The 288358-nt window shown below is 43.9% G+C and overlaps 1 long non-coding RNA gene across 1 annotated transcript; it reads left to right on the top strand.

The window, feature by feature from the left end:
• The first annotated feature begins 108782 nt into the window (after positions 1 to 108782).
• LOC142018392 (uncharacterized) lies at positions 108783 to 275376 on the top strand. The gene is made up of 3 exons (XR_012646813.1): positions 108783 to 108914; positions 159632 to 159717; positions 275298 to 275376. It is a non-coding gene; the product is annotated as an uncharacterized LOC142018392 (long non-coding RNA).
• Positions 275377 to 288358: the final 12982 nt, after the last annotated feature.

The raw sequence follows: 288358 nt of genomic DNA, 5'->3' as shown, positions 1-288358 counted from the left end.
ATTCAGTGTTTGGTGAAGTCATTCCTATATTTAGTTTGTATATCAGATTAAGTTTCTGTAATGTTTTGGGATCCTGTGGTCTGAAAGACTATATAAATGCAGGAGATTATTTTATTAAGGCTAAACGAGAACTCTTCTCTCCCCCAGCCCCACCTGGGAGAGGCATATGACAATGTAATAGGGGCAGGATATAGCCCGCAGGGTATAATTCTCAGGTTTGCCTCAGATAAGCGTAGAGCTTTCTGATGCCAAATCTGATAGAAGCAAAACAACAACAAGAAAACCCAGCCAATCCTGTTTAGGAATGGCACTAAAAAGCAGACAACTTGGAATAGCCGATAGTCTGCACTGATGCATCCAAAACAACTGCTTTTGTTCCAGATTGAGCTGATGCATTCTATCAAATATTCATGGAATGTTGTGCCATTTGTGGTGCAGTACCATAGATATCATTGTAATGAAACAAAATACTCAAATCCATGTTAAAATAACCTTACCATTGAAACAAAAGCAACAAGGCAAATTCCAAGAGATGACTAGAGCTGCCCTGCAAGTCTACTGAAGTTTGAAATGAAATGATCTTCATTTACCACTCGGAGCTGTCACATTGAAAACCTTTCAGTGGCTGTGGCTACTTCTGCACATGCCACCTCCGCTTTGCATGGTAATGAGGCAAATTAGAAACAGGCTAATGAGGTGCTCATGTACATATTCAGCACCTCATTAGCATAATGGTGGCCATGCGAATTTTCAAGTGAAGACTTCAAATTGCAGATTGACAATGTAGATGGGAGCAGCTTCGAAATAAGCACCCCACTTTGACATTCCCTTACCCTCACAAAACTAGAGCAAAGGGAATGTCGAAGTAGGCGCTTATTTCGAAGCTGCCCTCCTCAACACTGTCAATCTGCAATTCAGTCTGAACTTCAAAATTTGTGTGGCTGCCATTATGCTAATAAGACACTAAATATGCAAATTAGCTCCTCATTAGCCTGCTTTAAATTGCCTCATTACCATGCCACCTCCCACAGGAGGTGGCATGTATAGAAGCAGCCTCATCAGAGAGCTTGTTTTTAAAATGCTCAGCATCAAGAGGTCAGAATTAGAGACAATAGTTTGAAGAATTTAGGACCATCTGGTTTGTTTCAATGAAGGTGAGCCATGAAGGAGTCTTTATATCAAGGAATAATATTTCTCCACTTGATATTGTTTACTAAGTCAATCATAGGTGCACATATATGGAATGAAGAGACATTGTGAGTCTGTGAGCAGCTCTTAATACATGTTGTATGTATTAAAGTTGCATTCATATTTTCAATTAACGTGAGATTTCATTCTTTTTATTAGACAGGAAAGCAGCTGTTGAGCATACCCAAAATTATATTGCCTGCAGGGTAAAGGTTCATAAAGTTCAAATTCATTCAGTAGTCTGGGAATTCAAAGAGGCTAAAAGTAACTTTCTAAAAAAATATTTTCAAGCAGCTAACACTTTATAGTTCAGAAGTTTTTAATTCTTGAAACTTTTGGCAGATATATTATACGACTCGGTAATACATTGGTACTTTGAAAACATTGTAAACAATTAGCAGCATATTAGCAGTATGCATCGTTATTGTTTCTGGTTACATCACAATAGTTGAAGCAATTTAAAAAAATCCTTATCTAATTTTATTATCAATGCATTGGGATTTTATAATTTGGGATTTTGGCTCTTTTGAAAGAGATGAGAAGGTTTCTGGCTTGTAAAGCCCAAAGTGCTCAGCAATAATAGAATATTTGGGTGAATTTCCTTAGCTAGTCTCTTCTATTCTTCTGAAGGCTTAAGGTTTTGTAAATGTAATATTTTTGTCCTGTGTTTTGTGTAAATGTTATCTCAGTGCATAAATCTCTAACTGACTTATGGCACTAATATATAAATACCATGTAAATACTTATAAATAGAACTAAACACTAAAGGAATTAGCCTACTTTGCATGGGAGTATCTGTAGTTTGCCTGGCTGGTGATTCTGGTGCTTCTGAAAGAGCTTGACTAAAAATTCTGGATTCTGAAATCTTCTGTTAATCTTGAGAGCAAGGAGAGCACAAACAACAGCGCCATCCATGCCATGCTTCTCTGCTTTGATCTACAGCGACTGCTTCTCTGAGGTAAAAATACACACATCCTCTGTAGAGCCATCGTTTGCATTTGTATAATCCCATCTCCCATCCTCCCCCAACACAAACAAACCAACACCAAGCAAAAACTGAAGTCTTTCTTCCCCCAGCCCTTTTGCCATTCGCCTACTTCTGATTGTCATCTGGGAAGTAGGAATAGCAGCACCTGCCTCTGGAGAACAGGCAGCTGCTGTGGCATCAACAGACTGCAGAAAGTCAGGGATGGTTTGGGAAAGCAGAGGTATCTGCTAAGCAGAGAAAAGGCAGGGAGGGAAGGGATGGCCTACTGTAAAGAGAAGACTGTGCTATCAAAAACCGTGGGACAGGTAATGGGGTACAGAAGCAAGTCGGCTTAGAAAAGTGGGGACAGCAGCCAGTAGGCAGTGAAGCTGCTTTGCCACAAATCTCTCTCGCTGCCCATGCAGAGACAGTAGGACTGTTGGGCCTACCTTTGCTCTTCTCCTGGCAGTGCTATCACAATTCAAAACTGCAGCCATCCTTCCCCACAGCTCCTTTTTGACCTGCTTTTGGGACTAGATGGTCAGGAAGTAGACAGCATTTTTGCGGAAGCCACATTCCCCCCAGTGGAGTGCCCTGAAATACCCACTCCTTCTCCAGCTGTAACCACCAGGTCCACTGGCTCAAGGCCCTTTGAGGCAGCTGAAAAGGGAGAAGGATATGTCCCTAACCATGTACTTTATTTTTCTGAAAAATGAGGTTTAAAAATATTGTAGGAGCATCTTAAACCCCATGACGCTCCTGTGAGAGGTAAGACATAATATCCCCATTTTAGAAATGAGAAAATGCAGGCACAAGAGACTTTCAGAAGATCCCACTTGAAGTCTGTGGTGGAGCTCAGAGTTCACACTTGCTACAGTAGCCGCCTACTACAGTCTTGAGCCTTGACCTTAAGACCACCCACTCCCCACGTTGTTCATACATTTTTATACGTGCGTAACTTCTGCGTTCTCACCCAGGTTTTTGGAAGTTACTCTGAGCACACGTAAGAAGAACAGCTTGGCAGAGCAACAGGGAAGAGAGTCAAAGGGAAGTCAAAGGACTCTCAAAAGCTGGACAGCTGAGGCCAAGTCTACCCTGGCAGAATACAGTGCAGTAAATCCGCTCCCAGCATTGTTCTCACCTCTCTGGTGATCAGTTTGAACTGTACTGCCCTGCCCTTTGCATTCCTTGGGAATTTTGAAAATCCTCTTCCATTTTACTCAGGGCATCTTTCCAGGTGACCATGGCTGCTCCCAGGGCTGTCCTTATGAATTCTGGTGCCCACTGCAGCCCAAACACCTGCACCCTCTAACCCCCACCAGGGAGCAAGGCAGCAATTCTACCTGTGAGGAGAGGCCAGTGCTCAGGGCTGTGGGGACAGCAACAGGGCAGAGAGGCTGGTGGGGGAACAGGTGGAAGGGGCAACACCACCAGAGCTGCAGGCTGGGGGATTTGGGCCACTGGGGCTGGGCGTCAGAGTGGAGGGCCAGGAAGTGGTGTGAGCAGCTGGGGTATTCAGGCTGCCAGGGCTGGGAAGAGGGATGGAGGGGCATGGCATTCAAACTGCCAGGGGTGGGATGGGGGGCCTAGAGGATCCAGCTGCCGGGCTGCTCTGAATTGAGTGATGCCCTGTCTGGTTGCGTATTCTTTGTAAGCCCAAGGATGGCCCTGCCTGCTCCATGCCAAGGAGATGCCCTACTTGGAGCCATGCTGAGATGCTGGACTTCGTAGCATTTGGGAAAAGACTGTCCAGTCCCAGCTATAGGAATTATGATATATATGGGTAGATCTTGCAGTTCATGACCAAAAGGGGCCATGACCAGTATCATGGAATCCAGGATCAAAGTGAGGAAGCTGTACAGTGCCTGCCATAATGCATGGGAGGCAAACCACTGCATCTTTTTTACAAAGAGCTCAATAAAATACTTGGAAGTGACCCCACCTCTGCTCCAAAGATCCTCATGGGTGCTTTGGGGCCTCAAGGGCCACCCAAGAGCGGACTGAACCGGGAGGCGAAGGTCCTGGTTGAGCATGCTCAAGGGGAGGGTAACGCATATCCAGAGGATGGCTTGGTGTCCACAGATGCATGCAGTCGGGAGCTATTTTCTACCTTGGATGGGGTTAGCCAGGCACAGCTGTCAGAGGTTGGGAAAATACAAACAGCAGTGGATGCACCTGGTAAGTAGCTGTGATATTTGGAAGTGCTGAGCAAGTTGTTGAGGCTGGGAAAATTGCAGAAAGCAGTCTTGGGTCCGTGTGGTGCTCTTACTGCCGTAGGTCTAGTAGGTGTTGGACAGGGTTTTGATGGACTCTCTCACTTTGTGTTCATCGGCCTCACAGATCTCAGTGAAAGTGTTCTGGAGGTGCTGGGCAATCTGCCTCCATTGGCTCTGGGGCAGAATTGCTGTGCTTGCTGTCCTATTAAAGGTAACACCCCCAAGCCGCTGTACTGTAGGAGGGGGAACTGTTGCACGCTAGCAGGTTGCGCAAGAGCCAGAAGAGTAGTTGCAGTTTCACAGAAAACCCTCACTTGCTGCCCTGCTCACCCTCCTTGTTCTCTCCCCCGCCCCCCCCAACAGCACCTGGCATGTTGCGTGTCTGTTCTACATTTGTTGTTTTCAGTAAACGAAATCCCTGGGCTTGAAAGTATTCTTTATTGCAATACATGAAAACAAGCAAGCACATGCCAGCAAAGCAACAGGAACTATTGTACTAACTGTATAGTAGCAGAGAGGTAGCCGTGTTAGCCTGTACCTTCACAAAGCAAAAAAGCAGTCGTGTAGCACTTTAAAGACTAATAAAATAATATATATTAGGTGATGAGCTTTTGTGGGTCAGACCCACTTCTTCAGATCTGGAAATAGTGCCCTCCAGATCTGAAGATGTGGGTCTGCCCCATGAAAGCTCATCACCTAATAAATTACTTTGTTAGTCTTTAAAGTGCTACACGACTGCTTTTTCATTTTGCATAGTAGCAGGTAGGGATCAGTCAGAGCCCACCACTAGCATTTCAGCCAGTGGACACCTGTTTGGCAACAAATATTACTGGCTTTCAGCATCAAATTGCTTCCTCAACGTCTCTCTAATCCTTCTGGCCTTGCCCGGTGATCCTCTAATAGCCCTGATCTCAGGCTGTTCAAACTCAGTTTCCAGCTCTGCGTGAAGCTTTCATTGTTCCCGTCACAAATATTATAAAGGGTACAGCATGTGGCTCTAAGCTTAGGGATGTTGCCATTGACCAGTTCAAGTTTCCCATGCAGACATTGCCAGTGGGCTTTTTAAACAGTCAAAAGCTCATTCCACCATCATTCTGTACGTGCTCAGCCTGCTGTTGAACTGCTTCTTACAGCTATCAAGGCGCCCAGTGTACGGCTTCATGAGCCATGGCATTAAGGGATAGATGGGGTCTCTCAGGATCACAATGGGCATTTTGACTCCCCCCCCCCCCCGCCCCACACACATACATACCATGATCAACCCCATGATCTCGTGGTCCAGGAAGAAAGTCCCCACTTGCAGCTGCTTGAACAGGCCAGTGTTCCATAAGATGCTTGCAGCTCCAAACATCCATTCATTTCTGCCTCTTTTATTTAATCTCTACATTCGTGAACACTACAAGGCTTTCTTGTCTCTTTAAGTTGATAGTTTGTGTGGTTATATTAACTATGATAAGGGAAAAGAAACAGCTTATTCGTGGGGCATTTACAGCGAAAAATTACTAAGAAATGACAAAGTGAATAGTAGCATATTTCTCTCTATAGAACATAATTTTGTGTTTTAATGGATGGGCTTTGTCAGAGCTTAAAGTGAGTCATAAGTATATACATTTTAGAGAAGAGTTCTAAGGTTAATGAGCAGCTGAATCTGTTTGGGGGAAACTGTTGCTAAAAATAAATCCCAGCTTAACTGTACCTAAAATAAGATTGCAGAAACCAAGCTATTCAGACTCCTGATTTCTAATGCAGGAGGAGATGAAGCTATTACAGACAGCTCTGATTAATATATAATTTCAATATGTGCCAAATGAGGCCAATTTTGAAATTAATCCACTTGCAGGTTTCTGTCAAATGTGCTTCAACACTCTCTGGAGATTTTTCAGATTCCTCAAAGCCAATCAGAAAAGAGTGAATAGTTATGGAGCTAAAAGGACAAACAGTGCACACAATCTATTTATAGAATACTAAGTAAAGTACAGTGTGATAAAGGGCAAATCTAAGCTTTCAGTGATACTTCTCCCTTGCAATCCTGGTCATGTGGTCTTTACATATAAACCATATAGTTAACCATGAAACTTAATTTGCTTGAGAATGTTACTCTGATTAGAAGAGAACATTACAATGTTTGTTCACTGTTTAAAATGTGCTCACTTGTAGGCCCTCTCTGTTTAAGAGGTCATAATGGTTTGAAGGGCCTAGACATTTGGGGCTATATTGTCCAGGGGCGTCTGCAGGTCCGCAAGCTTGGGGGGAAAATTTACAAAGCGGGCAGGCTTTTTTGTTTGTTTTGCTTAATGCTTAGTAATGGGTGTCAGGGCAGTTGGAGTGACAGCAGGTGGGTGCAACAGGGCACGTGCTAGAGCTCTGCAGAGCTACTTATGCCTCATTCAGTTCACACTGCTGTTGCCATTTTTTAAAAATGCTGGCAGTAGGCTGGAGTGTCAGCCAGCTGGAATAAAGGCCCCAGTCTAGAACAAGAATTGCATGTGGTAAGAGGTCCCGTTACCTATTTTGCAGATGGTCATGCTGAGCCTGACTCAGGAACTCCCCACTGCTTGCATGAAAAGGTGCCAGGACCAAAGTCCAGTAGCATGAGCTGGGCAAGCTCTGGATAGAAAAGGTAACAGGAGTAGTGCGTCCCTAGGATCAGCTGGTATTTTCAGGGCCAAAAAGTCAACATTTAGAGCAGTCTCTTGCTGTTCTATTGGAAACCTATTAATGAGCACACAATTGAATCAGTCCCAAAATACAAGCTAGCACATTAAGCATTAGAGCATCCATCTTCGTGACTTGGATATCATTGATGTACAGTGAATATGGCAAGCCAAGGCCCCAGTTATGATACTTTTTCATTCCTTTTTCACAGACCACTAGTTTAGTTGTAGGCTGTGGCTGGAATTCCAACAAACCATGCAGTCATGGGGGAGGGGACTAGTCTGTGGGAGATTCAGGGTATGTTACCCTCAGCCTGGGTTATTGGGGATGGTACAACTGGCCAGATGTCTCTCTTGCAGAATTATAATACATCTGCTTTGGGCTCTTCTTAAACATACTGCTGGGGGTTTGCATGTTGAAGTCTTGCAAAGCTGGACAGAGACCTGTCTTGTATTCATCTGTTTCCTTGTGGTCATGTTGGATTTGTCTTCTACACACCTGGACAGTACCTGATCATCACCTTTGTGTGATGAGATGTCCAGCCCACATAATCAGCTTAGTGTGGGCCAGAAGGGGCTGAATAACTTTGTATGTTGCACTTGGAAGGGAGCCTGGGATTGATAAAGTCTAACAGGAGATAAGCCATTTGTGTAAGGAGCTGGAATACCTTTACAAGTTAGGAAGAGGCAGCAGGAAGGAGGTCTGCGTTCAGTCCCTAGAGGGAAGGAGAGTTGGTCAGAGACAGAGGTGAGAGAATGGGAACCTGCCTTGGACTAGCAAGAGGCCAAGCACAGGGAAGTAGCCATGGGGAACAGAGGAATCTTGGGTGGTAAACAAGCATAGAGGTAAAGGTAAGGAGATGGAAAGGCCGGAGTGGGAAAGAGTCAGGGAAAGAGCAGCATGGTCTGAGCTCGAGTAGAGATGGATTGGCTCCCTAGACTTAAACCCTAGTGTGAGCAGGCCCAGGGAGCCCTGCCAGCTCCTGGTAAAGTGTCATCGGCCCTAGAGACTGGAACAGAAAAGACGCTCTGAGACGGGAGTGGACAGCTTGTCCAGCGGGGCCTAGTTCCCTCCCAAGGAGAGAACTATATCATGACATGGCTGAAGAGCTGAATTACCAGTGAGCATCTTGAGGCATGGGGTGGGGAACAAGCACAATGTGAGCAACTGATAGATGGGGGTTCCAGGTAGGAGAAGAGCTAATTCCCAGAGTTCTCCCAGAAGACATACACCTACTGTGAATGGAACCTGTTTACAATTGGTCCCTACAAACATGCTGGACACTACTTGGTAGTGATATGTATTATGGTTGAAGTTGAAAAACAAGGTCCTTAAGCATTAGTAGTTCATCAAAATTAATAGTATTCTCTGTGTAAATTGCAACTCCTATACCACTGGTTTGACATAGAATTGATCTTAAAAGCTTCTGCAGTTTGCATCTGCACTAGGTGAGATTAGCCTAGTAATGATGTGAAGAGCATATTTTTCCATATTTCCTAGTCTGAGATGTTTAACCCAGGAAAAAAAAACCTCCATCCTTTCACCTGCCTTCACTGCAAGATTTTTCAGCTAAGAGGGTTTCTCAGCTGCTTTGCAAAAACGCGCTCTCATAATGCTAAATTGCAGATACCTAATTTCAGGTTCCAAAGCAGAATTTTCTTGGCGTCTTTTAGCAGCCGCAAACTATCATTTAAATTGAATATATCAGCTTGTTGCATCTGATTTAATAGCTTGTTATGGAACAGAATGGAGTATAACTGCTCCAACAAAAGTGAACCTGTTTATTCGTCAACATGCTAGGACAATTGTAAATACACATTTAAGAAGCTTTATTCTGTACCGTCTGTGCAGAACGCCCACTCCTGGGTCTTACTTCCTCAACACAATATTGGTGGTTCTCCATTAATTCTTAAGTTCAAATAGAAAGCAGTGCTAACAGGTTAGGGCTGAAGCCCAACTTCATTGCACCCGAGTAGCTGCTGCATTTAAATGCTGACTTCTGCATGTTCCTGTCATTTGTTCTTCATTTTCTCTTCAGATCCTTACAAAGTCTTATCAGGTATCTTTTGAGTAACTTTCCCTGAAGTTCTAGTAGGTCAGGTAGTCACCTGAAAAACTGAAGTCATTGTCTTTAGAATCCTCCTTGTAATTTGAAAACAAAAATTGACCTGATTCTGAATTTTGTAGCTCAGGCCCATTTTGTAATTTGGTCCTCTCAGGACCTTTAGAATTGCTAAGTATTCTACTTTTCTTTCCATTAATTACAGAAATGATTTCTTGTCAATCAGTGATCTCTCCAGTGGGGAGAATGGTGCCATTTTGAGGGGCCCAGCTACAGGATTGGTGCCTCTGACAAACTACGAAGTAAAAGCTCCTTTCTTAGTCTCAGGGGGATTGTTTTTAAATCCTTTGTGTGGAAGTGGTAGGCCACAGGGTGTGTAGTCACCACACATTGTGGATGATGTTCCTGCAAGCTGTAAGTTCAAATGTTTGCACAGATTGGATATTTGACTACAGAAGCCTTTGTTGCTATGCCCTGGTGACACCTATTCATTTCTACTGGAATTGGGAGTTCTCAGCTGCTCCAAAAATCAAGCCAGGCACCCAGAATTAGAAGGTGTCCTTGAATATTTGTCACTTCCTTTGTTGTAATCCTCTTCATTCTCCATTCTCCAAAGTGCCACATACAAGCTCAAAAAATACAACGTTACAAAGACATTCTAGAGATGGAGGTAAGTTAAACAGGTAGAAAATATCAAGATTTTCACATCTGACACTGCTGTGTGTGACCTTGATTTTGCAGTTAGGGTAGCAAAACCCAGCCTATATGATGCATATCTTGGTATTCCCATATGTCAGTCTCTCAATTTCACAGATTAGCTAAAGGGAGCGAGGCTTTTCAATGCAGCTTCTTCAGGGCTCTTATGGAGAGATGTGAATGTGCTCCAGAGCCTTGATGAGTGAGAAAGGAAGCATTCAAAGGCAAATTTTCACTGCTGTTACTCAGACACACGACCTATATAGAAAGTCAGGAGGCACTCTCTGTTTAAAGAAATCAGGTTGGCTTCTACTCAGGTGTTAGAGATCATCGATCACACTTGTGTTGGTTTTCAAACATGTGGTGGCAATGCAACAAAGTTACAGAAATACCCCTGGTTACCCACATTTCATTGGCTCTGGGTAGATTAGAAGGAGGAAAGCCTGAAATGATCAAAGCCAGGGAGCAGTTGTGGATGTATTCCACAGAATCTGGAGTAGAGTTGCTTCTACATTCTCTATGTGTACATGGGGAGCCTGAGAATCCATGCAGCGGTGAACTTCTCTACCTGCTCCTGCCCAGCCCCAAGTTTCCCTGCGTATTGCCACATGAGGATCTTGCACACAGGTCCAGTTCCATGCTTCGTGGCTGTGCACATTCCTTAGTTCTCCTTACTACTGCCAAATCCTACTTCCTGCCCATGTTGGACTTGCTCCCCTGCCATTGCGTTCTCCTTAGCCACCCAGCTAAGGACAGGAGATGCCTATCTGTGCATGTGTCACAGTTTGCCCCTTAGTGTTTGTTGCCAGACTCCTGTGAGTATTCATCTTCCCCTTTTCTCTCTCTCACATACGCACGTGTGCATGCACCAGTGTGCATTACTGGTGCATGGTCGAATGAATCTTGATTCACAGTAGAGCTGGTCAGAAAATGGGGTGTTTCTCCCTCAATTTTATTTCCAAATGAAAATACTTTTTTTTTTAATTTTGCTTTTTAATAGAAAGATTATATGGAAATCGAGGATTTCCCAGGAAGGAAACCCCATAATATTTAGATTCTGAAATTCCTCCTATGTACATTATGGAAATTGTTGTTCTGTGAGTGATTGGTCATGTGCATTCCAAGTTGGATGTGCACTGGCACACACCCAGTCACCAGAAGCTTTTTTGCCCTAGCCAGTAGCCACAGGATCGGTGTGGTGCCTCCTGGAGTGGCACCAATATGGCAACCAGTATATGCACTGCCTGACCCACCCCTCGTTCAGTTCCTTCTCGCCAAGCTGCCGGTTGTTGGAGTTCTTGTCTTTCTGTTCTTAACTCATCAGTTAGGAGCTTGTTTATAATGTAAATAGTTCTTAAATAGGTATAACTAGCTTTAGTGTTAGTTAGCCTTTTCATCTTACCTGATAGCTGAGGCAGAGCTTTCCACCCCCCTCAGCACCAATGAATGCCTGGCTCCCCAGGCTTCAAAATTTGTTCCAAGTGTGGCGAACGTATACCCAAGAGCCACTCCCATTCAGCTTGCCTGACTTGCTTGGGGGAAGGGTGCTTACGTGACGGTTGCTCGATTTGCAAGGCTTGTAAGTCGAGGACATTGAAAGACAGGGCCCAACGTCTCAAAATCCTGCTGATGGAGGCGGCTCTTCAATGCCAGGAGTCCCCAGTGGGAGTGGGGAGTGGAGCCTCCTCTGTGCAAAGTGCACTGGCACCATCTACCACAGTGCTGACTAAGGACTCCTGTCACCGGGAGCAGGTGTAGGCACCGTTGCCTTTTCGGTGCCATTGGAGTCAATCCCTGGTGCCGAAGAAGAAGAGGAGGCACAAAAGACACAGGTCGCCGACGTTGAAGCATGGTGGCCACAAGTCCACAGCTCCGGCACACCCTGCCGTGGGGCAGGAGGCGTGTACGTTGAAGTCGGTGCAGAGTGGGAGTCCGCATGCTTTGGACTTGCCCTCAATGCCGGAGGCATTTCAGGCGGCACGAGGCCTTCTGTCAATGATGGTGCTAGGTACTTTTTTGTCTGTGGAGAACCGGCGCCATAGCACGGAGACAGAACGGCCAGTGCATATGGCCATGACACCAGCACCAATCCCCATGCTCACTTTGATGCCAGCACTGATGCCATACTTGGTGCCGAGCGCTCCTGTGCCATCCCATTGGGGAGTGATGGTGGTCCAGTTTCAGGTGCCCTGTGCTCCAGCACCAGCACCATCGTTGGCACGGTTGTCATTGGCACCGACACTGGTGATGCCGCCGTGGTTGTCTGCTTCAGAGTCTGCATCAGAATTGGACTTGTTCTACTTGAGCTTGGGACGTAGTGGGAGTACAAGAGTGTCACACCATAACCATCGCAGGCACTGTAGACATCACTCAGACAATGTGAGTTGGCCACCGGCTTAGCAGGCTGCACAGCAATGGCCCTTCTGGACCCTGGGGGTGGGGTGGAGGCCTTTCATGAGGTGCGGGCCCAAGGTGCGGGGGGCAACATCCAGGGTGCTGGGGGCTCTGCTGATCCCATGCTCAGCACCGTCAGTGTCACTGGGCGCCCTGCCACCTGAGCAACACCGGGACCTGGTAAAATCACAGAGCCTCCTACTTCCATCTTGTTGGCATCGACTTTGGTGCCACCGTTGGCCGCTTCACACCAGGGCTGTACCCCAACGGTGCTGATTATGTCAGTGCTTATCCCTCCAGTATCGATAGTGCAGGCACCAGCTCAGGCACCTGAGCCACCTCAAGGGCAAGGCCCTGCACCATGCCATCTGAGCTGCCAGTTGTGGGGTTCCTGGCTATCTGACACCCATGATTATACCAAGCACAGTGACTCCCAGCTACCCTGTAAACTCTGTGGGGGGCTAGTTGCAAGGACAGGTCCCTGCTACCCTCCCCCTCCAAATAGAGGCAGAGGGGTTGTCATCATCTTCCTCGCCAGATGAGGCGGTTGCAGGCTTATCAGCCTCAACAGTATTGGAGGATGGTAGGGCATTCCAGCAGCTCCTTAGGAGAGTGGCCCAAAACTTGGGAGTGCAAGCAGGGGAGGTCTGTGGTAAGATGGACCTGTCCCAGACATTGCCCTCTATGGGACCCACTAGGGTGGCTCTGCCCATAATTAAGACAATTGCCACCAGAGCATGAATGGTCTGGCAGACCCCTGCTTCCACCCTTTCTACAGCCCATAGGCATGAAAGACGGTATCTTTTCCCATCACAGGGCGATGAGCATTCGTTCACCCACCCCCCACCTGACTCTCTGGTAGCGGACACTGCAAATCACAGAGAGCACCAAAGGTTCCAGGGTCCCTCCCCCAAAAAACAGAGATGCTAAGTGCTTGGACCTCTATGGGAGGAAAGTTTACTTGATGGGGGTCTTAACAGTTAAGAATTGCTAACCAGCAGGCCCTGGTTGGCAGATAAGCTTATAAAATGGTCAGTGCCCTATCCAGGTTCTCTGAACTGGTGCCACCCAAAGCCAAACGGGACCTCACAGCAGTGATGGTGAACAAACTGGTTTCTAGGGCAGTTCTACAGGCTGCACTGGATGCTGCAGACACTGCTACTCATGTTATGGCATCTGGAGTTGCCATGCAAAGCGGGGTATGGCTACAGGTCTCAGGACTACTGTTTGAAGTCCAACAGACGATTCAGAACCTCCCCTTTGATGGCCTGACCTATATTCAGACAAAACAGGCAAAAGACTGCATAGTATGAAGGACTCCAGGGCCACCCTGTGCTCTTTGGGCCTACATACACCTGTAAACCAGCATAGGCATTTTAACCCCCGTCCACGGCAGAGACAATTTCTGCAGCCACAAAGGGAAGGCAGAATAGGACGGGCAAGTACCATTCCAGCCAACAACCTCAGAGCCACCAAAAAGGCCCACAGGGCCCCAAGCCACAGTTTTGGTGGCACAGTCGGGAACGTCGAACCAGTTTCACCCATTCCAGCATCCCCTCTTTTTTCGTTCCACCTATCATCCTTCTGTGCATCACCACAGACCAGCGGGTCTGGCGTATGGTAGAGAGGGGATACGCCCCTTTCAGTTCTCATCATTACCCCCCTTTCTAACCCTCTTCAGGGACCCCTGTCATGAGATCTTGTTAACGGTAGAAATTGCAAACCCTCCTTGGTTCTGGGACCATAGAAGTTCCTCCCCGGTTCAGGGGTTTTATTCCCATTATTTCCTAATTCTGAAACCAAAGTGGGGTTTGAGACTTATTCTAGACCTAAAAGGGCTCAACGAGTTTGTGAAAAAGGTGAAGTTTTGTATGATATCCCTAGGTCTCATACTCCTGATTCTGGAACAGGGGGGTTGGTTCCCTGCTCTCAACTTACAAGACTTGTATTTCTGTATTTCAATTTGTCCTCCTCACAGGAGGTTCCTCAGGTTCATGTCAGATGGAAACCATCATCAGTTCACAGTTCTGCCATTCAGTCTATTTGCGGCCCCCAGGATCATCACCAAATGCATGGCAGTAGTAGCAGTGCACCTGCGCAGATAAGGGGTGCAGCTGTTCCTGTACATGGATGACTGGTTGGCCAAGGGCCACTCTCCAGAGCAGGTGCATCAAGTAGTAGTATAAGCTTGTGGGGTTCCCCTCCTCCAATCAAGGCTCAGTCCACTAGAGTGCAGGGATACTCTGTGGCGTATTTAGCGCAGGTGCTATCCAGAACATCTGCAGGACATCCACTTGGTCCTCAGTTCATACCTTTACAGCCCATTATGCATTGATACAGTACACAAGGGAGGACACTGCCATTGAAGGGGCTGTCCTACATTCCTTTTGGGGCTTGGACCCCATCTCCTAGGCAGTTACTTGTATTCACCCAACTTGCAATGCAAATGAGCAATCATTTGAGAAGAAAAGAAAACTACCTGTTCTGTAACTTGTGTTCTTTGAGATCTGTTGCTTGTGGTCATTCTGAAACCTTCCCACCTTCCTCACTGTCAGAGCAGCTGGCAAGAAGGAACTGAGCGGGGGTGGGTTGGGTGGTGCATATATTGTTGCCACTCCAGGGGGAGCTGCACTGACCCTATGGCTACTGGCTAGGGCAAAAAGCTTCTGGTGACCAGGCATGCACCAGCGCACGCCCAACTTGGAATGGACACGAGCAACACATCTCAAAGAACACTAGGTACAGGACGGGTAACTGTCTTTTCAGGGTCCTCCTGTTCTCTTCCCCCTCTGTGGGTTGGGCTTCCCAACTGTGTTCCATCTTCCATTGTGTACTGCAGAAGGTGGGAAACTTTTTCCTTATTCCATCTCAGAAGCATGCCACATATTTCAATTCACTGTGTCTTGGATAAGGGAGCTTAAATTTTGAGTGCAGCAACACTGGCTGGTACTGGCACCCACTGTTTGGTGCATGCGGTCAATTGTCTCACCGTTGGGACTGCAGGGCCTTAGTTTTACTTGTGCATTTCAGAACATGTCACAGTGTTTCAACTCCTTGGCTTCTGACAACTGTGGCATCAATTAGTTTTCTTCTTATGGTCATTTGTGCATGAAACCATCTCAACTTTCTCTCCCAGATAGCCTGTGATCTAAACTGTACAAACAACATTAGAAACCTTGTCTCTTTCTCTCCACCCGTGGTAGATTAGCATAAGAGCAAAAGGAGCAGGTGTCCCAGGACCCCCAGGCATGAGGGACCCCAAGGCTCCATAACTCCATTTTATTTTAACAATTCCTTTTAATGGAACAGAAGAAATGTCATGTCATTCTTATTTTAAAATTAATTTAGTGTAATTTTAGTCTGCAATAATAAGTATGAATACATTTTAAAGCATAAAAGATGTTATATTAATATTTTACTATATGGGGGGGGGCTTGTGACTGTATTTTCCCAGGGCCCCACCTGGTCTTAATCCATCCCTGTTGTCTACCCCTCCCCCCCACATCAGAAAAGTCTCCCATCGTCCCAGTTCTCTTATTAACAGCCTAGAGTGAAGGCCAGTGTAAGAGAATCTCTTAAAAGCTGTTCTACTGGAACGTAAAGGGGCACAAATGTGCCTCACCACGGAGTACTTCTCTGCCTGAGACACTCAACTCCAGAGCGTGGAACACACTGATCTGATCCATTCCTGTCGCCTTCAAATATAAACCTGCTGGGACAGAGAGTTCTGCATAGTCATCCCACACTCCCACTAAGTGCTAACAAGAAGCATTGTGCTTGTGAGAGCACACGGTAAGCAGCCGCCTGTTCCATTATTTTGTAAGTGACTGAGGGGACAAATGACACACCAACCCGGGGCAGGACTATGCAGATCGTGGAAACCTTTTAAGAGGGAGAGCCCTACAGCTCTCTCCATGGAACATTGGTGGAAGGTGGGGGTGAGGGTGGGGTCGGGGGCGGGAGATAAACATCATCATAAATATACCTCTCTCTTTGTGGGGATTTCTGTTAAATTTTCCAAGAATCCTGGAGAGGAGTTCGGAGGATTCTTCTTTGAGTGATTGTTCATGTGCACATCAATGTAGGTCTGTGTGCTCAGTTGCCGGAAAATTTTTCCTCTAGGTGATACCATCGGGTTGGAGTGGCACCAATAGAGTGCCCAATTTGGGCATTGCCCACCCCATCTCCTGCTCAGGTCCTTCTTGCCATGGTGTCGGTTGCTGCTTGCGTGAGCCTTGGGGAGTTCCAGTCTTCTCAGTTAACTGGTAGCTGTTAGATCCTTATCTGTGAATAGTTCTGATTAGTTAATAAGTTCAAATAGTTAATAGTTCTATTGTTTCTAGTTAGCGTTGATGTTCTGGCCCCGAGTAGGGAGGTCATTCTCCCACCTCGATGCCTTGGTGCTGGGGCATGCCAAGATTGCCAGGTCCCGGGACCTCAATTTGGTTTTGGCCAAGCTTTTGGGTCCCCCTTTCAATCCCCTTGCTTCCTGCTCCTTGCTGTTTCTAAGTTGAAGAACACCCTTTTTGGTGGCCATCACGTCAGCCAGAAGTGTGTGTGTGTTGAGAACAAGGTTAGATTGAGACCCGTCTGGCCTTCCTGCCGAAGGTGGTCTCCTCTTTCTGTGTTAACCAGGATATCTCACCACCTGTTTTCTACCCCAAACCTTATGCTGCCCTGAGGGAGCAGAGCTTACATACCGTAGAAATCCATAGAGGCTTAGCCCTTATATAGTCAGGACCAAACTGTTCAGGAAGTCACGGCAGTTCTTTGTGGCTGTGGCAGATAGGATGAAGGGCCCTCCCAGTTTCATCCCAGAGGATTTCCTCCTGGATAGTGGCTTGTATTTAGGAATGCTATAAGCTAGCAGGGATTTTCCCTCATCCGATCACTCTACCAGGTCGCAGGCCTCTTCAGCAGCATTCCAAGCCCATGTACCTTTTCAGGAATCTGTAGGGCAACCACCTGGTCTTCCATTCACATATTTTCAGCCTGTTATGTGATTATGCAGCATGCTAGGGCTCTATAAGTGATCTTGGAAATCACAGACCAGTAAGTCTAAGGTTGCTACCGGCCAGACTAGTTGAAACCATAGGAAAGAATAAATTTGTCAGACACACAGAAGACCATAATTTGTTCGACAAAAGTCAACATCGTTCCTGAAGAGAGAAATCATGTCTGACTAATCTATTAGAGTTCTTTGCAGCGGTCAACAAACGTGAACAAGAGGGATCTGGTAGATATAGTGTACTTAGATTTCCAGAAAGCCTTTGACAAGGTCCCTCACCAAAGGGTCTTATGTAAATTAAGTTGTCATGGGATAAGAGGGAAGATCATTTCATGGATTGAGAACTGGTGAAAAGACATTTCAATTTGGCTCTGTCTGTGGACCAGCAGTGAGGGTATTGAGAGCACAGGAGAGTTTGTGTCCCTGCTGTCAGTTCCTATGGTCTGTGCACCTGGTAAGCAGGAGGAGCAATCATAGGCCAAGTCCTGCTCAACTCCTGCAGGCCAAGCTTGCCGCATGCTTCTGTGGAATGAGAGGATGACACAGAGGAGCTCTGAAGAGGTGAAACGTGCTCCATGCTGACGGACTCTCCAAAGAAGTAAGCCACCAAACTGACAAGAAGTGTAAGTTGAGATTTTTTTCCAGAGGAGTTGGCCAAATTTGGGTGAATTTTCACAGTGGTGATGAAAGGGCCTCAGGCAATGCTACTGCCAAATTCAAACCCCGAGCTCCAAAGTACAGAGGCACTACAGGTTCTCAATGAAGTATTTCTTCTTTTCGCAACAGGGACTTAACTGAGTCCCAGTTGCAAACCTCATTCTGTGATATGGTTGAACTGTTTCTGCTGAATTTTTTCAGAAATACTCAACATCTGAGGCATGGGAAATTTCAGCCCAAATGGCTCAAGTTTGGCAAATATATAAACATCTTATAATGGGGAGTGTTGGTTAATTAACTAATCTTTGCTGTCTGCTCCATTTTTAATCATCCATGGAATAAGATTGGTGCAGTACAGAAGTTCTGGGATGGATGTGATAAGTGGTAAAGCCCAAGTGAGTTTTTCAGGTTAATCCACATATATTCTTTATAAAGCACATTACAGAAAAGTATTTTATAAAATGTTAAGCCATTTTTCATCCTCCTCTCCTAGTAAGCTGAGTACCTTAGTTTTTTTTTTTAAACTACAATGGAACAAGAATTTCAGGAAGCCATAATAGTGGTACCAAGTGCCTTTTCATACCTAAAAATGTAATTTATCTTGGCATCTTTCTGGGCTAATCAGGGGTTTACAGTTTTCTTCATTACCCTGCAGAACCATGATATAGCAGATTTCCGAGTAATACTATTACTCTCTGTCCTGGGATTGAATATGGTTTGTCCTGGGCCATGGATATTTGAGATTTTGAGGAAAACTCCACATTTGCGTGACAAAGGGAAAAACGCTCATTGGCAGTTGGATTTTTAAAAATTAGGGCTATTTGGAGTGGCACAATGGGCTGTGTTGTTACAACAAGTCCTAGGAGATGGGAACAGGTTTATTAGACAGAAATCTCTTTTGTTAGGATGTTCTAATGGATTTTATATCTGATATCAGTTTGTCTAATTATAAGTTTTGCAACAAATATTAATTTGTGAAGTTGCTGATGCTTCCAAGCAATGTGGAGAATGCAGTAGCATTCATTTCCTTCTTCCCCCCACACCCCCTTCAGCAATTACCCTCATCAGGAGCCTGTTAAAAGAGGAATCTTGTTTGTTCCAAGGGTTCGTGTGCTTCTGCAGTTTATTCTTCATCCAAAATATATAATGTCCAAATCCAGAGATGTTACCTGAATTTGGACAACCAAATTTCCAGTCTGAAAGGCTCCAAAATAGAGCAGCAATATTTGATTCCATCTGGACTCCATCTCACAGGTATGTGAGTCGATGTAGTATGCCCAGTGCAGCTCTTTTGCTTCATTCATGTATGCACCACCTCCTGGGTGTTCCTTCACTTTTACATGTTTTACAATCAGACAAAAAACAAGCCTCACCATAGTACATTCTGGCTACATCTACACTAAAGAGATCTTTCAAAAGAAGCTCATCTGAACGAACTTCTTTTGAAAGAGTGTGTCCACACAGCCCCCCACTCTTTCGAAATAACAGGCCAGTGATTGATTAAAAAAGGCCCTGTGAGGACTGTTCTTTTGGGGGGGGGGGAAGGGCCTGCAGAGCGTCTATACACATTTTCTTTTGAAAGAAGTTTTCGAAAGGGGGTGCTCTTCCTGAAATGGGAAAGGAAGAGCAATTTTGAAAGGAGCATCGCATTCTTCTGTTACACTTTTGAAAAACACTATGTGTGTGTAGATGCTTTGTGGGATCTTTCGAAACAGCTCCCTTCTTTCAAAAAATGTTTCAGAAGAACTTGGTAGCCACAGCATGCATGGATATACACAGGTTGATAAGAAACAAGTTGTTTGCTATAGATGTAACAAAAATGCATTCGCTGTTTTTTCCCCAGCCCTTTCACAAGTTAGCATCCTTAACATCCAAGTTAGTCTGCAAGGTGCCACAGGACTTCTTGTTGTTCTTGAAGATACAGACTAACATGGCTACCTCTCTGATACTCATCCTTAACAAGTTAGTGCGAGGGGACAGGCAAAATTTTCCATGCTTCTAATCTGCACAAAAATGTTCTCATGTTATTGGTACCTTATCTTCATTTCCCCAACTATTGCTTGTTTGTTTGCATGAACCAGTGGCGTGTTATCCTTATATTAGATTGTTTAGCTTCTTAGGGCAGGAATCTTTTTGCTACATGATTGTAACATGCCTAGGCTGAATAGGCTCTAATCCTGGATTGAGGCTTGCATGTGAGGTCATTGAAATAATAAACAGTCACTTACATGCAATCCCAATGGAACCAATGCAGCTCTGCTTGTCAATAACTGTGTTTGTGTGTGCATCTGTTTGCAAAATGACTTAGGTAAGCGGTGACCAAGGAAAGGCAGTCTGTGCAGTGTATTTCAAACAACCCACCACAAATACTGCAAACCACACCAATAAAAAGGTTTCTTTGCGCTCCAGCCACTGTACTTTTAACACCACTCTGTTTGTTGTACCTTTTGGAGAATGTGTCAATGTAATTGATTCCTTTGGGTTATTCTATTGTGAGTTTATGGAGGAGTCCAGTGTCAGAATGGTCAGCAAATAAGAGAAATGGGTGCCTTCCTCAAATACTGTAACTTATGTTTGAATTTCTTTCTTTCCTGTGGGCTTAGTATACTAATGCTATGATACCATAGCTCTGGTAACTTTTATAACAAGAAATTATACTAATACAACAAAATTATAATATTTTTGCGCGATGATTAGAGAATAACTGTTTTTTGTACAAAATGGCCTCCACTGTTGAACATAACTTTCTATCACAGGCAGCTGCAGTTGTTTATGATAACAATATCACTGCTGTGTATTATTGGACAAATTTCTCATACATGAAACAGAAAAACCAAAAGCTTTCTCTGGAATCTCCTCAGTAAATAACCAAGATTGGAGTTTTTTAGAGGTTCATTTCCCATCTTCCCCAAGCTGTAATACTGTAATTAGTCATTTGCATGCTGCTTATTAGCATCATAGTTTTAAAATGAAAAATGTGTCTAATAAGCAGTTACTTTGGAGCATAAGTGGCAAATGGAACCAATTGGTAGGTAACATAACACTAAAATTTGTCAAAACAAACATTGTTTTGCTTCAACAGCTCTGATTTTTACTCAGGGGAGAACAGAGCTAGCTAAGCAGTTTTGTGGACCGCTTGTTTGACAGACAGGTTACAGCGCACTCCTCTGTTTACGTGACCCTATTATGTAATATGGAGTCTTTAATTTTTACAATTACTTTAATATGGTAACAAAAATAAGCAAAGAGGTGAGCATTTAGTTAAGTCATGTACCATGAGCATTGGGATCTAATAATAATAATTACAAGCATAGTGAGAATTATCTTCTGCATAATCTTGTAACTCCGAGGAAGTGTGATGGAAGTGATCTTTTAAAATATTTTTCACAAAATAGAGATCAATAAATAAAAATTCAGAATGCTAGTACCTCCTGGGGGGGAAGCTTCTAAGAAAATGGAAGGTACTTTGTTTTTTGCCTGACATTTTAAAATTTAAAACCAAGAAACCTTTTGCAGCATGAAATATAAAAACAGTAATTTCTTGGAAGTATATAGTCTCTAGGATTCTATTAACACAATTGTTTTCTAGAAATCATAGTCTTTATCTGTGGGTAAACAGGGATATGGAATACAATAGGGTCATATACAGAGAAACCAGGTATTCCTTTTAATGTCAAGGTGATTGTTGTTTATTTTAGTTTATTTATAACTTTGAAGAAACGGGATCATTTTAAATGCAAATATTGAGCCATTCTTATCTTTGTTTCACTTTGGACTGACATCATTCAAGCAATGTGCGTACAGTAAGGCATAGATTCTGAAGAAGACCTTTGCACAGAGATGATTAATGGTGTTTAAAAGCAGGAAAACAATTACGCAATAAATACAGCGCATGAGATTCCAAGTGAACAAAGCATCACAGGTGTAGACTGTGAACAGGTCCCAAAGGAAAGACTAGTGGTCTCTTAAAGATAGATTCTGTGAGCAAACAGAAGATACATCTGATATCTCCTTTCATAAAGTTGATGTTCTACAAATCAGTACATGGAGAATGTGAGAGCCTAAATGTTTATAAACTCCAGAGAACATCTGTACTCCTGTGAAGTAGTACAAATAGTACAACAGTGTTAATTTACATGAAGTGTAGGCTAATGGGTCAGTTTGTTTTTGACTTTTGCAAACTACGTGATTTCTGCCTCTCTCTGGTTTTGTTTTGTTCCATTTCACTGTTCTCAGCTACATAATTGTTCCTTTATCCTGTAAATATTATGATCAATCTCCAGCGAAGTTTAGATGAGGCCAGTCTAATGTAAACAAGTGTGCTTGTGCCAGATAATTAGAGTGAGCATGGCCATCTCCTGTGGTATTTCTCTTCATCCCCCTTGATGGCGGGAGCACTTCCAGTCCTCTCACACTAGCACACCATTCCCAGCTCAGTTAGACTCTCCACCTGGTGTTTAGTCTTGGTGCTTGAAGCAGGAAACATTCAGTAAAATGCCAAGGGGGAAATTGGAATAAGATTGCATTAGGCAGGGCGCTCTCCTGAAGCAGACTAGGTCCCTGGGCTGCTGCACACAGCCACACAAATGATGAGCCCCACTTGTAAGATGGGTAAGGCTGCAGTACAGCTTTCTCCTGATGTGTCGGGGGTTCAGATTCCCTTTTGTAACCTTCCGCTCTGTCCCCAGTGCCTGAGTCTTATAGCTCATCCTCTTGAGCTGGTAGCTTTTCCTCATGCCCAAGTCCCCTGCTTCTCCCTCCAACTGGGTGGTTCAGTTGCAGTACTAAGTCTCTCTCCTCTGTTCCATTCCCTATACCTTCCCCGCCCCCCGCATGCCCTCCCTGCCTGTTATCAACACCCCTCTGTACATTAGCCATAGGGCACTGGCCATTGTTTGTTCAAGATATTCACCACAATATGGAATCTTTGTATCCTTATTAGTCCCTAAGGAGCTAAGGGTGAGAGGAATTTGACATTTCACGTTACTTAGGGGACAGGAAGGAGTTGGGCTGTCCCCTTCCTTCCCCCAACCCTACCGCCCTGCCCCATCCCCTCAAGAATCGTCTCTGGTTTGGGATGCAGAGTGTTTTCCTAGCCACCAAACCCAAAACAACCTTCAGGAACTGACTCACCAGCTCTGGGGTGTGGGATTTTTTGGTTGTTTTGTTTTTTGACTGTTCTCTGAAGAGGAGAGTGCTGTGGTGACTTGGAAAAGTAACAGCATACTTGGCTACAATCTCTGTTATATGACAGGTGCAAATATTGCCCATGTACGGGCACATCTCCACACCTGGGGGCAATTTAAACAGCTGCCACCAGCACAGCCCCTCCACATGTACATTCAGCATTGCTTTAGGACTGAGCGTAATGGCTAGTGGGGGAGAGAATCCAGAGGCATTATATTAACTCCAGATGATTTGTTGGGTCGGAAGCCAGCCTCTAATTTCAAGCATTCCTGCCTTCTTTTAAGGGTGCATTTCCCCCTTTTGAATTATTCTTTTTGGGGGTTTTTGGATGTGGAAATCCTTTAGTCATGACCTTATTAAATCTGTCTTGTAGCCTGTTTAAATGCTTTCAGATAAACCTTTCCTTCTTGGGAGACAATCTCTCTAAAAGCTGGGCAAGAGATAAGGAAAACCCACTAGACTGGATCTCATCTCTAGGAGCCTTTGGTAGAAAAACGGAGTGGAAATACCTGTCTCTCTAGCCATGTATTCTATGGGACAATTATGACCATTAGGTAAATGGAATTAGCTCCCTTGAGTTCAGTGGAGCTGCTTTCACTTGGAATGCAGATAACCTGTGTCTTTACCTTAATCCACCTCAGTTCCTGCTTCCCAATAGGAGCTTACTGCAGAAGATTCTTAAAGGGACAGCATGCTGTTTTCACACACAACCCTTTGTCAAAAAAAAGTATTGAGGGCCCTGAAAAAAATGCACTTTGCCTTCATATTATATATTCCAAACAATATATGAAATAATACCGAACATATATTAATGCTTCTTATTCACTTCAGTTTACTACGGAATCTATATATTCAAACAGATTTTAACAAAGCTACAAGAATAGCAAAGTGGGAAGAAATTTAGAGCAGCTTGGAGAAATCAACTACTTGGGTGCTGTTTTGAAAATGTAGCACCTACTGTCATGTTTCATGTTTTGAATCCTCTTGTCTTTATGTGGGTCAGTTTCATTACAGCTGAGCTGCGGAGTTTGTCCCAAAGCAGCAAATAATTTTCATGAAGAATTTTGCTGCCGTTTGGTAATTCTCTGCAGGCCAAAATGTGCAGCTGTATTTTAAGCATTGTCATTCATGGTTGGGAAGTGTTGGGACACTGACCTCTTAATTGACCTCCTCCTGGGAGATCATGGTAAACATCACTCTTACAATATTTTTTTTCCTATTGTTTCACAACCAAATGACAAGATGCAGTTGTTTCTTTTTTTAAGAAAAAATCCTTGCAGTGGTCACGAGATGTTCGGTGTACACCTCTGGTATCTTTTCAACAGATGTTCCATCAACTATGGGCTCTTTGATCTGACATCTTTCGGTGAGTCGGGTCTCATGGAAGTTCAGTCTCCAAAGAGCCACTACTCTGCCTTGGTGCCACACAGGAAAGCAGCATGCATGTTCGCATTATGAGATTGAAGTTAAAGTTGTCATTTTTCTTTCCTCTTGCATTATCAGCTTCTTGAGAAGGTGGGGCCATGGCTCTATCTACTTGTATGTCTGGCACTCACAGCAGTGCCAACACTTAATCTTTGCACTGAGGACCAGGATTATGACTGCCCTGGTGTATGAGTTCAAACAGTTGCCCTGTACGCCTCCTTTCCCTAGTTGTGTGCCATTGTCAGGCTTAAAAAATGAATAGATAGCCCTGTATGTTCTTAGCCAGGTAGGATCTTTGACAGGATTGAGCAATAATTTTTGAATCGGGGGAGGCATTCCAAGATTTTGGTAAGCGGTCAAGGGCTGCACTTCTCTGTGGATGTCTGGGATGGAGGTTGGGTGCAGAAGGGAGCTCAGGGTAGGGGACTGGGACACAGGAAAGTTTCAGGGTCTGAGAGAGAGTTTGGTTAAGGAGGGGGTTGTGACCTGCAACAGGGTATTGGGGTACAGGATCTGGGAGGGGGTATGGGTGTAGATAGTGGACTCTGACCTGGGGGAGGTGTGTAGGAACAGGTGTAGGTCTGAGAGAGAGTTGTGACTGGAGGTGGAGGACAAGAGTGCAGGTGGTTTGAGTGGTGACCTGGGGCAGAGGGTTGAGGTCTGGGTCCAGGAGCGGGAGTGGATGCAGGAGAGGGTTCAGGCCTTGTGGGAGGGATGTAGGTTGTAGGTTCTGGGAGGGAGTTGGGGTGTGGTTCCAGAAGCAGGCTGTAACTGGGAGACACTTACCTAAGCAGCTCCGAGCTAGCGGCACTCTCAGGCAACCCTCCCTGCCTGCCAGCAGCCCCAGCCCACTGGCTGTTCCATGTCTGTTCCATGTGTGTCTACTTGATGCGGGGTTGTGCGGGGGGAGGGTGTCCTGCACTGCCTCCATCCTGGGAAAAATCTCACAACTCCTATTGGCCAAAAAATGACCAGTGTGAGCTGAGAAATTGTGCTGTACTGCCCCGCCTCCAGCAAAATGTTGTAGTTTCTAATGGCTGGAAGCTGGCCAATGGGAGCTGAAACATTATGCTGTGTTGCCTCCACCCACAGTATAGTCTCCCAGCTCGCACTGGTTGGAACCTAGCCAATGGGAGCTGAGAAATTGTGCTGCCCAGCTTCGCCCCCCAGCAAAATCTCTCAGCTCCCATTAGCTGGTTTTGCAGGGCATGGGGACATTGCATGAAACTGGCTGATGGGGGTTGGGGGGCAGTGCCCAAAGCTCTCCCACTTCCACGGCAGTCAGGCCCTCCATAGGCTGAATTAAACAGCTCGGTGGTCAGGATGTCAGCTGTGAGCTGTATCTTGCCCACCCCGATCTTTGACTTTGATCAGCAGCAATTGGGCTGCAAAGCAAAATTTGACATAGGAAACTCAGTCTGTGATGCATTTTTATAAAGAAGCATGTCCTCTTCCTTTTATCAGCTACAGGCAGCCTGAAGTACAGAATCCTTGCACAGAAATCTTTCATCCTGACTATTCATGTCTTCTTTGTTTTCCGTTATTTGCCTATTGCTAAATATCATAAAAGGCAGAGCTAGCAATAACTATAAGAGAAAGAAAAAGCATTTCCTCGGGATAACCAGTAGTTTCAGAAACTTCATGTCTTCACCCTGCTTTGTCAGCTATTAAACAGTGTCCATATTTCACTGCTATCTAACAAACAAAATTCTGCCCTAGATCTACTTCCTCTTGGGCAGTTTGCCAGAAATAACAAATTCAGCTTCAGCTCTTTGCTTAAGAAGTTTCACTTTCCTGAGCAGAGGTCAAGTGCAGTCTATTACTCTAAAACCAAGTGATAAAAAGGCCTTTGATGTTAGCTTCTTGAGTGACTTGCACAGGCCACTGCTTCCTGTAGGGAAAATAGGACACCATTTGAAGGAAATGTTTTATTTATCAGGTAACTTCCTTCCAGAGTTCAAAATTATACTGCAAATGCTCGACTGCCTTGTGGAAGAACTGTACATACACATAAATGAAGTGCTTGATCCTGGTCTCATTCAGGTTACATGGAGTTTTGCCATTGATTTCCGTAGGAATCTAATTGGCTGGGGACCAAAGAGAACAAGGTAAAATTAATGTTCTGAATTCACTGATAGTCATTTCTATATGTAATTGAAATATGGAGATTGAAAATCAGTCTCCTCTCCTTCTGGTCAGTGAAATAGCTGCTTGTGTTTGTCCAATATCAGCATTGCTTTCTACATGAGAGCTAAAATGCTATGACATGAGTGTTCTTTATGTGTGATATGTTGGATTGTTGTTTGTTAATTGTTTGTTTATCATGTGCATTTGTAAGATGTCAGTTGCCGAGTTATCTATACTTATTTTTCCTATGTAAGTTTGACACGGCAAGAATTCATTATAACCCCAGCCACCTCCTATTGAATTCAGTGGGAAAACCCTCCTCCCCCCTCCTTCACTGTTATCCGTGGGAGCAGGTTCAGGCCAAATAAAACATTTATTATAGAGTTAAAAGACACGTATCAAAATCTGCATCTTAGTTCTGACTGCTTTTGTTTTTATGCAGCTTCATTATAAGGCAGTTAATATATTGACATGTGGAAAGTCTACTAGAAGCTGTCCCTAGTAAATACACAAATCTGTGCGTAAGTAGCGTTCCTCCTATCTGGGTAGCTTCCGAGCAGTGATCACAGCCTACTTACTTTCGATTCTCCTCCTCTTCCTGTTCAAAACTGACTGAGTCTATTGATAAGGGGATCTGTGATGATGCTGGGTTCTAGGCAGGGCTGATGGCCTTGAAATGGAGTGATTCGGTACATGGGGGTTTGAATACTGCTATGTCATATTATCAATTTAAAAAAAAAAGAGAGAGAGAGAGTCTGCCTGGAAAATTTTTGACAGACCAGCTTTGGGGGTATTTTTGAGTGGGGAAAATAAAGCTTCATCAAAATTGAAATGGTTTGTGAAATCACAGCATTTTTTCTGAAATTTCATTTCAGTGGAAAAAAGGGGGAAGTGTTCGGACAATATCTATTTTGACAATTTTGGAATTAAAGGTTTCTATTTTTCCTTTCTAATAACTTTTCCCTTCAAATCTTTATTTTGTATTTTATTTATATAATATAAAGAAAAAAAAAGTCAAAATTACAATGGAATATTTTATTGACAAAACCATTTTGAAATTTTTCCTATGTGAAGAGTTTTGAAATCTTCAGGTCTCATCCCAATTGGGATGCAAACATTTCAAAATCCTCCACATAATACGATTTCTATTCTCCAACTAATTCTGGAAATGTATGCTCTATCCGGGTGGAGGGGACCGAATCTGTTTAACTTTAATTAATAAGGTCAAGACAAAAGTTAGGGAGATAATGTTCTAACCAGAACTGGAGTTCTCTTGTGTCTGGTTCCGTGGGCAGTGCTTCTACGTTAGATTTCGCCTCTCCAGAGGGTAAGGAATATTGGTTACTTTTCAAGAAACCATGCCTGTCGGGGTATAAAAGTCAAGATCTGAATCAGCCAGCACTGTCTTGCTCTCCACCAAGACTGTTGGTTATGTGTATAATTTTAAAATCTTATAAAGTCTGGAAATAGCACTTGTCTATTGTTTTATGTTTAGCTATTGTTCAGTGGGTACTTTTGTATCAAGTCTCTTTAGATGCCTCTGTGTTGATGGACTAGAGCAAGAATTGAATGACTAATTGCACAATTCTGCCTTCACAGCAGCAGTAGTATCTTATGCTGCAAGTAGTACTCCCACAGGCTTCGGTGAGCTGTCTGATGAAGTAAGCTGCTACTCAACTGGAGTAAGGAGGTTATTAGAATCCAGTGCTAAGTGAATGGATTATAATAAATTAACTCTATCTTTTCCTCCGCAAGGGAGAAACCACACATTTCCCTGTCTATTCAAAGCAATCGATCACAGGTTAGATTGTGCTACTTTTGATTCATGCCAGAATTTTCAAAATTGGCATTGGAGAATGGGAGTTTTGTCATTTGCTGGCTGCCCAGGATTGGCCACTCCTGGCAGTTTAGGTCAGTCAGTGAAAGTCCCTGGAGGCTGGAAGTGTATTCAGGGATAGGGACATCACTAAGAGGCTTAATGTTTATTTGCAACCACCCTCCGAACCCCCAGCTATGTGCTTCTGCCTTATTTATGTCAACGGCATGAATGAAGCCATTGGCTAGGGCTTGGTTGCTGTTGCTGAACATGTTCTTCCAAAGGCCTTCCACAACGCATTCTGGCACCATGCTTGACAACAACTTGACTGCAGCTTTGGCTGAACGTGATGTACACATGATTTCTGGGGTCCCAGAGAATACTGCATAGAACTCTCTGAAGGTGATGTGGCTGTTCTTGTGGTTTCTGCTCTGTGCCCCTGAAATATCAGGAGAATGTCTTCAGTTCCAGGCCATTTCATCGTCAGATTCACTGACATTCCCTGTCTTGTGGGTGACTAAGCGTCCAGAGTCCCGTGTGATGTTCAGTGTATAGAAGAGCCACTGGCAAAGGCTGCTTCCTGAAGAGGTCTTATATTTGTATGGGACATGCTTCAGTTTGGGGTGAAAGGATGGCGCAGTAACCCTCTAAGAGTGTACGTATATATGTATAGTAAAAGTATATTCTCAGCCGATCCTCTAGAGTTTGATTTCACATTCCTGGTAAAGGCATGCAAAATCAGTCAACCCCTGAACTCTTTGATATTGCGAGGAGAAGGGAGATTGACAGGAGAGTTTCTTTCATTGACCTCCCTGTGTGTGGACAGCCAGGTAAGTCAATTGCAGATAAGTTGATTCTAGCTATCTAATTGCTGTAGCTAGATTTGCAGATCTGCAGTCAACTTATCTCCCTTGTATAAATCAAGCCTACAATACTTTAAATTTAAATAGAGGCAGGTTTTCCCACACCCTTCTTAGGGTTTCCTTTTGTATTGTCTTGCTTGTTTCTTTTATCTATGTGAGTTCTTCCTGTCACCCAGTGTGTGCCTCATAGACTCAAAATAGTGTTTTGTTGAGCACTGGGGACCCTTGGGAGCAGTGGGCAGAGCCATGGGTGGGTACTGCAATGCCACGTGACAAGCAGGTTAGACAGACAGACTTGTCAGGAGCAGTTTCGGTAATGTTTCGTCCTGCCAAGCATGGAAAGGACAAAACTAGATGAACTCTCAAGGTCTCTTCCAGTTCTGTGAGCCACTGAAAACTGCCTTTGGAGGATCCCGATGGCTGCACTCAGCATTAGAGAGACTGTCTCAAGACACACACGTATTTAAGGAATGTTGAGTTCCACCCTCCCTGAGCTCCACAAATGCTTTCATCTTGGCTGCTGAAAGAGAAATCGGGGCATTCCTCTTGGATGCCTCGGACTTTCTTTTGAAAATCCCTTAGTGTTAGTCTACACCTGAGCTGCAGAGACTTGTGTTTCTTCTATGAAACTTTTTCACTTTCCCCTGGAAATAAGACTTCAAGGGGAATGTTCATATCTTCCTTGTGCTGGCCCACAACCTAGCAATTCAAGTCTGTATTCTAAAGGAGGGGATAACTTTAGGGTTCTTAGCTACATGGAATCCTATTCCTTCCCCCGTCTTCTCCCGAGGTGTTTTTAATTTTATCAAGCTAGTTGTTTAAGGACACACAAAAAATTTGGAGAAGAGAGATGTGTGCTGCCTAAAACCTTGGGAGCTCTTGGAACCGATTCATTTATCTGACTGCAGGCTCCTGCTTATCTCAGAATGTATTGTGACTGCCTTGTCAGTTTGGTGAATGTTCAGAATAGGAGCAAATGAGGTTTACAGCGGTTGTACAAACACAAACCTGATACAAAATCTCAGTAGCTAGAGCTAAGTTTCCCTTCCTAAATAAAGTAGGCTATGGCAAAGGTAAAGCTTGGCTGCTTATTTTCTCACTAAACTCTGGTCTGTGGGTTGAGATGTTAAAATGAAGTCTGTTCTGCCCATTGTATGAAGGTGACAAAAAATACAGGGCTTCTTTAGAAAGGGTAGTGTAGAAAAATCCTCTTCTGAGGTGATTTATATGTCCCTGTCCATGAGCCGTGGTGTCTGTGTGGTTGCCCTGCATCCTGACCAAACAGCCCTTAAGCTAAGCATTTAAAATTTATAATCTGCTTTACCAGCAGTGGTGACATATTTCCCTCACAAACCACATCAAAAATTAGATAAAGTGTAAAGTATATTTACTGTCAAAATGGTGTTTAGATACACAAAATGGCCACTGGAAAATGACAGTTAGAGAATGACAGTTGCAATTAATATTCGGCGGGCTATGAATATGTATGAAGTTATGGTTTGAAAGGTTTCAAACTGATTGGTCAATTTAGAATCCTTATCCATATGTAATAGTCAAATGGCCCTTTGATACATTGTGGCACTGAGGAGGACCTAGCAGGCAGAAGTTGTCAAACAGGTCCACCCAGGCTGCGTATATTCAGGAGAGCAGCCCTGCTTGGGGCATTCTGGACCAGACCTCGGAGGAGAGCAGAAGAAGAAGAAAGAAGATTACAGAGAAGGACTGAGCTAAGAGCTGGACTGAGCCTGTAGCCGAACATCGCTGGCGGAAGAGCCGAAGCTGACCTGCGTGTCAGTCATCGCTCGCTAGCCGCCGTGGGCCGAAGAAGAACAGAAGAGTTCCAGCCAAAAGACCAGAAGAGCTCCAGTCTACAAAGAGCAAAAAATCACTAGTAAGGCTCCGGTTCTTTTATCCGGAGGGTTTGCCTGGCAGACTGCACCGCCTAAACAACGGTGCCCTGCACGGGGAAACCGCAGCAGCGACCCTGCCCTTCCAGTCACCGACCCTAGCTCAGGCCGGTGTCTGAAATATCACGGTCATTCCTAAAAAACACAGGAGGTTTTTGTTAACCAAGCCGGTTTTTCCTCCTGGCTCTCTTTTTCTTCCTCCTTTACTATCTGACCTGACGCGGCTGCCGTACAAGCGCGCCGTGAGGGTCATAACTTCCTAGCTCGAAGAGAACTACAGGCCCAGCGCCTGGATTACAGAGCAGGAATAAGGAGGTATTTGTGGTCTGGGTTTAAAGTCAATATAAGTAATTAGGTGAGCAGTTAATGTTTTTATATAGTTTTGTAACAGAGAGTGGATTGGGACTTCCCCAAGTCCATAATCTACGCCTTATATTTTGTACCCCTTGTCTCTTTGTAAAGGCACAGGAGGCCAATGCTATTGGTCTAGCCTAAAACTATTACATGCACACAGAAGAATAGTTAGGCAAACTGCTTTATAATTATAATCCAGAGCTATAAGCTCCCCCCTATTCAGGAGGGTAGAGCGGTCAGGGATAACCCTATAAAGGGAAAACCCTGGTGTTCTTAGTAACCCTTTAAGGGTAATGAAGGTCTGCAATAAAGGGCTACCATAACAAGGTGGTCGAAATAGGCAGTACCATTTTTGAGGGGATAACCTTTAACTAGGAAAACCCCACCATTTAACTAAGGGGATAACCTCTCAGAAGGAAACCCCACATATACTGGGCTCTCCCCTGCTTGGCCAGCAGGGCAACCCACTTAACTAGAGAATTGACCTAGCTTAGCGCAGGCAAATTCTTATTCTAAGTAAGATCTGCTCCCCGCGGTAGTCGGCCAAGGGTTGAGCGACCTGGTGAACCTCAGGAAGATCCAGGAATAAATAAATACAATACAGCTCTGAAGTTATCCTATCCATTTTACAGCACGCATCGAAGGCTGCACGGCCCGTCCTGGAAGCGCAGTAAGTAGCTAAGGGGTTAGATAGCAGTGCTGTTATAGCAGTTACCTATTGTTTAAGGCTATAAGCCAATTAGTATTTAAATCCTGTGCTTATTTCAAAAAAAAAAAAAACAAGGGTCCATATATTTTGTGTCACCTAGCTTACCATAATCCACACTTTTACTTTGTTAAATAAACCCTTTCTCCCTGTTTGAACCTAACACCTTGTCCGTATTTCTTCCTTGGGTAAACACACCGCAGCAGCGCAGTTCACACACCCTGAAACCCCGTTGTGACTAGACCCACCGTAGATGGCGAGCAGGGTCGCGGGGTAAAATCCTGGGAGCATTGGTAAGGACTCGGTTTTAGTCCAGTCCATTGCTCTGGTGTGATTGACTTGGCCTAATCAATATTCAAATTTATTCTTATGTCACTCACATCGCTGATAGGTAGATGATAAAACCCTGATGTCCTTGCCAAGATGTTTATTCATACATGCAGTAAAGCATGTTCTAATGTCTGTAAGGTTTTATAAGCACCCAGAAGCTGGGTTTATCACACAGAAGAATCCTGCTCATATGTTCAACTCAGTCGGGATCGGCTGCAGCTCCTGTACACATAGGCAGCCTGCACAGATAGATGCAAGTGTAATCACACAAATAGTAATGTTACATTGTTTAACTTGAATAGCCACTCTCGGGATGCATGTGAGGAACAGGTTGGACCTCTATACATCAGACTTCCCTAGTCTGGTAACATCCCTGAGCCAGCATCCCGCGATGCTCCAGAGCTGGAGTACTCGCAGGGAGGAGCGGGTGTGGGGGTGGGGCACTTTCAGTAACTCCTCCCCTCCCAAAGCTTCCACAGTGCTGCAAAGTTGTGGTGTAAGAGCTCAGGGAGGGAGGGGAAGGAGTGGGGAGGAGGTGGAGTGCGGGCACTCAAGGGAAGAGGCAGAGCAGCTGCATAAAAAGTCTCTGCTTTCATGCTGTCTGCCTCTTCCTTGCACCGCCCTGCTCCCTCCTTGCTCATCTGTTCCTCACCCCCATTCCCCATGGCTTTGCTGCGTAGATGCAGGTAAACTCCAGATCGCAGATGATGATGAATTGAGCCTGATGAATGCTGCCTATATGGAGGGGTCTACATTGGGGTGGTGTAGTAGACCATATGGAAGCATATGCATACAGCCTGGTAATGGCAAGGATTTCATTATCCATAATATTGCCCTGTTCCTTTAAAAATCACGGAGGTACTTACAAGAAGAAGGTTTAAGCTTACAGGCATGTGCACATTGTCATTTCTTCTTACGCCTGGTGCCACTGAATCCACTGCGACAGGCTCATACGTAGAGCAACACTACTCTGGTCATCTCCTTCCTTTTCTAGACTCATTTTCTTTGTGCTCCATGTTGCAGAGCCACTGTACCATTCACTTCCGTTACTGCTGGGTAATATTTTTTTTTTTCTAAAAAAGGACTGTCGAGTTTGAACCCAGAGTTGATCTTTTGAGGGATTTTAGAAAGTATAAGCTTTTTAAAAAAACAAAAACAAAACATGCCTATTCTCTGGTATTTGAACACTCCTTGCTTTGGGGGAAGTGAGGGGCAAATCCCAGGAGAAAGTTTTTTGTTCTCCTTTTTCCAACCCATTTTTTTTTTTAAAGCATCAAGAGAGTTGGGAAAGCATCTGCACTTGTGGGTATCGATACGAATCACTGTACCTGTTGAGGAGGCTCCCCCATGACAGTACTAGGCTAAGAAGTGGCATCAGCTACCCTACTCCTGTGAGTGTGCGTTCACATGCCCATGGTACAGTCTGTGTAAATTCCACTCTGATGTTGCAGGTCGAGTTGGAACTTGGGCTCTCGAGCCTTGGGGAGAAGGTGAGGATAGAGAGGGTAGGGGGTCATGGGAATCTGAGGCCCAGCCCAAGTTGTAATGTCAAAGCCATATCCATGCTGCTAATGCCAGTCTGTCCACTTGGGTCAGGAGGTTTACACCCAGACGCATCACGGAAATATCCCAAGTTTTGATTCCAGATGCAGCATCTAATCCAGTGTTCCTCAAAACTCAGGGATGCTGATATTCATGAAATAGCAGGAATAATGCATCAGTCCAGCCCATGTGCTCCTTGCACTACATTAATAACCCACACTGTATTTTTAAACAGCTGTCCCTCTTACAAGGGTGAGTCAGATCAGTCATGTCAGTTACTGATGCACAAGGAGGAGGGCACATTGCAGGTCTGGAGGTACAGCTCACCCTAAGAAAGTCTTTTGTAGGAGAAAAATGTCTTTTTGGCCTAGAACTTTGTAAAGCGCTTTCATGGACAAATTCTTTTTCTTTTTTTCTTCTTTCTTCCTCTCCTCTCCCCACACCAAAAAAAAAAAAAATCAACACAAAAATGTATTTGTGGGGGGAAGACACTGAGGTGCTTTGTGGTTTTAGTCTTTTCCCCAGGACTCTCACTTGTTCACATTTTTCCTCTGCAAAAATGAGAAAAAGTGTGGAAATCCCCATAAAGCCCTCAAAGGTATTGTGGGGTGGGGAAGATGGAAATGAAAAACTGCAACACAATGAAATCATTTTTCATTTCATGTTTTGAATTGTTTCTATGAAAAATTTCAAACCAAATGAAAACTTCCACTCTTTGGAAGCATTTTAGGAAAATGGAATTCTCTTACTCCGGGAGCCCTACTCAAAGATTTCCTGCCTGCAATCAGACAGGCCTCACCTAAGGACACAGGAGCCAGGGGTTTAGCCAGATGGTGCAGTGCATGCTTTTTCTCTCCTAATTTGTCTTCCCTATGCACCTCAGTCCCTGAGGGGAAGAAAGGGAGCTCATAGGTGATGGAACATGCAGTATTGCACATATGCAAATGGCGCAGTTTTTTAACCCTTACATGCATGGTAGCTGCCAATAAAGATGCTTTGCATAAATCCACCTCAACAGTGGTGATCTGAATGCAAGGAATTATCAGTTATTCACTGTTTGAAATACTCCAAGGCTGCAATGGCTGCTTACCTGAGCTGGAGCACAGTGATTAATACAATTTAAAAATGCAGTGCAGTTATCAAGAGCATTGGTTTTTTGGGTATACAGGACAAATGGCATGGGACATTTGGGTATACAGGACAAATGGGTATAATGAACAAATGGCAAGGTTACTGTTCGCTGTAAACATGTTTAAATATAAATGTCACATGAAAGGCTTCTGGATTAAAGAATTATACTGTATTGCTGAGTGCCTGGAAAAAATCACTTAAGCATTATGTTAGCCCTTGGCAGTATATATTGCAATATATACTGTTTGTTTAAGGAATCTACAGCTTTGTTTCTGAAATAGCTTTCTGAGGACTCTGTGTACAGACTCAAGTACAGGAATCTGTGCATCAGCTTGTAGAAACAGTGTATCTTCAGGGAGAGTGTAAGACCATGTAAGGGCACAAAAGGCCTGTGATTGTACAGTGGTACCCCAATACCCAGCGTGGCTAAAAATTGCTTTTTTATGAATCTTTTTGGCCAGGAATGCAATTAGGATGGGGCAAGAGTGTATGGATTCACTGTCCCAGTGCTCCTCTTCAGCCACTGCTGATTACATTCCCATTCACTCTCAAAAGCCCCAAGGGAACATGAAATTAACTCGCCCAAAATCTGCATGTGTGATGGCACAGCCCCTTAACCAAATGCTCATTGAAAAGTGAATAGTCATCTGGAGAGTCCTGCCTGCCTCAGTCAATACACAATGCTTGTAAGTTGATAGTTGGCAGACTATACTCATGCTTTTGCAAGTTGTTTGGATTGTTTCGTTATGGCCCAGGGTTTAGCTGGAAATCCTGCATTGTGGCGTAACAAATAGGATTGCCTTTAACTCTCTCCTCTGAGCCAGCAATGCCACACTGGTCTTCCATGCTGCATTCTTCTTGATTGTGCTGGTTATGATGAGATCTGTTAAAAACAAAAAACAAAAAAGACAGCTGGAGAACAAAGAGAGAGAAGACTGCGGAGATGTGGGTTTTACCTGAGCAAATGAAGAACTCACTTCAGGTGGGGAAATGTGGAAAGTATAATTCAAAGATTTCATAACTAGATGCTATTCAACAGGGTTTGCGCTTTCAGGTGGAGTCAAGTCAAAAGTGGGAGATCATTACCTATTAGTTCTACGCTTGATGTTGTACATTGCTGCTCTTGTGGGATATCAAATTGAGAGAGGTCCCTTACCTGTGCACAGAAGCAGGTCCATGCAGTGGCTTAGAACCTGGAAACACCTCTTGGTGGGTGGAAGGCATTAATATGAAGCATAAATGTCCTCTTTAAAGAACCATCTAAAGCTCCAGAAGTCCTTTTCTCCCCTCAGTGTCACTCTGATCTGTAGAAATGGTCACTTCCATTGATAAGAGACTACGTCTTTAGAGAAGCAGGACAGAGCTCAGACGTTGCACATGTTTTCAGCACTGGCTTAAGCTGACTTTTACCGGTGCTCGTGCTATGTTGGTGGTTTCTCTGCACTGAATTGTCTAAAAGCAGTGCCATCAAAAAAGCCAGTTTAGTGTGACAGGCTGGTGATAAGAGATGAGTGTTCTTAAGTTACGGCAGATGAACTGAAAAACAGGAAGGATGGGAGACGAAAAAAGGTTAATTTAAAGAGAGAAGGTGTGGGGAGAAGAGTACAATGTGAAAGTGAAGAGAAGAGTTGATCCTTGAATCCTATGTGTTGGTCATTTTAGCTATATGATGTGAGTGTCATGAAGCCAGTTCTGTCTTCCAGGAAACTGCTTACCCTGTTTTAACAAAATTCAGTCCTTGTGGTGATTTATGGACCCATTCCTTTAAAGATCTCTGCTGGACTGTATGCGACAGTATTACAAGTGAGCCACGCATAAATTGTCTGAATAGCATGAACACTGATTGCATTCAGCAAGGTAATTCTGGGCTGCATGCAGTTCAGTGTGTATATGGTCTGAATGTTCATTATCAGCTCTGAGGAGAGGGTAGCAGGGCTTGTGTGAGTTTAACTCAGCTGTATCAGAGGCTCAACTTCTGTTCTAGTGCCTGATCCCACTTTCTTCCTGACAGTATGGGAAAAAGAATGTCGAGCCCAGTCGTTTTACACTCGAACCTGGAGCAGTGCAGATCTCTTCCTTCTTCCCAAGCCCTCTAGGGTAGAGAAGGTAAGACAGAGGGAGGTGTTGTAGCCCCATTGTTTGTCCTTCTCTAAAGAGGGGTACAGTAAAGGTCCTCTCTTCTTGAGGCTCTCTTGTTTCACTGGGGACTGAAGAGCCACTGAAGAGCTCTGTCCTTGGAGTTACTCCATTCCCTTAAGCTTTCGTGGAAGGGAATGAAGAAAAGGTGTGGAGCGTTCACATCATTGCGTATCCTCTGACCTCGCCTTTTAAACATCAAACCTTCAAATATCCAGGTTTCCCATCCTCTCACATTTACTTGGGGAGTATCTTCCAGGGGAAGACTTGGAGGTGTTGAGTTCTTCAATGTTACGTACATCTTTGGGGCAGCAGTTGGCTGGTCCTCTCTCTTAGGCTGCATCTACACTACAAGATAAATTCGATATATAATTTGAATATTTAACCTTGATATTATGAATTCAAATAAAGTGTTCACAAAGCTTTTTGAAATTCGACCCACCTTTTTGCAATGTTGAATCTACATGTCCCCATTGCCCCGTGCAAGTTCGACAGCATGAGCACTGCATTATGGGTACCTATCCCACAGTACCTTTAGCCCTGGTTGCTTCTAGGTGTTTCACATTGGAATTCCAGAATTCCAAGCACTGTCCCAGAATTCACTGCATCACTAACAGTGCAAAAAAGAACTGGAGATGACGCCATTGCCTGCTGCAGCATTTCAGCGCAAGCATGGATCCATGAATGCTCCAACTCATTGCACAGATTGTTTCAGCAACCACAGCGGCTGTCACGCAATTTGTCCTTCAATTCCAAAGCAGTTGGCTATCCTAATGGTGGTGGTGCTGCTGCTGCTGTTGATGATGAGGATGGTGGTCTGGAACATCAATTGTCCCAAATGCGGTCCAAGAACTCAGAGCTGGTGGCTGCCATGACTGCATTGCTGACAGTGAAGTGTCAGTTTTGGACTTGAGAGACCAGCACGCACTTGTGGGGCCACATCGTTTTGGAGTCCTGGGATGACCAGCAGTGGCTGCAGAACTTTTGCATGCGCAAGTCCACCTTTATGGAACTTTGTGATGTTCTGGTGCCCGTCCTGAAGCACAGTAACACCAAAACAAGGCAGGCTTTTGTGGTTCAAAAGTGAGTGGCAGTTGTACTGTGGAAGTGTGTAAGCCCCGACAGTTACCAGTGAGTGGAAAATCAGTTTGGGATGGGCAGATCTACAGTGGGGTCTGTGGTGATGAAGGTGGCCCATGCAATCTGTTGGCATCTTCTCCTGAAGACTGTGACCATGGGAGATGTACAGCTCGTAGTGGATGGCTTTGCTGCCAAGGGCTTTCCTTACTGCCATCAGGCAATAGATGGCATGCACATCCCCACCATGGCCCCAGCCCACCTGGCTTCAGACTTTATAAACCAAAAGGGGTACTTCTACGTGGTGATGCAGGGGTTGGTAGATCACAAAGGTCATTTTACTGACATCAGCGTTGGCCGGTCAGGGAGAGTTCACGATGTATGCATATTCTGAAATTCGGGGCTATACTGAAAGCTCCCAGATGGGACTTTTTTCCCTGATTGGAAAATCAAGATTGGCAGCATGGGGATGACCATTGTTATATTGGGCGACTCTGCTTACTCTCTGCTCCCTTGCCTCATGAAACCCTACACAGGAGCCCTGGACCCCAGCTTGGAAAACTTTAATCACAGTCTGAGCAGGTGCAGAATGGTGGTGGAATGCGCCTTTGGACATTTGAAAGGGAGGTTCAAATGTTCGTTTACCCATTTGGATGCTTCTGAAGCTGATGTCCCCACCGTGATTACAGCGTGCATTATTTTGTACAACATATGTGAATCAAAGCAGGAGATTTTTCCGTCTATCTGGAATTCTGAAGTGGAGGCAATAGCCTGGGTTTACTTGCCACTGTCCACGCTGCCATCTACCAGTAGTCATGCTCAGGCTGCAGCAATAAAGGATGCTTTAACAATGAGCTTTATGACTGATCTGTAGCGCACATACCACCGATGTATGTCTCTGCCATAATGCCAATAAATCATACAGTGCCGTAAAGAATGAATGCTCTTACTTGGTGGGAGGGGGTTAAGTTGCAGTAAATAGAATGCATGTGGCAAGCAGCTGGGCATTCAACGTCTCCCCCCCACCCCATTCCCCAAACTGCTCAGTTCCCTCAGCTGCGCGTCTGCTGTGTACAAGGGAGTATCACTGAAGAGCTGTGTCTTCGGCGGCACTCACCCTTCCCCCGCAGGACAAGAAATCACACTGAGCTCAAAGTAATGATTTTATTTTGCAAGGAGGAGAGGTTTAAGTGTCAGGGAAAAGAAGCCTCCTCAAGGGTGCTTGGAAAGCCTTTTGCAGTGTCCCATGGTGCTGGAGCAGCAGGGTAGCCTTACCCTACCTCCCTGCATGGGGGGACCGCGACAATGGGGAGTGGGATGGGCGCCCTCTTCTCAGGGGACTCCAGCCAGTGGGTATCAGCTGATGCCCTGCTGGGTTCCAAGTCCCTCTGTAGCTGTAGCAGGGAGCGCAAGACCTCCGTCTGCTCAGTAATGGCCTTTACAAGCTTTGCCATGACCTCAGTCTGCTTTGCTGCGGCCTCATTCATTTCTGACAACTGCTGATGGCTGGAGATCAAGCATTCTCTTGTCAAAGTTTACTTGACTCAGCTGTACTGTGATGTCACTGAGCAGTGTCTTTTGTCAGGTTCTGTGCTCTGCCTCAATGTTTTCCATGTGCTGCGGGATCAGATCTTGTTGGCATTTCTTGCGTCTCCTGGTTTTCTCTGGAATGCTGGGCACTGGGTCTGGAAAATAAACGTCAAAATTAAGATACAATTCACATAATGTGCTTTGAAGTGTAATGAATGGGTCTTTCTGCATACTATCACTGAAAATATACTTTTGAAGGACGCATGAGTTATTAAGGGTGGGACAGTAAGTGTGCATTTCACAATACCTCACTCGCCATCTCTTATTCAGCACGTTGTTTTGTGGACATGGTAAGTTATAAACAATCGTCCTCTTTTGGTGGGAATGGAAAGGTCTTCAAAGCAAGGGCAGCCACCACATGTCCTGGGTGGGTGTCCTGCAGCAGTGAAAAATGGACGGCTGCATGTGTGGCTTTGATGCACAATAAAAATAATGTAAAGAAGAAAAAGCCCAAAGAGAGGCTGGATGTAAAGGGACAGCAGCAGGGAAAAGCACAGCAGAGCCCATCAATGGGGAGTCCTGAAAAACTAAAAGAAATGCTGAAAAAGAAATGCTGGGGGAAGGGGATGTGGGATGGGAAAAGCACAGCAGAGCCCGGCATCAGCATGGTGTTGTGGGGGGAGGTATCCTGGAAAATGAAAAGAAATGCTGGTTGGAAAGGGACATGGCAAGCGGGAGCCCCCACAGAGTCTGAAAACCATGTTGTGGGGTGGGGAACAGAGTGCCTGCTGGCAGCTGCAGGTCAATGTAAAAGAGCAGGAAGCACGTTAAAACAAAAAAAAAAAAAAAAACCCAGATGTGAATTCCTGTGCTTCTGCAGGTTGCCAGAGAAGACATCACCATCCTAAAACTAACAGATATGGAGAAAGCACAGCTACTCCTGCTGTGTGACCAAAAGCCTGGAAAATTTGCTAAAATGCTGCATGGTGCCATGACACCAGATGGCTATCTAGTTGCCTGGCATAGCAAGATGTGCTACTGTGGAAGCCACAACAAGTCAGGCCTGCCCAAGAACCTCATGAAAAAAATACAAGAGTGCCTGAATGAGGCTTTCAAGGAGATCTCCAAAAAAGGAAGAGAGCTCCACCCCAAGAAACATTCACATGCTGTTCTGAGGGGCACAGAAGGCCAGGTAGCGAACCTGTACCTATACACAACCCTATAGCTGTACCCACTCCCAACTGGCTTGTAGCATGCAGACTAAATACTCATGTGAGCTGCTTGCTCCAGGGACTCTGGGATCGGTGTGGAGGGGAATGCCATGGAGGGGACCGGTTCTAGGTCGATGGTGAAGAGCTCTGGGCTGTCTGTCCCCTGCTCATTGCTCCTTTCCTCCTCTCCATTTCCCTCTTCTTCCAGGCCACCCTGCTTGTCCGGGCTCACCTCAAACTCCATACCCGGGTCTTCTCAAGTGTTGTAATTCAGTCCGGGCTCCATGGTGGGGTTGCTCCCCATAAACGTGGAGCTGTTGATAATAGAGGCAGGGCTGTGGAGCTGCCCCTGACCACTGGTTGGCTTCATGGACTTTTTGATAGGCCCAACAGAGTCCTTTAATTTTCACCCAGCATTGCCTAGAGTCCTGGGAGTAATGTCGGGCAGCCATCTCACACGCCATCTGATCGTAGATGGCTGCATTTCTCTTGGCTACCTGAAGTCTCTTCACCACCGATTGGTCTCCCAAATGGCAATAAGATCAAGAATCTCCTGATGGGTCCAAGCTGGGGCTCTTGTGAGCCTGAGAAGTGTGAGTCAGATCACTACCCTGAGTGCTCATGATTGCAGTATAAGGCTACCAATAATTGGTACCGATGCAGTGCGACGTGATGGGCAAAGGTATTGTTTCATAATGGACGCCCTTTTTACTTGCAGGGCTGGGCTGCTGAAGTCCAACTCAAATTCAAGTTCAATCAATTTGCAGGCTTACTTTGACCTTCTTCCTGCACACCTGACAGAGTGCGCAACGAAGCAGCCATGCTTGGAGGGTCACTGCGTAGCATTGTGGGACACTTCTGGAGGCGAGCAAATTTGAATTAAGGACGTTGTGGTTCCACACTTGCCTTGATTCAAGATTTTAAATTTGAAATAGAGGCTGTACCCATCCTGTAATATTGATATTTTGTAATCTGTATTACCGCTCAAAAAATCAAGTTAATATTATGTGAGAAGACAGTTATGATTTAATATCAAGCTAAAGCCTTGTAGTGTAGACGCAGCCTTAGATTCCTCAAAGTCAAGGGTAGTCAACTGGCCCTCCCCCATTAGCATATTTTCCCCATAAACCATCTGCATATGGATGAGAATATCATGGGATTTCTGGGTTGGGGGAGGTTCTTTCTGATATGTGGGAGTTGGATGTTGTTTAACTGTGGACGGCCAATTAATATCTGTGCCTCTAGCGCCCTTCCCCAGATCAACCTAGTTGCCCCTTCACTATATAGTATCCACAATCTCTCTTCTCATTCCTGTTGGGTGTTTTCTGCCTGTTCTCTCATTCAGATGCAGCAGGGGTGACAGGAGTTACAAGGGGAAGAATCAATCAGCAGCCCATGATGGAGTAAACTCGTAGACAGAAAAAATAGAATTAAACAAACCAAAGAAACATACCCCCACCCCCAAAAGCAACCCCGAAGTGGCATTTACCTAGCCACTGCAGAATCATTATGATTTTTGAAATGAGTTTCTCCACAGTCAGGAGCCAAGAGAACAGTGGTCTGAAATCTTCAGGGAAAAAATGCAAAGAAAGTGCAACTGGTTATCAGTGAGGTGTCCTGCTTTACCCCACAAATTACAGCTGGGCTGGCTGGGTGTTACCGAGTCAAATACTTGCCCAAAGTCGCACTGAATTAACTGAGAATTGAGCCTTCCCGGTCCCCAGCCTTTCCTGTCTCAACTGAACTCGAACTACCTTCAAATATTTAGAGACGTACCTTGCTTGTCAGAACAGAAACTTCGATCTTGTCCCTGCTGGGTTCTCTCACCTGCCTGAATTAATTAATGCTTGAGTGTTATAGAATCCTTATTCTGGCCATAAGAAAAGCCGCCTAGATTTTTTTTCATTGAACTGAAAAGAACTACGGAATGAGGAAGCTGCTGCTCTTTCTGAGATCTCCCTTTCATTTCAAGTTATCAGGAAGCCCCCAGTAACTGTTTTTACTCTTACATCAATTACATTAACTCAAATCTATCAACATTACTGTCCTACCATTGTTTATGTTTCAGTACATTGCCAGTAGCATTATCTCATTTGCCTACTGTGAAGGGCAGCATAAGAAAACTGATTTAGCCTTTGTGTGTAATTTCATCGACATACAAATAATACAACCATGTGGAATTCTAAATCCAAATGACTCTCCTTATTGACTACTGGTTTCAACTCCTTTGATACAAACTATCTGAACATAGAGAATGTGTAGAAGGAGTCAAAGGAAATTTTGCTTGAAAGAATAACTAAGCTACTGAAATAGGCACTAATCCTGAAAATACACCTGCATGCTGACATGAGTAGTCCTGATTCCCATGGAAGACAAAGTTATATCTGTGCGTGTTTCCTGAATTAGGTCTGTTATATTCTTGTGCATAACTTAAATCCCAAGAGCATCTGCTTTTCATTAATATATTCTTTTTGGGGGAGGGCGGGGGTATTATTTTGCATATATCTTCTTATTTGAAAAATATAATAAACTTTTATCATAAGACCTATATGATGCAACTGCTCTTTAAAATGTCTGAATGTATCAATGTGGAGTGCGTGTGACACCATAAGGCACTGGGGGTCAGTTTCAGATCTGGTGGAAGCAAATGTCATTTTGGTTGAAATCAGGGACAATTTTGGATATGATATAACAGGGGATGACTCTACGAAATTTTTAAGAAGGTAAGAGATGCAAAAGAATTGAACATATGTTTTTATTATGAAGAATATAACATAACAAGATTATGGTATCAGATCTAAGTGATAATTGAAAGCTGAAGGGACATGGAAAATTTTTGTGTTTCAGAATCAACTCTCAGAAATGTCCCATAAATGTTCATTGCTGACATATCCTAAAGCTGAACTTATCCAGATCTGGTTTTTGCTAGTTAAAGCACAAGAGACTTTGTTCTTATCTTAAAAACAAAAAAGATTAGAGAAACAAGTGACGGGTGATGTGCAGAGGGTTGAGATTTGGTTTGTATAATCCCTGAAGAGCCAAATAATTCCTGGAGTTTCCCTTGCCCTTTTCCCCAGCCATTCTTTTTAACCTGAATACAAACCCTGCTGGTTTCCTGCTTTGGATGAGGACCTGGACCAGCTGCCTCTGTGCTTCTGCATTGTTTGTTTGAAGAAACTTGGCACACTTTCCATCTTGGCTACCAATCTAATATCTTGCGTGCTTTTTAATTTATCCTTGTATTAGATAGCTGCAAAATGTATTAAGTGCCTCTGACTCTGGGGGAAGGCCAGGAGTATGCAAGATTTGAGACTGCAGTCAGCCCAACAGAGAGTGTCAGATCTGCTAAATCACAGAAATAGACTTTGCCACATATCGGTTAATGTAAGGACTGTTGGGAACAGATTGGGTGGGGTGAAGATGAACCAAATTGATCTGAGTCATCCAAAATGTTTGGTTCTGTTCAGTCTTTGTGAGAAAACTCAGGGTCAAGATACGTCGGTCGATGTGCCCATTTGTAGTATGCCAGAGTGGGGGTGGGGGCTGATAGAACTAATGGGCAAGGTGGAGGGGGGGTGGCTTCGTACTCCCCGAAGGGGTGGAGCCATGGGCAGAAGGGACAGGGCTGGGAGCAGCCAGCCCTCAACACCACATTGCAGTGCTCCTCCTACCACCACCAGCTCTCAGAGCCATCCTAAGCATGCTGCTCTGGTGGCATTTTAAATTGCTCAGGGCTCTGCTGCTACTGCAGCCAGAATCACTGGGCCCTTTTGAATTACTGGGCCCTGGGACACTTACCTTCTTTGCCCCCTCTCCCCCATTGGTGGGCCTGCTGGTATGATGTGTGACTTTTGGGGGAACTGAATTATAACCTATATCTGGGGCACAGCCCCTTAGCACTTTTAGATCTTTTTGATTCTGTCAGACCAAGATATTAGAACATTGCAATAACAGCAGTGTACATAATACACAAGGCACCAAGCCATAGTAATCAAACATTTGGATTTCTAGCATATCCTGAGGATAGGGCAGTACAACGCCAGTTGAGATGGTACCAGTATGGACTGTTCCAAGGCAGTCCTAGCTGTGCACAGGAACAAAGGAAAGCCTGTAATAATATTGAAGAATGATGTGTTCCACATACACTTTCTTTAACAAATATCATGAATTCCTGTTTCAAACTTGCCTTGATACTTACTTCTTTTTAAACATCTTTTGGGTACTGAGCTGCAGCTGCTAATTTAAGTCCACTGGCATTTTGTGCAACCTATTTGACAGAAAACCATTAATAATGAGAGAACAGGGTATGAATGAAGTGAAGCCGTCTTCAGCTTGAAGGAAAATTTGAAAACTCCACATTCCTTTCTGTATATGATAAACCCATGATAATACTGGGAGAGTGCTGGGTAGGGGTGTGTGTGTAAAATTATCGTCACCACTGGTGTCACTGGGGAAGTGTAATTGGGGTCAGCTCTTGTGTTTTGAAACATTGTGCTCTTTTATTGTTCAGTCATTCGTGCCACCCTGATAGCTGAGCGATGGCAGTAAATGGGAAGGAGCCGATACAAGATGTTCCTGCATCTGGATCAGTTGGAGCAGGTTGAATATACTTTATTCTATAAACAGAAATGAGGCTGTTCTTCCGCGTTAGCCACTACTTTCATAGTGGAGGGAAGGTGAAGTTAGTGCCTCTGTGGCCTCCCTTACTTTTATGGAAAGCCCCACTGCTCATCTAAGCACTAGTCACTGTTTATTCAAGATGACATGGTGAAGGAATAAGGACATAAAAGGAATGGCTGGAAAGGAAGAAGCCACTTGACCTGAAAATCCTGTCCCTCTGTAAGTTTATCTTAGCCCCAGTGCTCTGTTCTGTCATGGTATCCTTTTAATCTCTCTCGCTCCATAAAAGTGCCAAGACAACTCTTCAACCCACTTACACTATAGGGCTTTTTTCCTTGATCTTATTTGCCAGTTAGTTCCATTGGTTCATTACTCTATCCTCGAGTGAAATAGTTTTGAATTTCCTGTATACACTGATTTTTTTTTCATTATTTTTGAATATGACTCCTAACTTTTGAACTGATCATTAAACTGTTAGGAGCAGTTTAAATGCTTACTTTTTTTTTTTCGAATCCCTTTATAAGTTTTAAGTACTATTATGGGTCCTTTCAGAGTTGGCCTTTTCCCTGGGAGCAGTAAATTGTTCAGAATTTCTTCATAACAAATGCTGTCTCAGAAGCATGATAAAACCTGAGATCATCTGTTTTCCCTATACGGTAGAGCTGGATTTCTCCATTCTTGTTCACATTTAAGTAGTACCTCACTTCATAAGTTATAGGAGCATTTGTGGAACAATGTACAACTCAGTACGCATAAGGGGAGGAGAACTATGCTCATAATAAATAATAAGGATTGTCATATATTCTGCTCTTTCCAAGACAATGATATCCAATCATGCAGGCACTGTTCTGATCTCATTTCCAGACGTATAAATCAAGAGCGACTCTACTGTCTTCAGCATATTGCGAGAATGAAAAATCCAGTGTAACTGAGGTCGGAAGAGCATGAGTAGACCTCAAAATATCAGACACTTATTCTGAAGTATTTGTGTTCCTTGTAAAATGTAGCTTGTTTTCCTCTAAGTATTTTTCAATTAATAATTTTATATAACAAATCATAAAAATAAACATTGATATTAAATATCCCATTAATGCACATAGAAATAGCACAACAGATATACCTTCTATTCTCTTTCCAGCATTCTACTCTATAGCAGGTAATAAGATACTAAAGAATATTTCCTCCCCATCCCCATTACTGCATCCGTCATCCATTTACTAGATGGACTTCTTCAAGTACTTCTGTAACATAAACTCTCCATTCAGATCCATTAAATATCTCAAACCATTAGTCAAACAGAATGCAACTATTTTTGTGAAGATTGAGTCAGTGTAAGATTATGATTGAGGTGCAAAAAGGACAAATGGATGGTATCCCAGCTTGAATTGTTTTGAAGTTAGTCCAGAAGCTGAATTAATGCTCATTTCCCCTGCCCCCCACACACAAAAAAAAAATGGCAGGGGCTGGGGAGACAGACAAAGGCTTACACCAGTGAAGTGGTATTTACTATTTTTTATTTTGTTATGTAGCTTGCTATCAGCCATGGGAATTTACAAGCATTCCAAAGAGGTGGCGGAAATCCAGGACACCGCAATGATAACTCTATTTGAAAAGGCCATTATGTGATAGTGACTTGACAGAGAAGATATTGCATGTTTTACCCCATTCATGAAAGAGTAGAAATATCACCAATATTAAACTGGTGATGATCTATCAAGACCACTCCCCTTTCACAATGGACCACTGAAGAAACTCATCCTGCCCAGTAGGTCTTCCTGCAGAAATCTCAGACAGCGAGAAGCCAATGTTTATCTTGTATAATTCAGCAAAACTCATAGTGCCTTGTGATATTTTCTTGTGACCCTGGACTCCATCTTGGCCAGTAACTTTCCACAGCCAAGGCTTTGTTTGGAACAGTAAATTTATATGCATGTGACAGAGGACATGAAAAGATGCTGGAGACATCTCCATGTTTCTTCTTTCCTGCTCTAATTCTCTGGATTGTGGATTTACAGTTAGAGAGCACCTGAAACTACAGGCTGAGGACCTTCCAATTTTTTCAAAGTTGTCAGAGAGATGTTAAAAGCCAGAAGTCTATTCCATCGCTGGTAATAAACTTGACGCGAGAACTTTGAAATAATTTGTATGTATATAATCTATTCACAGTTTATAGCTCTCTTCTTTCATTATTAAATCTTGAATTGGGTTCCTAAGAATTGGCTAACATTGTGATATCTAGGATCTGGGGACAGAAAGAGCCTCATATATTGTGAACAGTGTTTTTTTCAGAGAGGTGTCCCTATGTTAGGTTGAGTTGTCTGGATGGGAATCAAGGGCTGGACTTCCTTGAGGACTGTGTTTGATGTTGAGAAGCTCAGTGTGGTATTGAGAAGCTCTTTTGTTACTGGTTTGGTTAATCTAAGGGTATGTCTACACTTACTGGGGGTTTGACGTGCTGCGATTGATCCTCCAGTGTTTGATTTTTGTTGTGAAGATGTGGCAGAATAGATCTTTGGGCTCAGCCGTCGACCCAGTTACTCCACACTATCACAGGGAGTAAGGAAGTCAATGAGAGCCTGAAGAGCCTCAGTCTACACAAAGTCAGGAAGTTGATTCTGATACGTTGCTTCTAGCTATGTTAATGGTGTGTCTAGAATTGCATATCTAGGATCGACTTTCTGCCCTTGTGTAGACCAGGCCTATGTGTAGAGTCAAGCACCAGCTTTGAAGATTGTCTACTCTGCTTCTTGCAGTCTGCCCTGAGTGTAGCATTATCAGTGTGCTCTATCATGGGCACCCAGTTATACCTGGTGTAAGTGATTTGGTGGAATAAGCACCCAAACAATCTGATATTTTAGTCTTTTTTTTTTAAATCCTTGTCCGATCTGGAAATTTTTTCCTCTGTAGAGGCTAGAAATACAGAGGAAAAAAGTCTTTACTGAAGCTTGTTGGTTACTTTCAGCAAGAACCAGATGTTCAGAGGTGCAAACAAAAGTGAAGTAAAAGGGTTAAGCAAATCTTTGCAGCTTTTCAGCCAACCAGTCAACCAAACCAAACACCCCACCCACAGCAAACCACCTCAAATCTAATATCAGCTTTTGGGTAAAGGCTTCGCTTTTTCTTTGAAGCATTTACTATTTATTGTTCCATTTAAAAAAAAGTTTCTTTTTGTGAGAAGTTAATGTTTCCATTTGTAGGATGAGTTTAGTTAGTAAACTTCAGGGTCATCTCTTATCAACTATTAGTTTCCTCAATATTATATTTTGCAAGATGAATAGGTAGATTGCTTTCCCCACAAATAGCTTGAGTGGGAACATCTGGCTACATTCACGTTTTTAGCTTTGAAAACATCAGTTCTGCCTGCATATAACATCCACAATATTTGTAGACATACCAGTCGCTAATTGAGGAATTTTTCAACCAGTTGGTGAAGTTGTGGTTCTACTCTGAAACATTGTGAAAATAAGAGATGCCCTTTGCCGAGTGGTTCTGCTTTTTGTATGTATCTGCTTCTTGATACTGTTGACAGATTTCCCCTATTTAAATCTTCAGAGCCTGAGTTAGAATCTGTATTCCATTCTGCTTCGTGTATCTTCAACAGACTCGTTTGCTAAGTTTCAGTCATCCACACATGCCTTGGGGTTCCACGGGTCTCACTGAGGGCTTACTTTACAGATGCACAGATATCACTGCTATTGCAGTTTGCCCTTCAAAACCTTTATTGCTGGCTGTGATCCAGGAGAAGGAAAGAGTCCATTTTGATCCTCAGAGTCCAGGTTGCGTTGCTAGGGCTAGCAAAGGAAGCTTTAGACTGGAGCTTGAGCTCCATGTGTGGGGCTGGCAGGGAGTCCAGCTGCAGTCCTGTGGTGCCCCAGGCAGGGCTGGAGCGTCCCACATGGGGCAGACCAGAACCCCAAGAGCCTAGGAGCTCTACTGAGCCACGGTCAGAGACGACCCACTGCAGCCCAGTGCCAGAGTTCCACAAGCACCCCTGCAGTGGCGCAGGGTGGGCAGGGGAGAACTTTGAGACACCCAGGAGAAAGGTAGTAGCAGGGCTGCTTCAATTGGATACTTACCTGAGCATGATGGGATGCCTCCCAGGAAGCCAATTAAGTCATAATTATCTCTGCTTTATACACACTGACTCAATTATGGAATTGAAAGGGGAGACAGTTGGCAAAAGTCATTCGTTTTGGTGCAGTTACTATTTTGAGTTGAATGTCCTGTTATTCCTGAATAGCAGGCTCAGCTGTGCAGACACAAGGTGTTTTCTTTTGGAAGAAAAACCCCAGTGTAGACAAGCTCTAAGAGACAATACATGTGGAACCTCATGTGTAACTAATGGTTTTCAACCCAGTCCAATGCTGTTGCAGAGTGGGTGTAGGTGGCTTTGGGTAGCTGAATGCATAGCCAGTCAGCCTGTGGTGAAAACGACTTTTGCCGTTGATGCTGCGCGTCCTTTTACATGGTTTGCGGAACCTATGGCTAGTAAAAGCTTTGTCTTGGCTGGAATCTCTCCCTTTTAGCCCCTCTCTCACTGATTGGGCTATTTCTTAAGCATGGAGCTGCTGCTGCGAAAACAAACACAGTGTAACATGGTGCCAAAGCCTTCTGCAGAATAATTTCTACAGAATCATTTTTCAGAGCAGAGCTGTACTTCAGACAAGATTTTGGTCCAAGTAAATTGCCTGGGCTGGCTCAAATCAAATTGCATGCTTTTTTTTTTTCTTCCCTACGCTCTGCCTTGCTAAATTCCCTATGCATCCCCAACTGCTTTTGTTTCATACAACACAATCCTTTTTCTCTCCCTTTTCAGAAGTATTGTGTTTGATTTGCGAGATCATAATCTTCAGGAATCTTGTCCCCCCCTTAGGGAATGCTTATAATTAGCAACTGATTTTGATCCTTTCTGCCCAGAGACTCTCCAGCAAATGCCGAGAATTGAACAGCAAGGCTGGCCCTCCGACAGGTGGCAGGAAGATATTAAAGAGCAACCCCTCACCACCTTTTAGGTCCCGGACCTTGCCCCCGTGGCCTGTGTTGGGGTGCACCTCCAAGGGAAACGGACCTGTGCTGGCACCCACCGGGAAGACTAGGAGTGAGAAGAACAATGAGGCAGGCGACAGTGAATTTAGAACACAATTGATTTATTAACACACCAGGAAAAATGGGAAATAATGCTGCCAGTCCTATTCTATTAGCTGTATGCACTTACTTGAAACAGTAGAAAGATGATCATTTTTCAAAAGACAGGCTGAGACGTTGTCTTAGATAGTTTCGAAGGAAAGTAACTTAAGACTTTGTAGACAAATATATATATATCTCTATGTAGTTTAAAATGAAAGGAGGGAGAGGGCGCTACTCCTCTTCCCTTACCGGGAACCGGGTCGCTACTCTGTTCCGAATAATAGTTTTTATAAAAGGCCGATAGGGGCGTTAACCTCTCTATCGCACCAAATAGAGAAAAACAGGGGAAAGGGAGGCCACGCCTTCACCTTAGTCTGTATCTTCTGGTGATACTCATATTTTAACCAGCTTCTGACAATTTTTCCCCTTAACCAGGGTATTAATAAACTAATATTTACTACCTACAATTATCTACTTATAATTAACTACTAACAATTATTAACAATGCTATCTACTAAACTAACAATCCTATTATTGAAACAACTTATCTATTAAAACTAACATAAACAGATTAATTAAAGTGACAACAGTTCCAAACTATGAATGGTCTTGGTAAATGTCCTTTAGGAATAGAATCCAGCCAGAGGCCAGCAAGGCCCGGGCTGAGGTCGGTCCTTGGGGTACTGCACCTGCCCTGCCAGGCAGGCGCACAGCAGGGGCATTGGCCCTGCTCCCCTACTAGGGGTCCCTCAAGCAACTGGCTGAAGTGGTATTGCTTTGTCTGTAAGCCCTGCGCGAAGCACAGGGTTGTCGGTGGGTAGAATACTTGTCTGTTCGAGATGTCGAGTCCGGTAATAGACTGTAAGCTGGTGCTGCTGGTTGAACTGGTGATGGAGACAGGTGCTGCTGAACTGGTGGTGGGCCCTGGGGTTTGCTATGCCAGAAGCGCAGTACCTGCACGAATGCAGGCCAGTTTGACCTCTGGCAAGCCCCTCCACGGGGACACTGCTTTGCTGCTGGTGCTGCCGCCACAGGGCCGTTGAATGGTGACACTCTTGCACCCCTCTGGATCTTCAGTCTTCTCTCTTTGCCCAAAGGGCTAGCCTGGGGACTTGGCGGACATTCCGAAGAACCGCGCCTTCCCGTCAAGGGCTGAGTGGAATGGGCTGCGAGCCCTGCTTATATAGACGGTTCTCATGAATTATTCATGAGTCCATTACCATATAGGTAAAGTCCTCAACCAGGTCCATCCCCTGGTGGAAGGTTCTGGAAATCATCCAGGCTCACCCAATCAGCTTGTCCCTATGCAAATCTGGACACCTTTGATTCATGAATATGGATGAGCGCATGGAACAATTCAAATTCCCGGGGGAGCTACTGGTCAAAAAGAACCGATACAACGTTGCCAATGGGCAAACAATAACAATTTACAGCTTCGTGCATCTGTGGGGATTTTTATCATATAGCGCCTTCCCACCAAAATCATGCTGTCTCTGACTCACGGGGGTGATAATACCTGTGTAGATGGTTTATACAGGACACTTTACATCTTCCTTTCTATTTTTAACTCACAGGAGCAGGTTACCTGGACCAAAACCTTTGCTTGCTTTTCAAAGTCTCCAGTCCTTAAAGAATACTATCCACTGAGATTAACACCATTTAATTTCTTCACTGTGTGGGCAATGAGTGTTTTTTTCCTAATTTTGCTCCAGGGCTGGGAAGCCATCCTGGATCAAATCATTATGCAGCTACAGTTGTAAATAAAACTGAAACGGTAGCAGGAGTAGCAATTCAGGATCTTTCACCACCCTCTTGGAATTCAGGATAGCATCCACTAAGGTCAGGATTCTTCTGGGAAAATTAGACGGATGGTAAATATATTACCAGCTGACTATCAAACTCCACATACCATGAAATATCCCTGATTTAGGGCAATCCTTCCCTTCCTGTAATGACAGAAGGAAAGCAACTGTTTTAAGAAATCTGTCACTTCCCTATCCCCCATCTGCAATTCCTCACTACAAATTTTAGTGTACCAAGTTTCTCCTTTATATTTTGTGTGTTTGTGGGCATGCTTTTAAAGATCTTTATTATTCAGTGAAATATTACCTGCAATTACTTCCTTCCCCGCCCCAGGGAATGAGAGGGTACACTTATTTAATGTTTTTCATCAGCTTTGCTATTTTCATAACATTTCTCTGTTTCATATCAGATTTTTGGCCAGATTTGTTCTTAGCTACACCAACAGAAACTAGGATTAGCATCACTGATGACTTTTTGCTGCTTGCCGTATGCTCCACAAGGGTTTGGAGAATCAAAACTTTTGCACCAAAGGAATGTCGATGGAAAGAGAGATTTCAGGCTGGGGTACATATGAAACTTCGATCAGAGAGAAACCAGTGAAACTTCGATCAGTCAGCAGCATCTCCAAGATGCTTCTTGTGTTGGCAGGTAAGTGCTGACTTGAATTGAATTGGAATTGATGACTTGAACTTGAGCACTGATCTGTATTTAATAATTTTGCATGTCTGATTTTGATGCTGATCTTCAGTGGAACTAGGAACCCACAATACCTATTGATGTTAATGGAAAGTGAAGCTGCTTGGCACCTTTTAGGATTAGTCTCTTTGTTTCTTGTTTTATGTTACTATTTCTATAAATAACAATCTGGTATAATACTTCTAGTCAGGGCCTTTTTTCTTCTTTCATATATGTTCACATTATATGCATACATGTACACCATCAACTGGCATGATTGGTGTAATTTGCTCGTGATTCTACGGTTTGATGCAACTATCTCAATTATGCTGATAAACCCTTAGACATCACCATGCATTTTCTCCCTGTTTACTAGGTGTGTGTCTGATGCCGTGTAATTGAAAGATTTATTGCTATGAATGTCATATGTGTCATAACCATACTACTCAGGAGCAGCAAAGCTCAGTGGGATTTATTTGGGATGAACAGCATAAGTGCTAATAATGTCTCTACACCACATGTTCTATGTGCCTTCTGTTCCACAGAAAGCTGTTTTAGGAATCTTTTAGAGTGTTTATAAAGTTGTTTCTTGGGGCAGATTTTCAAACCCCTTCTCCTGAAAGTCTTAGTTAGCTTTAGCACATTTGAGAACCTTCCAAGGCAGAGGAAAATCATAAACACCATATTTTAGAATCCCTAAAGATACCCTAAAACAGGTTTTCCATGCATATCCTATATTATTTCATCTGTGGGGTTATAGTAAGCAAAGCTGAGCACATAGTGGAAACAATGTTCTATGAATATGCATTCAAATTAAAAAAGGAATTTCATTTGATCTATGTTCATAACCCTTTATGATCACTTTCTTTTAAACATTAAAACTTTACAAGGACAGAAAGTAAAAGAGAAGTGAAGACTTAGAATACAACTAATAAATATACACTTTAAATGTTCATTATATTTAATTATATAAGTCTTTTGGTGTTGTTTTGAATGGGTGTTTCTTGTAACTCATGAAAGCAGTCTGCAAATATTTAAACTAAACTACTCAGAAAAGATTTGTAGACCAAGAATTGTTCATGCACCTTATTTGTGAATAATTTTGATTGCAAAGTTTTCTAATATATTTAATCTGTTTAGGGAGAATTTTTCCAAATAGGAACAAAGATAAAATTTGTCAGACAAAGTATTTGTTCAGACCCACCACATATGCTACTGGTAGAATGTAATAAATGTTTTACTACAAGCCTGATAAATGGTGCAATGCATGTGTCTCACTCTCCCACCTCAGCTGGGACGACTCCTGACATGCAAACCTGAATGTTAGACCTGCAATATTGATACCATGTGTGATGTAGTAGGGGATACGAGTGTGTATGTGTGTGGCTCCTGCTGAGGGTAACCGAGGCGACCAGGTGACACCTCTGGATTGCAGACAAAGGAGGAGGTGGAGCCTGAGGGGTTTGAATTGGAACTGGGAGTTGGAAAGCAGTTAGTCTGGGCTCGGAGAGAGAGACAAAGGAGGGGGCAAGGCCCCAGCTCATGGCGGGGGGGAGGGCTCCTTTCCCCAACGTGGATTGGACTGACTGTCCCTGCTTGCTGTACAGTAAGGTCTCAGTGTGCGAACTCCGAGTATGTGACCCTGCTCTTACGCAACTGACCCTGATTCCTACTGTAAACCCTGTAGCGCGATTTCCAGTTGCGCTTAACTCGCTCCCCCCAGCCCTGGCTCAACCCCACTGGCTCTGCACGGCCTGGGCTCAGCTCCTCGACCCCTACCTCTGGCTCTGGTTCACCACCCCTCAGGTGCGACTCCGACTCAACCTCCCTGGTTCTGGTTCAACACCCCTTGCTGGCTCACTGCCTGCACTTGGCTCTGGCTCACCAGCCACCCCCACCCCTAGCTCTGGCTCACCACCCCTTGCACGTGGCTCTGGTTTACCCTCCAGCCCCCACCCCGGTTTAAACTCCTACGCACGGCTCCAATTCAACCCCACCTCCAGTTCACCCACCTGCTGTCTCACCACCCACGCCTGCCTCTGGCTCCGGTTCAACCTCCCACTGCATCTCAGCTCACTGCCCAAGAAGGGTCCTGACTCACCACCCTGCACACAGCTCCAGCTTAACTCCACCCCTCTCCCCCCGGTAGCCCAAACCCACCCCAGCCTTATCCCTCCCACGCACCTCCCACAGCCCCAACCCCCTGCCAGGCTTAACCCTCCCCAACTGCCCCCCCCACCCCAGGACGTAGCTTTCTGCTGCTTCTCCGGCTGCAGAACATGTGTTCTTCTGGGAAAAAAGCCGGACTGCCACTTACACGAAATCCCGGTTACGCGAGGGTGTGTGGAACAGAACCGCCGTGTACTGTGAGACCTCATTGTACTGACTCTTCTGTAAGGTGCTGTGCCCTGTCAGCTGAGAAACCTGCTGCTCTGCTGAGAATCACTCGTGCCTGCAGACAGGGTGCAGAAGTTGGGGACCTCCAAACCCCATCACACCCTGGAGCAGTGATAATTTTAGAGGCTAACTTTTGAGGGGAGGGATGGCTCAGTGGTTTCAGCATTGGCCTGCTTAACCCAGGGTTGTGAGTTCAATCCTTGAGAAGGCCATTTAGGGATTGGGGCAAATAGATGTTAGGGATGGTGCTTGGCCCTGCCAAGAGGGCAGGGGACTGGACTAGATGACCTCCCAAGGTCCCTTCCAGTTCTAGGAGATGTTATATCTCCAATTTTATAGATAGCCTAATACTTTGGGGAATGTGGTCCCACAGAAAATGTAAGATGATATGCCCTATAGAAAATGTAAGATAAGGGGGAAAAAAAACTTGAGACCTCTAAGGCTTTGTCTCATAAGTGGGATCAGAGTCCACCCAACCTTTCAGACAGATCACATATTCATATTCCTGCAGTTTCACAAGATATCAGGTAATGACACCCTGATGTCAAATAAAACTGTTTTAATATATTTAAACATTATAAAAATTAATACCTCAACCCTACCACGTGGTGCATATGGACAGATCCCTGTGCCTGCAAAGAACGGTGACAAGCTGGCCTTACAGTCACAGGTGTACAATTAACGTTTCTCTAAAAAGTGGCATGAAAGAATAGTATTTGTGGTAAAATAAAGATTTGATAGTCACTTGCACCTATAACTGTATCCTTCATCAATCAAATCAACTGTTTTTATGTCTACCATGCCTTAGTTGCGTGTGGCACATTTCAGTTATGGGTGGCAATGTTCATGCACTGCAGAGTTTACAGTTTAAATTGAAATGTTCTCTTGGCCATGTTGCATATCAATTTTATACTGTATATAGACTTCTATATAATATAGACCTTGGTCCTACAAAAAAGTCCATGCAGGCATATGAATGTGCCTGCACAAATCCCTTTTTGGCTCTGATCCTGCCAAGGGAAAGAGACAGGTGTCAAGGTCCTTACAATATAGATCCATTTGCAGAATTAAGATAATAAACAGTATAGGAAAGGAAAACTGGAATGGAAAATATACCTGTGACATAGTACAGGTTTAGCACTTTGGAAGAAGAAGAAGAAGAAGAAGATCTTGCTCTGATTTAATACTTTTCATTATTAGAGCACAGTGATTTACCAAGGAGGTCAATATCATTATTGCCATTTCACATATGGGAAAACAGAGGCACAGAGTGGTTAAAGCAGAGCTGGAAATAAAAATGAAAATCTTCTGGCCAAAAGCTTGGTCTGCTTGGAGTGGAGGCTGAGTCTGAGTTTATATGGATGGATGGATGAACTTGCACAGACACAGAGAGAAGTACTTGGACCATACCCCACTTCATCTGTTGGAGGTCAGGAGGTAGGGTCACATTTAATGGAGAAGGTCCATGGGATTCGTCTGTGGCTAAGAGATGAGGTAGACTGGCTGTTCCTGTTATCGTAGTGCTTGATTCTCAGTAAACAATTCTGGAAGGTGGTGTTTGTGGGAACCTTTTCACTGTAGCATCTCTGTGGTGGAGATGTCAGAGCACCTCCTCTGTCACGGGACACTCACAAGAAAAATTTTGGTGTCTTCAGGGTGTGGTCACCAACTGCTGATTTTTTTCTGAAAATTAACTTTCAGAAACAAATATCCACATAATATGGTGAAATCATAATTTATGTAGGTTTTCATTGCAGATGCTAAAGTAAAAATAATATGTAGTTGTCTCTGGACCTAAAAAGAACAGAAACAAATAATGTGCTTTGGGCATTCTTGTCCTCATTGCTGTTTCTTTTGCCTTTTATTTAAAATGCTAAGTAGGAAGTGTGCTTTAGTGAGAACTGACATTTGTATGCAGGTTTGCTAACAGCCCCAGGGCAGAACAGGCAATGGGCTCACGTGCATGCAGAAGCTGAGCTTGTGCAGATTCAGTCTGCCAGGCGTTTGGGCTGTGCTGTGCCTGTGCTGCCAGTGCCCAGTGAGCTATTTCGGCACGCCCAGGGCTTCCACATGACTCCCGAGCTGGCAGACTGTCTCCCTGTGTACACCCAAAGGCCTTTGCCCCCTTCCCTGAGGCCATGCCCCTGTCTCCACTCATTCCATCCCTACTCTCCTGCTCAATCACTCGCTTCCACCAAGCTGGGGCAAGGGCCTTTGGTGAAGAATGGGGTCAAGGTGAAGGCTCTGGGAGGGAGTTTGGATGCAGCATGCAGGCTCCAGCCAGGAACAGGGGACTGGGGTGGAGGAGAGGGTCAGAGGGTTGGCACTTACCTTGGGCGATTCCCAAAAGTGACCGGCACTCCCTTCTGGCAGTGGCTCTCCCGCGGGTCTCCCTGCATTGCTGCCCATAGACACTGCCCCCACAGCCCCCTTCCCCATTGGCCACAGCTCCCATTGGTGCTCAGGGTGGGGGGCGGAGCATAAAGATACTTCCTACCCCTACCCTGCAGGGGCCTCAGGGACGGTGCTGGCTGCTTCTAGGAACGGTGTTGAGTGAGGGCTGGCAGGAAGCTTTCCTTAGTCCTGCTTTGTTGCTGAAAGTGATAGGCAGGGGCCTTGCCAGTGACCCTTTCGAACCACTCGGGCCACTGGGCAATTGCCCTCCTTGGCTCTCCCTGCTCTGCCCCCCATCAGCAGCCCTTTCTGTACATTCAATACTGCTTTTCCCCCTCCCCTACTCTCTCCCAAGCACAGGGGAGGCCGTGACTGCCCAGAAATACCTCTGGGGGCCACATGCAGCTACAGGGACCACCTTTGTGAAATACTGTCCTCGGGGGGCCATGGAGTGTGAAATAAGGATGGAAAATAAATGATCCACTTTTTGTTGTTTTTATAAAGCGCAACTATTGTCTTAACTCAGTTGCCGCAGAGTTTTCTGTGAAAAGCAGCAGTTAATCTGAAACACAGGCAAAAATAACTGCAGCACGCAGGGTATGTTTGCCTTGGCCGATGTCTGTTTTGCATTCTAAGCACTATGTAGTACCAAGCAGCTCCTTGGCTTAATGCCAAACTGTAATATTTCCTTTTGCTGTTGTTCAGAAAGGCATTCAGGAAAACAATTGAGCACAATAAGGGCCTTCCTGTTCCGGCAGGCGTGTGAACCACCCAGTAAACTTGGAATGAGTCATCCGCATGAACTGTGAATTTCCCTTTCATTTGTAAATAGACCCTCTCAGCAGCAGCTGCAGCAGTTTGAAAAAATACTGAACCCCCAGATAGTGGAGCTCGGGATGGGGCCACTGGCTCAGCCTTTTCCAAATCGATTTCACTCACCTCCCAATGCACAACAGGATTTCCCCAGTCTCAAAAAGTAAATGTTTGGACAAGGAAATGCCACAAACATATATTTTGGTTTGAATCTTGGAGGCCTGGGGCTCGGAGGCTTGGCAATGCACAAAAGTTGTACCACTTCAACAAGGCTAGTATGCAAAGGCCAGACAACCCTCCCGCAGTGGGCGGGCCCAGTTAAACTGGTCTAAAGGTGCTTTGTGCTGGTGGTGTTTTCCTGAGTCGGAAGAGGAATAAGCTACACTGCTATAAAGCATCTTTATACTGCTTTAGCTATGGCCAACACAGGGTTGTGCTGATAACTGTTTCAGTTTAAAAAAAACAAAACAAAAACAAAAAAAGCCCCCTAAAAAGGAATAGTTCCCCTGTTATAAAATCTCTGTGTGAACCATAGGAAATCAGCTACCCATGAAATCAGCAGTGCAAAGGAAGTCATACAGAACATAAACTGTTATGTGTAGAAAGGTCTGAATTGCATTTGCACGATCGGAGACACAAAAGCAATGAACAGCAGCAAAATGGAAGTTTTGTTGTCACTTTCCCTTGGTGCATTTGCTGTTATAGCCTGATCACCTCCCGATTTCAAGGGGAGTCCGGGGCACCCGGCGCCTTGCCCAGAGTCAGACTTGTGCCCCATTGACTTCACTGAGAGCAGAATCCAGTCCAGATGCAGCAAGAAGTAGTAGGCCATATCTGTGTTTGGTAATAGCCCTGACTCAGTAGCCAGCAGCGCAATAGCCATGTGTAGGGGTGGGCCTGGTGTGCTGGTGTTTCATAATGGGTGTTGGGGTCCACACTAGTACAGCGGCAATGAGTCTAAAATTGTGGCTTTTCCTGGATTTTAACGAGGTCAAAGGGTTCTTGTTTTTACATTTGTGTCTGGGTGAAGTATGCAGAATTGGGAGGCCCTGAAGGTGGTGTTGGCTGCAACACTCGTTCCAGTCTAACCCAGGGCACTCTGGAGCCAGAGGGTAGGGAATTTATTCTCTCTGCCTTTTTCCAGACTGGCCAGCACTGGCCCCAGTGTCCAAATTCAGTGCTGAGCAGCTGAGTCAGTATCTTCAAAAAAAGAAGCAGGGAGTGGTGGGGAAAGAAGGGTGGAATTTGGTCTCCTGCCAGTAGAAGTCACTGTTTTTGTCTGCTGCTCCCCGCACCCCTCACCAGCACTCCAGTAGCTTTGAAGTCTCTGGCTGCGGAGTGGAACAGAGCCAGGGATGGTTTCCAGGAAAGAGTCAGTAGTTGGCTCCTGACCACACAGCACCAGCGTACTGCAGAGAGATGTGACAGAGAGGGCTCGTTGTTCTCTTCCTTGTCTGAACAGCATCTCAAGGCCGAAAGGGGGTGGGGTGGGCTAAAAGAGCGGTGGAGCTGGAGATAGAGATGCCATTACAGAAGGTGAGAGGAGGACAAACTTCACTCAGGGCTTGTCGAGGCTGTTTTTGCTTTGTTTTGTTTTTGAATTTGGGTGCAGTGTGCAGGCTCCAGGCTGGAACAGGAGATTGAGGTGGAGGAGGCGGGGTCAGAGGGTTGGCATTTACCTTGGGTGATTCCCTAAAGTGATTGGCAGTTCCCTCTGGCAGTGGGTCTCCAGGCGGTCTCCCTGCATTGCTGCCCATAGGCACTTCCCCCACAGTTTTTGGTTTTTGTTAGTTTTTTTTTGTTTTTGCAGAGAGCTCCTTTTTTCTGGGGGGCGGGGGGAGGGGGGAGAACCCTGGCATCCACGCTGCAAAATTTGTTATTCTGCCATGACAGGACATTTCACTCAAAATAGAAATTCCACCAAAACGAACAACTTTTGCCGACGCTTCCCCACTTCAATTTTGAAATTGACTCTGTGTACTAAACAGAGGCAATTGTGACTTAATTGACCTTCAGAGAGGTCAGTTGCTGGTTTGTTGAAACTGGGCTTTCTAGTGTGAACGCTCATGTTTGAAATGCTCTTGCAGTTTGAATCCTCCTAACTTATTTCAAGGTTAGACCTTGAACTAAGTGATTTCTGAAAAGCCCTGCAGTGTCAACATAGCCTTGGAGGAGCAAAAGAGAGAAACCCTGAGGCCTAATGAGGAGGAAATAGAAAAACCCTCCTTGCTTTCCGATCTACATGAGGAGAAGAAGGCAAGATCATAGAATCATAGATTTCTAGGGCTGGAAGGGACCTCAGGAGGTCATCCAGTCCAGCCCCGTCTGCCTAAAGCAGGATTAACCCCATCTAAATCATCCCAGCCATGACTATGTCAAGCTGGGCCTTAAAAACCTCTTGGGATGGAGATTCTGCCACCTCTCGTGGTAATGCATTCCAGTGCTTCACCACCCTTCTGGTGAAATAGTTTTGTCCTAACATCCAACCTACACCTCCCCCTCTGTAACTTTAGACCATTCCTCCTTGTTCTGTCATCTGTCACCATTGAGAGCAGTCTCTCTCCATCCTGTTTAGAGCCCCTTTCAGAAAGTTGAAGACTGCTATCAAATCTCCCCTCAGTCTTCTCTCCTGCAAACTAAATAAACCCAGATCTCTCAGCCTCTCCTCATAGGTCATGTGCTCCAGACCCCTAATTATTTTTGTTGCCCTCCGCTGAACCCGCTCCAGTGCGTCCATATCTTGGCTTACGAAATTTTGCAAAGCACCAGTCTAAAGTTTCTAGTGAGGGTTAGCGATAGGATTCTTTCTCATACCTCCAAAACCTTAGCTAACTCGTTTTAAAAATCAAAAAATGTGTGAGAGACTGTGACAGTAGCTAGGGTACAGTCTGGACTGGTGGATGGCTATATCCGTTCAATTCTGCATCCCAGGCTGCCTTTTGTACGACTGCACCGTGGGAGCTGCCCCCCCACAGCCTCTAGCATATAAATCACTCCTAGGCTGTGTAAAGCAGTCAAGTAGCACTTTAAAGACTAGCAAAATAGTTTATTAGGTGAGCTTTCGTGAGACAGACCCACTTCTTCAGACCATAGCCAGACCAGAACAGACTCAATAGTTAAGATACAGAGAAAAAAAAAACAGTGAGCAAGGAGGACAAATCAGAAAAAGATAATCAACGTGAGCAAATCAGAGAGTGGAGGGGTGGGGGGGGACCCCTGATTTGTCCTCCTTGCTTACTGTTTTTGGTTCTCTGTGCCTTAAATATTGAGTCTGTTCTGGTCTGGCTATGGTCTGAAGTGGGTCTGTCCCACGAAAGCTCACCTAATAAACCATTTTGCTAGTCTTTAAAGTGCTACTTGACTGCTTTTTGTTTTGATAGTGTATAGACTAGCACGGCTCCCTCTCTGTTACTCTCCTAGGCTGTGTGAGTGCCTTGCTCACACCAGAAAATTCTCAGTCTCAGACTTTCCCTCAGAAATGTATGTCTTGTACTGCCCAGCCCTCTTTTGGGCGAGGCAAGCTGAAATGAAGTCTGTTGTCGCTTTTAATAGCAAATGATGTGCACAAATCCCATTGTTGCCAATGACGTTTCCCAAATTCAATCCTAACGCCCTGAGTAGAACAATGTATTTATTAATTACAGAAAGATTTTAAGTGATTACAAGCAATGGAGCATGAAAGGCAGGACTGGTGACAAAAAAAATACAGCAGAACACGACTCATACCTAACCTAGCCCAAGCAAATTCACAGCAAAGGTCTCTCTGACCAACAGTGTTGCCTGTAAGCTGTGCCTTTGGGTGGTGACTCAGGAAAGATTCAGCTGCCACTTAGCTGAGCAACAAAGCACCCGCAGCTGGCAGCATGTTTTTCTACTGATGGTGCACATCCACACATGCCTTGATGCACATAAAATGTATTCGATGTGCGGATGGGAAAAACAAGAGGGAATATTGCTTAACATAAGTTCCAGCAGTTTTACTGGCTAAGCTCATGTCTATGCTTGCAAGCTTACAGGTGACACAGCTGTATTGATACAGCTGTGCTGCTGCAAGAGCTCTCTTGTAGCCACATTATCCAACCTGCCCTGTCCCCCTACCTGGCATGTTAGCCAGGGAGTAGGGCTGGGGGCTTGCCAGAGACTCTTGCTTCGGGAGCAGGGTGGGGCCACGTTCTGCCTGCTCAGCACTCTTTCTGGGGAAGGGGGTCTGGTCATGGGGACTGGCCCCCCACCCTGCTAGCTAGGTGCTCCTGCCAGGGGATTGGGATTTGCATAGGGATTTGTCTCACTCTTGCACTCCAGCTGGGGAGTGGGGATTAGGATTTATAACCCCCAGATCTCAATCCTGGTTCCCTGCAAGAGCACTGGGCAAGAGGAATGGAACAAGTCCCTGACGGGGCTCCACAGCTGGAGCATCGGATGGGCAGAGCAGAGCAAGTTCTGGGTCCCAACTCTGGATCTTGGCAGGAGCACCAGGAGGGTGGAGTTGGACCAGCCCCCATGGCCTGACCCCCATTCACCAGCAGAAGTTGGATAAGACCCCACAGCCTGACCCTCCCTCTCGCCCCAGCTGGAGCTGAACAAGAGCCCACACCCTGACCCTGGTCCCTGGCAAAAGTGCCAGGCCAGCTGAGCAGGGCAGGTGCTGCGGCAGAAGCAAAGCTGGGATAATGATTGGGGTGCCTGATGGTAACTGGGTAGGTCACAGTCCACTCAGGCCCACCCTTGGCTATGCCACTGGAGTGAAGAGCTTCTTCTTGCCATACACCAATCAAATCCAACAGCTCTGTGGTGGTCCAAGCAGGGGAGCCTTTAGTGTGAGGGCCAGGCATGGGCACCCGGGAAGACACCATGAGATCACAGCACTCTCAGCCAGCACTCGGTGGTGAGGTGAGTTCCAGGTGCTTAGGCAGCAGGAAAAGGGCTTTACATTTCACAGGGCTTGCAAGGGGGTGGGGTGGGTAGCTGGTCACCTGGCTGCAGGGCAGTGGAGTTCAAACTGCTGACCAGAGGGGCTGGGGCTTTTGGGGAATTAGGGCGGAGGCCCGAATCTGTGACAAACAAAACACTTTGAGGTGTCTACACTACATGCTTGATGACAACCCAGGGGACGTGAAGGGAGGAACCCAAAAGTCCTTGGTGGAGCTGGAGGTTTTTTGCTGATGAAAATGGTCTCATTTTTCCAAAACAAAACTTGTTAGTGTAAACAAGTCCTGAGGTTACCCTAGTGTCCTAGGGCATTGGTTTGTGTCTGCTCTCCAAATTATTTGGGAAATGTCACAGCAATAGCACACAATGGTGTCTTATAACTCCACCTACAATGTTGCTGTGCATATTTTACAAAGACTATAATGATTGTGAGTTTTCAAATGATACCTCACCAGGCATACTTTATACAAATTTTAACATAATCCTCTAAAGGGGGTGAACCTAGTGGTACAGATTGTCCCAGAGACATGTAGAGCTTGCCCGCTGTCTGGAAATGGGAATTCCGTTTGCTTTTTCTTCTCAGATGAAATATTTGGTTTCCTGTATTTTATGTTTTTGAGACTATTTTGAAAAGGAAAGGTCTGGAAACACTCCCTTAAAATAAATCTCAACGTACCTTATTTATCTTCCTTTCCATTTTTCTAGTTCTCCCGTGTTGGAGGAGAGATGCAGGCTTTGTTGTGGAGTCCAAAGGCTGTCTCTAACTAAGGTTGTGTCTAGATTGCTGAGAACTGTTGGCAAAAGATACGCAAATTGCACAATGCATTTGTGTATCTTTTGTGACAGTTCTGATGGGAGAGGCTTTTTCAACATTTGACCCTTCCACACAGGGCCAAATGTCAGCACCTCCCCCGTCCAGACATCCTTTCTTCTTTGTGGAACAAGGTGTATAGGGATATTGACAGAATGCTCCCAACTGGCAGATTTCTGCTGGCAGATCTGCAGTCAAGACGCATGCTCTGGCAACAAAACTACTGTCGACAGAAGTTGGGTCAACAGAAGCCCACAGTCTAGACATAGCCTCTAAGTGAAATATTTCTGTAAGAGCAGTAAGTTTGGAGGGATGATCAGGCTGTGTTTGTGTTTTGACTGGAATATTTTGATCTTCTGCCTGACAGGATCAAGAATTTGAGGCTCCAAGTGCAGTTCCATCTACGTATCAGAATTCAAACTTCAGATGATTTGAAGAAATACTATCTGTTTTCATCCTGAACGTATTCATGGTATTTCACAATATATACCTTTTCCCTAGAGGCCTTGTCACTCCTTTGTCTTACCAAGAAATGGGCTCGGAGTTCAAGGAAGCTCTGAATTCAAATCCTGTCACTGTTTAGACCTACTTGGAATGTGTGAGGTTTGCAATTTTATGAATGCAGCTGTGGATCATTGTGAATTGCTTCCTAAAGTTTGGCGGTTGCTTTTTATTATTTTTCAGCTCTCCTTTTAGCTCTCTGCAGCAGTATGATTCTAATCATTACAATACATTCATGTATTAGAGAGGTAGCTGAGTTAGTCTGTATCTTCAAAAACAAAAAGAAGTCCTGTGGCACCTTACATACTAAGAGATATTTTAGAACATAAGCTTTCGTGGGAAAAGACCCACTTGATCAGATGCATGAGCCTCCATGAATTTAATTTAATTCATGAGCCTCCATTAATTCAGAAAACCTGCAAGATTATCAGCATATGCACTTATATTTACATTTTAAGAATGCACAATGAAGTAAATGTTTTCAGTTCTTAGAGACTTGGGAATTTTAAACATACGATGTACATTTCTAACTGGGAATGCTTTTTAAGTAAAGGCTTGTGAATACCTGTAAGCATTTAGAATTGTGCAGATGATGTTTTCAATGAGCGCAAGAAGGCAAGCTGCAGGGTTTGAGCCAAATTCAACAAGGAGAAGGAGAAAATTATTTCCACATCTCTTCTGTATGTTATTAGAATGGTAAAATGAGATAATTCTGCAGTACATATGAAAACTCACTAAGAGGTCTATTCTCTGTATAACTTCCACTAATTTCATGCATGTTGACGGGAGAGAAGACTGATATGTGAGTGATGCTCTACATTTAATGCAAAAAAAAAAAATCCTGATTTTACTTTGGATAATAACTTTTATTCTGGATGTGTGCGTGCATTCTTTCTAGAGCAAATATTCCAGTTGTCAGAATGGCCTGATATGTTTGTTCTTTGACGTCAATTTGAGCTGCCTCATTGTGGAATTGTGGTGTTCAATCGTTTTCCTCTGAGGCACCAGGCTATTTCTCCCAGTAAAATGGAGAAAATCTATAAATTTATGGCAGTGTGCATGGCAAAACTACCCAGAGAGCTAGATCAGACACAATATGGAAAAAATGTGATTCAAATAAAATGTGCCTTATTATAATTGAAACCAGTGCTAAATTCAATTAATACCAAAATATTAAAGTGTGCCAAACCTGTTTTCTGTAGGTTTTGCTCTAATTGGATACCGATGTGGGTGATAGTTTAAGTAGATAAAGTCTGTTGATTCAGAAAATGTTGATTCTTCATAGAGCAAGAACTTGTTGCTATGGTATACAGAGCCGCCTTTTAAAAAAGAATCACTCATACCGCTCCCACACCCTGCCCCCAATGATCTGAGCTTCTACATCTAACGTCCATATCTTGACTACAGTAAATCTTTCTCTTGCTCAGAAAGAAACTATTTCACTCTGTAAGACAGGCATATTGACAACAGATTTAACCCAGCCAACTCAGCTTTCTTCAATCACAAGAAAGCTGGATTGGTTTCAGCTTTCTGGAATACAGGCACAAAAACTGTGTGTGCCCCAAGTAAAATCCATTTGTTTTCCTTCGAATGGACCTAGTGGGAGGTCAAAAGGAAATAAATATTTTAGCTGCCCAGAACAAGATGAATTATAGGATTATTTGTAATCCATGGTGAAAATTTAGTTACAACAAAAAAAAGGTAGCACCAGAAATACAATCCATTAACCCCTGAGAGTCAAAAGCATATTATATATTGCTCCTTTAGATTTATCCTCTGTCATTTCTACTCAGGTTTATGACCATCACTGGAGAACTCATAATATCCTTCATGTCTTTGATAGAGATCTTCATGTTTGGAAGCTATAAGAAAGATGGCCATTTATGTAACTCGTCTATTGTACTTCTTACTTTGATATAACTTACAAAATGCGGTGAAGTCTAGAAGTTTGCTGTGATATTAAGAATAAATTAAATTAGCGTTAGTATTAGGGACCCCAGATATCTGTGGTGTTCAACCAAGCAACGGTATAAATAGTAGGGACAATTTCTTAATGATATATCTGCCTATTTGATGTTTTGGAGGCTTGTTTGGTGATATTTAGGTTTTCAGACTCACGTACATTATAGCTTTAAAAAGCATAGCTGTGTGTACGAGTGTGAATGTTCACAGAAACAATCATTTGAACACAGCAGTAAAAATAATTCATTAAGCGACATATCTAAGTAATAAAAATTGCTTTAATGAATAATGCAACTGTGGAGGATAATACTATATTTCTTTAATGAATCAAGTTCCTCCCTCCCCAACATGCTGCTAGAAATAAGTTCCGAGCTAAAAGTTACTTTATACCCAGATCATAAATATTGAGAATTTTCTTCAGGATCTGGCCTGTACACTGAACCAAGCTCCAAAATGAGACTTCAGAAAGGTGAGTTGGTAATGCTATAGAAATACATAGACTTTTGCCCCCCTGTAGCTTGACCACCCACTTAACAATTAGAGAGTATTTGGAATACACCCTGTCTATCTGCCCGTGCCCATAATATTCCTGAAACCAATGCAATATATTTCCAGGTCTGGCTGGGTTGCCTCCTGTTCGTAAATTAAGGATCAGAGCTCCAGCTGTGATCATGGTCACACATAACATAGGACAGCTGGAGCTGCGGATACAAAGGTGTAAACTGTCCGCAGAGGTTGGAAGGCCATGCGTTGTTCTAGAACTCTACCCGTAAGAGCAGTGATGACAGGATTAAGATGGAGTGGAAGCCAGTTCATCTCAGGTGTTTGGAGGGAGGTGAGATGCAGTCCTTTGAGCACGGGTGTGGAGAGCGTTCCCTCTAATTTTTTTCCATCACTTGGCAGAATAAATTCTGTTATGTGCACCAAGGCATATGCAGATGTGCACCCCCAGTAGAATCACAAGCTGCTGGCTGTGAGTAACTGTGGGCACTCTGCTAATCACCTTGGCAGCACCTGAATCTCTCCTGGGTGGCCATCCACGCACTCAGCTTACAAGGAACACTGGATGTGGAAGATTCCATAGAACTTCTGTTTAAAAGATAAAAAAGTATTATCCATTGATCCAACCAATACAGGAATGGGCAAGTCCTGCCTCTAATTTTAGGTGTCTTGACCTTAGTGGAACAGTTTTATTTGTTAAAGGACTATGAAGCCTTTCACCCCTATATTGCTGGATCTAATCCAGTGTAAGTAGATTGTGGCAAGAATTTGGTATCCCCAGACGGCTGTTAACGGCCTTAATTTTTCCTGCCGGAACACCCCAAAATGGCCATTCTGGCACCTTTTTTCAAAAGCTGGTTGGGCGGCTCTATCCAAGCTGCATCTGGCCCCTTAAAAGCTATTGCAGCTCAAATGCAGCTGCTTCTGGCTCACCCCTCCTCTACTCCCTCCCTGGCCTGAAATGCCAGTGGCCACGTGGAGGAGGCAGTGGCAAGGTAGGGGGGTGAGGGGTGGGTGGGGAGCAGGGTATAAGCTGGGGAGTGGGTTGTGGTCATGCTGGGGAAGTTGGGGCCACATAGGGGGGTAAGCCATGGGTAGGGTTGGGCCACGTGGGGGGGGCAGCGGCTTGGGGGCTGCACTGGAGGAGTAAGCTGCTGGGTGGGGGTTGGGGCCACGCAGGGCAATTTGTGCCCCACTGGAGGAGCCAGCTTGAGCCCCACCTGGGAGTGGGTGGGTGGGGGGAACAGTCTGGGCTCCACACTGGATAAGGCAGATAAGTTATGTCTCAAGAATTTACTCTTTCAACAAACTTCAACAGAAAGATGGGGAAAGCGCATTTTCTCCTTGTAGCTGTGTCATTTGTTCAGCAATACAAATATAAACAAGAAAAAGGCCTGACTTTTTCTTGAAACAGGTATTACCCAAGGGCCTCTTTTTTATGTCACTTACTGAGCTGAAACTGCCATTGGAGGCCATATGGGCAGAACTGCAAGACTGGGCCTCCCTGTTGAAGGTGTGAAAAAGGCATCACTTAACGGTAGTTTTTGTGAGGTGGACAGTTGGGAAATGTACCACAGGCCCACCAACAGGAGGGGAGCAAGGGAGACAAGTGCCCCAAGGCCCAGCAATTCAAAAGGGCCCAGGGTTCCCAGCCCTGCTGCTGTTGGTGTTGGGACAGCAGCAGCAGCTGGAGGAGCGCCAGGCTCTTTAACACTCGGAGGGGCATGTTAGCTGCTCGAGGGTGGCCTGGGCCGTGCTGCGTGGCAGCTAAGCCACCGGGTGTGTGTGTAGGGTCCTGCACAGGGTGGTTAAGCTGCTGGGGTGTGGGGCATGGGCCTTGGGGCAGGGGAGGGGGTTGGAGCTTGAGTTTTGCCCCCTTTTTTTCTAGGAAAAAAGCACTGACTGCTAAGAAACCTGTGCGAGATGAGGAGGAGGAGGAGGGGGACGGGGAGTTTCAGTGCAGGGGGCAGCAGAAAGACTTGCTGAGCTCCTGGGCAAGGTGGGGGGCGAGCTCCTGGGCAGCTTCATGCTCCTGGAAGGGGTGGGGCTTAGGCAGCGATCCCTCACAACCACTGCCTGTGCTGCACCCCTCCCGCACAGCCAGCCCTTAGTGCTGCTTGGAGCTCCAGCCAAGAGTTAAAGAGCCTGGAGCTCCGGCTGCCACCATCCCAACACCAAAAGCAGCCGGGCTGGGAGCATTGGTCCCTTTTGAATTGCTGGGCCTTGGGGCAGTTGCAGTTGGTCAGGAAAGTAAGATAGGGAACAGTTTTCCACAGGAACACCTAGGCCACGTCTACAGGGGCAGCCTCTGTCGACAGAGAAACCTCAGCAGTACCTCCATCAACAGACGGTGTCTACGCATAAAAGCCGATCGAAAGAAGCAAGTCACTCTGTCGACAGAGAGCAGCCAGATTGCCCGGCCCTCTCTTGACAGAATGGCTGACCAGAAGCTCTGCAAACAGGGCTGCCTGGGGAACTGGAAGCCCTGTCTTTTGACCGAAGTGTCTATGGGGCACTCTGTCGACAAAACACCGATGACAGCTGCCGGCTGAACAGCTGACTTTTGTCGACCAAACTCTCGACAGGGCACTTTAACCATGTAGACGCTCGGTGAGTTTTTTCAACAAAAGCCCAGTTTTGTTGACAGAAGCTGCCTGTGTAGACGTAGCTCTGGATGGCGTTGACCAGTAATGAGATTGGAATACAGCACGGTAACAGCTATTTAAAAAACAAAGTTAGGCCCTGAAGAGCCTTCAGAGAAATGTCTACTGTTTTTTTGAGTACACAGGGATCTACCTGGCTGGAGGTCAAGGCAGGCCTAAGGCTGTAGTGCTTTCTAGCAGTAAGTATGGGATTTGAGTAGCACAACTCTTGCCAGAAAAGCTTTGTGACAAAATTGAGCCCACATTCGGCATTTGAAAACTGGAATTATTCCCTCACAAAAGTATTCTTTTTGCAACCTGCCTGATTGTTTTGATGGTGTGTTCAAATATTGATTGTTCAGAGCCAGCTGAAATCCTGTTCTGAATGTCACTGAAGCTTTGTCTACATTTGCAATTGATCAACAAAACTTGTGCTGTTCACAAAATGACAAAAGTTTTGCTGCGATAAGTGCAAGTGTAAACACCACTTTGTTGGCAGGAGTGCTTTTCCTGCTGACAAAGCAAAAGCTGCTTGTGGGGCCTAGAGGTATTTTGTCAGCGCTTTGCTGTTTTGCCAACAGCATTTACATGTGCCAACTTGTAGCAATAGGGTTTTGTCAACACAGTCTTGTTGCTAAAAGCTGCATAGTGTAGACAGTCTGAGAGTGAGTGTGAACAACCTTTCAGTTAACATTACTGTCAGGGTGAATTTATCTCAGGTGTCCCCTCCTAAGAGGATTTTATGCATTGTGTGCGGCAGGCTGCAAAGGGGATACCAGTACAGAGAGTACACGGAGGACCAGACTGAAATACAGACAAGCTGAAGGAGCATCTAAAAGCATGGTGCCTGACCCTGCAAGAAACCTGGGACAGGTTTTAGAGGTAGAGTGCAAGCTGGAAAAAAATCTTATTGCTACAAGCGACAAGACAAGACAAAACAAAACAAAACAAAACAAAAAAACCCTGATTCCTTCCATGTTCAGAGATATAGAACTTTAAACATTCCTTGCACACAAACAAGATTGCATCAAAGAAATACCCCAATGAGTTCTGTTCTCAAGTGGAATATAGCCAGGGCCTCAAACTTTAACTGTGTATTCTGCTCTCAAACAAGCACAATTATAAATAAGCATTTGTGTGAGCAAATATACTGCTACTGCTTAACCCTTGTATTCTGCGTGGAGTGTAGTTCCTCTACAAGTCTCCTCTACTTCACTCTGTCTTGGGACAAAACTTCTAGCTGGCTCCCAATTGTTGTCCTTTAATCTCAGTAGACCTTCTCCACATTGTCTGAGGTTTGACTTGCAGGTTCCATGCAAGAGCTTGATGGACTATGCTGGATGATGGGTTTCTGAGACTGTGGCCCTAGCCATCCTCACTTTCTTCTATTGATTTCCATGTCAATTGGTTCTTGTCCTGCTCTGTTCCAAAGCTCCTCATTTGTGATGAAGTCTTGCCATTTGATGTGAAGGATGTTGCTCTGGCATCTGTTTATGAATGTCTGTAGCTTGTGATTTGAAGACTTTTTAGTACACCAGGTCTTGCATCCATACAAGAGCTCACTCTTCACATTTATGTTGAAGATCTGCAGTTTTGTCTTCACAGAAATTATTTGTGAACTCCATATGGGACAGAGACTCTTGAATGCAGCTGTTGTTTTCCCTATCTTGGCACTGATATCCTTATGTGTTCCTCCATCTTTGCCCATAATGCTCCCCAAGTAGGTGAACTGCTCCACATCTTCCAGGTCATCCCCTCCCAGTGTGGTGATGGTGGTGTTGGACTGGTTGATCCTCATTGTCTTGCTTTTTCACCTTTTAATGTTCAGTCCAGTCGCTTAGGCAGTTTTGTCCAGTGTTGTGACATCTTCTTTCATGTTGGTGTGAAATGAGGGCAACATCATCAGCAAAATCAATGTCCTCTAGCTATCTGAAAAGTGTCCACTGAATGTCTTGTTGATGGCCATTTGTTATCCTGTTCAGAATCCAGTATAATCAAGAACAGAAAAGGTAACAACATCCCCACAGAAGCAATCAAGGCAGGTACTGAGATATCAGTAAACATTATGTATAATCTGTTTGGGACACTGAGGAGATCCCACAACACTGTAAACATGACTACCGTATCAAGCATCCAAAGAAAGGCAACCTGAAGGAATGCAATAACTGGAGGGGCATCACATTACTGTGTATTCCAGGAAAAAAGTGTTCAATGGGATTCTCTTGGAGAGAATGAAGACAAAAAGTAATAGACAGCTCAGGGAAGAACAGGCCGGCTTCTGAAGCAAGAGATCCTGTACTGACCAAATATAAACTCTTGGAGTGATCATAGAACAGTTGCTCAACTGGAATTACCCCCGTACATAACCTTCATAGACTTTGAAAAAGTGTTGGATAGTGTTGATAGGGGCATTTTGTGGAAACTGCTGCAACACCACAGCATCCCTTCCAAAATTATTAACTTGATTCATTCAACGTGTGAACCCTCAACATTCCAAGTTATTCACAATGGTATCTTGACAGAATCCTTCAGCATACTGAGCAAATATACAGTTACTAAAAATATATAAAGGGTCAAATGCTCCAACACCGTAAGGGACATCACAATTAACTTCCAAACAGTTCCACTGGCTTAAGTAAATGGTAAGTTTGGCCTATGCTGGGTTCATTAAATTCATAACATATATACATGTTTATGAGGGTCTTGTTGGTAAAGATTTCAGCACTGAAACCTTACTGTTTTCTTCAAATCACCCGAACAAGAGAGTTTTGATTTGGATATACCATCATGGTGTCTCATGCGAGTGGTAGTAAAAGTACTTCTTTTGCCCTATGTCAGTAGGCTTGTCTTCCCAGCTGGACTTCACATTCTCTTGTGCACTGAAGCAATGGGGCTCCCCTGGTGCAGGGTGGTGAGAATGCATGCTGGGAGATGTAGCCCGTCTGGCCTGCAGAACCGGGGTAGGAGGCAACTGAATTACAATGCCCACAAGGTGTCATGCAACATTTCCACATACAATATTTTAAGTTTTTGGTTTTAATTTTTTTTTTCACGTAAAAGTGAAAATTGTCCATGGGGCAAAACCCCCGATGATTTGTTGGCCAATAATAATTCTATTGGTAATTATGGTAAGTATAGTAATAAAGTAATTGGTAACAGTAGTAGTACTAGTAATTCTATGACTTCTTTGTTCTTACTGGTGTTTGCAATACCCTCCAGTTGAGCATCCATTGCAGATTTCACAAAAGCATTATTTGTTGCCTCTTCCACAGAGTTAATAAACATATTAAAATAACTTGGCCTATTGCTAATCTCCAGACATGTCCCCCAGCTTAATGAATTGCTATTTATCACAGCCTTCTTGAGGTTTCTTGCTCTTAGGTAAGTCATGCTACAGCTTTCCATATTCAAGCCACTTTATAAACTTATTTTTTTCAATAAAGTTCTGTAAAGAACATATCAAATGCTTTGCTAAAGCCCAACTGTTCCCCTCAATGCTGGGTTCCCTTCATCTACTAAAGGTCAGATGGTGACCTGCTTGCTTACACTGATGTCGGTGGGGCTACTCATTAAAATATGGGTCCAAGTTTGCTGCCTAACCATACAGGCCTAGCCAGAGAGTTTGCAGGGCCCAGTGCAGCATGCTGATGGCAGGCCGCAGACAGTGGATGGTAGATGCTATACTTAATAGAACTGCGGGGCCCGGAAGGCCAGGGCCCAAGGCAACCGCCCCACCCTAACAGCAGGCCTGTTGCCATATGTGGTTGAATGAAGCAATCATCTCTCTGGTAGCATGTCCCCTTGTCCCCTGAGGTACACAGTGGGTTTTTCCAGGGCTAGGTCTCTGTGAATAATTGAGGTGGGTTAGGAAGGCTTTGGTGTGGATCAGGACAAGGAATGATGTGCATCATCTCCCTGAACCCATTGCTTCAGGGAATGTGGCTGAGGCAGCATCCTTTGAACTGATGTCTCAAGTTAAGTAGGATTCCTAAGGGAAATTTCTGTTGAAAAAAATGACTAAGGGAAAAGAGGCAGGGGACCTCCATGAAAAATGGCCTTTGGAACACGAAACTCCTCCAAGCTTCTGCAGAGCTTCCTGGCCCCTTTCTTAACTCCCCTAGATTTGCTTTCCTAAAGTCCTGTGCCCTTCTCTTCCTGTGTTCTGTGATACATCTGGCTGATTTCAAAGCTCTTATGATAAATACCTTGCCTGATAGTCACATGTTTTCTGCTAGTTACTTCTTGTTAGTAAGCATAGATCGATGATAACCTCTCCTTTAGTTTTGAGTCTTTATTTTCTGGATCATAACATTGACTTGAATGTGTCTAAGGAACCTCTTTGTTGCTTGTTTGGATGTTTTTATTACTCAGATATCTGAACAGATACAGTAAGTACAGAGTCCTATCACTTTACCTTGCGAATTGGTCTGGAAGTTTTTTCTCTTGCCTTTTTCCTGTTTTGGTGATATGTATCAGATGTTGGCAACATTTTGTTCTTCACTTTCCCATTCCTTATGTCCTCCAGATATGATTTCAATACTACTATAGTGTATTAGACTGGTCGTAATTAAGGGTCTATTCAGAAATAGCCTTCTGCTGAGTAACCAGTCCAGCTCAGATATTGAATGAGATTTTCCCACTAAGTTTATGTTCTCTACAGTGTTGTGGGTTTTTGTTTTTTTTTTTTTTAAAAAAGGAGCCAGTACTCAGCTGACACTCTCCTCCCGCTCCCCCAGTCATATGTCCCATGGTTGGAGCTGCCAAGGCGCCAATACTCGGTACTGGCAAGTACCAGCACAAAAATACGCACTGGTTTTATATACAGATCCCACATGTACGATTCAGTAGGCATGTTCTGATTTTCGTGTAATGTGCTATTGATACTTGTGATGCATATATTAATAATGCTATGAAAAGTTATGTAACTCAGCTTCTTTATATTAGAAAAAGCCATAAAAGGCATCACTCCAGACCCAGGGCTTTCATTTTTTCTAAAGTACATTTTGTTTTGCTTAGAGTATCCTAAAAAAGCAACTGAATCCACTAACCTCTCATACTTATTGATTTATCTGTATATAAATCACGGTATAATGTGTCAGTTTTTAGAAAGAAATTTGCATTGACTGACAATTTTATACCATGCTTCAGTCAAGTGTGTCTCAAATCGTGAAATTATGAAGGGCTTTAAATGGAAATTGAAATGACATTTTAAGGAGAAATTATAGTGATTATTTATAATACCTTAGCAAGCCAAATAAATATTTACTCAAGGAAAATACATACAGTATAGGTTTTTAACAAAAGAATTTTCAAAACGGGATTAGAAATACCTGTCACAATCAGTCTCTCCATTCAGCAGCTTCCCTACTTCTTGCAAGGTGTGATCTTCACCCCGTTGTGGAGGGTTCGCATGAAGACTGGGTATCACAGGTTGAAGCATGTCTTTGGGCTGGCCCTTCGCAGCAGAGCAAATATCACCAAGATGAAGGCTGCCCTATGAATACTATTTTCTGGCAAGAACCTTATGTGTGGGTGCAAAAATAGGAGTGAAAAAATCTTCATGCTTTTTGAAAGCACTGGATAGTTGAGTGGTATGGTATGGGGAGTTCTTCTATTTAACAGTTTCATTAACCTTTGGCTAAACAACTGTTACATGAGACAGTGTTTAAGAAACATACAAACCTTATGCCTCAGTAACCTTCAGATTTTCATTGCTTCCTAATGATAAAGGATCACGGAATAGTAGCAGTGAAGAGGAGAAAAGAGCTTATAATTACAGTCTGTTCCTTGGCATGGGATTTTCCTTAGCATACGTCTCTGGACCAGCCAGTACTTTTGAATAGCTCTTTCACCCCTGTTCTGTACCTGTCAATCTTTCATTCCTCCCTTCTGAGCTATATACAGTTCTTAGCTATGGCAAGTTCTGCTGAGTAGTGTGGGATCACATGGATGTAAACTCTGTAAGGGAGAGGGTCACAGTGGTGTAAGATCTCCTCAGTTTGACTTGGCTGGTGGCTGGAGCTGGCTGGAGCCGCTTCAAGAGTAGCAGGCCAGCAAACAGGCTGCATATAAGATACCTGATGGATCATCTAATTCTGGCAAGCCAACCACAACATGAAGTCTCCTGACATGATCTCTGAGACTGACGGAAGTATAAATACCACCAGCCTTGTCTGGGAGTAGCCCCTCTGCCCCATTGGCAGTGTACTTAGCCCAGTGATTGCAAACTGCAGTACATTCTGTATACTTGTAGCAGGAGCTAACTGCAGTATCTCTGATACCAATGAGCAGAAAGTGTGGGCCTATGCTGACTTTTTATTTTCAACTGTGTACAGTGATTGGAATAGCATTTATGCTGAACTGCAGTCTGAGCCATCTGAAAGAGGCCATGAAGCCAACAGATCTGGGTGGGCTCCTGAGTCAAAAATGCCCTTGTCTGACATTGTGGCTTATGTTGATCTCCTGACTGAGAAGGTCACAGAGGCTCTGTAATTTCTCTGTTGGCTACCAGCCAGCTGCTTCAGGTGTGCCACAGCAAAGCTATTCTGTCTCTCTCTGGCCTGTGGTGACAGGTGGATAAGGAAGCACATCCAAAAAGCCACAGAGGAGCTGGGCCCCTCAGGAATAGCTCAGTTCTGCTGCTTCTTTGTCATTCTGTGAGCATAGGGTGGCAGGAGGCAAAGAGCAGGAAAACAACTTCTCTTTGTTAGCGGTGGGGGAACGGGGGGCGGGAGAGGCGGGCACAAAGCTGTGATGATCTGTGTGAGGGAGACACTGCATTGTGATACTTGGAGTGGGAGGAAGGAGATAGAGAATCAGGAGAGTCCTTGAAGCTTCTCCAGAAAGGAAAGTGATTATGAGAAGATGTGGCCTCAGGGCTGATGAGAGACTTCACCAGGAGTTGCGGGGAGCTGGCTCTTGGCCCTCTGGAAAGGGAGGGGCCTCAGGTAAAAGGGCAGAGCTGGGGCCTAGCTTTACACCATCAGGACTTTCAGTGCCAATGAAGACTCCACTGGTGAATTAAAGGGCCCAAGGCTCTGGCCACTGCTGCTGGTGGTAGCAGTTCCAGTTGGGAGCACTGGGCCCTTTAAAATCACTAGTTCATGGAGCAGTTGCCCTCTTCAGTCCCACCCCCATTTCCTGGCATGGAATGTGTGGAAGGTATTGGGAACAGATTAAGGGGAACAAATATAAAATATGTTGGGAAGAATGTATAGACACAGCTCCTTGGGAAGAGAGAAATTTCCTGAGTGGATCTTTGGTCCATGTATCTGGACACATACCCTTGTAATTCAGCTTTCATTCAAAGCTGCGAATTGTCACACGAGCCGAGTCCCTGCCCTGCTCTGTAGGCATTGTCTCCTGTTTTTGTGAATGGAAGTGAATGTGTGTGGGTCAGTCATTGGTGCAAAGTCCTCCATCGGGGATCTCAGGGAGCCTGAGAATTTGTGTAGGGGAGAGAGTGTGTGTCCAGACTTCCTCACAGGTATGGACTTGGGCTGCTCTAGTTCCCCAGTGTTGATATCCAGGGTGATTTCCCTGTGGCTGTACTGGCAGGGGTGGCTCGGGAGACAACAGAAGAAAAGAGTGAAGCTGAACCTGTTAACAGAGCACATAGTGGAGAGCAGAAGGGCCACGTATGGAAAAGTTTTATTCGCAGGATGAAACCCAGGTGTGAAATCTGAACAGCTGTTTCAAAGCAGAGCCATTTACCAGGGCAGAAGATAGATATACGCTGCGCCAGAGAGATTCTGGTCAGACAAAGGAGCAGACCACTCTCAATTCCAGACTAACCTCACTGCTGGAAAGACTTGAAGACCTTCTTGCTTAGTGGTAATTTACTTCTAGTTTTGGGAACGGTTTCACCGCATTAGCCATATTCTGCGGGGGTTGATCCCCATGCAGGGAATGTCCCCTCCTCTGAGTTTGTGCAGTGCCCAGTACAAAGGGCTAGGTACTACCATTACAAACACGATTAATTGTACATTTCTTACACAGAACCCCCCGCCCCCGCCAAACCCTGATGAGTCTTGCCTATGCAACACTTGTAGGACTGGGGTCAGAGCGTAATTGATACAGCAGTGCCTCAGTTGGTTGCTCTGGGTCTTTGGGGGTTATGAGGAGGATAAGGAGGTAATCCAAATGGGAAAATATATTTTTTGTACCAAAAAAGTGTCATTTGGAAAGTCATGGGTCTGTTGTGCACAATTTTTAAATGGAAGGGAATGAAGGCTGTCAGGGGAATACCTCAGTATACTTTGTCATACATTCTTCACACAAGTAGCTGCATGTTCTCCTCACCTCACTCACTTCTTCCATTCAGCACCCTGGCCAACACTCCTTCCCTCTGACACGTTGGTCTTGCCTCTTCCATGCTGAGCTGATTACAATATTTTATCTCGCTTTATCGCACCCGTTATCTCAAAACCTGTAAGAATTTTTCAGTGCTTTGGCAGAGCACGTTTGGAGGGCTCCTGCCCATGGAAGAAGTTTAGTTGGCCAGGGTCCTCTGGCATGTGTGTGTGTTTTTTTTGTGTGTGGTTGGGGCCACTGCTAATTCTTCTGCCTTCCTCCAGTGCAGAGACGTGCTGTAATTTATACCTTCTGCATCTGTTACAATTATGCCAGTATTTACATACTAGGGGTAATGCTACCTAATCAAGGTGGCGCATTGTGCGCTTGTTGCATTAAAGGATGAGCCTATCTGATGAAGCTGGAAACACAAGGGCTTGTGAGAAAGCAGAAACTGGCTCTTATTCCCATCACTGCAGACTGATTACAGGAGATGGTCATGCAGAAACTGCATACATCCCAATAAATCTGGAGACAATATTGCCGTGTCCCGATTCTCTGCACAAAGGAAAGGAAACCTTGGATCTGCTCCACCAGTACCGCAGCGTCCTATTGACCTGTCTTGCTGTGCTCACTTTCCCATGCCCTTGCCTCCAACATGCAGCTGGAAAGGTGGCCTTCAGCTCCCTGAGGACTGCACAGAGGACACTTCTTGTTGGATCTCTCCGCTTTCCTTGGGCATGCTTTTCCAGCAATTGTAGTTGTCTGCAAACGGTAGCTGAATTTGTCTTCATGCACAGGCCATGGGACTGGGCCCTGTTTGTAATCCTTGCTTTTGTTCCTGCTAGTACAACGTAGAAAAATTCACTTAAATTCAGAGCTTGATTTGCAGTGGTTACTCTGTTACCATTTGCACTCACTCCTCATAAGTACCGAAGGATGGGCCTGTAGCAGTGATCGTGGTTGTTGCAGCTGTAATGATTGCAGAATGTTACAGAATACTTACAGGCCATTATAATTCAATGAAATATATATAGCTGGAATAAAGGGGGAACGCTATTCCCAGATTTCTGTTCAGAATTGTTACCATGATGAATGTGCGTCAATTATCTGCTGGGGCAAAAGGCCAGATAAAAAGAAAAGAATAGGGGTATGAAGCTGCAGTCACACTGAGGAGTGTTAATTGTTTTAACGTGACAGTGCCATGTTGTGTTTCATGGCTTTTTGTCAGTCCTGTGGCCTCGGTGGAAATTTTCCAACCCCTAGCATTTTCTGTCTCTCATCATGTCTCTGCGGCTGCTGGGATTGATTGTTAGAAGGGGTAAGCAAATGCTTTCAGATCAGAGTAGCCTGGCTTGCAAGCATTGCCAGCTAAACTTTTATTTTTAAATTTAAAATTTCATAGTACAGAACTCCTCTGAGATCTAATGGGATCCAAGAGCAACAGTAAACCATTATAGCTTGATGAAGAGCCTTCTTGCCATGCAAGGAAACCTGACCTCTGCAATAATGTCCTCAATGAGGGAGACAACCTCCAAAGCTTTTCAAAGGGCCCGTTGCATGAATATTAAGTACTGTTTTTTCTATTGGAATATTTTGGACCTCATTTACAACCTATTAAGTGAGCAGCATACAATATAGACCGGAACCTGCAGAGTCCAAAAAGGAGAAAAAGATGGCAAATTTGCAAATATTATTTGGTAAAATGTCTGGTGCACACTTAATTTTTGCTTCTAGGGAATAGGGAGAACTGCCTATAGTACATTCTGTTACCAGCTAAGCCTGTGTCATTTTCATACCACAAAAAAGCTGGATAGGGAATAAACGGGGGTTCGTCCACACTGAAGAGTTTTACTCATGGGGCTCTCATGCTACTTCCACTTCCTATCGGAAATGCCATTGCACTGCATTGTTAACTGCAGCCTAATCTTTTGCAGGATGGGTCCCAAGATATTTAATAGAGGGCACAGAGGATCTGACAGCAGGTATGGCAAAAGAAATTAAAGCTTATTTGTTCCCACATGTGAAGGCAGAGCTCTCACAGACAAAAATGTGCAGAATTAACTTAAAAAAAAGTGTCAGACGAAATTGTGCTTTGAATGCATTATAGGAACTTACTGTGGCGGAGTGAGAATAGACAGTCAGGTGTTGATAGCATGTAGGAAGAAAGAGCTGTTATTAATCAGTGGGAAGAAACACGGAGCGTGGTGGGGGAGTAGGGCAAATGGGAGGGAATCTAGAGACTCTTACTGGAGTTATTCACATTCTGAATCATCTTCACACAAACCTACTTTTAGAGCCTGCAGTGCCGAGTCTCACCTCGCTCCATGCTCTGACAGCCTAGCCCCCGACGAGTGTGGCGTTCAGTGTGGTGTTGAGTCAGCTCTATTCACAAAAGTAATTCATGTTGTACAGCTAGTGCTTATGTAACTGTTTCAACCAAAGAGGCTGTGACTATCGTACTGGTGGGAAGCACAGCCACTAACTCAAGTGCTCTGTGGGATGGAGAGGTAGTACTAGGTTGTTAAGGTAGTTAAAAGAAGCATTTGCACATCTCCATTCTGGGGACTTTTTGCTGTACCCACCCACTTGTAAGTCCAACTACCTTGTTGTCAGGAGTCCAGATATATAAGGTTCAGTAGGAACCATAACCCCCCTATTACTGACCTATCTGGGATTTCCTCTAGTGAAATATGTCACAACCATTGCCTTGGACTTGAGGCAAGTGGTGCATATCCCAATTGGAAAAATTCAGCAGCTCCCTTTCCAAATGGAATTACAAAGCTCCCATTTCTAGCCTTGGAAGGCCATGAGACAAACAGCTTTTATACTTTTTTACACACACACACACACACACACACACACACACACACACACACACACACACACACACACACACGCTCCATGTGACACATTGAGCGTCAACCTTTGATGACCTCTACTGTAGTAGGGAGATTGCCAGAAAAAGCTTGTGCAGCCAAGGCTAGAATTCACGGAAGGAGCCTTGAAGAAGTGCGGAGGGTGCCCTACTCTATGCCCAGCTGGATCTGCTGGCTTGGACTACGGGGGAGCCAGGATCATGCCTCACTCTGCTCCTCCTTACCCTCTAATGGAAGATTACTAACAGTGCAGCCTGGAGCTGTGCTTCCCAGCCTCCGCCATGTTATGGCTGGATCTGCTGCCATGGAGCATGGAAGGAGAACAGCATTTCATGCCCTCTGTCTTTCCTTGTACCTGCGAGGGCCAGCCACAAAAAGCCTCTTATAGATTAGTAAGAAATAGACACGTTTTAAGTTGATAGAAAGCACAGAGGTAAACTATTCAATGTGAAGCTTAACTTAATGAAGCGTATTTTCTAGGCCTCTCAAAATCCATTAACTCCCTCTTTTTTCCTCATAGGCTCTCGTTCTGAACAGAATGTGCTTGGTGCAAGTCTTTTTTCCTGTTTTTTGTCTTCTAAAATAATTTTTCCCTGAAGGAGCAAAGGAGGTTGAATTGATGAGGTTTTTATGCCTGAGCTTCCTAGGGCAAAAGCAGTGGTTCCACTCTCGGCATCATGTGACGCTTGTAAAACACAGAGAAAAACGACCTGGTTCACTCCACTTTTCAGCTCTATGTCTGTACCGTTACATTTCTTGGAAATTCTTTCTGAAGTTTCAAATGTCAGAAGTGTATCAATTTGCAAGGCCTTTGTCAGTAACTCTGATTCAAACAACATATTGGGTTATAGCTGTGTGCAGACAGATACATATAAACAGGTAGTTTTGCTTCTGGAAAAGTTTTACCCTGCCTGCATAGGGATGGATAAAAAGAAAAGGGAAACATTATAGTTGGAAAACATATTCTTTCCTGAGTGATTGCTCATGTCCATTCCATGTTAAGTGTGTGCTTGCCAGGGGCATCGTTGTTGGAGATTTTTCCCTCAGTCGTATCTGTCAGGCCAGTTCTATCACCCTCTGTTGGCATGTGCCTCTGCATTGGTATAAGTGTCACTGATGGTTCTGCACACCACAGTTCTTTCTTACTGTCCATGACAGTTGCTGGAAGCGCTTCTCTTGCTTCCGTAAAGCATTTTTCAGTGGTTTTCCTTGTAGCTTAGTTGTTATTCTTAGCAAAGATATCATTCTAATGTAGGTAGATAGATTCCCCCCTTTATTGCAGAGTGGCTCCCTCTTTCCCTAGGCTGGGCATGTCCCAGTCTGTGGGATTCAAAGCTTGTGATTCCTGTAGCAAGGCCGTGCCAGTGAGTGACCCACACTGTGGTTGTCTGAAGTGTCTGGGAGAGGCTCACGTAAGACAGCGCTGTCAGATTAGTTGGGACCTTTAGCCTTGTATGAAGAAAACCTGGGAGGCTGGACTGATGGCTATCCTAATGAAAGCCACTCTTAGACTGACGCTGAAGAAAAGTCTCCCTCAGATTTGGAACTGGGCACTTCAGCTTCACTTCTTAGTGCTCCTTTGGCACCCTATGTTTCCAGATATCATTCTCCATCTCTGTTGCTACGGAAGAACCCTAAAAAGAAGCATGAAGAGAGATGACACGTCCCTATGCTGAAGAAAGACAAACAAAGGAAAGGCAATGAAGTGAGATACATGTTGGGTTGCTTCTCTGCCCCCAAAACTATGGCAGCACCATCAACTCTGCCCTGCTGGACATTGAGTCTAGTGTGGAGACCCTCATCAATGCCAACAATGTGGGGCCGGAAATAGTCTTTGTGCCAGAATGTGGGACCAGAAGGTGCTGGAGCCAGCTTAAGGGGTATCAGTGAAGGAAAAATCTCTGGCAGTAGTGCATGTGGTGTGCACACAACTAACGTGGAATAGACGCGATCAATATGTTTTGAGGAACAACAGTTTTGGAAAGGTTAGTAACCATTTTTTCCCCATTTCTACAGTAGCTGAAGGTGGGCATGAGGGGAAGAAATAAGGGGTCAGTATGTGTCACTAAAAGAGGTGAAATGTGCTGCGGCTCAGGTCATTTAAAAACAGCCTTTGGTTCCTTCTGTGTGTTCAGGAAGCTCCAAAACAATTTAAAAGATTGAAAATATAAGTTATTTTAGATGTGATTATTGAACTGGCCCCAGTTTTTTTTCTGTTTTTCTTTGCTGCTTTTCAATAAACTTTTTCTCATCGTAAGCTTTTGCATGACAAAACAAAAAAACTACAACAGCCAGTAACAAATAATATCCATTCTTCATGAATATTTAGAAGAGGTGTTCTTATAGAATAACCCTTTTCTTGCAGTGAATTTTATCATAATAGCAATATCTTGACAGTTTTGATGGTCAAGTTACAGCCAAGCTATTACAATAATGGAACATTTAATCATTTTGGAAATTAAATGTGTGACCATGGCATTGAAATGTCTCCAAATATGATTTACGAGAGAGATTTTTTATCAAATGATTTGTACATTATCTCACTTCATTTTAATTTGAATTTTATTAAAATGGCACCATTGATATTCTTTTATCTCCTTTCTGCTCCTGCAGCAATTTTGCAAAAGACCTTCCCACCTGTTTTTAGTTTTTCTAGACTTGGTCATAATTTGCTCGAGATCAGTTCTGAAGCTTTTCCATTGTGGGTCATAATTTAACACCTGATTAATGGTAACATTGCAAATTATGCTGTCAATACTTAGCAGACCAAGTATCTTGAAATCAGTACCTGAACCAGTGTCAGTAAGTGACAGAGGTTAATACAATTCTCTTTCTCCTTTTGACTAAGGTGAAATGTTTTCCTTCAACATTATCATTTCATTTTTTTATACTTGTATATTACAATATGACAGGTCATACATAGACAGCACCAGCCCTGAAAGAATTTTCTCTGCTTGTCAGTTAATTCTGCTTGGAGGTTATCTCTGCTCCGCAGGCTGGGCCACCATTTCTTGCAGATCTCATTGTCCAGGAATGGCAAGCTGCACCCAATAGGAACTGCGAGTTGTTATATCTGCTGAAGCACAGGTACAGTAGATTGAAGGATACATTGTACATCTCATTCAGTTTGTGCTTTAGTTCTGTGGGAGAAGGGGAGATATTCTGTAACTGAAATTGGTCAGCATGCAGAAACCACAAATATTCTGTGTATTTCTTGACCATTTTAAAAATACATTTTGCACTTCTGGTAGATCTTGCAATGCATTTAGCATGATGTGAAATCTTGACCTGCACTCTGAGTACTAAAATAAGATGAACTTTGCCTTTTAAAATAAAGGCTTGCCTTTGAAATACTTTTGCTGGTGAGGGTTTGTGAAGGTGACAGTACCTGTAATACTTTTCAACGTCAATAAATATTCACAGACCTGTGCAAGAAAATTCTTCCAGTGAATGCTGAGTGGATAAAATTTGATTCCCAGGTGTGTTGTTCTAATGTCTTTCTCTTGCTGCCTTTATCCAGCCAAACTCACTCCTGGGTTTTCATGTGTATATGTGGCAGCAGATTTGGGGAAATGTACAGAGATTTGCACCTTACTTCTGATACTGGAATTGAATCTGCTGACTACATAGCAGAAATTCTGAGCAGCTCTGTGATGGAACAGTGTTAGCTGGCAGCCGGTGCAGGATCTAGAAATTACTGCTGGGCAATTGCAGTTGTATTGGGCACATCTCTTTATGTGTACAAGAATCTGATTTTTCACGGGTGCTGGGCACCTGCAGCTCCTGTTGACTTCAGTGGGATTTGTGGGTGTTCAGTGCCTTTGAAAATCCGGCCTTTGGGACCCTTCTCTTTGTTGTGGTTGCATCAGGAGCCTGGTGTGTGTAGTGTTGCTGTGCTTAATGCATGTCAAATAGGCCACCAAACTTCAAGACTATAAAAGTAGAGGGACAAACATTTGCATAAAAGGGAACTACAAGAAGGGCTTGTTTGGCCCATGCAAAACATCTGTAATGGAGCAGACCCAGGTTGCTTATGTCAATGCAAAGACAAACCAGGAGTTCAAACCAGGGTTACTGAAACATACGCGGTCCTTGCAAGCAAAGATATGCAGTCCTCGCTGTCTTTCCAACCAACCCGTCTCACAGAGGGCATATGGCTCACTTCCAGTTCTCTTATTTTTTGCTGCATTCTGGCCGTCATGATGTTAACTGCCCTTGAAAGAATCCGAAAACTTCCCCATGCTCCCCAAAGCAATGAGCCAGAAGAAATTTAGCAGGAACATCATTCAGCCACTTAGGTTCTTCTCCAGCAATTAGTCTGTGCTGCAACTTGAGAGGTAGGCAGGACTTTCAAAAAACATTAGTGGAGCTGCTGCTGCTTTGAGTGTGATAAGTCCAATGCATTTAACGCAGCTATACTGGATGAAGATCAGAAGAACCTGTTTAGATATTAAGGCATAAACTCTCTTCTTCAGTGCTGATCTGCTTCAGATTTGACTTAGCTAATATTCTGTTCCTAACAGATCCACACTTTACAAATATTTTATTTAGTGAACTTAGTGCTGAAGTTAAAGAGAAGGGAAAGGTGTGTGTGGCATTATAGTTCACTAGCTAAAATCTGTCCCAGAGATTCTCCCCTAGGCGTCAAGAGGTCTCCCCACAGTGATGTTACTATAGCTTTAAGAGCATAAACAGATTCTTCAGTGTATAGGAGCTTACAATGGGAGGAGGCAGGTCTGGAAAAACTGAGAAATATACATTTATTTCAAAATTCAAAAGCTGCAGATGAGATACCAAATAAGGAATACGGAGCTGACATTCTGAGGGAAGAAAATGTATTCAGAGGAAATCACAAAATGTCTAAAAATAAAACCCATAGTAAGAGAACAAAGATATGCTCATTTACAAATGTATGGGGGTGAAAAAATTCTTGTGATGGGTATTTGTGAATTATGAATTATAGTTAAAGTAGAAAACATAAGATTTCTAGTAGTTAATGGACAAAGTATTTCTATTTTAGGTTTGGAAAAAATCTAATGATAAAACTAGTTCATAGAACTCATAACCTGGATTTGGAAACTCTGGTAATAACACATCAATTTACAAGTTATTCACTACCATTTGTAAATTGGGTGCAATATATACAATTGAGTTAAATGAAATAAAGTAATACACATAATTAGAAAAATGCCCATGGCTTTAAGAAATAGAACACATAAGGAACTGGGAAGGTTAGTTTATGGAAAAGACAAATGGAGACCTGTGTATGGCTGCATCTACACGTCAGATCTTCAGGGAGCCTTCTTGTGGAAGATCGTCTTCCGGAAGAGAGCGTCTACACACAAAGTGGCATCTGAAGGAGCTGCCTGGTTTTCCGGAAGATTGCGTCCACACATGTGCGGATGCTCTTCTGGAAGAACAGGGCAGGAAACGCCTTACACGTGTGGATGCTCCCCGGATCTTCTGGAAGAAGCTCGTGTTCTTTGAGAAGAGCTGTCATGCGTAGAAACAGCCTTTATGTTTAGATCCAAAAGACAAAAGTAAGTATGCTAAAGGGAAACACTTTAAAATGCCTACCAGGAAAGAAATATTTGAACTAATGTCAGTAGCAAAATATTTTTTCTTCATGTGCTTCAAATGGAAGCACATGACAAATACCATTGGAGCAAGAAAATGAACTGCTATGTATGTTCAGCACAACTTGTGAATGTTACTGTTTTAACAAGATTACCTTTTCGATTATGTTCAGCTCCTGAGGTTTTTCATAGTGCAATGGAAAAGGTTTTGGAAAATATCCATAGATGGCATGCAAGTGTGAATAAATGATACAATAATATGAAGCAAAACAGAAGAACATGATAGAAGATTGTTAAGAGAAGCAAAATAAGCAGAATTAAAACATAACAAAAATAAATGTCAGTTCAGAGTTCAAGAAATAATGTGCCTAGGAGGAAGACTGACCAGTCAGGAATGACCTACAATGAGTACAAGTCATTGATAATTTTGCTTACCCAAAAGATACACAATTATTACAATTTTTGTGGGGGTTGGTTAATTTTTTAGGGAAATATATACCTAACCTAGCAGAAAAAATAAATTCAAAGGCTTTACATTGTAACAAATAATCAGTGGAAATGTGACTGTCATGATCAACAAGAATTTAAGCAGCTTAACTTACAAATAAAAGCATCTTCACTATTTAAAATATTTGATAATAACAGACTTACCAAGTTTTTCCAGTTGCATTCAAATGAGGCCTAGGAGTAGATCTATTACAATGGCATGTTTATCTTTGAAAACCTGTCTCATGTATTTTAGAACTATGTCAAAAACATTCTGTCAATATGCTCAAATAGAAAAAGAGGCTTCAGCAATGGTTTTTGCATGTGGAGGATTTCACATTTATACATGTTAGATCTGTATTGGCAGAAATAGATCATGCAGCATTAAATAATATTTCAAAAAGTAACATGATAGGCACATAGCATTGGCTTACAAAGATTTTTTTTCAGTTGTACTCATGTGATTTTAAATTTGAATATCTGCCAGGCAAATCATTGTTAATGATACTGTTTCGAGAGTTTATGTGTAACCAACATAATTGAAGATAACGATGTGGGATGTATTTTAGATGTGTTTAAAAATTGCTTTTATTTCAGAAACAGTATTGGAAGAAATTGTACAACTAGACAGAGTAAGAATTTACAAGGGTTTATTACACCTATTAAAAAGGGTAAAATAATGATACCAAATCTACACAATCAATCTATTGAAGATTTATTAATAATGGAAGAATTTTTGTTTAAAGTAATAAAATAGCAATTCATTTAGGACTAACAAAGATTTTGAAACATATGTACAAGGCACATTTAGACATAGAAAATATAAACACAGAGCAAGAGAAGTTTTGACTTGGCCACAAATGAACCAAAACACAGGATTATATAAAAAATGACATATGTCAAAATATAGAAATATTTGTTCCAAACAACTTTTGATGTTTATTTCAAAACAAAACAAAACCTTAAGTCCCTAGTCTAAAATAGGTTTAGATCTATTTGAGTATAATGGACATTCATATGTTGTGGTTCTTAATTATTTTTCATATTTTTCTGAATATTTTGCCACAATATATAATTTCAAATATATTGCATCAAATCCCGGTTACCTACATTCTAACTGTCTAGTTGAAAATGGTGTTGATAGGATGAAAATTACTAACAACAGGTGCACAAATTAACACTAATTTTTATTTCTCTCATTATTTAATGGTAGACCAGTACAACGAGGTTTACCTGCACAGTTGTTGTTTAACAGGAATCTTAGAAACAGATTACTCTTACTAAATGTAGTGGATTACTTGAATAAAAACCAACACACTGATAGTGTGTCAAAAGAAAGGCAATGGAATGTATGACTACAAATTGTTCTAATGTTTTGCTTTGCAGAGTTTCCTGCATTTTCATTCCCTTCTGTCATGTCTTTATTCCTTCTCACCATAGGTTCAGATGTGGCCTGTATCTCCATGGGAGGAAGAAACCTCTCTCATTGTATGATGCCCTGTTACGGTTGCATTCCTTTTTTTTCCCCTGCAGGTGATAGTTTCCTTAATGGGAGCAGGCAGTACCATCATCTGACACCCTTCTGCACTGGTCAGTGGAGCTGGCTGGCTATGTGTGAGGAGAGCACATTGCATTTCCCTAAGATCATGGATCATCAGCTGCCCTTTTCATGAGCTCTGGGAAGCACAATGCTGACTAACTGTTCATTTGGTACATGATGGTGTTAATAGGCCAGTTTATGCCATCAAACACACAGACTAGTCAGTTCAGTCCTTGAGGTGGCCTTCCCAAGGTCTGGGACAGATTTGATTTAAAAAACCAAAACAGCAGGGATGGTGATAGGTCCTGCTGTGAATGCAGGGGATTGGATTCAATGACCTCTCGATGTCCCTTCCAGTTCTACAAGATATGTAGGTTACATTTGTCTCTCTCTTTCCCACTTCCCTGAAGCAGGCTTTGTTTGTCATACCGAGAATGCCCACGAACATTGTTGTCTGGCCAGCTCAGAGAGAAATTCCTAAGAGGAGTAACCCAGGAAAGCCACAATTAGGGGAAAAGCTTGTACAGGCTCCTTTGAACCAAATTTCCTGCAGCTGTAGGTGGGACTCGTTAAACAACAAATAATGAACAAACTAAATCCAAACTGCTTCATCCTCCTATATATGTTGCGACAGACCCAGGGCAGCTGGCTAGAATAGTTTGATGGAGGGCAGAAATACTGGGAGCAGGGTGAATGGTTTTCTGTTTCCTGAATAAACTGCCAAAGACTGATGCCACATAATCAAGCCAGGCAGGTATCTGAGGCTACTTAAGAGCTAGCCTGCAGTAGCAGGCTAATCAGGCACCTGCAACCAATTAAGGCCTGCTGGGCTAACTGAAGAGGTTTCCCCTCAAATAAGGAGTTGAGTGAAGGACTGAGAGGAAAAAGTGTATTGCTGGAGAGCTGAGAAAAGAGTGCTGGTGCTGAAGGAAGGAAGGAGGATTCACTGAGGTGCCAGGGAGAAGGTACGAGGGGAGTGTTTGGGGAATGGCCCAGGGAAGACCTGCTGTTTTGGGGCTAAGGGAAAAAATCTCATCCGTTGCTATTTCCTAGGATCTGTGGGCTGGAAACCTGGAGTAGGGAGTGCTCCTGGCTGTGGCAAGACCACAGGGCCTCCAGCAAGAGGCCTCTGGGCCTAGTCCACCTCATCAGGCCCCTCCTTACTCATCTCTTTTCTAAACTGAAAAGTCCCAGTCCTTTTAATCTCTCCTCTCATGGAAGCTGTTCCAAGCCCCAAATCATTTTAATTGTCCTTCTCTGTTCCTGTTTCAATGCCAATATATCTTTTTTGAGATGGGGAAGTGGGGCAACCACATCTGTCCGCAGTATTCAATAAGTAGGAATGCCAGGAATTTAAATCGAGGCAATGTGGTTTTTTTCTGTCTTATTGGCTTATTAACCTATTGTAGAAGAAGACTGTTGTGTGATGTTCCCGCCTCTGCAGCAGCACAAGTCATGGCACTGACAAACCACCAGTCAAGGTTTGCGAGTAGCTGCGTGGCAGTGGCAGGGATGAAAACCTGTTAGGTTAAAGTGGCCCTAGCTCAAGCTCCCAAACAGAACGTGGGCGCCAGCAGGAAAAGATGAAGACGCTTCCACACTGGGTGGGGAGGAAGTAGACAGCTTGGGCAAAAATGTGGAATATTGCTGTGTTCTCTAAGTGCAGCCATCCCTGGAGAGGGAAGTCTCAGGGCCTTCATCTGCTCAGAAACATTACCTCTGTTGCAGCTAATATTGGCAGCAGCCAGAAGGGTGCACAGGAGGCCACATGCAGTGCTGTGTCACTTCTGGGGCGTGTGGGCAGTTTTGCCCCTCCCTGCAACTGCACAGCCTGTGAGCTTCCTAGCTGATGTTGCTCTTGGGCCATGTTGCTCCGAGGGAGGTGGGGGACTGCCCCCACACTTGCTGAATGCAGTGCGGCATTTCGCCTGGAAGAGGCAGGTTGGGGCAGAGCAGGGGAGGGATGTGGTTGGGGCGTGGGTGGGAAGAGAGGGGCATGCACAAAGCAGGGGATGGGAATGGGTGGGGTGAGGGCATGAGTGAGGAGGGGATGGAGTGGAGCCAGGGTGGGGCAGGGGTGTGAACTGGTGCCTCTCTGAAATCTCTGCACTAGTCACCTCTGATGGCAGAACTAGCTGAGCTCTCTTGTGCTTCTTAGCACCAGGTACCAGATTGCATCTGGCCCTTGCCCAGGTGTGGCAGAGGAGGGGAGAAGGCCTCCATGTGGTCTGTTCCTTAATTTGTGCATTCATTGGAGGGGGGAAGCACAATTTAACACTATCGCACTAACTTCCTGCAAATAGTGTCCTTCATGCCCAAGCAGTAATAACTTGCAGCTTCATCTTGGCGTGTCTAAGGGTTGATGAGGCAAGGATGTTGCTCCTGTTTGTAATTAAAACATGCTCCATTCAGTGCTGTCTGTTTTGGTCTTTGTTTCCATGTTTAGACTTTGTCTTAGGTGTGTGCAAATTCCTTCTGCCATGTCAGGGGGTTTGCTTAGTTATTCATATGTTCAAACCCCAGGTAAGATGCTTGTCTTTTCAGGCAGATCAAAGACATATGGTTAGGGGGTTGGGAGATGTAAGCAGGGGAGAAAAAAAATGATGACAGTCTAACTTCTAAGTAAAATATAGAGTTGTATGAATGTGTGTGCTCAACATCAGCGTTTTTCAATCACACAGTGAAATATATTACAGCTGAAAAATTGTCACCCAGTGTGATGTGCTGATGGGTTTTTCTTTTCTATTTCAGTGACAAAGTCCCTCTTATTGGCAGGACTAGTTTCTGCCAGGCCACCATAAAATGAAGAACCTTATTTTTGGAGAAAAATATTTTTTGACCTGGGTGATGGGTCTAAGGCTGGAATATTTTGGCCTTGCAGTACAGAGACTAAGAGCACAGTTGCTGCATAGTGTTGGACCCTGCCATAGGGTTTTAACACTGCTTAAATGCCATTGACAAGATCAAAACTTCCAAGTTTCCCTTTCACTATGATTCTGTAAAAATGTGTATTTCCCTTCTCTGTCATACCAGCTGGTATGCGAGAAGTAAATATCTAAATGTAGGTTTAGGACCAGACATTTTTACGTGCTGTGCTGTTTAAAATTCAGACAAATCAACCTCATTCCAAAAATGCTGGACTCTCAGAAGCAAGGATTGCAACATTTACAAGAGAAGAATTAATGGTCTGTGGTTCTGACATCAACTGTCTAGGCAAAATAGGATGAATTAAATATATAGACCAACTATTGTGCTTAAAGTTAGATTCCAGAATCCTTATTTGTGCTGCTAAGTTCCAAAGTCCTTTTCCAAAGTCCATTTAAATCAATGGGAATCTTTCCATGGCCTTCCATGGACTTTAGATCAAGTCCAGGGGCACTGGAACAATTTTTCTAGGGAGTTAATGACTGAAACTGCAACCCCCTGTGTATAGTGTAACCCACTTCAAGCCAGGGGTTGCTGTAGGATGCCCCCCGTACTCCTGGCTCCAGCACCTATGCCAAGTGGCTGAAATTTCAAAAGGGCTTGAGCATTGGACCCACTGATGCCATTTTTAACTGCTCTGCCAAGCCCCACTTAATGAAACTGCTGGTGAGCAAACTTCTTTACCCGGTCAGTTTCAGGTCTACTGCCCCGTACGTTGGACAGGAAAGAAGAATTATGCCCAAACTACCACCTTGGTTTACTGCCCTGCCAGGGAATATTTACAGACAACTTAAAAAACCTTGGAACACAAAGGGCCCTCACCACAGAAGCACAAGTGTTACATAACAAAAAATAGCTGCAGCAGTTAGTAATAAACAAGAACCAATACAAATCATTGCCCGTCTCTTCAGCTGACTGGGCTGGTTTGAATGTTTGTGTAATGTTTCCCTTCCTGTTTTCACTGACCTAGCTGTCTGCACCTCTTACCTCCCATAGAGATGTCAACATACCACAAGATACACTATTCTGAAAGTATTACTGGTTCAGCTGGGTGCAGGAAGCTCCGGAAATCACAGGATGAAACCTGCTCTCACAAGACAGCACCTAGCTTTGGTGAGCAGAGGTGAGTAGCTAACCTTGTAGTTAGTTCATTGTTAACAGTAACTACAGTGACCCGACTGAGCCATTTTAGGAATAAATAATCTCCCTACCTGAGTATATATTGCTCTGTAGAAATAAGTTGCAGTAAATTAATAGCAGGGAGAAGGACAGCATATAACTAGCTAGACAGAATTCCACTGGAATTCCCTTAATATTAGCTGCTTGTTGCTACAGAAATCCCAACGCAATGCTGAGATGTTTACATTCAAAGCATGGGTCTGCGATAACAAAGAGATGTAATCACTTTATAATACCCAGGAGCCTGCAATTGTCTAGAAAAAATGGGTGAACTGTTTCCTTATGGACAAGTGCTGATGTCAGAAAAATACACAGTAAAGAGTTTATGGTACATATTGTAGTAAACCCAGCAGTAGACCCTTACCTGGAAGCTTCCAGAGCCTTCTAGAAGGACAATATACTGGGTCTATTTGGAGACCAGGGAGTGGGCGGGCACAGCCCACCCACGACTAAAAGGCCCCTCTTAATAGAAGAGGGATCCCTTTAAAAAAAAAAAAAAACATGGCCCCAACAGAGTGTGGGGGACAACTGAAGAAAAAACAGGGACGGGAGTGGAGGTCAAAGGTATAAAATGAGGGAACCAGAAGGGGACACCGAGCAGAGAACCCCAGACAACGCCCACTGCCCCTCAAAGGTGTCGAGACAGCCAGTGGACGCTGCCCAAAGGAACTCTGCCCGGATTCGTGAGCGGAGAGCGGAGCGGAAATAGGCCCCACAGTCGCAGGCTTCCCCCCCGCCAGCCTCCTCTCCTGAGTGTTATAAATGGCTACCTTGGCCATAGCCAGGAGGAGGCTGACGAGGAGGTCCCGTGACTTAGTGGGGCCACAGATGGGGTGTGCTAGAATGAGGAGGTGTGGGGAGAAGTGCAGCCAGAGCCTCACCAGGAGGTTCTGGAGGAGCCGGAAGAGGGGCTGCAACCTGACACACGATGTAAATGTGCGCCAGGGTCTCCCTCGTGCCACAAAAGAAACGTATCCGGGACGGGGGTGAACCGTGCCAGGTACACGCCCATGCTCACCGCCCCATGCAGGATTCTCCAGCTGATGTTCCCAGCGGGCTGCGGGACCAGGGAAGAATAAAGGGTGGCCCACCGGGGCTCCCCACCCTCCGAAGATGGTAGAAGGTCCCACCACTTGTGGTCTGGGCGGGACATGAGGGTGGGATAGTGGAGCGTATGAAGCACGAGCGTGTTCAGATGATGTCTGGGCATGGTTCGAAAGGGGACCAGCTGCAAGGTGTGCAGCCAGCTGGGATGATGCAGAGGAGGGGGGCGGGAAGGCTCATGGAGCCGGGGGCACACAGAGAGATCCAGAGGGCCAGGAGTGAGAGGGGGGCGGGGTGCACCCTCTCGCAAGACCCGGCGCAGGTAGATGTGAGCAGCGGGCAGAAAGGCAGCCTTCACCTCCTTGAGTACGCACCGGGGAGAATGTAGGGTGGAGAGCCCCATGCGCTGGGTGAGTGCCGGGGCCTCCATCCAGTCTCCCCGGCCGTAGTCCAGGAGGTCTCCGACTCTGGTGATTCTACCGAGGACCAGCCTCCAGCACACCGCGGGGGACTCCGCCGCCTGCACACGGAGGTACGGGTTGTGTAGCAGGGGCTCTGCGAGGAGGTCTTCCCCTGTGGCGGCCCCTAAAGACCTGGAGACTGAGAGCAGCCGCCAGGTGCGGAGGAGATCCTGGTGGAAGGCTGGCAGCTCCGAGAGGTCTCGCGGATGGCCTCTCAAAGGCAAATAAAGGAGCTGCCCGTCGTATCGGAGCCCTCAGAAGTGACGGAGGAAAGCATGTGCCAGCGTGCTCCATGCTGCACTATCTGCACTATTGCTGTTAAGGAGTTCCCTGCAGGGCCTGGAGGCAGAAGACATGGACCTGAGTGCATAGGCAGGTCAGGCCCTGCCCTCCCTTCTCCGGGGGGAGATGAAGAACCCCTGCAGGGACCCAGTGCAGTCCTGGCCAAAAGAACTCCAGAACTACCTTCTGGAGGGCGGCCAGGAAACCAGGGGGTGGGACAAGGGTGTTGAGATGGTGCCAGAGCATGGACAGGACTAGTTGGTTAAGCAGCAGTGCCCTCCCCCGTAGGGAGAGGCACTGGAGCAGCCCCGCCCACCTCCGCAACCGCTCAGCCACCCTGCCCTCTAAACCCTGCCAGTTTTCCGGCGGAGAGGGATGCGTGGCAGATAGAAAGACGCCTAGATAGGATAGCGGACCTGCGCTCCACCGAATGGCCTGAAGCATGGGTGGGAGGTGGCCCGCCTGCCACCTAGCCCCAACCACCAGGCCAGAGCTCTTGACCCAGTTGACCTGGGCAGAGGAGGCCGCCAAGTAAACGGCTTGGCAGGCCTCCAACCGCACCAGGTCTCCCGGGTCCTGGACCACAAGGAGTACGTCGTCGGTGTACGCTGACAGAACCAGCCGCAGCTCTGGCTCATGGAGCACCAACCCCGTCATCCTTCGTCGAAGGAGATGGAGGAAGGGCTCAATGGCCAGAGCGTAGAGCTGGCCCGACAGCGGGCAGCCTTGACGCACACCTCGCTCAAAGCTGACCGGAGCAGTCAGGATCCAGTTGAGCTTGACCAAACATTCTGAGGCAGTGTACAGCACCCAGAGAAACCCAACGAAACAGGGTCCGAAGCCGAAAGCCCGCAGAGTGCCCAGGAGATACTTGTGGTCCAACCTGTCGAACGCCTTCTCCTGATCCAGGGACAGGAGGGCAAACGACAGACCATCCCTACACCCGAGCTCCAAGAGATCCCGGACCAGACAGAGGTTGTCAAAGATGGTGCGGCCTGGGATGGTGTAGGTCTGGTCAGGGTGGACCATGTCCTGCAGCACGGACCCCAAGCGATGGGAGGTGGCTTTAGCGATAATCTTGTAGTCCGTGCTGAGGAGCGAGATGGGACGCCAGTTCCGAAGGTTGTGGGGTGTCCCCCTTTTTGGGCAGCAGGGTGAGGACGGCCCGCCTGCACGACCGGGGGAGGACCCCGCTTTGCAAGGACTCGGCCCAGATGCTGAGCAGGTCTGGACCGAGGATGTACCAAAACGCGGTAGAACTCCACGGTCAGCCCGTCCATGCCCGGGGACTTGTTGGTGGGCATGAGACGGAGGGCTTCCGAGAGCTCAGCCAGAGTGAGAGGGAGCTCTAGCCGGTCCTGGTCACCTGTGCTGACCGAAGGGAGTTGGTCCCAAAGCACTCTGCGGGTGACGGCGTCGGTCGGATCCGCGGAGAAAAGGGTGGTGTAGAAGGCACGAGCCTTCTCATGCATCTCCGCTGGATCCGTAAGAGGGGTGCCATCCTTCGCAAGGAGGCAGAGGATATGTTTCTTGGCACCCCTCTTTTTCTCCAGGGCATAGAAGAAGCGGGAGCCGTGGTCCATCTCCTGAAGGAGCTGGATCTGCGACCTCACAAAGGCCCCCTGTGCCCGAAGGGTGTTGAGGGCCCTGAGCTCGTCCCGCTTCTCCCGGTACCTGCCGCAGAGGGATAGATCTCCGGGGCTGGCGGCCAGGCACCTCTCCAGCTCAAGAACCTCCCGCTCCAGCTGTCCTATCAACGCATCCCGCCACCGGCTGGCCCCCCGGGTATAGTCACGGCAGAAGAGCCGTGCGTGCACCTTTCCCAGATCCCACAACTGCCATGCCGAGGTAAAGGCACACTGTTGCCCGCGCCAGGCCAGCCGGAACTCCCAGAAGGACGCCACGAAGCCCACATCCTCCAGCAGCTTGTTATTAAAATGCCAGTAGGCCAACCCCCTCTTCCCCGGTGAGAGGGAAGCCTTCATGGCCACTAAGTGGTGGTCCGAGAAGGGGGCCGGCCGCATGCTGGAGGAGTGGGCCCGCGAGAGATGGTGGCGAGAGATGTAGATGTGGTCCAACCGGGAGTGCATGGATTTGTGGCCCACCACCTGGATGTAGGTAAAGACGGTGTTCTCATCCAGGTGGTGGCTGCGCCAGACGTCCACCAGGGAGCAATGATTGATAAGCTCCCTGAGGACATCTGAAGCGGCTGGGCACTGCTCCGTCCCCGTACGGTCCCGCTCCTCGAGGGTGCAGTTGAAATCCCCGCCGAGGACCAGGCACTCGCGAGGATCGATGGAGTCAAGGAAGGCCGCCGCCTGCCGGAAGAAGGATGTTCTCTCCGGGCCGGATGTTGGGGTGTAGACGTTGACGAGGTGGAGGGGCAGCCTCTCCACCCATACCTGGAGATACAGCAGGCGGCCTGGCACGACCTCGACACTCCCCAGCACCTCGGGCTGCAGGTCTGGGGAGAACAGGGTCGCCACCCTGGACTGATGGGCCGAGAGGTGACTAAGGTGGACCCCGTCTCCCCACGCCAGCTGGCTTCGGGGGCCGGAGTAGTGTGGGTCTCCTGGAGGAAGGTGACCAAGTACCCCCCCCTCTTGGAGGAAGGAGAGCACCCGGCACCTGCGGAGACCCGACCCACAGCCTCTGGTGTTCAAGGTGGCAAAGATGATCGGCGGCATTTAGAGGGCTGGGGAGGATCCTCGCCGGAGGGAACGCCAGCAGTCCCCGTGGGGCTGCGCAGTAAGCCGTGGCCGACGCCATAGGTGATTAAGGCATCACGGAAGCTGCGGGCCTGTTGGTAGGCTGTGGCGTCCCTCCTCCCAGTCCCCTTGCCCTCCTTCAGAAGGGCCCTCACAGACTCAAGGATGAGATGGAAGTCACCCTAGCGCGGGAGGGCGAGAGCTACTTTGTTCTTGGAGCTGCGAACGTCCTCCAAGAACTCGTGCATCTCGTCTGCCAGCACATGGGGTGCCGAGGCCTTGGGGTCCTGAGTGCCCCTCGGCCTCATATCCTTTTGGGCTCCACGGCTGGCAGGGAAGGTCATGCAGTGGCTGGGGCTTGGTTTTGGGAGGACTAGGGGTGGCGGAGGGAGAGCAGCCCCAGAGGTGCTGGGAGAGGGAGAGACAAAGGGGGCCTCCCGAGGGATTGCGGCCTCAGGAGCAGTTATGAGCAGATCAGGGTTGAGGGGAGGTGCAGGAAGAATGGGGATGGGGGCAAAGGTGATGAATATATTGGGGGGAGGGTGAGTGTCGTGGAGAGAAGGGGAAGGCGGAGGGAGAGGAGGCGGGGGAGAGAGAGGAGGAGCAGAGTCTGAGAGGAGGGGGTTGGGGCGCAGTTTCTGGGACGGGACTTTGACTGGAAGAGGGGGTGGAAGTGGGGGTATGAGTAAGAGGGGTGTGGGGAGGGGGTGCTTTTCCAGGTGGCAAGAGGGGAGCGGGGGATAAGGGCGAGGTGCCATTGCGTCTAACAGCAGGCACCAGTGAGGTGGAGGGGTCGGCGTTGGGGTTTTTGATACGGGGGGGCACAGGGTATGAGGGGAACACAAATCCCTCCGGGATATCCGGGGGCAGGACAACTACAGCTGGGAGGCGATCCTCAGCTGGGGGGGCAGTCGCACCCTGTGACGTCCCAGAACGAGGAAGGATAATGGTTGGAGGATTGCTGGCAGGTGGGGAGAGAGAAGGTGAGGGGGGTGGCTGGGTGTGGGTGGCTGGCCCATAGGCCTCTAGCAGCAGACCCCCTATGTCCAGAGCAGCTGGCGTAAGGCCTAGGGCCTCGACCTCCTGCGAGAGGAGGCCGAGGCCGAGGCTCATCTCCTTTGGGCACCCCACGACAGTGGTCAGGGCAGTGGCCGGAGGGGTGTCGGAGGAGGGCACGGGCTCAGGACAAACCCCCTCTGCCCCTTTGGGCTCGGGCTCCGGGACAGGAGGGGCGATATTCTCCATTGCCGCCGCCGCGGCCTCAGTCACCCCCGGCAGATGGTCAGTAGCCAGGGGTTTGGCAGATGGATCAGGGCTGGCGGCTCTTTTTAATGCTTTGCGTGGCACATCCACCCCATCCTCTGACAGGGTGGAGTGCTGGGCGCGTGCACTTCTCTTCTTGTGCTTCCCCCTTACCAATACCCAGTCGTCCAGAGAGGTGGGCTCAGTGGTAGAGGAGGAAGGACCAGGGGACGGAAGCAACGAGGAGGGAGGGAAGGAGGAGGAGGATGGGACAGTGAGGGAGAGGGACGGCCCGCCCTGGGGTGGGCCCTGTCCGGGTCCTGCCGCCGGCCCTGCCTCCCTCTCCTCCACAGACCTGGCTTGAATGCCTGCTCGGGCGCCGGCGCCTGCTACTTCTTGCCCTTCACCATGTGCCTGGGCATCCTCCGACACCCAAGCGGCAATGTTTCCGTCCGGAGCGGGAAGAGGAAGGGCGGTCCCAGGGCCTGTCGTGGTCGGGGTGTCGCCGGTCATGTGGCTGGCACCCCCTGGGTCGGAGGAGGTCCCGGGCTCTTCTCTTTCGTGCCGGGCCAGGGGGCAATCCCTCTGGACATGCCCTGCCGCCCAACACACGAAGCACCGGGCCTCCCCCAAGGTGTAAAAGACCCGGTACTGGGCCCCCTGATGAGGCACCAGTATAGTGCCCTCCTGGGCCACCCCACCCTGTGCTGCCGCCAGCGGCAGTTGGATTCGCGCCTGCTGGCGGAAGGCGAGCACATGCCGTAGGGCAGGGTCTTTGCAGCCAGGAGGGAGGGGTCTCAGAACTGACAAGGGTCGGCCCAGAGAGGTGAGGAAAGGCAGAAGGGTGGAACTGGGAAGGAAGGGAGGGACAGAGGAGAAAACCACCTGACGCCCAGGTCCTCAAGTGGCTCCAGGGGCACATAGATGTCCCCGACCGCCAAGCCCCTCTCCACCACCTCCTGCGCAGCGGCCTCCGACACCAGGAAGAAGATGATCTTCCCGAACATTCGAGAGGCCGCCACCCCGGCCACGGGCCCCACCACCTGCGCCAACGCCCGCATGTAGGTCTCCACGTGGGGCGAGGCCGACACCATGAGGAAGCGGACTCCGTGCCTCCTGGTGAGGGCGGGGAAGGGGCCGCGACTGTTGGGGATGGTATTCCGAGCGGAGGCGGAAGGAGCAGAGTGCAAGGCGGCCGCTGCCACCTGGGCGTACGACCTGGGGGCTGGGGGATCTGAGCCCTCAGGATCAGTGGTGGGAGCAGAGGGGAGGGAAAGAGGGGCTGCAGCAGGTGCATTGGCAGCTGAGGTGGAGGGCCCAGCCACGGGAAGTTTGGCCTTCCGGGCAGGGCTCTTGCCCTTTTTGGTCCCCTGGCCCTTCCTGCCCTTTTGGGGGGGTGGATTAGGGGTGGGGTCACCAGAGGAGGATGCCGCGGCGGGGGCAGCAGGAGCCCCGGAGCCCATGCCCGCGCCCTCAACCGTCACAGAGTTCCCGGCAGCCCTGGACGAGTCGGCCGCTGCTGCAGAGGTGGAAGGAGTGACAGTGGAGGGGAAGGGGGGCATCTATGGACAACCCCCCAGTGGGTGGGGAGGCCATTTTATAAGGTGTAAGGGTTCGTGAAAAAATGGGAGTGGGGCCTTTAACTAGCAGGGGAGGGGAGAGGGGAAAAAGAAAGAGAAAATGAATGAAAATGGCTGCCCCTCCCCTACTAGCCAGGCTGAGGACCTGGACAGGCAGGGGTGGGGCAGGAGGGTAAAATAAAAAAACAAAGGAAAGGGAACACAAAAAGGCCACAACTCCCAACACAAGATGATAAGATGGCTCCTGTTTCTGCACTGGGATGTGCGGGGAATTCAAGATGTGTGTGTGGGGAGGTGAGTGCCAGGAAGGGGAAGGGGCTCAGGCACCTAACAAAAGAAGGAGGGGGGTTCACGGGCACAAAGGGGAGGGAGAAGAGGGGGAAGAAGGGTGGGGCAGTGGGTATAAAGGGAGGGATGTGCCCATGGGTGCCTGAGGGGTGGGCCCACAGCAGCTGCTGCAGAGCCTCACAGAAACGGGGGAAGGGGCAGATGGTGAGGGTGGGGCCCAGAAGGAGAGGGCCCCAGCGGCAGCTGGGTATGGGGCGGTGAAGGAGGCGGTGGCTGCAGGGGTGGGGCAGGGATCACACCCTAACACCCCACCCCCAACTACGCAGCCACCCTTGTGGAGTCCCGGTGGAGAGGGACCCCGCCTAAACTCACCCCCTCCAGCCACTCCACAGCAAGCTGTGGAGGGAAAGCCCGGCCACTGCCCCAGAAAGCCCCTTACCTCCTCCGAAGCAGCGAGGATGCAGCAGCCAGTAGATGGAAAGAGTGGGCCCAAATGGAGGGCCAGAAAATTCCCCCCCAGAAGATGGAAAAAGAGGGGGGGGGAAGGGTACCCCCTTCCCTGCCAAGAGGCAGAGCAGCAAGAGTCCCCCCGCACACCACCCACCCAGCAGCTCCAGAGGGAAACTAGCCAGGAAGGGTGGCGTGGGGGGAGGAAAGAAGCAACCTGCCCAAGGCAGGGAAAGGGGAGCTGGCCCGAGAAAGGGGCCAAAAGACAGCCCCAGAGGGGGCTGAAGCAGCCAAAGGCTGCCTGTCCCCCAGTACTCACCTCCCAACCGCGGGGCTCCCCAGGTGGGATCCCCACAGCCTGGAGGACAGAGCGTTTCTGTTCCCTGTCTAGGCCCAGACCTTCATTGGTCAGATAGGCCCTGTGCTCCCTATAAAAGGCTCCCCATCTGGTAGTGGGGGGAAGGTTTTGGGAGGTGCACCAGAGGAGCAGAGCGAGAGCAGCAGCACAGCGAAAAGGTACCACAGGGAAGTGGCCCAGGGTGAGGCTACTACTTTGGGGCAGGGGTAAAGGTCCTGCCGGTTGCCTCTTGTTCTCATAGGGACCCTGGGCCGGAGTCCAGGGTAGAGGGTGGGTCTGGACTCTCCCCACTCTTCCCCCAAGGGATCACTTTACTGGAGCAGGTGCGGGCCTGCAAGGGGACTGGTATTATTCTCCCTGTACTGGTCCTGCCTATGATGAGGGTGGCTCGCTAAGCGGAGACCCCTCCCTTTGGAAGGGCCTGGGCAAAAGGGGGGCCTCTGTGAGTCTCTGAGGCAGCACAGGTCTGCCAGGAAGCTCGGGGACCCACAGAGGCTGACAAGGGACTTTGTCACAATATGTACTTGTGTGTGTAAACATCAAGATAATCTGGAGAGGGCAATGGAATGAGGAAAGTGTCAGAAATACAGAGCTATGAATAAAGTTGTTTTGTTTATAAAGGAGCAATAAATTTGGTCCTTTTTCATGAATTATAATAGGTAAGCACTCTTCATCTACATAGCATATATATGAACATTAACCACTTAATCTGCCAAACAATCGGGGCAGGTAAATAAGTGTCTATGTCCTAATTATACCCATTTTACAGTTTCTGGAGCTGAGCAAGAGGGAATGTGACATGCCAGGGTCTCTGGGACATGGGCTGTGACTTTGTCTTGTAGGTCACAGAGGTAAAGCTCCTGGTGGCGCACACCTTGGCGGGGGCAGAGATTCTCTAGATTCAGCAACGTGTCCTTCCTTCACCTTGTAGCTCTGTGTGCTGCATCAGCCGGCTGGCACTGCCCCAACGACTTGCATTGGCCATGATTCCGAGCCAACAGGAACTGAAGAGGTGGGGCTTAGGATAGAGGCATTACACAGAGCTAGATGCTGAGAGAAGGAGCTGCCAGAAGCTGCCAGCACCACCAACCTCTGTCCCTACAAGTGTGAGCACTGGGCCCAGGCCATCCCTCCCCACAAGCACGCATGGCACCCTTGCGCTGCTCCCCCCTCTCCACCTGCTGAGCACCCCTGGTGCCTCCCAGGCTGCTACTTCCAAGCATCCCCAGCAGGCCTGGCCTGGCCTGGCCTCCAAATCCCCCATGGCACCTTGGGGAGGGCAGTGACATCAAAATTTAGCCAGGGGTGTGTAGTACAAGTCATGGAGGTGGTTTGGTGGGTTTTTTTTTTTTTTTTGTTTACTGCCTCTAACCTGTCCAAGATTTTTGCTAAAAATACCTGTGAGTAAAATGTACATACTTATTGGTCAGGTATTTTACTACATTGCATTTCCAGCCCCATTATCCTCATAACATCCCTGTGAAGTAGGGAAATACTCTCTTGCCAGAGGAGGATTGAGGTATTGGAAATTTTGCCTTTGACATCACAGGAGTCAGAATTTCGGTTTAAGTAACTTGCATAATGTCCCACTGGAAGTCTATAGCAGAGCAGGGAACTGAATCTGCATCTCCTGTGTCCCAGCTCCTGGCCACTGGGCCTTTCTCCCCCTTCACTGGATTCAATGAAGTTAGACTGGAACGAAAGCAAAATCAGGTCCAATGTATTATTACTTCCCAATCCAATGTTATTCCAAAATGCTGTGTTTCCTGTACACTTCTATGAAAATCATGAGTAGCATCTATTTGCTCACTTTGGCATTCCTTGTTTGAAAGATATGGGCATGTACTTGTGATGTTGTGAATGTAATAATATAATTAAATGTAGTTGACAGTGTTATAATATGGAGCTTCATAAAGAAATTACAATAACCTCATTGCAGTCAAAATATATTAACAGATAGCATAAGAATCTTTTAGGAAAAAATGTATTTGGAAACATGCAAGATCAATTTATTTTAGAAAAGTGACTTCTGTAGCTCTGTTTACCATCCAAGCTGAGATCTCTAGAAACCATAATGGGAACTAAATTCTAGGAAGTCCTAGGGTCATACTCTTCTTAGAGAAATGGTAATAAATCGTAAGTCAGTTGCTAATGTCTCTTAATATATATCCAATAAAACCATTATCCACCTTACAAAGATTGAAGAACACTGGCGCTTGGATATGAGCATGCAACTGTCTGATTTGTATGTTAATGTAAAAAAATCCGTAGCACGCAGCAACAACAAAATTGTATTTGAATTCTAAACAGAATACTGTGAACTAGTATTTTAACAGCACCGAAGCTGGTACTGCAATAGGTGCTGAGGATATTTAGTACAACTCTTACTGGATTGGGAGTTAAAGGACAGTGGAAAGATGCTGTAATCAGAATAGGATTCACCCTAAATACCAGTCTTCCTTGGATCTTAAAGTATTCATTTTATGTGAACTTGATGACAATTTGTCAATGTTCTGAAGCTAACAGGAAGCAATTATGAAAGAGAATTTCCAAATGCCTAAGGGCATGGCTGTACTGGAAGAAGAAAGATCTAGGACAGGACATCTCACAACTCGGGTCAATTGACTTGGTGTCACAGGGCTTGTACTACAGGTCTAAAACTAGGTATTTGGGTCAGGCTGGATCCTGGTCTTTGACCCCCGGAGAGAGGAGATCATCTCTGAGGCTCTCAGGGAGTGAGAGGAAAGCAAATGTGTGGTGTGGGGATGGGGGAGAGGAGTGAGTGACCTGTGCTGTGCAGTTTCCTCTCGCTCTCTGACAGTGACGAAGGGGAACAGCACTTAACATCCTGGTATAGAATCATAGAAGAGTAGGACCGGAAGGGACCTCAAGAGGCCATCGAGTCCAGCCCCCTGCCCTCATGGCAGGACCAAGCACTTTCTAGACCATCCCTGAAAGCCATCTCTCTAACCTCTTCTTAAATATCTCCAGTGATGGAGATTCTACCACCTCCCTTGGCAATTCGTTCCAGTGTTTGATCACCCTGACAGTTAGGAACTTTTTCCTAATGTCCAACCTGAACCTCCCCTGCTGCAATTTCAGTCCATTGCCTCTTGTTCTATCCTCAGAGGCAAGGAAGAACAAGTTCCCTCCCTCTGCCTTGTGACACCCTTTTAGATACCTGAAAACTGCTATCATGTCCCCCCTCAATCTTCTCTTTTCCAAACTAAACAAGCCCAGTTCTTTCAGCCTTTCTTCATAGGTCATGTTCTCTAGACCTTTGATCATTCTCGTTGCTCTCCTCTGCACCCTCTCCAGTTTCTCCACATCCTTCCTGAACTGCGGTGCCCAGAACTGGACACAATACTCCAGCTGAGGCCTAACTAGCGCAGAGTAGAGCGGGAGAATGACTTCTCGTGTCTTGTTCACAGCACACCTGTCAATGCATCCTAGAATCATGTTTGCTTTTTTTGCAACAGCATCACACTGTTGACTCATATTTAGCTTGTGGTCCACTATAACCCCTAGATCCCTTTCTGCTGTACTCATTCCTAGGCAGTCCTTTCCCATTCTGTATGTGTGACACTGATTGTTCCTTCCTAAGTGGAGCACTTTGCATTTGTCCTTATTAAACTTCATCCTGTTTACCTCAGCCCATTTCTCCAGTTTATCCAGATCCTTTTGAATTATGACCCTATCCTCCAAAGCAGTTGCAACCCCTCCCAGCTTGGTATCATCTGCAAACTTAATAAGTGTACTTTCTATGTCAATATCTAAATCTTTGTGCGTGTGCATGTGTGAGAGTCAGTCCCCTGCCCTGCCTAAACAGCGCCCATATCTTCTGCAATCCCCTACCGGCACAGACCCCAATTCCCTGCCCTGAGCACCTCCTCACACCCCCAACCCTGGCTTCTGCAACTCTCCCGCCCTCATTGTACCCTCTAATCTTTTCCATCCATGTGAAGAATAACTTCATATGTACACTGAGGTGTGTGAAATGTGCATCACTTGTAGAAGCAACAAACCTAGACGTGAGCTCTCTGTTAATAGGTTGGCTGACATATGACCCTCTCACAAGCAGACAGCTTACAGGGAACGCTGCTTACACGCCCCAGTCCCCTGCCCTGAGCCCCTCCTGCACCTCCATATACTGCTTCTGCCCTGATCCCCTACACCACAACCCCCCCGACTTCCCTGCACTCCACCCCCAGTCTTGAATTTCTTACCTATCATATCACAACCCCCACCCCTCTGTCTTGACCCATCCCACCACCATGTGGGGTATGATATGTCAGTACCTGTAAGACATTTTAGTTTCATTCATTTCTGGTGTGGGCACAGCTCTGATCTGGTTATGGAAATGTACAAAATTATTGGGTGGGATGTTGAGGAGACGGGCTACAGCCTGGACATGCAGCAGTGCTGTGTGAAAATTGAAGGACTTCAGCAGGAGACTGTGAGACAAAGGAGGTGAACAGATATTCTGGTGCTGCGCCTCAGACACGCTGCTTCCACCATGGGCTGCATCTGATTCTTGAGGTGGAGTCACCGACTGACCATCCCCAAACACTGCAGGGATACCTCAGAGGAGTCTGGAGCCGGAGCCACCTCAGGCAAGGAGGAGGAGCTTTGGAAAGAAGAGGGGAATGGGAGATAGGTGAACAGGGGATCCATTCTCCCTGATACATGAAACTCCAGAGCAGTCCAGCCAGGCACATGACTGCATTAGGCGGAGTGGCATGCAGGGGAAGGCGCCTATGAGTAGTATGCGATTCCCATCAAACTGCAGAGGTTACCTGCTCTTACATTTCATGTGTAATATGAAGAAAAAGTGAGGTGCAGCAGATATCTGATTCCCAATAGCCACACCTGCCATACTCAGGGTGTCCCCCAGAAGATACCGTTGATGTATACAGGAATAGCTGGGAAATTCTCCATGGAAGAACTCTGCAATCCTTTGTGGAAGGTTTCAAGGGAAGGCTGTCTTATTTCTTCCACTGTGATAGGGCACTGTCCTACCCCACACCAGTATTAATTCTGTAAAGACATCATTGGGGTATACAACATCAGTGTACCCAGTCACTGCCTTGGTGCCTCCGATATCCTCAGGAGAAACAACAAGGAATTTGGTGGCACCATAAAGACTATCTATTTTATTGTGGCATAAGCTCTTGTGAGTTGCAGCTCTTTTCGTCAGATGCACAAAGGGACAGAAACAGATAGGAAAGAGATGGGAGTTCACTGGCACATCTACTAATGTGATATGTGCCAGCAATGTGCATCCCACTAGGCAGTGCTTGTTTCCTGGGACCAGAGGTGGCCCTCCACTGTGTTCACTGGCTGCATGACTGCCTGGAGCAGCTGGGAATTGTTTCCTTCCGTGGCTTGCAGCAGGTCTGGTTGTTTCATGATCTCTCACACAGCAGCGCTGGTCTTGGCTCTGGAAATACCATAGGAATAAGGCATGAGGTGTTTGTAATGCTCACAACAAAAGCAGAGAACTGAGTGGGGTCCATGTTTCTTGACCTACAGTGTATATGTGGCTAGTATCAGGAGAAGGAGGTAGTAAACTGCATCATTGGAGATCCAAGTCTTACTCCCATTCCTCCCAGTGCAAAAGTTGTGGTTCCCTTAGGTGTCGCATGCTCTTCCCCTCAAAGGAAGTGCTGCTTGTGAAGATACACTCTACCAACACAACAAGTGTAGCTGGGCACTTCCACACTGTCTTAATTACTGTGGTGGCTGGATGTCAACTTAAGTTGACTTAACTTTGTAGTGTAGACATGATCTTCAGTCCCACTGATTTTTGATGAGAGTTAAGCTATGGAGTGCCTAAGTCACTTCTGAGAATGCAGCTGAGGAAAATGTTACCTTTAAGTTCTCTGCTAGTAGCCAAAATCCAAATACTAGCAACAAGAGGACCAATCTGCATTGCAGCTGTAGAGGAATGCAGAAAAGATCTTAGAGGTTGCCTGTTACTGTAGAGAATATTTTCAGTGTGTTAAACAAATGTGTTTATTTTTGCAGATAGTGGGGACCAAAATCTTCACTGATGCTTACCCTGCCTCACTCAGCTGCCGTGAATGCCTTTGTACAGGGTGTAAGGCAAATGCCAGGGAAGAATTTGGCCCCTGAGCTGCATTTTTGATCTGCGTGACTTAGCATTTGTTTGAGCTCCCAGTGAGCATGTTCTCTCATCCCCATCCCTTCCACAACTGGTACCAATTACTGCCCTGGTTGGCCATGGGAACTGAACTACCTTTTCCCAGGAGGTAGGCCACTGAGTTCCAGCCTGAGGCACACTGATGAGGAAAGGTAGGGAAGGTTGCGCTAGCACTCTTTTATTGCTGGCCTGAGGAGACACGCAGGGCTTCACTCTCCCCACACCTTCCAAAAGCTCTTTTCACGGGAAATATTTAAAAATAATTTTTTTCTTTTTTCCCTTTATCTCTGCATTGTTAATTTGTTTTCTTTCCATTATTCTGTATTTTTTCTTCTCAGTCTTAACTATATGTATGTAACTATGGTGCATGTATCTGCATATAACATTTCAGATGGCTATTTTTCCCACATGTTTTTCTTATAGAGTTGAATGAATTAAAAAATAGAGGAACGGGCATTGTGCAGAAGTCGATGAGTCTTGCAGATTTCTTCCTAGTTTTTTTAATGATTATTCCACAAAGAAATGACAATAATGATTTTATTTCTAAAGAGCCAGTTACTAAGGGGTTTGGGGCACCATACAATGCATAAGTTTGTATCTACCTAATACCCGGTGGGGTCTGAGATGGAAGAAGTGAAATAGGCCAAGGGAGGTTGGCCAGGAAGTGTAACAAGGTAGCTTGAAATTCGGCCCAGTGCTCCTGTTCTAGTCCAGCTGAGCCCTCATTTGGTGTAATGTGGGAGAGAGGGCCTTTAGTGGACTACTGAGACCTATAAATGGGAGCAGAGAGGTAGTTTTTATTGGAATTTTTTTTTTTTGGGTTTTTTGTACTTATAAATGTCAGTCGTTATTGGAAATGAGATAAATCTGATGAAGTGGGTCTGTCCCACAAAAGCTGATCACCGAATACATCATTTTTTGTCTTTAAAGTGCTACAATTTCTACAAAAGGGAGACAGCCCAAAGTCACAGGGGAATTCAGAACCCAGCATCCTGAAATGGAGAACACACTCAGAAGAGCTGAGCTCAGACCTGGATGGAGGGGACACTGATGAAGGAGGGAGCAGTGAGAGTCTCCTACTTGAGCGCAATAGAGTTGGATCAGGTAAGTGAAAGGGGAAGACATTCCAGGGAGCTTACATCAAACTTCCCTACACCAGAAAGCCATGGCTAGAAATAGTTGGAATGGGATGAAGGCTGTACCCTGATATGTCTGCTGCTCAGAGGGCCCTAGAGTGTTGAAGGCTGCAGAATGAGGGAAATGTGTGCTCTGGTGTTTCTGGCTGAGGGCTAGAGTTAATGAAGAGAATGAAATAGTGTGGAGAAACACCTCAGCTTGCTAGGTTAGGTGAGATATGGTGAGACGTAGGAGCTGTACCGGAGAACTGGAGCATCCTGAGATATTGGAGCTATGCTGGAGGGCTGAAGTGTGGTGAGAGACACGAGAGCTGTGTCAGTTGTGTTGATGAACTGTTAAGTATTGAAATATTGAGTGTACTAGTGGGACTGCACTGGGCGATTCTGTATTATGATTGAGACTTTTGTAATAAACTAACCCCAAAGTGCACTTTATACTTGGAAAATTTGTGGTGTTCCTGGAGGATCCAGAAGATAGAGGAAACTGAGGCAGGAACACTAGCTGTGCCACTGGGCAGTGTACCAGGAAGGGAATGCCTTTTACATGTGGTGGAGAATGTGGGCAGGCAATGGGTTGCAGAGAAGAGGCTCACCTTGAGGCACAAGTGTATGCCCTGAAGGAGGCCACCCTTCAACATAAACTACCATTTTAGGGTATTGTGTATAGACTTGGAGAGTTGAACTGAGAAGGATGTGAAAGGGGCTGACTTTCATCTTTTAAGCTTCTTTGTTTGCCATTCAGATTCTTTTGAGCTGAAATTTGTCATGCTTGCTCTGTTTCTTTTGGCTAGTTTGAGCCATTTTGGGACAATATAAATGTGAAAAAAATCTCATTATCCTTGTACATTCCAAATGAAAGTTTTGCTCTCCCATAACTCATGAGTGGTAAGAGTTAGGCTCTTTGTAGTCCTCACTGATAAAGGAGAAATAATTTTTACTAAAAGATGATTGGTTCAGTATTTTTAAACACTTAAGATTGGACACTTGTTTACATTTGGGCTTCTTCGCAGTGCTGTAGCAGTGTCTTAGGAAGATTTTAACTTGGCATTTTTGCACATACATGTTAGTAGCTTCTCTTCTTTTTTTCTCTTGACTGGTTTAATTCCAGATTGTCAGAGTATGCACTCCTGGGTTGGACTCTTCAGTAAATGTGCTTCAGCTGAAGGTGTGTAGTGAGTTAATAATACTTTTTGTGTTTTCTTCCAAACAATTAAAGGAAATGGAATGTCAACACCCAATGTTCATTCAGTGTTCAAGTTAGAGAATACATGCCTCAAGAACCAGGAAATTAACCTTGCTGGAACCTGATTCTCTTTTGCCTCATAGTGGTAACAACCTCTGATTCAAGGTCTGATTATTTCTGGCCCTTATGTTTGCACGGAGTCCTAATGACTTCAATGAGCTTCCATGTGGGTTAGGGCTGCTAAGTTTGGAACACGTGCTCAGCATCAGGCCTTAATTACATACAAGTGAGCCTGTTGAACTCAGTAGAGCTACACTGATGTAAAAGCAGAGTAAAAGATGAGAACCAGGCTCCCTGTTTTTATCAAAGTCTGGGAGCAACCAGATCTAGTTTTGATTGAGCCCACAGTAGGAAGCATCCAGCTGTGAAATTTAGATCTGGATCTCGGTTCTTCAGACCTCCTCAAAGCCATTTGGATCTGGGGTTCTGTTCTGGCTTCTCTCTCATTTTTTTAAAATAATTTGACAACTTTGATTTCTTCTCAGGAAATTATGCATATGGTGAATTTGTATATTGATGCACACAATTATACAACAAAGTTAAGGCTGGGAGTTTCAAAAAAGCCTAAGAATTTCCATTGAAATTCAATCAGGGATTTGTGTGAGAATCTGTTTAATTTCTGTGAAAATCCCAGCCTAATTAATATCTTTCTGTATCAACTGGCCTCCCGATCCCTTCCAGGAGGGAAGAGGATTTACCTGTGTGGGGAACAGGTGAGTTACTACTGGGGTTTCCAGGAGAGCACATTGGTTGTGACTGCTGAGGGGATTCATTGAATCAGTGCATCCTACTAGTAACTGCTCCATGGGCTCGTCATAACCACTCCAGCCCATTTTGGGGAGCGTAGTGCCCTACAGAGGAGAGGGAGCTGGGCCTTATTACTGCCAGATCCTGTGTGTTTCATAGGCTGGCTTGGTTAGAAATATTTCCGTCCCGGTGAGGCTGGGTAAGAAGTCCATTTGAGCATTTTGCTTTGGCAGAGTCTACCATTTTGTGGCTATGTGTGCCTTATCGAAAGTGAAGAAATTGCCCAGGGCAAAGGAGAAATTCCCCAAAACGTACCCTTGGACTTTATTCTACTGTGGCTATTTCCTTTTTCTGCCTGCACATTGGTATAGATTGTCGGTGTGGTGAGCCATGTGGTAACCAACATGTACAAAGGGCCATTAGTGGTCCTGTACAGTAGTTAGTTAATATAAGAGTTAGGGATACAGTGAAATTCATTTATAACAGTTGCACCTTATAATATCTGTTTGTCTGTGTGCAGCAAGCACTTGCCCCAAACCTCTTTCTATTTATGCTAGCATGTGGGCTCTTTACTTATATTGTACGCTGGGGCTGCCAGCTCTACTGATCCAGATAGTTATCATTCCTTTGTTAATGGATTGTTTCAAAGGATAGGGAGGGATTTCATATCTTGTAGGGTACACTCAGCTGCAGGTGAAGACTATTACAGCATATAGGAATACCTATTAGATCTGACTGACTTGCCTTGGTATTGAAATGCCTAGGAGAATTTGTTCTTTCATTGGGAGATGCTAGTTTTGCTTCTATGTATGCGTCTAATTTGGGAAGTTTGCTGTTGTACAGATTTGGTTTTAATGGTCATTCAGATATAACATTGGAAAACAACAGCTGCCACCACCAAGCTTTAGAAGAGGATTCCATTGCTCCTTATTATCTAGACATGTAATTATATGCAAAATAGCTGTGAGTTTAGCATATTCCTCATTTTGTTTACTTTCTAAGAACCACTTTAATACACATGATGGAGCATTACCTACCTAGATAGTGGGGAGAAAAAAAAAAGAGAGAAAAGGCAATAGATGGTGCCAGTGAAGTTTTATGGGGTAAAGATTCCAGTTACATATCAGTTTAACCACAGCCACGTATCCCAAAATAATGGAACTCTCCCCCACAACCAATCAACCATAAACCTTAGGAGGAAAACGATTGATTGAAGTTTATATTTTCACTGCCCCCGCAATTAAAACACATCATGTTATGCAGAGATTTTCCCTACATTGCTTATACTCCCACTGGATATAGGTATATTTTTTTCTACAGTATTTTAGCTGTTAGTTGATGGTCTTAGCAGTTTAATCCAAACCAAAGCATATATATCGTGGGACTTGCCATTAATTCTCTCCTAGATGCCTTTTTTCCCCTATGCCAAATTAGATATCATTCTACAGGCATGCATTCTTAATTAGATTTTTTTTTATCAATGACTGGATTCTCAGTAGGCTTTTTGCTATGCATCATTATTTTTCTCTCCCCATGATATCTTCACCAAGAGGATTAAATAAGCATAAAGAAAAACTTTGTGGATTTTTCTTGTGACAGCCCACAAACCTGAGAACTATTTTTTTTATTTTTAACTTGAGGCTGCTAATTGTAGAAATATATAATGAACGTTTTATCCATGACAACTGGTGTGCATGGTTTGTGTTTGGTGAACATGCATGTCCTGGAGGGGAAAAAGCATAACTGAAAGGCTATTAGCTCTTTGTTGTTCTTTGCCACTTCACATGACAACTGGTATCTCGGTCATCAGGGGAATAGTAAATCTAATCTGGTTCCGGTGGCTCTGAAAATGCACCCTGAAAACTGACTGGAGCCCTCCTTTTGTCATCTAGGCTCATAGCTGGAATCTTGCTGTTTTAACCTTCACAAATGTATTATTATATCCAGATAGTCTCATAACTGGAATGTTTGCCCCACTAATTGGCACATTCCTACTTCGATTTGGTAGGATGTGCCAATTTGTAACATGACTCAAGAATTTACTTCATTAAAGGATAATTGGTTCAATCTTCCTAAATTTTTCTGCTCCCCAACCTTTCCCTTCTCTCTCGCCTACTTTTCATTTAGCATTTTTATTCTTGACTTCCTTGTGATTATTTCACCTTTTTAACTCATTTGGGATGTTCCCTCCTCCCTGACCTTTCCCTAAATGGAGAAAACTTTTGGCAGACATTGGGGATGATGTAATGATTTCCTTTTAACTTGCAGCAAATTGGTGTTATGTGAGTGCTGAGTTTGTTACTGCAATATTAGGGTCATTGTGAACAAAACCGGAAAAGTCTGGATCCAGAAATCAATACACAATGTCTAGTGACAGTTGTAGTCCTGGGCAGCTTGATGACAACATAGATTACCCACCCTCTTCTGTGTGTGAAAATCAGACAGCGACTTGTGCAAATGTTTATGAATTTTGAATTCAAAGAGGAAGGCGTAAATCCTATCAGCACAAGTCTCGGTCTTTATAGCTGGCTTAAGTTGCATCATTTTAAATTCCCATTTGAAGTCCCCAGTAGGACCTAAAAAGCCCAGTGCAAACATGGATAAAACTGGGTAAATTTTGTTAGGGTCATCAGGAAATGAATATGGATGCCCTGGTGAGGCTGGTGGCAGTGTCAGTTACACAATGAAACTCAAGGAATAAAATCCGCTGGCAGGCAAACTTTTTCGTTGTTCTGCTCTTTTTATTGTCTTTGGAGATGCACTGCGCATCACCCACTGTCAGCTTTGTTGGTGGGCACAGCATCTGATCTCAGCTGAGCTTCAAAGCCTGTTCTAACAATTCAATACAACTCTGAGTGCTTAATATGATAGCCCTTTTTGCAAGATGACGATAATAATGAAAAAAACTGATGAAGTTGTTCACCCTTCCAGAAATAAATGTATGTTTTATATTCTTGAATTGGTTTCAAAATTATACTTGTGTATGTATCCTAAATAAAAACATTAAAAAGATGCATCCATGCTTGCTAAATAGCTTTTAATTAATGTCCTTTTATATTGCTGATCTTTGCAAGCCTGCTCTTTTTCTCATAATTATAATACTAAATGATATGCATACAATGCTTTTCCTCGGTCGATGTCATAGTGATTTGGGGTAAACATCGTCTTTCCCATTGCAGGTGGTGCAGCTGAGGGACTGTAAACTGCGAATAATATTGATGTTTGCCCAAGTTTCAAGCACTATAAGATCTGCAGTTAAAGTGTCTTGTGTAGCAGGCCATGCCCATCAACAGTTATAAAGTGTGGTCCTAGACAGCATGGCAGGAAAAGACACAACACTAGTTCTACTCTTGTCCTATAACTGCATGACTATAATTTATTGCCTTTGAGGACTGTCTTATCACAGCATCATCTCATTAGTCATTTAATAAAGGATAAGCTTATGATAGAGAATCTGTTTACTGAATGGCCTTATTGTAGAGCAATCTAGTTAATAGCATCTTTTGAGGATTTGTCTCCTAGATATATCTGTTAAACCATTTTATCTTTGGATAGTTCTACTTCTCTAAATCGTACAACTGCAATGGCTCAAAATATTAGATCTTGCTATAACACTTCCATCACTTCATATAGAATATGGTCATATTAGTTTATAAGAATGCCAATATCTTCTGTATATTGCCCAAAACAATAAATAGAAGTGCACCTCTCCTTCCTACAGTGTACACTCAGTTGGCACTGCCTGGAACTTTGACAGAGCAACAACATGATGTAGCCCCACCCACACAGTTGCTGTTGTCAGGTCTGAATTATGAAGGTGGCTTTTGGCGCTGCAGCTCAGGTTTTTGGGCCCAGGGCCCTGTGGTGCATCCACTAAAGCCCCTGAGTGCTGCATTCCTGGCTGGCTTATCTTGGCAGAGGTGGGAAAGGTGGCTCTGCATGATGCATTTCCCCCTCCCGACCTCCAGGCTGGAGCCACATTGCTGAGAGTGCAGGCAAGCTCTTGGTTTCTGCAGTTGCCTGCAGGCTTTTCTCTTGCTGCTCTTACTGGCCAGGAATCACAGCCAATTGGAGGTCGGGGTGGAGCCTGCAAGTGAAGGTCAGTGGGGAATCACCTGTTCCCACTTCCCCGCCAAATAGGATCTGTACCAAGTAAGCGCCCTAATCCTCTGCTTCCTTCCAGGCCTCCCATCCCCCGCCTCTACTCCTCACTTCAGTCTCCTTCCCTCTGTCCCAGATCCTGAACCCTACCTCTTTCCCAGACTCCACAGGTCCAGCCCATTCCTGCACCCAACCATCTGTCTGGACCCAACATCCCCACCCCACCCCACTTCTGCACCCTACCTCCTGCCCAGACCCTGTACCCCTACTCCCAGCCCACTCCCTCACAGCCCCCTCATGCGCATTGAATCCCTCATTTTTGACCCCACCCCGTGACCTAGGAGGCCCCACAAAATCTTCTAGCACTGAGGCCCCAGAAGAATTAAGCTGGCCCTGGCTGCTAAGTGATTGTAGAGGTGCGGTTTCAGGGTTCATATCCATGGGTACTTTGCATCACTGGGAGATATTTTGGTATGTGGTGATAGTACTGATCCTCACCTTCACACACTTGCTGATGGCAGTTCCTGGTCACATCTCCCCTTTGTCAAACTGGGTGGAAGACAGGGTGCAAAGGGATGATGAAATGGTTCTGGTGCTGCTGCTGATTGCAAGACAAATGTGCGTGTAGCAAAGCAGACAATGACCAAAATGCTGGATGGAATTTGGGGAGACCTTTACGACGCTTTGAAGGTAGCTGACCTTGAGGGTCAATGATGGTCCGTTCAGTTCCCATGTTGCAGAGATGGTGAATGCTGGTATTGCCACCACATGCCCACATGTGGGCTGTTACTTTTTGTGCAGACAACAAAGCACAACATGGTGGGCTCACACTGTTTTGGAAACCTGGGATGATCTACAGTGGCTTCAGAACTTCCAAGTGAGAAAACAGACCTTTATGGAACTGTATCAGAAGCTTGTGCCAGACATCCAGCACCAGATCACAGGAAGCCATGCTGATGCAGAAGCAGCTGCCTAATGCCTTGTGGAAGCTGGCAACACCAGACAGCTGAAGGCAAGTCACTTCAAGTTGAATGTCCATTGTCAAGGTCATGGCTGTGCAGGTTTGTGAGCAGTTAATGCTGCAGTTTACTCATGGGTGATGGCATAAAAAAGTTATAGAAAAAACAGTTGGCTTTCAGAGGATGGTGTTTTCAAACCATGCAGGGGCCATCATGAGCGCTTCACCCCCATTCTTTGCCCACAAAAAGGGGCACATGTATATGTGAATTGAAAGGGCTATTACTCCGTTGTTCTGCCAGACTTGCTGCATTGCAGAAGCAGATTCCTGAATACAAATGTCAGGAACATTGCTGTAAGTGTGCTAAACAAACTTGGTGGGGTACGTCTACATTTATGGGAAGATCGAGCACTGGTGGTTGAATTTCCTGGGTTCAATTTAGTGTACCTAGTGGGGGTGCACTAAATTGAACTGTCTTGGCACTGCTGTTGACCCCACTACTCTTGGCAGTCACGAGAAGTAGGGGAAGTTGATGAAAGAGCTTCTCCCATCAATTGCCCAGTGTGTGGACAGTGACAAAAATAAATTTTTGATAAGTCAGTTCCAGCTACACAATTGTTGTAGCTGGATTTGCATATCTAAAATAGATTTTTTTTTCCCCCTTCTAGGGTATAACAGACCTGAGCTTATACTTGAAAGGGCTGGGGGTGGGGCAGGGAAATGGACTTAATTCCTGAGAAACGACACATTTCTCTGCAGCGTGCCTGAACCTCCTTTTATTCTGGGGGGCCTCCACATACTTGCTCCTAACCTAGCTCAAGAAACCATACTCCAACATCAGTGATCCTAGAAAAAGGGAATTCAGTTACAAACTCGGTAGCTGCAGAATGGTTGTGGTGTTGATTATGCACCCAGCTACTTGCCAATGTGGCCAGTGTCAGGAGTGTAATTGTTGACGGCTGCATACTCCAGCGTTTGTTAGGGTAAAGAGGAGTCTTCCAGTGCAAGTGGGCTCGGGAGAAATCTGACTGACAAACCTGTGTACGGGCTGCTGGATCCTCCTCATCTGCATGCTGGGTGTGGTTCCTAGCAGCCAAAGGAAACAGGAAGACCATATGTGCATACATTTTGGCACAGCAGGAAGGCAGAATATAACATCTGGCTCTGCTGAGGGACACATTTGCACCCTGTGCGGCTGCTGGAAAAGTAGAAGGGAACATCAGGACATACTTATGGGGCTGCGTAACTCTGTGAGGATTTTGTTCCTCTGTAGCTAAAGGTGGTTAGCTGTTCCTTCCTGTGACTAGTCCCTCATTACAGGCAGCTATCACTGGGTTAGCACCTTTGGGTTCTGCTTGTGCTCTAGAGAGCGAGTGGCTGAGCTGTAAGGCAGTCGTGAAAAGCTTTTGTCCTCACTGTTTCTGCCTGTTTACAGACCTCTGTTATTGGCAAAATTCAGTTGCCTTTAACGACCTTATCAGTGTTTGCTTTGGTGTGTGCACATGTGAACCTATTCTTGTCCCTAACCATTCATTGTCAGCAGGGCTAACTGTAACTCATTGGCTGTTTTGGAGCACTAATCATTAATCAAGAAGATTGCAACTAATAAAGATTTGGGTGCAAAGGGCAGGGCAAGTTAAATATGTAATCACTTGGGAGTGGTAGGTGTCTACATTGCTGCTTTGCTGCATGTGAATGACACCATAAAAACTTTTATCTCCTCATTTTCTCTGTTGTGAATTCTGGGTGCAGTTAGAATTAGGCTTGGTCTGCACCAGGCAGATAAGTTGATTGCAGATATACAGTTCTAGCCACAGCAATTGTGTAGCTACAATTGACTTATCTGCAATCGACCTACCTGGCCATCCTCACTGAGGAAGGTTGACTGGAGAGTTTCTCCTGTTGACCTCCATTACTCTTTGCAATAGAAAGGCGTACATGGATTAGTTGCAAACCCCAGTAGGTCAAAACAAAAAACAGTCAAGTAGCACTTTAAAGACTAGCAAAATAGTTTATTAGGTGAGCTTTCGTGGGACAGACCCACTTCTTCAGACCATAGCCAGACCAGAACAGACTCAATATGTAAGGCACAGAGAACCAAAAACAGTAAGCAAGGAGGACAAATCTTGCTTGCTTGCTTGCTTACTGTTTTTGGTTCTCTGTGCCTTACATATTGAGTCTGTTCTGGTCTGGCTATGGTCTGAAGAAGTGGGTCTGTCCCACGAAAGCTCACCTAATAAACTATTTTGCTAGTCTTTAAAGTGCTACTTGACTGCTTTTTGTTTTGATAGTGTATAGACTAGTACGGCTTCCTCTCTGTTACTACCCAGTAGGTCAGTTTTGCTCATCCCTTCCATGTACACAAAATTGAACCCTGGATCTTCTGAGTAACGTGGACATGGCCTTAGTAGTACTTTCCACAAGCACATAACACTAATGCACTTTCCCTGCTTGTTTTGTTTGTCCTTGGGACTTTAAATGTTTCTGAATCTGTTGAGTGGGAAGGTGTGCGAAAGACAGGAAAGTGTCTGAAGTCGAAGGGCACTGGACAATCACACTATTCCAATTCATGTGGTGTGACTCATGGAGCCCAATCTTGAACCTGAAAACATCTGTATTCATCAGAGAATCATAGAATCCTAGGGCTGGAAGGGACCTCAGGAGGTCATCAGGACCAGCCCCCTGCCTAAAGCAGGATCAACCTCAATTAAATCATCCCAGCCATGACTTTGTCAAGCCAGAACTAAAAAATACCTCTAGGAATGGAGATTCTACCACCACGCTAGATAACGCATTCTAATGCTTCACCACTCTCCTCCTGAGAAAGTTTTTCCTAATAGCCAACCTGCACCTCCCCACTCTGTAACTTCAGATCATTGCTCCATGTTCTGCCATTAGGCACTACTGAGAACAGGCTCTCTCCATCCTCTGAAGAGCCTCCCTTCAGGACGTTGAAGGCTGATATCAAATTGCCCCTCACTTTTCTCTTCTGCAAACTAAATAAGCCCAGATCCTTCAGCCTCTCCTCATGGGGGGCTGGAGCGCTTGACCTAATCCTTTTCGTTGCCTTCTGCTGGACCTGCTTCAATGCATCCATCTCCTTTCTATACTGGGGGAGCCCAGAACTGGACACAGTACTCCAGATGTGGCTTCACCAGTGCCAAATAGAGGGAAATAACAACTCAGCTGGAAATGCTTCTCCTAATGTACCACAATATGCCATTAGCCTTTTTGGTTACAAGGGCACCCTGCTGACTCATATCCAGCCTCTTATCCACTGTAATGCCCAGTCCTTTTCTGCTTTACTGCTACTTAACCAGTCAGTCCGAGCCTGTAACAATGCTTGGGTTTCTTCCATCCCAAGTGCAGGATTCTGCACTTGTCCTTATTGAACCTCATCAGATTTCTTTTGGCCCACACCTCCAATTTATCTAGGTCATTCTGGGACCTATTGTTACCCTCCAACTTATCTACCTGCCCCACTAGCTTAGCATCATCTGCAAATTTGCTGAGGGTGCAATCCATCCCCTCATCCAGGTCTTTAATAAAGATGTTGAACAATACTGGCTCCAGAACTGATCCCTGGGGCACTGCACTTGAAACTGACCAGCAATCAGGTATTTAGTCATTGATCACTACCCATTGGGTTCGACCATCTAACCAGCTTTCTATCCAACTTACAGTCCATTCATCCAATCCATATTTCCGTAACTTATGGGCAAGAATATTGTGGGAAACTGCATCAAAAGCTTTGCTAAAGTCAAGGAATATCACATCCACTGACTTTCCCATGTCCACAGAGCCAGTTACCTCATTATAGAAGCTAATCAGATTGGTCAGGCATGACTTGCCCTTGGTGAATCCATGTTGACTCCTCTTGATCACTTTCTCCTCTTCCAATTGCTTCAAAATGCGTTCCTTGAGAATCCTCTCCATGATTTTTCCAGGGACTGAGATAAGGCTGATTGGTCTATAGTTCACTAGATGGTCCTTCTTTCCTTTTTAGAGATGGGCACTATATTTGCCCTTTTTTTTCCAGTCATCCAGGACCTCTCCCAGTCTCCACAAATTTTCAAAGCTAAAGGCTCTGCAATGACATTTGCCAGTTCCCTCAGTACCCTTGGATGCATTAAATCTGGACCCATGGATTTATGTATGTCTAGCTTTTCTAAATAGCCCTTAACCTGTTCTTTCCCCACCGATAGCTGCCCACCTCTTTCCAATACTGCATTGCCTAATGTAGTCTTGGAGCTGACCTTGTCTGTAGATGTGAAAAAGTATTGAGAACTTCATCTTTTCCCACATCATCTGTCACCAGGTTACCACCCTCATACCGTAATTGCTCCACACTCTCCCTGAACACTTCCTTATTTGTTAATATGTCTGTAAACTTGTTAACAGGTTTGTAAAAGCCCTTCTTGTTAGCCTTCACATCCCTTGCTAGCTGCAGTTCTGTGTTTTCACTTTCCTGATTATTCCTCCTCTGCATTCTCTAACAATATATTTATACTCCTCCTTTGTCATCTGTCCATGTTTCCACTTCTTATATGCATCCTTTTTGAGTTTAAGCTTAACAAGGATTTTCCTGGTAAGCCAAGCTGGTTGCCTACCATATTTGTTGTTTTTTTTTTTTTTTTTGCTGTGTGTTGGGATTGTTTGTTCCTGTGCGCTGAGCAAGGCTTCTTTTAAAATATTGCCGGTTCTCCTGAACTCTTTTCCCCTTCATATTAGCTTCCCAGGTGAGAGCCCATCAATTTTCTGAGGGAGTGAAAGTCTGCTTTTCTGAAATCAAGGGTTTGTAGTTTACTGCTCACCTTCCTTCCTTTTGTCAGAATCCAGAAATCTACCATCTCATGATCGCTGCAGCCCAGTCATACCTAGGAAAGAAGGTCCACACACAAGTCAGGGAAACTATAAGGTATGTGTAAGTAATAAAGAAACCAACAGAACATAACCAGGACAGTGGCCAAACGCTGAGTTGCACCAGTTAGGCCCATCAGCTTCTCTGCTAGAAAATGCTCCTGTTCACTTATGGCATGCTTCCTGCTCCTTGGACCAGTACATCAGTTACTCGTGTCAATGTGCTCAATTCTCCTGCACCTTTGAGGAACTCAAACTTCTCTTGATTCTGCCAATGAGCAGTTTCTCCAAGGTCTTCCTCCATCTGCCTCTGCTTTCTGTGAGTGCTGCTTTTGTTCATCTGCTGGAATGGCTTCCCACTTGGGACCCAAGTTTCCGGCCAATGTGGAGGGAAGGCGTACAGATATATTTACACATGAAACAACAGGCAGCCAGAGGATTGACACTTTTCAGCATTCCAGATGTACATGTGTTTTGCTGCCTTTCGTTCTCAGACACCTGTTGCAGGAGACTGGTAATGGTAAGATAAATGTACCATTTTTTAAAAGTTCTTCATAGGGTCTCCAAAGGGGTGGGAGGTAGAGAGTGAGGACAGTTTCCTCCTGGTTCTACCCATTCATAATGTTTTCTGGCAACTAGTGGAGAGGGACACAAAGGGGGCACCAATACATGACCGATCCCTGCCCTGCACTCAGCCTGGGCCCCCCCAACTCCCCAACACATTACGTGGTGGCAGGGGTGCATTTTCCTCCCAGGTGCTGGCTCCAGTTCCCCTGACACATGGAGCCACTAATACACTTTCCTAGGCAGCCTCCAGCCATGCTGCCTGCCAGGGATGCTGCTAAGTGAGGCATACCAGCTACTTGGGAGGGAACAGCCTCTGCACTGCAGCGGGTAGTGTCCCAGGCTGGAAGTGTGGCTGGAAGCTGCCTGGGTCAGGTGGGTGCAGAGCATCCTAGGCAGAGTGGCCAGAAGAGAAGCCATGGCCCTGTGTCTTCCTTTCCAACTTTCGTTGCTGGCTCCTCTCCCTGGTGTTTTAGGGAGGGGCATGTGGCCCTTTGAGCCCCTTGCATGCATCACTCCTGGTCTGGCCAGCATTTCTGCCACTCCACCATGTGGAGAACAGAGTGTTTTCTTTCAATGTCCCACCTCCAAACATGGCCATTGGAGGGGCCTGGGCTCCCTGATTTGGATCCAGCTTCCCACTGAGGGCGGGGTGAGTCTTTGAGGGAAGAGGGTCAGGTGTAGGGCCATGGATGGGTGAGACTCTTAGGCCACCTCTTAACATTGCTGCCTGTGTCCTATCTGAGAAATGAACAGACAGTGGAGCCTAGGAATGGTTCATTAATTTGCTTTTCAACAAAGTGTCTGCCAAATGCGTAATAGGGGTGTAACAGAAATCATAGACTCCCAAGGCTAGAAGGGACCTCAGGAGGTCATCAAGTCCAGCTCCCGGCCTAAAGCAGCATCAACCCCAACTAAATCAGCCTACCCAGGACTTTGTCAAGCCAGGACTCAAAATCCTCTAGGGATGGAGTTTCTACAATCTCTCTAGGCAACACATTCCAATGCTTCACCACCCTCCTGGTGAAATACTTTTTCCTAATGTCCAACCTACACCTCCCAGTCTGCAACTTCAGACCATTGCTCCTTGTTCTGCCATCTGTCGCTAATCAATACAATCACTGATTTATAGCCAAGTCTTACTTGGGGACCCCTGGGTTGCAGAAGAGTGGTGGCTGAGCTTAAAATCTGGTGTACAGCACCAGAGCAGTAAGGGATTAGGCGTAAGGGGGTGAGGAGTCCATTGTAATTTCGCGGCCTTTGTTCTTGCCAGAGTTGGATTCTTCTTTGGGTTTGTTGGAGTCTGACTACACCTTGATTGGCATCTGTGTGTGGGCAATGGGACAGGCAGCTGCTCTCAGAGCAGGACCTGTTTTCACCCATATTAATCAAGAGTGAAGCAGAAAGCTCTTCTGATGTGGGGGTCAGCACTGCTTGCTATCTATCACCAGTAAAAACAGCAAGGAGTAGGCAAGGGGCACGAGGAACAAAGAATTCAGTGCCTTTGGGACTTGGCACAGAGGACTACTGAAACAGGAGACTGGGTATGGTGACAGACCCAAGGCAATGGGCTGCAGGAGCCTAATGGAGGGCTGATACACAGGGAGCTGGGTGAGTGGGTTCCTGCTTCCTGGATAGAAGACACCTGAGACTCACTAAGAGATGGCGAGTAGCAGCAGGCTAATTGGGCACCTGAAGCCAGCTAAGGCCAGGAGGCTCACCTGAAAAGGGTTCCCCCAGGTCATGGAAGTGGAGAAGGAGAAGAGAGGTGGAGGAATTGCTGAGAGAGCCAAGGTTTGGAGAAAGGGGACAGGTCCAACCGGCTACCTGAGTGAAGGTGATGGGGGGGAAGTAAATGGTGACACAGCACAGGGGAAAGGCTGCTGCAGTTGGGGCAAAGGAGACGCCCCATCATCTGCCTCTATTCAGGATCCCTGGGCTGGAGCCCAGAGTGGTGGGTGGGAATAAGAAGCAGCAAGAACTGCTGAAGGGGTTTTGCCCCAGACCACAGACTTGCCTGTGATGAGAACGGCTCAGTAAGTGGGGTTCCTCACCTCTGGAAAGACGAGAGGCAGAGTGAAGGTCACTATGAGCCTCTGAGGCATGCTTAAAGGCCACCAGAAAGTGTGGGACCCAGCGTGCGTGACCGGTGCTCTGCCGCAATACCTGCCCCTTACTTGCTTCGATGCTGAGTGGTGCAGGGGAGGGCAAAATATGGCCTGGCAGGATGGAGCTGGCCTGCCATGCCTTTTAATTTTTCCTGCTGTGGCCTTGATCACTGCCCACCCACAGCAAAATCTCTCCACTCCCATTGGGCAGTTTCACTCCCAGCAAAATCTCTGGAAACTGGCCAGTGGCAGCTGAGAAGTTTTCCTGGGGATTGGAGCAGTACAGCACAATGTCTCAGCTTCCATTGGCTGGTTTCTGGCCAATAGGAGCTGAGCTATTTTCCTGTGGTTGGGAGCAGCACCTAAAGACCACCCCCTCTAGGGCAGCGAGCCATATTGAACAGCCAGTGGGCTGGGGCTTCTGGCAGGCAGGGAGGGCTGCCTTAGCGTGCTGCTGGCAGGCACTGCTTATGTAAGTGCTTCCTGGACACGCTTGCTTCTGGCACCTCACCTCAACTCATTCCCAGACTTGGCATTCACTCCTACACCCCTCGCCCCGGACAGAATCTTCTCCTGCACCCATACCCTTTCCCAGACCCTGCACCCCAAGGCCATCTCCCAGGTCATAACCCCCTCTTTCAACCAAACTGCCTGTCAGACCCCACACCTATCCTACACCCCAGTCTCCTACGCCAAGCTCTCTTGTGCACTCAGCCTCCATCCCAGACCCTGCAACTCCTCCATAGAAAAGTGTGGCCCTTGACCACTTACCAAAATCCTGGCATGTCCCCCATATCAAAAATTATAGCCTGCCCCTGGCATAGGGCATGTGTATGGGGCCCATGCCAGAGCTCAAGACATGTACTTGCCCGTGCCCCTCAGGTCTGCTAGCTTCCTTGCCCTCCAATCACCTTTAGAAAGTGAATTCTGTTATTTGTCATAAGAGTCCATGGTAGGGTTTTAAGTTAGGAGCATATTCATTTTGCACCTCTGTTCCCCATATTCTATTCCACCCCACTGCGAAATGCACTGGTACAGCAGGGTACCAAAGTAGTTCCATATCTCTACTGAAAAATAAAACCAGCATCTCCCTGCTGATGAGGTGTGGTGCCCATTTTTTTTTTTTTATTTGAAAGAATATTGTCACTGCAATAAGGTTACAGAGGCTATGCTGCTGTCATTTTCGGTGAAGCAGTACAGCTGCTCTCTGCAAGCACTTTAACACATTTACTATTATTCTAATTCTCTGAGTCCCAAGAAGTCTAGTACCTCTAGCCTGCGAAACACACATCTTTATTCGGCCTGATGCACGTTTAGTCTGTTTTTTCTTGGCAAACGCTCTTCAGCCAGGGTGTCCACCAGATTGATGCTAATGTGTCGCCTTTTCTTGCCATCTGTCTGGATCGGGGGAAGGAAAAGCAAAGTGGGCTTCATTTAGGAAAAATATAAGCAGTATATGTGACACAAAGAATAGAACAGATGTATGAAAAGCAGCTGGTCCAGAGTGGGCGGTGCAGGAGGAAATTCTGTTTTACAATGACATTTTTGTCGTGTTCTTTCAATACGTAGATTTCATTTTTTTTCATTTTGTCTTGGAAAAAAATTACTAATGATTTCTAATGGAAGTTTATTTCTAGTCTCATTTTATTTATGGTTTTGCCATGTACAGTTGTTACGGTATTAAATGTATGTTCTATATAAGGATTCCAGTTCTGCAAATGCTTACTATCACAAAGCAAAGCCCTTAGCAGTATGTGTGTACAGGACAGGCTCAAAATTAAAGTTTCTCTAAGCCTTGAAGTGGTATAATGTTGTTGGTGCCTTATTGCAGTTGTTTCCAACCTATTCAGTAACAAGGCACACTTCAGTGTGACAAACACTTCCATGGCACAACCCCTTTGCAAAGCCCCTGTGAGGGGAAACTGATCAACCTCTCATCCGCTGGGAAGCACGCAGCCTTGCTGCTTGAGCCCCCAGCCGGCCCGGGGTTGGTCAATTTTGCACCACCCCTTTGCTGAGTGTGGCAGGGGGAACTGACCACCCAGCTCCAGGTGGGGTTTCAAGCAGCAAGGCTGCCTGATTCCCAGCTCGGGCAGGGTTGGTCAGTTTTCCCTCATGGGGCCTTTGCAAAGTGGGTGCGGAAGGGAAATTAACAACCCTGCACTGGCTGCCACTCAGCCAGCCTACCTGCTTGAACCCCCAGCTGGTGCAGAGTCATCTAAATGTGCTGTAAAATTTCATCAGATTCCCCCACTTGGCTCTGCAAAGAGCTGGGGGGAGGGGAAATTGATGAAATTTCTGTGGCACACTTAGTTCTCACAGCACACTGGTGTGCTGTGGCACATTGGTTGAAAACCACTGCCTTATTGTTTCCGTTTTTGGCTGTACACGTTCTAGGCATTTGCAGCTTGTTTCTTTTGAGCAATGTCCTACTTGTGAAAAATCCACTTGACACAGTTTGGATTACAAGTGCAATTTTATTCACAATAATCTTATTTGTACAGTTTGTATTTTAACATCCCCCCCATGATATTTTTTCCTCCAGCTCACCTACACCCTTAGAAGTATTCTAACCCAGGCAATTCTGAGGGATTGGCTGAACCTATCTCATGGTGAGTGTGCATCTCAGTGAAAACCAATTTTATGATTGCTGCTAAAATTCAACTCTGATCAAATTGTTCAATTGCAACTTTTTCTCCTGTATTCATGGTGAGCCTCTACTGCATGATCACAAAACTGACCCCTTGAATATGAACTCCTTTAAAACTTCAGGGCCCATGAGTCTCTACAAAAGGCTGTCACGCTCCCACTTAGAAACTTCTAGCAAACTGAATTGGGAAAGATTTGCACAGCTGTCATGTTTCTCCTCTGAGGCTACAGCTGAGACTAGAAATAATGTATGTGGTTTGTACAACACAAATTGCATAAGGTATTTCGAGTTACTTTATTTTGAATTCAGTGCCATCCAAATGGCACCGGTCTGAAATAATGGGCTATTTTGAGGTTTGTGCTACTCCTCTCACGATGAGGGGTAGCGGGAATGGACTATCCTCCTTGAAATAGCTTTGCTATTTTGAGCACGGCATTTAGCTCTGGAGTTGCTATTTCGGGATATTCCTGAAATAGCAACAATAATGTAGCTATAGCCTGAGAGTTTAGCTCTGGAATCATCACTAATGTTGACACTTAAGTATTGCTTAAGTATCACTTAAGTATTGCTCACTATGGCCGTGTCTACACATGCCCCAAATTTTGAAATGGCCACGCAAGTGGCCATTTTGAAGTTTACTAATGAAGTGCTGAAATGCATATTCAGCGCTTCATTAGCATGCGGGTGGCAGAGGCGCTTCGAAATTGACGCGGCTCGTCACTGCGCGGCTCGTCCAGACGGGGCTCCTTTTCGAAAGGACGCCGCCTACTTTGAAGTCCCCTTATCTCATGGGAATAAGGGGACTTCGAAGTAGGCAGGGTCCTTTTGAAAAGGAGCCCCGTCTGGATGAGCCGCGCGGCAGCAAGCTGCGTCAATTTCGAAGCGCCGCGGCCACCCACATGCTAATGAAGCGCTGAATATCCATTTCAGCGCTTCATTAGTAAACTTTGAAATGGCCATTTGCGTGGCCATTTCGAAGTTTGGGGCACGTGTAGACGTAGCCTATGAGAGAGCGTTCTAGATCCAGGCCCCATATATTGAATTTCATAAGAACACCCAAACTGGGTGAGACCCGCTAGCTCTGTATCCTGTTTTCTGACAGTGGGCAGTGCTAAATGCTTTAGAGGGAATAAACAGAATCAAGCAATATATTGAGTGCGCCATCCCCTATTCTCCAGCCCTAATCACAAGATTAGGGAGTCCCAGAGAATGTGATTGCATCTGGGATCATCTTGGCAAATAGCCATTGATGGAAATAATCTCCATAAACTTATCTAATTCTTTTTTTTAGCCCAAAACAAAAAAGCAGTCATGTAGCATTTTAAAGACTAACAAAATAATTTATTAGGTGATGAGCTTCCATGGGACAGACCCACTTCTTCATAGATCTTTGGGATCTTTGCTTCTTTTGGGAAGAAGAATGTTTTCAAAATCAGGACATCCTTTCAAAGGGACCCTGTCTACATAGCTAGTTTTAGTTCGGAATCAGCAATTTTGAGGGGCCAGGTGGTTGTCATTATGCAAATGAGGAACTGAATATTCATATTAGCATCTCATTTGCATTTCAAATGGCAATAATTTACATGCCCCTTCTGAAGGGAAAGGGTAGTGGAGCCATGGCTCTACTGATCCATGAGAAGACTTTCCTTCGTGTCCCATGTCTTCCTACTTGGCTTAAGAGCCTTTGGTGAAAGATCTTGTCAAAGGCTTTCTGAAGTTTACACGTATTCCCTGTGCGAGAAGATGTCATGACAGCGTTTGGAAGGAGGGACCCAAGTGCCAAGTATGGGTTCATTTTCCTCCGTTCCAGCTTAATGTGCTCATTCTCCAAGACTTTCCTTCTCCCCAGTAACACAGAGGCAGTCAGGCTGGGGCTGGGATGACCTCAGTGTCCCAGAATGTCGCCTGTATGCAGCTCCATCTTCCATACCTCTTCCTGCTCAGCCACTGTGGTTTCAAGAACCCACGCTCCATCTCTGAGGCCCATTAGCTGCTTGCACCCACAAGGCAGGTAATCATATATACTGCATTCAGTGCACTCTACTGGATAGCCCCTACTCTGTTTCCGGACTTCTGCCTGTATTATTTTTACTTTTGTAGGGATTTTTTGTTTGCATGTAGATTTTCTTTCTTTCGGGGGACGTTTAGCGGCTCAAGTGGCCCAAGTTAAGAGAATATTTGTTAGCTCTCACACTCTCTCTCCAAACTTCTTCACAAAACTCCCCAGTTTGCTTGATTCTCTGGTCACTTATGTGCTGTTTTTCATTTTAACCCTACACCCCTGCGGTGTCCCTAAATTAGCCCTGGCCCTCTGTCAATGTATTCTAAAGGAACTAGGTTTCAAAGGGTGACAGGCTAGAGCCTCATTTGGAAGCTCTTAGCCTGGCCTAGCTGGCCACTGAATTCAGAGCACAGCTTCCCCCGATAGACTCCATTAGAAACTTTACTCAAACAGGCATGAGGTCAGCAAGCTAGCAAAACACCTCCCTAGGGTCATGCAGTTGCTTCTACTTTATTTAGAGAAGCGCCTCCCAAAGCTCCCCATTTCATTATCTGATTTATTGAAGGACAGTAGTTCTCTCTGGTTGCGTGTATTGTTAGAACCTCACACAGCACATCAGGACCTAGGATAAAATAAGGATCTTTGTATCTAACTTTAGGCTCCCAAGTTTGGAAATTGTGGGTGATGGGGTACATTTTTAAAGAGATGAGGCCTGGCCTTTCTTTATTGATCTGGACAGATTGTGCCAGTAAACTATGCACTGAATATGAAAATCTGAGTACTTGCATGTTTAGCTGTTTAAGTTTCATCATCTGTTAGCTGCACGAGTACATCTCAGAATTGCAGTTGCGTGTAAGTTGTGGGTATAAACTGTTACCACAATACCCTGGTGACGACACTGATGAGATGAATTTTGTGGGTACAAATTGTGCTCTCCAACAAATTGCAGCTGTTCTGAAATTTTCTAATAAATAGGTTTTTTTCCTATTAGATTAGCATATGATTGCCCTTCTCCATATTGTTTGCCTTGCATCATCTCCTTTGCGTGACATGTTTACTTTGTCTCATCTCTTGTGGGGCATGTTTACATTTTACTGTGTTTCAAAAATTGTCGGCTGGGTTGGATGATTCATGTTTTTGTTGGATCTATTAGCTCAATTTACTGTTTTTATTACTGTGTGTTTTGAGGTTTAATTTAGAGGCTTTTACTCTGACTTTCCCTCTGTAAAATTGTAACTTTGAGTGCATTATACTTTGAGTAATAAGTCAGATGCTTTCGTAGATGAGGTTAATGTCGTGAGGAAGTTAGCACATAGGCACTGAGCTTGATTTTGCATTGCTTTTTTATTATGTTTGCTAGTTTTGTGATGCTGGATATTCACTGGTAATAATGGAGATACACTGGCATAAAATTGATGTAGCAAGATTGGAAAATCAGCCCCTTAATTGACACACTTCAGTGGGATATAAGATCTCTCTCAAATATGCTACTGTGGGTATAATTAAAACACAGACAGGATGCATTTTGTGATCCAAGGTCCTTAACTGATGTAAATTGGCACAGTTCCTATGCAGTTACATTGATTTGTCACAACAGGGGATCTAGCCCTGTATATTTTCATATTTATACATAATTAGATTAACAGAAGACTTTGCAGAAGGCTGTGTATGCAACTGAATTGAACATTATGCAGTTAGTGTTGACCACTGAGCAATTATTTTAAGAACTCTCCCCTTTTAAAGAAGGTGTTGATTGATATCAACAAAATATAATAGATAAACTGGATCTGATGACATGTAAGGAGACTCTGGATTTTTTACAACAGTGAAGAAAAGACCACAAAGAAGCAAATCAGACCAAACTAGATACATGCAAAAGGCATGATTGATTAAAAGGGTGATCATGCACCAGCAGCTTTTGTTTCAAAGTAGAGACAAACAAACTTCTTCCTCCGTGTTCTTTTGAAGAACGAACTTGATCCCACTTTGAAAGTTTACCCACAAAGTGAGTCTCTTCACACATCCTCAGAGGAATGTTTCTCTTTCTTTTAAAACTAATTTGGGCTAAACATAGTGCTTAGCAAAGTACATAATTGTGTGTTCTACAGTCAGGCATAGGCTGGGGAGATGTTGTAGATGATCCTCACACAAGGCTGCCCATGACATCTGTTCTGACCCACCAGGTCGCTGTCATTTTTATCCTGGGCTGCTTTTGAGCAGCATTGGTAAACCCTGCAGGAACTGTGTGGTAGTTCATGAAGGGGACATGTGGGGACGAGAATGAGAACAGCAAATTTTGTGTTAAATTCCTCTAATCTAAACCATACCTGAAAGAGGAGGGAACCATGGAAAGGACAGGGAGAGGTCTTGAGAGGGCCATGTGGTGAGGGCCCAGTTCAGTTCCTCAGACTTTCCAGCTAACTTTGGGCAAGTTTTCTAGTCTCTCTGTGTATCAGGAGACTGGGTCCGAGGCAGTCAAGCTGAATGGTCAGAGCAGGAGTAAGCACTGGATTATGTGAATTTGGGGAAGGCAGGAGAGGCCTACATCCAAAACAGGAGCACACATGGAACAGGACTGGAGTACAGGGGAGGGCCTAGCAGAGCCACCCCTACCAGTGCTGATGCTTTGTGCAGCCCAGCACTGGCATCCCTATGCAGGCTCCAGAGGGCTGTGGGGGCAGAAGCAGGGGAGAGGGCCGTAGTGGACCAGATGGCATTTGCTGCAATGACTTCTGGTCTGGAAGCGTTGGCAGTCCTGGAGCAGGACAGGGAGGGTGGCTGCAGGTGGGGAGGAGCTGGTGCCGAGAGGCATGAATGCGGGACCTGGAGGCAGCCACACTGCTGGCAGAAGAGAAGTGTCACTTGGAAGCGAAAACCCCGGCTTTGCTCCAGCTGCTGGCTGCATGGCCACCTCCTGCTCCTCCTGAGTCCTCCAGCCACGTTCATGCTGCTTACCACCTCCTGGTGAGTGCAGGCTGGGCACAGCCCCTGGAGAGGGGTGGTTAGGGGGTCTGCTGGAGCCCCAGTGCTGAGCTCCTGGGTGGGGGACTGGCTGGGTGGTGGGGCTGTCGGAACCAGCACTGCCTGCAGCTGCTTAACATCCTGGTCTTTGGCGTATACAGCATGCCCCAAATTTAGGGGTGCCCTACACAGCTATGAATGCCTGCGGACGGCCCTGAGGCCCAGGGTGGAGCAGTGCTGGAACAGGGCTGGTTCCAAGGCAGACAGAGCTGACAGCTCATTCCCCTGCTGTAAAATGAGGATAATAGCACTGTCCTGACTCACAGCATATTATGAGAACATGTTCATTAATGTTTCTGAGGCTTTTACTAATTACACAGATAATCACCACAGCCAAGCCTATTCAAGGCTTTAATATGGCCACTTCCTGGCTTCAGTAAGGGAGATGACTGACTCACTTGGGGATAGCTGAACTTTTTGACTAAGTATATAGAGTAGCCAGTCCATTGCCTCCTTTCCGTAATCTCCCAGTGCTGATCTGCCATTACACATAGCATGGTCACTATCAAAGCAGCAGCTAGTCAGACAGGGTAGATCTACGTAGCAAAACTTGTTGGAAATAATGGCTGCTCTGTGAAATACCTGTTGTGAGTGTCTACATAACACAACCACTATTTTGAAATAATTTCAAAATAGCGTTCAACGTATTTTGAAATTGGTAAACCTCATTCCATCAGGAATAGTGCTGTTTTTGAAATAAGTGCTTTGAAATAGGGGCTGTGTAGACAGGATATAGGGGCTGTTTTGATAGAAGCAGTGTTTCCAGGGCCTCCAATCTGAAATTCTCTCTCTTGTGTGTGGACACACTGTTTCAGAATAACTTTTGCTTATTTTGAGGCTTTCCTGTAGTGTAAGCACATTATTCCAGAAGAGATTACTTTTGGAATAATAACCCCAGAATAAGATATTCCAGAATAAATTTGCTGCGCAGACATACCCACAGAGGGCAGGTCTACACTCACTGTGGGAGTGGTGCTTCAGCGATTGATCCCTTGGGGGTAGTAATTTAGCAATTGTAGTAAAGACCCACTAAACTGACTGCTGATCACCTCTTGTTAACTCTGGTACTCTACCAGAAGAAGAAGCTTCAGGAAGTTGATGGGAGAGTTTCCTTCATTGACCCTCTCACAGTGGCGACTCCATGGCAACTTGACCTCAGGTATGTTGACTCCAGCTACACTATTCAGTTGCAAAAATAAAAGCTGCATTCTCTGGTGGACATATGCATATGGCTGTTTTGTACCTCTGCTCTCAGATAATGATATATGTATGACTGCACATTTTAGATACAAGCAAGAGCTTGCAAATTCATTCTGTCCCCTCTGCTCAAGATTTCTCCCTGAGTATCACTTCACATCAACTCCTCTCCATATTCTGAAGGTTTCAAAACTTTTCCTTTGGCTGAGGATGTGGATGGAGGATGTCCTATTTAATGAAATGACACTGTCATGTGGTGTGTATACCTCATGCTATCTCACATACTAAAGGATTAATGGGGAAACTCACTGCTTGCTCAGCTGAGGTAGTCTCGTGGCCTCACAACAGCTATGGAAAGCAGAGAAGTAAGGTAGATTGGCTCCTTGAGAAGCCAAGAAGCCACTGAGAGCTGGGCCCTTCAGTGGCTGACTGATGAGAAGCCCTCCAGGAAGATGGTGATGGGTGTGGAACAGCCTGTAAGATAAGCACAATGGGAAGCAGGCAAAGGAAATAGTAACGGATTCTGAGTGATTGATGCCAACTACTTCATATAGGTCTCTAGCTTGGCTTGGAGGGAATGGGTGGTCCTGGACTCCCATACTGAAGCCAGAAAATGGGCATATTAAGGCCTTGAACAGGGAGGCAACACTTGAGGAGACCAGGGATTGTTTGCCCTTCATCTAGGGTTACCTGAGCTTTCAGAAGACCTGGAGCTCCAGCCACTGTTGCTGCCAAAGTAGCAGCAGGTGTTGCTGGAGCTCAGGGCCCATTTGAATTGCTGTGGTGCACAGCCCCATTGGCATACAGCTAGGAGGGAGCGTGTGGGTGGGGGGTTGTGTGGCGCTGCTGTCCTGGTGGCCCTGAGGGCTGAATGCCCTAGGTCCTGCCCCTTCCACCATTGGCCTCACCCCTTACAGGGTGCAGAGCTGCCACCCCCACCTGGCCCTAGGGTGATGTGGGCACCTAGGCTGTGGGCAGCATCACGAGCCACCGTGCCAACTCCAGGACACACATACAGCCACTATGTCCCCCTTAAAATTGATTTAAAGTCATAATGCAAACGGGTCTGAGCCTCTTTATTTTTCATTTGTGTTCTTTTTTTGTCATGTAAACTCTGACTTCCTGTGTGAGGTCTACAATGACAGCTGTAGTTATGATGGAGCATTTAGATATTCTAACAGCATACTGACAAAGGCCAATTTGCTCTGGTCATATCAGTTATTAATGATATCTAATGCTCATTCCTGGCTCTTATAAAAGATAATTAGGAATTTCATTGAAACTATTTTAGTCTCTGGGCTCGGCTTGCCATTTCATCCACTTCATTAAAGTCATTTAACTTTAAAGCAGCAAACCACAAATGGCAAAAAACATTTATATCATTATTAATTACTGCAAACTATTAGTTAAACACTTCACCATGTTACTGGCACTGCCCTGCCCCAGCAATCTGACTGCACAATCTAAATATAACTTAATTAGTACTAGTCTCTTATGCTATTAAATGGGGTCCCCTTTATTCTTTCTGTGGGATTTGATATTTCTCTCCGTAAATTAAAGCCAATGTCATATTAGTTCTCTGAACATATTCTAACCTTCAAAAACAGAGCTCTGAATCTTTTGCCAGGTTCTGCCACCTTCCTCAGTGACTGACAATAACACCATCAATCTCCCTGATACTCACCTAATAACTAGGACATCACTTGGCTTCCACTGTAGGACCCCATGTCCAGGCCAAGTCTAAATCTTGCTGGTTCTGCGTGCATATCATCTGTTAGATCCAGCCTTTGCATATCATCCACACAGCTGAACCTCTTTAGTTAGGTCCCCATCATCTCACATTTTGATTAGTGCAACATCATCTTCTTCTCTGGCCTTCATAGTCTTGCTTCTTTTCTGTTGACAGACAACAGATAGATGGAAGCGTATCATGTGCTCAGAGATGAGTTAGCTGAACACCTATTTGCCTTTCCCCATCATGACTCTCTTCGCATCTCACTACTGGCTCCCCCTTTTCTATGGGCTCCAACAAGCTGCTTGCCTTCAATGTTAGATCATAAATGGTCTTATCTCCACACTCCCGATCATCTCTCTCTCTCAGTGCTGAGATGTCTGTTACCATTTCCCATTGGTCAGCATGCCAGCCTCCATTGCTGCATTTTAAATTTTCAAACATGAACCTACATGCTGTTTCCCATGCTCGGGAGCAAACATGCACCAAGCCACATCCAAATTCCTTCTTAAAACTCTCCCTGCTGTGACACAAAAAACCTGAATAATATGAGGCACATTTTGTGGTGTGGCCACAGCCTGTCATGCTGACTACTGTTGTCTGACTGTGCCCGTGTGCTCCCATGTCAGTCCATCTGTATCCTCCATCAGTCGCTAGTTTTTCCACTTAGATGGTAAGCCCTTTGGGTCAGGGAACTTTTTTGTTTTGTTTACTAGTGCCTAGCACAACAGGGTACTGGTGCATGATCAGATGCTTCCACAATACAAATAAATAATAACAACAAAATATACTTTGATAGATTTCTAGTATGGGACTACCTCCTCTCGCTACATATGTCTCTGGTTTCTGTCTATATATGCGGTTGATTGTCCCTTATCAAATTACAGTTTGTCATCAGTAGGGATTGTTTTTTAACTAGGGATTAAGGGGAATTTAGTAAGAGACAAAAAGCAGAGGCTCACATCCGGCAAAGATTTTTGAATATGTATGTTTAACATTAAGTATGTGATGTGTTTCTGTGACATCAGTGGCCTTAGTGTGTAAGGTTTGGTTATACCATGTTGATGTCCTGGCAGTGGGTTTTTGCTGTTATATATTTGATAGTCTCTGGACACCTCGTTGCAACAGTTGAAAACATCCCACACATCTATCCTGGAGAATTTACTTGGGCAGCTCAGCAGATTGTCAGAACAAAGAACAGAACAGGCAGCTGTACAGACTTTTTTTTTTTAATGTCACTGTGTGGGTCACCACAGTGGTAAGACCTGAGAGTGAAAGTAGCGTTGTAGCTTCCCAATGGATAGCCAGTTCCAATAGCACAGTTACTGTAGTCAGTGCAATCTACTGTCATATAAATCACGCTTTTTCAATAGAAGTGGACAAACATCAAGAAGTCAAACTTTCAATGCCTGAATTCTTCCATTTTCCCCATTATTTTATTTAATTTTTTTCATATAGCACAAAATATTATATGTAATGAAGCGTATTACAATTTCCATTGTTGGGTCAAGCTATCCAGTAACACACACAGGTGAAAAAGAAATGCCAGCAACATTTTTAACTAGAGAGAGAAGCCCTTGCAACCCATCTACCTGGTACATTACTCCTGGGAGCTTCAGAGAGTGAGAGGTCATAGGCACCATACTACACAAAGATGTAGGAGATGGGGCGGGCCTCTTTGATGGTTAACACTGCAGAGCATTCTAGGAGGGGCAGCAGTTGTGCTGGCCTCAAGCAGGGGCTCAGAGGGAATGTGGAAGAAGGGAATGGAAGACCCCTGGGCTTCTGTGCTTCCTCTCGATCTTTTGTGCAACAGTCAGTCATAATCTAGTCCGAAAACCTTATCAGTTAGGAAGTTAAGACTTCCTATGAACTTTCGGGGAGAAAGCCTGGTTCTCACACATTGGTCCCTCCTCAGCTTTCTTGCTGTGACCTATCAAAATCCCATTGTGCTTTTAAGATGCCAAAATGTGGTATTCGGTGGCATGACAAGAAATTGCAGCTGGTTTTGGGAGCTGCCAATGGTACGTGGGGTGAGGCTTTGAGCGGACCTGCTGGCTTGGGTGCTCTGCCCTTTTGAGAGAGCACCTTGGAGCATTGGTGCTAGTGAGTGGACTCGGAATTAACAGCTGGAGTTGCTCATGCTGGATAGTATTCTCATCCCTTCCTCTGCCCTCTTCTCTACGTAGAGTGTGGTGTCCTTGGGCAGCAAGCTGAGATGGCTGGAGTGCACTGCACGCTAGATATACTTTCTCCATGCTAGAGACTGCCTATACGAGAGCACCAGCACACGTGGAGGTCCATTGTAGCATTTAACTGGAGTCCTACTCACCCATCCACTTTCCCCTCAGAACATGGAATGACTTAGTTCCTGGCCAGTTAGTCAGTTATCATACATTTGTCACAATTTTTTCTTACAGTGGAAGAGAAGCAAAGGAATGATTTGTTGCTTTTGTATCAGGTCTGTGCATAGAGCAGATGTGGTGATGCCTCAAAAGATCAAATACCTTTGGGGGAGCTTTTCAAAGACATTAATCCCCCGCCCCAAATTGAGAGCTACTGGATTCTGCCAGTCATACGTTAGAAATATGAGATCCTAAAAAAGGAATCTTTAGAGAATTCAAATTGCAGGTAAATAGAACACTGAGGCACAGGTCACACAGCAACTCAGTGACAGAGCTGGACCTAGATGCAGAAATCTACTTGTGCTTTAAGAAAATGTTCCGATTCTAGTTAACTCCAAACTCCACACAGACTGTTACAATTTTAACTCCACTTTAGAGAGGATTCTGGATAGAGGGCATCTAAGAATCATGGCTAATTCCCAAGTATTTTATTTGCACATTAAAATATTTAAATTAGGAGCTTTCATTTTTTCTGGCGTTCCATTCATAGGAGTGCTTGGTAGTAAAAGAATTGTCTCGTGGTCCCTTCTAATTTTGCTGTCCAGAAGAAAAATCTGAACTAGGAAACAGTGACTAAAGGGGATATGTGACCTGTTTGCAATACTTAAGAAATTCATTTCTCTCTTTAGAGTTGGGACCCTTTATGTTGGCTGAAGGACATATTACTAGAGGCAAAGAGATGAAATTGAGCAAAAGTCATTTTAGGCTGAATATCAGGAAACATTTCCTAACTCTAAGAATGTCGTATAATCTCCCTGGCAAACTGTTGTAACCCCCATTGCTTGAATTGTTCCAAAGATTGAGAGAGTTTACTGCCCATTGGCAATGAGATGTATAGTGATGGGAAACACCTATTTGCTTAATTCAGATGAGTGACTGGATGTATGTTGTCAAATCAATGTGTGTGTTGCCAAATATGTACAGCAAGTATAAAATCAGGCAGTCCCAAACTCAAATGGGTTTGTGTGTGTGGCATCAGATGTTCCTTACAAGAGGGGGAAAAAAATTAAAAATAGGAGGAAATTGGGATATTTGGTAATCACAAATGCCAAACTTGGAATGTCCAGGGGTGCAGCTGAAGTTAGTGGGAGCTTTGGTGTTTACTTCAGTTGAGCCAGGATCTAAACCCTGAATTCTAAGAGATATGCACTAAAAGTCTCACATTTGCCAATTTACTAGGCATGGTGAGTATCAAGTTGACTTTGCTTGTGAGGAGAATGAATATTGTTTTCTTTTAAATTTAGTACCAACTTTAGATTGTATTTTAAATTTAGACCAAATGTTCATTCTCTTAATTGCTTTTAAAAAAATCTAAACATTTAAACAACATTGCAAGATATAGATGAATGACCATGCAGGGAAAAAAAAATCAGATACTTAACTACCAAGAAAAAGAAACATGTTTTGTCTGCCAAAATTTCAGGCTTAGATGTGGACATGTTGGACTTTGAAATGTCAGCCAAGTAGGCCAATAAGTAACCTATGATAAACTTTCTCTTTTTAAAACAGTACAGTAAGAACAATTGCATTTTGTCTATTTTTATATGAAATCCCTTTAGAGCAACTCAGACATGTTCCATCATTTCCAGTTTTCATTGTCTGACATTTGTACATTTGTAGACTCTGATGTCCTTGTTTTATTTACAACAGCTTACCAAATAAAAAGACCAAAAAAGTTATAAAATGACCTCATGAATCTCCTTCACTATTTCCTAAGGATTTTAATAATGCCACTGACATTTGTAAGAGACCAGTGATATTTTTCTGAAGCCCAGTCAGTGAAGATAAAACAGCCAGTTTCTTGGTTTGAAAGTACTGCTGTTTTGCCTCCATATAGCACTTTTCCATATTAAGACCTCACAGCACTTTACGAACAATAATAATTAGGCTTCCTCAGATCTTGTGTGACAGGTGAGTACTGTTATAACCTGTTAAAGCTGGTTAAAGGGTCAAAAAGTTGAGAGTTGTCCAAGACAGCTTCTGAATTGTGTAGAGGGCCCCATAGTGCTTTGTTTTGAATATTAAATCACACTTCTGAAAGGGTGAAATCTACTCCTGTGTAGAGGGCCAGCACAACACACACCCACCACTTAAGTATCCTTTAATCTCAAGGTGTTTAACCAGCTACTGCTATAGTGAACTAGCCATGTTATTCTGAACATATATTTATTGTTCAAACCAACTAGCCACACTCGATCGGCCAAATAGCCATGTTGGCTAGTGGCTAGCGTGTTGGACACTGCAGATTTAACCCACCTTTGGGGGTTTATGAAATACTTTTTGGTGTACGGACTCTGTGCTGGCAAAGCCTACGTTTCACTGAAGGGATATGATGAATAGAATATGCTATGGATAAGAATCAGAGGATATGAAAGTTTAATTTATTACTGATGTAATAAAACACTGACCTATTTGCTAGATGCCTCTACTCACAGGTGTTTAGGAATTGGGCAAACACAAAAGTCCTCAGCTTTGGTCTGTAATTGGGAAATACCCATTTTGGAATGGTGAGGGAATGTGGTACTTGTAACTGCAAAAATGATCTCAAATGGGCACCTGCAATTTTCAAAGTGTGTTTATAAACAGGAAAATTCCTGCTGCTGCTCTGTGGTTTGTCTAAAGGACGTGGTTCTGCACAGTGCTTTTTTGTTTAAAAAAAAAAAACAAAAAAACACCCAAAATGGGGTACTCACCGGGGAGGAAATCCCCAGCTGGAGAACCTCAGCTGGGGATAGGGGAAGCCCCGCAGCTCCACAGCTGGGAGCTGGCTTCTGTGGTGAATTCCACTGGATCACGTTGTATTCCTCTAACAGAAGGGTACTGCAGTCCAGCAAAGGAACAGAAATTTTAAAGCTCCAGCAGTGAAATCCTGGCTCCATATTTATCCAGTGTTTTTAATCCGGTGCTGAACTATTAGCAACTTTGAAAAGTGTCACTGGCACTCAGACTGTACATAGACGTCAAAAGGTCAAATTTCAGCACTCTACCTCAGAAAGGTTGCTGACTCCTGCTTTGTAATGTCACTGTGTTGTGTTTGTATAGTGTTCATGTATGGACTGGCTGGTGGAGCGGCACATGGGAAGTGGGGCCTTCATGTGTGGGTACCCCATCCGATGTCTCATGTGGCAGGGCAGGTCTATTTCCACAGCATTATTTCCCTTTTCCTCTCTCCTAGGACTCCATCATGGGCTTTACAGGGTTTCCAGATGTTGCACATGGGAAAGGAACAAGGACCAGGGTGGGCTGGAGTGCACATAACCCCCACCACAGGTTCTGGCTTTGTGGTTTCCCCGGGGGTGCTTGACTTCTTCTGTCTGCCAGGTTCCACCCACACTCCATCTCTTCCCCAAACTCTGCCCATGACCTATCTCTTCCCTCCCAACAAGTTCATCCTGCCCCTACTCCTCCCTCTGCCTCTCACTGCCTTCTGCATGCTGCTGAATGCTTGGTCACTGGTGTGCAGGAGGTGCTGTGGTGTAGAGGGAGAAGCCGAATGGGGCCTGTTGGCATGCAGGAGGCATTGGGAAGAGAGGGAGAATTGCTGGTTAGCAGGTATGCTGGGGGATGCTGAGCACCTGTGGAGTCACCAAGAATGATCCCGTCCTCCCACCCCACACTTAAAATGCTCAGAAGTACTGCCTGGGACCGTATTAGCCTTTGAAATCCTCAGCTTTGGGCTGTAATTGGGAAGTACCCATTTTGGAACGGTGAGGGACTGTGGTACTTGTAACTGCAGAAATGGTCTCAAATGGGCACCTGCAATTTTTAAAGTGTGTTTATAAACAGGAAGGCTCCTGCTGCTCTGTGCTTTGTCTCTGTGTTGTGGGATTGGCCTCTAAGGAGGTTCCCGGAAGCTGTACAGGGGTACTGTGCCTGAACCCATTACTTCTGTAATAGATATGTGCATAGAAATCAGAATGCCTGAGACTCTAACTGGTTGTAGGCACAAATCTGGTGTTAATGGTGTTGGTAGTCTGCTGTGCACCTATAACAAATTTTTCAGGTGAAAGAAATGGGATAGCAAATTGTATGTGTATTGTATAGTAGGCCACATCTCAGCCCTTTTGAAAATGTATCCTGTACTGTCTTCATTTTACCATGATTGTGAACTGGGTTTTATACTGTGACATTGCAGCAGTTCTTGAAACCTTTATTAGGTTTATTTGGTATGTTAAAGAACCAATATGATTATGAAGCAGATGTAATCCAAAAGTGGCTATATTATACCCAGTGAGTTCATTCTAGTCATGAACCAGAAAATCAGGAGGAATGAATGAGAAGTTCTTTTCATTTTATATGAGATTTGAAACTGCAGTTACATCTGTATCAAGGTTAAATATCAGGAGCTGGCTGCTCTGTTCTGTTTATATAGCCTTAGTTTATAATTTATTAGGCCATGTATCCCATATATGGTGCTATGTAAAAGAAGTGTTATTCTTTCTGTTCAGTCCCAAATGGACATTACTTCATTTAACAAAACTGCAACTGATTATAGTGCATCTTGGCAGTTTTTGCAGAGTGCAGGTGGAGGGTAAGCTATTATGCAGATGGAATTCTTTCCACAGATAGGAAAACCTATGAACTCAGTTTCAAGGTGATGTTGTGAGATTAGAGGATGCTTGTGTTGTAAACGGCCACATCATAGCTAATATTTGGGTTAGCAAAACATGTTCTACAGTTCCCTGGTTTGTTTGAGATACAGCTGCAGTTAATTTATTAGTTTCAGATGGGTAGACTGTTAGTCTATGTTTTCACAAATAACAAGTAGTCCTGTAGCACCTTACAGACTAACCAATTTCTTAGGTCATGAGTATAATCTGAAGAAGTGGGTTTACGTACAAAAGCTCATGACCTAATAAATTAGTTAGCTTTTAGGGTGCTAAAGGATGGCTTGTTTATTAATGTACTACTATTTTAGTTAGAATACACCGTAAATATATGTGTATGTCTGAATGTCAAACACTATTTTACCACAGTGGTAACATTGGTTGGTTGTGTTTGTAGAATCTGCTGGATGTGCCTCTACTACTTCAGTGCCTTTTGCTTTGCAAGCAGTCAGTCAGACTCTTCTCAAAAATAAAATGCTTTTCACTGTGAGTAAAGGTAACTGAAGGTGGTCCTCATCCATCTAGTTTAAAAAACAGTATCAGAAAAGATGGAAGGAATTCTGTCATCAAAGAAGTCTGGTTACAGCAAATTTCTGCACCACTGTGAAAGAAACGGCACAGGCACACTTAATCTTGCGTTGTTGAATTACTGTAAACCTGGGTGGGCAATAAAAAAGTGGCAGCCTTCAAGGATTAGTCCCTGGTGCTCCACTGCTGCTATATTTACCTGCACCTCTTCATGTGTCTGATGATTACAGCTCTCGTTGGCCACAGGCCACCATTCATGGCCAATGGGAGTGGTGGGAAGCAGCACAGAGTTGAGACATCGCTTACCCCAGCTCCTATTGTTTGTGAATGGCAATCTGTGGCCAACAAGAGCTGTGATCACCCAGGACCTTGGAGGTACAGGTAAATACAAAGATGGGAGCTTCTCAGGGACTAGCCCTTGAGGACTAGATCAGGCCCAGGGGCTGGTATTTGCCCAACCCTGGGGTAAAGTGAGACCACATAGTAATGCTGAGTGACAAAAAATGGATGGATACAAATTCTGAGAAGAAAAGTATATTGGTGATTGGGAGGAAGAAATACAAGTATTTTTTTAGATGTCCAGGGAAGGCTTGAAATCTTAATAAATAAAGCAAAACTAGACATGAGGTATTTTTAGAATCAATACACCAAATTTACCCATGTAGTAAATCCACTAAAATCAACGGAATTACACCAAGGATGCTCATTGTTTAGAAAATTAAAGGTTTATGTTAATGAACATTCTGGTGGTGCTGTGCCATCCTTAACTGTTTCCCACATCAGTATAAGCATGTTTGAATTTTAGATACTCTTTGATCAGTCTTCAGTTAATAAAAAGGTCTGTTTTTCCTGACATAGGTTTATCTATTTTCCTTCCTAAAAGAAAAGCTAGAATGCATAGAAGTTTTTTCCTATTTTTCCCCTTCATGCACAGCAAATGGTCAATCTGAGATGAATGACATCTTGGTGAAACTGGAACTGTAAATGTGTCACTACTTAAGAGTGTAAATGCCTCTGGTGTTTGCATGGGTGGAAATTCAAAGTTTACCTAAACATATATGTGGTTGGGGAAAGCTTAAAAATAAAACTGATTTTGCAACAAGAAAATTACAAGGCAGCTTTCTCAACTCATCAGTTGATTTACATGAAGAAAATCGCATGAATGGTAACCACTGTAAAGAAAGACTAAGGGTATGTCTGTACTTACCTTACGTTTGATGCGCCAAGAGTGGCGTGAGCCCAAAGAGCCACAATCTTCACCAGGGAACAAAATTAATCCTTATATGTCAATTCTAGCTATGCTAATGGTGTAGCTAAAATTGCGTATCTGGGAACAACTTTATTCCCTAGTGTAGATGAGGTCTAAGGCTATGTCTACACTAGAGCATAAAGTCGATTTTAAGGGAGTTAGGTCAATTTTATAATGTGCCTGTTTTCACTACAAATATCATGAGGCTGATTTTAAGGGGTCTAAGGTCAACATTTTTACTCCAGCTTTTTCACGAGGAGTGATGCCAAATTTGAATTTACAAGGTAGACTTCATGCTAGTGTAGACACAGCATTATTTATTTCAATTTTATTGCTTCCAAAAGTATACCCCAATGTCCGTTCTGATTATTGCTTTCAACTCTCTGCTTACCAGGTCAGCAGGAAGTAGGAATCAGCCAGGGCTCTCCGGCTGCCCTCTGCACCGCACACTTGCCGGTCTCTCTAGCTGTCCCTGCCACACCACGGCGATGCCCTGTGCACCATGTGGCTGCCCCACTCCCACCACATGGCTGCTGGGTGAAAATGAACTGAATGAAAATAATGTTATTAAAACGAAGCATTTCAACAATACCCCAAAACAACTTTTCAATAGCTCAAAATTCATACTTTTCAGATTATTCCTGCGTTTTACATTTCTCAGGACTGGCCCACTAGCCTTCTAATGGCATTTGCTGAGGCAGGCTGTCGAAAAGTGGTGCAAAAATACATTTAGCAGTTTGTTTTCAACAGGAGCAGGGAGTAAGGGCAATGTACTCTGGGATGATGACATCAGACATCCAGACCCACTTGTGGTGCATTTTTTTTTCCCAGAACACATTGGCACAGGAACCCAGAATGCAACAGGGGTGCAGGAATTGCAGGATAGGTACCCAAGATGCATTGCTGACACAGTCGAGCTTAGCAAAGGTAATAGGGACACGGTATGTCGACCTTCTGAATGTGTGTGGACACTCACCATTGACTTTATAAAATCTAGTGTTATTAAGTCAATTTTAATAAATTCAACTTTATTTCCTAGTGTAGACATAGCCCAAAATGACTGCACTGTAAGCCTTTGAGTAAAAACTACTAGGGCTGGATCATACAAGGTACTGAGAGCCCCTGAATCCACTGAATTCAGTGGCATCTGAAAAAGTGTAGCATCACAACCAGTGTTGTGGACTATGCACGATTAGGCCCCTTCTTAAAATGGGTCTGACCCAGTTCCCATTGAAATTAATGGTAAAAACAAACAAACAAACAAACCCAGTGCAGGATTAGACCCTCTATACTGAGCACAGCTTAGCCCGGGCAGAGAAGTCTACATGAATGTTTTTCTCTCATCTATTTTCTTCTTTTTTGCAAAATACACAGCAATAATATTAGCAGTTATGGCATACACATTAATTCTTCTCATATAATATATATAGCAGCTAGCCTTGTTTCCACTAGGATCTCAACACACTTGAAGCAGTTAATCCATTAAATTTTACCAGATCTTTCCCCCAGCTGGTAGGAATTATGTCCATTTTGTAGCTGGGGAAAGGGAGAGAGGAACAGAGGGGTCAATACATGTGCCTAGGGCAGGTCTACACTACTCTGGAAGATCTTCTGAGGTTTGATTTCATGCATCTACTAGAGATGAACAAAGCCAACCTCTCAGAGGTCACGGTCAACCCCTATTCTCCTCATGGGACATGAGACATAAGGTAGATTAACAGGACAAACTCTCCCATTGACATTCCCCTGTATACATAGACAATGTAGCTGAGTGCAGATTCGTCAGTTTTAGTGGAATTGGTATAGCTAAATTGTGTAGCTGCAGTTGATTTTCTTAGTCTAGTGTAGACATAGTCCTAATGTGTCACTCAGAATCTGGCTGATTTGACTCTCAGCCCCTATTTCAAACTCTAGACCATACTGCCTCCTTAAAAGTGTGTTCTGTATGTTTTGGACAGGGTATGGGGAATAAACTTTCCACAGTGGCTTTCTGGGTCAGTGCGTAGAGACCCTGGATATTCCCTTTGATAATGGTAAGCTTTCCAAAGCTAGATGTCTGGGAAGTACAAACATGAAGGATCCTTCAAGAGTGTAACAGCTGATGTATGTAGGATATAGATTTCTCACTAAGGGAAACCACTGACATGTTCCATCATCATTTGGTTTGCCACCAGCTAGTGGTGGTGCCATTGACTTGCAGTCAGCCTCTGTGAGGTATATGTTAGTGTTGCTACAACAGCCATTCATTACAAACTACAGTTCCCCACAGCGTACTCTGTTTATGCATCCATTTTGTGGTTATTTATTAAAAATAAAATTTCTGTATGGTTATTGGCAAAGAAGTGATCCTGCCAGAAATATGTCTGAATCAACACTCAGATACCAGTCACTCTTTACGTTGTCATACAAAACTGCTGTTATATAAGGTCAGTTGTTAACATCTCACCAAAAGATTGGTAAATAAAGTAAGTTTCTGCTAAAAAGACCTGGAGGGTGAGGTGATATCTTTTATTGGACCAATGTCTGTTGGTGAGAGAAACAAGCTTTGAAGCTACACAGAGCTCTTCTTCTGGTCTCTGGAGTTTGAAAACTTGTGTCTCTCACCAAGAGAAGTTGGTTCAGTAAAAGATACTAACCCTCACCCCTAGTCTATGGGGACTGACACAACTATAGCTACCATGCATACAGAACTGTGGGTTCTTCTATTCAATTTTCCTATGTATTAAATATGCCGATAAGAATGAACATTACTGTGTACCTGAAAGCACTTGCTGAAAACAGCAAGAGGAAATTATTTACCTTAGATATTGGCTGGAAAAAAAGTTTTCTACATTAATACATTTTGAACAGTCTCTATAAAATTTAAAAGAAAAATCTACAAATCTGACAAAGAAATGTGAACAAAAGGGGCGATACTCACTATGAATTTAAAATAAAATGCATCAAATGAAGGCAAAATAATAAAAGCAACAGAATTGTAGATTGAAGTTAGGTCTTTTTGTGAAATAGCACTGTTACAAATACTTTAATTTTTGCCACAGATTTTCATAGAAAATATGTCAAAGCCAAGAATAACTTTGTATTCAGGAAGGCTTTGAACCTTCATTCAACAAAGTATTTAACTTTAATTTCAATGGCACTACTCACATGCTTAGAGTTAGATATGTGTTTACATGCTTTGTTGGAATTTAGCCATTAATGGGTGGACAAGATATTAAAATAAAAGTATGAAAAACATTAGATTCATTTATAGAAATGCCTGTGGCAAAAGTTATCATTCTTGTGACATTTCTCATTTATTTGCCTTTCTCTGATGAAATTTCAATTTAAAATTCAAAGTGATTTTAGATTAAATTCCCTCACTTCTGTCTGAATTTCACTGCCAATTTATCTTTTCATGATGTAGACAAAATTCAGTCCAGTGCCTCTGCAATTTGTAAGACACAGGCTAACAGATTGAAAAAGAGAGAAAATAAGCAATTTCAGAATGATAATATATGTGTACTTAAAACTCTAGAGTTTAAACTGAACTGAAGGAAATTGTTTCCATTTTGGTAGCATAGTGGGAAATCTAATCATCCATTAGAAATTCAGTTACTCTTCCTCCTGAATAGGGAAAAGGGGGCATGTTTTCCAAAGGATAAGGAGATTTTTGGAATGTAAGCTATATCACCTGGCTTGGAGGAAAATTGGATGTTAACATTTATTACATAGGGCAGTATGTATGAGCAAGTCTTAGAAGACATTAGAGTTACAAACACTGATAATCATACAGCTGGTCCACAAGTGCAGATGTTACCAATGTGATTGATCAAAGTGGCTGATTTTTGCGCTTTGTGAAACACAGCTGTGTGAAGTGCATCGTTTATGCTGTGGGTATGTAGGAAAATGAAATGAATCTTCAGCTTCTGAACTGCTGGAAGGTGAATATTAGAAAGAGGATTAGCTGTTCTTTCTGGTTTTGGCTCTAGTCAGAGAGAAGAGGAAAATGAGAGGTACAGTGCCGAAACTTTCCTTCCAGCTGCATTTGATGCTTGCAAGAGCTTATTGGCGGCTTCTAGGTCGACTCCAAATATTTGGATGCCACACAACGGAAAGGGCAGATGAAACTGAGTCCTTGCTGTTTCAGGCTCCTCCAGCATAGGCTGATTCTGCCCTCGCCCCCTCCCATGGGAGGTTGCATGGTATGAGGCAATTGGAAGCAGGCTAAGGAGGCGCTAATGTGCATATTCAGCACCTCATTAACATAATGGCAGCCAAGCAAAATTTTGAAGTGCAGACATTGAATTGCAGATTGACAGTGAAGATGGGGACAGCTTCGAAATAAGGACCCCACTTCGCCATTCCCTTTCTCCCACCTAGTTTTGTGGGAACAAGGGAATGTCGAAGCGGGGCGCTTATTTCTAAGCTGCCCCCATCTGCACTGTCAATCTGCAATTCAAAGTCTGCACTTCAAGATTTGCTTGGCTGCCGTTGTATTAATGAGGTGCTGAATATGCACGTTAGCACCTCATTAGTTAGCTTCAAATTACCTCATTACCACGCCCCTTCTGATGGGTAGAGGCGAGTGTAGAAGAAGCCATAGTATCGCTTGGTCCTCTCCTTGCTCCTGGCCTTTGTAATGGTGTTTACTCGTCCACAATTGCAATACATTTGACACTGCTTTTCTCTTGGAAATAGATAGGTATTGTGTTTCAGGGTCATTGTCTAGGTCAGGGGTGAGCAAACTGAGGGGCGGGCCCCCTTGGGGGTTGCAAAATTTATAAGGGAGGTGTGCAGTGCAATCGGCTGCTGGGTCTCAGGCTCATCCATTTCATTACAAATGTCGAACCATGTTACTGTGTTTATGCATGTGTATTCCCATTTATATACTGATTAATACAGTTTTTTCATTCTACATACTTATTTTGTTACGTGTGCTGAAAAGGATTTTCTCATATGAACATAACTGACATTTCTGTTGGTTTGGATTACATTAGAGAGGTTGGGGGGCCCTGCTAATTGCAGGGACAAAAAGTGGGGCCCGACATAAAAAGTTTGGTCACCCCTGGTCTTGGTAGTGGTGCTTCTAGGAGGAGCAGTGTACTGGTGGGGAGGACCTGTGGTGGTTTCTCTTGTACTTTTGTAAAGTCCTTTCAATGGAACTCTAAGTCTCAAGTGCCATAATTCCTATTCAGATCTTTCTGGAAAATGGTCACAGAGCAGTAGCCATGTTAATCTGTATCTTCACAAAACAAAAAAGCAGTCCTGTAGCACTTTAATGACTAACAAAATAATTTATTAGCTTTAGACTGTCTACACTAGAACCCCCCTTTGAAAACGGGCTGCTAATGAGAAACGTCGGCATATGCTATTGAGGAGCTGCAATGAATATGGAGAGCCTCATTAGCATAATGGTGGCTGTGGCACTTTGAAAGTGCCGCTTTTGGTCACGTGCGGCTCATCTACATGGGGTCCTTTTTGAAAGGACCCTGCGGACGTCGAAATCCCCTAATTCCTATTTGTTTATAGGAATATCCCAACGTGTCTTGTTAGCGTCCCCCTTTCAAAAGGGGGGTGCTAAGATCTGCCCCATGAAAGCACATCACCTAATAAATTATTTTGTTAGTCACTAAGGTGCTACAGGACTGCTTTTTTGTTTTCTGAAAAATGGATGCTATTTTAAGAGACACTCTCATTGAAGAGGTGTATAGTATGCGTGTGTGTGAGAGAGAAAACAACTATCTATACAACCAAAGGTTACAGGATAACCCAGGTGAGTGCTATTATTTTATTTGGAGCTCAGTAAGAGAGTTGGCCTTTGAGATCCTTCACTAGCTTTTGAAATGGGACAGCTGACTGTGTGTGTACATGCATGACTCTGTTTCTGTGAGTGCACGCATCCGCTGCTGTTTATCTCCCAGAACATCACTATCAGGATGTTTGATGATGTTCTGCAGACTTGAAGAGAAGAGCAAGCTGGAAAGTAAACTTTAAATCAATTTGCAACTAAAGCATCACAGGTTTAAAACAGAGATAGGTGTATAATACATAAAATGCAAAACTGGATCCATACCTGTGTCCACTTCTCTTCAGTGTTTTGATCTGGCACATTAGTTTCAGCCCAAAATAATTGGAAGGGTAAGAGCATTGTTTTCCCTTAAACACCTTTCAAAGAACAAAAGAGAAAAGCCTCTATCGTGCTTACCAGTTAAGCGTGATTTATTTTTCAGTATTTCTTGTGTATTTTAAGCATGCTCCATTTCCATCCTCTTGCAAACAATCTTTCCTTCTGTGTTTTTGAGCAACTGAACAGTTGGGTAAGGGTTACAAGGAAGTGGTAGCTCCTCTTACCATTAGCTCACTTATTTGCTCTGATGTAAAGTAACTTGTTTTGTTTGCTCAGTATAAAGGAGACGTTGCCATATCTGTTTTACATTTATGGGAAAACTACACCACCAGTGAAGGAGGTTTCAACACTGTTGCACAAAACAAGTCACCTGTTTACTAGGCAAAACTTTCCATCCTGCTTTGGGTCTGGGAGGAACTTTCCTAAGGCATACCTTTCTTAGACTGTAAATATTAGTCACATAGGGTGAAAGTAACTTAACATTTCTTACAGGTACTGTCCTATTGTAACCTGGGTCCCTGCCAGCTCTTTAAATACCTCTCTGCTGGCTTTTGCTGCAGCTGAGCCCACTTTTGCCAGAGCTACACATGAGGCACACCCACTTATTTTCAACTCTACACATAGGGCCAGACTCTGACATTCTTGCTTGAGTTGAATAAAGCCTTGCTCATTGCATAGCTCCTTTGAAGTCAGAGGCACGAAGTGGTATTTTACATGAGTAAAGGAGTTAGAATCTGAATCATACATATTAGATAATCCCCAAATAGGATAATTCATCCCATCATAGAGGTCTCATACAAGCCCCTACATAACCCAGAAGCTTTAGTATCCTCGATTGTATGAGGACTTCACTGCTTTGGGTGCACTGTGGAGTCATGGTGGTGGACAGGCAGGACTGTCTGCTGGGAAGATGCTGTCCTCTGTGACTTTTTAAAATGTTTTCTGGGCCTGTGTTGTCTTATTTCTATTCTTCCCGATCTTTTTATGTTTGATGGTGATGGTAGAGTTATGCCTGATCCCCTGGTCTGCCTGCCAGGCCTAAATTCCATCCTTCCCATCCTGTGTTCTTCCTGTTAGTTCAAAGCCAGCAGAGCTAATTGTTATATTGGTGAATGGAGCTGTAGATAAGACAATGTGGCTCAGTGGTTGGAGCACTGAACATCCGTGTGAGCATCCCATGGATCCTCCATGAGGAAGAAAAGTGGAAATAGGGAAAGGAGGAAAGCCATAAAAGAGTAATATATTTTTCTTCCCTTTTCTTTCCTATCTATTCTCTTTCCTAATAGGGTTGCTATATTCATCTCTACTTCTGCTCAAAAATTCTTTTGCATATTTTCATAGTTTGAAAGATGACAAAATCATTGGCCTAATATTTAATAGAAAAGCAAAATTTCTAGGCTGTAAAATTGCCCGACATATTAAAAAAGTGATCATACCTCAGTGAAATTTGGAAAGAAATGTCTCACTTTTACCCAAAGCTGGCTATTGACCCTAACACGGCCTGTATTTAGATATTCATTTAACTATTAAAAATATACTGAAATTTGAACATGCTCTTCAATGCAGTGGGCATTCCTTTTGAAAGGAATATAGGAATGAGGCAGGGTTGTGAACGGGGAGAAGAAAGTGTGTCCACTCAAGTTGTCTCACTTTTAAAACCAGGAAGAAAGGGTAGGTTTTGATTAATCTTGTCCTGGAATGTTGTTTAGTAATGTTACATTAAACCATTTATTCTAATTCCTTATTTAGTAGAACACTTGGGCTGCTTTATACTATAGCAGTTAGAATTTGGTTTCTGTTTTGGAATTATAGCTATATGTAAATACACCTTCTGTACAACAAAGAGCAAGCAACAAATCTGCTCCCCACATCAGCTTTTTGATTGCTTCACTCTCTAGACCTGCTAATCTTTAATCTCTGAGAACTACAATCACTCTAGCTGCTTCCTTTTAAAACCACATTTACACTTGAATCTGTCTAAGGATGAAAAAGGCTTTTACACATTTGTGTGCTTTCATGAAGAATAATGACATGGTAAACATTCTACTTTTCTTGAAATGCAGCTGTCTCTCTGAGAAAGGGGCCAAGTTGTGTAGTGTATTAATGATTTAGGAAAACAAGAAATTGAAAACAGTGTGGAATCTGTGGCTTGTACTCCTGCAAAACCCCAAACATACACCACCCCCTACCACAACACTCAGACATGCATAAGAATTATTTTCAAATCTGAACAATAGCCCAGTTTTCTGCTGAACGCGTGGCTGCTCAGATATTTCAACAGATTTAATTTCCTAACTGACTGAAGCAACACAAACACTGGTAAGGGCCAAATTACTCTGTAGGAAATGATGACCCATTGGTTTCCAAGGTAAATTTGTCTTCTAGCCATAGGCATAATAGAAAAATTTCATGTTCTTCAGAGATCTTGTGAAAACAGGAGGGGCAGAGATCAGTATTTGACGTCAAAAATAAAGCAGTGAACATGCAACACTTGACTGATCTGATTAAATTTAGAGGAGCACTAAGCCTTAACCCAGTACATGCTCGAGTAGGTAAGTGATTTCCAAATCTAGCAGGCAATCCTCTGTTTAGAAGTAACGGTGATGAATTTTTTTCAAAGTTTGAAAGATTTTCTTTCGGTCACATTTTTGGAGGCTTTTTTGCAGCATCTTATTTTTGTACCCACTCTTAAGTGCAGGTGCAATTGATTGGACACAGATCATAGCATTTAAATATCTTTCTACTTCATTTCCAGGTTGAATCATATCGTTAGATGCCTTTCTAAATGCTGCCATTTGAGCGTGCCATTAACTGTCAGCAGAAATTATTTCAGATGCAAAACGGCTGGTGCAAAAATAGAGGGTCTGTTTTAGAAAATGTTGCCTTCTAAATTTGAGACCAGTACAGTTTCTATATCGCTAAGCCAAGATGTGATGTCCTTGTAATAATTATCATCTGATAATGAAAGAGCAATTACTGATATCATTCTAGAATCAGTCATTGGAGCAATATATGTACCTAGTTCAAGTGGATAGCAATGCCTTGGGCAAAAGGGCTTTAGTTGAATTTTGCCTGAATCGGGATGGAGGGACCTTATCTAATGCCCATGGAAGTTAGCCATTGAGGTTAACTCTGAACTTCAGATGAAGTCAATGGCAAAACTCTCATTAATGTAAGAGGATCAGGTTGAATAACCTATATTTTAGGAGAGGTTAAGTCAAAACCATTATTCTTACATGAGTCTGCAGCTTCCTTTTTAGCCAATATCTGATGCATTTTTGCCAGCTTCTTGCTCTGAATGGAAACAGCACAGTGCAACAGTGCAGGGCACCAGACCTAAAGGAAAGCAGGACTGTTGGAGGTGACCTAATGGCTGCGTCTACACTACAGTCCCCTTTCGAAAGGGGAATATAAATGAGGCAAATCATAATTGAAAATGAAGGGCCAATTTACATATCACATGGTTCATTTGCATATTCATATTTTTGAAAGAAAATCAGCAGTGTAGATGGGGTTCTTTCAAAATAAAACCCCATTTTTGAAAGCACTCTTCTTCCTAATTTTTTCAGGAAGAAGAGTACTTTCAAAAACAGGGTTTTATTTTGAAAGAACTCTGTCTATGCTGGGAATATACAAATAAAGTGCAAGTTATGTAAATTGGCACCTCATTTGCATTTCCAATTTGCCTCATTTGCATTCCCCTTTCGAAAGGGGACTCTAGTGTAGATGCAGCTAATGTGTGCAGGAAAAAAACCAAATACCTCTATAGCTATCTTTACAACTGAATATCTCCAACCTCATTTTGTGGAAAAAATAGGTTTTTACAGATCAGGAAGGCAGTGTGCATGATAATATGTAATGCTCAAGGTCCGTAAAATGGAGAGTACTAGGTACTACGAAATGCATCCAGACTCTTAGGTTATTGAGTGTTATTTTGAGCAATTGAATCGACATTTGGCTACAATGATTGCTGCTACACATGAGATCACCATTACAAGATCAACATAGATTGATTTCCAGCTAGAAACTAAAGTCCTGTGTCTGTTGGCATTGAATTAGGAGCCCATCATTTAAGGTTGTCCGGGGGTGGGATGTGAATGGGTAAGGACTCAGGTGAGCTCCTGCAATCCATAATGAACAAGAGGTGATGTCCAGAGTATACATCAGATTGGAACACGTTTATAGGCAGGAGGCAGTTGGGGCACCATTGGTGGAGAGACAGCAAGGCAACAAAGAGGTAGAGTCATCCTTGAAAGAACAGTGGAGGGCCTCGAGGAACAAGAGTGTGGAAGAAACCTCACATTGGCTTGGCAAGAATATAGGCCCTAACCCACAAAGGTATATAGGTGGTACTATGATCACAATCCCCCACTCAGCTACTGCATAACCTTGTAGCCCCCTACATGTCTACATTTATATTGTGGACATAGGCACCGTTACCTTAGGCAGGTGTCCAGATACATATCTTGCTCTTAAACCTTGCAGGATACGCACATACACACCTCATAGAGCTGGAATGGACCTCAGGAGGTCATGAAGTCCAGCCCCCTGCCCTCTTGGCAGGACCAAGCACCCTCCCTTTCTTTTCTTTTTTTTTTTTTTAAATCTATTTGTCCCAGATCCTTAAATGGCCCCCTGCAGAATTTAACTCACAACCCTGGGTTTAGCAGGCTATCCCTCAAACTGCTGAGCTAGGATCCTCGAAGACTGAGCTAGTAGATATTCTAGAGTGATTTTTTTTCTTGTTGCAGCTGTTCCACTTTGTATATGTTGGGCCAGGGAGAGACTCTGGAATCCAGCAGTAGACTACTCACTTTCAAGAGGTAGACAACATCGGTTCAAATCTCTTCTTCTATCAGAGAAGGGGGCGGGAATTGAAGTGGAGTCTTCCTCCTCTGGAGTGAGTGCCCAAACCATTGGGCTAAAATTTGTAAGGCTGGTCTGCTCCTCTTGCTGCTGCTGCTATTTTGTGTGGAGCTTGGCATGTGCTGCTGCCATTCTTTCAAGAAACTGCTTAGGGACCCAAAGGCAATTGCTTGCAGGACTGAGTTCCTGGATGTGGATCCTAAGCAGAAATCAATGTCTTCCCCTAGCCCTGACACGGGCATCTGTGTCCAGATCTTCAGAAATATTTAGGTTTAATGTCCATTGAAATCACAACATTTTTAGGAGACTACATACTTCTGAAGTTCTGTGCCCTCAACTCCCTGAGAGAGGCAGGACTTAGAACACACCCCTGCACTCTCCCTCTGCCATGGGCTATCTTAGGTGATTCCCTGCTTAACAAGTTGGCTTTTGTGGATTCCACTCTTAGGCACCTATATTGCCCAGTGCATTTCCCAGGGAATCTAGGTGCCTTAACTCAGGGTTTGAAGATTCCTGTGGGTGGCCAGGCACATGGGCAGTGGGTATAATAGGCAGGGGAAGGTAACACCTTCACAACCTGCCAGCTGCCTGCCTGTGTTCTGGGTGGGGAAGGCTGGAGGCCATGCGCTGCCCCCTGCTCCAAGGCTAGAGATGGCTGGATAGAGATTGTGCATCCTTCCCACCCTCCCTGTGCGCTAGGGCTGAGGAGGTGGGGAGAAAGCTGGTGTTGTGCACTGCCCACTGGGGAGGAGTGGTCTGCCCCCAGAGTGGGCTTGCTTGGCTTCTATGGGGTCCTGGGCACCAGGGGAAAGGAGGGGGAATTGCCTCCCCCGGTCCTAGGTTCACCTGCAACTGTTGGCTAGGCACCTTAAAGTTGGGAGATATTGATAACAAATAGGACATCTTCATGCCACCTTTGTATTTGTGAGTCCGTTGATGGCTGATCTGCCAGATTCTGGAGCCACAGAACTTATCACAGAAGGGGTAGGTGTTGGTAGCTTTTGGAGGGGCATAGGGCAGTTTTTGACACTCTTCTCCTCTGATTTTCCTCATCTGCACTGTGGCAGGACTGCTTAAACTGTGCCACCCCCTCATGGATTACTGTTCTCCACTGGGCCAGGTTCTCCCAAATGTTGACACCAATGCTGCACTTTTTCATGTGTGCCTTCAGCGTGCCCTTATATTGCTTCTGCTGACCCCCCCACCCCCGCAGTGGTTCCTCTGTTCTTCCTCCAACTTGGAAAACAGAATCTCTTTTGGGAGGTGCTGATCAGACATCTGAACCATGTGACCAGTCCAACTAAGTTGTTGATGAATGATAATGTCTTCAATGCTGGTCATATTCAACTCTTCCAGGATGCTAGTGTTCATGCACCTGTCCTCTTAAGAGATATTTAGGATTCTCCTGAGGCAGCACTGACCATGTTGTTCAGGTATCTTCAAATGATGCTTGTATGTTGTCCAGGTTTCACATGCATATAGTAGCCTTGGAACAATCACTGCATGGTACGCAAGCAGCTTTGTCTTGGGATACGTGTTCTAGTTTTCAAAGATCCTTTGTCTCAGGCAAGTGAAAACAGTGCTTGCATGGCTTAGATGATGTTGGATTTCTGCATCAATGTTGATTGTAGTGGAAGGATGACTTCTAAGGTATGGGAAGTCTCTACATTTTCTAACAGTTCTCCATTGGCTTCATCAAAATGTACAAGAGACTGTCCCATTGGCAAGGGTTGGTGGATCACTTTGATCATTTTAATGTTCAGTGTAAGGCCAAGATTCTTGTATGCTTCGGTGAAGGCACTTAAGATGATCTGAAGGGCTGCAGGAGACAGAGCAACAATCATACTGTCATCTGCATACTGAAGATCCATGATCAAGCTTGTAGAGGCTTTGCTTTTAGCCTTGAGTCTCCTGAGATCAAAAATCTTATCAGGCATTCTAGAGACAATCTTCATGCCATCTGGAAGCTTGCCATGAATGAGGTGAAGGGTCACGGGCGATGAAGAGGCAGAGCAGTGATGGGGCAATGATGTAGCTTTGTTTGACTCTTGTTTTGACCTCAAAAGTGTCACTTTGGGATCCATTGTTGCTCAATAATGTGGCAGTCATGTTGTCATTAAGCAGCTTCAAGATGCTAATGAATTTTTTTTCAGCAGCCAATCTTTGAGAGGATGGTCTATAGGGCACTACAATTGACTGAGTCAAATGCTTTGCTCAGGAAGATGAAACTTATGAATAACGCTTAGTTTTGTTCACAACATTTTTCTTGCAGTTGCTAGGCAGTGAAGATCATGTCTGCCATTCTTTGGAATGGTCAGAAGCCATACTGGGATTCTGGGAGAATTTCTTCTGAGCATGGCACAAGTTGGTTTGCAAGGATTCAAGATAAGATTTTCCCTGCCATTGCCAGGAGGGAGATGCCACGATAAGTTTCCACAGTCTGACTTTTCACTACACCTATCCAGACATACACTTAATTGCCAACACCAGCAATCAAGTATGAGCAATCTGTGTATTCTGGTCACTGGCAGTATGCTTCCTTCTTGATTTTGACACAGAACAATTAGCTATTTGCAATAAAGCCACGATGTTAAAATAAATCGCTACATCAGCATGTTTCTGTAGATGCTACTCACAAAAGCCATCACACATTGGCCTACCAGGGATATTTCAAAACTCCATGAGCTATAGTATGTGATTAGCATTTCCTTAAACATGTACAAATGCCTCCAGATAAGAAGTCTATTCATGACTAATGTCACCCCACACTGTTAGAGTGCTAACGATTGATTTATTCACAGAATAAGTTTAGTTATATTTCCATGCATTTTATACACATAGAAATGAACACTGAATTTTATGACCTTATCCATGTGCACTCTGCTAGCAGGCAGCAGTGCTCAAAACCAATGTAACTAAATGGAAACCAAGCAAAACACAGTCCATTCAGCTATTGTTTATTCTTTTGCTTGGCCGTGACTAGAGTCACTTTAGGTTCTATTTAGGAGAGAAATTATCATTCTATATTTTTAAATAACTGAATGAAATGCCAGACTTAACAGTTGCAAAATAAAATGTTGGGCAACTAGTGTTCTGTGCTGTAATATATGGAATTGTGTAATCTCAGAAAGGGCAGCTAGTGACTAAACACACTTGCAGACAAGCTAGAGCCAATTTTTTTTAATGTCTGAAAAGTGTGAGAAAAGGTCTTATTCTTTTTCATAAATCACTTTAGACATGCAGGGAGCCTATCACTGAGCTCAAGACTCACATCATATGTCACTGGGCCATGACAGTATGCCCTAGTGTTTTGCATACAGAATGTAATCATAAGCAGGAAGGTTTGGGTTAGCAACCCCAAACCAATCTGAAGTTACATACAGCTTTCTGACCTTAGTGTTTGTCCCTGACAATTTCTGGCTGATCTTCCTCCACTCTTTTTCTGAAGCATACACTCTTTCAAATGTCCATGTAGTGAATATGGAAAGTATTCAAGTGTTTGGTTAGGAAGTAAGATAGCTTCTTGTGCTGCAGAATGGTTTTACAAAAGCACCTGTAATCAAGATGTTCTTTGTTCAGCTATGTTGGTGTAAATCCAGGGTAACTCCTTTTGAAGAAAAGTATTTGAGTGCAGAATTTTGTCCCCGTTATTTTTTTATGTTATACAGTAGAGCTGTGGTCACACTATGCCTCCCTTTCGGAAGGAGGATGTTAATGAGGCATTTTGGAAGATGCTAATGAGGCGCTGACATGAATAGGCAGCACCTCATTAGTATAATAGTGGCCACGCGTGATTTGAAAGTGCCGCTTTCAGGACACATGCCACCCTTGTAGATGTGGCCTTTCGAATGATCCCTCTGAGTTTGAAAGCTCTTCCTTCCTATTTGGTTTTAGGAAGCAGGGGGTTTCAAAGTCAAAGGGTCTTTTGAAAGCCCCCTGTCTACATGGGTGGCATGCGTTCCAAAAGCGGCACTTTCGAATTGCATGTGGTTGCCATTATGCTCATGAGGTGCTGCATATTCATATCAGCACCTCATTAGCATCTTCCAAAATCACTCATTAACATGCCCCATCCGAAAGGGAGAGGTAGTGTGGCCACAGCCTGCGAGGTGTTCTGAAATGCTTTTTGATGGTAATGTCAATGAAAATGGCCCCAAAGGGCTGGATTCCACTTTCACTTATCTTGGTGTAATTCAGGCAGAATTCCCTCACAGCCAGTGGATTTATATCTGTACAAAACAACTTGACGGAAGGGGAGGCCATGCCCTATATTAATCTTGTCTTTTAGATTTTAAGCAAATGTTTTCAGTCCAGAACTAATGTGTAAATTGAGAGTGAATAAGAGTAAAAGCAAGAGTCCCATTGTTGGCTGAACATGACGACAACAACAAGTCAACGTCCAGAAGTGCTGTATGCTGACAAGTGATTAGCATCCAGAGATTTCTGGAATCTGTTTGAACCGTCTCTCTGCTGGAGTGTTTTCCTGGAGTGTTTTCCATCAGCACTTCAGTCACTTAAGTATCAGATACCAGCAAGACTGTCTTAATACCTGAGCTATCCATTGGTTATTTTCTTATGCTAATTAGTACTAAAACTACCTCTGGTGAAAAGGGATTGCCTCGACTTTTGATCTGAGTGCTGTTTATTGCCACTACAAATGCTGTAGTATTTCTGTTCCTTCTGTACTACATGTGAATGGAAAAGTTACTCAGACATCTTAGTATACAAAGTGCAAATGAAAAGCATGCATGTTTGTGCAATGCATTTCTATGGATATTCCTTCCACTGCCTCAAATGATCAACTTGGTTAATGCTGAGGTATCCCTGAGAGAGAAAAGAGAGGGAAAAAATCATAATCATTTGCCTTTGCCTGTGAAAAATTTCACTACTACTGACATTGAAACACCTTAACCTCTTGGGGTGTAGGAAAAAGAGGCACATAGTACACTCTGCTTAATTGTCAGATGAATGAAAATTTCAGATGTAGACAATAGAAAACCCCCTTAGAAGAGTGCTGTGTAATGATGTTACTAGGTAGCATATTTAAAAGATACATAAGGAAATATTTCTTTACACAGTGCATAATCGACCTACCTATGGGTGATGTAAAAGCCCAAGTATAACTGGGTTTGAAAAATAATTAGAAAACTGGATAAGTTCAGGGAGGATAGGTCCATCAGTGGCCATTTGCCAAGATGGTCAGGAGCGCAACCTCATGCTGCTCTTGTCCCTTTACCTCTGACTGCTGGGACTGGGTGACACAGGATAGCTCACTTGACAAATTGTCCTATTCTGTTCATTCCCCCCGAAGCATCTTACTGGCCACTGTTGGAAGACAGGATATTGGGCTAGATGGGCCATTGGTCTGACCTAGTCATCTTTATGTAAATGTAAAAGTACTTAGGAGCTTCGTTTCTGAAGTTTATGTCCAGACCTCCAAAAGATCCACTGAACATGCTGACCTCTAGAAAATCTGATCCCAAATGATCCTTTGATATCTCTTGGAAATAAAATCATTAGTGACAGAACAGAAACTCGCTAACATACATTTTGTTCTATGATTTAATTATGCCTCTAAAATTTCCTGTTTACCACAAAGTCTGCATATTTTCAATCTCTGTCTTCCTGTCCTACAAATTATGGATGACAGAGCATTGGGTGCATCTGTACTTTGCAAAATAATTTTATGAAAGGAAAAAATGTGATTTAGCATGTCTCTATTTCCCCTTTTTTTGCAGGGGCTGGAAGAAATTGCCTTTCCAACTGCAGTAAATAAATTAGGTGCACAAGATTACTACTCAAGGTGCAGAGTACAGGCGAACAGGTATGTAAATGGACTGATTTTGCACTTGGGAATTGTATTCCCTGTTAAAAGGTTGAAGACAGCTGCAGTCAGTATCGAGGGATTTCATTGGTTTTCATATGAGGTGCTTTTCCAAATTGGCCTGCATTGCTAGATTGGCAGACAGAAGGCCAACAAAGGTTTTTAAAGAGAGCTTCTATAGTTTAATCTTCCCACCTGCTCCCTATGACTCCACTATAAAACAGTAAGTAGATGTCCTATGTAGGTCATTTAAAAAGATGTATGTACAAATGGTATTAAATAAAATCTTTGTTGGGCTCAATGACGTAGTGCCAAAGCAATTGCTGCAGATGTATTAGGAGACTAAATCTGTCCTTCATTTATCGTGTTATGTCCCACTGTTTCTCTGTGTTGACTTGGAAATGCGCCCACCCTGTTTAAAGGGGCTTCTTAGCTTTATTTCTCCATTCATGTGTTCATGTATTCAGCAAGATCCGTAACTAGAGGCAAGGATTGAAAGTAACCCAGAAATATAACAAAATGAACTCTAACATGGAATTTACTGATTAGGTCCCTGTAATTACAAATTACACAAGATGAGATCTTCCCAAGAGATTCATGTAGATAAGCAGCAGAAATGATGACTCCTCTATATTGCATTGCTGAAACATGGCTTTTTCAGAAGCTTCCATGATTCAAATAAAGATTTCTGCTGTTGCTCCATCCAGCTGTGCTGGCTGTCGCAGAGCACCAAAATGCAGGTGTGATCTAGCCTTTTTTAAAGATTTTATTGTCACTAAATATTTGTATTACAACAGTACCTTTTGGTCTCAGCTGAGATCAGGGCCCCATTGTACTATGTCCTGTGCAAACCCCATGGAAAGAAACATTTCTTTGCGTCTTAGAAACATTTTCAGCCTCCTAAACTTCCTATGCTTAATTGTAATCAAACAAAGATACACTGATTTACACCATCAGATGATCTGGCCCATTGAATTACAACTGATTTCAACGGTGTAAATGAGAGGCGTATCAGGCTTATTAAAGAAGATGGATTTACTTGTATTTAGACCTGCTAATGTAAAGGTAGATCCTCACATGCTTTTTCAGTAAAGTTACAATATTTGAATTATTTTATTCTATATCTATGCCTGTGTAATGAAAGTAATCTATTTTAATTAATTTATTTTTAGACGTTCCATAGTACTCACCACTAGAGTGTTTAGTAGTGCCACCCCAAAATGTTAAAAAATCATGATTTTTAAAAAAGAAAATTGAGCTTTATCTCTTTATGGAGCTTTTATTTTTGCCAGTGTTGGGTTTCCTGCATTTCTCTGCAACCAAGATGGTTATATATGAGTCTGGGGCAGTCTCACAACTCTCACAGCTATGGTTTTAAAAATAAAAACCTCCCCTTTTTTCTTCTCTTTACGCCCCCCGACCCCAAAAAAGAAACCACCAACAAACCACCAGTTGCAAAATCATGGAAGTTGGCAAAAATATATGTTTCAATATGAAGCATCATTAGGGAAGCAAACATGTATGCGAGATATATTTCCATTCCACTTCAGTAATATCTGACAAATATCTGTTCACAATGAATGAAATTAGCTTCTGTGCGGAGGACTAGCACAAAGCTTATGTTCCAGGTAGATTGCTCTTAAAAATCTCAAAACTGGGTATGAATGAATGAATGAATGCAAGTGATGCATAGACTTTGGGCTGTCCTCCTGCATGGGGTGTACATTTCACCATAACCGATGAGTTATGCTACGTCAAGTAGGCTAGTAAATGTGTAGTCAGTTGGTACACTCACTTGATCTAGACGCTGTTCTTTAAAGATCTTCTTTTTAAGGAGGCCCTTTGACATAAAGGAACACATCATAAACCAATCCTAGAAGAGGAGGGCCTCCTCCACCTTCAGCGATACGGAGAAACTTCAGCATTTCTCCAAGACAATACAGTAATCCTTAAATATTAAAGGGTGTGAGGGTAGATACCCATTGAACCTCTGGCCACCTTGTCAGTAAGGTGTGGCTGTAGGGAAATAGCAAGGCTGATGTTACGCAAGAAAGGTGATGTGAATCTAACATAGGAAAAATTCCTTCACCTAAGTGGTCTTGTGTTTCTTGTCTTTATCTGTATCAATATTTGTGTGAAACAGTAGCTCTAAATAAAGTGACCGATCTGATTCCGGTCTGTTAATACACTAGTTTCACATGAATAACTCCTGATTTACACTATTTGTGACTGAGATCAAGCTGGCCTAATGTGTCTGCTAAGCAGTGTTATCTAATTATCCTTTCCAGCCCTTTCACGAGGTGGGCAGAGCAGAGTGAGTTATTCCAAACTCAGCCGAATGTCTTGGGCAGCACTAGTTTAAGTTAAGAGGGCAATGACTGACTTGATTTTTTGCTTAAATTGCTATAGTGTGTGCATTCATTTGTTGCTGCTGAATCTGCTTTACTTGCTACTCAGAATAGCATAGGGATCTCAACGTGAGAAAAGTTATGGTGACTTTCCCTCTGTTTTCATGTGCCTTGTCAGTAAGGTCTGTTTGACATAGTAGTGGCGTATAAAATGCAGCAGGAGCTTTTTTGGGTGACTGCCTGGTTTGTGTTAACTCTTTCCTGTGTAGGAAGCTTTTTCTCAGGCTGCTTTTATGTTAGCTGGTCCTTTTTCAATTTGATAGAGATAAGCAGCTGCAGCACAAAAGTGTTAGGTTCGTAGCTGTCTGCTAACTCTCCTCTCCTCTGCTTGGAGAGTATTCCTTTTCCCTCTCTAGTTTTCCCTTCTTCTTTCTGAGGAGATGAATGTTTTTGTAATCCTTCTGATAGGGAGAGTTTAATAATTCTTTCACTGTAATAAACAGATCATCTTCGTCATCAGGCAGAAGGGCTGTATGACCTGACTCAGTTCATTTTTTCTCTTAGTCTGCCCACCACCCCACTTCTTAAACTCCTGCTCCTCACTGTTTGCCAGTAGTGTCCGTAAGCAGGAATCCTCATCTGAATTCTCCATGTATGACATAATAATTAAGCCATTAGAAAGCAGTCAAGTAGCACTTTAAAGACTAGCAAAATGGTTTATTAGGTGAGCTTTCGTGGGACAGACCCACTTCTTCAGACCATAGCCAGACCAGAACAGACTCAATATTTAAGGCACAGAGAACCAAAAACAGTAATCAAGGAGGACAAATCAGAAAAAGATAATCAAGGTGAGCAAATCAGAGAGTGGAGGGGTGGGGGGGAAGGTCAAGAATTAGATTGAGCCAAGTATGCAGACGAGCCCCTATAGTGACTCAGAAAGTTCCCATCACGATTTAAACCATGTGTTAATGTGCTGAATTTGAATATAAAAGCCAGTTCAGATGTTTCTCTTTCCAAAACGGAGCGATAATTCCTCTGGCAGCTCTTTGTCACTTTTGCAGTGGATCTAACCTACAAGCTAGTATTGTTCATTTTGTCATGATTTTACTGTTTATTGGTCAATGGTAAAATCAGTACAGTTGTTATTCAGACTTCCAGGCCCTTAAGGACAGTTTGCTCAGCCATCTATTCATGCCAAGCCCTGAAGCTGTAGGAACACTGTATAACATTGAATCTTCATTCCTTTTTTGGTAGTTAAAATCAGCATAACAGTTCAAACAGCAGAAAGTACAATTATAAAAACCAGTCCAACACTGGGTGACCATAAAATATCCGTGCTGCAGACAAAATCCAAGGCAGGAAGCCTGAGACAGAACTCAAAATAGAAATTGCAGATGTTTGGACTCAGACCGGAGCCCAGGGTTTGAGACCCTCCCCTACTGTTGGATTTCAGAGGCCCGGGGGCCAGTAGTTGGGGAGAGGTCAATATGAGCCCAAACATCAATTGTACTATTGTCAGCCTGGCAGAGTGAGCCCTGCAAACTCAAGTCAGTTGACCTGGGCTCCAAGATTTGCTGCTGCGGGTTTGTGTGTGGTAATTATTTTGCTTATTTTTTGTATACTGGGGATGTGCTTTTTGGCCTCAGAAATGTCTGACACATGGCATGAGGAAATTTAGTGCACTTGTTTCTGAAGAAGAACCCTTTCCAGCTGTTGTCTCAAGGTGGGAGGAGAGCTCTCCAAGAAAAGGTGGATGTTACCCTGCACGTGTAATACTAAAGCCATGTTATTACTCTAAATTAACTCCCCCCACCCACCCCCAGAACTTCTATAGGGCCTTTGGAGGGAGGGATAGCTCAGTGGGTTGAGCATTGTCTTGCTAAAGCCAGGGTTGTGAGCTCAATCCTTGAGGGGGCCATTTAGGGATCTGGGGCAAATAGACTTTAAAAAAAAAAAAGGCAAGGGGATGATGCTCTGTCCTGCTAAGAGGGCAGGGGACTGGACTTGATGACCTTGTGAGGTCCCTTCCAGCTCTATGAAATGTGTGTGTATAGATTTTGCTGAGCTGAGTGTGAGGAGGAGGCAGACTTCTCTTCAAAGCATCACCTCCCTCTTTCCACACACGCACTTGAAACCTTCAGAGAGTCCCTACCTATGCTCGTGAGAACTGAGCCAGCAATAACTTTCATAGCTTGCACTCTGAAACTGACCAGGAATGGTCAATTTGAGGCAGTGGCCAGTGAAGGAGTTCCATCGGAGCTGTGCAGCCTTGGAAATGAGAGATGTGATCCTTTGGTAACTCCACTATCAGTCAGGAAGCTGGAACTGAAAAGATAAATGAGGGGAAAATACATTGACTCTTCTGCTTAACACTTATTTTATTCAAATCATGTTGCCCATCACTACTACACAAAAAGGTAGCGGAAGTCAAATGACACCCAATGACATTACTGTTCCTTTCCTGCAGTTTGAAACTGTAGGTCTGGTGGATAAATCATTGGGACTCAAGAAAACTGGTGAAAAAGCTTAAGTCTTCTATTATTCCGTCTAGCTTTATGCTCTGTTGCTCTGTCTAGCTTTACATTGCTATTTATCTGCTTCTGCAAGTTTCTTCATTCTTTGCCACTCTATCCTCTCCCTTTTGCCTGTTGAGGGATTCTCTTCTTATGTGTGTTTGTACTACCTCAGTGGGGCCCTGACAATACAAATAATAAAAATGACAAAAAGAGTTAACTTATTATCCTAGCTGAGATTAATCCTCAGTTTGCAGTGCCACAACTTGCAGTGCATCTTCAGGAGAGGAGAACTCTGGATATATCTCCACTACACAGTTTTTAGTGACAAGCTGTGTTGACACAGCCCTCTTACTAAAAGTCAAAATACTTTTTGTTGGCAACTTTTGCTGACTATATACTTTCACCCCTAACGAGTGGGTTTAAGCACCTGTGAACATCAAAATTTTGTCAAGCAAGTGCAAGTGTAGATATAGTCTGAGTTTCTAGAATATTTCATTTTTATACCTCTCGCTTGCCAGCACTAGCAAGATGTGTTACCTTCTTCAACCTGATGCTGAATTTTTATTTCCTGTTATATGTCTATGGCCTTTTCTTGTGGAATATCAGTGCAAATTATTTGGCCTTCAGAATCAATCCTATGTTAGCTATGGTTGATGGTTGGCGCTTTTGATTAAATTTGTCGCAGTGCCTTCTCTTGTTAAGGTTGAGTCTCTTCAGCTATCACTTAATTTAACAATGATGTTGGGGACCTGAAGGTGGGATAATTTATAGTGACTTGGGATGATACTATTATATGTGGTATATTAAACTTTTACAATCATCCCAAATGTGATTTAAAATCAATCAAATATAAATGTCACCTTTATTTGTGGATTGCCTACTGAAGAGAATTTAAAGCTGGATAATCTGATTTCCTAATTAAAACAAAACCAAGACAACAAATTTTGGGGAAATTAGCAGTTGATTAGAAAGATGAACAAAGAACACTGGGGAAAAATGCACAGAAACTGCACGCATAACTGAAAGGTGTTTCTATGAAAATTCAATTAAAATGTAACTAGCGGAATCCTTCAAAGAAATGTAATTAAAATTTTAGATGCACTGAAACACTTATGGAAAAAATAGTGCTCTGCATATCAAAAGCCAATGAAATCAAAATTTTTCTTTATAATAACCAAGGGAATCCAAAGAAAGAACTTTTAAGATACCCTGCATGTTATGCTATTAATATTATCTCAAAGCCTTGCCAAGCACTCATGAATCAATAGTCACTTTAATACCTGCAGTAAATGACTGTCTGAATCTTAACAGATTAAAAATAGCGCGTGAGTGTGAAACGAACTCTGGAATATATCGCCCTATGAACCAAAATCTCTGAAGTTTATGCTGATGCAAAGCTACTGCAGATGGATGCTGCAGCTGCAGTGTCCATCCATGAAAATTTTGTTATTCCTGGAAGGGGAAGTATTGCTGGACAAGAGCATTTCTGGCTCTGTAATTTAATGTCATGGAAGCACTGAGTTTTGGTAGTGATTATTTACAAGAATGACAAAAAAGTCTGCAACATAGGAGGTAAAACACTGTTATCCACACCAATACTACCAGCTGTGAGAGAGAAATCTCAATGAATTCACTGACTTAAATCAGTTGGGATAAGCCCCCAGATGCAGACATTTCTCCAAATCATATCCAAATTGTTAGTTTCTTCTATCAAGCCCTTGGTCAAACTCTCCTGTCCTCAATAGGTGTGTTGCAGGAATTATGTCCTATTTTGGCCCCTCTCATCTTTTAGTCGACGCTTCCATTTAGTCAACTTCTCTTTTGCAAGATTCCTCAGATTCTTAATGGGCTTCTTTCACCTGACCCTTCTTTTCAGCTGTGCTGCACCCCTACCCTTTCTCACCAAATCTCTTCCTCCTGCAATCTTACAACTCTAAAATTCTCGGCTATTCAGCTGTTTGTTTTCTAGGTCCCCACCCTCCTTTACTAGTCTAAGCACCCTCTGGCAATTTTTGTGTGGGGTTCCAGCGGGCATGCTGCAAGACCTTAGTCCTCACAATGCTTTTAAGAGATAAAAAAGCAGCAGAGTGTGGGACTTCTTGGAGCATGTGGAGTCCTGTAAACTGGGCAGTGGGTGATGGCACATTGTGTGTATGTTAGTCATTCAGGAAAAAGAGTTGGGATGATGAGGAATGGTCATTTCTGTGCAGAGAAGGGAAAATTTCTTTGTTATTTGAAAGGGAGGTATTTTTTGGTCAGTTGGCAAGTAGGCTTCCTAACTGAATCTTCTTCAAACATTTTAAAAAGTGTGGTTTTATGTTTTTTATTACCATAGAACTGAAGGAAGGAATGAAGTTTGGGATTTATTCTTCTTTTAGTCCAACAGGACCTATTATGTCTACCTTCAAATGCCCAAGTGTTTGGTAGGAATAGAATCTGACTGTACCAGCAATGCAATATCCCTAATACTACTGCTTACTGCAGTCTTGGAATGGAGAATTTTAATTATGCAAGTGATTTTTTTTCTTTAAAACCTGCACTGATCAGCTTTGAAACTCTGCCAAAAATGACATGCTGAAATAATGTTCTTACTGTGCCAGAGCGATAAAGAATATAAGTGCCAGGAGCTGGCTTTTTTAATTTCTCCACAGTTGGCAGAAGATATTTACGTAGGTAGATCATATTCCAAACCCTAAATCTGGTGAACATAAATGATTTTCTAACCTGAGTAATATTCAGTCTGAAGACAACAACAACAACAACAAAACCCCACATGCTCGCTTATCAGTCATTCATAGACAGGGCTGGTTATGGCAGTTGGGCCACTTCCCTGTACATGGTGGTGTGAAATTGCAGGTGTAATCTTCCCTGGGACTACTGTATTTCCATAGGGGATGAGTATGTCAGTTGCTTCCTTCAATGCCTGGCCTTGCTCCACTGGGTTTGGTGATATGGCTCCATGTCTAGAGCTCATTAAAAGTCATATAATCACGAACTTTCTGAGTGCCTATGGAAGGCAGGGCTGGAAGGCTGTCACTGTGTCGCAGGGAATTTGAAAGAGCTAGGCCCTTCGACTCTGGTGTAACCTGTATGTTGGGACTGCCTTGGAGCCAGCAGTCCACTGGGGAAATGGCCAGAAACCTGCTTGAGTTTCATGGGAAATCCCTCAAAATAGATGCTTCACATTAACAGCCAAAACCATGATTGAACATGTGGGAAACTGATATTTTTGGATGAAAAATGGGTCATTTGAAAACTCCCGACCAGCTCTAGCCACATCTTTTCAGCTTCCTTTGGTGATTTGATCCTCACTGGCAGAGGAATGAGCAGTGCCTCCATTACAGATGCAGAGGTGTTTTTGTTCTCGTGCTAGGGAGGTGTCTTTATCCTCCCTCAACCCACAAAAACACATCACAACTTGTCCCATAAATGCATGGCCCACTCTGTTTGATAAGCAGGTGCTCTCTAATTTCTCTCCCCCATATCTCTTCCTATACTTCCTCCATCACAGTTTTACAAAATGGTACCCTTGTGCTCTGTGCTATGCCTTTCAGGAGGCTTTAAATGATGACACTTACTTTTTGGCCTGTGTGGGTTTGGCTGATGATCAGTCTGACCTCTCCTTGTCATAAACTAGAACTGCCTGAGGAGAATGCTTTCTGCCCTGTTCTGTGGAAAGGAGTGTCTTCAGTCCATATTCCTTTGTTTTGAAGATGCTTGGCTGTCAAAGGGCAAGTTGTTGTGGACTTGCTATTTTAAATGTTAGGCATTGTCTCAGGGATGTCACTTGCATGTTGACTGATGCTCCTGAAGTGATGACATCACTGGTCTCTTTGTTTTCTAGTGCACTCTACTGCCTTGCAGGGCAGACAACTGTGTAACACTGGTTGGAAAGGTTTCTCTGCTAAATGTTTTCCCCTTGTAATAACAGTACCTTGTGTTCCCCCACTGAAATTTGGGGCAGCAGCCTTAAGCACCCTGCTACTGAGCCTGTTTCTCTTACCTGTTGTTCTGATGGCCACGCCAATGAGTGGAATGGGCCCTTTAAAAGGCCCATTAACAGCCTCACAGTGGGGCCTTCAGGGGTAGGCTGCACAAGAGCTTTAGAGACTTTAGACTTGGCTGGTAGTGGCTTGTCAAAGCAGGAAAGAAGGAGAATGGGGAAAAGCTCCAGGGCTGAGTTTATTTCAAATTTAACAAATTAAACCCAAATGGGAAATTTGTTAAAAACTCTGGAATTATGGACTTGACTTAGAATCCTGAATAAGAGAAATTGAGACACGGTGTGGCAGAGCCACTCCCGGAAATGGGAGTGGGCTCAGGAGGCAGCTGACAATTTTGTGTCACCTGATCGGCTATACCTGAAAGATTGGGAATGAGACGGTGTAACTCCAAAGCTCCCTGTTTTCTCCTTGGTAAGCCACTGTGGCTTCTAACAAGCTGCTTTATCATAATCAGTAGATATGAGTATTGTCATAACTGAGTAATTCTTTTGTTATGTTCATATCTGGGGTTAAAAACCCCAAACTGTTTTTCCCAGCAAAAATATTCACCCAAAACATAACGATAAACATAAAGGAAATGTCTCCTGGAACACCTCTTTTCTTTTCCATTTCGGCAGGAAACTGAACCGTTCTCCCCAAACTTTGATTCAAATGGAACTGATCTTTTTTTCAGATTTTTTTGATTCAACTGCAACCTGAAAAATCAGCAAATTGTTTAGGTGTAATCATGGGTTAAACCCCACTGTATCAGCAGCTTTATTTGCTAGTTACATTCTAAACATGGACATACTAAACCTCCTTATCCCACCTATGTCCTTTTGTTGTCTCAGTGTGAGATGGATCTACACTTACCTTTTACCAACAAACCTTTCTTGTTCAGCTTTGAAGAGTAGCAAGAAAAGTTAATCAGATCAGCTAATGCCGTATCTCCTGGCTTCTATGCTCTTTCCAACGACCCTGTGGCAAGCAGGAAACTTCAGCTGTGCACTGCCTTCCTGTCAAGGGGCCACTGAGAGGGTATGCAGGAGACATTTTCTCTGCTTTTCATGTGAATGTTGGGTCTCTTGCTGAATTCAAGATGGGCTCATGTGTTACTCTCCATGAAATTGCTGAGTTACTGGTCTGACAGGGAACAGAATTTTATCTGTGTCCTGACAGGGCATGAATTTCTGTTGAGATGTTAGAAGAGATCTAAAAAGTACCTAGTGAGATACAATTGCTGAAATTATGCCAGAATGCACTTGTTCAATGCACACACAGGATTATTTTTGTAAGGTTTGATGTCTGGCTTCTACATTCTGTATCCTAGCTCTGTATAACTCATTGATGTTTAAGGGCACAGATGTTTTTGAAAGTAAATTTACATCATACAATTTTGAGAGAAACTTTGGGGCTAGGTAGTTTGCCACATACTGAAAACTAGCCCCTTCATATTATTTATCCGATAGTGCCTTTACATAGAGATGTATGTACTGAAAATTGTGAAGAGAAGGCAAAGTAAGTGTAATAGGATTCAAAAAAGGGTTAAATATTTATAAGGCTAATAGGAATCAAGAATTCTATTAGGTAGGATTAAAGACAAAAGGAATATTAAATCCTCATGCTTCAGGGGATAATTGATGGAGTTTAGGAAGGAATTTTGCCGGATATTGCCTGCTGCAGAGATTCTTGAATGTACACACCTGATTCTTACTGCAGTCACAAACTAAACTTGATGGACCGTTTGATCTGATCCAGGATTATAATTCATAACAGAGCAATATATTGTTGTATAGATGTACTGTGGCACTGCAAGGTAAAATGCATTTATAATACCTTGCCACTCATATACCACACCTTATGTATGCCTCTCAAACCACTTGACAAAGTTGAGGTAAATCTTCTTATCCCCATTTTACAGATAGAGAATTTAACAGAGAAATTTATTGTCCTCGGATATTATGGAAGTTAATGGGGAAACTGAGAGTGAAAAAATCAGGCTCAGTCCAATGTTTTATTCTGTGGATCAAACTACCTTTCTTGTCCCAAAGCGCCTCTTAAAACACCAGGTCGTTCCCCCTGAACTTCCTTTCCCCAAATTTTTAGGGAAAAGATCACTATGTTGGCAAGTTGCCACTACCAGCAAGTGGTGCATGTTTAGCTGCAGAATGGCTGCCAGATGCTAGGCAGATGGGGCAGTAGAAATACCCGCACAGATACTCTGTGCAGTTTTGCTGTAGCCATGTTGGTCCCAGGATGTTAGAGACAAAGTAAGTGAGGTGATCTTTTTTTTTATTGAACCAACTTCTGTTGGTGAGAGGGACAAGCTGTGCTTCAGATGTGGGCTCTGTATAAACTTGAAAATTTGACTTTCACCAACAAAAGTTGGTTTGGTTTAAAAAAAGTTACTTCACCCACCTCGTCTGTCAGAGAGAAACTGGCTTTGTTTCTAGAAAGGAAAGCTTAGCTCCTCTCTTTGTATGGATCCCCCAGTGCAGGTGTGTGAGCAGCAGAGGATGGGAGCTTCAGGTTCCAAGGTCTGGCCCTGAGTTAGCACAGAGAGATGTGTCCCATTGACAAGGGATGTTGGTTGCTATGTCATGGTGATGGCTGTGGCTGGAGATGAAGCTGGTGTAGATTTGTAGATTCAAAGCTGGGAAGACTCTTTTTTAAAAAATTTCCTTTTCAATAATCTGATAAGGAACGTGGTAAGAGCTCCCTGAAGTTTCTTTTACACAGAGACAGTAGTGCTGAAAGCCATGTTACCTTCTGAACATACAACATACTTAATGTGAATTATTTTATTAACTTGAATGTGAGCAACATGTAGGCAATAAACACTCACATTTTTGTACAGCAGAGATAAACTACCAATACTACTTCATCAAGCCCCCACCCTCCCAATGATCAAACACAGGGCCTGATCCTTAGTCAGCTATGCACACAATGGGAACTGAGGAAAGTAATCTCCAGCCCCCATAAGCTTTAGCACCAGGTTAATTGTATAACTAGTCCCTGGTTACTACTGCTGGCTCACTGCTTTCCTATGCATGGAGTTTTGATTATTTGGATGTAAGTAGTGTGGATAAACCCATGACATGCTCCTTTTGCAGGTCTGCTGATGGGGAGGCAAAGGGGGCAGTAAGTCAAAGAGGCCCAGGGCTCCTGATTGCTGCTACTGAGGCAGAGACTATGGCCCAGGCTCTTCAATTGCCACTGAAATGCTGCTCTGCACACTCCAAGGCTCTGAAGGGGGCTGCAGGGGGGAGAACTGCAGTCTGCACAACACTGGGAGCTGGCTGCCCCAGCCCCACCCCTTCCTTGCAAGGTCTTGCCCCTTCCACAGGTGCAGAGCCACATCCCCTGCACTTTGCTCGTGGAAGCTGTTGCCCCCCTGTCCTTTTGTGTGAATGACATCCATTGTCCTTCCTTCCATGTTTATCTGCTGCAGTCTGTCATGGAAGTAAGTTTCTGCTGTGGGCTGAGAACGTGTGGCAGTTCCTCCTTCTGGGTTCTTTAGTCCTCTTTGCAGTGGAAAGAGTATTTCTACCGCTTCAGGCCTTTACTCAACTTTCTGAGTAACCTCAGGGCTGGACCCAGTGCGAATATTTTATAAGATTGAAATTTAGCTGTTTTTTTGGTTAAAGGAATTTATCGGCCAAGGACCAATGGTGGTTGTTGATGGTGTACACCTAAGTACTAAGGTGACCTGGTGCAAGTGGCAGGACCTAACTCCAGTTTCCTTTGACAAAAAGATTCCAATAAAGTTAAACAATAGAGGTGTATAAAATTGTAATTCAACCTCTGGAGCATACAGACAAGAGGATAGCCATGAGAATTGAGCTCGGTATCCTTTTCACTGCAGAAATGAAGATGTTGAGGTGGTCAAATGGTCATATGCTCCAAGACAAGAAGTTAAAGGAGATAGTAAGGGCCCCAGTGCAGGTTGTCCCTTTTGAAGACAAATTGAGGGAAGACAGGTGCATTGGTATGGGCATGTCCAGCAGAGACTGCATAACTCCAGGGACCAGTTATACAATTAACCTGGTGCTAAAGCTATGAGGGCTGGAGAGTACTTTCCTCTGTTCCCATTGTGCGCACAGCTGACTAAGGATCAGGCCCTGTGTTTGATTATTGGGAGGGTGGGAGCTTGATGAAGTGGTATTGGTAGCTATCAGGATAGCTCTTTCAATGACTGTGGATGGAAGATGACCCTAGGGGTCCCAACCACTTAATACCAAGCACTTGGTACATGGTCCATATATCAGTGGACCTTAGAGAGATCAATCTGTCTGGCAGTTTGGTGTACACTCAAGGATGTGAGAAGAAAGCTATAAATGTTGCTGACTGTAAAGAAGGGATTAGTGCAGAAGAGTTAACTTCTATATTTATGACTACTATCAGAGAGGTAGCCGTGTTTTTCAGTATCTTCAAAAACAACAAGAAGGCACCTCACAGACTAACAGATATTATGGCTACCATAGAACTGGCAGTGAAATTGAACCCCGACGTGCTGCGATTAATTACAGGTCAGATATAATTTTAAGTATGTAGATTGGGAACTTTTGCATCCTCATTCAGCAGTGATGTAAAAACTGGCTGTAAAAGATTCCTCTAGTGAAGAGTGAGAAGCTAAATGAGCCACAGCAGTGGGCTTTAGATGTATATAATTTTGGCTACTTGTCAGCTAGGGATCAGAAATCTGCCGCTATCTTACAAAATTATTCTCATAAATGGATTCATCTGAAAAAATGGAAGCAGAGTAGGACCTTACTAATGTTTTAAAAAGTCTTAGTTGTATTAAGCTCTTATGAACAGTATAGTTTCTGTATCTTCTCATATTTAACATTCCTGGTTTTTGTAGCTTCGCATAGGTACATAAGTTCCCCTTTCATAGTCTCTTAACAAGAGAGAAACACCCATCTGAAAACCTCTCTTTTACCAACTGCGTAAAAATCTCACGATCTTAAAATATGATAGGTCTGTGGGCCTGTCTCGGCAGAAAAATACCAGGATCACAGAACCATGAAAGCTTTTCTCAGAGTCACATTTTGTCATCTGACCTTGTTGTGCACAGAGATGACCATAAAAAAAATAAAAACTTGAAACCAGGTGAAATGTGCCTGGTTTTGCCTTTTGTTACAAACCTGAAAAGCGAGCCAGGTTTGCAAGGCCTGCCAAGGTTCACAAATCTTTTGATGAGCTACAGGCTGAGTGGGTTGAATGAACCTGTACTGAATGTAAGGTGCTTTAGATTTGTGACTTTAAGTGGCAGGAATGCATACTGGCCGAGTGCCACATGGCTTCCATCTGAAGCCATGAAAACTCAATGGCTTTGGGAACATCTTGCTCTTAGATATGGGTTTTCCCATGAATAGGGTTGTGTGTGAAAATGGAAAACAGACACAGACACGCACACAGAATTATTTTTATCTAAAACTGCTGTAAACCACACCGAATGAGTTTTGCATAGGGAGGTCATGTGTAGGGTTCCCTCTATTTTTTCCCTCCTGGAGTGGAATAAATTTTATGTGCACCAAGCCAGGTGGGGATGTGCACCACCAGTAGAAACATATTCTGCTGCCTGTGAGTATTGTGGGAGTTCTGCTAATCCTCTGGGAGTCACATGAATGTCTCCTGGGCAGCTGCCAAAAAACTGAGCTTACAGAGAACACTTGTCATGTGGCTGAAGTGAAGATGGCTGGAATGTCCTATCTTAGCTTTGTGCTTTTGCCCCTTCCTGTTAGATTTGCTTCAGCATTGCACTGCCTCTTTGCAACAGCGCTTACTATTTATGACAATGAAGATTGCACCCGTTGCTTCTATTTCTGGCTTCTTGTAGGCTGGACCTGCACCTGAAATCTAGGTCAGCCTTGCTATATCACTCAGTGGTGTGGCGAATTTCACTTGCTGTGTGACAGAGTTAAGTGGCTTGTCCTCCACTGGAAATGCAGTTAGATTGATGGAAGAATGCTTCTGTCAATAATGCTGCCACCTTTTGGAGAGGCAAATGTACACCGGAGTTTGGGGGTGGGGGGATGGTTACCCCTTCCATTGCTATAGGAAGCACCTGTGCTTCCACAGCACAGCTGCAGTAGCTGTTGTAGTGTAGCCAGATGTGTTTACCTCAGACCATTTCTCCAGTTTGTCCAGATAATTTTGAATGATAAGACAATTCTCCCAAGCACTTGCAACCCCTCCCAGCTTGGTATCAGCCACAAACTTCATAATTATACTCTCTCTATATTCAATATACTGTCTTATGCTATTATCTAAATAACTAAAGATATTGAACAGAATAGGTCCCAAAACTTATCGCTGCAGGATCCCACTCAATATGACTGTGAACCATTGATAACTACTCTCTGGGAACAGTTATCCAAACAGTTATGCACCCATTTTATAATAGCCCTATCTAAGTTGTCTTTTCCTGGTTTATTAACGAGATGGTTATGCAAGACTGTATCAAATACTTAATCTAGGTATACCAATCTTCTGCTTCCTCCATATGCAGAAGGCTTTCTATGCCATCAAAGAAAGCTTTGGCTTCACATGATTTGTTGGATGTCACTTACCTTATTAACTTCTAGATATTTGCAAATGCACTCTTTACTGCTTAGCTCCTTTATCTTTCCTGGTAGAGAAGTTAAGATGACTGGTATTTAATTCCCTGGATTGTCCTTATTTCTCCTTTTTATATATTTGCCCTTTTCCACTATTCTGGAATCTGTCCCACTTTCCATGACTTTTCAAAGACAGTAGCTAATGGCTCATATCTCCTCAACCAGCTCCTTGAGTATCCTAGGCTGCCTAATCAAACCGTGGTGACTTGAAGACATCTAACCTTGTCTAAGTAATTTTAATGTCTTCTTTCCCTATTTCAGCTTCTGAATCTACCCATTTTCACTGGCATTCACTATGTCAGGCGTTCAATAACCACCAACCTACCTGGTGAAAACCAAAGCAACAAAGTCATTAACCATCTCTGCCTTTTCCACATTTTCTGTTATGGGTTTTCCCTCTTCATTGACTATCCTGTCTATCCTGTCCTTGGTCTTTCTCTTACTTCTAATCAATTTGATTGACATTTTCATGTTACCCTTTATTGGTAATCAGGGTAATTTGCTAATTTGACCTTGTTTTGTGCCTTGGCCTTTCTACTTTTGTCATTTGTTTTCTTGCTTTGTAACATGACTTAGTTTCTACTTTTCATGGGACTCTTTTGGTTTTTAGATCATTCATGATCTCTTGTTTAAGCCAAATTGGTTTACTGTTGTATTTTCTATCTCTCCTATGCAGCGGAAGAGTTTGCTCTTGCACCCTTAATAATGTATTTTTGAAAAGCTGCCAACTTTCTTCAATTGTTTTTCTTAGAGTTGCTTCCCATGGGACATTATCTACCAATTCTAAGTTTTCTAAAGTCTGCCTTCTTGAAGTCCACTGTCTTTATTTTACTGTTCTCCCTCCTTCCAGTCCTTAATTACAAACTCCACCATTTCATGATCACTTTCATCCACTTCCAAATTCTCAAACCGTTCCTCATTATTTGTCAAAATCAAGTCTATAATAGCCTCCCCTCTAGTAGCTTTCTCCACTTTCTGAAATAAAAAAATGGTCTCCATTCCAGTCCAATGACTTGTTGGATAATCTGTATCCTATCATGTTATTTTCCCAACAGATGTATGGATAGTGGAAATCCCCCCCTTGGCACCAAGTCCTGTGATTTTGAATGGTTTTATTAGTGTTCAGAAAAAGCCTCATCCACCACTTCTTTCCAGTCAGGTAGCCTGCAGTAGATCCCTTTACCGCCAAACCTTTCTTATTCAGCTTCAAAGAGCAGCATGGAAAGTTAAGCTGATCAGCTAATGTTGTCTCTCCTGATTTCTATACTTTTTCCAACAGCACTGTGGCAAGCAGGAAACTTCAGCTGTGCATTGCCTTCCTGTCAAGGGGCCACTGAGAGGGGATGCAGGAGACATTTTCTCTGCTTTTCATGGAAATATTGGGCCTTTTGCTGAATTCAAGATGAGCTCATGTGTTACTCTTCATGAAATTGTTGAGTTACTGGTCTGACAGGGAGCTGTTCCATTGACTAGGAGGCACTGGAGTACCTGAAGGCTAATTTGGCTCAAATCGTGAATGAATTGGGCCTGAGCACACTTACATTCATTTAGGTGGCAAAATGTACCTCTGATTAAGCAAACTGAAGAGCTGTCTGTCATCAGTAATAAAAACATAGCAATAACTAGAGTAGGTCAGGTCTAACCCCACATCCTGTCTTCTGACAGTGGCCAATGCCAGGTGCTCCAGAGGGAGTGAGTAGAGCAGGTAATCATCAAGTGATTCCTCCCCGGTCACTCAGTCCCAGCTTCTGGAAGACAGATTTTAGGGACATGAGTAGAGGCTCGAGGACTTTTGAAGAATGATGCAAAAGATCTGGAAGATTTGCTTTTAACAGTATTATGCCTGGCTTATTCAAAATGATACCCTTACTAATACGATAAAGGAAACTCCAGGACAAGCTGCTAGGTCTTCAGAAGAATGTAGATTGACTTGTTCTACTTGGTGTGGTGGGAGAGCCCCCCACCCAAAATATGTCATTCTATCTGTCGGCACATAAGGCATCAGAGGGGAAGAAAAAATGAATGCTGTGGTATTAGAAGAGTTACTTTTAGAAACATTTGTGTAGCATCTAATCCATACTTTGTATTGAAAGATAAACAGGTCTCCTTCCCTTTTCTTTTAAGCATTCCGCCACAGTTAAGTTATTTCTTAAATCAGAAGTGCTAAATGACACAAACTGTCATGGAGAATGTTACCTTGGTTTCTATTTTTACCACCTTAATATTTAATCACCAAAGCAGGTTAGAATAACCAAGTTAGTAAATTCAAATTCATCATAGGCTGGACATGTATAAGGCCCTTGTCTGGCTTGTAGAAATGCTTTGATTAAACTACTTAATGGATTGCTTTCTGTTGGCATTCTGATCTTTTGCTCTTTGTGTTAACTTTGAGCATTATGTGATATATTGTTACCATACTCCTCTTGTTCCAGGCTTTTCACTGTTTTACAAGTATATGCTTGAAATGTGTTCACTGCAATTTCATACAGAGGGTCCTTGTTCAGCCAGCTGGAAGAAAAGGGGTTGTCGCCTTTTTAAAGGCTCCTTCTGCATCTGGAGGCAGTTGAATGGAAGGAGGTGGCAGAAGAGGAGCCTGCCATGGTTACATGTGGCTGCAAAGTCCTGTCAGGCGGCGTTGGATGCTCAAGAGCCTCAAAATGGCCAGAAGGGAACAGCTAAACTGGACCAGCTAAAATGTAGTGGAAGGTTGCAGAGCCCAAGAAACTGTGTTTGCCCTTGGCAGGTGTATTTTCCTTGGGCAGAGGAAGGTGAGGGAACCTGCCTGGGGCTCTAGCTGAGCTCTCTTTTATCTTCCTGCTACTTTTGCTGTGGGAAGACAGAAGCTGGGGAACATGTGCCAAGTGGGAAGCCCAGAGTAGCAGCAGTGTGAGCCAGAGGAGGAAAAGCGAGTGATGTAGGGTGGGCTGAGCAGGCTCCCCAAATCATAGAGCACTGAGTGTCTCCGTGGGTGGGGGAGGGGGGTGGTTCAGGGAAAGTGGCTAGTTCCAGAGGTGTGAGGGTGGAGCCTGTTGGGAGCAGGTGGCTGCCTGAGCTGTCACTGCACAAGAGAGGGAAAGCACGTGAGAGTGGGAAAGGGGAAGGCCAGTATGGCAGGGAGTACAAAGCATGCCAGGGCAGGATGGCTGGCAGTGCTTGTCTTGCCACAGAATTGTGTGGCTCCTCTTGAGGTGGAGGTGTGTATGTGTTGGAGAGGGAGGAGAGCATGTGGTCGGCTGCATTCTTCCCATGGTGATAGAACTGTAGAAGCACAGAGTCAGTCCCAGAGTTTGAAATTTCTTGCCAGGATTCCACAGATCCTGGAGACCACAGGGTGAGAGGAAGGCAAACAACTCAATAGGGATGCTGCAAGGTGCAGGCAGTAACCTGCCCGGGATGGGTCTCCCCAGTGGATGGAATGTTACAGATCAAACATCTTTGATCCTGTTCCAAGAAGGAACTTTGGGATGGGCCCAAAGGTCATTGAGAGAGCTCCCTGTAAGAGGAGGCAACAGGCATGACAGTGAGCATCTTTGCAGGTAACAAAGGTGAGAATCTCTTCTAAGGTGTCAAATAGGGTTGCCTGACCGTGAGAGAAAATCAATATAATGCACATTTTATTCCCCCAGTTTCCTTTGTTTCCATATAGGAGAGTTTTCCATAAAGATACCCTTAGACAAAACCACTTGGGCTAACCAGAATATACTTTTCTTTTCCTTCAAACAAACCAGAAATCATGGGAGGATTATTTTCCATAGAAACTCAAACGTGCTCAGTTTAATGGAAAGTTAAGTGCTCTACTGAAGAGAGGTCATATAGCACACTCCCACTTACAGCAGCTATTGCTTCTGAACGGGACCTACCTACCAGCAAGGAAAAACAATAGAGGATTTCCACTGGAAGTATATTTCTTAGACAGATAACCACTCCTTGATACCAATGGATCATGCAGCCATAAATTTTGAGCACTAAAAACCTAGGCAGATGTTCAAGGTGGACAATTAATGAAACACATGTAAATGTTATTGAACTTAGATTTTATTCTTTAGGATAAAATAAGCTATTTTTTTAAAAAGTTCCAGAGTCTATTAAATGTATCTTTTTCAAAACCCAAATGACTATTTTTCCAAAGGAACAGTACAACATATTCATCAACATCACATTACAGAAAAGAATGGAAGGTTCACCTAACATCTGCTGCAGATATTAGCTCCTGGAACAATTGATCTACTCAGCCCTATAATATTTCCTTTGTACTGCTTTGGAGTACAGTATCATGCTGCTGCTTGCAAAAGTGTAACTGTGAAATATAACAATCTCCTTTGAGGAGTGAATAGACGCTCTACAAAGTTTCAAATAACTAATTGCTCTTCTAGTATCAAACCCAAAGTTTCCTGGAGCTGAAACTATTTCCGAAGTGGGTGTGGGGAGGTTTGTTTTTAATAGAGGTGAGTAAAATATTGATAAGATAAAACTACTTGCATCTGACAAAGTGGGTGTCTGCCCATGAAAGCTTATGCTCCAAAAAATCTATTAGTCTATAAGGTGCCACAGGACTTCTTGTTGTTTTTACTACTTGACTACATTATTATCTAACAGTTCATTATGAACTCAGAAACAGACCCACTTATATGAAAAATCTTCTAAGTTATGAAATAGCAAAATTGGCTCATTGGTGGAAATGGACGATATCTGACAGAATGTGATCTTTAATTTTGAGTGAAAACAGAGCAATCTGCCTGCCAGTAGATTTTCATAAACGGATGTGTCATTTAACTATCTTTTTAATGTAAAAAGTCCATTTGCTTGATATTTTGCATTAAGTAAACTGGTAGCATGCAAATACACTGAATGAAATGGCAGATTTCTGTGACTTCATATGTCTCTGCAAAATTATTCCGAGTAGCTGGATAATTCTGATTTCTGGTATCTGATTACACACTATACAACAACCTACACCATGACATCTCAAAGGAAGGAACGGTTGGAGTTTCAGTCACTATGTGTAACTATAGCACACGAGAATGAAAAGTTATTTCATGACAGTGATGCTGAAGATGTTTCTAGTGCTGTCAGTGGGGTGATATTGTATCTTTATTTGCCTGATCTCGATCTTTCATTTAGTATCTCCTAAATTTAAGATCCATAGTTGGGCTGATTTTAATTCTTGGTAATAACTCTGTCTATATAAGCCTTCCATTAGAAGTCAGCTACAAAAATTAAACACAGAATGTCAATGGACCCCTTTAGAGCTTTACTTCTACTTAAAAATAAATATGGATTTGTGAATGGATCTCATGTTTGGAGATCCTTATTAATGGAAAAAAATCACATACATTAAAATCAGTCACTAAGTCCCTGAAGAAATCATCAGAGCCTTCGAGTGAAGGGATACTTCAGCCTCATGACACAAAATCTAACTCTTATTCATTTGCTAGTGCTAGACAGACTGCAGAAGCTACCAAAGCCTTGTTTTAGACTGGTGCAGTGACTCCAATCTCAGGTATCTGTAAGAACCCATAGTGACTAATAGACATGTTTAAAATGCATCTTCAAGTGCAAAGATTTCTCTTAAATGAAAGATAACCAATATCCTGCTGTGTGGCTATTCCAGACTAGAAAAATGAATTGTGTTTGGAAGTATGTTTATGAAGATGTGTTAATTAACTTGTTGTAAAACACCACATACCATCTAGGCTACGTCTACACTAGCACACTACATTGAAGTAGCCTATTTCGAAGTAAGAATGTCGAAATAGGCGACTTCGAAGCGTATCGTTTACACATCCTACGGGGTTGGTGCCATTGATATTCAATGTCGAATTAGTGATGGGGAATGTCGAAAGGAGCCGTCCCGGGAGGAAACGCAGAATGTCCACACACACAAGCGCTCCCTGTCGAAATTAGGGGCCAGCAAAGCCTGCAGATGGGGTCACAGGCTGGACTAGCCCTTTTGGGGCAACAGCAAGCTGCTCCCTTAAAGGGCCCCTCCCAGACACACTCAGCCTGCACAACACGAGGTCTGCAGAGCTGACAACAAGTTGCAGACCCCGTGCACACAGCATGGACTTCCAGCAGCAGCAGCAGCAACAATAGCAGCAGCCAGAAGCCCTGGGTTAAGGGCTGCTGCACATGGTGACCACAGAGCCCCACAGGGGCTGGACAGAGCATCTCTCAACCCCTCAGTTGATGGCCGCCATGGAGGACCCCACTATTTCGATGTAGCAGGATGCAGATCATCTACACACGCCCTACTTTGACATTGAACATTGAAGTAGGGTGCTATTCCCATCTTTGGATAGCAATAGCAATTTCGATGTCTCCCTGCCTAACGTCAATTTCAACATCAAAATAGCACACGGCATGTGTAGACGCGACGCGTGCTATTTCAACATTGTGCTGGCTATTTCAAAGTAGCCAGCTAGTGTAGATGCACCCCTAATGTAGGAAATAACTGATAACTGATTTAGAAATATGTTACTTAGTTACAGTTTATACTAGAGGAGTTTTTCATGGGTTTAAATAAACCATTAACTGACAAACTTCCACTTCCAATGTGAAACTTGCATTCGACAGTCATGAATTTTATTGCACAAGCTTTACACTAATTTTTGTCTTTTATTCAAAGTTCCTATGTACATTGAAGCCAAGATTTTTGTGCTTGAGTATACATGGAGCCCTCCTGCTGACCTCAGTGGGAGCTACGGGTAGCTTTTGGCCCTAAAACGGATGCAGCATGTCTAAAAATGTATAGGCAGAATGCACTTGTCCCGTGATTCCTTTCTGCACAGCCTTTAAGGTGGTGACTGTACATCACAAGCAAAATCCTGGGGCCTGAATAAAAAGACCACTGAAATAAATGGTGAGGCTCCTGTTGACTTCAATGGCCTTTGAACCCAGACCTTAGGCTCTGATCCTGGAAAGTATTTAAATGCTTAACTTCCCCTCCCCTCATTGATTTCACTGGCAGCTGCCTAAATATCTTTGAACATCTGGATTCTAGTGATCAGCCTGATGCAAATATAAGCAACAAGGGGAATGAAGAAGAACCTTTGATCACTAAAATAACTCCTCTGTTAATATGTGGAGTTTCCATGGGGCTGTATTCAGTCAACTGTAATATAAAATAGAATTAGAAATCTCTTTTCAGAGCTCTGCGACACAACTAAAGGAAGCTAACTGCATAGGACTGATGATATTAATACCAGGAAATGCTGTTTAAAGAAAGTTGTGAATCCATTCCTTCCTTTAAAGAAAACATGAATTTGTCACATTTCCTATTGAGAAAGTAAGTGAAAGTTCAGAAATAGAAAAATGGGCCTTAATCCTAAATTTTGGATCTAAATGCCCCATGTGTTAGGATATCCTTATTAATGTTTAAAGATGGGGAAAATCTGGGAAGGGAAGTAGAAGGAGCTTATGTATTTTAGACAAATTTTTGTGAAGTGAACCTACTCGTCAATCTGAAATGCTTTGTTAAAGTTTCATCACCAGAAATGTCTTGTTGGCAGTGAGATTACATTTTTGGAAGTAACACTTTCTAGAGCTTGGCAAGGAAACAAGACTGAGGCAAGTTAATACCCACCCATTTTGGAGAATGTAAGAACATTCAGCCAACTAAGTCTGAGTGTTTTCTGGCTTGTTTCAAATACTCAAACTAGTTTTTTACATTACCACAGGCAAGGGATCAGATTGAATGAGGACTGTCTGCCCTTGTCCCTGAACCTTTTGTTTTTGATTCCCAACTCAACTCAGTCCTTGTCAGAGATTCTGTAATGTCTGGTTAAGAGTTTCTGCAATTCTGATGTCTGGAAGTTCAGACCTTCAGAACTGCAAGACAAAAGGAGTTCTGACATGGACATCCATTAGGGCAGGCACTCAGACTTGTTTCAGAACCATGTCTAAATTAGGAAGCTTCACTTAGGCTTTGCCAACTACTGCAGAGGTTTTGCGCTGTCAATTTCACCGGTGATAGGGAACCAGTGAAAGAAAAGCGTTGGTTTGCGTGGTCACTTAGGGTCACAGCAATGAAGGGCTCCAGGGAAATCAACGGGGGCAGAAGTGCCCCCCTTCCTGTTGCCGTGGTAAAGTGGAGTGCAGTGGGCTGGGAGATGGATGGTGGGGCAGAGTGGAGCAGGCTGTTGGTGGGGAGCTCTGGCTCTCACTGCTGCAATGAATGCGTGTGTGGGGGCGGACAGGGAGCAACTCCTGCTGCCACCTTGCGATAGGCTCCCTAGATCATCCCTTGAGCTGTCTGAGTCTTGGGGCCAACATGGAGGACCGTCCTGTCCATAGGACAGTTGAGGCGGCTGCTATGGAGCCTCTCAAAGTGCGGGTCCTGGGCAGCTGCTCCAACCCATCCTATGGATGGGACACCTCTGTTTATGAGAAGAGTGTGTGTGACCGCAGGGTATTCCATCTCCTTGCACAGCCCCCTTTCCTTGCTCCTGGACCTCAGCACTGCTTCAGTCAGGGGATCCTTTGCTTCATGGAGTAGACCTGCTGCTGCTGAATGGGTTTATCTTCAGGAGAGTTATTGAGCAGGCCCAGATCATCTGAACCTGCCCAGTGCACCCAAGGTAGCAAAACACTACACTGATTCTTAGCAGTGCACCCTCAGACAGCTGTTGTTGGAGTTGTGCATCAGGGTGTTCCCCTTTACTCTGACCTCTTCTACCTCCCCAGGTTTCTGGACAGGGCTTGGACAGTCCATGTTGAAGCAGAGGTCACTGTAACATCACAATGCTGCGCCCGGCCTAGTGAGATTAAAGTTGGTTACTGTTTTTCTACTCCAGCTGCACTCCATCCCTAGATTTCAGTATTGACACATATATGGGAGTAAACTAAACTCTCTTACTCTTAGAGGTACATGTTGGAGGCATACTGCTAGGGCAGAGTGAGGAAGCTTTCACTGCTAACACCTGGTTACTACCCATTCTACCCATTCAATAGAGAATTTCTAGATGAGGAATTCAATGCTTTTCCTAAGCCCTACATCTTGTCAGAGAAAAAGATTACCTCCTAAATTCACGTATGCTGCATCTGAATTATGATGTAAAATCAAATTTCAAGGCATTAGGTCGGTATTAAAATGTGGCTGTCTTCACAATTATAGAATCATAGAATACTAGGACTGGAAGGGACCTTGAGAGGTAATGGAGTCCAGCCCCCTGCCCTCACAGCACAACCAACTACTGTCTAGACCATCCCTGTTAGACATTTATCTAACTTGTTCTTAAATATCTCCAGAGGTGGAGATTCCGCAATCTCCCTTGGCAATTTATTCCAACGTTTGCCCACACTGACAGTTAGGAACTTTTTCCTAATGTCCAACCTAAACCTCCCTTGCTGCAGTTTAAGGCCATTGCTTCTTGTTCTATCCTCAGAGGCCAAGAAGAATGAGTTTTCTCCCTCCTCCTTATGACACCCTTTTAGACACCTGAAAACTATCATGTCCCTTCTCAATCTTGTTTTTTTCCCAAACTAAACAAACCCAATTCTTTCAGCCTTTCTTCGTAGGTCTTGTTTTCTGGACCTTTGATCATTCTTGTTGCTCTTTTCTGGACCCTTTGCAATTTCTCCACATCTTCTTTGAAATGTGGTGCCCAGAACTGGACACAATACTCAAAATGAGGCCTAACCAGCACAGAGTAGAGTGGAAGAATGACTTCTCATGTCTTGTTCACAACACACATGTTATTGCATCCCAGAATCATGTTTGCTTTTTTTGCAACAGCATCACACTGTTGACTCATATTTAGCTTGTGGTCCTCTATAACCGCTAGATCCCTTTCTGCCATACTCCTTCCTAGACAGTTGCTTCCCATTCTGTATGTGTGAAACTGATTGTTCCTTCCTAAGTGGAGCATTTTGCATTTGTCTTTATTAAAGTTCATCCTGTTTACCTCAGATCATTTTCTCCAATTTGTCCAGATTATTTTGAGTTTTGACCCGATCCTCCAAACCAGTTGCAACCCCTCCCAGCTTGGTGTCATGTGCAAACTGAGTAAGTGTACTTTCTATGCCAATATCTAAATCGTTGATGAATATATTGAACAGAACCAGTCCCAAAACAGACCACTGCGGAACCCCACTTGTTATACCTTTCCAGCAGGATTGAGGACCATTAATAACTACTCTCTGAGTACAGTTATCCAGCTAGTTTTGCACCCACCTTATAATAGCCCCATCAAAGTTATATTTGCCTAGTTGAATTATAAGAATATTATGCGAGACTATCAAATGCCTTACTAAAATCTAGATACACCACATCCACCGCTTCTCCCTTATCCACAAGGCTTGTTATCCTATCAAACAAAGCTATCAGATTGGTTTGACATGATTTGTTCTTTATAAATCCATGCTGGCTGTTCCTTATCACCTTACCATCCTCCAAATGTTTGCAGATGATTTCCTTAACTACTTATTCCATTATCTTTCCCCGCATAGAAGTTAAACTGACTGGTCTGTAGTTTCCTGTGTTGTTCTTATTTCCCCTTTTTTAGATGGACACTATACTTGCCTTTTGCTAGTCTTCTGGAATCTCTTCTGTCTCCCATGATTTTCCAAAGATGATAGTTAAAGGCTCAGATACCTCCTTGAGTATTCTAGGATGGATTTCATCAGTCCCTGGTGACTTGCAGACATTGAGCTTTTCTAAGTGATTTTTAACTTGTTCTTTTTTATTTTATCTTTTAAACCTACCCCTTTCCCACTAGCATTCACTATGTTAGGCATTCCTTCTTCAGACTTCTCGGTGAAGGCTGAAATAAATAAGTCATTAAGCATCTCTGCCATTTCCAAGTTTCCTGTTACTGTTTCTTCCTCCTCACTGAGCAATGGGCCTATCCTTGGTCTTCCTCTTGCTTCTAATGTATTTATAAAAAGTCGTCTTGTTTCCCTTTATGCCTGTAGCTAGTTTGAGCTAATTTTGTGTCTTTGCCTTTCTAATCTTGCCCCTGCCTTCCTATGTTGTTTGCCTATATTCATCCTTTGTAATTTGTCCTAGTTTCCATTTTTTATTTTGAGATCATGCAAGATCTCCTGGTTAAGCCAATGCAGTCTTTTTCCATATTTTCTCTCTTTCCTATGCAGCGGAATAGCTTGCTTTTGGGCCCCTTTATAGTGTCTCTTTGAAAAACTTCCAATTCTCCTCAGTTGTTTTTCCCCTCCGTCTTGCTTCCCATGGGACCTTACCTACCAGCTCTCTGAGTTCAGCAAAATCCACCTTCCTGAGACCCATTGTCTCTATTTTGCTGTTCTCCCTTCTACCTTTCCTTAAAATTGTGAATTCTATGATTTCATGATCACTTTCACCCAAGCTGCCTTCCACTTTCAAATTCTCAATCAGTTCCTCCCTATTTGTTAAAATCAAACATTGAACAGCTTCCCCCCGGTAGCTTTTTCATCCTTCTGAAATAAAAAGTTGTCTCCCATACAGTCCAAGAACTAGTTGGATAGTTTGTGCCCTGCTGTGTTAGTTTCCCAACATATATCTGGATAGTTGAAGTCCCCCAACACCACCAAATCCTGGGCCTTGGATGATTTTGTTAGTTGTTTAAAAAAAGCCTCATCCGTCTCTTCCACCTGGGTAGGTGGCCGGTAGTAGACTCTTAGCAGGACATCACCTTTGTTTTTCACCGCTTTTACCCTAACCCAGAGACTGTCTACACATCTGTTTCCTATGTCCCTCTTCACCTCAGTCTAAGTGTGTACATTTTTAATATATAATGCAACACCTCCTCTCTTCCCCCGTTTCTATCCTTCCTGAGCAAGCTGTTCCCTTCCATACCAACATTCCAATCGTGTATTATCCCACCAAGTTTCTGTGATGCCAACAATGTCATAGTTATAATTATTTATTAGCACTTCCAGTTCTTCCAGCTTATTACCTATACTTCTTGCATTTGTATACAGGCATCTAAGATATTGATTTGATCTTGCCTCCCAATTTTGCCCTGATCCTCCTTTTTCTCTGCCATTATAGCCCATCCTCCCTTCCATTTCCGACCTATCTCCCAGGTCTCCATGTTCTCTACTTACCCGTGGGCTTTGCTCCCCTGTGCCTGTCAAACCTTGTTTAAAGCCCTTCTCACAAGGTTAGCCAGTCTGTATCCAAATAGGGTCTTCCCCCTCCTGGAAAGGTGAATACTATTATCTCAATTTATTGAGCCATAATACCAATTTCAAAATATCAATATTATGGAATGGGTAGAGTGTCAAATTTGAATTTAAAGTCTTGAATTAAGGATAGTGTGGAAGCACCATGTCCTTAATTTGAATTTCTTAGCCTTCAGAAGTGTCCTGTATGTATCCCACAAAGCTATGCGGTGACCCTTCAAGTTTGGCTGCTTCATTGTACACTGCTCTCAGGTGTGCAGGAAGAAGGTCAAAGTAAGCCTGCGAAGTTTGGACAGAATTTGAATTGGAATTCAGCAGCCCAGGCTTGCAACTATAAAGGGCACCGATTATGGAAAAATTCTGTTGTCCATTGCATCACAGTGCATCAGTAGCCATTGTACCACATAGGTAGCAATTATTGGTAGCCCTCTACTGCAATCATGAGCACTCAGGGTAGTGATCTGCCTAGCATTTCTCAAGCTTGCAAGAGAGCCCCAGCTTGGACCCACCAGGAGATTCTGGATCTTTTTGCCATTTGGGGAGACCAATCGGTGACAAAGAGACTTCGGGTAGCCAAGAGAAACGTGGCAATCTATGAGCAGATGTCAAGTGAGATGACTGTGCGAGGTTACTCCCAGGACTCTTTGCAGTGTCAGGTGAAGGTGAAAGAACTCCAGCAGGCTATCAAAAAGTCTGGGCTGAATTTCAAGAAGCTTTGTAGACACTTAATTCGAATTCATATCGAGGTTACATAATAGAATTTATCAAAATTTGAATTTATCTGGTAGTGTAAACGCAGCCTTAATCTTACTAGGTTCAGTTAACCAATGTAGTCTCACCAGTGGCATGTTTGTTTGCACTCAGATGTGCTGGTCTAAACAATTCTGCTGCACGGCAGAGACATTATTTAACTTCCATGAACATATACTGTAATCCACATGTGTGTGTTACCAATCCCCAGCCCAATGCCCATACACAGAGGACATGAATTAAAGATAGTAGCTATAGAAGCTTAGCTCTTTACCCTGGGCTGTAGCAGTTCTTGTTTTTTTAGGTCTTGACGTCCCTGGCTCAGTCCCCACTGTGTCACCTGTGATGGTGGCTGTTACAATAGCAATCCCAGTCAGTTGTCAACATCTATGTGCAATTTTCTCATGTTAGTTAACAAACCTCACATATGCTGTGGTAGGTCAACAATAACAGTCCCTCACCAAGACATTTAAGCCTTTGCTCCATTTCATGACGAGCTGAATTTTGACATGGTCCATTACATTAAAATTCTTTTTTTGCAAGACTTGTATTCTGAGTAAGTGTCCTGATTTTTTTTTCTTACATCTGGTATTCATCTGAGAGCAAACAAAGACTTATATAAATTATGGGCATGGATTAGCACCTATGTGGAATTAGGTTAAATGTAGGTATTAACACGTGTGCAGACACTTTATTCTTTGCAAAGGAATTTTTTTCACAAGATCTCAAAATGCTTAAATAATTGCTGGCATGTGCAAGGAGCTACATATGGAGAAGATGGTTGGAGAATAAGCCATATGACTCGAGTGGTTTAAAGGCATTAACTTCTTGTTAATAGCAGAGGCAAGAGTCTAGATAGGCTACAAAAAAGGTAGATTTCAGTTTTATTCATATTACCCACCTTTAGAAGACTAACGTTGAACAAACAGGATTCATGGCTAGGACTGAGTGAAGATTTTCATGCAAAACCTTTTTTGCTGAAAAATGCAGATCCTGGCCAACCAAACAATTCAGTTTAATGCTAAATTGTTTTGGTTTGAAAATAGAAAATCTATAAATGTTTTGGCTTGATAAAGGTGGAGTCTATGTCTAGACTAGAGGGTTTTGTCAGCAAAACAGCTGTTTTACCGACAAAACCCGCAGAGCATATAGATTCCCAAGGGTGTTCTGTTGACAGTAAGTCAACAGAATGCAGCACTTTTGTGACAGCTGTACCCAGCTCGCCACAAGCAGGAACACCACTGTTGACAGAAATCTGTCGACAAAGAGCCAGTCTGGATGTTCCGGAGGGCCCTCAGTCAACAGAAGGGACTTCCTGGACACTGTACAGCCCTGTCTACTGTGCCGCTGGTGGGCCGTTTTGCCAATAGAATGGTGGGGCTGTCAGGCTGCTGTCTGTCACCAGAGCAGATTGCTCTTGCAGTCTGCTTGGCAATCTGGCTGCAATCTGTCGACAGAAGTTTTGTTGTAAGATATCTTCCAACAAAAACTTCTGTTGACAAATCACTCTGATTTAGATGTAGCAGGAATGTTTTATTTGATTCAAATAAACTTTTTGGTTTTAATTTTTACTGCAATGTTATGTATACATAAACGAGTAAGTTCCCAATACAATATAAAGCATTTTGATCCAACTAAATCTGTATTTTTCAACTTTTTTAGTTTGCTGAAAAATAAAAATTAGTTTTGGCTTGACATGAAACAACTATGAGGGTTTTTTGTTTGTTTTATTTGGTTCAGTCACTGAACCAAAAACCAGTTTTTTCAAAGCTTTTTTTCATGCCTAAATATCTAAATAAAGACATAAGACCAGTCCTCATATCTGGCACTACAAATCTCAAATAAATGGGAATTGAAGTTCAGAAGGGAAGATAGAAAAATTATGGCCTCCAGTTGACACAGATAAAACCTTGGCAGGGGACTGAAAATTCTGCTTTATTTCTTCTGTGCCATTCCCACAAAGCTCACAAAGGATCAGCCCTGACTGTCCTTCTGGAAGTTGTCATGATAGTGCCTCCAGAATAACCAGCAGTTTCTCCTTTCCATTCTGGAACTGTGATGCCATTTGGTCTGGAACTGGGTATTTTTCACAGTTCAAGAGTACCTGGATCTAAACCCCAGCTGTAATTTGCAGATACGTAACTCAGAACAGAATTTAGGAACTCTCCAATTCTCCTGGGAGTCTATTTGCATATTCTTGTCTTCTGCTGCTGCCTGCCTATGGAAATAGTAGCACGTGTTCACTATGGTGACTTCCTCTGTCATAGGCAGACCTCTGAATCAGAAAGAATGGCTAATATGTTTGCCTCAGAATCTTTCTACCTGCTGCACAGCTGAATCCAAACTATTCCAAATGGAATCATCTAGTTATTCTAGATGTGGTCCACACTGCATAGGACCTTCCATCTTTCCATTTTGTGGAATGATTTTTTGGGATTCTTAGTCCCTGATTTGCAGCATTAACTCACGCTCCTTAGATTATCATTCTCTCTAACAAATTTTGGTATCATTTGCCCTGGCCATTTACCTTATTGAGTTTCCAATTGTGTCTCCAGTCACATCGGCCTCCAGCTTCGCTATGATGCTGTCAGTAGATCTTCCTTTGACTTGACTGCATTTCAAATCATCTTGTGGCTCCCGTTTCACAAATAAGGTGATGCTGGCAGCAGATTATATGCTGTTTTCAAGTAATGGCTTATTCTGTGTACATTCCAACAAGTCTGGCCAAGAATATTTCCTTTGAGAAATCCCCTGCTACTTTATCCACGCCGTCTGCTTGCTTACTCCTCCTGCTTTTATATCTTTATTTTTATCTACTGCTTTTTGAACCACTCTGTGGATTGTATCTAGTTTCTCACTAGCTATTAATAAACACCACTGATGTTTTCCATATACCATCATAGCCTTCCATCATGGGCCATACTAAATTATATTGCCTCAACAGTCTCAGTTGCTTTGAACATTGACTACCTCTTACTGATACTAATTATATGGGCCAAGCCCGGTGATGTGCTGAGGGTAGTCTGTGCCCACTGTCAGCACCAAGCATGCTGTATCATGAAGGAGGTACTCGATGTCTTACAGGGTCAGTCCCACAAAAATTAATGGAAGTGATTTGCGAGGCATTTGTGATATTTCTAACAAGCAAGCAAACAAAAATAATGCCTTGCAAAACATGAAGGTCCTTCCAATATTTATAAATAAAAGGGTATCTGTATTTGATGCTGTTCCCTTCATTATTTTTTAATTTGAGCTCTTTGGTGTATTTACTGGTTTGGACAGTTTCTGCAATGGGTTCCTTAGAAGGGAATGGTTATTGAAAAGATATAGTCACTAGAGATGGTCAGAAAGTAGAGTTTTCATTCTGCAGAAAATTCTCACATTTCAAAATGATTTTCACCCTGCATCAGAAAGAAAAGCCCTTTAAATTTTTTCTTATTTTTAGTAACCTCAAATACCATTTTGCTAATGTCAAAATATTATTAATTGTAATATTTAAATCAATATTTTATGTCATAAAGAAAAAAGTTGAAATGATATTGAAAAATGCTTTTGCCATACTGAAATGAAGTATTGTGACACTGTCAGAGTCAATCTCCCAGGCCACATAGTAGCAGACTTAAAAGGAGCTATTCTACAGCAAAGAAATTTCAGGACCAGACTCCAAAGAGAAATTTCTGAGCTACAATTCATCTGCAAATTCAACGCCCTCAGCTCAGGCTTAAACAAAGACTGTGAATGGCTGGCTAAGTACAAAAGCAGCTTCCTCTTCCTTGGTGTTCACACCTCCAGATCAACTGCTGGTAGTAAGCCTCACCTTTGCTGACTGAGCTAACCTTGTTATCCCCACCCTTGCTCTGGCTTATTTATACCTGGCCCTGCAGATTTCCAAGACCAGCATCTGATGAAGTGAGTCTGTGCTCACGAAAGCTCATGCTCAGAGCTTTTCTGTTAGTCTATAAGGTGCCACAGGACCCTTCGTTGCTGTCAAAGTGAATTATTTGGACATTTTCCCCCCATCAAAAATTAATCGAAATCCATAAATATTTGTGAAATGTTTTGGTTTTGGCAACTCTGTTTTGTGACAGAATATTGTAGTGTTGAAATTTTTTGGACTAGGTCTAGAAATCACTAGTAACTTCATTTTTGTTTTTGTTTTTTCATTTAAGTGGCATGTGCTTGGGTATAACCCATGTACCCTTGAAATCATTAGAAAATCAGGGATGATGCCTCACCATTTCCATTAGTTGGGCTAAATGCTGGACAGAAGCATTTTTTGTGGGTTATGCTATTCAACATTTTTCAGTTTACAAGCACAAATGTGTAGAAAAACGTTCTCCCCTCCGCTCAAATCTACTTAAATTTATGCTCAGAAACATAGGAATTGGCACGGACAAGAGGTTAAAGTACTACCCAACAGCTTGGGAGACCTGACTTCAGAGGTACTGAAACAATTTTCATATGGGTATGCTGAAAGTAGAAAGAGTGTATTTGGTTGTTTTTATTACTTCACATGAAGGGTATTTGTCGCACCATCAGCAGCCCCAGTTCTAACACCCTTCCTGAGTTCTCCTTCCCATACCACCTTGGACAGGCTACTTAGCTTCCTTAATTTAGGTCACCATCTGTAGATGAAGGGATAACAGCACTAACCTACCTCACAGGGGAAGTTGTGAGGATAAATACATGGAGATTGCGAGTTCAGATCCTATGGTGACAGGAGCTGTAGACAGACTAGTCATCTATCTAGTCCAGAATCTTCTCTAGCTGCAGTCTTTAATCAGTTCAAGAGGCTTTAGAGGACTATGCAAGAAACTGTATATATGGAATAACATGCCCACAGTGGGAGTTTCTTCCTAACCCCTCAGTTAATGGCCATTGAAGTGAAAAATAAGTTATTTGTATTTAAGTAACCATGGCTGTTTCCATTACCCATGGGTTAATTACACATTGTGCTTTTAAAAAAAGGTCTTTCAGCAGCTTTAAATTTATGAGTTTAACAGATTATCCTCTTGTTCCTTTATTATGGGATTGGGTACACAGGGACATCTAAGGGCAGGTCTACACTACAGGCTAAAGTTGATCTAAATGCAGATGGAGTCAACATAACTTAAGCCAACTACTTGTGTTTACACTGTGCTGAGCTGACAGGAGAAACTCTCTCATTGACTTACCTTATGCATCTTGTTCCAGTGGACTACCAGAGTTGAAGAGAGCACATTCACTGCTTATTTAACAGGTCTTCGCTAGACCTGCTAAATTGACCTCTGGTGGGTTGATTGCTACAGCTTTGATTCACCTGGTAGTGAAGACGAGCCTTAATTTTATTTCTCTACAACATCCTTTATTTATCTCCAGTTAATCTTTTTTTCCTAAATAAATAAATAAATGGAATGCTCCTTGAACAAGACAATATCATTTTGCTGCACACAAAAAGAGGTCTTTGGATTATAAAAATCTGTAAGAACTTCAGAAATGGTTACTTCCACATTGGAAAAGGGTTGATGACATTATGGGTTTATGCTGTGAAGGGAATGGATTTCAGAGGCAAAAGTAATAAGCGCTGGCAGAAAAAGGAACATTTGGATCTGCATTAAGTTAGAAAATACTCATAGAACTATCACAAACACTTGTGACACCAAAATTTGCAGCAACCCTGTTTGGAATTGGAAGGTAAAAGGTCTCCCTGTCTTGTTCTTTTCCCTTTCTCTTAACACATCCTTGGACGTACTCAACAAGTTTTGTTGAAGAAACAAATAAAGCAGTCCTGTAGCACCTCAAAGACTAACATTATTCTTTATTAGGCGATGAGCTTCTTCAGACCCACTTCTTCAGCTCTGGATAACTCAGACTGCAAGTTCTATTGTTCTGTTCAGCCTCTGATGTGCCAAATGGCATGTGCAGTTATATCCTTAACAATTAGTTCTGTTTCCTTTTGTGAGTTTGTCATTTCTCAGTAGCATTTCTACAACTATTTAATTGGTCTCTCTTGTAAATCTGGCTGTTCTTTCTGTCCCTTCAAATGTCCTGTTTTCATTATTGTTCATGCTCAGTAACAGTACACCACCTGCATCTGTATTGTTAGAATTCATTCTCTTTTGTTAAATTTCTCATGAACTTATATGGACCATGCAGGCTTTTTTTACTGTGCTAGCTATTCCTGTTGAATAGTAACAGAGAGGTAGCCGTGTTAGTCTGTATTCTAACAAAACAAAATAGCAGTAATGTAGCACTTTAAAGACTAACAAAATGACTTACTGGGTTATGAGCTTTCGTGGGACAGATCCACTTTGTCAGATCAATAGCATTTCCAGTACAGATTGACATCTATGTAGTACAAAGGTCCAAAAACAGAGCAACACTACACCTCATCAAAGACAATTTGATTCCACCTCAGTTCTGAGTCAGTATATCCTTCTGATCAAGGCCCAACATTTTATCTTGGAATAAATCTTCTGCCAAAAGCTTTTCTAAATTTCTAGTTGTGTGTTTGTAGGATTTTAGAGCATTTTTGTCCAGCTTGTCATATGTACCCAACTGGTTTTATTGGTGAAAACTGCCATTTGGGTAAACAACACTCATCTGGAATGTCAAAAAGTGCTGGATTTTCAGATTTCTCTAACCGTGGAGAGAAGCCAACCATTGACCAACAGTTTTACCTTTGGTGCAGAGCTTTCCATGCTGCTGTCTTTCTGGGTCCTTTACAATTATTTCTGCTGCTTCCCCCCACTCCTTCATAGTATGTTTTACTCTGGAGTTGCATGGCTTCACTTATTATACACCCTACTGGGTCTTTTTGGATAATAATTTATGCTTCTCCCTTTTGATTTGAATATAATCTGTTGAAAAGTTTACACTAAAGGAAAGGGGGATTTCTTGACACTCCTACCTCATCTTTTCAAGCTAGGAGAAATAAGTCTTGGTTTTACATCCGTGCGATGATAGGCTGGCAGCCTTTTTTCTTGCTGCTTCCTCAAATATTTTCAACCTCAGGCATAGATGTATATGACATTCTTTGTGTAATGTATCCCCTTAGGTGCATCCTTTTGTTCTGAGCTCCATCCCTTCACCCAAAAAATCCCTTCCATACTGTATATCCCCAAACCTGCTAATGATCCCGTGTTCACCTATATCATCTTCTCCTTTCTTAGCACTTCCAAGAGGTTCCTTAAGGTGTCTCCCTACTTGCGAGCTGTTTGTAGTAGCAGAGATAGCAGGTGAACTGACCTGCAGCCTCTAACTGAGATGGTTGATTGAATGGAGAGTGGGATTCCTCTGGTGATGAAGTGAATAGTTGATTGGGAAGTTAATGTCATATGATTTTCAACATAGGCTGGCTTCCACTGACTAATGGGGGTCTCTTCTACTTTGGGAGCATATATTTGTCAGGTGTGAGAAACTGAGGAGACCCATTCTACGCAGGCTAGGCTAGTAGAAGTTCTCACTTAGCTTGGTCTGGAATGTGGAGGGGGGCAACTGAAGGAGATACAGGGCTCCAGGGTCACACTCCCAGTCCTGATTGCTTGTTACGTCAAACCCCAGGGCTCAGTTTGCACCAGAATGCATTACTTTGCAGCAGTTTACATTTTCAAGGCTATTTTTAGAGAACATAACATTAGAGTGGGAGATTTCCAAAGGCTTCATGGCTGTTAGTCAATAGGAAGGGGGCACTTAGCTGCCATTTGTGCCTTTGAAACTCTCCCAGAGGACTTCTAGGTGAAAGCTGGGGTTATCAGTTCTGAGACCCAGAGGCCAGCTCCATTCACTCGGAGACCAGGCAATCCCCATCCTGTTCAAAATCATCTAGTTGAAGAATGTTATCAAACCCTGTGGAGATGAAAAGGGATTCATTGTAATGAGGATAGAAAGGTTCACTGACTGACTATATCTAAATGCACTACTGTGCTACTACTCCTTTAAATTAACTTGGCAAAGCGATATGATATTCACTACTAGGCCAAAATTATGTGTAGCAGCTGCAGTGACAGATAAGGTTCATTATCTTTTATAGTGCTGACATTAACCCTACTTAAAACAGAGGCTGCTGGATGATGGAGATCTCAAAAAAGATAATTGTGTCAACACATTTATTACCAAAGAGTGATTTGAAAAATATTAAAATCTTATGCCTCCGCTTTGCTTGATATCTGCATTTTTATGACAGTTTTATGGGGATGATACCTATGCCCTTCTTAACACCCTTCTTTTGATGATCTCACAGTGAAGATGGTAGTTTTAGCTCCATTTTACAAGTGGAGAAACTCAGGGACAGAGAGTTAGGGTAGATTTGCACAGCACATTTATTTTGAAATAGCAACTGCTATTTTGAAATGACTATCCTAACATCTACACGACACAAGCACTATTTTGAAAATGATTTGAAATAGCAGTTAACTTATTTTGAACTTGATAAACTTCATTTCACCAGCACTCGTGCCGATTTTGAAATACTTTAGAGACAAAACTTTTAAAACATGTGTCTAAAGTCAGGCACGCCCATTGATTTTCAATGGAACTAATGCACCGCAGTCATTTGGCGCTCTTGAAAATGCTACCCTTAGTTGTTATTTAGGCACCTAAATAAGTGTCTTGATCTTCAGAGAGATGCTCAAATTTGGACATTTTGGCCTAGACAACTTGCCCATGGTGTCATAGTATCTTAGAGGCAGTTAGGGAGATAGGAGTGCTTTTCAACTAGTGTGCCATGGCACATTGGTGTGCCCTGAAATTTGGTCAATTTCCCTTCGCTGTGGCTCTTTGCAGAGTCCCAGGAGCGTAGAGAATTGATTACCCTGTGTCATCTGGGGTTCAAGCAGCAAGGCTGCCTGAGTCCCAGCTGGTGCAGGATTTGTTGATTTCTGCCCCATGATGGCTCTTTGCAGAGCCACAGTGAGAGGAAATGCTAACCCCAAGGACCTTGTTTGCAGTTGAAATGAGAGGCAGCTCAAATAATGTTTCCTGGCCTGAATGAGCTGGCAGGGAGCTCACCCCACATCCCTGCTTTAGTAAGCGGGAGGGAGGGCAGGAGTGTACTGGAGCTGCGACATGGTTTAAAAGTCCTGGCTCCAATGGGTGTATGGGGAGGGGACCCTACTTTCAGCCGTTACTCATTTTCTCAACATCCATATCCTGGCACTGAGCAGATTTTGAAAATGTGTCTGTGCTTGCTATCTAAAATGGTGTCTCCTATGGTGGATTTGAAACATTAATTCATTTGATCCTTGTTTAGTTTGTTGTATACACTACTCTCTTGCAAACCTCTCTAGTAAGACTGTAACCATAATAAATGCAAATAAATGTGATGTTTATGAACAATCAATTCAACTGAAAAAAGTGAGTGTGCTGGGGAAGTATTTGTCTTACTGAAACAGTTGGGAACCCTGGGAACAGAGCTCTTGGATCTAGAAAGCTAGTGTCACTTTGAACTGCTAGTTATGTTTTCTATAGTGGTGCTGTAAGTGCTGACATACCAAGAAGGCAACTATTCCTGTGACAAGTCTAGCTGGGAAGTGTCATGAGAGTGCCTGTTCTTATGAGACTCCTAGACCAAAAAGATTAGGAAAATAAGCTACAGTACTGGAAATTCAGGATTCTCTGGTCCAGCAACATCCATGTTCTGGCCTTAAAAGATGTTACTAGATAAGAGAGCCCTGGTGGCTGGGCTGTTGGGGAGCTGGGAGTCCTGTGGCATCAGGGAGCCACAGATAGGGAGCTGGTGGCAGTGGTAGAGAACTCTGGCCAGGGAGCTGGTGGTGGTGGCAGCACTGGGGCGTTGCAGCCGGAGGGCTGGCAGTGGTCAGAAGCCATGGCTGGGGGTGGGCAGTGGTCAACGGCAGCAGCTGGGGAGCCAACCATGGCTAGGAAGTGGGGGCTGCGGCTGGGTAGGGAAGCGGGTGTGTGTGGCCTGGGGGCAGGAGCTGCAGCTGGGATTGTGGAGCATTAACCATCCTTGGTTGGCAAAATCCCTGATTCGGGACTGCTCAGGTCCCAAGTATGCCGGATTAGGGATGTGCAGCCTGCAGTAATTAATAAGTAATATTTTGGATAAACATCCATTCATTTGCATGTTTATTTGAACCTCTGAGTGTGTCCATAACTGAGAACTATCCCAACAAGTCTGACCTGGCCCTGGTGTGTGTGTGTCGGGGGCAGGGGGGTCTGGGCACCACCTTCAGCTTCCTGGGTATTACTCAGGAATGCTGATACAGTCTCAAGGTATTAGTTTTTTGGTAGGGGTCCTGCCACCTCATAAAGGGAGAATCTACTGGCAGCAGCAGGTAAGGACTTTCCAGCATCATGACTCCACTATAGATGCTTCAGAGTTGGCATGAAGGTGAAAGGGATCAGTGAGCTAGTGCAGGACCACGAGGCCTCCATCTGGATGGTCTAGTGTCACCACATGCTAGGGATTGAACCTCTTGCTTATTTCATGGGGTGGCTGAGCACCTTCCCCAATGAAAACATGTAAGGTCCCTGCCTGTGAAAACATGTAATGTCCCTGCCAAACCCATCCTTCCAAGCAATCCTGAAAAGCAGCAAAAAGGATTCAAGGAAGTTTCCACTTGGATGAAGAAAGATAGAAAATAATGTAGTAAAATAACTTTATGTAAAGAGAAGAAAAATCATGTTTAGCAAACTTATATAGAGACAAAAATAATTGTCAGTGTTGAACAGACTAAAACACCCATAGTGTGTAATGGTAAATTAGGTTAGAAATATGAAAGCCGTGAAGAGGCATAAAGTGTTAAAGTGATTTAATTTGGAACTGAGCCACACACCTGTTCTTCTAAATATAAGCGAATCTGCAACCTGACCCGTAAGCAGTAAGAGTTGGGTAAGCCAATGAAAGCTTGCAGAGTGCTGGCTCTGCCCTGGCTCTCAATCTGTGAAAGTGGATGAGTTGCAGAGGAGAAAAGCCTGTGAGAATATTTTTGGCATTACTTCCCGGCGGTCACAGTGACCTTATGTATCTCACTTTATGTCATTTTTATTTCCAATGTGTACAGTCAGTTTTAGTGGGTTGTTGATCCAACTTAAACCCTTTGACCTGGCTCTGTTGTTCTGATTTGTCCTGGTTTAGTTGTTCTGTGGGTTTAAATTTACCAGAATTTGCATACTATATACAACTAAATTCCAATATTTATAGTGATGGCTTTGGAAGTGGTTCTTACTTATCACACCAAAGTCCCCTGGTGCTGACAAGCTAAACAGCTTTCACTTGGTGCAAAACCCTGCCAAGCAGACTACTTCCACAATGTGAAGGAGGTGTCTCATAGAAGCTCGTTTAAACAACTTCACACCATCACTCTCGATAGGATTGAGTCTATGTAATCCTGATGAATCTCTTGATTTAAATACCGAATCTCAATGCATTGCTGCTTAGATGGTGTCTGGTGTCATCTAAGTACTATTAATTAGCTTTAAATTTAAATGAGCCCAGGCACTGAACCTGTAAGTGGGGCAGGCTTGCCAATTTCAACATGAAGGAAAACTCTCGTGGGCTCTTGTTCTGGATGTGCCTCTCAACTATCTTTTACACCTTGCTGCCTACAGATGGTTTTCTCTTCTATTGATATTCTGAAAATATTTATTACTTATTCTGCCTTTACTCTTATTCTTTACTCTTATGCCCTGACAATCCAGTATTAAATTTCCTGTAGGTATGATGCAATGCTATTTCAAAGCAGAGATGTGGCAGTGGTGAGTATTAATACACCATAGGGCATAGCAGTCTCGTTTTTCTTTATATATATGTTTCCTTACCCCAGGGCACAAATTTGAAGAAGCAGCTAGTAGGTGATGATGATGATGATGATTATATAGGAGCTTGGATGCTACTTGCTATTCAGTGGCATCACTGGCATTGAGATCATGTCTTCAGTCCAATTAGATATGTATATGACATTAGTTACTGGATTAAAAATTGTGTTCCTAATGACTTTCATTGTATTGTTGAACAAGTATGGCATGTATTTCATAAATATCAGGACTTTCAGTTGGGAACTGATTCACATCTTCCAAAATTGCAGGGATTTCTTTGCAAAATGTGGGAGCAATCCTTACAGTGTATTTTATTTTTAAATCTTTTTTTTCTTTCTTTTGACTTTTTTCTTTTGGTGTGTCTGCAATTTGGTGCTATTAAAGGTAGCGAGGGAATGGCAGCACCCACCAGAAGTACCAGGTAGAATGCGAGGAATAAGAGTTTGAGATTTCAAACCGGGGTGAAAGTACATGTACATTTCTTGCAGATACTGTCCTGTCACGACCTGGATCCCTGGCAGGTCTTTAAAATAGCTCCCAGATGGCTTTTGCCACACAGCTTAGCCGGGTCTTTCTGGAGTTGTGCACTGGGGTGCACTCCCTTACTTCCACCTCTTTTTCATTCCCACACCTTTGCTTAAGCATCACAGCTCAAGTGCTGAGCAACCTTACTCCTAAGCAGAGACTTGGCAGGCAGCAAACAATTCTGCTGAACACTGAGAGTTGTGGTGGTTTTATGATATAGAGAAATTGCATTCAAGATTAATTTTTTAGAGTCGCAAGTGTCTTTCAAATCTGACCAGAACCTGGTATAAATTATCGCTTTCTGGGATCCATGAGTACAATTTTTGCATTGTTCCCATCTGGCTGCCAAAATCCAGTCCATAAGGACACAAGCCAAATTCTATTCTTGTGTTGATGCAACATTTGTTGTAGTAAAGTGGTCATCAAGAGGTTAACTGGGTTATTCCGCATATTAGGGGTTACAGCCATACTCCATCCCTTCCTTATTTCCTGTTGTATTCATGTGTCTTTTTTCTTATATGCCTAGTTGAAGAAAGCATTGTCTCTGGCTTCAGCACTGTATTTTCACAGGCACGACTATGTGACCTTTCCTGGTTACTCTTTGCGGCTCATCCACAGTCAAGTCCAGCAAAAGAAAAAAAATATAATTTAAAATAGAATAATAATTGTCCAAATTACTGAGCATTTATTAAATATATTCCTCCAAGGTGCCCAAATAGTTAAAATTTGGCTTAAAATAATCTATTCTTAAATTCTCAAAAGTGCTATTCATAAAAAGAAAGGTAGAAATGGTAAATTGATTGTTCCTCTCACCCGTTGACATGCTTCATCTCCCATATTCGATCTAATATGGAGGTCATCCATTTTAGTCTCCTTATTTATCCACACATTTAGAATCATTTTACTCATGGGTCCAGACACCCAAATTAAATCCCTAATATATTTAATATTGTCAGATGGATTATTAAAACCAACAGTGGGGGTGTTGTCTAACTATTCCAGCACCAATCTGTTATGAAAATAGAAATTATTTTCCTCCATAATTAAAAAGACACATCCCTTCTCAGGCAGAGACTATCCCTTACCGGGGCAGGGGGAACCTATCCTTGCCAGCAGAAAACTACCCTTACCAGGGGAGTAGAAATCTCTCAGGCCTGCTCACGTCACCATCCCTATAAGGAGGGTAGGTGCCCTCTGCATTCTGCCTGGAAATCTGAGCCGTTGCTGACTCTCACCATGAGAAGGTGGCTGTAGGCCTTGTCATCCTGAGGCTTTCCTCTATGAGGGGTACCTTCCAGCTTAATGTCCAGAAGAATGTTTCTTGTGCTCTGAGCAGTTCGCGTACAAAACTTCTGACTTCAAAGGAGTGGTACATAGTAACCGAGAGTAGAATCTCACCCACAGTCTTCTGTAATTTACATGATATGGACCAACTCCTGTAGTCATCAGGCAAACTCTGACTGTAAAGCAGAATAGATATAAGAAAAGTGAAGCAGTAAGAGAGAGCTCTTTCTTTTTAAAATCATATTGTCTATTTCCATCTATGTATTAACCAAATAAAACCTACAAGTTAAAAAGTATTTTGACTCTAGAGGTTGCACCTCCCTGGTCTGGCATGGTTGGGGCTTGACTGGTTCCAAACAAGAGAATTTGCTGGACCAGGGGAGCTCCCAAGTCCATAGTAGGTACCTTGCTTCTCCCCCACCCTCCCCACTCCTTATGGGGCTGCCAATGGACACAATTCCCATCCCACACAGCTGCACCCAGCCATGTGGGATTGCTGGGGGATGTCAGCTCTGGTCCTGCACAGCTGCCCTCCACCCTGGGGGCTGCTGGGGACTCGAGGTGGCAGGGGGACACTGGCTTCAGCTCTGGACTGGCCCCCAGGGCTCTGGGTTGCCCTGCTGCTTGGGTTCTCTAATCCAGGAGCATCCCTGGTTGTACTGGACCAGGGATGCTGCCAGACCAGAGAGTGCCAGTTTTAGGTGGTGCAACCTGCAGACTGCATTTGAGAAGGGAAGCATTTTTTGACTATCCCAAAATATGTTCAACAGGTGCCAATCTTTTATTATTTTCCTCTAGCATTGGTTTGAATATTTTGGTATCAGCTTTAACAATCTATGCTGCATGTAATTTCCATGTGTTATAATGATGGACAGTGAGATATTTCAGTTGTCCTGATTTCTTCCATTCAATTTTTATGCCTGGGCCCTGTCTTGGTTTCTGTTTTCATATCATTCCAAAGAGGAGAGAGAGAGGTGGTTCTCAGTGGTGACGGATGGCAGGGGGAGGAGCAATGGTCTCAGGTTAAAGAGTGGGAGGTATAGGCTGAATATTGGGAATAACTATTTCACCAGGAGGGTTGTAAAGCACTGGAATGCATTGCATATAGAGGTGGTGGAACCTCTATCTCTAGAGGTTTCTAAGTCCCAGCTTGACAAAGTCCTGGCTGGGTTGATTTAGTTAGGTTGAATTCTACTTTGGACAGGGGGCTAGACTCAATGACCTCCTGAGGTCCCTTTCAGCCCTAGGGAATCTATGAGTCTATGATTCTGTAACTTTAGTTCTTATGATCACTGCCAGGCATGACTGGTACCTGCAGGGGATGCAGGGAAGGCCAAACAAAAAGGGAGAGAGGGGGTGTATGTGGGGGACCTTATTTTGAAATTAAAATGTTGGTTGGGGGCATAGAGGGGTGATGCACCTCTGAGAGCTACCATGAATCACCTATGATCACTGCAGTCTTTGTGAACTTTTACCTATTTGTATGGTGGTGTCCAGGACCCCCTGAAAAGGATCCAGGGCCTCAGCATGATAGGCATTGTAGAAATATCTAACAATAAAATAATTACCTTCACATAAAATAATAGTCTGTGCATTACCATTTATGCTCAATCTCTTCTGATGATACACATACAAGGACAGATTCTGATTTCAGTTGCACTGGTGTAAATCTGCAGGAGTTCCACTGAGGTCAAAAGAGTTACTGCAAATTTACAGCAATATAACTGACACCATGGACAATATTTCCTGCATTTTTGCACCTTGAGCTTTCCCATTTAATTTTCCAATAGAGGTTGAACCTCTCTAATCTGGAACTCTCTTGTCCAGCAACATCTGTAATCCATCAAGATTTTAATTAGCTGGATGACCACTCACCATGTGTGAGGCCACATTTCGAGTGGTCTCATAAAGTCTGTTTCCAGCCACTAGTTGTGGCTCTCAGTATTCTGTGCTGTTATTTAGCTGTAATTTACCCCTAAATGTCTTCTACGTGCTGAGTAACAGTGGAAGTGTCAGTAGCACTGCTAAGTACTGTAATATTAACATTCTGTGGTCCGTCAAGTTCTCTCAACTGGCACCGGTCAAATCATGAGGGTGCTGGATTAGAGAGGTTCAGGGGCTGTGCTTTCCAGACAAAGTGTTTGGGTAAGGTTCTGCACAGCTCTTCTTCTTATGCAAAGTTAGTTGGAACCAGATACTGAATAAAGCAGAGCTCAGAACAGCACCATAAGCACTGGATGGTCAGTGAACACCGAAGTGAATAGTATCAGCCAGGTAATACTGGACTGATTTAGGTCCATGCAATGGAGTGGAGTGACAATACTGCCCAAAATGGCATGGGAAATCCCTTCCAGCTCCACTTAGTGGAGGCACTGTGCCTGGAAAGCACCTGGGCTAACCCTATGGATAGGTGAAATGCCGCTATTGCAAACAGTTGTATGATAGGAGTTGCTCAAGCCCTATAGACACCATTTCTTCCTATGGTGACAAGTATCAGAGAGGTAGCCGTCTTAGTCTGTATCACTTCATCAGATGCATGAGTGGGTGGGTGGGTGGTGGTAAAGGCTATGTCTGCACGTGCCCCAAACTTCGAAATGGCCACGCAAATGGCCATTTCGAAGTTTACTAATGAAGCGCTGAAATGCATATTCAGCGCTTCATTAACATGCGGGCTGCTGCGGTGCTTCGAAATTGACGCGGCTTGCCGTCGCGCGGCGTGTCCAGATGGGGCTCCTTTTCGAAAGGACGCTGCCTACTTTGAAGTCCCCTTATTCCCATGAGCTCATGGGAATAAGGGGACTTCGAAGTTGGCGGCGTCCTTTCGAAAAGGAGCCCTGTCTGGACGCGCCGCGCGACGGCAAGGCGTGTCAATTTCGAAGTGCCGCTGCCGCCCGTATGCTAATGAAGCGCTGAATATGCATTTCAGCGCTTCATTAGTAAACTTGGAAATGGCCATTTGCGTGGCCATTTCGAAGTTTGGGGCACTTGTAGACACAGCCAAATACCCCTCTGAAACCACCCTCCCCCCACACATGCATCTGACGAAGCAGGTCTTTGCCCACGAAAGCTTACGCTCCAAAATATCTGTTAGTCTATAAGGTGCCGCAGGACTGCTTGTTGTTCCTTCCTATGTTTTTCAGTTAGGAAAAGTGCAATGTGAGAAACGCGTCTGGCACAGCAATAACTGCCATAAAAGCTAAATTCTTTTTTCTCCTGTTTTCAAAATTATACAGTATTGGACTCTCCAGAAAAGCCTGTTGTTTCCAGGGAGCTAACTGATAATCAGATTAAAGAAGCAGCTCTGGACACACAACAGATTCTTTGTTCAAAAGCTGTTTAAGGATCACTGCTGCAGATATCAAAGTTTATAATTTATTCTGGGATTCCGTGAGCTTCAGTAAAAATTCTCAGGGATGCGGTGGTGGTGATCAGGTGAGGCTGTGATTGGATACTTTTGTAAGATACATATCCAGGAATAAAATGTAAATTGTGTGTGAGGATTTCCCCCCCCCCAGTGATGATCTTTGATTTGCCTTTTCAATAGAGTTCATAGTATTAGGTGAGCCCTACTTCAACCTCCTTTGGGGAAAAAAAACTAGCTATGTCTACACTAGCGTTCCTCTTTCAAAAGAGGCATGCAAATAAGGAAAATTGAAAATGCAAAAGAAGTGCAAATATCTGGCACCTCATTTGCATATTCTCATTTTGAAATTGCTCCTTGTGAAAGAAGAAAAAGCAGTGTAGACATGTCTCTTTCGAAAACAAACCCCATTTTCGAAGGAACCTTTATTCCTATAATTTATTTAGGAATAAGGGTTCTTTCGAAAACAGAGTGTATTTTGGAAAGTGCCACATCTACACAGCTTTTTTTCTTTTGAAAGGAGAATGTGCAAATGAGGTGTCAGACATGTAAATATGTACCTCATTTGCATTTTCAATTTCCCTCATTTGTATGCCTCTTTAAAAGAGGAATGCTAGGGTAGAAGTGGCCAATGAGGTATACTAACCTAGGTTACAGAGGAGAGAGAGAGAGAGCGGAAGAGAGGGAACACTACACAGAGAACAGCACATTAAGGATATAAAAATACATTAAAAGTTTCTGGTGACAGCATGGTAAACCTGAGGCTGAATTTCAAGTAGTGGGTGATATTAACAGACAGCTGAGGGATGTGCATCACGCTTAGTTATGTTTTATACTGTAACAAATTCCTGGTTACTTACGAGGTGGTGGTTTTAACTATAGCTTGCCGAGATGTTGTGATCCAGTAGTTTATTCCAATGGTTGAGCACCATTCCTTTTATTAATTTTTGCTGTAGTCACAAAAACACTTCATTTTTTACAGATAAAGGCTACGTCTACACATGCACACTACATCGAAATAGTCTATTTCGGTGAATAACGTCTACACGTCCTCCAGGGCTGGCAACGTCAATGTTCAACTTCGACGTTGGGCAGCACCACATCGAAATAGGTGCTGCGAGGGAACGTCTACATGCCAAAGTAGCACACATCGAAATAAGGGTGCCAGGAACAGCTGCAGACAGGGTCACAGGGTGGACTCAACAGCAAGCCGCTCCCTTAAAGGGCCCCTCCCAGACACAGTTGCACTAAACAACACAAGATCCACACAGCTGACAACTGGTTGCAGACCCTGTGCATGCAGCATGGATCCCCAGCTGCAGCAGCCAGAAGCCCTGGGCTAAGGGCTGCTGCACACGGTGACCATAGAGCCCCGCAGGGGCTGGAGAGAGAGTGTCTCTCAACCCCTCAGCTGATGGCCGCCATGGCAGACCCCGCTATTTCGATGTTGCGGTACGCGGATCGTCTACACGTGCCCTACTTCGACGTTCAACTTCGAAGTAGGGCGCTATTCCCATCCCCTCATGGGGTTAGTGACTTCGACATCTCGCCGCCTAACGTCGATTTCAACTTTGAACTAGCGCCCAACACGTGTAGCCGTGACGGGCGCTATTTCAAAGTTGGCGCCGCTACTTCGAAGTAGCGTGCACGTGTAGACGCGGCCTCTAATTGACACTTGTTTACATAATGCATTTTAATTTCAAATGGGTTGCTCAGAAACGCTTGAACACAATGGGACAAGACACAACACTTTGTGCTATGTGGTGCAGAATCCAACTGGACATGAAACATTGTGCAGCTTTGTATAAAAGAGGCATTACAAAAACAGGCCCAAGTTCTCTTGTGTTGAAGTAAGTGGAAATTTTTCCATGTCTTCCATGGTAACAGGATCAGGACCATAAATTACATTTTTCTAAAACATTTATCCCTTTTCAGCTTTCGAGTAAGAAGTGCAGTGAAGTCTTTACCAGAGAGTCTAAACATGGTTTTAAAACCATTCTCTTCACTCATGCTTGGGAACTCATCCTTTGCCTTTCAGGAACAGGTTATGATAAATGGCCAGTGAAACACCATGCCATGGACTGAGCATTTCACAGGCCTGTAAATGGGTAGAATGGCATAAGACTTGACAGATTCATTTCCTGTTGGTTTAATCAGACTCTCTTTGGTGTTTTTTTGTTCATACCACATGAGTTTTCTCTTCTACTAACTCATTTAGTGAAGGCAAAACTTAAAAGGCAATTGTCAAATTTGTTTCAGCTCTGTCATTGCCCTTGGGTTCATGAGCTTCAATGCAACCAGAAAATCTTTCATCATTACAGGGTATAAAAAAAGTTCATCACAAAGACCAAACTGGGCTGGGAAACTGAAAAGGTCCTTGTTTTAGGGCAGTAAAAAGTATCCTTTTGTGGATCAATGAAACACACCTGAAAAGAAATCTGGCTGAACCTCTTGGTGTCATTAGTAGGTCTGTGTCTCCGATTTGGGGCGGGACAATGGGTTCCTCCTTCAGCACCTGGAAACCTTGGCTGTCAGGTCCTCTGTGTCAGATGAGCAGCACAGACGGTGCACCAGGATACCTTCACCAAGAGTCTCTATTATTGTGTATGCTCCAGATACATCACAGCAAAGCAGCAGTTACGTATAGCTCTTTTCCTGTTCCCTCACTGGGCGTTTTTAAATTGCTTGCTTTCTTCCCAGAGCTATTCAGCTGGCAGCTTATCTCAGTAGGTCATCAAAATGATCCCTTCTATCTTCCAAATCCAAACTACCTAGTCCCTCCTACTCTAACTAAACCTATCAACCTTAGTATTCCAAGGGAACAGAATTCTGGCTTCCACAGGGTTCAATTTTTAGTTGCTAACAGCACCCTGTGACAGTACCTTTCATGTGATTTATGGTTTTGAAACAACTAATCTTTCTTCAGCACTATACTGATGTCATGAGCTGGACTGGCAAAAGTTTTACAGGGTCTTGTGTCAGGTAAAGTACCCCGGATCTAAGAAGACTCCCATAACATCTGAGAACAAGAGGCTTTTGCAATTGAATAGGACAAGGATGCTTTCTATTAGGACCATGTGGAACAGATTTAGCAATTGGGAGAGGGAATTTTTTTGTTAAGCAAGGGAGTTCCTAGGAGTTGAACAGTTAGCGTTAAGTTAGGCGGGGGTTTGTGACTGAAAAGTTTTTAAACATTTATAACTAATATAATTAGTAACTGGTAGTTTTGATAGGCTGTTGGGTAACTGGGGATCCCTCTTAGAAAGGCCTATAAGCAATACAGTCACCCTAAAGATCAGAGAACTGATAGCCATGCAGTTGACACATGCCTAGAGGCAACCTTGAATGCAAAGTACTATCCACTGCCTCTATGTCCCTATTGCATGCTGCTCTGTGTACATTTTTTAAAATGGAAAAGGTGAGAGAGGAAGGCTTGATTTTTTTGCATTTGGGTCTCTGTAAAATAGAAAGAGTTTATTACCAGGTCAAGAAAATTTACCATAGTTATTTTTTATTTTCTAAATGCATTTACTTATTATATGATTTCCTCCCAAACTTTTGAAATTTTAGGATACATTTTCAACAAAGTGTACATAGACTTCTGTCCAAATCACCTTAGAGATCATGATAAGAAACTGAGGTACATTGATTGAGAAGTGACTCAGTGGTCATTAGAAGGGGTTAAAATTTTTTAAACAAAAATTTTTTCTTACTGAAAAATGGGGTTTGTCAAAAATGGTTTATTTCATGGGGAAAACCTTTATGGTGAATTTTTAAAAAATCTACAGCAAGTGTTGTTTCAAACTGAGTTTTTCATTTCAGTTTTTAAAAACTAAAAGAAAATTTCATTTTGAATTGCTACAAAACAAGAATGCTTTATTTTGTTCATTTCTAGCGGAAGACCTGTCCTATTGTAGCTGGCAGATTCTGGATTATATATTTATGAGTGAACAGTCAGCCTTTAATTCCCTTTCAGTATTTAGATATCAAAGATCATGCCATCAATCCATGAAAAGGTCGTTTTTTTCTGGATTTGAAATTGTCACAGATTTCACCTACAACATTGTTGTTACAACAATGTGGCTGTTTGTAAATATATAGTTCCTAGACTGTTGAGAATTATTTGGAATAACTAGCAGGTCACTTAGAACAAAACCAACTTGAACACTTGCATCTATAAACTGGGTAAAACAGAGAGGTTTTTTTTCTCTTTTACGAGACCATGACAGGGGAATTAGTCTGTTCTGGGAATTGCAAATAGGCTATCATCCGTTTGAGGATCACCTATTTGAATCCAGCCCAGCTTGATAGTGTCTAAATATTGTGCCATGTGAAGGTGAGTTACTGGCATATGTGAAATAAGTTGGTGTCCTCTGTCTCGTTCTTAGTGGACAGATGTCCACATCGTACAAACTATATTCACAACTGGCACCTTGCTGGCACTTTTGGCAGAGGGAAAGGATGAACATCAGGGAGAATGAATCACCTGCTCTCTTCTAGAGTTGGTCAGCTGTAGGAAACTGGTGTGCATTGCCTTGCCAACTGCTCCTGCTATAGCTGTCCTGTGAACTTCTGTTTCCTAGGCCCTTAATCAAACTGTTGTCATGAGGTCTAAATGCACTTTACGTAGAAACTCCTCTCTCCTGTGGAAATGTGCCAGTTACAAGAATCCAGCAGGTTGAATTATCAAAGCAAATTAGAATTCTTCTTTTCCAGATCATGGTTAGTTGGCTCTCCCAGTCTCTCCAAGCAACAGTATCATGAAAATAGACATTCCTATTTAGCTAGATTCAACCCTATTAATAGCAAAAAAGAAAAGACAGTAGCATCAGCAATTAGTTTTCTGTTTGTCAGTCTGCTGGCATTTTTAGGAAGCTGGTGGAATTTGGCTTGACACATAATGGCTGACTCTCTGTGCCAAGTTTCAGGTCCCCTGACCAGCAGCCTAAGTCACTTCACCAACTGTCACCCTCCCTGGCAGAGAGCTGAATGCACTAGAGTCGGCAGCTTGATGAAAAATCAACAGCCTCTACAAGCATGCTCTAATTAAACAGCTCTTTAGACAACATCTGTGAAAAATTCATCCATCAGAGAATGTTTATTATTGGCATTCGAACACCTCATAACTAATGCATAGATTTGCATTGATTACACAGGAAGGAACAGGCTGTTCCTGTTGACTTGCCTGGTGTTTAGAACATCTCTCTTGTGTGTGTTGTAATCCTTCTGACTTCTGACTATCAATTAAAGGGCTGGTCAGATCGTTTATTGGTAGTTGGGGCCTACATTTGTACAGATGAGGGTAACAACTCAAAAATAAAATGCAACCCTTATAGACAGTGTGTTAAAATATATTCTGAAAGTTTCAATACTTGGATGCAATATTTCCATTTTATAAACACAATGGGTCATATTCTGATTTCACTACCACTAAAGCAAGCCAGCAGCAAATCAGTTGAAGTCCATGGTATTTCACTGGGGAAAACCACTGTGGGGTGAGACACCGGGCTACAATATTTTTCTTTGTTTCAGTTTTGCCTGTCCGTTATGCCATCACTGTCATCTAAAAGTATTTGAATTGGCTGTACTGTATATGTATATGTAGTATGTACTGTATATGAGCCATGGCAGGAAGATAGCTAGATATAATGTGCAAGATTTCCTGAAGTCCATCACGGGTAAATGACCAAAATTACACACACGCCCATTTGCATGACAAGTCAATTCATTATTACAAGTAATTGTAACTGCTGTATATTGGCTGAGTTAAAAATGCCTTGGTCACTTTATGGTGACTTAAGCAGGTCTAGTTTGGCTCACTCACAATGGCACAAGGCCTATACTTCACTTTGGCTGGCAAAACAGGTGACTCATTGCTGTGTGGCAATGTTCTCCATAAGACTGAATTTCACCTTTAATGAATTAAACTTCAGCTGAAGAAAATGAAGTACACTGTCCTTTTCCTCTGAAGCCTACAGTAAACTCGTTCATATTCGGCAGCCCCAGGACCAGGAGGTTGCTGGATAGTCAACTATTCTGGATACAGAGGTATACCTAGCAATGCATAACACTAAAGGAAAACAAGATTAGATGCTAAGAAACAAACAAAAAAATGAATGCAGGGTACTTTCTTTACAAACAACAGTTGTATTGTACACTGTAAACCTACACTGCATTTGCTGTATTTATTTGTATTTACTTTCACTATACTGTGCTTATGGAAAATGTATCTAAAATTTACTTATGGTTAAAATGCTGGTTATGTGAGAGTCCTGGGTGATAGAATGCTGGATATAAATGAGTTTATGGTATATAGGCAAAAGATTTAATGTAATGTCCTGAACCTGCAATGAGCCCTTTATGGCCAGACCTCTGCACCCAGGCTGAATAATTTCCATTGTCAGTGCCACCTCACATAAGGGTATGTCCTTTCCCTAAGTTATGAGGTGAAAGGTTTGGGATACTCATGGAGGACAATGATAGAATTTTTTCCCCATGCTTTTAAAAAAAGGTGTTTTTAAAAGGGGTTTTGGAAGGGAGAAGAGGTTAAATTTAAATTGGTGTCATATCAGTATCATATCAGTGTTTGGCCATGAAACCTTTTTAAACTCAAAATAAATTTGTGGAACCCCATTCCCAGGCTCTACCCCTCTTGGCCCCCCCAAGCTTGCCCCCCATCTCCAGGCTTTACCTGCCTAACCCCCTAAATCTGCTCCTCTGTCCTCAAGCTTTACCTACATCCTGCAAAACCTGTGCATCCCCAGGCTTAACTCCTCTCAGTCACATCCCCATCCCCAGGATTATCCCGCACCAAACCATCCCCTAGGACTAACCCATCCATGACTCTGGCTGGGGAGGCTACACCAGGCAGCCAATTGCACCCAGTGGAAGGAAGGCTGGTGGGGGTGAGCTGAGCCATGCCCATCAAGGGGGTGTAGCCCTGCGGCTCAGTGGAACACGATTAAGGAAACACTGTTTTAGATTACAACAAGAAGTCCTGTGGCACCTTATAGACTAACCGATATTTTGGAGCATAAGCTTTCATGGGCAAAAGACCTGCTTCGTCAGATCCATGAGTTTTAGATTATTTTTTGAGGGGTTTGGTGAGATCATGTTCTTAAGATGTGATAAGTGTGTTGGGCTGCACTGTGATTTCATTTAAGGTTGTTGCCCAGACAAAATGTGCTTGTCTGCCGAGGAGGTTTCTGATAACTTTTTAAATCCACAAAATTAAAAATGAATAGTATAAATGATACATTGGAGGGATCTGAGTTTTGTATTTGTGCCAGATGGGTTTGCCAGTCACAACAGTTCATGCCTGTGTGCTAAACTCTGTGGGCTTGTCTACACTACCACCCTCCCTCGAAGGAAGGATGGTAATTAGGGTGTTGGAAGTTTACTAATGAAGTGCTGCCGTGCACAGGCAGCACTTCATTAAGCAAATTCCGCCGCCCCCCCACCCCAGGGCAACTTCGAAGTTTTAAACTTCGAAATACCGGCACACATCTCGCCGCGGCGCACCCACCGGTACTTTGAAGTGCCAGGGCAACTTTGAAGTCCCCTTACTCCTCAAAATAATCTAAAACTCATTCCAAAATTTTGAGGCGTAAAGGGACTTTGAAGTTGCCCAAGCACTTCGAAGTACTGGCGGGTGAGCTGTGGCTAGAAGTGTGCCGGTACTTTGAAGTTTAAAACTTCAAAGTTGCCAGTGTGTGTGTGTATATGTGTGTGTGTGTAATTTGCTGAATGAAGTGGTGCGTATGCACTGCAGCACTTCATTAGTAAACTTCCAACGCCCTAATTACCTTCCTTCCTTCGAAGGAGGGTGATAGTGTAGACAAGCCCTGTGTGTGTGTGTGTGTGTGTGTGTGTGTTTCTAATTAAATAACCTCTTCACACCAATTTGAGGATTTCTCATCGTGAGGGGATACTTGATAAAATATTTAATGGTTTATAAAAATTGTTTTTGCATCTATGGATTTTTGTAATGAGCCAAGGGTGTGCAATGCACAGAAATTGTCATGGTAATTTTTTCTTTAACACACAGCTATCTGAGAGTCTGCAAATAAGATATCTTTGATAGAAATATAACTGCCATGGACCCTGATGTGGCCAAGGACTTTTTGAGGCAGCTGAGGGATGAGGGATGTATAAATCTGACTCAGTGCATTGGAGAATCTGAGCCTATATGTTACTGGAGTTCACAAGACCTGGAAGAATTTAAGGAGTAAGGGTTAAGCAGTTTTATGTATTTCACACAGCAACGTCTAATGCCTTTCTAACTTTGTTTTGAAAGGAATTTTTCTACTTAAAGAGCATAGCCCAAACCTCTGTAAACCACTTGTCTGCTGAGGAAATAAAGGACCCTTTCACATGAAGCCAACAGTTCAGAAGTGCTGCTCATTCAGTATTTTTCACCCCTCACAAAATTTGACCCTGAAATTACTATTGACTTCAATATGAACAAGACTGGTCCCATTTTATACCAGTGTGAAAGCTTAATTCAGCTTTTTTACTGTACTTTAGGTTCCACTGCCTCTCCTATGACTCCAACCATGCTAATATGGGATGATATCAGAATAATTAGAGCAACATCTGTTGTCAGTTCTCCCCGGCCATGGTGGAGGAGAAGGTCAGAATAACAGACAGTGACATGCATACTGAGACAAAGCGTAAAGTGCTGGTAAGATAATCTTAGTAACAAATCCTGTGGGTCAAACTTCCACTTAAATCAGTGGGACTTTGGACTGAGTAAGGACTGCAGAATTTGGCACCAAGTTGGCATTTTTATTTCATATGTTTTACCCTTAGCTGGTTAGCCACTCTCTCTGTTTTCTGAGACGGGGCTGTGCTCCTCCTTCCTCTTCTCTGTGCATTAGTTCTGATAGCCACAGGATATTTCTTGAGCCAGATAAATGTGTGCTTCATAGCAGTATTTGCAATATTTTTTTCTTTTCAAACATAAGAATTACTGAACGCACAGTGGTAAAGTTAACTGCCACTTGTCTGCTAAGGAAATAAATGCTTTGGCTTAAAATGTCTGTTTGCTGTCGTGTAGAAGTTTCCTATGTTCATATGTTTTAAGGCCTTTCTGCCTGGTACAGCAAGTGGCAACTGAGTTTTCTGATATGAGAGCCACTGAGATCTAATGAAGGAGGAGGTAATTTACTTTTAGGTATGGAATGGCCAAGCCTGGCAACAGGGTCGGGTAAAGGGCACAGCTGTCCCAAATCCTGGTGATTCAAAAGAGCCCAGGGCTCCCAGCCACCACCACTGCTACTGCGGCAGTGGCAAGTGCCAGAGACCTAGGCCCTTTAAATCACTGCCAGAGTCCTGTGCAGAGCACTCTAGGTGGCACTGAGGTCTGCCTGGAGGAGGTAACCCCAGCTCCACCCCTTCCACCCAAGGTCCCCCCCTTTTTAGGGGTGCGGAACCAACCCCCACCCTCACCTTGCCCAGGGGCTGGTGAGTCTGTCAGCCCCTCTGGGAATGACTGATGGCACAACCTACTAAACCAGCTATTTTGTTTCAAATTGATCTCAGGAGCTGAGGTGGTGAGAAAGATCTTCAATTCCTTTTGGACATGAAACTCTCTCAGCTCAGCTAAGCCATTCCCCCTCTTTGTTTGTTTATTCAGTTTGTTTATTTCACCAGATGTTTGCTTCTGTAGGGTCCTCAGATTCATGGTGCTATATTCATCCCAAAATTTCACTTACTTTTTCAAACTGAAAGTACAGAATAGTAGTTGCTTAGATCCCCAGCTTTATTACTAGACCCACGGCCATCTAGGCTTCTGAAGTAAAGTATAAAAATCACATTTTTAAAAACTTGTGTATGATTTTGTAGATGTTGATGCAAAATTGATAATGCTGTTGAGTCAGATGAAGAGAAACTTGTAAATTGTATATGTTAGTTTTAATAATACAGATGGCTTTTATAGCATTGAAAATGCACCCAATGTCTGTTAAACCAAGGGCGTGTCTAGATGCCTGCTGGAACTGAAATAACACAATCCGCTTTAATTTACCCTACTTTAGTTACTTTGGTTCAAAACTGTGCCCAGCCCTTCTTATTTGTGATTCATTGTGTCTTGTTTTGTTATAATGAATTGGTTCTTTATGAGTTAAGATACAGCAAAATGAGATGCTATGAATCAGAAGTAACATGCAAGCTGGCACTGAAAAAATTAGAAGTGTGAATTAAAAGCAAGTTAGTTAGGTTGTTTCCAGTTTGTTGGTGTACATGCCCTTACATAAGACACATGCAGTCCCCCATCCTGCATGTTTTTTGTCTAGCTGGACGAGGCAATAAACCAAACAAGCCCAAACCAAAAACCATAACCACCAAATACAAAAGCAAGATTCAACCACAATTCAGTGAATTATGAGGGAGGAGATATTGTTGGTTAAAACAAAGTGAGAAGATTTTGGTGAAGAAGATCATTTCAGGGAAGGATTTAAAAGAGGAGTGAAAGGAGAACATTACACCAGAAGTGGGATTTGGGGATAGCTTGACAGATGTAGGCTACGTCTACACGTGAAGCCAACATCGAAATAGCTTATTTCAATGTAGCAACATCGAAATAGGCTATTTCGATGAGTAACGTCTACACGTCCTCCAGGGCTGGCAACGTCGATGTTCAACTTCGACGTTGCGCGGCACCACATCGAAATAGGCGCTGCGAGGGAACGTCTACACGCCAAAGTAGCACACATCAAAATAAAGGTGCCAGGCACAGCTGCAGACAGGGTCACAGGGCGGACTCAACAGCAAGCCGCTCCCTTAAAGGGCCCCTCCCAGACACAGTTGCACTAAACAACACAAGATACACAGAGCCTACAACTGGTTGCAGACCCTGTGCCTGCAGCATGGATCCCCAGCTGCCGCAGCAGCAGCCAGAAGCCCTGGGCTAAGGGCTGCTGCACACGGTGACCATAGAGCCCTGCAGGGACTGGAGAGAGAGCATCTCTCAACCCCTCAGCTGATGGCCGCCATGGCGGACCCCGCTATTTCGAAGTTGTGGGACGCGCAACGACTACATGGTCCCTACTTCGATGTTGAACATCGAAGTAGGGCGCTATTCCTATCCCCTCATGGGGTTAGCGACTTCGACGTCTCGCCGCCTAATGTCGAAGTTAACTTCGAAATAGCGCCCGGCGCGTGTAGCCGTGACGGGCACTATTTCGAAGTTAGTGCCGCTACTTCGAAGTAGCGTGCACGTGTAGACACAGCTGTAGAGTATTAAAAATGACCAAAGCAAAGGGAGAAGTAAAGGCAGGAGCCTGGAGTTAGTGGGGAGGAGAGGACTGAGGGTGAGAATGAAGGCAGAGGGACTGAACAGAGAACTAGGGGAAAAAACAATTAGATGAACGTAGGTCAGTAGGTATAGTAGGAAATTGGGAATTGGGATAGAAAGTGTTGTTTTATCTTGACATAATTCTGGAAAAGTTCTTAGTTACGTGATCTTTTTGCTGAAAATTTAAATACATTCTGGCATTTGGTAAACTGCTTTTAATGCACTGATGAATTTAACTATTTTCATCATCTGCAGCCTTTTCAAACGTGATCACTGGATCAGCTTTATTGAGCCACTTGCTAAATTCTGATTATAACGCTTCCTCCCCACCCCCAGTTTTCCAGGATTATCTTTAATAAAGTGAGTATAACATTATCTCCAAGCCTTTTCAATAGCATTTTCATATAAGCTACATCTACATTAGAGAGATTTGCTGACAAAACTCATGGAACATCCATACTAAAAATGTGTTCTGTCGACATTCTGTCAACAGAACTTGGCACGTTTGTCAACGGCCTTCTGCCTCTCTGCCATGAGGCAGAACACCTTTCTCAACAGAATCTGTTCACAAAAAAAAAATGGGTGGATGCTCTGGGGGGCCCCTCTGTTAACTGTCCTGTCTGCTGTGCTTCCGGTTGGCCGTTCTGTTTACACAGCAGCTGGGCAGTCCGGCTATTCTCTGTTGAGAGAGTGGCCCGACAGAGTGATCCACTTTTGTGTGTGGCCATGATCTGTCACAGAAATTTTGTCAGAAGGCATTTTCCGACAGTAGCTTCTGTCAACAGATTGCTGTAGTGTAGACCTAGCCATAGACTTTAAGAGCAGAAGATGTGATGATGATCAGGCTGCTGATTATGCTATCTGCTATTCTGGCAATTTCTTTTATAAAGAAACAAATCTGTGATATCAAAAGGTTTATTGAGGAGGACCATATTATGAGGGCTGGAGGGCTTCCTTTCTTGCATTCTTTTATTATGTTGGTACTGTGAAATGCTGTTGTAACAATAGTGTTCTGTTTGTTCTTACTGCCAAGTGCTTGACCTTTGCTTTTGGCATAAAAAACAATGCATCTGCAACAAATGCTCCAAATATGTCTTTCATTGCCCCCACCTTTTTACCATCTTAAAAATATTTAATTTCATGTGGGAATAATGTGTTCATGACAGCATTGGGTACTGTAACTTTTCTCACTGGCCCCCTGGACAAGTTTTATAGCATGTACAGATGGTGTAAAACCCTGCAGCCAGGAAGCTGCTGCTAGTCATACTCCATTGTTTCAACATGTTAGGACAACTTACGATTACTTCATAGTCTTCTAATCAACATTTTGATGAAAAAATTGCATCTTTACTCAATAGTCCTCAAATGTCCATTCTCGTCCCTAACAAATGGAGTTGCAATCTTTTGTATCTCAGCTAAAAGGATTCTATTATAATACTTTCTTGCCCTGTATTTAAATTTTGGGGTCATTTGTGCTCAAACTAGAGATGTTTCTCTAATTTAGGAAATACAATAGTGAATAATATTCAACACTTGATCAGACTTTTAGGATGGAATCTCCACATGCAATTATTTTTTGTCTCCCAGCATTTGGTTCGACATAGTTTGCTTTAGCAATGTTTCCTTTAAACAACCCTGATGGACCACAGTATTTAAACTCAGGTTGCCAGTTCCTCATTAACAAAGGAAGGATCAAGACAATGAGGGTCAACCTGTCCAACAACACCACCATCATACTCGGAGCAGATGGCCTGGAAGACGTGGAGCAGTTCACCTACTCAGGGAATATTATGAGCAGAGATGGAGGAATAAGGATATCGATGCCAGGATAGGGAAAACAACAGCTGCAATCAAGACTCTCTGTCCCATATGGAGTTCACAAATAATATCTGTAAAGACAAAACTGCAGATCTTCAACACAAATGTGAACAGTGAGCTCTTGTGTGGATGTGAGACGTGGCATGCTAAAAAGTCTTCAAATTACAAGCTACAGACATTCATAAACAGATGCCTGAGGTACATCCTTCACATCAAATGGCAAGATTTTGTCACAGATGAGAAGCTCTGGAACAGAGCAGGATAAGAAACAATTGATGTGGAAATCGAGAGAAGAAAGTGTGGATGGCTTGGCCCCACTCTCAGAAAACCATCATCCAGCATAGTCCGTCAAGTTCTCACATGGAACTCATAAGGAAAATACAAAAGAGGAAGACCTTGGACAACGTGGAGAAGGTCTACTGAGATTGAAGTACAACAACTGGGGTACCCCTGGAGCCAGCTAGATGTTTTGTCTTGAGACAGAGTGAAGTGGAGCCAGAGTCCTGGGCTATGATGAGCATCCCTTGACCTTGACTGGATAGGAGGGCAGGTCCTGGGCTGAATCTGGTGGGGTTCCAGGCTCCTCTGCCACCAGCTGCACTGGGGAGACCTCCTCCCCAATGTCAACCATTGCATGGCTGGGTGCGCCATCATTGCCTCCAAGGAGGTGGTCCAACTCGGTGTAATGGGGCAGGTGGCCATCCCTGCCACCGATCTCCATCTTGCATCCCAAGCATGCACGTAGCTCTTTCACCTTCACCCACACCTGCTTGAGGGTGTGGGAAGGGTGGCCGCTGTCCACCAGGGCTCTGATAATGCAGGTATAGCCTGGGGCATTGTGGAACTTGGCACTTTTGTCCAACAGGACTGGCTCACTGGCCCTCAGGACAAGCAAGTCCTGGAGCTTGGGGCCAGACCAGTATAGGGCACGCTTCCTGCTGCCCTGGGGTGCATCCTGAGGTTAGAACATCAGAACATAAGAATGGCCATACTGGGTCAGACCAAGGGTGATGGGCCAAACCCCCCTGCCCCAACAATGGGGAGTGCAGCTCTTGGGTTGCGGGCACACCCTCAGGGAAGAGGCAGTACCTGCATCATGAGCTTCACGCGTGTGTGGGTGGGGGAGCTGCCTTGCTCACCTGTCATATACGCAGGGACCCCTCCATGGCCGACCTCCCCCCAAGTACCACTAGCCCATTGGGCCAGTGGGGGCAGGTTGCAGTGAGTCAAGTGACCATGACACCACAGGCTCCCTGTCCAGCAGGGCCCACGAGGCAGGGGGCATGGGCATGTGTACCCAGGACAGCCCAGTCTCATGGTTCAGGGGTGGGGCTGCTGGTCATGGGGTTGGGGTCAGATCTGGGGGGGTGTGCTGCAGGAAGGATTCACCTTCTCCCCCTTATAGCTGCATCATCTGAGGGCTAGGCCAGCCCCCCTGCACCCAGGCAGTCCTAGGGAGGAGCTGGCGCCGGTGGAACCCGGAATGGTGCCCCCATGAGATGGCAACTCACCGCTGGCAGGGCATGCCCACATCCAGAGGGGACATCACCGACTGGAGGACGACACCTTCTGTGCTTACACAGCCACCCTCTGGTGGCAAAGTGACCTCACCGAGCTGCAGCTGCAGCAGGAAGAAGAGTGGCAGCAGGAGCAGGCTTAGTCTCCAATCAGTGGCTAGCCCGGGTCAACCGCCGGCTGGACCTTGTAGAGGCCTGTCTGGCCCAGACCACTAAGCCCACGGCTCCTGCTACTCCTCTTCCCACCACCACTGGTGCTCCCCCTCCCACTTCTGGTCCTCGCTCTGCAGTAGGCAATGGACATGGCCGGTATCCATTCCTGCCTGCTCTGCCTGCCAAGCCCAACCCTGCAGTAGTCCCCATGACCTCCCTGGTAGTGGTCTCGTAAGAACTTCTTCTCATGCATGTGGCCAGGGAGCCTTGCACTAGCTTTGCTTTCCCTCTTTGAGGTATGCAAGCCTTGGCATGGGCAGGGAATGTACGTGGGGGGAGGGTGGTGGTGAGGGGTTGGGCCTTTAAGGGCATGTGGGGCCAGTGGTCCTGGACGGGATTGCCCTTCATGCGAGCCTCTCTGCCAGGATTGTGGGGCCACTTCTGTTTACAGACCAGATGAAAATATCGATCTCCTTTTGTGTGTAGACGCAATCAGTTGACAGAAATTTTGCCAGGAAATTCCTTCCGACAGTGACTTCTGTCGACAGTTGCTTCCCATATAGATGTAACCATAGTGTCTTACCATCATAGTTTTTCTTCTGATCACTGCTTCTCTTCTTCTAGTAATGTAAATCAAACATATCTTGGCAGAGTTGTGGCTCAGAATCAGTTTCAAAGGCTTCAGTGCTACTTTCCCCTCAAGTCAAATATGCCTATTTTGTACGGCCATTTCCACAGTTCTCTGGGTAAAAAAGGCAGCTTTAAACTTCATTATTTTATGATATAGAGGCCTATTGAAAAAAATTGATGCAATGATTTGGTTTCTAAATTGGGTCATACCTGCAGGCTTTAAATAACCATTTACCAGGTTCTCTTCTTTCTCTTCATACTTCAAAACTTCACTATGAGATACAGTATTAAATAGTTCTGCCTTAAGACAGCAAGTACAGTGATTTAATATACAGTAATACTGTTTGCCCCAAAGCTTCTTATACAAATGAATCTCTTAACCCATCAGTGAAATGCAACCATATCTGAGCTTAAGCCTGTTTCTTTCACTTGCTAGAGACCTCTTTGTCATGCCAGTCCCTGGGTAAGTTTGGAGAATGGTGGTGGTTATGTTCCAGTTGGTTTTCATCTTGACTTTGATCATTTGTAGAGGTGATCTGAGTGATCAGGTGGATTTTCCCCTGGCATTTTGTGAAAAAGACATTGGCATAACCATGACAGACAGCGGCCACATGCATTCATTCATTGTGCTTCTCTTTAGCATATATTTATAGGACCTGTTGGTTCCAGACAAAGCTGAGTGATGTCTTGTTTCTTGTGTGGAATATCAGGTCTCATCTGTTTGTTCAGGAGGCGTGTGGGCGGACCTGATCAAACTCCATGTCGCAAAAATGTTCAGTTTTCATTAAAAAAAAATAATCACCCAGAAACTGTATGTTTGTAGCCAAAAATATTCAGGTTTCTGATTTTCTAACAGACAAATCCAAACTCTTTGAGGAAATCCCATGCTGTATGTGAAAATATGAGTTTAGTCTGCTCCCCAGTTTTTCATTAATAATAAAGTTAGCCAGAGAACGTTTGACCACCAAGCAATCAGCAGAGAATCGTTGCCAGAAGGACTTTGGCTGTAGGCCATTATCAGGGTGAGTTCTGCTGCTGATCTCCCCTCTTCTCGTTACCCAAGTTTGATGACAAACCATTTTGAGGCTGAGAGAATTTCAGATCCCATCAATGCTGGTATGAGTGTGTGCTGGAGTGATTTGGCGTAAGGCTCTTCTTTCCTCCGCATCTCTAGCCCAGGGGTTCTGAAACCTCCTTGCACCAGGGCCCTCTTCTCACAACAATCAGAACTGCATGACCCCAGAAGGGGGATGGAACACTGAGCTTGCACAAGTCCTGCAGACCCTGGCAGGCGGGCCAGAACCTAAGCATGAGCTCGAATGCCACAGGAAGTACAGCCAAAGCCAAAGCTTAAAAGTGTCAGCTTCAGTCAGGGCCTGTAACCTGTAAGCTTTCACTTCAGCTTTTTCTCTTAGTGGTGGGGCTTGGGCTTGGTCCTGGGCCCTTGCAAGTCTAACGCTAGTGTTGGTGACTCCGTTAAAAACATGTCAGAGCTTGCTATGGGGTCCTGACTCAAAGTTTGAGAACTGCTGCTCTAGGAGATTGCACATGCCCTGCTGCCATTACCTACCAGGCTGTAGGATCATGCATCAAATTTACGGGCCCTCTGCGCAGCAACGGGTCCCAAGACTGCAGCTAGATCCTAGAAGTGATGTAAAATTATGGGCTAACTTGGCAAAGTTGCTCTGGCCATCCATTGGCATTTTCCCTATGAGCAAAAGTGACTTACTCACCCATGGAGGTGCTTTAATTTTCACTCAGACTCATGAAGTTTTCTTAGCTTAGTCTGACTGCTGAACAATGCTGGCGGTGAGAGAGAAATGAGTTAGTGGAGTCCATCAATGGAGGAGGTGGAGCCTCTGGCTAGCAATTGAAAGGTGAAGTGCTCTCTGCCTTAAGTACTGAAGAGTTTTATCTTCCATTTAAAAACTGTAGAGGCTAATCCATCAGGTTCTTAGACAGGGAAATTAAATTGGAGTATAGCATTCTAGGGAGCCCATATTATATTCCCACTAGGCAGTAACAAATCACAGATTTCCTTCCAGTAGGTTGGCTTCTGCCCTTTTACAAGAGTAATGGCGTCTAGAGAGAGGCTATGTTCACTGCTGTCCACAACAGAGAGTTGGGAGCCTTTTGGGAAGGGTTCCTCACTTAAAGAAACAAACACAAACAAACATAAAAACCCGAATAAAATCTTAGGCAGAAACGTTATTTTGCCCATAGAACCACAGGGTTTTTCTTTATATTGTCCCCTTAGAGGCATTTTACCTTTAAACCCAACAACAGAACAAGGACCTGATTCACCATTTCATTTTGCAGTGCATAATGCAAACACTGTCTTTGATTTTGCACATGGGTTTCTCTTGTTCCCTAGTATGTGTGTGCGCGTGCGCGTGCATGCATGTGCCTGTGCAAATATATAATTTCCATAAAAATCAGTGACCATTTCTGTTATGATGTGGCAGCAGGGGAATATAACCTTGAGATTTATTTTGAGTTGAGGATCTGACTCCAAAATTCAAATCAAAACTCATCTGAAACCATTTAAAGGGTCGTATGCATTATGTGTGTATGTGGACAAAGCCAAACGTGGTGAGGAGTGGTTGAGTGGGATCAGTGTGAACATCCATGTTTTGAACACCCCAGAGCTTGGTGAACTTCAGATCCAGAACAAATCCAGTCTTTGCATTTGACCCTTCTCTCTCTCTGATGGATGCTGTAGGGAAGTTCAATGTGAAGCTAAAATGGGCCCAGGCTTGTATGCAAACTTTATGAACCTGAGATAACCTTTCAATGAGTTTCAAGTTTGTAGCAGAACCTGAGGCCAGGCATGTTTACAAGGCTCCGGTTTCTTGCAAATAATTTCCAAAGCTATCTTTTTAAAATCAACAGTGAATGTCAGTTGTATTCAGTATTGTTTGTGTGTGCCTAAGGATGGTCGATTAAATAACAACGCCTTTATCATTTGTGATTACAAGTGTTTTAACAAAGGGGAATGAATTTCCTTTGTCAAATGTTCATACACTGTTACACAATTGCAGCATTTGAATGGTTAGCGTAGATTGTTCTATTCCACAGCCACATTTTAATGGACAAGAAGGAAGGTTTGCAAAAGGAAAAATAACTTCCTTTGTAATGCTACTTTTACAACCTTGGAGTTAAAAGTCATAACTCTATTGATATCATCTTTAAAAGCAAGTTAAGTGTAGCTTTTAAGTACAGATTTGAATGAATAAAATTGAGATGATAAGTGAAGGGGGAAGTATACTAGATGAGAAAAGGTTAATGATGTTAAATGCAGTTTAACATCTTGATCTGTGTTAAAAGCTGTGTTCCTTTTTAAAAAGCAATAAGGTTAAAATGTTTATTTGACTGCTTTCTGTTTTACACATAGTAAATTTACCTGCCAGGATTCAAAAACTAAATAAACCTTAACATACAAAGGGTGGAAAAATGAGAAATCTCTCTCTCTCTCTCTCTCTCTCTTTCTTTAATGGTGGTTTGTTTATTTCACAAGCTGCTGCTCAGATTTTGCCACTGACACACTTTGACAAAACCTCACAGGCATTCAAGTTGTGATAAAAGACAGAATTGGAAGGATTCAGCACTGAGTGATCTACTGATATTGTTGTCTTTAATAAAATATACACTGATTTCAAAGCTAGAATAATCATAGATGGTAACATCATGCATTTTGATATAATAAAACAAAAGGTGGAGGAATAAGAATACAAGGTGTAGTATTAAATGGTTTACAGTGATGTGAATTATTATACACTGAAACGCACTTTAGGGTGAAATTGACTCCCATGCAGTCTCCAAACAAGGTGCATGCTTTAATGTCCTAGTGGGCTTATGTGGAATTTAGAGTGCTTAGATATTTGTGGATAGAGAAGAATTTCATAGATAAACAGTTGTTTAAGGCCAGGTCTACACTAGGAAAATGTCTATCTCAGAAACACAATTATAGTTAAGGCAATTGCGTAGCTAGAATTGACTTATTTGAAATCGACTTACCGGGCCGTATTCACTGAGGAAGGTCAACAGGGGATACTCTCCCATCAACCTCCCTTTCTCCTCTCAATAGCGAGGAATACAGGGGTCGACTGCTGACCCTGATAGGTTAATTTCATGCAGCCCTACCAAACATGTGAAATCTAACCCCGGAAGATCAACCCTGAGTGGGTCGATCTTCTGGTTATGTAGATGTGGCCTAAGAGTAAGGCTGTTCTTGGGCAGTTAGCCTGTGCCCCATTCTAGGGAGTTCTGGCTAGAACTGGAATGAAAGACCAGAACTCTGTTGTGGATCTAAACCTTATATGGAAGCTTAGAAAAGTAATACTGCAAACTGGGCGCAGAAATACCAAACTTGGTCCTGCTATCAGGGCTGGGGACTGGACCTGATGACCTCTTGATGTCCCTTCAAGTTCTAGTATTCTGTGCTCCTATGCTTCTATATGTAGAGGATCACAAATTGAATATGAGCTAATGATGTGATGCAGCTGCAAGAAAGTCAAACATCCTTAAATATATCTGGACTTCAGTAAAGCTTTTGGTACTATCTCACATGTCCTTCTCATAAACAAACTAGGGAAATACATCCTAGGTGGAACTACTATAAAGTGGGCACAAAATTGGTTGGAAAACCATTCCCAGAAAATTGTTATTAGTGGTTCACTGCCATGCTCGAACACCATAACGACTTGGATCCTGCAGGGATCAGTTCTGGGTCTGGTTCTGTTCAGTATTTTAATCAATGATTTAAATAATGGCATAGAGAGTATACTGATGAAGTTTGCAGATGATACCAAGCTGGGAGGGGTTGCAAGTGCTTTGGAGGATAGGATGAAAATTCAAAATTATTTGGACAAACTGGAGAAAGTGGTCTGAGATAAAGAGGATGAAATTTAATAAGTGCAACATACTTCAGAAGGAAAAATCAGTTGCACACATCCAAAATGGGAAATGACTAGTGAGGGAGGATTACTGCAGAAAGGCATCTGAAGGTCACAGTGGACCACACATTCAATATGAGTGAACAGTGCAAAACTGTTGCAAAGAAAGCAAACATCATTCTGGGATGTATTTGGAGGAGTGTTATAAGTAAGACAGGAGACATAATTCTTCTGCTCTATCCTGCGTTGATTAGGCTTCAACTGGACTATTGTGTCCAGTTCTGGGTGCCACATGTCAGGAAAAATGTGGAAGAATTCAGTGGAGATATATTTTTATAGCTACATAAATAAATCTTTCCATTTTAAAATAGAACTGAAGAACTTACACACATTTGCAGGACACATACATATTTAAAAGTTTGCACAAAGATGAACACCTCAGTAATTACAGAGCCTCATTTACTGCAATTGAAGTCAGCTAAACATGAGTACCTTCATTTTAAAGCAGTGGCAAAGCAATGTAAAAATCTTCAAAACAGTGAAAGATTCATGGATGTTTACAGCATTACTGAGTAAACTGACAGAATCCATAAAACTAAAAACTAAAAAATAAAACTGATAGCTAAAAGAGTATCAAACATTTATTAAATTGAAAATATAAAGATTGGGTGTCAAGGGTACATCAAAGTGAATGATGGTCTTTTATATTGCAATGGTAACAAAACCTAATAACTACCAGAATATGTTACTGTTGTCATTGAGAGAGAACAGTTTAAGCATTACAGTTAGGCAAAACATAGGAAGAGTGGCAGATTTTTTTTTTCAGAATTGGGACGAAAACTCAGAATTTCAATTTTTGGAGAATCATAAATCTGAACTTTTTGGGTTCAATCAAAACATTTTTTTCCAATTTACATTAAAAAAATCTAAATATTAACTTAAGTTTCCAAGCAGACAGTTGTTTTAACCCCCAAAATGGAAATTTTGAACATTTGAAAGGGGGCTTTTTGACAAGTTAGAACATATCTGTTTCAGTGAAACCAGAATTACAGAGAAATCTAGATTAAATGTTCCCACCCTGCTCTATGTAGTGTCTCACCCTCCATACTTTGGTTCTTACTGAGTAAGGGATTTTCCTTCATCTCTTATAAGTATGTTTGTAATTTCACTGTGTTTGACCCGGTAGGTCAAATGTACATCCATTCTTTTATGGTCAACACACTGTAGTTAAAAGTAAAAAGGGTCTCTCAGGATAACTGCAAAATGCACTTTAAAACCCAAAATACGGCTTTTATTTATGTTCTCAGGCATGGTTTCTTCTAAGCTGTGTGGCTGCACAGCTGTCTAATAAGCCCCGTGCAAGGGCATGGGGCTGCCCTATGGAGCAGCCTTGGCTGCTAGAGAAAGATGCGTTTCTCCATCCCTGGCAGCAAGACCAGATTAAGAAAGGGGCCACCCTAAAGTCCCCTGTGTTCCAGGCCAGCCCTTCCTGGCAGGGGGAAGGAAGCAGGGTGGCTCCACACACTGCTGTTCCTTAGCTCCCCTTGACAACCTTGACTGGAGCCATATTACCATGAATGCCAGGGAGCTGTCTTCCCATGCTGCCATCACTTGGCAGTTTGTCCCATGCAGCTCGCACTGTCCAGGAACCATGGTAAATGAGTGCTGTGGGGGCGGGATGCCTGCAGGTGATTGGGGGCCATACTGAGCCCCTGTACCCTTCCTAACCAAAGGGAGCTCCTCTGGTTAAGGCCCAATGTGCAGCACCAGACCTGAGCCCCTTCACCCTAATCCCCTAACTACCTCCCAGACTCTGCACTCTGAGCTCTGAGTTTCTTCCTATATGCTAACTTTTACCAGCTCCCAAAGCCAGATCCCCACCTCCTGCCCTGAGCCGCTCACACACTCCAAAACCAATGTCTCCACCCTGACCTTCCTTCGGGACCCCAAATGCCTCCTCCCCTGCCCCATCCCAGGCCCTGCACCCCCAGCTGGAGTTTCATTTTTCCAAACCCTGAGCCCCCCATCTCCAAACTCCACAAGCCCACCACAGATCATCCATGTGCAGAGTGACGTTTATATGCACCAATGTGGACATGATGTCTCGCGCACTGATTGGTCAGTCAAGACAGCTGATGATCTTGATGCCAACTTGCATTCAATCATGGACATCTGTCTGGTCTGATCAGGTTCTTCTTTTTCATTGACCCTCTTCAGGCCTAGTGGACCTGGATGGGCCTTCTCATTTTGTTGTCTTCGTGCTGTATAGTGTGATTAATTTAAGGATCAGGTGGAAAGCTGGGGAGAGAGAGGAAGAAAGTGGGAAATAAAGGGAGGGGAAGACAGAACTGGATTTCAAATGTAACAGGTCAGGCTCATCAATAATGAAGTTCAAGTATTCCTATTGGACTATGAAAGTCTGGGAGTCAATAAAAAAGAAAAACCCTTCCTCCACAATCACTTTGTGGTGGTTTCTTTTTTATCTTATCCAGGCCTTTTAAAAGGTCCCAAAAGAAGGATGCTAGGTGGGATGGTCCCTCCTCTCCTTTTTTTTTGGCAGCAATTAGACCTAATTTCTTAACCATCAGTTTGGATTTCTGGTCCCCTACTCCTCCTACCAGACAGGTTCTCAACACAGTCCTTGGGTTATTTTTTGTTACAATTCAGTTTTTCTGATTCCCTTTTCCAAGTTTTCTATTCACATTTATTGTAACAGGTTAGTCTGATATATTCTGAATTTTCACAGTCGCTGCTACATAGGCTCACAATTAAAGCAGGAGGTCAAGGCCTCAGTTATGACAACAGTGCATGTCCATGCCCCGGCTAAAAGAAGGGAGAGGTTTTAAAATGACCACATTAAAGGCCAAATTCAAGACCTGTTGAAGTCAATGGGAGTATTTCCTCTGACTGCCTTGGACACCCCAGTGTTGTGTGTACATATTCAGTCAAATCAGTTTTGGATTTAATTACCAAAAAAAACCCTGACAACAACAAACAGAAGAGCTCTTTGAGTTAAACAAAACAGTAGCACTTTCATAATGAAATTCACCTGGTGCAAAAACTAAAACCAATAAATTAGGCCCTAAGAGGGAGGATAACCCTAGCTGGTGGGGTAAATGTAGGGTGAACAGCTGACCTGTTTTTAAAGAGACAGTCCATATTTAAGCCCTCCTGCAGCTGTCCCTGCTTTTTTTTTTTTGTAAGGGCAAATTGTCCCATATTTTCTATGTTTTTCCTCATACAGTATCCCACAACATTCTTGCCCATGAGTTAAGGAAATATGGACGGGATCCTTGGACTATAAGATGGATAGAAAGCTGTCTTGATGGTTGGTCCGACGGGTAGTGGTCAATGGCTCGATATCTGGATGGCAGTTGGTTTCAAGCAGAGTGCCGCAAGGCTCGGTTCTGGAGCTGGTGTTGTTCAACATCTTTATTAATGACCTGGATGAGGCACTGGATTGTGCCCTCAGCAAGTTTGCTGATGACACAAAAGTAGAGGGCGAGGTAGATACGTTGGAGGGGAGAGAGAGAATCTAGAGTGACCTGGATAAATTGGAGGATTGGGCCAAAAGAAATCTGATGTGGTTCAACAAGGAGAAGTGTAGAGTCCTACACCCAGGGTGGAAGAATCCCAAGCGTTGTTATAGGCTGGGGACTGACTGGTTATAAAACAGTATGGCAGAAAGGAACCTAGGGATTATGGTGGATGAAAGGCTGGATATGAGTAAACAGTGTGCCCTTGTAGCCAAGAAGGCTAATGGCATGCAAGGGTGCATTAAGAGGAGCATTTTGAGCTGATCTAGAGAAGTGGTTGTTCCCCTCTATTTGGCACTGGTGAGGCCACATCTGGAATATTGTGTCCAGTTTTGGGCCTCCCAGTATAAAAAGGATGTGGATGTACTGGAGCAGGTTCAGCAGAGGGCGACAAAAATGATCAAGGGGCCGGAGCACAAGACCTATGAGGACAGGCTGAGGGATTTGGGCTTGCTTAGTTTACAGAAGAGAAGACTTAGGGGTGATTTAATAGCAGCCTTCAACTTACTGAAGGGGGGCTCTAAAGAGGAGGGTGAGAAACTGTTCTCAGTGGTGTCAGATGGCAGAACAAGGAGTAATGGTCTGAAGTTAAAGAGGGAGAGGTGTAGGTTAGATATTAGGAAAAACTACTTCACTAGGAGGGTGGTGAAGCACTGGAATGCGTTGCCTAGAGAGGTGGTGGATTCTCCATCCCTTGAGGTTTTTAAGTCCCAGCTGGACAAGGTCTTGGCTGGGATGACTTAGTGGGGGTTGATCCTGCTTGAAGCAAGGGGCTGGACTAGATGACCTCCTGCAGTCGCTTCCAGCCCTATGATTCTATGATATCAGTACTGATGGGTCCTACTGCTGGTTGGATCCTTTCTCACCAGGTACCTAACTAGCGGTGAATGGGTGTGTGTGTCGGGGAGGGGGGCAGTTTCTGATGATAGGGTGAGGATGCAAGGCTGGTGGTCAGGCAAAGCCTCAGCATATGGAGCTGACCGTTGTCCCTGCTGGTCTGTCAGCGCAGTCCTTGTTGCATGCCATCTCTTGGCAGGAGACTTCCCCTCTCCCTCAGGTTCCAGTGGGCCCTGGCTGCTTGCTGCAGTAGCTGGCAAGTGTGGACAGCTGGAGGCTAGTTATGTGTCACCTCTGCTGCCCATCTGCTTTGCTTTTACATGTCTCCCCTCCCACTGTTCTCTACCTGCTGTGCATCTCGCTCCCAGTGCTGTGTGGAGAACCAGCCATTGGCTGGATCATTCAGCTCACCAACAGCCTGGCTGGGAAGCTCCTTCCATCCCCCACTTCCTGTGGCTGGGCTGCCACCCACTCCAGTCCCTTTAGCCTGGGGCACTGGCCAGGAGGAGCCAAGCCCTGCATGTGCCATCAGCCAGCACAGCACTGGCATGGGGAAGCTTTTTTGCCCCTCAGCTAAGCTCTGGAGTGACAGGGCGGGACTTATTTCCAGCCTGTTTGTGCCCTGATCCTGTGGGTCCCCAGGCAGGGGCACTTAGCACGCTCTTCCCATGCTGTCCCCTGCCCTAGGTCCTGCCCCCAGGGAGCGTGAAGCTTCTCTGTTCCCCTTGGCACCGTCCCCTGCCGAGCTTCCTCTTTGGATGGCCTGGTTCTCTGGGCCTTTGTGCCCATTGCATCCTTAGGGCTTAACCCCTTCCTGCCCATCCTTTAGCCAGGGGACAGGAGGCAGCGGTGTTATGTCAGTGGCCAGCAGCAGCCTAGCGGTATTAGCTGCTGTGTGGGCAGGGAGGGACAAGCTGCTTCTAGCCAAAGGGGAGCAGGTTGGTGAGTGGGAGGGAAGAGATGATCTGTGTTAAAAATGGGCCAGGTCATAAATGTCCCCCACCCTCTTTCAGCGGGAATCAGCTCCATCTCTTCCCTCCTGCACAGTGCTGAAAGGCTGCTGCTGGCCGCATTCTGGTGTGAACCCCAAGAGAAATCTGGGAAGGGAGACGTGTGACCCTGCGTGCTCCCCACATGTTGCCTTCAGGAGATGTAGGTACCGGGAGAGTTGGATACATCCCAGGGGTCCAGCCAGGCATGGAGGGTGGAGATGACTGGATGAGGGAGGGCTGGGGGTTGTTGATTAATCATTAACGTCCCAGTGTGAGAGAGGCGTGTCACATCTCCCTGGGCAGACCTGAGAGAAGAGGTAAATAAAAAAGACTCCAGCTCCACAGTGCTGATTTTTAAAGGGAGCTCAGTACACCGGATGTTAATTTAAATGCTTGTACCATTAGTGCTGATTGATTGCCATTGAACTTGCTTGGATGCAAGTAATTTTACCAGGCATACCATATTTAGCACAGGGAAATATGGTCACCCAAGGTAAACTTGATGCTTATGAAGCAACTTGATTAAGAGATGGCTCCTCCTGATGAACTAACTAGGATGAAGAAGGTTTGATCTCTAATTGGAAGCTGTCAAACTGCCTAAGAGCATGGGTAAATCTTGTACGTTAACTCTCTCTGTTCCCTTTTCTCATTCCTGCCTACAGTATAGAAGGTGATTTCGTAGTGCTGTTTATCTTGAATTAATACCAAATGAAGTGTCAATGGAAATGCTGATATACATGATGTTAAGCACCTGTATAAATGTTTGCAGGGCTGAAGCCTGGATCAGTTCACTAAGCCTGTTATTCATCAGGTTGGTTGTTGGCAATATCAACGTTTTTTTGGACAGTTAATTGTTAAATATTCCCTAGGGTTTGAAAATAAGTTTTTAAACCATTAATTCTCAATCTTGTTTAACTATGTTCCTTTAAGTACATTCATTGTGATGTTCTTAAAAATATATGCTCTCTGATGTCTACTGAATACATACATACTGGATATTGCCTTTCCCACGTAAGTGGGTGCTAGAGATTTATTTTGTCTCAGAGATATTATTTTGGTCCTCTTTATTTATGAGTAGAAGATAAACAGAAAGAAATGCTCTCAATGTTGACACAGCTACAGCTACAATGGAATATAGGAAATCATTTGTTTCAAGTGCAATCCTGGGTAGAACAGTATATATTAAAATGTATTATTGCCACAGAAATAATCTCCAGGGAGATGTTCATTCTTTTTGGAGGTAGAATTCTCCTTCAGAGTTTTTTTTCAGTGGGGGAGAAATGATATTCATTGACAATTGTGGTATCAATTTGACAGCAGTAAAGATACAGTCATTTTCCTTACATCCTTTTCCCTCTTCCATTTGTCCCATAAGACAAAAGCTACGTAGGTGGAACTAATTTATATTGAAGGGGAGGTCATGTTAGTAAAAGCTTGTGAGTTGACTGAGCATGCCTGTGTCCTTTGGTACCTCATGATATGTTGAGCTCAATCAACTGAACAGGAGGTTTGAAGTTCAGTTGGTATTTAGCACAAATGACATCATATCACCTACAGGCTGTATTATACAGTGATGTTTATCCTGCCATGCACTGCATTTACACAATGCAACTGTCAGTGCCATTAACTTCCTTTGGGTCACTAAGGACAAAATGTTTTTGTTTAGAATTATTTATCAACTGCGCATGCATTCTGGTCTTAATTTCCTAATATTCAATTTAGTGGAAAGGTTTCAGAATATCGTTTCTCCCCGAAAATTGTTCTTCCTCAAGATTCCTGCTCTGTGATTGCTGTCCTTCATTGTGTACAATAGGGCAGTGGTACTTAACCTGCATAAGGGGTATACAAAAAACTGACCGAACAGAATTTAGCGATGTGTACCTAGAAGAGATTTGTGAAAGGGTTCCATGCCTCTGTTGGAAATTTCCCAAGGGGTCAAAAAATGAAAAAAGGGATGAAAACCTCTGGGTTAGGGGACAACTGTTCTGTGTGTTTGTGGAGAGAGAGAAGGAGAGAGCAGGTAAGAGAATGGAGTCAGAGGAACCAAAATGGCATTTCTAGGCAGTATGGCTAAGCTGTGTACTTCATATAAAACAAAACCAAAACACAACTTGGATCAGTTTGTCGAAAGGAAGCTGATGCCTGTAGGCAGGTTTAATTTAGGTGCTGACAAGTTAGGAAAAAGTTTGTTTGGATAGTTATTCTGCTATTCAACAATAACAAGCGATTACCTGAGCACCTTCACTATCACTTTGTACACCCACTCCTAGCCATTAAATAAGAAACCCAAACTCTGTCTCAGCAAACATTTTCATATTCCTCTGAAGACTGCTGCATCCACTCCACACATTTCTTCTGCTTGAGCCATTAAGTTGACAGCCTCTTTTATTTTTAATATGGTCTCCCAAGAACAACAAAAATAAGGCAATGCAGGGTTGTTGAGGTTGTCTTCTGGGAGAGGATGGGGAGAGCTGAGTTCATTCCATCCCAAGAACAGTTGAAATAAAGGGTGTGCAGTATATGATTTTTTGATGTATTAGAATTGTGTGTAATCAATTTACAAGAGTGTGTACAAACAAGACAAATTACCTTAACTAAAGCCTGATCTTTGAAAAGTGCTGAGAACCTGCAGTTCTCCTTGACTCCAATTGTTCAGGATCATGTCATGAGACTGGGGCAGATTGGTAAATTAGTGGTGGCTAAATATCAGGTTTTTGAGTTTGTTTTTAAGAGAGATCTTTTTTGGTTTGTGTGTATGTGATTGCTAGGCATATTAATTCATCTGCAAGGGCTTAGAGGGTGCAGTAAAATCAACTTGATGTCTAGTGTGAATTATTTTTCTTTTGACTTCATAAAAACAGCTTCATAGCATACCCATTCAAGAAGTTGCATTAGTACACACACAAAAGATAAGGTGTACATCTCCATGCATAAATCCTGCCAACAGGTACCAGTGCACCTACATTTATGTATATACTTTGAACACTTCCTTTTTCTCTGTCTTTCACTGTAGGAGTTAGTGACTTTTAAAGCCACCATCCTTACCAAATAGTGTAGCAGAACCCCCATGTAGGAAGCCCCTAAACATTTCAAAACTTGTTCATGGCCTAATTCCTTTCCAGCTTCTGAAATGGTTTGTCTTTTCAGTAGAGTTGGAAAAATTGGAAAAATGAAAATCTCTGTAGATATATTGCCAAACCTGAACCTACACTAAATTTGGGATAAAAACCTTCTTCCTGACTTACAGTTGTGCTTCTAATCCAAAGAAGCTCAAAGAGAGGTCTGAAGACCACAAATGGTCCCATCAGAGACTAAAAGATTTGCTGAGAAACTATGAAGGACTTTGCAGGACATCCACAATGACACCGTAGGCAGCAAGGCAGCCCTTAGTGCCACTCAGATCATGGCACCGGGCCCTGCTACTCAGCCAATGGGAGCTGCAGAGCTAGCACTTGGGGAGGTCCCTTTGTGTAACAGCCAAAGTGTGGACATGCTGCTGCTTCTGGGAGATGAGTGGAAGCAAGGCAGGCAGGGGGCCTGCCTTAGTCCCACTGCATTGCTGACTGGACTTTTAACAGCCTTGGTGGTGGTGCTGACCAGAGGTGCCAGGATCCCTGTTCAACTGAGTGTTCCATTCAAAAACTGGACATCTGATAACCATCGAGGGCAAAGATGACAAGAGATTTGGATAAACTATAGAAGGGTATGTGGGTCAAATTCTGGCCCTGTTGAGGTCTGTGGCAGATCTCCTATGAACTTCAAAGAGTCCAGGATTTCACTACTGGATGTCTGAGAGAGAATATGTGTGAAACTTTTTAATCTTTGGAAGCTGATGGCAGCAGGAGTGTGCTGCATGTAACCACAGCTTTCCAGCAACTATCACTGGGCATGTACTAGTGACATGCTTTTGAATTTGAAGGTTGTATATGCTTTTCATTGAAATAAGCAGGTGCTGGAAATCCTATCGGTGTATTTTCCTGATCCCACATATACCACATATGCCCAAAAAACTACACATCTTTGTAAGATCTCAAGTCAGTTTTCAGGGTGCCCTAGGTTTGATCCACTGTGCCAACATGTTTTTCCTTCCCCATCAAAGCATTGGGGAAAATAATACTCTCCAGAGAACCTGGCCAGCATTAGGATCTTACAGATGCAAAATTGTGGCATTTAAAGAGCCATTTTGGGCAGGAGCAAAAAGGAAGCAGATTCTCATCTAATTTCCACATTGAACATGACACAGAGATTAGCAGTCATAATGAGGAATGCCTGCATGAAAAATTTCTGCCTGAGATGATGAGTTTGATGCAGTGTTCCATCAATTCAACATAAATTATTCCTGAGGTATTCCCTTTGCATTTACTTGATTAGTAATCCCAATTATTTTTCACTGTTCCTAGGACTTGATTAAATTATATCCCTTCCTGATTACTTTATCAGACCCAATTTTTTATGGTTTATTGACAGTTCTATGTTAACTAGCTGCTTTGTTTTTTTGGCACACTGCCAGTGGAGGAGGAAAGCAGCTGTTCCTTGAAATGGGAATAATAATAAAAAAATTGCTAACTGATAGTCTTTCTGAGTTGTGCAGAACTGAAAGAGGCCATGAGCAGTTCTTGGAATTCTTCAGTTGTTTGCATATTTGTGTTCCAAGGGAAATAATGTGGGAGGCAGGATACCACTGAGAATGTAATGCAGTGGGTACAACTGGAAATACCAGAGCCCGGAGGAGAAAAATAAAATCTGAAATACAAACCAGCAGGAAAACGCATGGATGACAAAACATCTTCTATTGATATATGGGTCTGTTCCTATTCAGGAGACAGTGTGGCTTGTTTTTAAGGCCATTGGAGTGGGCCAAATACTGCCCTTCTTACTCAGAGCCACTTTCTGCCATCCTTACCCATGACTGGAGAATAATTACTTTAAAGTCATTCCGACCTCTCTTGCCCTTTGCTAACATAGAAACACATGAAGTGTTATTCCCTGATCTGTGCTTCCCCCAGGTCCCCTCAGCTTCTCCGGAAACCATTTATATTCAGCAGATAAAAATCAGGCTTAGACTGAAATGTAACTCCCTAAATGAGTCCAGAGATTGGGAAGGGCCTAGATGTGACATAGGGTACAAGGGGAGAACAAAAGCTACATTAAGGGATGGCTGCTGACCGATTCTCAGCCGCACATGGGAAACCAGTCAGCCCCCTCCCCTCTGCATTCTTCCTCAAGAGATCAGCAAAATCGTGTGTGGAGACTGAGAGGTAAGAGACGTAGCAGCGCAGTTTCAGTGGCAGTGGGGAAAAGAGTCAGGGGCTGCTGACGACAGCTTGACAGCTCCAATGTCCAGGAGTTCAGTTACAGCAATTGGAAGGTCCTAAAACATCCTGTGAGCTAGTTTGGCTGACAGTTGGAGGGCAGGCAGCCTTATGGCTCTGTTAACAAGGTCAGTGAATGTGTAGGTAGAACCTGGTGCTAGTAGTCCTGCAGACAAGCTACTTCTTCTCTACCCTACTGGCATTAGCAGAAGAGACAGGACAGGAACTCCCATGGTTACTAGCAGCTCTACACTAGTTGACAACAGGTGTGTATGGAAGCATATGAAGGGGCAGGAAGAGGTGGTGCCGCCTCAAGAGCAGCATGGAGACATCTTTCCCTTCCTCAGGAGCTCCCAGTTGAGAACATTCTCTCTCAGATCCCATTAGCTGGATCATCTTTTTCTTACTCTCCCCACTCCCCAGGCAGCAACTCTTTCTTCCTTGTCTCTACTCACCATGCAAATACCTCCTTTCCCTTCTCCACTTCCCCTGTCAGTAGCACCTTCTCTTCCCCCTGCCCCACTAATGACAGAAACTACAGTGAGGAGAAGTCACTTCCCGCTATTGTCAGGTATAGGAAAGGGCTAGGTTTCCTTGAATTCAGCTGCACTTGCAGTTGGTGGCTTGCTATCGCCCCCAGTTGAACCGGGTCTTTTATTTACTGGCTGGTGTTTATTTCTCCGCAGTTGTTGAAATGGAGCCCTCCCCATTTATTTCCCTTCCTCCCAGTTTGTAGGAGACTTCAGGCATGGAATGTTGTATGATACTTTACAAGACACTTGGGACCTGTAACCTATAGCTGCTGCTTCTGTCCTTGATCAGCAGGATGGAAGACTCTCCCTGGTCTCATTCGCTCTACAAGAAAGTTAGCACCTTTAAAACCACCATTCAAAGTAAGATTTGAACTTTGGTATCTAAAAATTGAATGTGAATGCTTCAGCAGAATTGTTCTATTTCATGATAAAAGGAATTATTCTCTTACATGTCTGGTTTTAAGATGTAATGAATTCTGAACTGCAACAAGACACCAATGAGATACTCTGGAAGCTTAACTTGGTATGTTTCCATTTTTTGATTCCTTTTGATGTTCAGGAGAGGACTCATTTGTACAGAAAGAGGAAATCCAAAGAAAAAGTTGGCGTGTTCAAGGATGTAAAGGAACACTTTGATTTACCCAGAGGTTGGTGAAGTGGAGGAAATGTTAACTAGATTTAGATTCACAGAATGCATTTTCAAACATCTCATTTGTATTGCATGGTTAGCTTATTGTAATGATGGGCCTGAGACATCAAACATTTAGAATAGCATTTAGACTTCCCTGTAGTTTGTGGAGTGTCTAGATCTGGGTTTTTGGCATAGCCCATTTTTAAGTCATAGAAAGCCAGATGCAAAGTTTTCAACTGGATAGGTATGAAATTTGCAAGTGGGTATGGAAAGGACAGGCAAAGGGGTGGTTGACTGCTAGGTTTGATTTGTGTTACATTTATTAGTTCATTTTTTAAAACTAAGCCTTCTTAGAGAAGGAGGGATGGATGGATAGCTCAGTGGTTTGAGTATTGGCCTGCCAAACCCAAGACTGTAAGTTCAATCCCTCTGGGGACAGTTAAGGATCTGGAGCAAATAGATTAGAAGGGGTGGGGAAAAATAGGATGGTGCTTGGTCCTGCCAAGAGAGCTGGGGGACTGGACTCAATGACCTTCCAAGGTCCCTTCTGGCTCTATGAGGTGTGTCCCCATCCATTTTGTTGGTGATTGGGAGAGAGGGGAAAGCAAGTAATGGAGGAAAAAAGAGGGAAAGGGAAGACTGTAGGAAAGAGCCAAAAGGGGAGTGAGAAAAAGGGGAAGTAAGGCTCATGGGAATTTTGCAAAACTTCATATCAGAGTTGGACCCAGATCCAAACCCCCATATTTTGGTATCTGGCTGTTGGAGCCTGATCTGGATTACTGATATTGCAGCTGACTCCTTTTCATATCATCACAGAGGCCTAAATGCCAGATTTTAGTGACCACAAACATTGGGTGGGTGGGTGGCTGCTGAAATCTGGATTTGGTGTGTAGCTGGGGTCTATATTTAACTGGTAATGTTCTACAATACGTGCATGTTGGATGCAACTGAGCTGTGTTCCTGGCTTAGCATGGCAGAGATGCCAGTTATTCAGGCAGTTTGTCTGCCACGTTCTTCTAGCTTTGGATGCTAAAGATAGGGGGCTCAAATTCAGCCTAAGTCTCCTTGTATTGTCTAATTCAGTTACAAAAGAAACAATATTAATTACAAATATATTAATTTATTTTATATGATTTGTATATCAGGGATTTTGTGGAGAGGCGAATTGAAAAAAAAAAAAAAGCTTGGTGTATTGGTCCAGTTGTGAGATGGCATTTGAGTGTAGATTTATGCGTTTGTTTTCAGATGTCATGGGTATATGCTGCATCTCTCCAGAAAAACAGGTCACATCTCATAGTTGAATTGTTTTATGATTCACTATTTGAACATAAAATTGCCTGGTGTGCATGCACCTGCAAATACAGAGTGCGCTCGTGCAAATTTCATGGATGCAATGTAGGAAGCCCATATTCTGCAGTCCTTAACTGAGCAAAATTCCCACTGAAAACAAGTGGGAGTTTTTCCTGGTTAGGGATAGAACTCACTCATTGAAGTCAGTGGTACAATTCCCAATAACTTCTTGCTTCCACTTAGGTTTTTCCTGTAAAATATCTATCCTGAGAAGGAATGACATCTTAGCACTTAAACTTCTGATCCTAGCTGGTTGATCCCAAGCCACCTGCAGGGATAAAGGAAGGGACTGATAAACAGAAATGCTGCAGCTGCTGGAGGAAAAAGCTAGCTTCTGCCAGCAGCATAGGCCAGGATCAATCAGAACCATCTCAGGTATGAAAAATATTTCCCCCACTCTCAGTATGATTCCTTAGCCCTGAAGTTGCCTTCCCCAGCATCTCACATCTGCTGCAGGGATTTGAGCTAATGCTTGGTTATTTTTATACTAAGACTTGATAACTTAATTCTCCCCAGGCTGGATCCTGAGGGGGCAGAGGGAGAGCACAGGGGTCATATAAAGTGAAATTTACTCCCCCCCTTGGTTCAGTGCAGCCCAAATCCATGGATCTCCAGGGTGTGTTGGAAGGCCCACATGTTTTCTCAGGCTTTTAAGGAAAAAGTGGGGAGCAGGATGAAGATTTTGACAGAGTATATTAACAGTCCAGCATGGTTATTAATGATCTCACTGAATGGGCAAAATTAAATGATGGGGAAAGTCTACTTTTTGCCATTGGTCTCTTTTGTTTTATAATAACAGAGAGATAGCCGTGTTAGTCTGTAGTCTATCCAAACAAAAAAGCAGTCATGTGATATTTAAAGACGAACAAAATAATTTATTAGGTGATGAGCTTTCATGGGACAGACCCACTTCTTCAAATCAGAACAATACTGCATTATTTTGTTAGTCTTTAAAGTGCTACACAACTGCATTTTTGTTTCTTTATAATGCTCTTATCTATTTACTTGCACTTAGAATGCAGATGCACTCCTTGAAAAGAAGTCTAAACAAATACATTAACTGACAGTTGCTTGATGTTATCCACAGAGCACTGACCTCACCCAACCTTCAATTATGATTGTGTAACTGTATAAATCATTCACATAGCACTATAAATTCACACCTAGACATAGCTAAGGCACATCATCTGCCTGGAAGAGTTTAGTTTAAATAAGAAGACAAAGACGAAAGCTGCTAGTTCAAAAGAAGGAGGTTGTGAGCAGCATTCCCCCGAATTCATTTCAAGGCATGTGTGCAAAACAAATTGCTGTGTGCACTAAGGTGTGCATGGATGTGCACCAAGGGTAGAAACACATGCTGCTGGCCATGGGCACTCTGCTGATCAGCTGGGTAGCATTTGAATCTCTCCTGGGTGGCTGCCAGGTGTTCTGTTTATAGGGAACAGTGTGGAGACCATGCATTGGATGAAGGATTCAGGAGGGATCATGTGGAGAAGATGAAGTTACAAAGAGGGCTTTTAAGGTGAAGAATGAGGCTGAAGAGAGGACAAGAAGCCTGACTGAGGCAACAGCAGAGCATTCACAAATCCAAAACGAGCAATGTGAGAGACTGGGGTAGAGCGTAAGGGAAATGAGAGCAACGATACAGATGGGAACAAGAGCATTTAGGGGCCTGTAGATGATGATGATGATGATGAGATTGGATGTGAGCTGGTGAGAGCTAGGAAAGAGAAAATGGAGATTTGTTAAAAGGGAAGTAGAAGACAAAGGTGAATTAGGAGATTAAAAAGAAACCAACTTGGGCCTTTACTGCAAAAGAATCTGAAAGGAAAAGGGAAACGGTACAATTATAACCTCGTCATTGCCTCTTACCCCATTATCCCAAACAGATAATAATCATCCTATTCCAAACATACATAGTGTCTCCAGATATAGATAGAGGTGTAATTTGCCCCAAATATATTCTGTTCAACCACAGTTAACTCCACTTAGTAAATTAATGAGAGAGCATTTACTGTTGCAAGGTAGGCTTTTTTTGCAGGTCTGATCACTCAGGAAATTGATAAAGGAAAACGGAGCTTTTCACATCTTGACTGTTGCTTTGGATTAGATTCAGGTCAGCAGTACCCACAAATCCTTACAGACTAACAACCCTTTAGGTTTACGCAGGCCATGGAAGATCAACTGCTTAGGGTTGATCTTCCGGTGTGCCATTTTGGGGTCAACATCAACCCCAGAACTCCTTGCAAGCCACAAGGATTAAGAAATGTTGATGGGAGGAGTGCTTTGGCAGGAGGAGTGCTACCAGCGATATTCTGCAGTGAGGACATCAACTAAAGTCGATGGCTGCAAAATCGATTTTAGGTATGCAATTGGCGTACCTAAAATTGTGTAGCAGCTGTCGACATTCCTGGTAAGTGTAGACATAGTCTTAGATGGCTCCAGTGGATATGAACTTAAGGTGGATAAAGCCCGACTACTGGTGAGCAGGTATCTTTGTCACAGAAATCACCTCAATCACCACTGTTACCTTTTTAGGCTATGGTGTCAGAGGTCAAGAATTGATTTGCCAAGGAGCTTGAATCCTGTTGCCTCTAGAGCTGTGTGCTCCAGGTGAGGGTAAAGGCTTTTTTGTCAAATCCAGGTGACAGAGCTTGTGCAGCTGTTCTTGCTCCTTCTCTTTACCCAGAAGGCCTTGATCCATCACACCTGTATTTTTCATATTTATTCAGTGTTGAGTAAACTGAACAAATTGCATAAGTTGTTTTGCAAATTGTGGAAGTTATTTCAAGCTAGGTCTACAATGGAGCCCCAGCCTAAGAGAATGTTTCTGGCTGTCTCCTGAAACAGGTATAATTTCACATAAACAATGTTGATACAAAACTAGAACATAATCTCCATGGACAGATATATTAGCAAAGGCATGAAATGTGCACCACAGCATTACTTATTCTACTTACTCCTCTTCAGCTAAATTATATTGAAAATGAGCTCTCACAAAAATCTCAAGGGAGCTTCTGATCAAACAGGCCAGCATGGCAGAGAGAACTGCTTTTTCTTGGTTTTGTGTTGTAAACATGACAACATTTCACCAAAACTGTACAGAGAGAGAAAATGAATCACAAAATAAACTGCACTTGCAGTACAAAAAATACTACTGACCCTGCAATGACAAGAAATACTTATTATAGGCCTAATTCTGAGATGTTATGAGTGCCCTTAGAAGTCTGTGGGCCTCATTCTTTAATGCCTGGTACCTTGTGTGGTCATTTTCAGCAGTGCAAAATGTCTGAGTGCAATGTGTGGAACGGGGACATGTTGATTTGGTAATATTTTTATATGTATTTTACATGGGGACAAATTACAACAGCAGGTTCAGGGCAAGGGAAAGAGAGGCCCAGTGAGCACCTAGATGCTTATTACCTGTAAGCATTGAGCCCAGTATTACCCAGTTGGATCCAAACATGGGAATATGTTAAGAAAAATTATGGTGCATGCAATCGTAACGTTGCTATCTCAGAGGGAATTCCAACAACTTCATCTCTCTGTGCCTTGGTCTCTTCTTCTGAAAAATGGTACTTCTGTGTTTGCACAGGTACATGTTATGCCAGGCATAGTTCATGGTTGTAATGTGCTCAAATGTTACAGGAACTAGAAATGCTTGCAGTACATGAATATAATGAGCAACTTTTTTAGCTTATGATTCTAACATACCATATAATAATTTTGATAACAGTGTTTCCCTCATTATTACTACAAGGTATTGCGCAGTGTTTGGCAATAAATACCTCAGTGTAGAGGAGCATAACACAGACATGAAGGAATTAGCTAGTTAAAAAGTTAAAAAGCTAGTTATGCAAAGAGCCTTTGCATAAGGCAAAAAACTTCCTTTCTAGAATAGCTATTAAGAATGAGCTTAGTAGGCAGTGTGAGTATGATAATACCTCGATGTGTCACTGGGGTGAATCAGACGTTCAGAGGAATAGAGTGGACAGGATTTAATATTCTTGTTGGAAAAAAAGAAGTTCACTTTGGGATCAGAGCAGGAGAAGGGAGCAGTGTCAGAACCCTAATGGATGAGAAAGAACAAGGTTTGGTTAAGCAGTAGAGCATTAGGAACTAGCAGAAGGTAAGCAGAACAAGAGCATTTGGTGGGTCAGTGATAGTAGCAGACAATAGCTAAGCAGCCTGTCTCTGTCAGGTTGATTGTACATCCTGGAGAGTGCCTCCCGAAAGAAGGATTCCCTCTGTCCAGACATATTACTTAGGCTGGCCTGGCTGAAACTAACACCTGGGTAACAAAGTTAGCAAGCACCACTATGGGAGAGTGTTGTCCTTTGGTGAGGTGCATTAGAATGAAGAAGCTGCAGCAGGTGCCTTCCTTGGATCCAAACAAAGGAACTCCTCTACTTCTTCCTCAACCCCAAAAGAGATGGGGAGGGGTCAGGGGAAGGTGAGTTTATGGATACCTTCTCCTCCACTTTGACTGGCATAACAGAGTGGTCTCAGGGAGGAGAGCAGGCTGCAGAGTTGTAGGATTGTGTATTCACTTCTGCACACTGGAGGATACAAGGAGACACAATCCTTTCACAAAACTTTATTAATTGGTATATAAATGTGAATACACACATTTAAAAACCGTAACATATTTCAACATTTTTGATGAGATGGATGAGCCTGAGACCAGCAGCCAATTGTGCTGTGCCCCACCTTATGCAATTTGCACACCCCTGATGTAGCTGAACACAGACAGGTTGAGATTTACTTCTCAACCTAGCTTAGTGACCAACTTAATTATTTGTTCATTTTTGGGGAATCTATTCAATTAAGTGAAAGACTGAACCTAATCTTTCTTAAGTCACCTTGATACAAAACTTCACCTGCAGTTTTGTCTCATTTAGTTTTGTTTATTTTTTTTTGTAATGAATCATCTTTTTTACGTCTCTGCTGGCCAACAGCAATTTCTGCATTTTAGCTAACATGCATATAGCTCACACATTGTAACCTCTTATACTTGGGCAGCTAAATGAACACTTCTTAAAAATAGGAAGAAGACTTGCTATAGTACAATAAACACTTGCTATAAAAAATGCTTGCTATAGTGCAATAACCTATGACTCTCTTTAGTCTTGTATGAAGCCTTGTACGGTGAGCAGCAACTGACTGTTCACTGAAAGATGAACTCTACTTATAATGCACTTCACCATTTGCACGTTGTTATTCAAAAAACTAGGAAGAAAAATGCAAATGCTCTGTTTCCTTTCTGCTATCCCCTCAGATACTAGCTGTACAGTCTGAAGTAAGAACATATCTTTTCTCTTGCATTAACGTCTTATAATGGTTTCACCACTCTTACTCACATTGGTTGTGTCTACACTACCACCTTCCTTCAAAGGAAGGATGGTAATTAGGGTGTTGGGAGTTTACTAATGAAGTGCTGCCGTGCATAGGCAGCACTTCATTAAGCAAATTCCCCCCCATGGCAACTTCGAAGTACCAGCACGTGTCTAGCCACGGTGCACCCGCCAGTACTTCGAAGTGCCGGGGCAACTTCGAAGTCCTCTTACTCCAAGGAAGTATTTGCATGTGCATGAATACTCAAAGGAAGGTGGTAGCGTAGACAAGCCCATTGTGTAGTAGATTGCTCCAAAAATAGTCACATTGAAATCACAAAGACTAAATAAGGTAATACTTAGGATGATGAATGGACTTGTTTAGGTTTTCTTTCTTTCTTTCTTTCTTTCTCTTCATAGACTGTGTCTACACTAGCAAATTTTTTCAAAAAAGCCATGGATCCTTCAAAAAATCCTGCGGTGTTTCTACACACAAAATGTGTTCTATTGATACTAAATTGGAAGAAGGTGGCCCTTTTCCTCTGGCTGTCTTCTGCTCCCTGATGAGGAAGAATGTCTTTTTCCAAATGATTCTTTTGGAAAAAAGTGTGTAGAGACTCCGAGGGCCCTTTTTTTTGAAACAACAGTCCTCCTTGGTGCTGGATTTTTTGATCTGCAGCATTTCCTGGCCTGTTCTTTTGAAAGAGCAGCCAGGGTGTGACCACTCTCTGTCAAAAGAGCATATAGATGTTTTGATCCGCCTTTTTTGTGTGTGGTCATGATCTTTTGAAAGATGTTTTTTCAGAAGATATCTTCCAAAAGAACTTCTTTCAAAGGACCACTGTAGTGTAGTAGTGTAGATGTAGCGACAGAGTAGGTAAATTTCAATTCCCCTTCTTATTCCAATTTTGTTTTATTTTGACTTAAATATTGTTTTATTTTGTTTTCAGAAACTTTAAAATTAGTTTTTTTTTGTTTTCACTTTTTGAATTTTAGTGCTTCCCTCCCTCTGCCCCTTCTTTGTTTTTATTTCTTTCCTTTTCCAGTGCAACATCTGGAAAATGGGAAGAAAGTGCGAGAATGGAGGGCAAATCTGGACCTGAAAGTTGAAACTTGTCCTTTATCAGACTTGGAATATAGAACACAAGTGCAAGGTTATTTATCACAGAGATGTGATAGTTACTGGGTTTGGACCTGCAAGCTTTCTGCTAGTTACCATTAAAAAAGTCAACAGTTAATATATTGTGGCATCTGAAATATTCCACTTTGCCCTTATTCTTAAAACAGAAATAACAGCAGAAGCTTGTAGTCTGTGATGTGGCAGTTATGGATAAATAATGAATTTGTATGGCTGACCACTGGTATTATAGACCAAAAAGATCATCCTGGAAATACATGGCTAGTCAGAACAGTTATAAGAACAGGTATAATCAGCTTGACACAAGAAAGCCATTACTTACTCAGGCACCCTCACTCTATGGTACCTTAAGATCCAAGTACTACTATTTTTGGTATACACTGCAATGCTTTTGGGGGCAAAGCCTGTATCTGTGAGGAAAAAACAAATGTGTAGAGAGGCATGGATGGAAAATCCCTGTTCTAGACTACTGATACCACCTTAAAAAACTGGGAACACGTGAGGACTCAGAAAGAGCCCCAGTTTGTGAACCTCAATAATACTACGACATGGACATACGTCTTCCTTATAAAGAACAAACAATCTAATCTCCTCTAGATAGTTCAGCTTAGTCTAGTTTTTCTGAAAAAAGAATTCACACACTCCTTCCTCTGTCTAGCTTTAAATTCTCTAGAATGGATTTTTGCCTTCCTTCAAGTGAAATTTTTATCAGCATGGCAATTTTTCAAGATTTCTTAATTATTTGGTGTGTTTTAGTGACTATTTTATGTAACAAAACTGACCTGATGACAGAACTTTGCTAGTGAATAAAAGAGATTAATATTAACAAATGCAATGTGTGATAATTTCTTATCTGGTTGCATGCATGATATGTTGTTAGTAACATCCTGCAGTATACGGTGTATGTGGGTTTGCCTTATGCACAATATTTATTATAAAATGCATAATTAGAATATGTGGAATGCCATGTTGTTACAAAAAAAGAGAACTATGAAGTGAAAATGTATTAAAATCTAGAGAAATCTTTGAGGATAAAAACTCTCTCAGCTTCACCCTTTATAGATAACTTCATTACTGATGAAATTGTGATTTTTCTAATAAATAAATGACTGCTAAATAGAAACTGTCTTATTTGTTGCTATTCTGTAAAGCAGTCCTGAAGACATTTATTCTGACAAGCTGTGCTACAGAAGTTCAAGGGACAAATCAAATGAGTAAGGCATCAAAGGCTTGACTGCTTTTCATTTGGCTGAAGTTTATTTTAATATAAAATAACCTGATTTCAGTAGTCTTCCATGAATTTCTATTGTTTTAATTTTGAAACCAAATTCTCCATTTGTTTCCCCAGGTATAAGGATGAAAAAATTTTCTGGAGATTGCAAACATGTTAATCTAACACAGAAAAATTTTCAAAGAAATAATCTGTGAAATAATCTGATTTTTGGCCATATGTGCTGTCATTTGGCAAAGGTAGAATCTCATAGCAAACATGTAGTATGCTCTTTTTGCTGTCTGAAACTGTAGAAATAGACAGGCCTAGTGCTTTGACTCATCTACATCATTGGTGTAAATCAGTTGCTGAGTTCATCAAGAAACATAGGGTTTTAGATATTGTTTTAGATATTCTTGTGTGAGCAGAAGTCAGAAGTTTAAGTGGTTACAAAACCTACTTCTGCAGCACTAGGCATTGAGTTGCATGAAGTAATTACACTGTAACTCCTGCACAACTGTTATAATTTTTCATGTAGCTGTGTTACCCGATAACATGATAACTCTAATGCTAATACTGATGTTGGGATGGCAGTTAAAGAGGGGATAATAATAGAAAAGTGCTAATAGGATGTTAGAAAGCTGGCTCCCAGGAAGCAAGTGGAAATGGGAGCTTAGGAAAATTAAAAGAAAGACAGAGGGGAAAATTGGAAAGGAGAGAGGGGCAGAGAAAGGTGTATCCTTTAACCTGGGGGTGATTTAACTGTTGCGCTATTTTAGAGTATTTAAATCCATGGTGGAGTGTATAGACTGAGAGGTTAAAGAAATCATGACTGCGGCTATGTCTAGACTGCAGGCTTCTGTCGAAAAATCTTCTGTCGACAGAAGTTTTGTTGACAAACTGTGCGTCCAGACTGCAGCTCACTCAGCAGAGATCTGCCCAATGGAAGCATTCTGTCATCTTCCCTATAAACCTCATTCCATGAAGAAGGGACGTCTTGATAGAGGGTTTTTTTCTGACATTTGGCCCCATGTGGATGGGCCAAATGTCAGGAAAGCCTCTGCTGACAGAACTGTTGGCAGGAGATATCCAAATGCATTGCACAATTGCTGTCAGTTCTCAGCAATCTAGACATAGCCTATGAGAAAGAAAGAGGGAAGTGATGGATTTGGGATAAATCACCTGCAACCTATTTCTTGACTGCAAGGAGAGTTCTCAGAATGCATCAGCCAGGTTTGTGTCAGATTTCTCCAGCGGAAACAAGTGGACATTTTTTCTGAAAAGAATAAATAGTCCTAGAAATACCAGATATTCTCTGGAGTAACATCAAAGAAAGCCATGGAGTCCATATGGCAGGAGCAGGAGCAGGAGCAAGGATTTAGCTTTAGGCAGTGATGGAATGTGTGACATTTTCGTAGTGTCTGAAATGAGGAAGGTCAAAAAGCTTCTGTTTTTTATGAATGAGAGGCCTTCTTATCAGGTACACTGCACCATCTTCTTGATGTTAGATCTCGCTTCTTAAAAGGTTATATATGTACATAGATAACTGAAACTGGTGTAGCGGTCAATTGCAGAAGAACTTTGTACATGAAAGCTTAGGGGTTATGAGGCATGCAACCCCCCCGCCCTCATGTCTAATGAGCCAGGAACAAGCCTCAGGGGAAAAATCTACCAAACAAGATAAGCACTGGAATTGTGGCAGAACAATTTATAGATAGAGATAAGAGGAAGGGCACAAACATACAACAATCTTGTGTGATGAGATGTTGTAAACACATAAGGGCTACGTCTACACGTGAAGCCTACATCGAAGTAGCCTATTTCGATGTGGCGACATCGAAATAGGCTATTTCGATGAATAACGTCTACACGTCCTCCAGGGCTGGCAACGTCGATGTTCAACATCGACGTTGCGCAGCACCACATCGAAATAGGCGCTGCGAGGGAACGTCTACACGCCACAGTAGCACACATCAAAATAAGGGTGCCAGGCACAGCTGCAGACAGGGTCACAGGGCGGACTCAACAGCCAGCCGCTCCCTTAAAGGGCCCCTCCCAGACACACTTGCACTAAACAGCACAAGATCCACAGAGCCGACAACGAGTTGCAGACCCTGTGCATGCAGCATGAATCCCCCGCTGCAGCAGCAGTAGCCAGAAGCCCTGGGCTAAAGGCTGCTGCCCACGGTGACCATAGAGCCCCGCACGGGCTGGAGAGACAGCGTCTCTCAACCCCCCAGCTGATGGCTGCCATGGAGGACCCCACAATTTCGACGTTGCGGGACGCGGATTGTCTACACGGTCCCTACTTCGACGTTGAATGTCGAAGTAGGGCGCTATTCCGATCCCCTCATGAGGTTAGCGACTTCGACGTCTCGCCGCCTAACGTCGAAGTTAACTTCAAAATAGCGCCTGACGCGTGTAGCCGCGACGGGTGCTATTTCGAAGTTAGTGCCGCTACTTCGAAGTAGCGTGCACGTGTAGACACAGCCAAGCAAGGTTAAAGAAAAAGAAGTAACAGATCAATAACCGACAACTAAGGAAATACCGTAAATGGTAATGAGTGACCCAATGGAACTAGATAAGGAGGCAGAGAAGCTGTATATAATTAACACCAGAAACCAGTGCAATTTGGACCTCACCAATGGGGGATGGCCGGGTGCCTGGGGCTTGAAAAAGAACTTCCACTTGTCTGCAGCTGACCAGGGTCCCCAGCTTGCTAAAGGGGCGGAAGACGCCGCTTTCTTGTCACGCTTTTCAGTTAAGGGGTTTGTTAAAACTTGTCAGGGAAGAAACTGCTTGTGTTTAACAGATATCTTGTCAGCGTGTTTTGTACTCTGAGAACCCAGTGTTGAGCCTGAGAGAACTTTTGACTGCAACAAATGAGCAATAAGTTAACTACATTCACATCAGTTTTAGGCCATGTCAGTACAATTACATACAAGATATTTGTATGTGTGCATATATATAATATATAAAATATAAATATAAGAATATTATATAAATATATATAAAATGTCTCAAGGTAGTGCTGGGGAATTCTGCAATTGTTGCATTTGGAACCATAGTAAAATTGTGGAATTCTCTCAGGACTGTCAACTGCAGGCCCACTGATGGAGGCGGGAAGGGACAGTTGCTCTCGGGCCTGGCATTTGGAAGGTGCGTGGAGCTCCTGCTGCCACCACTGCTACTTTCGGCAGTGGTGGTGGCAACTGGAGCTCCGGGCCCCTTTGAGTTGCCATAGCAGCACTGCTGCACCACTCCACAAAGCTGTGAAGAAAGACAGGGACAGCACCATGGTCAAGGTGGCACTGAGGTCCAAATGCCGCAGGCCCTGCCTCTTCCACCCTTGGCCCACCACTCCTCTCGTGGGCTCCCCTCCCGCCTTGCCCTAGGGCCCATGGCGGCTGTGGGCACTGCACTCACAAATGTTCTCATACCATGGTAATGGGATCAGTGTCTGAGAATGGAATTAACAATGGGCACCGCGGTAAGAAACGATATGGACAATCTGTTAACCAAAGAACTCACAGCTGAAGGAAGACCAGCATAGGGTAGACAGGATATATGGTGGAAGTGGAGGCCAAGGACTCAACTATGTACTTTACAAGGGCAGAAGTCCTGAATGGGTGGAGGTATGTTTGTCCTACTTCAGGAGTTGGAGTCAGGGCTAGACTTCATTTCTGGCTCTGTAGGAACATCATGTACTCCTACCATGCACACGCAGCAACACTCAAGAGGGAGCATGGGGGATGTAATTACTTTGCTGAACACGTTTAAATCTTAGAGGCTCCTCTTGTGCACTTCCTCTCAAATATCCCAGTGCATGGACATATCAGAGTACAGCTCAAAAAACTCTGTGAGGTAATTGTAAATTTTGTTGTTGTCACACACACATATTTTTACATTTGAGCATGATCTGCTCACGCAAAGCTAAGTTTCTAATTATGCATGTGAAATAAAATGTGAAGAAAATAATATATTTTTAAAAATGAAATTGACTTCTTGGAGACATTACAACCAGCAGATTATATTATCTGAATGCAAATGAACTTTTATTGTAGTAGGTGTTAAGTTAACCATTGGAATTCATTGGCTAAGCATTTCAAATACGGAAGCATGAATCAGTTTCATTAAAACCATCCAACCAAAGAATTTCCTAATTGGTGGGAAAATAATTTAAAAGTGCAATTAAAAAGATAATACCTTTTATCATTTGCATGTATATTGTGCATTTCAATCCAAGCTGTGCTTTACCATTTTGGGAGAAAATCCAGCCTACAGACTGTAGCATGACATTTCTGCTGGGCAGTTGGGTCTCCCTAGCTGGAAGTGGCAAATGACTTCTTTTCTCTAAATATATTCTCTCAGGAACATGAAGAACTCAAAGTCCGCTTTTTAATATTTATGCAGGGAACCAGTTGGAGGTCTTACAGCACAGTTATTTGTGATCTTTCACACCTTAACTGAAATGGCAGGATGATGAATCTTTAACAAAGACTTCCTTTCTCTGAAATGTTAATTAATCATTTGAAGTTGTATTAACAAAAGCAAGTCCATTCTCTTCTCAACTTTCACTTTCCTGGCTCTGCTGATGTCACCATTCCACTACGTCTTTAGACATCAGAGTCTTCCAGGGTGGGCTGGGAAGGCTTGACTTGCAAGCAGACAAAAAAAAATTCCAGGCCTTTTTCAGACACTTTAAAAAGCATAAAAGGCACAAGCCCTTTTTAATTTTTTTTCAGGTTATCCTTTAAAATCAATGAACTTTTGTGTCCTATTGCCTCAAGTGTTTAATACATCAAGAGGGAATTGTCCTGAGGTGAGGGGTCCAAAGGGATTTCATGTTCAGATCCTTATACTTTTTAATCAAAATAACTTTTGTCTTTCTATATCACAGTCACATGTGTAGCATTACTGGATAGAAGGCTTGAACTGGTGGCTTATTTAGAAATTAGTGCTGATTCTGCCTACTCGTTCTTTTTCCCTTTCTTATTTTCTTCTTTAGGAGGATGGTGGGGTCTATTGTGCTTATAGAGCTGATTGTGCTGCATATCATTAATGCCATCCAATACTTTCCATTAGCAGGACCTATTTTAAGTTGCTTTTAACTTCAAACATTTGGACTGAAAATTCCATGCTAGATGTCGTCTTTGGTCCTTTTCTTTTTTTTTTTTTTTTTACAGTTGCAGTTGACGTGTACCAGCCGTTTCCAAGAATAAGATTTGGGGGACATACATTGTTTTGTTTACATCAAACAATTCTTTCAGCTGTTTCATTGGGAAGATCTAGTACCTCCAATAATCACTTGTAATTTGGCAGGAGTCTAGTCCTGCTGTCAGGGATATGCCTTTTGCTGTTCCTGTGATCACACAAATTTGGCCGTTTTCAGCTTGTAAAAACTTCAGGTCAAATTTAATCAGTAGAGATTCGTTAGCTTTTGGCAGCTAAAATCTCCAAATCTGTCTGAGTTGGCCATGCTGCAGCCCAGGAATGCAAGGAGCCGACCAGGATTTTACCTCTACCTTCTACCTGCGGCTTGTGATTGGTGGGGGCTGCTGTGATACCAGTAGTGAAAGCAGCGAGACTCTGTCCTGGAATGTCAGTGCACCTCTTGTTGGCTTCCTGGCCATGTGGCAGAGGAAACAGCCTAAATCAAATGCAGAGGACAAGCGTGGTCTGGGGTTAGGGCAGCTGTGTAGGAAATAGATTGGGACAAAGACTATTGGGAAAGAAGACTGGGGGGTTGAGATGGGGAAAATCTGGTATTTTCTTAATGTAGTTTTTTGTGTGCAGTAAAGAGTAGATTTAAATACTTTCTAATAGCAGTTACTATTCAAAGACACTGTATTAATGTGTAACACATTTCTTAATCATAAAAAAGTATACCAGACAAATGCTGTTTCCATTGAAATCAGTAGTTGTTTTCACAGACTGGTGAAATCAGGACATAGCTTAATAGGTATAGATTTGTAACCATCCAGTAGATTTTAGTTCTTATTGCATGACAAATATTATATTTGTTGACTAGGAAATACTTTCACATACTTATGCATACTATGTAATTGTTCTGAATTGGCTATTAGAAAATAGCTCTCTTTAATGGTTTTGGGTAGGTGGGAAAAATTGCTTGTGTTGATGCGTGAAATTCCATGACAAAAGCAGTCTTGTCACATGTTTTTGTCTGTACATTAATGAGCACCACTCTGGGACATTCAAAAGGCAGCCTCATTTGTTGTATGACACAGAGCTTGAATGCTTGGCACTGGAATTAATCTTTCAGTTCTTTTAATCATTTCATCTATGCATTCTCATTACCACAGATGTATCTCATTCTGGCATCCCTAGCTGTACTGAGGACAAACGTGAAATATTTCCTAATATTTTATCTTCTATGTTAACATACTCTACAGTACTTATATCATAATGCAGAAAAAGGCCCACATTTTGATTTCAGTTACACAAACTAAAGAGACATTCTTTTCCAGAGAGCTTGGTGTCTAACTACAAGGTCCAAATTCTACTTTCATTTGTACCAATATAAACTCAGTTCAACCTGCTGTCATTAACTGAGTAAGTAAGAGCAAAGTTTGATGTGACTACCTTAGAATTTGGCTTTCTGCTGTTAACTCTTGTTGTGTCATGTATTTGTTAGTTTAAAAATATGTGAAGCTTTTCCGTTAGCCCAAAGCCTACAACTGCAGTCTAACAATAAATGCTGGCTAATGCAAAGATGAGCACTATCCCTAGCATATCTACTGTTGGAATAAATATGTGTATTAAATAGGGCAGAGGATGTAATTCTCTACACTAAGTGCTCCAATTTAGTGGCTTTCTCAGGAACTACCCAGAATCCTCCATGTCCCACAAGAAACTTCTCTCCTCTTAAAAGCACCATGGATGCAAGCAGTAGAATACCACAAAATGGGCAGCACTGCTATTGAAGTGAACACGAAATAGCATGTAGTCTTTGAGAAACATCATTTATGTTATTTCACAATGAGAGTACATTGCTGTTCTTTGGGAAGTTATTCTTAGCTACATTACAACGTTTGTCATAACAAGGCACTTTTAAAGGGGAAAAATGTTTCCCTTAGCCTTTTGCAAATTTGTTGTTGTAAAGAGGTAGATGGATAAATATCAGAGAATGCTAATTGACAAACAAGGCTAATGACCGGCTATATGCCAGTTCTCTAAAAAATTACATTACCATAACTATTTTAGAATGGAATATATTATTATTCAGTTAATTTCAAAAAGATTAATTGAATTTTATAATACATGGGTTTTTCTTGCTGGACAGATAATTAGTGAAATTTATTCCAGTGAAATAATTATAACAATCAGATTTGCTCCATTATATGTTTGATAAATATATTTTCTGCTTTTCCACTCGCCCTAATTATCACCTGAGTCTGCAGTTCCACAATTTGTCATTTCAAATATGTGCCTAACTTTTGATCAAGAAAACAGCAAATGAGCAGTAGAGATTAGAAATAATCTAAAGCGTGATTTAAACCTCAGCCCCTATAAATGACACACTACTATGTGAGTTCTCTGGATTACCTTTGATTCTTGACAAGTTTTCTTCAGAAGTCTCTAGGGCTTTCTAGAATACCTTTAAAGCTATTGACAAAATTACCTGTGTTCGGCACAGGAAATAAACACGCAGGGGCTCTATTTTCAGAAGTGCTCAGGATTTACAATTGTAGATTTTCAGAAAAGCTGAGCTCCAATTTACGGAATGGCCAGCATTTCAAAACTACGGGTCTATTTTGGATTTATTGATCCCCATATTGGAATTGGCTCATGAAAAGTGTTTTCTGGAAGCTGTGTGTGTGGGCAGCTGCCCAGGAAAGAGTCACGTGCCCCCCAGCTGATTAGCAGATTGCCCACAGCCACCCACTGCAGGCAGCATGTTTCTATTGGTGGTGCACATCCACACATGCCTGGGTGCACATAATAAAATTTATTCTGCCCATGGATGGAAACAATTTAGAGGGAACACTCATCTTGAACTCAACCCCTGAGTCCTATTTAATACTAGTTTGCATCAAGAGCCAAACAGTACATTTGCTGTTCATTTTATACCACAGTAAACAGTGGAATTACTAGTGCAAGTCACCTCGTGTTGGATTATGTCAGTGGAGAATTCTTCTATTTTCACATTGGCAAAAAAGTAAGGTTACCATATAAAAAAAGAGGATACTCCTGAGGGGAAGTGCATCTGTATCAGTATGTATCAACTCATGTTGTATTTATGTAATATATATACTATAACACATTAATACAACGTGACTTGGTAGCTACTGATACAGATACTCTTTTTCGAAAGGTTAAAAATGATAATACTACATAAAAGCAATCACAGTATCTGGCAGTTCAGCATTTCACTGCAACCTTTCCTTCTTGCTTTCACTGGTGTTCAGGTTTTTCTTTTTCAGTGAGATATGCTGTACATCTGTTGTTCAGGATAATGAATGCTTGTTTAATAGGTTGTTGCTGTGATACAAATTATGCATGACACAAACTATTGTTAGAGGATTTCAGTGCAAATATAAAAAACAGTGATGTGTCACATCAGACATTCACTGTAACCACTGTAAGGATGTAAGGACTCTTCACATTTTTTGACTTTCTTAATTATATTTGTATGGTTCATTTTCCAGAGTTTATGTTCCTTTCTACTGTCCTCAGTGGGATTTAATTTCCACTTTTTGATCAATGCCTGTTTTAAAATCTCTCATTGCTTGTTTCTCTCAATTGTTAAGCCACGATGGCACTAAGTTTTTTGATTTGGTTTATGCATTTAAGTTGAGCCTCTATTGTGGTGTCTTTGAAAAGTTTCCTTGCAGCTTGCAGGGATTTCACTTTTGACACTGTACCATTCAATTTCTGCTGAACTAACTTTCTAATTTGTGTCATTCCCCTTTCTGAAATTAAATGCAATAGTGATGGGCTGCTGTGGAGGTTTTTTTTCTGCCACAGGGATACTAAACTTAATTATATTATGCTCGCTATTTCCAAGCAGTCCAGGTATATTCACCTCATGGACCAGATCCTGCACTTCATTTAGGATTAAATCAAGAATTGCCTCTCCTCTTGGGGGTGCCAGAACAGCTGATCCAAGAAGCAGTCATTTAACACGTCAAGAAACTTTATCTCTTCGTCCTGTCCTGATGTGACATGTACCAAGTCAATATAGAGATAGGTAAAATCCCCCATGTTTGAGTTTTTTTCATTTTTATAGTCTCTCCAATCTCTCCTAGCATTTCACAATTACTGTCCTGATCACCAGCTGGTGAGTATTCTATACTTATTGCCATGTTCTGATTATTAGAGCATGGAATTATATCCATAGAGATTCTATGGAACAGTTTGGGTCATTTTAGCTTTTTAACTTATTTGGTTCTACACTTTCTTTCACATATAGTGCCACTTTCCCTCCAGCACAACCTGGTATATTTTGTACCCTGTTATTACTGTGTCTATTTGATTATCCTCATTCCACTAAGTTTTTGTGATGCCTATTAGATCAGTATCGTCATTTAATATGAGGCATTCTAGTTCTCCCATCTTATTATTTAGCCTTCTAGTGATTGTATATTAGCACTTTAAAAACTTGTAAATATTTACATGATGTGGTTAAATGGGACTTTTTTTCATTTGATTGTTGCTCATCAGCTCTCACCTATTCTTCATCATCTTCCATCTTCTCTTTATTAGGGCATAGAGAAAGAGAATCTCTGTTAATATACCCTCCTTTAAGCGATGTCTCTCTCCAATCCATGTGTTCCTCTGACTCTGTTGTCTTCTCCCCAGCCCTGAATTTAAAAACTGCTCTACAACCATCTTAATTTTAAGTACCAGTGATCGGGTTCCACTTCGGGTTAGGTGGAGCCCATCCTTCTTGCATAGATTCCCCTTTTCCCAAAAGTTTCCCTGGTTCTTCATGAATTTAAACCCTTCCTTCCTACACCATCCTCTCATCTATGTGACGAGATCCTACAGTTCTGCCTATCTACCTGGCCCTGCACATGGAAATGGGAACACTGCAGAGTGTGCTGCCATGGAGGTCCTGAATTTCAATCTCTTACCTAGCCTTAAATTTAAGCTCCAGGATTTCTCTCCTACACTTCCCTATGTCATTGGTACCTACTTGTACCACAACCACTGGTTCCTCCATCTATCTAGATTTCAGGATTGATCTGCGGCATTTGCACCAGGCAGGTAAGTCACTGTGCGTTTCTCACGGTCATCACAAACCCAGCTGTCTGTTTCTAATGACCAAATCCCCCGTTACCAACACCTGCCTTTTCCTGGTAACTGGAGTTCCTAATAACTGCAATTCCCAGAGAAATATCCTTGGTGCAAGCAGAAACCACGTTATCATCTGGAAGGAGGGTCCCAGCGATGGGATCATTTCATCCTGCTAGATACACTGGTGTTTAAATCATGCTGGGCAACAGTTCTGTCTGATGTTTCAGACTGTTTTATTTGGTAGAGTGGGCCAATCCCTGAAGCTCTGCAAGAATCAGACATGGTTACTATAAGAGAGATTTTGTGGTATTAGCTGTAGCTGATAGACTGGAGTCTATTTGACAGGAATGCCCCTCTCCTCTAGTAGTCTCTTCATGGCATTCTACAGGAAGGGCAGCTTACAAGGAAAGCTAACATTCTGCAGAAGACCTGGGAAAACATTAAAATGCCCCATGAGAGCCTGAATCCAGTCTGTAGCATTAAACTTCTGAGGCACTTCTGCTACAGCACTACCAGGTGCTAGGGTGGAGGCCTAGTGTGCTGTAGCTTAACAATATGCATTTGTTATTACCTCTCTTGACCTGCTGCCTGCGTGCATTCCCTGCTGACACAATGGATAACTTTGTCTCTAGCAAATAAAACCTCACTACTTCATTCCCTCCCCACAGATTTTCATTCTATTTGACAGAAATAGACACTCCAGAACAGTTGTGCATGTAGTTAAACAACAGGTTTAGAAGGAATAGTCCAGTACATGATGCTTTAATGGACTCTCATGAAGCAGTGTCCCGGGTCAGTGCCTTAGTGAGGTGTGAGTCATTTTGCTCAGTATTTCTGAGTGCCTTCAAGCTGATATATGCATGTTTGTACATTTCTGAGTTCTACAGCAAGAAACACAGGGGCATCTTCCTGCAGTATATTATGAGATGTGCTGTACATATTCTGGTTTATGTCTTTAGTAAGTAGCCAAAATACTGTGTAGCAACTTGCAGGGTTTCTCTCCTCAAAAAATATCTAATTTGCTTGATGTTGTTAATTGTTAATATTTCCTTTTGATTTTCATTTTAATAGAGCTATATGTGCATGGACTTTATCTCCTGCAAAAACTGCTGATCATCTGCCCATCTGCAGATGCTGTTGAACAGAAGTGTATCTGCAGCAACAATTTTACTAATCAGAGCCTTGTCTTTCCTTTTCATAATGATGATAGAAACTGTGTAACTAGTATGGTGGTTTCCTTCTCAGTCTACATGAGTTATTTTTGGAGACTTGCTGGGGCCAATGCAAATATATTGCCTTTCTTGGGAACACTGAGGTATGTGGCAAGGTTCATTTCTGCATTGTATCCCAGATAACTTGATTTATCACCTGTTTATTTCAGTTCTACCCCATGAGTGTAATGGGATTACACAGTACATAATCTGGACCTTAATTTTGCCCAGGCAATATGGGCAAACATTTCAAAGTACATATGTGATTTAGGATCCTAAATAACACTAAAAGTCAATGGGACCTAAAGGGCACCAGAAAAAAAAATTGAAATTAGGCTCCTAGGTCACATAGGCCTAGATTTCAGTAGGAGATGGGCACCTACATTCCTTTGAGGACCTGGCTTTTGTCACTTAATGAAAATTTTACCTGGTATCTCTTTCATTTGTCAGAAAAGCTTAAAATAAAAATGAAGCCAACCAAAAAAAGAGAATTTCTCCCTTCTGTCATTCACCTTAGGAATGGAAACCTTGGAAAGGAAGTGCTCAGTCTGGATTTTTACTTACCCTTATCTCTTTTATATCATGCAAATCCAGAGTTTGTGTCATGCTCTTCAGTAAAGGTTGCAAATTATTCTGAAATGGAAGATTTCTTACAGAGGCCTTGGCTCCCTCCACCTGTTTGTTTTATTCACCCTGGCTGTGTCTGTGCCAGCCTCCTTGCCCCCCTTCCAAAAGGGCATGGTAATGAGCGGAGGGGAAGTTGCAAATGAGGCACGGATTAAAATACCTTGTGCCTCATTTGCATATTTCCATGAGATCTCGCTTCTGGAAGATCCCCTTCTGTGGGGTTAAAAAAAGCTGCCATGTAAATGGGGCTCCTTCAGATGGAAATGGGGAGTCCTTCTGAAGGAAATCCCTCTTCTGGAAGACCCTTCTGCAAATGTTTACACTCATCTGGTGTAAATTCCAATAGTTGTGTTGAAGTTGACACAGTTAAGCCAGTGTTTGCCAGATAAAGACCTGTCTTTCTGTAACTGTTGCAAGCAGCCCTTGAAGCAAACGAACAAACAAAAAGGCCCTCCCTTTCTAGACAATAATCCAATTGTAAGGCAAACAGCACCCTTCAGCAGTTCTCCAATAATAAACCTGTGTTCATAAGCAAGTGAAATGGTGAGGACGGGGTTGGAATTCTGGCAGGAACAGATTATAGTTCACGTTTGCAAAGGTTTATAATACAAACAACTGTGAGGACCAAACAATTAAAGAAACAATTGCAAAACTTACCCTGAATAGTGTCTGTCTTATCTTAACAGCGGCAAGAAAGCTGACGTAACAATTTGCATGTGCTCATCGTAACAGTGGTGACAGGAAATGTAGCTTAGTAAAACAGAAAAATGTGGAAGAATCCTTCTTGTGGCCAAAGCAAAAACAAAAAATAAAAAACAAACTGTGGCATAAATGTCAAATACTTAAAGACATTTAAAGTGAAAGACCTTAAACCTTTTCCATGGGGTAAGAGTGGACTTTTAGCCTCGGGGCAGCACTGTGTGCATCGGCTCCTTGTCTGCCCTCTCCCTGGTCTAGAGCTCCATCACAGTGAGTGCTAGGAATCTCTGTCCACATCCTGCCCTTGCCTGGAGGCTCTGCCTCCACAGCTCCCATTGGTTAGAAATAATGGCCAAAGGGAGCTGTGAGGAGGCAGTGCCTGCAGATAAGCATGGGCCATCTGGAGCCACCTGCTTTCCTACCCAACCAAATGGGAGCTGCCTCAGGTTAATGACCTGCACTCCACCCATTTGTCCAGCCTTCTCCCTCTCCTGCACCCTAACTCACACACCTCTACCCCAACCTCCTGCTTTGAGTCCACTCCCACACTCCAGACCCCTACACCCCAGCCTGGAGCCACTTCCTGCATCCCAAACGCCTCATCCCTGGCCCCACATCACTAGTCAGAGCCCTCATGCCCTTCTGTACCCCCATGCCAGCCTCAGCCTGCAACCCCCTCTCACACACTGAACCCCTCCTTTTTGGCACTCCCTGGAGCATTAGGGGACCTACAAAGTCTGATAGCCTTGGGCCCCCAGAAGAGTTAATCTGCCCCGGCTGCAACTCTGCGTGGAAAGAGTTTAATGTGCGTACTATATGGGGTGTGTTATGATTAGCATGCAGACTAGGAAACTGCCCTGCCCGATAGAATCTGATTTCTGTGTCTCCTCATTGCTGGTATCGTTGTGAGTTATGTGTAGTTGGCCCATTTATCATACATTAGATCTGGAAAATCTGAATAAGAAGGTCTTGCATGAGCAATCACAGTGGGTCTAGACGACACGTTAACATTATTTCAAGATGTGACTGATTATTCCCATCCCTCTTAAAATGATTTTCAAAATACCTGCTTGTAACCTTTGCTACCTTTCTCCACTTCTTTAATAGAAAATATCTTTACCATAAAGTACATGGATGTCTGGAATTATTTTCTTGCACATTGCAAGTTCCGGATCATGCTCAGTGGGTTTTTCAAGGTGGAAACACAGGGCAATGACTTTTGCCTTGCAGTGTAAAGTCATGACGACATCATGATGCCTTATCAGCTGAAGTCCCAAAAGTTCAGTTGTGTGGCTAGGTTCAAATGGGCAAAGGCCATAATGGGTAAGTCACACAGCCCTGATTTTTAATGCAATTGACATGGAATAGGTCATAGCTTGGAAAAAATATATAAAAATGTTACAGTATGTAAATATAGTAGCTGGCTTATATTGACTATACATGTAAACCCCACTTCAAAAAACAGAGCTGATTTATAAGACTTATATGTGTAAAACCCACTGAAAATATTCTGATGTCTCCTAGTGGACTTTACAGTCTTCAGCATTACATATTTTCTTTGTATATTTTTTCTACAAACAAGAGCTCTGATCTATTACTGATATTCCTTGTGATGGTGATTTTCTTACTAGATAATCAGAGTTATCATGAAAATGTCCAGCTATCATGATTTATGTATTTTTCAAAAAATCATCAGAATATCATTGACATAGGCTACGTCTACACGTGAAGCCTACATCGAAGTAGCTTATTTCGATGTTACGACATCGAAACGTCTACACGTCCTCCAGGGCCGGCAACGTCGATGTTCAACTTCGACGTTGCTCAGCCCAACATCGAAATAGGCGCAGCGAGGGAACGTCTACACGTCAAAGTAGCACACATCGAAATAGGGATGCCAGGCACAGCTGCAGACAGGGTCAACGGGCGGACTAGCGCTTCCGGGGCAACAGCTAGCCGCTCCCTTAAAGGGCCCCTCCCACATACACTCAGCCTGCACAGCACGCGGTCTGAGGAGCCATAGGCACACAGACCCCGGGCGCCGCAGTCATGGACCCCCAGAAGCAGCAGCAGCAGCAGCAGCTAGAGGTCCACCCAGCCCTCCCAGCAGGAGCAGGGCTTGCCCTGGCCCATGCCATGTGGGAGGCAGCTGACTACCTTCTTGCCCCAGGGGAGGAGATGCCCCCAGGGCAGCAGGGCTCAACCCCTACCCCTGCAGCACCCCGCTCCACCCCCCGCCTCACACGCCGGCAGCTGTGGAGCTACCCCACCAGCACCGACTGGTGGGAGCGGCTGGTGCTTGGGGAGTGGGACGACGACCACTGGCTCCGGAACTTCAGGATGACCCGCCAGACATTCCTGGAGCTCTGCCAGTGGCTCACCCCCGCACTCAGGCACCGGGACACTGCCATGCGGCGTGCCCTCCCTGTGGAGAAACGGGTCGGCATCGCTGTCTGGAAGCTGGCCACTCCGGACAGCTACCGATCCGTGGGCCAGCAGTTTGGTGTCGGAAAGGCCACCGTCGGGGCTGTCTTCATGGAGGTAAGAGAACCCACAGGGGGAGGCCAGGGCAGGGCAGGGGGGCCAGAGCAGGGCAGGGCGGCCAGGGCAGAGCAGGGGGGCCAGAGCAGGGGGGCCAGAGCAGGGCAGGGGGGCCAGGGCAGGGCAGGGCAGGGCAGAGCAGGGCAGGGGGGCCAGGGCAGGGCAGGGCCATGCACACCCTGCTCACCCCTCATTGGGGCTGTCCCATGTGCTTTCTCTGCAGGTCGTGCGTGCCATCAACGCCATGCTCCTGCACAGGCTTGTGAGGCTGGGGGACCCACATGCCACTGTCGCCGCCTTTGCCACCCTGGGCTTCCCCAACTGCTTCGGGGCTCTGGATGGGACTCACATCCCCATCCGCGCCCCGCACCACAGTGGAGGACGATACCTCAATCGGAAGGGCTACCATTCAGTCGTCCTGCAGGCCTTGGTGGACAGCCGGGGATGTTTCCAGGACATTTACGTGGGCTGGCCTGGCAGCACCCACGACGCCCGGGTTTTTCGGAACTTGGGCCTGTGCCGCCGGCTGGAGGCGGGGACCTACATCCCCCAGTGGGAGATCCCTCTGGGGGACACCACCATGCCCTTCTGCGTCATCGCAGATGCGGCATACCCCCTCCGGCCGTGGCTCATGCACCCCTACACAGGCCATCTCTCCGCTAGCCAGGAGCGCTTCAACGAGCGCCTGAACCGTGCGCGCCAGGTGGTGGAGCGCTCATTTGGCCGCCTCAAGGGATGCTGGCGATGTCTCCTGACCTGCCTGGATGCCGGCCCCAACAACATCCCCCAGATTGTGGGTGCCTGCTGCGCCCTGCACAACCTCGTGGAGAGCAAGGGGGAGACCTTTCTGCCGGGCTGGGCCGCGGAGGCCGGCAGGGCACACGTGCAGCCACCTGCTGCCCCCAGTCGGCAGGTGGACCCAGAGTGGACCCGGGTCCGGGAGGCCCTGCAGGCCCACTTCGACCAACAGGCCGCGGGGTGAACTCTGCCCAGGCCCCCTACTGCCCGCCCCTTCCTCCCCCACACTTCTGCCCCAACGCCCACACCATGGAGCACCCCACCGCCCCCCCCCACTTGTCCTGGAGAAATGACAGCATGAACTTGTGGGTGAACGTAAACGTTTTTTTTGTCTTAACGAAACTTTTTTTTTTGTATGTAAATAAATAAATATGTGAAACACAAACCACAAAGGAGGGACAAATGTTCAACCAAAGCAAGATGGGCACAAATAAAACAATACATCCACAAAGCAAATAAGTGTGCGCCATCAACAAAAAAGAAAAGCAGGGAGGAGAACGGGGAGAACTATTTACATGGGGGGGATGGGGCAAACGGGGGCACCAAAAACAAACAGTCCAACTATGTACAACAAGGGGGGGGGCACGTCCCGGGCCCCTCGCCCCTAGAGCCCAGCACTGGGCGTGTCCGGCCGGGAGCTCCGCCGTGCCTGCAGTCTGGTCCGCGGCTGGGTGGGAGCGGGCTGCACCGGAAGGTATCGGCGCCGGCGAGTCTCGGGTGGCTCCAGGGGTCCCTCGGTGCTGTGGCCCTCGCGGGTGGGTGGTGGGGCGACGGTGGACGGCCTGGCGACGGCTGGAGCAGCTGGTGGTGGGGCTGCAGGAGCGGGCAGGGCGGGCGATGGCTCGGCCGGCGCGGCATGGGGGGCCAGGTAATCAACCAGCCGGTTGAATGTCTGCATATAGGCCCCCCATGCCTCCTGGCGCCAGGCCAGCACCCGCTCCTGCAGCTGGAGGTGCTGCTCCGACACCTCCAGCTGCCGGCGGAGGATGGCCAGCAGCTGGGGGTCCGTTGCCGCCGCCGGTAGTAGGCGCGGGGTCCGCCGTCTTGCCCTCCGCGGGGCCGGTCGTTCCTCAGCCGAGAGGCTGCCCTGGAGCGAGGGTCCCGGAGGGCTCTCCGGGACAACCGAGGCCTCGCCGGCGCTCTCTTCCGGTCCTTCGGATGGTGCAGGTGCAGGACACAGGAGAGGAGGGGGGATAGAAGAATGGAGACAGACGTTAGTGTGGGCCCCGAGCCGTGGCCTTTGTCCCCCCCGCCCTGTGCTGCAGGTTCCCCATCCCCGTCCCCGGGAGATGCTGCTGTGATGGATGGGGTTCAGGGGTCCCCCTGCCCTGCACCCCGTCCCCTGGTGGGAGCGACTCTCACTTCACCCCGCAGGGTCTGAGAGCAGGAGAGCTTTCTTAGGCCACAGATGGCCAGTTTCTGGCAGGAGTGACAGCACCAGCTGTTGGAAGAGACAGTCCTTCCAACCTGTCATGGGGAGAAGACCCCAAGGGGGGCCCCTCTGGGATGCAGCTTTCCCCCTCCTCAGGCTGGCTGCCTACCAGCTCTCCCTTCCCCCTAGCCTCTACCTGTGGCCCCCGCCCTCGCCCCCCAATTCCAAGCCAGCTCGGCTCCTCCCTCCTGTTTGCTCAGGGCAGAGGTGTCACCTGCCAGCTGTAGCGCCAGGATCCTCCTTTGGCCCTGGGAGCTCCTCGGCTCTTGTGGCTCATATGTAGCCTGAGTCTCCCTTTGGCACTCCCCCCACTCCATCACATGCTGCTGCTGCGGGGTGTCCCACCCCCTCCGCCCGGGGGCCCCTCGAGGTTCCGCTCCCCCCTGGCCCGGGGATGGGGCATGGCACTGTCATGCAGGGTAGGGGGGGGCACGGGCTGATGGCTGCAGTGCTGTGAGGGCCATGGCCCTGGTGTCCTTGGGGCCATGGCCATGTGAGCGTGTGGGGGGCCCTGGACACATCTCTGTTACCCCTGCCCCTCAAGCCCCGGGGTGTCCACCAGAGAGGGGTACCTACCTGTGGGTCCGCTCCCACGGTCCGGAGATCCCCGGGGGTCGGAGGCCCTGCTGCTGCTCCGGGATGGCAGGAGGAGGATCTGCAGGCTGGATTCTGCGGAGGAGGAGCCCCCCTCCTCCTCCTCCTCCTGCCGCGATGTCCCGGGGATGGCCTCCGGGGGGGCCCCCGGGGTGCGGGGCTTGCCTCCGGGTCGGACTCCGGCTGCAGGGCCTGCTGGGGCTCGTCAGCCGAGGTGTCAAGGGTGGCCGGAGGGGAGGAGGTGTGCCGGGAGCCCAGGATGTCCCTGAGCTCCCTGTAAAAGGGGCAAGTGACGGGGGCGGCCCCAGATCGTCTGGCTGCATCCTGGGCCCGGGCATAACCCTGCCGCAGCTCCTTCACCTTACTCCGGACATGGTCCGGAGTGCGGGCATGGTGACCCCGGTCAGCCAGGCCGTCGGCCAGCCGAGCGAATGCATGCGCGTTCCGCCTCTTGCTCCCCATTACCTGGAGCACCTCCTCCTCGCTCCAGAGCCCCAGCAGGTCCCGCAGCTCGGCCTCCGTCCAGGAGGGGCCCCGCTGCCGCTTCCCAGACTGGGTGGCCCTCTGGCTGGGCTGGCTGCCCTGGCTCCCCTTGGGGGGGGGGTCCCCTGGGGGCGCTGGGGGGGCTCCTGGCTCGCCATCGCCGCTCTGTGGTGGGCTGATGGCTCTGCAGGCTGCCCGCGTGTGCAGGCTGCAGCCTGCACGTTGCCTCAGCTTCCTGCAGAGTCAGGGCAGGGGAGGGGACCTTTAAGGGGCCGCTTCACGCGGCCACCAGTGAGCTGAGGGGCTGGAGAGAGCGTCTCTCAACCCCCCAGCTGATGGCCGCCATGGAGGACCTGGCAATTTCGACGTTGCGGGACGCGGATCGTCTACACTGTCCCTACTTCGACGTTGAACGTTGAAGTAGGGCGCTATTCCTATCTCCTCATGGGGTTAACGACTTCGACGTCTCGCCGCCTAACGTCGAAGTTAACTTCGAAATAGTGCCCGACGCGTGTAGCCGCGATGGGCGCTATTTCGAAGTTAGTGCCGCTACTTCGAAGTAGCGTGCACGTGTAGACACAGCTATAGTGTGTGATTTCTGCCAACATAGGCATTTGTCACAAGCCTCTTCATTTCAAAGCAATGAAAAAAAACAATGTTGCTGTAAAATTGTAGTGCATCATGTCATTAGTGGCATGTCTATCACTTAATGTCGAGATGACTAATTTCTTAATTTCAATGATTGAAATTGAAAGGGCTTCTACTTCCTATGAAGAAAACCACACAATGTTAAATGTTCCTGCTTTTAAACATGGTGATGATTTGGGAGCTCTTAGCTTTTAAGAAGTAGCCTCTTGATCATTTCCAATCTGAGGGTTATTTTAATCACAGACACTTTGTTCACTTTTCTTAGACTTGATTTTTTTCCATCCTAGTTTAATGCATTTTTCATGAACAATCATTGAAAACTAACAAAGAGTCTAATCCTTTGTAACCTCATGGTTAAAGGTGTAGTAGCCCTTTACTGCTACTCTTCCTGCACAGCAAATTGATACAGACTCCTGTCTTACCAGGATCCAGAGGCATATATTCAACTGTGGAGCTCAACAGAACTACTGAGTTGCTGAAACCTTCTTTACTGTGGGCCTGAGTTAGGCCATGGCTGGGCCCCAAATTTGAATTGATTCATATTGACAAGGAACTTACCCTCCTCTTGTTTTTTTTTCCTGTAAAATGGAATTTAGCTACCCTCTCCTTAGAGCCTGTGTGTAGGCAAAATTTTGGATCTGCATCTGTGATGATTAACTTGTACCCAACCACTGGCCTTCACTCCACCTTTTATATGCATCTGTACCAGCGCTACATTTCACTGCTAAAGCTCTGTGTTGACACAAAGTTTGGATCTGTATCGGAGTCACAATCTGCAAAGATGGTAAATGTAACAACTGCCAATGCATTTGCCAAAGCAGACATTCACAGCTATGAAGTGGATATCCATGGATGTTCAGGATCTACTTATCCTTTACAGTTGTTCTGTTTCTCTGATTTGTTTCTGTAGGAGCTCTTCATTCAATTTGCATCATCATCATCATCATCAACAACTATCACCATGGGCTCAGCGTCCATTAGTGTCTGATGTCTTTCTCACTATGTCCTTCCATCTTTCTCTGTCCAGTGTGGAGTAGCTTAGTTTCTGTAGACTAGGTCCACACCAATGTACTATATCATTAACCCATTCTTCGTGGGGTCTGCCTCTCCTATTCAAACCATCCATTATGCCAAACACCAGGGTCCTGATTTTTTGTTCATTGTTCATTCTGCAAATATGCCCAAATAGCTGTAACTTTCATTGTATAACCTTCTGCAGTAGGTTCTCTTTCGGCTGTATCTTCCTATATAATTCCTTGTTTGTGACTTTCTGCATCCATCCTATTTTCTGGATCTTTCTAGAACAACTCCTCTCAATCGCCAATATTCTTCTCTTTGAATCTTTCGTTATCACCCATGTCTCACATCCATACAACAAACTGCTGCATACACATTTTCAAGATGCTCAGTTTCATTCCTAAGATGATTGCTTTGATTTCCAGATCTTATCTATCGCCTTCAAACTCACTCTTGCTTTCACTATTCTAGTAGCTTTTTCCTTCTTACAGTCTAGATCATATGTTATGTTGCTCCCCAGATATGTGAACTTCTCTACATTCTCTATTTCAATCTCATCTACACTGATCTTCCTTCCTATTTCCTTATCTCCAAATACTATTGTTTTTGTTTTATGGATGTTCATAATCAATCTGTACTGCTTCCCTTCCTCAGTTAGCACCTGCACCATTTTCACTAGCTTCTTTCTCATTTTCCTCAATGATAATGATCTCATCCATGAACCTCAAGTTGTTAATTCTTTTCCCATGCATAAATATCCCTTCCACCACTTCCTTGACCTTGTCTATCACTCTTTCTAGATTCGTGATGAAGATACTCAGTGATATTGGATCTATTTGTCTCATACCTCTACTCATTCTAAACCAACTTCCAAACTCCTTGTACATTCTCACCGCTGCCTCCGCATTGCCACTGATATTTTTCAACAACTGTATCACTTTGCTATCCACTCCGTACAACTCCAACACCGCTCAAGTCACTTTCTGATCTACATTATCAAATGCCTTCTGAAAATTGACAATGCAAGTATAGATGTTCTTGCTTTTTTGTTGAGCTTTCTTTGCCATCAATCTTAGCACCAATATCTGCTGTATGGTACTTCTGTCTTTCCTGAAACCCGCTTGCTCATCCACTACATGTTCTTCTATCTGTGATCTTAGTCTTTTCGTCAGTATTGTCTCTTGTGGAATCCAGCCTATATTTGAAATTTTAGCTCCAATGTTTAAAATGGAAGCACCTCAATTCTCTGATGACTTAAAAATCTTGGCCCAATCTTTCTTGTTAGGCTTCTGGTATTTCCTACTGGACAAACTGCTGTGGCAATCTGTCTCATATTGGTCAGCCAATTAATACCAAGGGGTGTGTGGGTTTTTTTTAAACTGGCCTCAGAATGATTTTGGATATTTGAATTGTGATGAATCTGGGCAATGGTTCAAGTTAATTTTATTTTGGTAGAGCCAGTAGTTCCATACCTAATTCTAATCAAATATCTTTGTGATTGTTATTACATTTCCTTTCAGTTTTGCTCTGGAGAGAATTGCAACATGAAATACTACTCTTAGATTTGTGGTCTTAATTTTCTCCATCATTCAGATATTTTAGTGATCAAGAGCAGATGTAACTGAAACCTCAGCCTGTAGTTTTGTTTCTGCTTTGTTTTAGCTGTAAGGTGGGAGGATATACAATTATTTCTCAACTCAATGTTCACTTCTTGAGAGAGATTTGTATCGACATTTTTTTGTTGTTGTTGTTGTTGAGATACTTTTTGTTTCTGCATCTGTTTCAGTGAAGAGTTTGACTCCAGATGCTGATTGGATAACCTGCTGAGAAAACAATATCTTACAAGTAAAAGATAAGATCTAATTCCAGTGTACAACCTAGCTACTTGTTATCACTGTTGTGTCTCTTTAATTAATTGCCATTCAGGGCAGGCACGTTATATAATAATCAGCCTATTGTCGCATACCTGTTAATTTAGAAATTAATTATCATGAGTAGAACTGGGCAAATAATTTCTAATGAATACTTTTTTTCAGAGACACTTGCTTCTTTTCTATTCATTAATTGTATGTAAGCAGATCATGACTTTCTGGAATTTTTATGTTTTCCACAGTTACTAAGTCAGTTGGCCTATGTGTGGTTTGTTGCAGCAGTTTGATACTTGAAATTTCGTTGGTTTTGACTGGATGCACAGCTCACATGGTATGAGCTAGTCCCCTGATTCTATGAGTATGACTCTCAGAAACAGGTTTCTGGTGAGCATATTTGTAATTATAAATTTGAAATTTCGTTTCCATTAATTCTCTGCAGTGCTCACTTTATAGTTCACCAGTAAGCCTGTCTGCTGAAATATCTTGGGGAAGGAAGCACAACATTCTTTGCTGGGGAAATAGGCTTTGCCACCGTGCATAAACGAGAAAATTGGCCTCAAATTCTGTGGTGTTATCAGTACTAGTTTCAGGGCTCCACCAATGAAAATGGCCCGTCTGTGTGAGGATCTATGTCTCTCTACAAGCTGCCACATCTGTTCCCATCCCTCTGGTTACAGCTTATTGGACTTGATGGAACCATGCTGCCAGATACACCTCCACCTTTAACAAGAGTTCGGCAGCATGTAGTAAGCTTCACTGGAAAAGTAAGAAAAAGCTGAGGACTTTACCTTTTCTGCAGCTATCCAACATTGCTGGAGAGTGTAAGAGAGCTCCTTGCCCTCCTGGCCCCTTCCTCACATAGGGCCCTAGGTTGCCTGGAACTCCTTCCACGGAGAGAAGAGAATTTAGAATGGTTGTCAAGGAGGAAACTTACTCCAGCTGTTCCTTATGAGCTTTGGGGTATCTATGTTCACAGTTCCTTCTTCCTCAGACCCAAGGGGGAATGATCAGGCACCAAGTGCCTAAGTATTATCTCAAACTACCCCTCATTCATAAAGGTCCTATACTGCCCCAGCACTGAACAAGGGAAAGAAAAACTTGCTGCTGGATGACAGGAAGAGATATGGGGGATGATTGACAAGGCCATATGTATTGGATGTATTTGTGGGGCAAATAGGCACCTCATGGGGCACTAATAAATCTTCACCCCGTCTGCTTGGAGAAGTGCTCAAATTATGTGGTGAGACTCATTTCCATAGCCGCTGGAGGATGTGACTTGAAACCCACTATACATATGAAGCAGCTGCAAATAAGAAGGGTGGGGATGGGAACTGACAGCCCAGGCATTGTCCCTCAGGAATTCTGCCTGGGGTGAGGCTCCTTCTAATTTTTCACCTCTGATCATTAAAAGGCCCTCTGGCATTAGCTTCTTGGGAGATGAATTGACTCAGTGCACCTGTGTGTCTGGCCTGTACCTGACCCTCCCCAGATAGCACAGGTCTCTCTGATTGGCAGCTCTGCGGCAGAGTGGGCTTGCTAACAGCCTGCACCGTGTTGCACAAGGCATGAGCAATGCCTGCAGCTCGGGTTCTGGTGGCAGGACAGGACGGGGGCAGGGATCACAGCCCTCTGTGTGCAAGAATTCCAGGAATTAAACTGCTTCCCTTTTTCTCTCCTCTGTGTAATTAACACCTGGTTTTGCTTGGAGGCTCTCATCTCAGACCTCTGCAGGCTGTTGCCATAGTAATGTTTTGTTGCTTTTGCCATTCCTAACTAGATAACCTTGGGAGGTTCCCATTACTTCACATTGTTTATGGCTGTCCAGAATTCAGCTGAATTATTTCCCAAGATTTTTGTATCTGTTTACAGCTTTTGAGCTGTCTTGCAGCCTCGTCTGATGACATTCCATCTCAACTGCTCCCTGGAGGTGCCTCTAGTTTCCAGGCTACCTATACTGTTTGTTTTTCTTGGTCTCCTGATTCCTAGCCAGGCACCGCTTCATATGGAATTGTCTTTATTTTCAGGCTCACAACAAGATGGGCCCATTTGAACTTTGTTTCTATTATCACTAAAAGCTTGTTCAGAAAGTGCAGCATGATTTGTGAGCTGTGGCTCAAATGCTTCTTAGTCATGGGTTATGCAACTCTCTGGCTGTCCCAGAGATGTCGTTGTGAGCTCCTACGGAAAGCCTTTGCTCTTTAGAGTAAAATTTACCCAACAGGCCCCAACACCATGGGGGCCTGTGAATGGCTAGGTCAAAAGTGGAACAGGCAGCCTTTGTACTCCTCATACATGGTGCCTCTAAGCTCCATTCCAGATCTGCCTGGGTGAAAGTGAAGGGGGGCTGTGGTAGAGGAGGGTAAGTTTGGGGGACACTATAATTGAGCATGAAGCATAGGCGCTGACTTCCTCTGCTCCTACAGGATGCTTGACCCCCTCCCCCTCCACTCCTCCACCCTGGGCTTATGCCCACTCCACCCGTTCCTTTAAGTCCCCATCCTGCCTTTTCCTGCCCTCTCGCTTCCTCAAACTCCTACATGCCACTCAACAGCTCACCTGTGTTGTGTGCAATGGGAAGGGGAGGAGCTGATTGGTGGAGCTGCTGGGAGGTGCTGGCACTCATTGCTTTTTTCCTGTAGGTGCTCCAGCCATGGAGCAGCCATGGAGTGCACACCTATGCCATGAACTCCAGTGCCACCGGATCATCTGTTTAGTATATCTCAGGGGCTTCCGTAACTACACTTAGGGCTTGTCTACACTACCACCTTCCTTCGAAGGAAGGATGGTAGTTAGGGTGTTGGGAGTTTACTAATGAAGTGCTGCCGTGCAAATTCCCCCCGCAGCAATTCCGAAGTACCGCCACGTGTCTAGCCGCGGGTCACCCGCCGGTACTTCAAAGTGTCGGGGCAACTTCGAAGTCCCCTTACGTCTCAAAATTTTGAGGTGTAAGGGGACAAAGTCCCAGCGGGTGAACCTCAGCTAGACGCGTGCTGGTACTTTGAAGTTGCTGTGTGGGTGGAGAGGGGGGCGTGGAATTTGCTTAATGAAGTGCTGCCTATGCACGGCAGCACTTCATTAGTAAACTCCCAACACCCTAATTACCATCCTTCCTTCGAAGGAAGGTAGTAGTATAGACAGGCCCTTAGAGAGGCAGCAGGTTGTTCCATGCACTGTCCACTGTCCATGGAGGTGGATTCTTTCCCTCATTTCTTCAGGCTTGGTGTAGATTTTGGAAAGAAAGGAGTGACTTTCGCCTTTTCTTGTTGATCTCTTAGCCATGGTGCTGTGGTGAAGTGGATTTCTGTTTTCCATCCACTTGTGGATTCCTCATGAATATGCGTGCCACATTTGCTTACGTATTTTAAGATTTCCATTAATCCTTTCCCCTACATTTACATGCTATTGAAATTACTTGAAGTGCCCATGTCTGGTTCTCCTCTCACACCAGTTTTAGGTTGGTGCAGTACCATCATTTTCAGATGGGTTAATCTTGGTTCTCACTAGTGTGAAAACAGAAGCAAACCATTTGCTTTCAAGTGGTATTTGCATTACATTGTTTCCTTTTTTTTTTTAAAAGGATATACTGTGCCATGTTTATAACAAGTCCCTCTGTTCCTCAATGACATGCCCCTTTTCCTCTGCCAGTTCCGCATTCCTTTTCCAGAAGCGTTGATCAAACTACGAACAACCGCTTGTCCAGTTATTTCAGAAGGTGGCCCTTTAGAATTTCTGTTATCGTCAATTTAATTCTTCCACTCTTACTCACATTGTGTAGCACTTCGCTTCTTGAGTACTCTCAAGGAAGGGATAGCTAATAGTGGCTGAATAGTGCCCTTGCTGTGTAAAACTTGGCACAATGCAAAATCTTCTTTGGCATGTCTTAGTTAACTCAGTGCTCAACAGTATGTGTAAAGTCCTGCAAACCTTGCTCATATGAGTTATTTATACTCATTAGACGCGTAGCAGTGAAGTAGCTCTCTGAATATGTTAAAGTCAGTGACTGATGAAAGATTTTTTTGTCCTATGCCTTTTTCATTTCAAAGAAATACCAAGAGTTTGTCTTTACAAACAGTCATACAAAATTAATGTATTTAATCTAGTGCAGTGGTGGGCAGCCTGTGGCCCACAGGCCACATGCAGGCCACTGGGGTCCCCAGCTAGCCTCCCACCACGTGCATTTCACACACCAGAATATCAGAACCACAGACTTCCTTGCCACTCCCGTTTCCTTCCCAGCATGATTCAGGTGATTATCATGTTCCTAAAGTGCTGGGTGGGAGATGGAGGAGCAAGGAAGTGCAGGGCTCTGATACCCTTGCGAGCAAGAGGGGCATGTTGGAGGGGAGAAGGCCATGGGGCCACAGGTGGGCCCTAGTGGACTGCAGGCTGCTGCAGCCCACTGAGGTAAAGGAGGGCCACTCATGTGGCCCATTCACCATTCATGGTTGTTCATCACTCGTTTAGTACTTAACACTGAACATACACAAGAACTATTTTTATGCAAAGTTTATTGATCTCATTGTCTATGTTACATTGAGAGAGGGCACTTGGTCAATAGAGTGGGGACACATTGGAACAATAGTGGCTTTGTGTTGCCTCACTTGGAATCTAGCCAGTAAAATTACAAGTCTAAGAATATTTACATTCAAGTGATAAACCATAGCAATTCTAAACCAGCTGTATGGCTTGTCAGAGCTCAAACATTTCCATGAACATGTGGACTGCTTTGGCGCAGTTCCTTTAAAGGTAACCATAAAAAAGAGAGTTAAATGCAAAGAGATAACCTCTAATAATGCTGAGGTCTGGTTTAAATGAACAAAATCCAGGAAATTTAGAATTATGGCTGGTGCACTGTCATTGACTTTGAGTCTAGCCAATTGAGCATGCTACATGTGACATCTGAAATCATCTGCTTCTGCAGTACGTACTGTAAGCACAATAGGTTGGGTAAGAGGCTGAATTTCAGCCTGGCCTGGTTTCCATCATGATGTTAATCTTTATAGTTGACTCTATGTTAACATAGGTTTTGGTACTTAATTTCCGTTTCTGGTATTTAATTTCCATTCAATTGCATGTAACAATTACACATACACATGGATGTGTCTTTGCAGATCTGTTATACGTATCAGCATAATTCATAATAAATAGAAAATGTTGGATGATCATCTATAAATAAAAATATCCTGAACAACCAAGTACCATACAGCTAGGAGTAAATTTTGTAAAGAAACTCCCTGAGAATCTGTACCTTTTTGCATGCCTTAGAGTCCAGCTCTGAACTGGTGCTCCCCTACAAAAGTGTGGATCAAATCAAGCTCCACTTAAGTCAGTGGAAGTTCTTCTATTGACTCCAGTGAAGGGTGGATTGGTTCCTAAGTGTAGGAAACCAAGGCAATGGCAGAAACATAGCACAAACAGCATATTGGTATATCCACTGGTATGGATCCATATTTCACTGAGCATTGTAATGGATCCACGTCTCCTCTCATGCTCTGTCCTAGCAACTACAGACCAATTGCACCGTAGTATTTATAACTAAGAGGGGTTCTGTTGGTCAGACCACACAACTTGCTTACTTGAGCTTGTGCTCGTTACCAGGGTTTAACTCCTGGTGTGTATCCTTGTTCCTGCCATCACTTGGAATACCAGGCCTTAAACTGATTATTCTGAGGTTTGGATACCTGGAGAAAGTGTTTATTTTTGTAGTTCTTGCCAAAAGTTTCTGCCTTACTTATCATGAATCCAAATATACACACATTTATTTATACAGTGCAGGATGGTGTGGGGAGGGTGTTATTCCCACTGTTGAAAGCAGTGTGCTTGTGCAGTCCTTTACCAGAAACTGATGTCTAAAAGATCTTAAAAATTAATGCTACGTAAATATTAACTAATGTTAAAGTAAAAGGAAGATGATGGTGAATTCTGTGCTTAGTTTAACTGAAACTCAAAACAACATTTTGTGCAAAAGTTCAATGCTGACCTACAAAGGAGTTTCATGAAAAGAAGCCCTGAATTTGTGCTCTCCCTTTTGTTTTTTATTTTATAACTTGTGAAGGAGGTCTGAAAGCTGTTTAAATAGATTATTTTGTTATATGTTTTTATCTTAGAAAATTGCCTGGTCTTCCCTGTTTTGCTGGGGAGAAAGAGGACAGCATCTGATATTTATTTAACTTTTTCACCCTAAGTCTACATTTAGATGGAAGAGATCTGTAGGCAAAATACGTGCACATTGCACAATGCATTTCCATATCTTTTGCTGACATTTCTGTTGGGAGAGGGTTTTCTAACAGTTCATCCGTCCACATAAGGCCAAATGTTGGAAACCCCTCCCCTCTGTTTGGACATCCTTTCTTCCTTGTGGAATGAGTTGTACTGGGATGTTGACAGAATGCTCCCGATCGGCAGATCTCTTCTGACAGATCTGCAGTCTGGACGCATGCGCTGTTAACAAAATGTCGACAGATGCCTGCAGTCTAGACGTAGCCTAACTGAAGAGGTGAGAGGTTGAATCTTTGAGTCAGTCTCTGTGGTAATTACTTACCAAACTGCAAATTCTTTGGGACAAGGACTTTTGTTCTTCCGATAATGAGTGTACAGCACCTAGCGATACAGACCCTGAATGAGACCTCCACATGCTACCACAATAGAAATATTGATTATCCTTAATAACAACAATAATAAAAACCCTCTTTCCAATGGCACAAAAAGTTAAGTTAGTCAATGGGGCAGCTAGGCAGTTCAGAAGCATCCAAGATAATATCACAATTCAGTGTCAGTATAAACACTTCTCCTATTTTTTTATATCAAATGTAAATACTTTAAAGGGAAAATTATTTTTGAAGTAGCTTTCCCGTTTAATCTAAGTAATATCCCAACTTTCTGTCAATATTAAAACCAGGGGCTCCCACCAATATTTACTTTACTACAGAAGGTTTAACTGTTTCCTGACAGGTGTCGTGTTCCATCCACAGGAGAGAAATCTTCTCCATCTTCCCTTCAGTGGATTGAAGAATTCTGACATTGCTGATCTCTTCATCAAGTCCCTAGTTAGGTATGTGGAGCATTAGAAAGCTCAGATGTGGAATGTGGCATCCTACAGGCATTTTAAAGATGCAATAGTTGATTTTAGTTTTATTTGAGTCTTTCTTGATGAAAAGGACTTTTCTGGTTCATACTTTTAAATACTTGTTTTCAGCACACTGGCCATTTTATGCTTAAAAGTTGGACTTGTTCATGGTATTTTAAAATATCTTTGAATGCGGCTGCTATGCAATTAAGTTGCCACTGTCCCAGCAGCTCTTTGGTTCTGAAAAAGGTGTTATATGTAAACAGATCATACCATGACTCCTTACAGAAAGGCTAGGTTGTATTTTCTGAGCTGGGTAATGAGTATCCTTAATTATGCCCATGCTAGCAGTGTTGTCTCAAGGTTCAAGGATACTTTATACATGCTGAATATCCACAGTTAGTGGTGGGTGATGTACATACCAGAGTAAAACAGAGAGGATTCAATTTCAAATATCTTCAGGGGTAAATCCCATGGATCCCAAGCCATCAATCAATTTGTATACCAACAGGAATTTATATTCTTTCACAGAGTCAAAGCTGAGGTTACAATTAAGAGTTTCTATCCATAGTGCTATCATTTCCCCCAAAAGCCTGCATTTCTCTTCTATTTTTAAACATTTGCTATCCAAGATAAAGTATGCCACCCAAATCTGGTGCCAAATGACATGAAGGCATGATGGATTTTTGAAAGGCTGCTAGGGTGTCAGAGTGTGTTTCACTCTTCTGATAGCTTTTAATCTCAGTTTGGATGCTTTCTTAATTTGCATCAAACATTTTGAGGGCTAATAAACTAATAAATATCAAGAAATGCTAGAAGCATGAAGCTACTCTGCACAGCACTGGGTTCTGTTTCTTCTTTGGCAGTAATTTTTGGTACCAAAAGGGACTATTTTTAGCAGTATGTCATTGCTTGTTTAACCTGCTAGGTTAATTCATTCTGGGCCATTTGCCATTGAATTCAGTGGAAATAGGATTGGGGCTTACATGCTCTGAGGAAAAAAATACAACCAACAGGTTCAAATATGGGTGTCTAAATCTAGGCGACAGCTTCTAATTGAATGGTCTGATTTTCAGAGGTGCAGAGCAAGGTTGGCTCACAGTTATGGGCACCTCCATCTTTTACTTAAATGTTTAAATGTGGATTTATGCTTAAGTTTTAAGAGACATAGGTCTGAAAATGTTTACCAATAGCCTATGTTGCAAGTGCAGGGTGCATTGAATGTCATGGACACTAACTTCCTTACACGTTCCTTGATCAGAGATCCGTGGTGATTATAATGCTCAGTGAGTGGTGATTCATGAAGATGGTGTGCACTTACCAATGGGAACTTGAATGTAAAGTGCATGGGCTTGCTTAATGAAGTAATTGTTGTGCCTGTGGCACAAATCTTACAACTCGGTGTTGGCCATTGGGTACAAATGATAGGGTAAAATGTTTCATGAGCAGTCATTTGTACCCTCAAAAACTTGTGGATATAAAACTGTAGGTACAAGTTTATAAACTAGGTTGAGGTGTCTTTGAATCCTTGGCTCTGAAATTGCAACTAGTGACCCAGTTTTCTGACACATAATTTGAACATCATTTATTCACCTTGTATAAACTGTGACCGATATGTAGCCAGGGCTAAGTGGGCACTCTTTTGGATACATGCACTAGCCTAAAAAATTACACTGAACAAATCATGTGTCTACCTTATACGAACTGTAGCATTAATTTTGCTATGGCAACTTCTTGCACGGGCTAAGGATGGGATTTACAGGCCATGTCAAAGAAGTTGGCATTTGGCAAGTAAGACACTAATGTACTCAACAGTTGCATCTCTGAGCCAGTTTTGTGAAGCAGCCTTTGAACTGAACAAGCAAGAAACAGACCAAGTACTCTTCTAGAAAATCTGCTCTACTCCTGTGTCCCCAGAACCATTCAGCGAGCATGGTCCCCCTGAGGTGCAGGAATTCCATAAGTACAAGTGGCTGATATACTAATGTGTTTCTATAAACAAACTTAACTAGCTGAGTTTGTGTGAGGTCCAGCGATCAAGAGAGGCAGAAAAAATATACCAGGCTTAGGCTTTCTGAATCTGTTGTTAGACGCATGGAAACGGCCATGTGATCCCACTCCATTGTCACCAGGCCTGGTGTGTATCATAGCTGAGAGAGCCAATTTCAGATCAGACTGCCAAAAATGGGCAGAGACTCCCACGCTGGCCATTTACTTTATAGTCAGATTTCACCAAGCCAGGGACAAACAGAGACTTTTGGCTTGTTATAATAGCTTAATATGGAGCCACAGGCACTTTCCTTAGACCCTCTAGCCCAGTGTGTCTTCAACTATGTTCCACAGCAGACTGGTGTTCCATGAAACACAGGTGCTCTATGAACAACTTGCAGGTGTGCCGTGAGCGTTTCGAAACATAAACTGATGGTATATATTTTGTGTTATTAAACCAGGTATGATGTTACTGCTTCACTGCTATCATACCCGATGAAATTGTTTGGTTTTGGCTTTGCTGTATATGTTTGTTTGTTTTTTTTTGGTCAGACAACAATTTTTTTGAAGAAAATTTTCATAGGTGTTCTGCATAAAAAATATTATTGTTTGGTGTTCTGTGGTCTCCAAGGCTTTGTCTACACTAGTCCCTTTCTTTGATGGGGGCACAGTAGTCAGCCTGAGCAGGGAATAATAATGCAGTGCTGCGATGAATATGCAGCACCTCATTAGGCTAATTCTCTCCATGGCGATTTCGAAGTTGCAAACTTCAAAGTGCTGGAATGCCGAGTAGCCGCAGGCTTTTCAAAGCATCTGTACAACTTCAAAGTGCCCTTACTCCCAAAAAGGGGAAGTAAGGGGGCTAGTGTAGACACAGCCAAAGAGTTTAAGAAACACTGGTCTAGTCCATGTTACCACTCAGACAAAGTGGACTTCTGTGATGAAAGGTTATTAATATATAAATCACTATACATTAGGTTCTCCCAGCCCCAGGTCAATGGATGCTGAGGATCTTACACGAAACACAATGTTTTAGCTAATCCTTTGTAAAATATGCAATGGTTTATTACCTATGAAGAGAAATGAACACGAATGAAAGGTTAAGTAGGTAATACACAGTACAGGTGGATCAGTGTGTGCAGCCAAATTGTTTTAAGGATGTTAAATCTGCTAGTTTTCTACACAACTTTCTGGAGTGCCCAAGTAGTTTTGGGGACCTCTGCCCTTTTGTTTAAAACTTCCCCTGTCAGAATCACAGTCCAGAGATGGGCTAGGAACAGATAATCAGGGATCTTTATTCTCCCTTTTTATACCTTGACCAATTTTGCTGGAAAACCCCTGGCTGTGTTACAGGTCAAGCAGGTTCCATGGGTCATGCGCTTTGTCACCCAGCCTTTACCTGAATTGCAGATTCTAGCCTTCCCCTTTGCCTGTGTGCCATCTGAAGTATCGGCCTGGATGACATGAATGTGCCCTTGTTTATAGCTCCTTTGGTATTTCTAAAGAGCTAACCCGTGGGCATTTCACAGACCAGCAACATGTTTGAGTTTGAAACAAACAGAAAAATATCTTAGACCCACGCATATTGATATACACATTATTACAAGATAATCATAGCAGATTACATTTTTGCAGTGATACTGCACAAGACATACTGTGCAATACATATTACAATTTTGTACATAGTACATAGTGCTGTAGGTGGTCAACTTTCCCTTTAGACTGCATCACACCCACTTTTAAGCTTGTTTAGAGTCTGTTTTTATCAGCATGGAGACTTGTTCTGCCACCATTACTCACAATGAATTGTTCTTTATTCCATAAATGAGGCCTGTTTGAATTGCAGTGTCTATGGCTTGGGACATGTAACACCTCTTAGTCCCACTCTGAACTTTCTTGTATGCCCTCATAGAATCCTTACACTAAATGCATCAGTAAGTAAGTAAATAATATTCATACTCTAAGAGGGGCTGCAATATTTCTCTCCAGTCTGCACTCTCCTTGTTCCATCCCCTGGAGGATGCTATAAACCACTATGGTCTCTGGATACAAGAGGCTGAAGAGGCAGTAAGGAGAAAGCAGCCCTCCTGGAACAGCAGATAATAGCTGTCAGTGACTGATCAGCTCCCTTGCTGGAAAGTGAGATTAGCTATGCTGCCACTGAACAAAGGTACTGTAAAAATCCACAGCATTAAGAAATAAAGTGGTGCTAGCATTGACAACATGCATTTAAATAGACGTGATGAATGCATGACTCGAAAAAAGGACTGACTCAAGTTGTGGAAGTTTCTACCCAGAGCCAGTGATAAGGTTCAGCCTATGGTCAGATCTCTGGGAGCTCCTATTAATACTGTGTATAAAACCCAGAGCCTGTTACTCCCAGGAGAATCCATGCCAGCTATCCCATATGACATCTATCTATTGGCTGAAGTCCTTCAAAACACGAGCTCCAAAAAGCACTCAAAGAATCCAAGTGCCAAATTCCCAGACTAACTTAGCTACTACAACACACCAAATAAAGTTGGTGCTGCAGCAGAATCATTTGAATAGGTAATATTAAGAAAGACATCTCCACAGTTAGCCATACTGTGCATTGCAAGCTAAATGAAAATATTACTACTCTTTCTCTATCTCTTCATTCTGATTGAAGCTGATGGATTACTGAGTACCCAGAAGATAGCAGCTGTGCCAAACAAGCTTATGGGATCATCCAGTTAGGTCCAAGTGATATATCCCGGCTTGCTTGGCCCTCCCGTGCCTACTAATAAACAGTCAAATGCATCAGACTTATTCACAAAAGAGCTAGTGTTTCCCACCCAAAACCTCATGCAGGAGAAATCCAAATTACCTGTTTCCCTAGGCTATGTAACTATTTCCCAAACAGAGCCAAAGAAGCCTAAGATGAGGCAACCTGTGTCATTCCTAGCATTCCTCATATGCACTCAGCTAGCCATGTATCTTCAAACTCACTAATGCAGCTTCCTTGTTCAGATTCATCTGTCCTATAAACTCCCCTTATGCTGCCAGTTCCCAGTTCATACAAACACAACACCCCACCCTCTCCCCCCACACAAAAGGCAGACACAGAAATGTTTTGTGTTTTATATGTATTTAAAACTGAATTTGTAGTGCATACAACCCCCTATTTTTAGTGGGTGGATTTCTTATTGTGAGAAGTTCATCTAATTAAACAGATGGGAATATTGTGTATACAAGCTCATTGATCAAACAAGCAGAAACAGTATCTGAAAACACCTGAATGGTGGTAGTGTCTCAGTTTTCTTTTGTACAATATAAAGCAAATGTGCAGCATTTAAATAGACAGATGTACTATGTACTGTCAAGTATGACTGTGTATTCTTGGTCTCAGAGTAAAGTTTGTTATTATAAGAGATCTGTGTTAACAGCTCACTGCTTCTGAAAGATTTTGATCACCCTTAGTGCAAATGTCATTCCAAACTGAAGTGACACAGCATATAAAATAAGTCTACCATGACCTATGGGAGATATACCAGTTTTAGCCAGGATTTGTAAGTCAAGTTCTAGGGGTCACATCCTATTCTCAGTTGATTTATTTCTTTCCTGTTTACTGATGAAGGAGGTCAGATTTAAAAACTACCTAACAGAGCAGTATCCATTTAATAGCATTGACCTTCAATGAAGGGGAGAAAAAAAATCACATTGTGAACAGATTCTTCTCACAAGAGAATCGAAACCTGCAAATGCCTTTTAACTCCATATTTCTTTTCTTTGACAAACTGAGTATATTTTCAGACATTGTACATTAAAAGTTAGGAAAACTATACTTCAAAATTTTTACCACTGCACTCTGTATGTTTCCTTCACTGAGAAGGCAGATACAATATTCCCAGGGAAGATACAGCCTTGGTTATCTGTAGATTAATTTGCAGGGTGCAATTAAAAAACTATACATACAATATGTTAGGTTCCTGATCAACAACTGCTGTGTCTGCACTGCAAAAGTAACTTTGAAGTTGCTTACTTCGAAGTACAACTTCTCAGTAAGTAACTTCAAAGCTGAGTGTCTACATGAACCCTACTTTGAAGTTAAACTTCAAAGTAGGGCACTACTCCAGGAATGGAGTAAGGACTTCGAAGTTGGGCTCACTATTTGGAAGTTAACTTTGAAGTAAGGGAAAATGTGTGTGGACTCTCTGCTGGCTACTTTGAAGTAGTGCCTAACTTAGAAGTTAGTTCCTAGTGTAGATGCACCCAAAAAGTAATATTGTCTCCTGTTGCACAAGGAAATCACCCTGATCAATAACCCACCCATGGTTTTAGATGAATCAAGCCAAGGATTAGAACCATAATGATCTCCCACATTCAGCATGCTATAGTGATAATTGAATGCCCTGAGCCTTTGGTTCATCGGGGATATTTTTTGCTGGTCCCTCAGTACAAACAAGCTCTTAAAGTGGTGTATCCGGCCACAAAAAGGTTTTTCACGTATAGGGAAATCTTTGGTGACAGAGTTGCAATGGTGCTTCTCATGAAACACACCTGGTCTGGGTAGTGCAGGGACTTTAATACCCTTGTGACCCCTGCTCAACAGAACTCCCGCTGGTGGGCCTTTGGCATCTGGCACTTCAGCTTTTAGCTTTAAATTCATCCACTCCTCTTCCCTCTTCCCTGCTCAGAGGTTTGCTCCCAGGAGGTACGTGGTTCTGTGAGGCGCCTTGCTATTCCCTGCCTTAGCAGGAGGGAGCCTTGCCTGTGCATTTCATTTGTCATCTCTCAGGCAACCTCATCCATAGGCATCACAAACACCCCCCTCTCTGCTCATGTGGGCTTCACTGTCCCCCATTCAGGACAGTGACAGGCACACACCTGAGTCCCACAAGCATTCTCATGCATTGTTCAGCCATTCTCCACCGGATGCCCACAGAATTTCCAGATCCTCTGTTCCCAGAGGAATGCTGCACCACAGATTCCGAGTGATGCCTGAGAATGGAGTGGTACCTCATGTACAACATTTGTTTGTAGAGGATGCAAGTCGAAGTTTAACAAGGATCAGCAGTTCAAATGCTGGTCAACGGAAATATTGGAAACAAAGGGTTATTTGAGAAAATAAAACCATAACACACTTTTTAGAGCCTAAACTTAACTCACAAGATGCCCTCCTATTTAGTTAGGTATGGCTCACCCCAAAGTCCTTCTGACAGCATTTATCAGCCACAATGACTGAAGCCCTCCTTCTAATGGGATCAGGCCTGCTAGCAGCTTCCCTCCCCACATTGAGAGTCCAGGGGCATCTTTCTGCAGCCCCCAGATATGTCAGCCAACTCCTTCATTCTTCACCTGTAAAACAGGGCTCCTCTCGCACCGTTCACCTTTTCCTGGTAATTTTTCTTGTGATGTCACTGAAACTTTTTTTCAATAGCTAATCAGTTTCTGTTTTAAGACCCCCCAGAAGATACATTGGTCAGATAAGGGGATAAGTGCCTCTTGTCTCTTGTCTAGAGGAGTTTGTCTTCAGGCTTGCTATTTCTGGGAGACTTATCTTTAACTGCTAGGCCTTAGGTATGTAATTTCAAGGTTAGATATATATCTCCTTGCACATTATCCACATGTGCATTGCACAGAGATTGTGATGATGAGTGTGACAGAGGCTTTCAGTGGAAACCTTACCTAACACTCTCTGGAGAACTAAAATGAAAATACCAGACCCAGGGATTCGTATAACCCATGTGCCCTCTGTCAGTGGGGCATCAAGAGGTCATTGAGTCACAGCCCTTCAGCTACAGCTATAGATTTTATGTGGTTGATATCCTGGGAGAATGGCTTTGGAGAGGATCAGCCTGCAAACTGAGACAGAAAATTTACAAGCACAAAGCAGCTCTCTGATGCTTATTACTGAAGTGCTGTCTATACTAGGGCTGAGTGAGATAGCACCCCCACCGAACAATTGATTCTAGTTACCTCCATTTTAGTTTGTGACTTATCTGTGCACAGATTTTAGTTTTAGTGTGCACATTGACAAATGTTTGCTGAGAATATATTGAAGTCTGTTGGTTGCTCATGCACTCTATGCCATCTCTTTTTCTGGTGGAGCGCACCAGAATGGAGTTCCGGAAAACTTTTTCTTGGCACCACCATTTTGGAAGCCAGATGGGCAGCTCTGAGCCACATGTGCCTCTTTAAGGAGCCATTTGTGGCTGTCACGGCTGCTGCCGCTTACTCATCTGGCTCCCTGCCTGCCACGCTGAAAGAGTAGGACTTGATTTAATTGTTTTAACAGCCAGGAGGGTGGATCCGGCCGTTAAACCAATTAAAATGAGTCCAACTCTTTCAGTGTGGCAGGGCGCTGGGAGCTGCCCCTGATGTGCTGTACATGAGAGGAGTGGGGAGCAATGCAGCCACAGAGAAGATGAGAGGGGCACGCAGAGCTTCTAGGTAAGTAAGTGAATCCTGGGGTTGGGGCGGGCTGTTTGGGGATGCAAGGGACTAAGCTTCGGGATGGTTTGGGGCTACAGAGGGAGGGAGGGTGTTAAGCCTGGGGGGTGGTTTGGGGCTATGAGGGAGTTAAGCCTGGGGGGTGGGGGATGCAGTTTGGGGCTGCAAGGGAGTTCAGCTGTGGGGGACGGGGGCAGTTTGGGGCTGTGAGGGCATTAAGGTGTGGGGGAGGGGCTGTGAGGGGGTTAAGCCTGGGGGTGAGCAGGGTGGTTTCGGGCCATGGCAGCTTAAGCCTGGGGGCAGTTTGGGGCTGTGAGAGGGTTAAGTTGTGGGGTGGAGGGACAGTTTGGGGCTGTGAAGGGGTTAAGCCTGGGGGTTGGAAGAGTGGTTTGGGACTGTGGGGGCTTAAGCCTGTGGCTAGTTTGGGGCTTCAGGGAGTACTGCCACCATTTTTCCTAGAAAAAAAGCACTGCCCTTGACAATTGCTTTGAGAAGTCCTCTGTCCAGCTCTGTACGCTGCTTATATTAGGTGAGGAGCTAATATTACTTGAGTAACTCAATCAAATAATGTTAATGACGAGACAGCAGGAAAAATGATGAAAGCCACTTTGTTCACATACAGCAAGAGTAACTGGACTCTGTGCGAGTGGAATGGAACAAGGAGGAGCTGCAGAAAAGAATCCACACAGTCTGTTATTCAAACCCCATAGGAGCTTTTGTTTAGCCCCCATCTCCCTCCGTTCCTGTAGCCTGGAAGAGCCACCGGGCCACAGTGCCACCTGCACAGGATGTTAGAGCCCTCAGGTCTGGATTCCACAGTCATGACATTCTAAACTGGCTTCTGTGGCATTGGGGCAGAGACCTTCCCATGGAGTACAGGCATACGCACACACCTGTGCTGCTATTCTGCCTGAGTATCTCTCTCTGCTGTGCTTTAACCTTCGTGCTGTCTCTCCACGCCAGTGTTTGGGTCTCACTCCAATTGAATAACCTGGTTTTTACATCTGAAAAGAAAGAAAACTGAGAAAACATTGACATGGAGATCACAGTGGCAGAGAGGCACAGAACACAAAGACGGACAATAGGCCTTGCTTTCTTTTATGGTTGTTCACAAATTTATTTGTTGAATTCCATTTCAAGCTGCAAGTCAAACATACCACCACAAACTAAAGTTGAACAATGTTTGTGCTGCCTGTTGCTTGCAGAATCCAGTAGTGTCAATTAAATGCAGAAAGATTTGAGTTACACTTTTTGGTGCTGTGCAAAAATGGAGCCCCAGTCATCTAGTAATATTTCAAAAGTCTTCAGAATATCTTATATTTACTACCTTGTGTATCTCCTTGGGCTCAGCTGAAGTTCCCAAACAGTGCATGTGCAAAACAAATATTTTACTAAACGTTCATGACTACTTGCCAGTTGTAATTGTAATTCCTCCCACAGCTGTCATCTTAATTGCACTAGGCCCCATGCCTCCATGACTAATATGCCATGGCCAAAAGCCAGTCACTACAATTTACTGTTAGAGGTTCATGGAAAGAGCTAGCACGGGGCAGGGAGGTTTTTCGTAAGAGGGACCATGTCTTAATAAAAGGGGTCTGCTGCGTCAATTTCTTGTTCCCTTTGTGATGGAATAACCTAACATCTCTATGAAAACTTCAGCCACTGCATATATGGAAAAGTAATATTAAGATGGCACTTTGTGGACTTTTAGCCGCCTCCAGTGACATGTAGTGGCTGGATACAAGTAAGAGAGCAAGCATCAGCTGATGAGCCCTCTCTTCCCAGACTACCAGCAAGTGTGCTCATGTTGCCCATGGACTGCAATTGGTTACTAGTGCCCTAGCACAAAAAAGTGCCTATCTGGTATATTATGTCACTTCAGTGCCCCAGTCTGTACTGGTGCACTTGGTCTGTGGAAGATGCACAACACTGAAGTGGGATGTTGGCTGTGAAAATGTAGGTGTAAGTTGGGTCTGAGTGAGCTCTCCCTGACATCTAGTAATGAGATGGGGGAAAAAGACTTCAGCAACAGACCTGGTTTGACTGCTCTGCCTATGTTTCCAGCATGCTGGAACTGCTGTATCCCACTGATTACTTTTGGTTGATGTTGATGTTGGACTGCAAGGTTGTTTGGTGATGGGTGAAGAGGTGATGAAAAGATGTCCTTGTGTGCGTGGGGAGTGGCAGAACTATGCTTAGTCTGCTCTGATTGAGGGGATCAATCCACAGTGACTTTCAGAAGTGCCGGGGTGCTTGACCCCTGCTCCGCCTCAGGGCCTCCTTCATACTTCACCCCTTCTTCAAGGCCCCACCCTTGCCCAGCTTCTTCTCACTCAGTTCCTCGCCCCTCCCTGAGTGTGCTGCATTCTTGCCTGCTAGCCAGCATGGAGTGGCCATACAGTGGGGAGCAGTTTTCCATGCAGAGGCAATAAACTAGATCTCAGGCTCTCCCTGGACAGGGGAATTTCTCAGCATTTCTCGTACATTCTAAGCATACTATTTACAGACAGATCAGTATCTTTGATTCTGTAGCACTGGGAGCAGAGTGGACCGGAAAGAACCAGAGACAATCTGGAACAAAAGGCTTTATGACTTTAAGAGTCTCACAAGGCCTATTGCTAAAAGCCCGGTCATCCTAATTTTACCATTGCATGTCTGAAAGCAGGATCAGGCCAAGCAGTAGCTGGAGGGATTGTTCAGCATTTACTGATGTTACTTGCCATGAACTCTATCCCTGAATTCAATCATTTTAAGCTCTAATGATTTATTTTTATAATTACACCAGTTTCCTACCTCTCCTGGCACCTCAGCTCATCTGTTTTGTGGGGTGAATGCACATGGGGATGTGCACAAACCTCCATTCAATTCCGTTGTGCTATTGGCCAAGAGTACAATATCGGGTATATACAGAAGAAATTCCCAGCTGACTCCTTGGCTCAGGCAGAAATTAGTGAACATTCTGGAGGAGAAAATCTGATTGCTCTTGTTTTAGCATGTAGACAGCACTGCTCGGGCAGAGCTGACCATGATTTTACTTTGAAAAACCTTGTCCATCAGGTTTCAATATGGGAAAACTATAACAGAGGTGAATCATGCTGGAGTTCCACCAGAGTTCTAGAATGGAAAGGGCAGCCAAGTAAAAAAGTTTTGATTTTGGCCCATCTGTAAAAGAAAGAATTCTTCAAAACTTCATTTGCTTTAAGAACAGACCTGTTAGTGTAATGTTTTCGTGTACAGGAGCAGGTTTTTCAGGACTAGGGAGAGATTCTGTAGCTGTTTTTCTTTTTTTCCCTCATATAGAAAAACTACTATGGATAGTGACATCATAGAACCAATATGGCTACATGTACACATGCCCCTCCTTTTCAGAAGGGACATATAAATAAAGTGGGTCAAAAATGCTAATAAGGCATTGATATGAATATTCAGTGCCTCATTTTCATAGTGATGGCCACCCAGAGAGTCGAAAGTGCTGCTTTCGAATAGCAAACTAGCCATGTAGACAGGGTTTCTTCAAAAGGAAACCGCAATTACAAGAGCACCCTTCTTACCTACCCCCCAAAAATGGGGAAGAAGGGTGCTATTGAAATCGGGGTTTCCTTTCGAAGGAGCCCTGTCTACACGGCTAGTTTGCCATTTGAAAGTAGCACTTTTGACACTTGGAGTGGTTGTCATTAGGCATATGAGGAGCTGAATATTCATATCAGCACTTTGTTAGCATTTTCAAACCACTTCATTTACATGTCCCTTCTGAAAGGGAGGGGCATGTGTAGACGCAGCCTATCTGTACTTTCACCGTAAAATGAAAAATTATACTCCGTCCTCCACTATAGCTCTTGAGAATGGGTTTGGAGAGGAAAAGTGGGTTTTCCATTTGTTTGCTCTGGTAGGAAACTTGATCCATAAGACCCTCTGCTTGGTGAAGATGTTGAGGGATGTACCACAACCAGGTGGCCAGTCCAACAACATCTATCTATCTATCTATCTATCTATCTATCTATCCTCCATATTAATTTTTCAGTGGTTTTGTTCTGAGACTTGTGCTTTGAGGGATATCTTCTCACAGCCTGCTTCTGTTGACTCACGGAAGAGTAATCCTATGAATGCCCTCCTTAGAGCCCAGGGATTAGATTGAGTAGAGGTGAGAGGATTCCTTGAAATGGCTGCCTTCCTCTTTCCATGTGGCTAGAGAGTGATAAAATGTGGAGAGGGGGCATATAGTTTGTGTTTACATATAATCTCTACCACGTGACATCATTTAGTAACTTAATTAAAAGGTAGTTTTAAAGAATTCAGACTAGGTAAATATGACAATTTTCCAACACAAACCTTACAGAGCAAGGACATAGCAAGATGAGGGACATTTCTAAGATGTGTCTAGTTCTCCACCCAAAGAATTCTTACAGACAGAGCCAGGCTCTGCATTGTCACAAAGAATTTTCTTCTGTCTGAAACTGATAAGAAAACACACAATTCACTGTACATTAATCTCATTGTAGTATAGCACAAAGCCTTAATTACGACCTGCTTGTATTTTAAGTGT

The sequence above is a fragment of the Carettochelys insculpta genome, chromosome 10, assembly GCF_033958435.1.
Source record: "Carettochelys insculpta isolate YL-2023 chromosome 10, ASM3395843v1, whole genome shotgun sequence".
Taxonomy (NCBI): domain Eukaryota; kingdom Metazoa; phylum Chordata; order Testudines; family Carettochelyidae; genus Carettochelys; species Carettochelys insculpta.
This window is presented reverse-complemented; position numbering and strand designations above follow the sequence as displayed.